Source organism: Bufo bufo, chromosome 1 (assembly GCF_905171765.1).
Source record: "Bufo bufo chromosome 1, aBufBuf1.1, whole genome shotgun sequence".
Classification (NCBI taxonomy): domain Eukaryota; kingdom Metazoa; phylum Chordata; class Amphibia; order Anura; family Bufonidae; genus Bufo; species Bufo bufo.
The window spans coordinates 236619424-236907781 of record NC_053389.1 but is presented as its reverse complement, the minus strand read 5'-3'; the positions used below and the strand labels follow the sequence as shown (position 1 = coordinate 236907781).

At 44.8% G+C, this 288358-nt stretch overlaps 1 protein-coding gene across 2 annotated transcripts; it reads right to left on the bottom strand.

The window, feature by feature from the left end:
* Positions 1-78230: 78230 nt before the first annotated feature.
* Positions 78231-221699, bottom strand: LOC121005018 (branched-chain-amino-acid aminotransferase, cytosolic-like). 2 transcript variants are annotated; one of them, XM_040437524.1, is made up of 11 exons: positions 221617-221699; positions 159075-159140; positions 114292-114492; positions 113087-113197; positions 86320-86439; positions 83453-83616; positions 83143-83285; positions 81702-81787; positions 81479-81619; positions 79936-80004; positions 78231-78821 (listed from the first exon to the last, which is right to left on the bottom strand). In XM_040437524.1, exons 1-11 carry the CDS (start codon positions 221620-221622, stop codon positions 78774-78776), a joined length of 1155 nt encoding a protein of 384 aa, XP_040293458.1. In that variant the 5' UTR covers positions 221623-221699; the 3' UTR covers positions 78231-78773. The 2 variants fall into 2 exon arrangements, with proteins under 2 accessions (XP_040293458.1, XP_040293449.1); XM_040437515.1 differs by lacking the exon at positions 221617-221699 and adding an exon at positions 161404-161463.
* Between the last annotated feature and the right edge of the window lie 66659 nt (positions 221700-288358).

Here is a 288358-nt window from a genome sequence, read left to right as displayed (position 1 = left end):
GGTAAATTTGGGATTTTTTCATAAATAAAGGTGAAATATATTGACTCAAATTTTTGACTATCATGAAGTACAATATGTCACGAGAAAACAATCTCAGAATGGCTTGGATAAATAAAAGTGTTCCAAAGCTATTACAACATAAAGTGACGCATGTCAGATTTGTAAATTTTGACCTGGACACTGGGGCATCAATGACCCTTAGTCATGAAAGGGTTAAGGAACATTTTGCAGAATAAATGCTGAACAAGATTGAGAAGTGACTACTATGTTGTTGGGGCAGAATGTGCTCAGGTCAGTTGTCACTGCCCCTTCCCTCGGCCTCCTTGATATTACATACAATATTACTCAGCAGGAGGTGACACTGACCCCAAGGGAAAGCTGTTGTCAGGGTAAGGCCTCATGCACATGATTGTATTTTTGGTCCGTGTTTTTTTTTTAACCACTTCCCATCTGGGCCCTTTGCCCCCTTCCTGACCAGGCCAAATTTTGCAAAACTGACATATCTCACTTTATGTGGTAATAACTTTGGAACGCCTTTATTTATCCAAGTCATTCAGAGATTGTTTTCTCGTGACACATTGTACTTCATGATAGTCATAAATTTGAGTCAAAATATTTCACCTTTATTTATGAAAAAATCCCAAATTTACCCAAAAATTTGAAAAATTCGCAATTTTCTAAATTTCAATTTCTCTGCTTTTAAAACAGAAAGTGATACCTCATAAAATATTTATTATTTAACATTCCCCATATGTCTACTTTATGTTGGCATCATTTTGGAAATGTCATTTTATTTTTTTAGGACGTTAGAAGGCTTAGAAGTTTAGAAGCAATTCTTCAAATTTTTAAGAAAATTGCCAAAACCCACTTTATAAGGACCAGTTCAGGTCTGAAGTCACTTTGTGGGGCCTACATAGTGGATACCCCCATAAATGACCCCATTGTAGAAACTACACCCCTCAAGGTATTCAAAACCGATTTTACAAACTTTGTTAACCCTTTAGGCGTTCCACAAGAATTAAAGGAAAATGGAGATCAAATTTTTAAATTTCACTTTTTTGGCAGATTTTCCATTTTAATCAATTTTTTTCTTTAACACATCGATGGTTAACAGCCAAACAAAACTCAATATTTATTACCCAGATTCTGCGGTTTACAGAAACACCCCACATGTGGTCGTAAACTGCTGTATGGGCACACGGCAGGGCGCAGAAGAAAAGGAACTCCACATGGTTTTTAGATGCCATGTCCCATTTGAAGCCCCCTGATGCACCCTTACAGTAGAAACTCCCAAGAAGTGACCCCATTTTGGAAACTAGGGGATAAGGTGCCAGTTTTATTAGTACTATTTTTGGGTACATATGATTTTTTGATCATTCATTATAACACTTTATGGGGCAAGGTGACCAAAAAATTGGTTGTTTTAGCACAGTTTCTATTTATTTATTTTTACAGCGTTCACCTGAGGGGTTCAGTCAAGTGACATTTTTATAGAGCAGATTGTTACGGACGTGGCGATACCTAATATGTATACTTTTTCTCATTTATTAAAGTTTTACACAATAATAGCATTTTTGAAACCCAAAAATTATGTTTTAATGTGTCCATGTTCTGAGAGCTATACTTTTTTTTATTTTTTGAGAGATTTTCTTATGTAGGGGCTCATTTTTTGCGGGATGAGGTGACGGTTTTATTGGTACTATTTTGTGGGACATACGCGTTTTTGATCACTTGGTGTTGCACCTTTTGTGATGCAAGGTGACAAAAATTGCTTGTTTTGACACAGTTTTTTTTTTTTTTTTTTTTTACGGTGTTCACCCGAGGGGTTAAGTCATGTGATATTTTTATAGAGCTGGTTTTTACGGACGCTGCAATACCTAATATGTATACTTTTTTTTATTTGTTTCACTTTAACACAATAATAGCATTTTTGAAACCAAAAAAATGATGTTTTAGTGTCTCCATGTTCTAAGAGCTATAGTTTTTTTTATTTTTTGAGAGATTTTCTTATGTAGGGGCTCATTTTTTGCGGGATGAGGTGACGGGTTTTATTGGTACCATTTTGTGGGACATACGCGTTTTTGATCACTTGGTGTTGCACCTTTTGTGATGCAAGGTGACAAAAATTGCTTGTTTTGACACAGTTTTTTTTTTGTTTTTTTTACGGTGTTCACCCGAGGGGTTAGGGCATGTGATATTTTTATAGAGCTGGTTTTTACGGACGCGGCAATACTAAATATGACTATTTTATTTTTTCTATTTTAAATTTTTTTTTTTATTCCTTACTTGGGTTTTTTTTTTTTTTTACATGTGAAACTTTTTTTTATTTTATTTTTTCAACCCCTTATTTTATTTTTATTTTATTTTACACTTTTCGTCCCCCATAAGGTCATACAAGACCTCTGGGGGACATTTACTTAGTAGCCCCAGTTACAGGACAAATGCACCCCTAGAGAGGCTGTACAGCAGCAATCCTGCGCTGTACAGCCTCACAGCAGGGCTGATCGAGGTCTCTGAGAGACCTCACACAGCCCCTGCACACTCCAGTCACGGCGGTCACATGACCGCCGGGCCGGAACAGGAAGCGCACAGCGCTTCCTGCTCTGCAGACACAGCGCTCGGTGAGCGCTGTGTCTGCAGCGATCCTGAAGGCAGGGACACCTGGGCACTGTCCCTGCCTTGTCTTAGGGTTGCCCTGCTGTCACTGACAGCGGGCAACCCGATCAGCAGCTGCACGATTAGCGTGCAGCTGCTATTTCTGACAGGACGTTTTAAAACGTGCTGTCAGAAATAGTCGTCCACCCATAGGACGTTTATATCCTATGGGCGGACGTGAGGCGGTTAAGGACAAGAATAGGCTTTTTTTAAAGTAGGTTCGCAAAAATTGCAGGAAGCACACAGATCGCACCCGTATTTTGCGGCTCTGCAATTAGTGTACCACAAAACGGATAAGGTCGTATGCAGGAAGCCTAAAGAGAACATGAAATATGTGCAAATCTTCACAAATACATGCAGTTTTTGGTTTGGTGCTGGAGATACTTGCTCTTCACAGTCTGAGATGAGCATATTCTGGAGTCAGCACATCGGTGTTTGTTCCCTTGAGGTGTTTTGACTTGACTTCCACTCAGCAGGAATTTACAGCCCCACGTGAGTCCAAGGGGCCTGCGGCATTGACCATAGACCCTTCCAGCGTGAACACTGCTCCCCTGTTCTGCTCTATCTCCTTCCACATCCTTCCCTCGGATTTATGACGAGTAAATATTGTCACATTCTGTGGAAAGAAAATGTGATATTTCACCCACCTTGAATGAGGCCGCCGCCGCAGAGAAGGAAAGTACAGTAGGGGAAGGGGGACGCCAGAGGTGGTGTGTTTATTAAAGAGGAAAATCTGCAAAATGGAGCAACATCCAGATCATAAAGCCCAGGAGATCCCTGTCTGCTAACATCAGCAAAACAGAGTAATATCTGGATCATAAAGCCCAGAAGATCCCCCCCCATCCCCGTCCCTAACATCAGCAAAACAGAGTAATATCCAGATCATAAAGCCCAGAAGATCCCCCAGTCCCCTAACATCAGCAAAACAGAGGTACAATGTGACAAAGGCAGTCGGCACTCCTCTCGAAGGATCCCGGTGCTCGCGTCAGGGTAGGAAATCCCACTTGAAGCAATAAGAAAAGACCGGCACTCGGATTCTAGTTGAAAGCAACTTCACTTTATTCAGGCATGGAGGAGTAAAGCACAAAAGCGACACGTGTTTCGGCTCGAATGCGAGCCTTTTTCAAGCATAGTGAGTCTCTACAGAACACAAATTTAAATAGTCCGCCTAGCCTTGGCGTAAAAGCGTGTTGACGTCACATCACCATGACAACAAAGGTATACAAAACATCGATTGCAACAATTACAGACATTGTTGCTTTACAAATGAAACGCAGCAATTCCCAACATTGTTGTAACATGATTTCATGTCATTTCATGTGAAATCATGTTACAACAATGTTGGGAATTGCTGCGTTTCATTTGTAAAGCAACAATGTCTGTAATTGTTGCTATCGATGTCTGTAATTGTTGCAATCAATGTTTTGTATACCTTTGTTGTCATGGTGATGTGACGTCAACACGCTTTTACGCCAAGGCTAGACGGACTATTTAAATTTGTGTTCTGTAGAGACTCACTATGCTTGAAAAAGGCTCGCATTCGAGCCGAAACACGTGTCGCTTTTGTGCTTCACTCCTCCATGGCTGAATAAAGCGAAGTTGCTTTCAACTAGAATCCGAGTGCCGGTCTTTTCTTATAGCAAAACAGAGGTATATACAGATTATAAAGCCCCTGTCCCCTAACAAACATACTGTCACAAAAATGCCCCAAAAGGTGTACATAGCCTTTAACCCCTTCCTGAGACAGTGATTGTCAGTTTTTGCTTTTTTGTTTTTCGGTCCCAGCCTTCCCTGAGCCATAGCTGTTTTATTTTTCCATTCACATAGCCATATGAGGGCTTGTTTTTTGCGGGACAAGTTGTATTTTATAATGCCACCATATGGCATTAATATGGCATATAATGTAGAAGGAAGCTGGAAATTTTTTTGAAATGGGGTGGAATTGACTTGTGCTCTACTTTCTCCGGCTCAGTATGATTATGGTGATACCACATTTGTATAGTTTTTCTTGCATTTTAATGCAAAAAATATATAAAAATTATTTCTTGCCATCACCATATTCTGACCCCCATAACTTTTTTAGAGTTTACATATGTCTTTTTGATCACTTTTTATACAATTTTTTTAGGAGGTAAAATGGGCAAAAAATGGCAATTCTGTCAGTGTTTTTTATTTTTATTTTTCTATGGGGTTCCTCTTGCGTTATATAATATTATATGATTATTTTATTCTGTGGGTTGATACGGTTATGGCCATACCAAATTTATATAGGTTTTTATGTTTTACTACTTTTTCAGCATAAAATCTCTTTTGTGTTAAAAATAAATTATATTTTGTATCGCCATATAATAAAGTCCATGAGAAAAGACAATTTTTATTTTATTTTTATTTACTTTTTACCTTTCTTTACCCTTTTTTTTATCAAGACCCATTTGGGTCTTGAAGATCCAGTGGGTCTGATGGCTATACAGTGCATTGCAAATAGTAATCTATTGCAATGCACTATATTGTCAGTGCTACACTTACACCTAGCACTTATGCCGGAAGTTCCTTGCATTGGGGACCGCAATTTGCGGCCGGGTGTCGGCTCTCACGGGGGTGCCAGCCCCAGAAGCATGAGCGCTTCCATCAATACAGATGAAGCGCTCATTGCTGGAGTGCTGACGACCACATACTGCGGCGGGGCACGGGAGCTCATAGTTCCCTGCCTGCTCCGCTACCGATCACCGTCATAGGCTTCAGGCCTAGAAGTCCTGAGGCCTATGCGGTAGTGAAATCCCGGCGCGTGCCTGTGTCGGGACGCAGCTGTGCAGTGAAGTGTGCGCACCTTCCTCTGCGAGCAAGCGCCTGGACATTTTTAGTTTTTTTCTCATTTTTTTTTAATTTTGTGTGCCAACTTTGGGGGACACAGGAGGACATGTGGGGGAAAAATATTATGGTGGGCTACTGTGTTTGTGTAAGGGCAAATTATTATGGGAGGGATTACTATGTGGGGGAAATAATTATGGGAGGGAATAGGGATTACTATGTGGGGGCAAAATTACTATATGGGGAAATGTGGAGAAAACTACTGTGTGGAGAAAATTACTATATGAGGGTAGTGGGGGGCAGTGTGGGGGAAATGACTGTGTGGGGGCAGTGTGGGGGAAACTACTGTGTGGGGGACACTGCTGTGTGGGGGCAGTGTTGGGGACACTACTGTATGGGGGCAGTGTGGGGGAAATTACTGTGTGGGGGACACTACTGTGTAGGGGCAGTGTGGGGACACTACTGTATGGGGGCAGTGTGGGGGAAATCACTATATGGGGGCAGTGTGGGGGAAATTACTGTGTGGGGGAAATTACTATATGGGGCAGTGTGGGGGAAATTACTGTATGGGGCAGTGTGGGGGAAACTACTGTATGGGAGCAGTGTGGGGAAAATTACTGTATGGGGCAGTGTGGGGCAAATTACTATATGGGGCAGTATGGGGGAAATTACTGTGGGGGGCAGTGTGGGGGAAATTACTGTGGGGGGGCAGTGTGGGGGGAAATTACTATATGGGGGCTGTGTGGGGCAAATTACTATATGGGGCAGTGTGGGGGAAATTACTGTGTGGGGTCAAGGTGGGGGAGATTACTGTATGGGGCAGTGTGGGGGAAATTACTGTGGGGGGCAGTGTGGGGCAAATTACTATATGAGGGCAGTGTGGGGCAAATTACTATATGGGGGCAGTGTGGGTGAAATTACTGTGGGGGGGCAGTGGGGGTCAAATTACTATATGGGGGAATTGTGGGGGAAATTACGTGGGGGGATAGTGTGGGGGAGTAGTGTGGGGGAAATTACTGTATGGGGCAGTGTGGGGGAAATTACTGTGGGGGGCAGTGTGAGGGAAATTACTGTATGGGGGCAGTGTGGGGCAAATTACTATATGGGGGCAGTGTGGGGCAAATTACTATATGGGGCAGTGTGGGGCAAATTACTATATGGGAGCAGTGTGGGGGGAAATACTGTGTGGGGGCAGTTTGGGGGAAATTACTGCATGGGGCAGCGTGGGGGCGTTGCTATTGGGGAGGCACTGTAGGGGCAATTCTATTATTTCTGGGGACACTATACAGGGATTTTTACCCACAATATAGGGTGTAATTATTACTGGGGGCACTCTAGGGGACATTATAGCTGCTGTGGACACTATAGGGACATTTGGGGTAATTTATCAAACTGGTGTAAAGTAGAACTGGCTTAGTTGCCCATAGCAGCCAATCAGATTGCACCTTTCATTTTTGACAGCTCTTTTGGAAATCCAGTTCTACTTTACACCGGTTTGATAAATGACCCCAATTATGTCTACTGGGGTCACTATTTTTTCAGCAGTATAGTACCTGGGGCATTGGGGGGCACAACGGGCAAAGTATTGGGGGGTGCCAGAGAAAGGATCCGCCCCGGGTACCAAACACCCTAGGCACACACTGTCTGGCACCGATCTCGGACGTTTACCTCATGGGGTTGAGAGGGAGGGAGCTCCCTCTCTCTACCATCAGGCCGCTGTCATCGCGGTTACCATGAAAACTGGACGGCTTACAAAGGCGTCCAGGCTGCCATGTACCTAAGTCTGATCAGACCCTGAGCATCTGATCAGCCTTAAGCTTCATGCACACGGCCGTTGTCAGCTGTGGCCGTATTGTGGCCCGCAAACAGTGGGTCTGCAATATGCGGGCACCGACCGCGTGCTCCCCGCATCACGGATGCGGACCCATTCATTTGAATGGGTCCGCAATCCGGAGCTGCAGGGCGGAACATGTTCTATTTTTTTGCGGTGCGGACGGATCACGGACCCATTCAAGTTCAATGGGTCTCGATACGTCCCGGCCGCTGCACGGATGTTGCCCGTGCAAATTGCGGTCCCCATGAGTCCTAAGTGTAAGTGTAGCACTGACAATATAGTGCATTGCAATAGATTACTATTTGCAATGCACTGTATAGCCATCAGACCCACTGGATCTTCAAGACCCAAATGGGTCTTGATTAAAAAGAAAAAGGGTAAAGAAAGGTAAAAAGTAAATAAAAATAAAATAAAAATTGTCTTTTCTCATATCCGTTCATTTATAAGTCGTTAAAAAATGAAAACATAAAAAACTACACATAATTGGTATAACCGCGTCCCTAACAACCTGATCTATAAAAGTATCACGTTACTAATCCCGCGCTGTGAACGTCATAAAAAAATAATGTAAAAAACAATGACGGAATTGATGTTTTAGTCACCTCACCTCCACAAAAAATGGTATAAAAATACAAAAAGACATAAGTACCCAAAAATTATACCAATAAAAACTACAGCCGTCCCGCAAAAAAACAAGCCTCCACACAGCTACATTGGTGAAAAACTAAAAGTGTTATGGACTTTATTATATGGCAATACAAAATATAATAAATTTTTAACACAAAAGAGATTTTATGCTTAAAAAGTTGTAAAACATAAAAACCTATATAAATTTGGTATGGCCATAACAGTATCAATCCACAGAATAAAATAATCATATAATATTTACCGCAAGAGGAACCATAAAAAAATAAAAATAAAAAACACTAACAGAATTGCCATTTTTGCCCATTTTACCTCCCCAAAAAATTGTATACAAAGTGATCAAAAAGACATATGTAAACAAAAAGGATACTTATATAGACTACAGTCCCGCAAAAACAAGCCCTCACACAGCTACATTGGTGAAAAAATAAAAATGTTATGGGCCCTAAACTAATTTCATCAAATTTTATGTTAGAAAATCGCGATGCCACTCCTTCCCTTCTAAATGCTGCCGTGCCCCCAAACAGCGGTTTATGACCACATATGAGGTGATGCCGTATTCAGGAAAAAATGCATAATTTGTGGGGTGAATTTTCTCCTGTTAGCCCTTGTGAAAATGAAAAATTTGGGGCTAAAGCAACTTTTTATTGGAAATAAAAGTTCATTTTTCATTTTTACAGCCACATGTTTCCAAATTCTATAAAATGCTTGTTGGATCAAAGCATTCACTTCACCACTAGACTTATTCCTTGAGGGGGTAGTTTCCAAAATGGGGTCACTTTTTGGGGTTTTCTTTCTAGGGGTACATCAGGGTCTCCTCAAATGTGACATGGCACCTGAAAACCATTCCAGCTAAATCTGCCCTCCGTTAACAATATGGCGTTCCTTTCCCTCTGCACCCTGCGATGTTACCATACAGCAAGTTACGACTACATATGGGGTGTTTCTGTAAACCTCAGAATCAGAGTAATAAATATTGAGGTTTGTTTGGATGTTAACCCTTGCTGTGTTACAGGAAAATTAGATTTAAATTGAAATTTAAAAATTTCCCCTCCAATTTGCTTTAATTCTTGTGGAACACTTAAAGGGTTAATAAAGTTTGTAAAATCAGTTTTGAATAATTTGAGGTGTGTAGTTTCTAAAATGGGGTCATTTAAAGGTGGTTTCTACTATGTAAGTCCCACAAAATGAAAAACATTTACAAAATGACGGAAACATAAAGGAAATATATGGGGAATGTAAAGTAATAATTATTTTATGAAGTATCATTATCTGTCTTAAAATCAGAGAAATTCTAATTTTTCTAAATTTTAGATTTTTTTATACAAATTCACCACTAACATGAAGTATGATGTGTCATGAAAAAACAATCTCAGAATAGCTTGGATAAGTAAAAGCATTCCAAAGTTATTACCACATAAACTGAAAAATGGGGCTCCCACATTTGGTCTAAACTGACTGTTGCTTGAAGGGGTTAAAGACCCGACATCCGCCGCACATGTATGGCAGATGTTGGGAAGGGGTTAAATATCTGTTCTTTTTTAGTTCATGGGGTTTTTAATTGATTCATAGCTATCTCTGTATACACACTTATACAAGGAATGATATCAATCACCTCCTCCATTTACAACTAAAGTCATAAATAGCAGATATAAATGTATAAATTACAAGTTTTACCCAATCTTTTCCCTCTTTATTGTGTCAGACTTTGGGCCCACCAGAGGAACCTCTGGTACACTGGTCAGCCAATGCAACCCTGGTACTAGCTTTTTTCTCTATGCCCAGCATCCAGCACAAGACCAGTTCAATATCTGAGTATTACATGCTCACTGAATAATATTATCTTAAATAAGGCTACCATACAGTGTAGAAAAGTACTTAAATACAGTTTCAATATAATATTTCCATACTGTGCTTACATAATACTGCCTTACCCAGACCTTAAGCAGAGTAGCTAAAGTGACACCCAGAGTCAGTGACATCACCATTCATAGCCTGAAGGCCCATGTTTTAAACCTAAGCAACCTGAGTCCAAGTTGATCATGTGTCACGTATAATGTTCCAATGATAGTTAGTCCCCCATGTCAAGCACCTTTGCAAAGAAACTTTAAATCACTTCACGACTTATAGAGTGAGCTTATGTCCAACTCTCAAGGCATTTGTGAAGATTTCTCAGGGACATTGATCTGTCCCATTTCCAGGACTTTGCTCTCATTTGAAGCCATAAAACTCTATTGTATTAAATGTTTAAGTCCTTTGACTGGATGAAACAAATCTATGATCCAAGTGCCTAACCATTTACTCTGGAGGTTCTCATACCAGGTCAGTAATTCAGTTTTATGATAAAGAGGTGAATGTAGGGGCACATCAATACGTCCAGACAGAGGGTGCGTAAATCTTTATCTCATTGCCACTCTCGATCCTAATAAATTATAGCGTCATAGCTCTAATGTGAAGTAATAGTATGGTGAGGAGCAGGAAGGGGTTAAACATGACATAAAACATATCCAAGAATATCAGCCAAACCAAAATCCTTCTCCGACTGGAAAGCGAGATCCATCTGCAGGCAGCTGTTTCTTGGATTTTACAAACAACAATAGTTTGAAAGCAGATCTGGATGTAAAAGAAGAAGAGTAATGGGTGGACAATAAGGCAAAACTGCAGTAAAATCAGCACAGAAATGGTGCACTAAGTGATTATGTGGGAAAACACTCATGCAGGAATACACAATCACTCACCCAGGACAGAGGTACCAGATGGCGGAAGGATGAGCAGAGGCGGCATTTTTAAACTTGTCCTGGCAGACTTCAGGCACGACAGAAAACAGCAGGAACTGTTCTGCTCACAGTGAGAGTAGCACAATGCCTTTAAAGGGGGTTTCCAATACGATATTGATAGCCTATCCTCAGACTAGGTCATCAATATCTTATCATGAGGGGGTCTGACATCTGGCACATCCACTCTGGTGAGCACTGAGGCCTCCTCACAGCTTACTGTTCCTGGTATAGCAACCCAGGACAATTCACTTGAATAGAACTAAGCTGCAAATAGGCCATGTGACCAATGAACATGAAGTCACTGACCTATCAAGAGGCCGCAGTTTCAAATAGCTGATTGATGAAGGTGCCGAGAGTCAGACCCCCAAATATCAGATATTGATGGCCTATCATGTTCAGCAGGTTTACACAGGTCTCTCAGGAGTCTTCACATGTGGCCACTCATCCTCGCTCTAGCTGGTCCTACCTCAATTTAGCTATAAGTCCCCCAGCCTCTCATTACTCATGGACAGACGGTAGACACAGCACACTTCCCTTGACACAGGGGCTTGCTTGGGTGTGCACCAAACCCTTACACTACCCTCATCACTCCACTAGAGGGTTGTGGCAGGCGCAGCACTATGAAGTGCCTTTTGCGCTGTGGCATTAGAAGAATTTTAACTCTGACTTTTAGTCTAACAAGACTGTCTATTACTCTGTAATTCCTCTAGCGCCATTCTATGGAAACAGTAGGTTTAAAGAGCACACCAAATGCTTGAAATAACTTCTTTTTTTTTTTTTTTTAAAACATTTCTTTATTCAGATGCACAAGATATACAGTCACTTACTACAATAAGTATACATCTTAAGAGACATACAATCATATTTCTTGCTATCTGCATTCTAATACATCTTTTTTCTCCCCATTATTTTTCCCCACCTTAACTACCCACCCTCCCTTCACCCCTCCCAACTTCTGCTACTCATACCAATCTTGTTCATTTCCTCTAATATTTCAGATTTCATACAAGAATAGAAAATAAAAAACCCAAATCCTTATCTAGATCTCCAATAAACCTAGAGTGCCTCTCAAACTTGCCTCCAAAAACCACTTTGTTTGCTTGAATGGGGTTACTAATTCCACAATTTCTTCCCTTGTTAGGCTATGCTCCACCAGTTTTTTCCATTTTTTAAAAAATTTTGCTACTTCCTTCTCTTTGTTCCTACCTACTTCTAATCTCTCTAGATACAAAATTTTCTTAATGAGACCCACCACCTCTTCTTTGGTAGGAATGACTGGCTCTAACCAATGTCGTAGCAAACACTTTTTGACTGCCATAAGGGTAATATGGACTCCTGGTTCCGCCACCCCTTTGCCCAACGAGACATCCTGACCCACAGGAATATATTGGAACACACACTGTTGCGGATCTGTTCTCACCTCTACATCCCAAACCTCTTTAATAAGCGAGATCACGTCTTCCCATAACGGTCTAAGCCGTTGACAGTTCCACAGCCCATGTAAAAGGTCTGCTTTAGGTAATGAACATTTAGGGCATTCCCTCAGATAATGTGCTGGTGCATTAGTATATGAGAGGTTGTATGCATATGTCGCTTTATGTAAGATCCTCCATTGCGATTCTCTCCATTGTTCACTGTGGACTGCTTTCCTGACATACTCTAACCCCTCTCTCATTTTAAGGGTCAAATCTTCTGCCTCCACATCTCTCTCCCAATGCTTAAAAACAGATTTCGCCAGGTTCATAAGACTGATATCTCTCAGACGTCTATACGTCTCTGCCAGGGAGATCATACCCCCACCCCTCCCCATTAGAGCTTCAAACCAGGTCATTCTGTCCACTTCTCCTAAGGAATCCGCCTGGGCTTTACAATAGGCTGAGAGCTGGTAAAATGCCAAAGGGTGAGATGTCTCCAACTGATATTTATTAACAAATTGCTCCCACGACATCTGCTTATAGTCTGGTCCAGTTAGTAGGTCACTTAGTGTATAGATATTTTTCTCTCTCCATTTCCTGTACATTTTATTTTCTCGCCCCTGCGGAAAAGCAGGCAGAGACCATAAAGGCATCTGGGGTGACAAGTATATCGGAAGTCGGTATATTTTTCTAATTGCTTTCCACGCCATAATAGTGTCCCTAAGACAAATAGATTGCTTTACCTCCTTTGGAAGATCTTTTAACCGAGTGTGAATAAGGGCCGCTAATTCCCACGGTTTAGCCAGTTCCCGCTCCACCTTTCCTGCAGAGAAATAGTCTGTTTTTCCCACCCAATCTCTTACGTGACGAAAAAGTGCAGCTAGATTGTATAGTCTAATGTCAGGCATATTTAAACCCCCCTCCCATTTCAACAAGCAGAGTTTCTTATAGGCCACGCGTGGTCTCTTTTTATTCCATAAGAACTTCACAAACGCCGCCTGTATTCTGTTCACATCTGCGTGTTTGAGAAGCATAGGAATTGTCTGCAGAGGGTATAGCATTTTCGGGAAACTTACCATTTTTATTAAACATGCCCTCCCCATTAATGATAATGGTAGATCTTTCCACTTCTCAAGTTCCTTAGTGATCTTGGCTATAAGTGGTAAGTAGTTCAATGAATACATTGAAGATGCATTTTTCCCTATTTTGACTCCTAAATATGTAATGTATTCCTTCCGTATCTCGACCCCATATTGGGAAACTTCCCCTCTATCTCTATCCTTCAAGAAAAATAACTGACTTTTGGTCACATTAATTTTGTAGCCCGTTATTCCCTCATACTTCTGGAATATCTCCAGTATCGCTTTTAGGTGTAGGCCCGGAGCATTCATAAAAATTAGTAAGTCGTCTGCGAAACAAGTTAGCTTTAGTACCTCATTTCCCACCTTAATCCCCTCGTACACATTCGACCCACAGAGGAACAGTGCAAGTGGCTCCAAAGCAATGTCAAACAATAAGGGTGACAAAGGACACCCTTGCCTTGTCCCCCTATGAAGCCGAATAACATCCGACAGAAAGCCTGGAACATGTACCCTTGCCCGAGGATCTGCGTATATTGCTGACAGATATTTCCTGAACGCCCCTTCTATATCCATTTTGCTTAAGACATCATTTAACCATTGCCAGCTGACATTGTCAAACGCCTTTTCGGCATCGATGGCTAAGAGGGCCTGCGACCCACGAGCTCCATTTCCTCGCAAGCTATCTTGTACTGCCAGCACTTTTCTGATGTTAGTAACCGCCGAACGTCCCTTGATAAATCCTACCTGGTGTTCTCCTATCAGGTCCGGCATGAGTAATGCCAATCTATTGGCCAGGATCTTTGACGCCAACTTAAGGTCCTGATTAATCAAGGAGATTGGCCTGAAAGATTCTGGTTGTGTTAGATCTTTCCCTGGCTTCGGGATCAATTTAATATATGCCATATTACCAGATGGAGGAATCCTCCCTCCTTTGAGAACTGAATTAAACAGGGTAGTTAGCGTAGAGGCTATGTCAGGTCCTAATGTCTTATAGAATTCCGCAGGGAATCCATCCGGGCCCGGTGACTTCCCATTATGTAATGCTTTAATTGTCTGTTGAACCTCAGACTCCGTTATATCAGAATTGAGACTCTCTAACATTTCCGGTGATAGTGTGGGGAGTTTCACTTTATTTAGAAGTTCCCCTGCTTTTCGCGGGTCATATGTCGTGTTGGAGTACATGACACCAAAATAATGTTTCATAATATCTAAAATCTTTCTAGGGTGAGACTGCAAGACTCCCTGTTTATCTCGAATGGGATATATTTGCAAGCGTTTGGTATAAGGGCGCGTTACATTTGCCAGTAACTTTCCCGCCTTGTTTCCATACCTGAAAAAAGTAGCCTGCTTACAATCAGCGAACCACTTAGCTTTCCCTTCCTGATAATAATCGTAGCTATGTTTAGCTGTGACCCATGCCACCTTATTTTCATCTGTCGGATCATTAAGATATTTTGTGTATGTCAACCTCACGTCTTGTATTGCTTGATCATATTCTTTCTGCACCTTCTTTTTCTGCCCTATAGAATATGATAGGATTCTTCCCCTTAATACTGCTTTCGCAGCTTCCCAAAACAACTCGGCATTCTGCTTATGTGCTTCATTATCTTGGGCATACTCCCACCACCACCCCTTCAGTCTGTCTTTGAAGTCTTCATCCAGTAACAAATGACTTGGCATTCTCCAGATCCGGTCTGTACCCCTAGGGATATTTTCTTCTATATCAACCCATAGCGGAGCATGATCTGAGATCAAAATGTCCTCTAATTCTGCTTTATGGATTTTGGGGATCAGATCTGGAGATACCAATACATAATCTATTCTGGACCAAGATCTCTGTGCGAAAGAGTAGTGAGAATACTCCCTATCGGCAGGGTGATGTCTCCGCCAAATATCAATCAGGTCTACATTTTCCAGAAACGGTGTCAGCGTATGAGAGCCTTCTGGATTCGGTGGATTTTTTTTATTTCCCGTCTGCTTTCTGTCCTCCACACTATTTCTCACCCTATTGAAATCCCCTGCCATTATCATGGATGGGCCTTTATTTTGAAGTATTGAATTCTCCAATGTTTGGTAGAAACCTGTTTGGGCCTCGTTAGGAGCATAAATATTATACAGGACTAATTGTCTCCCTCCCAAATTAATCTCAGCTCTCATACTCCTCCCCTCTCTATCAGCTTCACTTTTACTCAAGGTGTATTGGAGATTCTTATGAAACAATATCATTACTCCCGCCCTCCGACCTACTGACGATGAACCAATCACCTCTCCCACCCAGTATTTACGCATCCTCCAGAAGTCCTGTTCCTCCAAGTGCGTCTCCTGTAACAGGGCCACATCTGCCTTCAGCTTTTTAAGATGTCTAAGTATCGTATTTCTTTTGGTCTGGGAACGCAGACCTTTCACATTCCATGTCACTATTCTCATAAAATCTTTTTTAACAGGATTATCCCAGGAGACCCACCCGGAGGAAGACCAGACCATCTATATCTGAAAAGAAAGCACAAGTCAGTAATGAGCAGCAATATAAACATTTCCCAACATAACATCCCCCCTCCCTCCCTCCCTCCCTCCCCCCCTCCCTCCCCCCCTTGAACAATTAGATCCTCTCTACACGATATCATTCTCTTCACATCAACTTCTCTTTTTTCGCGCATTCCGTGGAACTACCGCAAATCCCACACTCCTACCTTCACACCACCTTTATAAATTGACCAAGTCCTACCCCCAAAGCCCTTTATAACTTTCTAAACAGTAAGGTTCTTTTCCCTTTATCATTTATTTTTCCCTGTCTAGTAACATCACTATAAATTCTCCCTTTTCCACCTCTCTCATCTATACCTATAGATTTAACCGGATCTCATAGCCCTAATATATTACTCATCTTCCAACATATCTCAGAAACTCAGAGACAACTAACGGATTTTGTCCATCATACTTTACACAATATCCCCAGGTTATTTCACTTCAGCCCTGGGACTCATCCATGGATTCTCTATTCGTCGGAGATCTCCTGTAATTTTGCGAGTCCTGTCGCCTCTCCTTCCTCTGATTATATTGAGTGTCCGACCTTTTTCCTCCTCTCTCGTGCCATGCGCCGTCATCTTCATCATCTCCTAAATCCCTCATGGCCTCCCTCGGGTTGAGGTAAGTGTCGATGTGTCCATCTGGATGAAAGACCCGCAGTGTGGCGGGGAATATTAGCGCAAATTTGGTCTTCTTTCTGACCAGAGCCGAACATATTTGCGAGAAGGCTCTCCTCCGTTTCGATACTTCCATCGAGTAGTCACTGAAAAGGAATATTTTAGAGCCTCTCAACATAACAGGGTGTTGCGCGCTTTTATATTTTCTCAGTATCGCTTCCTTGGCTGCATAATTTAGGTATTTTGCAATGGCTGCTCTCGGTCTCCCTTTACTCCCATTTGCGTCCATTTGTCTTGCTGGGCCCAATCTGTGAGCTCTCTCAACTGTGCACTCGCCTTGGAGCCCCAAGGCTTGAGGGAGTTCTAATGCAAAAATTTTTATCAGCATCGCTTGAGGAATATCTTCTGACAAACCCACCATCCGAAGATTGCTTCTCCTGGAACGGTTTTCCAGGTCTTCCATTTTGTCTTTAAGCGCCTGGTTGTTTGAGAGTACTTCTCTCATCTTTATTTGCGTCTGCTCAAGTTCATCCTCCACCATCGTAACTCTCTGCTCCAGCTCCGCTATCTGTGTGGAGTGTTGAGACACCTCCGTCTGTATCTGGAGGAGCGCCGCTGAGACCGTGGCCTCCAGTGTGGATTTAATGTCAGGCGCCAGCAACTTCGCCACCTCCAGCGCCATGGATTTGCAGGATATAGTAATGTCTTGGTCAGGGGTTAGACCACTCTCCGCGCCCTCCGATTCCACTTCAGAGTTTCTCCCCGGCGTCTGGGCTGCCGATCGGGTAAATCTCTGTGCTTTGTCTGCTGCCGCCATTTTACCTTTCTGTTGGCGCTCCTCGCCCTGTGATGAACGCGTCGGAGTACTCGGAATGCCCTCTTTCCTCAGAAATTTTTCCATTCGTCTATTCTGTGGCTCCTACAGAGGGTCCGGGATGTCAGGTTTATCACCCAGGAGTTATATTTTTCGGTTTGCGGGCTTTGGGTATCGGAGCTCCGGTCCTCGCTACCCTCTCATGCGCGCGCCGGAACCGGAAGTACGAAATAACTTCTTTATTAGAGGGAACCTGTCACCTGCAAAACGCATATTAAACCGACCACAGTACCTTACAGTATCCCCCAGTGTGTTGCTAATCATGTTTTTCTTTCCTCTTTGTGTTTCTTCATACATGTTAAAAACGCTGTTTTAATGTCGGTTGGTGCTGTCTCCGAGTCAGGCTTGAAGTCAAGGGGGCAGCGGCCTCCTTGCTTCAAGTAAAGCTAAGCCCGCCCCTTACCCCTCCTCTCTACATTTAGATGGACATGCTGCCGTGAAGCCGGGATCGCGCTCTTCTAGCGCATGCGCGGTACGCTGCCTGTTACAGCGCAATCCTCACTCACCCGCCTGCATTTTGCTGACTGCGGATGCGGCGGACAGTTCGATCGCGCGCGTGCCCGGCCGTCACGCTGTAACAGGCAACGTACCGCGCATGCGCTAGAAGAGCGTGATCACGGCAGCATGTCCATCTAATTGTAGAAGAGGGGTAAGAGGCGGGCTTAGCTTTACTTGAAGCAAGGAGGCCGCTGCCCCTTGACTTCAAGCCTGACTCGGAGACAGCGCCAACCGACATTAAAACAGCGTTTTTAATGAGTATGAAGAAACACAAAGAGGAAAGATAAACATTATTAGCAACACACTGGGGGATACTGTAAGGTACTGTGGTCTGTTTAATATGCGTTTTGCAGGTGACAGGTTCCCTTTAACTTCAACTTTTCTTCATATATAACACTGCCGCCTCCGCAGCAGATAGTCCATGTACAAAACACGTGTTGAATAAAGTATCACAAATGGCAGTATGCATAAGATGGTGGTTCAACTGTTCAATCTTGTCATTCAACATAAAATGGTGGATATATTTCTCTCTTCAGTATCTGTACTCTCACTTTAAGCTATTTAAAGGGAGCCTGTCACCGGGATTTTGGGTATAGAGCTGAGGACATGGGTTGCTAGATTGCCGCTAGCACATCCGCAATACCCAGTCCCCATAGCTCTGTGTGTTTTTATTGTGTATAAAAAACGATTTGATACATATGCAAATTAACCTGAGATGAGTCAGAGCTTGAAAATATGACTCTTCTCTGGTCACACAAGTAAGATATGACTCTTTTATGTTAATTTGCATATGTATCAAATCTGTTTGTTTACGCAATAAAAGCACAGAGAGCTATGGGGACCGGATATTGCAGATGTGTTAGCGACCATCTAGCAACCTATGTCATCAGCTCTATACCCAAAATCCCTGTGACAGGTTCCCTTTAAGCACATTATGATCTCTCTGAGAGGTATATCTGAGGTCTAACTAATAGTTCTACTTGCTGAATTTGGTTGCAATTTGCAGTATGCAGTTAGCAGTAACTATTTGCAGATTGGTTGAGTATGATCTGGTATGGTTGTATGCAATTTGGATTGCCATATGGAATTTGAATGGTTGCAACTGTATGGTATTTGCAATTGGTGGAACTGTAAGTAAACACACATATAACTGGTTCAGTATACAGTTCCAATCACTATATTAACAGTAGGAACATTATATAACTGTTCTAAATACCTATTTTGGCCACTTTGCTTCCATAAAACACAGCTTTTAGTGGAGTGAATGTCTGTTCAGCTTCTCTCTCTGGTGAATAATAATTTCTAGCAACTCCTGCTAGGAAATTTCCCACACAGGCTGTGTGTGAGGCTGCCTGTGATTGGCCAAGACTACTGCTGTGTGTGAGGCTAGCTGTGATTGGTCTAGACTTCTGCCCAGCGACAACAGTTTAACTCTATGCTTTCTGTTGTTTCTGCTGTGTCATTGAGCTTACCTCACATCCATATAATGAATCTTAAAGGCATATTATCTTTTCTGCTTCTGTGAACACAATATCTATATAACAGTTATATGACATCCAAACATGAAATCACTGTAAATAACTCTGCTTTTGTCTTTAACACACAAACATAGGAACTGTATTAAGGTTATTGGCAGGTCTAGCTGTATAAAACTAAGCTATGTTAGCAACCTAGGACAGGTCTTAGCTGGCCAGCTACAAGGGTCTACACATTTACACCTCCTGAACTCAGAGAGAACTCTCCTCCAAAAGCCTGCTGCAGTGATGCCATTACCCAGCGCTTTGCTATAACACGCCACACAAATTAACCACTTGCCGCCGCGCTAACGCCGAAAGGCGTCATCTCTGCGACGCTCCCAGGTCACACTAACGCCGATTGGCGTCATCTCGCGCGAGCCGTCATCACAGGCGCACGCGCTCACAGGAACGGAAGGTAAGAGAGTGGATCTCCAGCCTGCCAGCGGCGATCGTTCGCTGGCAGGCTGGAGATGTGATTTTTTTTAACCCCTAACAGGTATATTAGACGCTGTTTTGATAACAGCGTCTAATATATGTGCTACCTGGTCCTCTGGTGGTCCCCTTTGTTTGGATCGACCACCAGAGGACACAGGTAGCTCAGTAATATGTTGCACCAAGCACCACTACACTACACCCCCCCTGTCACTTATTAACCCCTTATTCACCCTTGATCACCTCATATAGACTCCCTGATCACCCCCCTGTCATTGATTACCCCCCTGTCATTGATCACCCCCCTGTAAAGCTCCATTCAGATGTCCGCATGATTTTTACGGATCCACTGATAGATGGATCGGATCCGCAAAACGCATACGGACGTCTGAATGGAGCTTTACAGGGGCGTGATCAATAACTGTGGTGATCACCCCATATAGACTCCCTGATCACCCCCCTGTCATTGATTACCCCCCTGTCATTGATCACCCCCCTGTAAAGCTCCATTCAGATGTCCGCATGATTTTTACGGATCCACTGATAGATGGATCGGATCCGCAAAACGCATACGGACGTCTGAATGGAGCCTTACAGGGGCGTGATCAATGACTGTGGTGATCACCCCATATAGACTCCCTGATCACCCCCCTGTCATTGATTACCCCCCTGTAAAGCTCCGTTCAGACGTCCGCATGATTTTTACGGATCCACTGATAGATGGATCGGATCCGCAAAACGCATACGGACGTCTGAATGGAGCCTTACAGGGGCGTGATCAATGACTGTGGTGATCACCCCATATAGACTCCCTGATCACCCCCCTGTCATTGATTACCCCCGTCATTGATCACCCCCCTGTAAAGCTCCATTCAGATGTCCGCATGATTTTTACGGATCCACTGATAGATGGATCGGATCCGCAAAACACATACAGGCGTCTCCCTGGAGCCTTCCAGGGGGGGTGATCACCCCATATAGACTCCCTGATCACCCCCCTGTCATTGATCACCCCCCCTGTCATTGATCACCCCCCCTGTCAGGCTGCATTCAGATGTCCGTATGATTTTTACGGATCCACGGATACATGGATCGGATCCGCAAAACACATACGGACATCTGAATGGAGCCTTATAGGGGGGTGATCAATGACAGGGGGGTGATCACCCCATATAGACTCCCTGATCACCCCCCTGTCATTGATCACCCCCCTGTCATTGATCACCCCTCTGTAAGGCTCCATTCAGACATTTTTTTGGCCCAAGTTAGCGGAAATTATTATTTTTTTCTTACAAAGTCTCATATTCCACTAACTTGTGTCAAAAAATAAAATCTCACATGAACTCACCATACCCCTCACGGAATCCAAATGCGTAAAAATTTTTAGACATTTATATTTCAGACTTCTTCTCACGCTTTAGGGCCCCTAGAATGCCAGGGCAGTATAAATACCCCACATGTGACCCCATTTCGGAAAGAAGACACCCCCAGGTATTCCGTGAGGGGCATATTGAGTCCATGAAAGATTGAAATTTTTGTCCCAAGTTAGCGGAAAGGGAGACTTTGTGAGAAAAAAAATAAATAAAATCAATTTCCGCTAACTTGTGCCAAAAAAAAATATTTCTATGAACTCGCCATGCCCCTCATTGAATACCTTGGGGTGTCTTCTTTCCAAAATGGGGTCACATGTGGGGTATTTATACTGCCCTGGCATTTTAGGGGCCCTAAAGCGTGAGAAGAAGTCTGGGATCCAAATGTCAAAAAATGCCCTAATTAAAGGAATGTGGGCCCCTTTGCGCATCTAGGCTGCAAAAAAGTGTCACACATCTGGTATCGCCGTACTCAGGAGAAGTTGGGCAATGTGTTTTGGGGTGTCATTTTACATATACCCATGCTGGGTGAGAGAAATATCTTGGCAAAAGACAACTTTTCCCATTTTTTTATACAAAGTTGGCATTTGACCAAGATATTTATCTCACCCAGCATGGGTATATGTAAAATGACACCCCAAAACACATTCCCCAACTTCTCCTGAATACGGCGATACCACATGTGTGGCACTTCTTTGCAGCCTAGGTGGGCAAAGGGGCCCACATTCCAAAGAGCACCTTTCGGATTTCACCGGTCATTTTTTACACATTTTGATTTCAAACTACTTACCACACATTTGGGCCCCTAGAATGCCAGGGCAGTATAACTACCCCACAAGTGACCCGATTTTGGAAAGAAGACACCCCAAGGTATTCGCTGATGGGCATAGTGAGTTCATAGAAGTTTTTATTTTTTGTCACAAGTTAGTGGAATATGAGACTTTGTAAGAAAAAAAAAAAAAAAAAAAATCATCATTTTCCACTAACTTGTGACAAAAAATAAAAAGTTCTATGAACTCACTATGCCCATCAGCGAATACCTTAGGGTGTCTACTTTCCGAAATGGGGTCATTTGTGGGGTGTTTGTACTGTCTGGGCATTGTAGAACCTCAGGAAACATGACAGGTGCTCAAAGTCAGAACTGCTTCAAAAAGCGGAAATTCACATTTTTGTACCATAGTTTGTAAACGCTATAACTTTTACCCAAACCATTTTTTTTTTTTACCCAAACATTTTTTTTTTATCAAAGACATGTAGAACAATAAATTTAGAGCAAAATTTATATATGGATGTTGTTTTTTTTGCAAAATTTTACAACTGAAAGTGAAAAATGACATTTTTTTGCAAAAAAATCGTTAAATTTCGATTAATAACAAAAAAAGTTAAAATGTCAGCAGCAATGAAATACCACCAAATGAAAGCTCTATTAGTGAGAAGAAAAGGAGGTAAAATTCATTTGGGTGGTAAGTTGCATGACCGAGCAATAAACCGCTAAATTTGTGGAGTGCCGATTTGTAAAAAAGGGCCTGGTCTTTAGGGGGGTATAAACCTGTGGTCCTTAAGTGGTTAAAGGGAGTCTGTCACCTACTTTGAGCCCTCCATTAAAATTGTACCAGTATTGTGTCTTTCCCATCAAGAAAAACGACTTTATAAAGTTATGCTAATGAGGCCCTGCAAGTGCCCAGGGGCAGTGGTATGGCTGCAAGTGCCCAGACCCCCCCCCCCCTGTCAATGTGCCCAGATAATTGCTCCCCTTTCAGTCCTCTGGCCCGCTCTGCCCTGCTACTTCGTCATTTTCCTCTGGCTCGGAGATCACAAGCATGCAATACCTAATTGGCGTAACTTTGTAAAGTCGTTTTTTCATGATCTTTATGTGGGTCAGACACAATACAGGTACTATTTTAATAGTGGGCAACTGTTCTATAATGCAATATGAGCGGTATAAAACGCTCAAAGTAGATGACAGACTCCCACAAAAAGGAATATAGTTATCTTCCCCTTGTAAGGAGGGAATACTTCCAGCTCGCTTTACATGAGATTCACTTGCAATGTAGCCAACAGTAGAGATGGCCTTGCGGTTCGCCCGGTGGTCGTTTTCGTGGCAAACTTTGCGTGTTCGCGATTTGCCAAACATGCGACCATATGGAGATATTCGCGCCCGCCATATTCTTTTACATTGTGAAGAACTTTGACCCATGACAAATCCATCAGGTGGTACAGGACAGCCAATTGAGACGTTTCAGCACATGGACATACCCCCTACCTTATAAATAAACCTGATCTGGCCGCCATTTTACATTCAGTGCTTTGCCAATATAGGGAGAGGTTGCTGTGTGGAGCAGGGACATGCTGTTAGGGACACCAAACGCTAGCTAATAGGGCCACAAAAGTTCTTTTAAGCTATTGATAGGTGTGATACACAGAGGGGTGCAATATACTTATAATATACTTTTATAATGAGTCAAAAACACATAGATATATATAGTGATCACCTGGAAGTCAGGGGGCTAGGGGCTTACTAGGGCCATTTTTATATATGGTAAGGTTCCGTACGGGGTCACTCTTATCAGGGCGGGTGGTCTGTGGTTAGGCTATCAGGGCCAGAATAGCACCCCCCTGTAGGGCAATATCAGGGACAGTTCTTTGCCCACCCTGTCCTTCAATACCACATCATCATCTAGCCCAGGGATAGATGTTTTTTGCTTTTCCTCCGGGATTCATGGATGTGCATTGGAACCCCCCGGATTGTGGTAGGACATATGGTTTCTGATTTGGTGCCGCCGGGCACCTGATTTAGTACCACCGAGCACTTGTTATTGGACAAATTTTAAGAAATAGGGGGCACACCAATAAATACAAAGATAATCCTAAGAGTGCAAAAGGGTGGTGAAAAAAATGGTACAAAATACACCTGACCCAAGAGAGAGTCACAAGAACCACCCTATCAATGCACATCCAACAGTAACCAAATAGTAAAATATATAAAGTTTATTAGACACACCAACAAACACACATTTAAAATTGTATACAAAATGAACAACGTGTCGGTATAAGAATAAATATATATAACCGACACATACAGAGTCCACTGAACGTCCAGTAAATAGGGACATAAAATATAAACCAGCTATATACAATATGCACCTATAAACAGCATAGAGAAAATATCAGATAAGGTAAGGCCACTAATGATTACAAAACAGACCACAATGGGGTCAAGTAACAAGAGCCAAAACCTGTGTGGGCAGCTGGTGCAGTGGACCTGAATGAATGAGAAACGCCTAACGCATATCGCCGGCGCAGTCCGGCTTCCTCAAGGGTCTTCCTTCCTTGAGGAAGCCGGACTGCACCGGCGATACGCGTTGGGCGTTTCTCATTCATTCAGGTCCACTGCACCAGCTGCCCACACAGGTTTTGGCTCTTGTTACTTGACCCCATTGTGGTCTGTTTTGTAATCATTAGTGGCCTTACCTTATCTGATATTTTCTCTATGCTGTTTATAGGTGCATATTGTATATAGCTGGTTTATATTGTATGTGTCGGTTATATATATTTATTCTTATACCGACACGTTGTTCATTTTGTATACAATTTTAAATGTGTGCTTGTTGGTGTGTCTAATAAACGTTATATATTTTACTATTTGGTTAATGTTGGATGTGCATTGATAGGGTGGTTCTTGTGAGCACTTGTTATTGCCTACCACATCTATGCTTTTTACTTAACTTTAATAATTTAATTTATTTTCATTTTGAGGGATATCTTTTCCATTCACACGTCCGCAAAATGGGTCCGCATCCGTTGAGCAATTTTGCGGAACGGGTGCAGACCCATTCATTTTAATGGGGCTGGAATGTGCTTTCCGCATCCGTGCTTCCGTTTCCGCCAAAAAAAAAGAACATGTCCTATTCTTGTCCGCAATTGCAGACAAGATTACGCATTTTCTATTATAGTGCCGGCAATGTGCGGTCCGCCAATTGCGGAATGCACATTGCCGGTGTCCGTGTTTTGCGGATCCACAAAACACTTACGGATGTGTGAATGGACCCTCATAGTAACATTATTAAAGGTTACGTTTTATCTTTATGTATATTCTAATGGATTGCCTTCCTTGTACAATGTTATAATATACTTTCTATGTTAGAAAGTATATTATAGTGTATTTGTATTGTGCGGCAGTTGTTAGGTTCTGCTGCGATACTGCAGGTATATAGAGGGACAAGCGTTATTGGAACAAATAATTTCTACTGGTGTGATATACCAGTCACCCCCCCAAAAAAACTGATTGAAGCGGGGTGTTATATACCAATATACTTTCTTTATAGTGCATTTGGGTACTGTATAGTGCATTTGCGCATGCGTGTACGCGAAAATTATATTGCCGATATTTTGCATTGAAAAAAATTATGAATGGAGATCGCAAATTTGAATAATACATCTGGTATGTCACTGTCCATGTTGTGGGACTATTTGTGCACTTCTAGTAATTATTTCTTGGCTGCAAATATCAGCTGAAGGTTTTTCAGGTTCGCCTGCCATTAAAATGAATGGGACCCGCAGCAAACTTGCGGTTCGCAAACATTTGATTGTGTTCGCGAACTGTCCCGGCAGATGTTCGTCCATCACTAGCCAACAGCTGCGAAGGCCAAACCAGAAGAAGAGAACAGAAATGTCGTAAGTGTGCATTGGTCCTTACACGAACAGTAAATCTCCCTAGTTATGAGCTAATACCTCTCACACATCACTTCAGAACTAGATGCTGTCCAGAAGCCTAGGAAAGCTATGTGACAATCAATAGCGTTGCTAGTAGAGATGAGCGAACCGAAGCTGACGAAGTGGAATTCGATCTGAATTTCAGGAAAAATCTGATTCGCACAGATTCCGAATTTCCTCACGCTTCGTGGTAACGAATCACATTATTTCCTACAATGGCTGCTGCACATGTGAGGACATGGAGCAAGGAACTCTGGAAAGGCGGGATCACCCATAATGCCATGCATGCAGCCAATCAGCAGTCAGCCAGCCCTGCCATGTCACAGCCCTATAAATAGCCTCAGCCATCTTGGATTCTGCCATTTTCCAGTGTACTTAGTGCAGGGAGAGACGTCAGCAGGCGCTAGGGACAGTGTTAGAAAAAACTTCATTGTGCTGTAACCTCCTCAGGGTTCAGTAGGGGAGGTTACAGCCTGGGTAATAGGAACAATCCTTTTATACACCTTGCTGCACTGACTGGGCACCCAAATTGCCATTATACAGCTCTGTAATTCCAGCAAACCGTTCTTGTTATTGGGGTGTTACAGCCATTAACAGGGTTTATTACAAAGAAATATTTCTATGTCTTATTTGCCCTTGTGCGGTGCAGTTGTATGTTCAAAAGCATTTTTCGGCTTGTATTAGTGGGAATATTATTAGCCGTTGTGTGGTGAAGTGCTAAAATTACAGCACTTTTTGTCGTGTATTAGTGGCAAAAGAAAAATATATTTGCCATGCAGAAGTGCAAATATATGTTCTAAAGCCTTTTGTGGCATGTATTAGTGGCAAAAGAAAAATATATTTGCTGTTCAGCAGTGCAGTAATATGTTCTAAAGCTTTTTGTGTCGTGTATTAGTGGCAAAAGAAAAATATATTTGCCGTTCAGCAGTGTTAAAGTCACCCGAAATTAGAGCATTTGAGATGCACTCTGGTGCTCCAAATCAATGTACCCCCAGGGGGTTAATATCCACGCGTGGTTGAGAGACTGGACACTGACACAGAAGCTGGTCAAAGCAATCTCTAATTTATTACAGAAAGTAAGTGGTATATGTATCTTCAGAAAAGGGCAGTACTTTCTTAAGGCCCAGGCATTATTTCATTGGCTCAAAAGGAAGAAGAGATAAGAGAGAGGAGATAACACTCTAGCATCTGCGCACTAGGCACTACTTTGGAATGTGAACTAATGTAAACATCTTGTTATCGTCGCCATGTTGTAATGGCGTCTATCCTAACAATAATACTGCATACGTCATATGTGACACTTCAAGGAGGTGCTTCTCTATAGGCAGTGAATAATATATACATATCATCAAGTCATATGATTGGCTTATGCATTCCTCCACAATCTATACACCTCCTTTGAGACACCTGTACAAAGATGAGAAAACAGACACTTCCCACAGCACAGCTCTTTGCCCCCCCTCTCTTCTCCAGTCTTGAAACAAAGAGGGGGGTGGGAGACACTTGAAGAAGAAAAAGTTAACTCATTACAGTCCTAGAGATACAAAAAATATAGAATAAAATTCACACATCTCTAACAGCAGTGCAGTTATATGTTCTAAAGCTTTTTGTGTCGTGTATTAGTGGCAAAAGAAAAATATATTTGCCGTTCAGCAGTGCAGTTATATGTTCTAAAGCCCTTTTTGTTGTGTAATAGTGGTAAAAGAAAAATATATTTGCCGTTCAGTGGTGCAGTTATATGTTCTAAAGCCTTTTGTGGCGTGTATTAGTGGCAAAAGAAAAATATATTTGCCGTTCAGCGGTGCAGTAATATGTTCTAAAGCCCTTTTTGTCGTGTAATAGTGGAAAAAGAAAAATATATTTGCCATGCAGCAGTGCAGTTATATGTTCTAAAGCCTTTTGTGGCGTGTATTAGTAGCAAAAGTAAAATATATTTGTCGTTCAGTGGTGCAGTTATATGTTCTAGAGCCCTTTTTTGTGTGTATTAGTGTGAAAAAAAGGCTTATTAGCCGTTGTGTGGTGAAGTGAGAAAATTACTGACTTTTTTGGGGTGTTTTAATTTCCTTTTTATTTATTTATTTGATCTAACAGTATGTCAGATAGAGAAGTGCCAGGCTCTGCACAGGGGAGTGAAAGAGGCCTAAATATTTCTGCCGTAGGCAGAGGTCGCAGCAGAGTAAGGGGCCGTGGCTGCAGGGGTCACTTCGAGAGGCCTGAGCTCCCAGTGTCAGCTAGCGGTCGTGTCTTGACCAGCAACCCAGCGGTTCTTGAATAGTTGACTCGATCTTCGACTTTGTCGCAAGTGACATCAGACACCCCCAGCCAAGAGTCAGTGGATTCGTCAGACACAACCCTTAGTTGGCATGGCCCAGGAGCAGGCTCTGTGCCCTCACCTGCCTCTGTCCTTTTCTGTTCCCTCAGCCAGAGAAGTATTGTATGCGGAGGGCTCAGCTCCACTATACAGTGAGGTCGAGCTACTAGAAGACAGTCAGCAGCTATTGGCAAGCCAAGATGTGTAGGAGACATCCACTGCTTCCTCCACTAGGCAGACACGTAGTGATGAGGAGAGTGGTGTGGGAGCTGGTGTTGCAAGCGGTCAGGCTCCTGACCCAGAGACAGTTGAGGAGGACATCATTGACGTGCAGACAGTACTCGATGATGATGTAGCTCATCGCACTTGGGAGCTGGGTGATGAAGGGACTTCATCATCATCGGGAGAAGAGGGTGGCAGCTTGCCCGTGAGGCAGCATTGGAGCCAGCAAGTTGCTAGCGTGGCCAGGAATCAGCAGGGTGGCAGCAGTGGGAGGTCGGGAGCCAAACGTGCCCGGGTTAGACCACCTGCTTAGCAGGAGCCTACCTGCCCATAGAAGTAGCGGTGCACAGGTTCACGGAGGCAGCGGTGGTAGCAATTAGTGCGTAGTGTTGGGGGTAAAATCATCTACTCAGCGGTGTGGCAGTTTTTTGTTAAGCCGCCAGACGAGGTTAACATGGCCATGTGTAGAATCTGTGGGCAGAAGGTGAAGAGTGGCCAGGGTGTCAATGTTGGCACCACGGCATTGCATCAACAATGCAGTGTCACCATAAAGTGGCCTGGGAGAACCGTGGCTCCGATATGGTGGTCCAGTCAAGGCTCCACCACCTCAGCCGAAGGGAGCTTTAGAACAGCAGGTGGGCCAGTCCTTGAGCTTGTCGGTGTCTGCCAAAGTGCACGGCAGCGCCGACATGTGGAGCTGTAACTACGGTGTAACGGATCTCCTAGCACCCGACCGGGTACCTCCGTTGATAGGTGCTCCTAGTGCTTTCCGAGGACTCCAAGCACTCCACTTGACACCGTACACACTGCAGACCCCACGAACCGCCGAAGCTTGGTTGAGGTCTCACCGTCTCCTACCCACCCTGGACCTACGACAAGGCTCCAGGCTCCAGTGGGTGAACCTCTCCTAAAACCAGAGAGCAGGAACAGCTCTTAAAAGAGCTAGTAGTTATAGCCAGGGGAGTATAGCAAATCTCCCAGCGTATAGCAATCCCCAGCGTCGATCAGTTACCCAAACATCAGCCTCAACATGATAAAGGGTAAAACAGGAACACTTTATTGAGGGCTACCCACCCGTATTTATGCAGGTCCCCATCTGGTGGACACGCCCCTAGGGGACCAGAATGAAGACTGTGACACAAGACAGATATGCAGCACTGCAGGATACACAGACACAATACATCCCCACAGTGCATCATGGTTTCCTCCTCTCTGCCCTGGAGACACCCGAGGAGTAATCCAATTATCTCTCAAGACAAAGGGAAATCGCCAATACACATGTGGGGACAACAGGACAGAAATCACCACCCAAACACACAATGTCACACCCCCACAGCAAACACTGACATTTTACATATTCCCAGATAGCTCAAGTCTGAGTGCTTATCATTAGGTGAATGGCACTCAGAATACACAAATACAATAAAATTAGCTATCTGGGTACCCTCACATAACAAAATACAATTGCAAAGACAGATTTAAGCTGTGCGGCCGGTCTGTCGGCTCCTTTAAAGTTAGTATGGGCCATAATCCTGAGGCAAGAGGCTGGTAGCCAGGCCCCTCTGAAACCCAGTGGCGAGGTTGGTTTCGCCACATACAGTCAGGAACAATACATTTCCTTTACGGCCCACTGGGTGAATGTGGTTCCTGCACAGCAACTTGGCCAGGTGATGCCGCTTCCGCCTCCCCGTTCTCATGCCGCTGCCTCCTCATACTCCACTGTGTCCTCAGCCTCCACTGCAGGGACAATTCACAGTGGCCCTCCAGCATACCACATGTGCAGGGCACGGCGGTGTCATGCCGGTCTGCACCTCGTTTGCCTGGGCGAACAGGGGAGGAATTGCAGCTTTCTTCACCCGCCTAGTGAAGAAACTACTCACCAGCAGCAGCATCTAGACCTGGAGCAGAACCCTGCCACCCCACATTGAAGATCCGCTGGACTACTGGGCAGCCAAACTGGATTTGTGGCCGCAACTGGCCGAGTTTTCCCTAGAAAAGCTGTCCTGCACGGCCAGTAGTGTGGCATCAGATCGGGTGTTTAGTGCGGCAGGGGCCATAGTTAAGCAAGAAGAACTCGCCTGTCCACCCAAAAGGCTGAGTTCATACTTGAGTTATTTGGTCAGTTTTGGCCCCGTGACTGCCCAAATAAGTTAAGTGTGCAGTGATTATAAGAGCGACGCCGGTCATCTGCATGTCATACTGACTCACAGTATTATTTCACTACCACAGCAGACTCCCTATGCGTGTTACTGCAAGGCACAGTGTTCTACACCACTATAAAGGCTCTCTGCAACCAGGAAATAGCAGTTTTTAATGCGTTTCGCGGCAAATAAATTCGGATTGAACCAAATTTATTCCGAAAATTTGGTGAACTGGCCAAATCCAATTTTTAAATAAATTCGCTCATCTCTAGTTGCTAGGTCAAAACACCCTGGGCTTAGGCCACCGATGTTTTGTCGAGGGTCCCGAATGTAGTGGTCACCAATTATACAACTGTATCCCTATTCTCAGAGGCGAGCCATGGGAGTCAATGGCTCCCTGCTCCACTATTCACTCGCTCACTCGGTCATACGACACTAGGCCAGATGGCCAATGAAATAGTAGAACGGCGCAGGTGGCTGTGAAGGGTCTCACGTGGAGCAATGACATAATCGTGAGCCCCTGCTGCAAGACACAGGCAGCACGTTGACTTCATCACAACTGCTTGAACAGAAGATGGCAGCTCAGGCCGCAGGAAGATGTGGGGAGTCAAGTGATTATTTAGCTTTTTTTGTTTATTTTTTTTATTTCTCACTTTGGGGAAATATAGTACTAAGGCACTATGGGGAGGTCATTATAACTACTGGGGGCACTACAGTGGGCACTATAATACTGGGGACACTACAGGGGGCCATTCTAACTACTGGGGAACTGTAGAGAGCATTATACTTACTGGGGGCATTATACCTATTGAGGGTTCTACAGGAGGTCATTATAACTACTGTGGGCACTACAAGCGTATTATAACTACTGTGGGCACTACAGGCGTATTATAACTACTGAGGGCACTAGGGGGCATTATACCCACTGGGGGTACTACAGGGGTTCATTATAACTACTGAGGGCACTACAAGCGTATTATAACTACTGAGGGTACTAGGGGGGATTATACCTACTGGGGTTAGTACAGTGCAGCATTATAACTACTAGTGGCACTGCAGGGCACAATAAAACTACAAGAGGCACTAGAGGAGGCTATTATAATTACTGGGGGCACTATAGGGAGCATTATAACTACTGTAGGCACTATCGGGAGCATTATAACTGCTGAGGCACTATAAGCGGCATTATAACTACTGGGAGCACTAACAGGGACACTCACAGGGAACATTATCACTGTAGGGAACACTATTACTATTGATGCCAAAAATTTTACTATTGGTGGGACTTTTTGGAACACTTTGGGGACTATCTGTATGGCATTGTTATTTTGTAAATATAGTATTTGGGGGTATTGGGGAGCACAGCAGGCACAGTATTGGGGGTAGCAGCAGAAAAACACTGTTGGGGCACCAGGAGGAGGAGGATGATGATAGAAATGTGAGGAACCTAAGATGTATTTGTGGCAAACTCTGCATAGAGGAGACATGGCCTAAAGAAGTCATGTGTTGTCTGAGCCAACTGGAGAAGATAAGGAAAGAAAACGTCTACATCATACCTAGGTATGTGGTGCTGTAGTCTCTTGTATGTGTGATAGCACTGTATGTAATGTCCATCCAAATACAGTTGCAAGAAAAAGTATGTGAACCCTTTGGAATGATATGGATTTCTGCACAAATTGGTCATAAAATGTGATCTGATCTTCATCTAAGTCACAACAATAGACAATCACAGTCTGCTTAAACTAATAACACACAAAGAATTAAATGTTACCATGTTTTTACAACATGTAAACATTCACAGTGCAGGTGGAAAAAGTATGTGAACGCCTAGACTAATGACATCTCCAAGAGCAAATTGGAGTGAGGTGTCAGCCAACTGGAGTCCAATCAATAAGATGAGATTGGAGGTGTTGGTTACAGCTGCCCTGCTCTATAAAAAAAACAAACACCAGTTCTGGGTTTGCTTTTCACAAGAAGCATTGCCCGATGTGAATGATGCCTCGCGCAAAAGAGCTCTCAGAAGACCTACGATTAAGAATTGTTGACTTGCATAATGATGGAAAGGGTTCTAAAAGTATCTCCAAAAGCCTTGCTGTTCATCAGTCCACGGTATGACAAATTGTCTATAAATGGAGAAAGTTCAGCACTGCTGCTACTCTCCCTAGGAGTGTCCATCCTGTAAAGATGACTGTAAGAGCACAGCGCAGACTGCTCAATGAGGTGAAGAAGAATCCGAGAGTGTCATCTAAAGACTTACAAAAGTCTCTGGCATATGCTGACATCCCTGTTAGCGAATCTACAATACGTAAAACACTAAACAAGAATGGATTTCATCGAAGGATACCACAGAGGAAGCCACTGCTATCCAAAAAAAACATTGCTGCACGTTTACAGTTTGCACAAGAGCACCTGGATGTTCCACAGCAGTACTGGCAAAATATTCTGTGGACAGATGAAACCAAAGTTGAGTTGTTTGGAAGAAACACACAACATTATGGGCCAGATTTATCATTAGCTCAGGTCAGAATAATGGAGTGAAAAAGTCCCAAAAAAAGTCCCAAACTCTAAAACTGCGCACAAATTTGCAACTTTTTTCTGCTCTGCACTATGCTCGCCAGTTTTCTGAAAGTGGGCGTGTTTTCTTATGTAAATGAATCTCTAGACAGATTTACTATTGGGACTATTTAAAAAGTCGCAAAAAAGTCGCAATTTCACTCCAGTGAAGACCATGCTTATCTTATGAGACTTTTTAATAGAACAAGCGACTTTTTCATAAAAACGTGCGACTTTTTCGTAAAGATGTGCGACTTTTGTAAAGCTGCTTACTGACGGATAAACTGCTACCGTCAAACCACATTTATTACAGTCTTAAAGGGCCGATCATAAATCTGACTTGGCTAAAACTGACTTTAGCCATATGTTAAAGTGGAGTGAGCTGTCAGAGTAATGATAAATCTGGCCCTATGTGTGGAGAAAAAGAGGCACAGCACACACCAACATCAAAACCTCATCCCAAATGTGAAGTATGGTGGTGGGGGCATAATGGTTTGGGGCTGGTTTGCTGCGTCAGGACCTGGACGGATCGCTATCATCGAAGAAAAAATGTGTTCCCAAGTTTATCAAGACATTTTGCAGGAGAACTTAAGGCCATCTGTCCACCAACTGAAGCTCAACAGAAGATGGGTGTTGTAACAGGACAATGACCCAAAGCATAGAAGTAAATTAACAACAGAATGGCTTAAACAGAAGAAAATATGCCTTCTGGAGTGGCCCAGTCAGAGTCCTGACCTCAACCTGATTGAGATGCTGTGGCATGACCTAAAACAAGCGATTCACACCAGACATCCCAAGAATATTGCTGAACTGAAACAGTTCTGTAAAGAGAAATGGTCAAGAATTACTCCTGACCGTTGTGCACGTCTGATCTGCAACTACAGGAAACGTTTGGTTGAAGTTATTGCTGCCAAAGGAGGTTCAACCAGTTATTAAATCCAAGGGTTCACGTCATTTTTCCACCTGCACTGTGAATGTTTACATGGTGTGTTCAATAAAAACATGGTAACCTTTAATTCTTTGTATGTTATTAGCTTAAGCAGACTGTGATTGTCTATGAAGATCAGATCACATTTTATGACCAATTTGTGCAGAAATCCATATCATTCCAAAGAGTTCACATACTTTTTCTTGCAACTGTATGCCTTTAGCACTAGGACTGGGGGGTTTGAATTGAAAATTTAATACCTATGTATTGAGGCTTGTGTCCCGAATCTTTTTAGACCCTAGGAATACCCCTGGTGGCAATCCTGGTTGGAGCTACAGTGACACCATAAGAGTTGTCACCCATCCATCCCAGAAACAACTAACAAGAAAGTTTACTTGACAGAAGAGGACAATAACTGAGGTATGTTTTAAGTACTTTTTTTTATCTAATAGGCATGGCTGTCGGTCCCTAGAAACATTCATCATTATTAACATTCAGAGTATGACCTGCTCTTACAGCTGAGAATCTTGTTACAATGTATTAGGGCAGGATCTATTAGCCTGAAGTCTGGGACAGGAGAGAGAGCTCACAGAGGATTGTCTTCATCAGGGGTACACAACCTTTTTATGGACTTTGGACTGTGCATAGTTGCCAAAAGTTCCTTGAAAGTAGTGAGACCACCCAAGAAGTGGTGGGCAAGGGCAATGGTTGGGTGGTCCCAGTCCCCCAGGGCTTAAATGTCTCAGGATTTGTTGGCAGCTATGACTGTGTAGTACTATGAGGGCTCCATATTCTTTTATATAGTTCTTCTGGTTGCTTTCCTTTACAGATGAAAGGAACAGGGTGGTACGCACACATCAGTTTACAGGTACATCTCAATAAATTTAAATATCACGGAAAAGTTCATTAAGGGTACTTTCACACTTGCGGCAGAGGATTCCGGCAGGCAGTTCCGTCGCCGAAACTGCCTGCCGGATCCGTCAAAACTGATTCATATTTTTTCACATTTTCACATTTTTTGCGGTCTGAGCATGCGCAGACCGCAATGCCGGATCCCTTTTGCAGGAACACTAGGGGGCGGATCCGGCATTGTCAATGGGAAAAAATGCCGGATCCAGCATTCCGGCAAGTGCTCCGGAATTTTGGACGGAGATAAAACCGCAGCATGTTGCGGTATTATCTCCGTCCTGAAAAATAAAAAAGACTGAACTGAAGACATCCTGATGCATACTGAACGGATTACTCTCTATTCAGAATGCATTAGGATAAAACTGATCAGGTTTTTTTCCGGTATTGAGCCCCTAGGACGGAACTCAATGCCGGAAAAGAATTCAAAAAGTGAAACATATATTATATAGATTCATTTCATACAGAGTGATCTATTTCAAGGATTTATTTATTTTAATCTTGATGATTGTGGCTAAGGGCTCATGCACACGACCGTATGGCTTTTTCAGTGTTTTGCAGTCAGTTTTTTACGGATCCGTTGTTCCGTTTTTTGTTTCCTTTGTGTTTCCATTTCCTTTCCATTTTTCCGTTCTGTTTTTTTGTATGCCACATACAGTATACAGTAATTACATAGAAAAAATTGGGCTGGGCATAACATTTTCAATAGATGGTTCAGCAAAAACGGAACGGATACGGAGGACATACGGATGTATTTCCGTATGTGTTCCGTTTTTTTGCGGACCCATTGACTTGAATGGAGCCAAGCACCGTGATTTGCGGACAAGAATAGGACATGTTCTATCTTTTCACGGTACGGAAATACGGAAATACTAAAACGGAATGCACACGGAGACACTTCAGTTTTTTTGCTGAACCATTGAAATGAATGGTTCAGTATATGTACCGCATACTGAACAAAAAAAACGGCCAGTATACTGAACGCAAAATACTGTCGTGTGCATGAGCCCTTAGGCTGAGTTCACACTTCAGTTATTTCCCTCAGTAAGGCCTCCTGCACACGACCGTTTTTTCCCCCCGTTTACTGGCCGTTTTTTGCGTTCCGTATACAGTCCGTATACGGAACCATTCATTTAATGGTTCTGCAAAAAAAACGGAATGTACTCCGTATGCATTCTGTTTCCGTATTTCCGTTTTTCTGTTCCGTTTAAAGATAGAACATGTCCTATTATTGCCCGCAAATCACGTTCCGTGGCTCCATTCAAGTCAATAGGTCCGCAAAAAAACGGAACACATACGGAAATGCATCCGTATGTCTTCCATTTCCGTTCCGTTTTTTGCGGAACCATCTATTGAAAATGTTATGCCCAGACCAATTTTATCTATGTAATTACTGTATACTGTATATGCCATATGGAAAAACAAAACGGAACTGAAACGGAAACACAAGGGAAACAAAAAAAGGAACAACGGATCCGTGAAAAACGGACCGCAAAACACTGAAAAAGCCATATGGTCGTGTGCAGGAGGCCTTATTAGGAGTCAAACCCAGGCTTCACTACTTTTTTTGGCTCACAAAATAACTGAAGTGTGAACTTGATCTAGCAGTTAATGAAAATTCAAAAGTCAGTATCTCAGAAAATTACAATATTGTAATAAACTTATGTCATCTATTGGCATTGGTCCACTGTTATATCAAGTCCACAGTTAGCACAGGCGTCTACCAGGACATTTTAGAGCACTTCATGCTTCTCTCTGCTGACAAGCTTTATGGAGATGCTGATTTCATTTTCCAGCAGGACTTGGCACCTACCCACACTGCCAGAAGTACCAATACCTGGTTTAATAACCACAGTATCACTGTGCTTGATTGGCCAACAAACTCACCCTGACCTAAACCCCATAAAGCAGGGATCAGCCCATAGAGCAGGGATCAGCAACCTTCGGCACTCCAGCTGCTGTGAAACTTCAACTCCCAGCATGTACACTTACTTGGCTGTTCTTGTAACTCCCATAGAAGTGAAAGGTGGATTCTGGGAGTTGCAGTTTCAGAACAGCTGGAGTGGAGTACCGGAGGCTGCTGATCCCCACCATAGAGAATCTATGGGGTATTGTCAAAAGGAAGATGAGAGACACCAGACCCAACAAGGCATCTAAAGGCTGCTATCAAAGCAACCTGGGTTTCCATAACACCTCGGCATTGATGCAGTAATTCATGGAGAAGGAGCCCCGACCAAGAGTGCATATACTGTATATACTTTTCTGTAGGTCAACATTTCTGTATTAAAAATCATTTTTTTAATTAGTCTGATATAATATTCTAATTCTAGATACTGACTTTTGGGTTTCCAATAGCTGTAAGCCATAATACAACAATATTAATATAAATAAACACTCGAAATAGATCATTCTGTGCATAATGAATCTATATAAGGATGAGCTCACATCATGTGATTTTTCCCTTTATCTGATCTATCACATGCACATTTTGCGTCTAAAAAAAAAAAAAGATCTCAAACAGAAATGGTTCAAATGGATGCCAAATGTGTATAACTGTTACACAGGATCCGTTTTTACAGGGATCCTTTTTTGTTTTTTCTGTTCTTCTGACAGATCAGATGTAAACTGAGTTTCATTTTTTTAACTGAATTATTGAAATAAATTAACTTTTCGATGATATTCTAATTTATTTAGATGCACCTGTAGCAGCTACATAGTTTCTTTCATGAACAATGCATGTTTGCATTTTTAAATACATTATACCCTAACATAGTTTTTTTAATTAGATTTGCATTCCTTATTTTTATTTATATATTACATGTCCAACCAGGGTATTTGGGTCTTGGTTAGCATTATGGAAGAGATTAGGATCGGGAACATGGGTTCATTTTTTATTTTTTTTCTACCATTGGTTATTTACTATTTTTTACACTACATTGTTCCACTGTATGACACTGACAGGGGAAATCTGCCCATTTGCAGTGACAACTGTCATTTTTAGGGATGTGCTGGCGACCATGTGTATGTGAAAATAGAGATGACAGAAGCTGTGAAAACTTCAAGGTCCCCAGCAGTTTTTCACAGTCGGTAAGAAAGACCCTTACATAAAATTGCTATAGCATGGGCTTTAGGGACATGGACTACCCACCATAAACACACACAGGGGGCATTGTGGGTACTGTCTGGCATTATGTGAGCACCGTTTTATACTATTTGGTCAAATAAGTATTCAATAGGTACAGTACCTACAGTATAAACGGCAATGACTAGGTGCAATACTCAGTATCTTTTCTGTCTGTGTAATTTATGGAGATAAATGGGTGATATGTGGCATTTTCCAGGCAATGTGTACAGTGTTTATTTGACCATTGTATGGCATCTGTATATTACACTGGCAATGTATAGAAATATAAATGCTCATGTCTGTAAAAAAAAAAAACTGTATATTGCTATCCTTCTTTGTTAAGGAAAAAAATCTCACATGATAACGTAGATACATTGCCTCATCAGATAGTATCCCACAGGATAGGCTTAGAAACATTGGTACAGCATATATGATCACACAAAATAGGATTAGATACACCAGCACCACAGATAGTATCACATAGGATTACATACACTAGCTCTACAGACAGTATCACACACAATAGGATTAGCTACAGTAACTCAGCAGCCAGTATCACACATGGTAGGATTAGATACTGCTGCTCAGTAGACAGTATCACACGCACGAGGATTAGATACAGTAGCTGAACAGAAAGCATACACATGACAGGTGTATAGATATAGCAGCTCAGCAGATAGTATTACACTTGAGTATAGAGTTCCATGGAGTTGCGGTAGTTTGTATGGAGGGTGGCAGTACAGTTAATACTCCACTATTATTTTGATAATGAATCTTTCAGCACACAATGCGATGTCATGGTGTCTCCATTTTTCATGCTTAACAATTGCTGCCGGCAGCTTGGTTAATCACATTGTTCAGTTCCAACAACAGTAAAGACAATTAGCGCTCTCACTGAAGCCTCCATTGTCCTCGTGCTGCAAGGTTTTCTACAGCAACCATTTCAATGGCAGTAAATGACACATTAGACAACGTTGCGCACTCTCCTAAAGACGATTTTCTTCTCAGTAATAGTCGTCGACAATGCCTGTTAGCACGGAGTCACCCAGACAGATGAGTAATCAGCCGGATTCGCTGCTGTCACCACCTCTACCTCATTGGCAGGTTTAGTAAATGCACAATTAAAAACACATAAAGCCTTTGTTCGCAACAAGCCATCTGCAGCCAAACATCTTATGTGAGTACGTTTAAAAGCCCTGTAATCACCGTGGTTTTCTGCTAATCGAAAACTTCTATATTGTCTGAGGTTCCTACAATGAGAGCAGCAATTACACCAAACTTGTATATCCACTAGAGTCAATAAATGGACATCAGCACCAGGATTGTTACACTATGGAGTGGTAGAATATCGCCTGAACAGCTATAGCATCCCAACTAACTGACTAACATCAGCAGACAAGAGGACAGGAAATATATATATGTGAAATGCCCCCTATGTACAAGAATATAGCTACTATACTGCTGCCCACTATGCACAAGTATATAGGTACTATAATACAGCTCCCAAGGTACAAGAATATATCTACTATTGTTATGCCTTCAAAACATCTGTATGGCAAATTACTGTTAGTATTTGCTGCAATGGTTTCATCTAGTGGCTGTCTGTACAAAGAGTTCTTAGTTAGTCAGCACTTAATCTTAGAAATATCCTACCTGAGCTACTGTACTCCATTGCCTCTGACCTTGCTGACATGATAAGCTCAGCACATACCAGCCATTTTCTTCCAAGACCCTGAAGGACATGTAGCATCCATGTTATTCTCCTCACATCCAGACCAATCTGGCATCGCTGGTATGTCAGTAGTGGCGTCGCTACAGGGGGGAGAGGGGGGGCAATTGCCCCCCCTATGTTATTCTTTGCCCCCCCCCAGGTGCCCCCCCGCTGATTCCCCCCAAAGCAGCCTGGTGAATACTAATGAGCGCTTCTATTATGGAAGCGCTCATTAGTACCGAAGGACCAGGAAGCGGTAAACGCTCTGTACTTATCACTTCCTGGTCCTCGGCTGTCGGCTTTCGGCTGTGCAGGGCTGCGCACAGTGTGAGGGCGCTCTGTGACCTCACGCTGTGCGTGCCAGTTCAGAGCACAGTCGACTGAGGAGAGAGAAAATTGCAGGTGGCGTCCAGGAGCAGGAGAGGTAAGTGGTTTTTTATTTTATAAAAAATGTGGCTGCTGGGGGCATAATAGGGGCTAATCATGAGAGGCATAATGGGGGCTAATTGGAGGCATAATGGGGGCTAATTGGAGGCATAATGGGGGCTAATTGGAGGCATATGGGGGCTAATTGGAGGCATATGGGGCTAATTAGAGGCATATGGGGGCTAATGAGGCATATGGGGGCTAATGATGCATAATGGGGGCTAATGAGGCATATGGGGGCTAATGATGCATAATGGGGGCTAATGAGAGGCATCATGGGGGCTAATTAGAGACACAATGGGGGCTAATTAGACTATTAGAGGCATATGGGGGCTAATGAGGCATATGGGGGCTAATGAGGCATATGGGGGCTAATGAGGCATATGGGCGCTAATAAGAGGCATATGGGCGCTAATAAGAGGCATAATGGGGGCTAATTAGAGACATAATGGGGGCTAATTAGGCATATGGGAGCTAATTAGGCATATGGGGGCTAATGAGGCATATGGGGGCTAATAAAAGGCATAATGTGGGCTAATGAGGCATAATGGCTTATAATGGGGGCTAATGAGGCATATGGGAGCTAATTAGGCATATGGGGGCTAATGAGGCATATGGGGGCTAATAAGAGGCATAATGTGAACTAATGAGGCATAAGGGCTATTATGGGGGCTAATGAGAGGCATGGGGGCTGATATGGGGGTGATAAGAGGAATAATGGGGGCTAATGAGGCATAAGGGCTTATAATCGGGGCTAATGAGGCATAAGGGCTGATATGGGGGCTAATGAGAGGCATGGGGGCTGATATGGGGGTGATAAGAGGAATAATGGGGGCTAATGAGGCATAAGGGCTTATAATCGGGGCTAATGAGGCATAAGGGCTGATATGGGGGCTAATGAGAGGCATGGGGGCTGATATGGGAGTGATGAGAGGCATAATGGGGGCTAATAAGAGGCATAATAACAGTGTCATCCACAGATGCCCCCATAACAGTGTGTCTTTCACAGATCCACCATAACAGTACGCCTGCGCACTGACGAGAGACAGAAAGAAGGGGAAAGAATCCGCGGAAGCAAGCAGAGGACGGCACAGCAGACGACTGAATAGCTTCTTTTGTAAGTAAATTGTTTTATTATAAATGTATCCCTGCATACCGCAATTCTCTCGTATTTTGTAATCTTATTTATATATACTTATTTTGTTTTTGCCCCCCCCATTTTTGACTGTGGTATCTGTGTGCCCCCCCCCCCCCCTATATATTGTTCCTAGAGTCGCCACTGTATGTCAGAATGCTAGTAAGTTAGAATTGCAGGATGTGTATTCAATATATACAGTGGGGTAAAAAAGTATTTAGTCAGCCACCAATTGTGCAAGTTCTCCCACTTAAAAAGATGAGAGAGGCCTGTAATTTTCATCATAGGTACACTTCAACTATTAGAGACAGAATGGGGGGAAAGAATACAGGAAATCGTATTGTAGGATTTCTAATGAATTAATTGGTAAATTCCTCGGTAAAATAAGAATTTGGTCACCTACAAACAAGCAAGATTTCTGGCTCTCACAGACCTGTAATTTCTTCTTTAAGAGGCTCCTCTGTCCTCCACTCGTTACCTGTATTAATGGCACCTGTTTGAACTTGTTATCAGCATAAAAGACACCTGTCGACAACCTCAAAAAATCACACTCCAAACTCCACTATGGCCAAGACCAAAGAGATGTCGAAGGACACCAGAAACAAAATTGTAGACCTGCACCAGGCTGGGAAGACTGAATTTGCAATAGGCAAGCAGCTTGGTGTGAAGAAATCAACTGTGGGAGCAATTATTAGAAAATGGAAGACATACAGGACCACTGATAATCTCTCTCGATCTGGGGCTCCACGCTCACAAGAACGGTGAGCAAAAATCCCAGAACCACACGGGGGGACCTAGTGAATGACCTGCAGAGAGCTGGGACCAAAGTAACAAACGCTACCATCAGTAACACACTACACCGCCATGGAATCAAATCCTGCAGTGCCACACGTGTCCCACCGGTTAAGCCAGTACATGTCCGGTCCCATCTGAAGTTTGCTAGAGAGTAGTGTTGAGCGAACTTCTGTTTCCATGGATCGGATCCGCAAAACACATACGGACGTCTGAATGGAGCCTTACAGGGGGGTGATCAATGACAGGGGGGTGATCACCCCATATAGACTCCCTGATCACCCCCTGTCATTGATCACCCCCCTGTCATTGATCACCCCCCTGTAAGGCTCCATTCAGACTTCCGTATGTGTTTTGCGGATCCACGGATCCATGGATCGGATCCGCAAAACACATACGGACGTCTGAATGGAGCCTTACAGAGGGGTGATCAGGGAGTCTATATGGGATGATCACCCCCCTGTAAGGCTCCATTCAGACATCCGTATGTGTTTTACGGATCCACGGATCCATGGATCGGATCCGCAAAACACATACGGACGTCTGAATGGAGCCTTACAGGGGGGTGATCAGGAAGTCTATATGGGATGATCACCCCTCTGTAAGGCTCCATTCAGACATCCGTATGTGTTTTACGGATCCATGTATCGGATCCGCAAAACACATACGGACGTCGGAATGGAGCCTTACAGGGGGGTGATCAGGAAGTCTATATGGGATGATCACCCCTCTGTAAGGCTCCATTCAGACATCCGTATGTGTTTTACGGATCCATGGATCGGATCCGCAAAACACATACGGACGTCTGAATGGAGCCTTACAGGGGGGTGATCAATGACAGGGGGGTGATCACCCCATATAGACTCCCTGATCACCCCCCTGTCATTGATCACCCCCCTGTCATTGATCACCCCCCTGTAAGGCTCCATTCAGACGTCCGTATGTGTTTTACGGATCCATGGATCGGATCCGCAAAACACATACGGACGTCGGAATGGAGCCTTACAGGGGGGTGATCAGGAAGTCTATATGGGATGATCACCCCTCTGTAAGGCTCCATTCAGACATCCGTATGTGTTTTACGGATCCATGGATCGGATCCGCAAAACACATACGGACGTCTGAGTGGAGCCTTACAGGGGGGTGATCAATGACAGGGGGGTGATCACCCCATATAGACTCCCTGATCACCCCCCTGTCATTGATCACCCCCCTGTAAGGCTCCATTCAGACGTCCGTATGTGTTTTACGGATCCATGGATCGGATACGCAAAACACATACGGACGTCGGAATGGAGCCTTACGGGGGGGTGATCAGGAAGTCTATATGGGATGATTACCCCTCTGTAAGGCTCCATTCAGACATCTGTATGTGTTTTACGGATCCATGGATCGCATCCGCAAAACACATACGGACGTCTGAGTGGAGCCTTACAGGGGGGTGATCAATGACAGGGGGGTGATCACCCCATATAGACTCCGCAAAAAAAGAGGGTTAGTCAGCACCTCCCAGTGCGCAGGTGCACGCCGCCATGGCAAAGACCTAGAGGAAAAAAAGGAGACAATGCGGCAGCACTCTGCAAATCAGACAAAGTACAACAATGTTTACAAAAATTATGATGCTAATACTACGCTTAAAAAGCGAGATGCTTGGTCAATGCATTTTGTACAAAACCATCTAAGCCCGTATGCCAAACGTCAAGGCGATCTCTGTTACACGGGTCCTAACACTAAATACTACCTGCTATGCGCCATAATGACCGCCATAAAATTCAGGGAGTGTTGGACCCACATGCATGCTGGATCCACTCTGCCTTTTTCCGTTTTTTGTGCCAAAATGGCCTCCATTACAAGGGATGCAGGTACCAACATGCATGCTGAGCCCACTCTATACCCTTCCTGGTGCTAAACAGCTTCCAATGAATGTAGTGAGAGCAGGCCACAGCTTTATACTGAAAATAATTAAAATCAGCCTATGGGGCAGACAGGCTAATCAGGAGTGCACGACTCACTGGAGTGCCACATCTCCAGCATTGTAAATCTGCAAAAAAAGAGGGTTAGTCAGCACCTCCCAGTGCGCAGGTGCACGCCGCCATGGCAAAGACCTAGAGGAAAAAAAGGGCTTAGATGGTTTTGTACAAAATGCATTGACCAAGCATCTCGCTTTTTAAGCGTAGTATTAGCATCATAATTTTTGTAAACATTGTTGTACTTTGTCTGATTTGCAGAGTGCTGCCGCATTGTCTCCTTTTTTTCCCATATAGACTCCCTGATCACCCCCCTGTCATTGATCACCCCCCTGTCATTGATCACCCCCCTGTAAGGCTCCATTCAGACGTCCGTATGTGTTTTACGGATCCACGGATCCATGGATCGGATCCGCAAAACATATACGGACGTCTGAATGGAGCCTTACAGGGGGGTGATCAATGACAGGGGGGTGATCACCCCATATAGACTCCCTGATCACCCCCCTGTCATTGATCACCCCCCTGTCATTGATCACCCCCCTGTAAGGCTCCATTCAGACGTCCGTATGTATTTTGCGGATCCGATCCATGGATCCGTGGATCCGTAAAACACATACGGACGTCTGAATGGAGCCTTACAGAGGGGTGATCATCCCATATAGACTCCCTGATCACCCCCCTGTCATTGATCACCCCCCTGTAAGGCTCCATTCAGACGTCCGTATGTGTTTTACGGATCCACGGATCCATGGATCGGATCCGCAAAACGTATACGGACGTCTGAATGGAGCCTTACAGGGGGGTGATCAATGACAGGGGGGTGATCACCCCATATAGACTCCCTGATCACCCCCCTGTCATTGATCACCCCCCTGTCATTGATCACCCCCCTGTAAGGCTCCATTCAGACGTCCGTATGTATTTTGCGGATCCGATCCATGGATCCGTGGATCCGTAAAACACATACGGACGTCTGAATGGAGCCTTACAGAGGGGTGATCATCCCATATAGACTCCCTGATCACCCCCTGTCATTGATCACCCCCCTGTCATTGATCACCCCCCTGTAAGGCTCCATTCAGACGTCCGTATGTGTTTTGCGGATCCGATCCGTGGATCCGTAAAACACATACGGACGTCTGAATGGAGCCTTACAGAGGGGTGATCATCCCGTATAGACTCCCTGATCACCCCCCTGTCATCGATCACCCCCCTGTAAGGCTCCATTCAGACGTCCGTATGTGTTTTGCGGATCCAATCCATGGATCCGTGGATCCGTAAAACACATACGGACGTCTGAATGGAGCCTTACAGAGGGGTGATCATCCCATATAGACTCCCTGATCACCCCCCTGTAAGGCTCCATTCAGACGTCCGTATGTGTTTTACGGATCCACGGATCGGATCCGCAAAACACATACAGACGTCTGAATGAAGCCTTACAGGGGGGTGATCAATGACAGGGGGGTGATCAATGACAGTGATCACCCCATATAGACTCCCTGATCACCCCCCTGTCATTGATCACCCCCCTGTAAGGCTCCATTCACACATTTTTTTGGCACAAGTTAGCGGAAATTTATTTATTTATTTTTTAGTTTTTTCTTACAAAGTCTCATATTCCACTAACTTGTGTCAAAAAATAAAATCTCACATGAACTCACCATACCCCTCACGGAATCCAAATGCGTAAAATTTTTTAGACATTTATATTCCAGACTTCTTCTCACGCTTTAGGGCCCTTAAAATGCCAGGGCAGTATAAATACCCCACATGTGACCCCATTTCGGAAAGAAGACACCCCAAGGTATTCCGTGAGGGGCATATTGAGTCCATGAAAGATTGAAATTTTTCTCCCAAGTTAGCGGAAAGGGAGACTTTGTGAGAAAAAAACCCATTTCCGCTAACTTGTGGCAAAAAATTTTTTTTACTATGAACTTGCCATGCCCCTCATTGAATACCTTGGGGTGTCTTCTTTCCAAAATGGGGTCACATGTGGGGTATTTATACTGCCCTGGCATTTTAGGGGCCCTAAAGCGTGAGAAAAAGTCTGGGATCCAAATGTCTAAAAATGCCCTCCTAAAAAGAATTTGGGCCCCTTTGCGCATCTAGGCTGCAAAAAAGTGTCACACATGTGGTATCGCCGTACTCAGGATAAGTTGGGCAATGTGTTTTGGGGTGTCATTTTACATATACCCATGCTGGGTGAGATAAATATCTTGGTCAAATGCCAACTTTGTATAAAAAAAAATGGGAAAAGTTGTCTTTTGCCAAGATATTTCTCTCACCCAGCATGGGTATATGTAAAAAGACACCCAAAAACACATTGCCCTACTTCTTATGAGTAAAGAGATACCAGATGTGTGACACTTTTTTGCAGCCTAGGTGGGCAAAGGGGCCCACATTCCAAAGAGCACCTTTCGGATTTCACCGGCCATTTTTTACACATTTTGATTTCAAACTACTTCTCACACATTAGGGCCCCTAAAATGCCAGGGCAGTATAACTACCCCACAAGTGACCCCATTTTGGAAAGAAGACACCCCAAGGTATTTCGTGATGGGCATAGTGAGTTCATGGAAGTTTTTATTTTTTGTCACAAGTTAGTGGAATATGAGACTTTGTAAGGAAAAAAAAAATCATCATTTTCCGCTAACTTGTGACAAAAAATAAAAAATTCTAGGAACTCGCCATGCCCCTCACGGAATACCTTGGGGTGTCTTCTTTCCAAAATGGGGTCACTTGTGGGGTAGTTATACTGCCCTGGCATTTTAGGGGCCCTAATGTGTGAGAAGTAGTTTGAAATCAAAATGTGTAAGAAATGCCCTGTGAAATCCGAAAGGTGCTCTTTGGAATGTGGGCCCCTTTGCCCACCTAGGCTGCAAAAAAGTGTCACACATCTGGTATTGCCGTACTCAGAAGAAGTAGGGCAATGTGTTTTGGGGTGTCTTTTTACATATACACATGCTGGGTGAGAGAAATATCTCGGCAAAAGACAACTTTTCCCATTTCTTTATACAAAGTTGGCATTTGACCGAGATATTTATCTCACCCAGCATGGGTATATGTAAAATGACACCCCAAAACACATTGCCCAACTTCTCCTGAGTACGGCGATACCACATGTGTGACACTTTTTTGCAGCCTAGGTGGGCAAAGGGGCCCACATTCCAAAGAGTACCTTTCGGATTTCACAGGGCATTTTTTACACATTTTGATTTCAAACTACTTCCCACACATTAGGGCCCCTAAAATGCCAGGGCAGTATAACTACCCCACAAGTGACCCCATTTTAGAAAGAAGACACCCCAAGGTATTTCGTGATGGAAGTTTTTATTTTTTGTCACAAGTTAGTGGAATATGAGACTTTGTAAGGAAAAAAAATAATAAAAAAAATCGACATTTTCCGCTAACTTGTGACAAAAAATAAAAAGTTCTATGAACTCACTATGCCCATCAGCGAATACCTTAGGGTGTCTACTTTCCGAAATGGGGTTATTTGTGGGGTTTTTCTACTGTCTGGGCATTGTAGAACCTCAGGAAACATGACAGGTGCTCAGAAAGTCAGAGCTGCTTCAAAAAGCGGAAATTCACATTTTTGTACCATAGTTTGTAAACGCTATAACTTTTACCCAAACCAGTTTTTTTTTACCCAAACATTTTTTTTTTATCAAAGACATGTTGAACAATTAATTTAGAGAAACATTTATATATGGATGTCATTTTTTTTGAAAAATTTTACAACTGAAAGTAAAAAATGTCTTTTTTTTTGCCAAAATTTCATTAAATTTCGATTAATAACAAAAAAAAGTAAAAATGTCAGCAGCAATGAAATACCACCAAATGAAAGCTCTTTTAGTGAGAAGAAAAGGAGGTAAAATTAATTTGGGTGGTAAGTTGCATGACCGAGCAATAAACGGGGAAAGTAGTGTAGTGCAGAAGTGTAAAAAAGTGGCCTGGTCATTAAGGGTGTTTAAGCTAGGGGGGCTGAGGTGGTTAATACTGCTCCTATGTACAAGAATATAACTACTTTAATACTTCTCCTATGTACAACAATATAACTACTATAATACTACTCCTATGTGCAAGAATATAACTACTTTAATACTGCTCCTATGTACAAGAATATAACTACTATAATACTACTCCTATGTGCAAGAATATAACTACTATAATACTATCTTCAAGAAAATATCTACTATAATGCTGCCTTCTATTCACAAGAATATAACTACTATAATACTGCCCCTATATACAAGACTACAAATACTATAGTATTTTCTCTTATGTACAACAATATATCTACTATAATACTGTGCCCTATCTATAAAAATAGAACTACTATAATACTATCCTCTATGTCCAAGAATAAAGCTATTATAATACTGGTCCCCTATGTACAAGTATGTAACTACTATAATACTGCTCCTATGTACAAGAATATAACTACTATAATACAATTCCCTATGTACAGAAATCTAATGGCTTGGGCCCTGGATATTTTGCCCAGGGCCCTGAAAGTAGTGGCCTCCATAGATACAACTTTATTGCCATTATCAGAACGGTGATACAGTTGAATAGTACAGAGAGGCATGGGAACCAATGGTTCCTGGCCCTGCCAGTCGCTCTTATAGGCCATAGGCCACTGGGCCTGAAGCCTATGAGGCAGCACAGGTGGTTATAAAGCGATGACATCATCACACCAGGATGTAGGCGGCGCAATGTCTTCATAGCGACCACCTTGGCTGGGATGCAGGTATATTTTTTCTTCTTAATTTTGGGGCAATACAGTATAGTACTGGGGGCGCTATAAGAGGACACAAGTACTGGGGAAATACAGGGAGCACTGTAACTACTGGGGCAGTACAGGGGGCATTATAACTACTGAGGGCTCTACATGGTGCGCTATAACTACTGTGGCACTATAGAGGATATTATAACTACTGGAGGCACTATAGAGGGGCCTTATGGAGGAGACTGCTGGAAGCATTTTAGAATCATTATTACTACTGGCAGCACTTTAAGGGCCCTATTACTACTATAGGCTCTTTAGTGGGCTTTATTACTACTGAGGGCACTTCAGGGAGCCTTATCACTACTGAGGGCACTATGGGGCATTATTCCTACAGGGCATTATCATTATTGGGTACAATATTGTGGCTACTTCTTATATTGGGGGCACTTTCAGACAGCATTATCACTGTTTGAGGCACTATTTGTAATAAGGACAGTGTGGGAGAGAACTATAATTGGTTGGACTTTTGGAATCACTTTTAGTCTGGGGAGGACTATCTGTATGGCACTGTTATTTCTACAGTACAGTGTTTGGGGCATTGGAGAGCACAATGGACACAGTATTGGGGGAAGCAGCAGGATAACACTGTTGGGGCGCCAGAAGGAGGAGGATTGAAAAGTAAGGAATCTCAGATGTCTGTGTGGAAAATTCTGCAGAGATGAGATGAAATACAGTTGCAAGAAAAAGTATGTGAACCCTTTGGAATGATATGGATTTCTGCACAAATTGGTCATAAAATATGATCTGATCTTCATGTAAGTCACAACAATAGACAATCACAGTCTGCTTAAACTAATAACACACAAATAATTAAATGTTCCCATGTTTTTATTGAACACACTATGTAAACATTCACAGTGCAGGTGGAAAAAGTATGTGAAGCCCTAGACTAATGACATCTCCAAGAGCTAATTGGAGTGAGGTGTCAGCCAACTGGAGTCCAATCAATGAGATGAGATTAGAGGTGTTGGTTACAGCTGCCCTGCCCTATAAAAAACACACACCAGTTCTGGGTTTGCTTTTCGCAAGAAGCATTGCCTGATGTGACTGATGCCTGACACAAAAGAGCTCTCAGAAGACCTACGATTAAGAATTGTTGACTTGCATAAAGCTGGAAAGGGTTATAAAAGTATCTCCAAAAGCCTTGCTGTTCATCAGTCCACGGTAAGACAAATTGTCTATAAATGGAGAAAGTTCAGCACTGTTGCTACTCTCCCTAGGAGTGGCCGTCCTGTAAAAATGACCGCAAGAGCACAGCGCAGACTGCTCAATGAGGTGAAGAAGAATCCTAGAGTGTCAGCTAAAGACTTACAAAAGTCTCTTGCATATGCTAACATCCCTGTTAGTGAATCTACGATACGTAAAACACTAAACAAGAATAGATTTCATAGAAGGATACGACAGAGGAAGCCACTGCTGTCCAAAAAAAAGATTTCTGCACGTTTACAGTTTGCACAAGAGCACCTGGATGTTCCACAGCAGTACTGGCAAAATATTCTGTGGACAGATGAAACCAAAGTTGAGTTGTTTGGAAAAAACACACAACACTATGTGTGGAGAAAAAGAGGCACAGCACACCAATATCAAAACCTCATCCCAACTGTGAAGTATGGTGGTGGGGGCATCATGGTTTGGGGCTGCTTTGCTGCATCAGGGCCTGGACAGATTGCTCTCATCGAAGGAAAAATGAATTCACAAGTTTATCAAGACATTTTGCAGGAGAACTTAAGGCCATCTGTCCACCAGCTGAAGCTCAACAGAAGATGGGTGTTGCAACAGGACAACGACCCAAAGCATAGAAGTAAATCAACAACAGAATGGCTTAAACAGAAGAAAATACGCCTTCTGGAGTGGCCCAGTCAGAGTCCTGACCTCAACCCGATTGAGATGCTGTGGCATGACCTCAAGAAAGCGATTCACACCAGACATCCCAAGAATATTGCTGAACTGAAACAGTTCTGTAAAGAGGAATGGTCAAGAATTACTCCTGACCGTTGTGCACGTCTGATCTGCAACTACAGGAAACGATTGGTTGAAGTTATTGCTGCCAAAGGAGGTTCAACCAGTTATTACATCCAAGGGTTCACATACTTTTTCCACCTGCACTGTGAATGTTTACATGGTGTGTTCAATAAAAACATGGTAACATTTAATTCTTTGTGTGTTATTAGTTTAAGCAGACTGTGATTGTGTATTGTTGTGACTTAGATGAAGATCAGATCACATTTTATGACCAATTTGTGCAGAAATCCATATCATTCCAAAGGGTTCACATACTTTTTCTTGCAACTGTATGTCATCATTAGAGTTGAGCGGACACCTGGATGTTTGGGTTCGGCCGAACTTCACAAAAAAGTTTGAGTTCGGAACCCGAACTTGACCCCGAACCCGAACCCCATTGAAGTCAATGGGGACCCGAACTTTTGAGCACTAAAATGGCTCTAAAAATGTCATGGAAAGGGCTAGAGGGCTGCAAATGGCATCAAAATGTGGTTAAGAGCATGGGAAGTGATCTTGTCACGGCCACGGTTTTGGCCGTGACTCCTTGGGAGCCGCATACTGTTGCCTGCGGTTTTGGGTTGTAGTGTCAACCGCAGCTTGAGGCATAAGGTTGTTAGCCTCAGGTGCGGTTGCCACGGACAACAGCTATGTGTGCGGTTCCCTCTGAGTTGTGTGCGCGTTTGTAAGCACTTTTGTATGTCTCTGTGCACTTTGTTTATGTTTGGTGTGCACTGACATTTTCCCTGCACTGTGGCTGTCCGTGGCAACGTTTGGTGGTATGATGTACATGTGGTGGCAGTGTCCCGGCCTTTGGGCTGACTCCCAGGAAACGCTTGCCACCCATGTCGTTGCCTGCGGCAACAGCCACAGTGTGTTTGTTGTTTGGACACTTCCCCTTTAAGTTATGTTTTCCCTTCTGTGGTGCTGGAAGGGTTAACTCCCTTCCCAGTGTGTCTGTGAGTCTCTGGGTGTGTCCGACTGTGGAGTGTGGCCTCTTGGCCCTATAAAGCCTCAGTTGTAGGCAGTAGCCAGTGAGGGTGTTTCAGCCATGCTGGCTGTAGACATCCTCCTGGTTACTTACCAACTGCCAGTGGGGGCCAACCTTCTGGTCATAAGCTAAATATATGTCCTTTGGTGTCTGGAAGATGTGTTTGGTTTTATGTTTCTTTATTGCACCTGTGGTCCTGGGTTCCCGTGTGTTGTGTGTTGTGTGTTTGTGTGCTGAGTCCTGCTGTCTGTGGGCAGTACATCCACATGGCTTCCAGGCTTGGTTGTCTGTGGTAGGTCTCTGTTATGCTTGTGGCAAGTACCTGCCATTGCCATAGGTTGCATTTGTTTCCCCTTGCTTGCAGCTTGGCCAGTGAGACTCCTGTTCCTCCGGATCCAGAAGGAACAGGATGTCTTACTCTGACTCCTAGCCTAGGGACCGGCGGAGGGCGAGTAGGGATCCGAGGTTCCTGCGCATGGGTCCTCCTACCTTCAAGGCCGGCCCATGCAGGTAGGAGTTAGGGTCAGGTTAGGGACGCTGTAGGAGGTCACCTGCTCCCTAATCCTGTTTGTCCTGGTCAAGCAGCGACCATCATCCTTCGGCACACGGCTGAGGGTTTCCCCCATCCTCAGCCATGACAGATCTGCAAACAAATGTGGATAGGGAAATGACTTTAAATAACATAAAATACGTAAAAATAAAAAATATTAATCTTGATCTAGGAGGACGAGGTCCATATGGAGTAGGAGGTTGAGGAGGCAGTGGATGTGGCTGTGTAGGTGGAAGCGGCGGAGGTGGAGGAGGTAGCCTAAACTTCTTTTTGGTTTTAAATTTATTTAAATTTTTTTAAATTATGGTACACACCAAAACATTGGGAAATATAACCTGTGATAACCCCCTCCAGTCATGCTAAACACACAGTCAGACAATACACTGGCTGCAGGGCAGGCCAGCACCTCCAAGGCATAAAGGGCAAGCTCAGGCCATGTGCCCAATTTGGAGACCCAGAAGTTGAAGGGGGCAGACCCGTGATTCAGTACGTGTAGGCGTGTGCACACATACTGCTTCACCATGTTGCTGAAATGCTGCCTCCTGCTAAGACGTTCCATATCAGCTGGTGGTGCTGGTTGTTGTGGCGTGCTGACAAAGCTTTTCCACATTTCGGCCATGCTAACCCTGCCTTCTGAGGTGCTGGTGGTGCCCCAGCTGCGTTGGCGACCCCTTCCTCCTCCTCTGCCTTCGCCTTGTGCTTCCATTGTGCCCCCGCTGTCAGGTGGGAATGCCACCAGCAGCGAGTCTACCAGTGTGCGCTTGTACTCGCGCATCTTACGATCACGCCCCAGTGACGGAATAAAGGACGGTACGATGTCCTTGCAACGGGGATCCAGTATCGTGGCCACCCAGTAATCAGCACAAGTTAGAATGTGGGCAACTTGGTGGTCATTGCAGAGACACTGCAGCATGTAATTGCTCATGTGTGCCAGGCTGCCCAGAGGCAACGAAAAGCTGTCCTCTGTGGGAGGTGTATCGTCTGTGTCCTCTGTATCCCCCCAGCCCCACACCAGTGATGGCCATGAGCTGGTTTGGGTGCCACCCTGCTGTGAACACAGTTCCTCCTCCTCCATCTCCTCCTCCTCCACCTCGTCATCCTCCAGAACTGTGCCCTGGCAGGACAATTGTGTACCTGGTGTTTGTGGGTGCAGGAACGCACCCTCGGAGCCACTTGTGTATGACTGGCTGGAAAGCCTATGAAATGATCCCTCTTCCTCCTCCTCCTCCTGTGCCACATCCTCTTCCATCATCGCCAGCAGCGTTTTTTCAAGGAGGCACAGAAGTGGGGTAGTAACACTGAGAACGGCGTTATCGGCACTGGCCATGTTGGTGGAGTACTCGAAACAGTGCAACAAGGAACACAGGTCTCGCATGGAGGCCCAGTCATTGGTGGTGAAGTCGTGCTGTTCCGCAGAGCGACTCACCCTTGCGTGCTGCAGCTGAAACTCCACTATCGCCTGCTGCTGCTCGCACAGTCTGGCCAGCATCTGCAAGGTGGAGTTCCCGGTGAGAACGCAGAAAGCGCGCACAGACGTCCCGCACTTTATGCAGCAGCTCTGACATATCGGGGTAATTTTTAAGGAACCTCTGCACCACCAAATTCAGCACATACGCCAGGCAAGGGATGTGCATCACACCGGCTAGTCCCAGAGCTGCTACGAGATTTAGCCCATTATCGCACACCACCAGGCCGGGCTTGAGGCTCACTGGCACCAACCACTCATCAAGGCCCGTCCACAGCTCCTGCGTGGTGTGGGGTTTGTCCCCCAAACAGATAAGTTTTAAAACTGCCTGCTGTCGTTTACCCCTGGCTGTGCTGAAGTTGGTGGTGAAGGTGTTATGCTGACCGGATGAGGAGCCGGTAGAGGATGAGGAAGCGGAGTAGGAGGAGGAAGCAACAGGAGGCAAACTGAAGTGCCCTGCAATCCTCGGTGGTGGAAGGACATGCGCCAAACTGCTATCCGCCTTAGGCCCAGCCGCCACTGCTTTTACCCAGTGTGCTGTTAGGGAGATATAACATCCCTGACCATGCTTACTGGTCCACGTATCCGTAGTTAGGTGGACCTTGCCACAGATGGCGTTAAGCAGTGCACACCTGATTTTGTCCCCCACTTGTTTGTGCAGGGAAGGGATGGCACGCCTGGAAAAGTAGTGGCGGCTGGGCACAACGTACTGTGGGACAGCCACCACCATAAGGCTTTTAAAACTCTCCGTCTCCACCAGACGGAATGACAGCATTTCAAAGGACAGTAATTTTGAAATGCTGGCATTCAGGACCAGGGATCGCGGGTGGGTAGAGGGGTACTTCCTCTTCCGCTCCAGTGTTTGGGAAATGGAGAGCTGAACGCTTCCGTGGGACATTGTGGAGATGCTTGGTGACCCAGGTGGTGGTGTTGCTGGCAGATCCTCTGTTTGCAGGGTGGCAGGTGCCACTGTCACTCCAGAGGTGGATGAACAGGCCGAGACTGCAGCAGAAGAGGAAGCAGGAGGAGCCAGAAACCTTTCTTGATTTTTGAGGTGTTTACTTCACTGCAGCTCGTGCTTTGCACTTAGATGCCTGGTCATGCAGGTTGTGCTCAGGTTGAGAACGTTTATGCCTCACTTCAGGCTCTGATTGCACAGCTTGCAAACCACCCTTGTCTTGTCGTCAGCACATTGTCTGAAGAACTGCCACGCCAGGGAACTCCTTGGAGCTGGCTATGGTGTGCTCGGTCCCTTGCTGCGGTGGGCAGTAGCAGGCATACTGTCTAGGGGACGGCCGCTCCGCTTTTGCACCCTGCTCCCTCTTCTGCTGTGCTGGTGGCTCTGTGCGACCACCGCCTCTACCTCTGTACTACACAGGTCACTCGCATGACCTTGATTCCATGTGGGGTCGAGAACCTCATCGTCCTCCACATCATCTTCCACCCAGTCTTCACCCCTGCCCTCCTTGTTGGTCTGCACACTTTTGAAAGCCACAGCAGTTGGCACCTGTGTTTTGTCATCATCCGAGACGTGCTGCAGTGGTCCTCCCATGTACTCATCTTGAAACATGAGTTCTGGGGCAGGGCTAGATGGATGACCCTGGGAAACCCTGCTAGCAGAGTCATCAAAAAGCAGAAGAGACTGCTGCATGACTTGGGGCTCAGACTGCTTGGCTGATTTGCAAGGGGGTGAGATGAAAGACTGATGGACATCGGCTGCAGGTGCCAACTCTGATCTTTCAGCAGGAGACTGGGTGGGAGACAATGTAAAGGAACTGGAGGCACTGTCAGCAACCCAATCTACTATCGCCTGTACTTGTTCTGGCCTCACCATTCGTAGAGCCGCATTAGGCCTGACCAAATACCGCTGCAGGTTTTGTCGCCTACTCGCACCTGAGGAAGGTGTTTTACTTGTGCGTGTAGCTGGCACAGATCGACCACGTCCTTTCCCTGCAACAGGAGCTCCACCAGGAGCACCACGACCGGGGCCACGTCCCTTATTTGATGCTCTCCTCATAGTTCTCAAATTTAGTATCTTGCCCAAAATGGGTGTTTTTTAATAGCAGAATAGAACAACAGTATCTAAAGGGTGTATCTCACAATGACAGATGCAGCAAAGGCTGCAAAATTTAGTTTTTTACCCAAAATATGTGTTTTTTTAATAGCAGAATAGAACAGCAGTGTCTAAAGTGTGTATCTCACACTGACAGGTGCAGACAAGGCCGCAAATTAAGTATTTTTCCCAAAAAGGGTGTTTTTTTAAAATAATAGAATAGCACAGCAGTATCTAAAGCGTGTATCTCACACTGAGAGATGCAGACAAGGCCGCAAATTAAGTATTTTGCCCAAAAAGGGTGTTTTTTTAATAACAGTATATGACAGCGGTATATAACGCTTGAATTTCACACTGACAGATGCAGACAAGGCCGCAAATTAAGTATTTTGCCCAAAAAGGGTGTTTTTTTAATAACAGAATATTACAGCAGTATATAACGCTTGAATTTCACACTGACAGATGCAGACAAGGCCGCAAATTAAGTATTTTGCCCAAAATGGGTGTTTTTTTTAATAATAGAATAGCACAGCAGTATCTAAAGCGTGTATCTCACACTGACAGATGCAGACAAGGCCGCAAATTAAGTATTTTGCCCAAAAAGGGTGTTATTTGAATAACAGAATATGACAGCAGTATATAACGCTTGAATTTCACACTGACAGATGGAGACAAGGCCGCAAATTAAGTATTTTGCCCAAAATGGGTGTTTTTTTAAGACCAGAATAGCACAGCAGTATCTAAAGCGTGTATCTCACAATGACAGATGCAGACAAGGCTGCAAATATTAGTATTAAGTATTTTGCCCAAAAAGTTTTTTTTAAAATAACAGAATATGACAGCAGTATATAAAGCTTGAATTTCACACGTACAGATGCAGCAAGGGCTGTAAAATTGAGTATTTTGCCCAAAAAGGGTGTTTTTTAAAACCCAGAAAATTATACCTGTATTTCTAGCTTAAATTGCACACTGACTAATGCAGCAGAGGCCCAAGATGGAGGGTATTGCCAAAAATGGGTGTTTTTTAAAACACAGAAAATTATAGAAGTATTTCAAGCTTGTTTTTAACAATCACAGATGCAGCAAAGGCTGCAATATTAAGTACTTTGCCCCAAAATGGGTGTTTTTTTAATAACAGAATATGACAGCAGTATATAACGCTTGAATTTCAAACTGACAGATGCAGCAAGGGCTTTAAAATTGAGTATTTTTGCCCAAAAAGGGTGTTTTTTAAAACCCAAAAAATTATTGCTGTATTTCTAGCTTAAATTGCACACTGACAAATGCTGCAAAGGCACCAGATGTAGGATATTGCCAAAAATGGGTGTTTTTTTTAAAACCAGATTATTATTGCAGTATTTCAAGCTTGGATTTGAATGTCACAAAAGCACATATGCAGTGCTGGTGCACTGAGCTTGCATAAAATGGCCGCCGCCGCCCACCTAACTAACAGACGGATAAAAGTTATTTTTCTGTGTCACTGGGCTCAGGGCAGGGTAAAAAGATTGTGCACTGTACCCACAAAACTAAATCTAGGTAGATCGCTGAGTAAACAAGCACTTCTCATTAAAGATTCTTCCCTATTTTCTCCCTCACAGCAGCAGCATCCTCTCCATACACTAGTAACAGCAGAGTGACGTGCAGCGCTACGTGACTCCAGCTTATATAGAGCCTGGGTCACATGCTGCACTGGCCAATCACAGCCATGCCATTAGTAGGCATGGCTGTGATGGCTTCTAAGGGCACAGAGTTAAACACTTGTTGATTGGCTGCTCTGCAGCCTTTCAAAAAGAGCCATAAAATAGCCAAACACCGAACCCGAACTTTTACTGAAATGTTCGGGGTCCAAAAATCCTAAAGTTCGGTACGAAAGTTCGCTCAACCCTAGTCATCATGGCTGGCTGCTCTCAATGGCGAAGATGAGGAAATAGAATGTCTACATGAGAAAAGACTTCACTGGATATGATAGGTACGTAATGCTGTATAATCCTGTATGTTTGGTAGTGCTGAATGTAATGTCCATCCAAATATGCCATTAGCACTGGGGCGGGGGAAGGGGAGAGGTTGGTTGGGGGTTAGGCACCCAAACATTTTTCACATTCATCACATAACAAGTGGGCTTGTCTGTTTTGCCAGGGCTGAATTTGAGTCCCAGTCCAGCCCTGGCCGTTAGTGGAGCACACAGAACCTAGCTTTTAATATGTTGCACCCTGTGCTGGCATCAGGTATGTTTAATGCCTTGGGGTGTGTCCCTGGTATCAAATTCATTTGCGCCATGTGGGATGGCCCTGGCATCTATGTTACATTACATGCCATGCTGGCTTCAGGATAAATGTGTATGGCTTCATATTAATCACAGCCCATGTAGACAGCTGTCCTTGCGTCTGATACTCAGGAACGTACCTGACATCACCCTGGTGTACAAAGTTTGAAACAGAGCAATAAGGAACTCTGGGGACAAAGTCTCCTGCGTCTTGAAGAGAAAGTAGTGGACAGTTCTTCCACATGTAGTCGTCCTTCTTAGCAGAATCTGATCGCTCGACAGCTAACTTACTGGTAACCATCAATTCTTGGGTGAGAATGTTCTGAAATCATTAACACTCAACAGAGTATCTGCAATGATTCGATAAAAAGACTACGTGTCACCAAATTCTTTATAGACTGAAAAATGAGACCTGGTATACATGAGGGCCAGTGAAGTACAAATCTATTCATCATTGCTTGAGGGTGTTGTTAGATAGGGTTACTTTAAGCATGATTATAGTTAGTCCTCAAGGACCTCCTTTATGCACATTAACAGAAAACCATTTCTACCTGCCACCTTGTTATATCTCGAAGATATTCGAAAAGTAATCTTCATTCCTTGGAAATCAAGAAGGTAATTGGGAATTATGGTTCCAACTGAACCCCTGTTTGTCCTCTGACTTTATAGAGTTTTAAGATGGATTAGACTGGGACAAGATGGAAACTTCTGCTGTCTCCTTTAAGTACACTGCTCAAAAAAATAAAGGGAACACTTAAACAACACAATGTAACTCCAAGTCAATCACACTTCTGTGAACTCAAACTGTCCACTTAGGAAGCAACACTGAGTGACAATCAATTTCACATGCTGTTGTGCAAATGGGATAGACAACAGGTGGAAATTATAGCCAATTAGCAAGACACCCCCAATAAAGGAGTGGTTCTGCAAGTGGTGACTACAGACCACTTCTCAGTTCCTATGCTTCCTGGCTGATGTTTTGGTCACTTTTGAATGCTGGCGGTGCTTTCACTCTAGTGGTAGAATGAGACGGAGTCTACAACCCACACAAGTGGCTCAGGTAGTGCAGCTTATCCAGGATGGCACATCAATGCGAGCTATGGCAAGAAGGTTTGCTGTGTCTGTCAGCGTAGTGTCTAGAGCATGGAGGCGCTACCAGGAGACAGGCCAGTACATCAGGAGACGTGGAGGAGGCCTTAGGAGGGCAACAACCCAGCAGCAGGACCGCTACCTCCGCTTTTGTGCAAGGAGGAACAGGATGAGCACTGCCAGAGCCCTGCAAAATGACCTCCAGCAGGCCACAAATGTGCATGTGTCTGCTCAAACGGTCAGAAACCGACTCCATGAGGGTGATATGAGGGCCCGACGTCCACAGGTGGGGGTTGTGCTTACAGCCCAACACCATGCAGGATGTTTGGCATTTGCCAGAGAACACCAAGATTGGCAAATTCACCACTGGCGCCCTGTGCTCTTCACAGATGAAAGCAGGTTCACACTGAGCACATGTGACAGACGTGACAGAGTCTGGAGACGCCGTGGAGAACGTTCTGCTGCCTGCAACATCCTCCAGCATGACCGGTTTGGCATTGGGTCAGTAATGGTGTGGGGTGGCATTTCTTTGGAGGGCCGCACAGCCCTCCATGTGCTCGCCAGAGGTAGCCTGACTGCCATTAGGTACCGAGATGAGATCCTCAGACCCCTTGTGAGACCATATGCTGGTGCGGTTGGCCCTGGGTTCCTCCAAATGCAAGACAATGCTAGACCTCATGTGGCTGGAGTGTGTCAGCAGTTCCTGCAAGACGAAGGCATTGATGCTATGGACTGGCCCGCCCGTTCCCCAGACCTGAATCCAATTGAGCACATCTGGGACATCATGTCTCGCTCTATCCACCAACGTCACGTTGCACCACAGACTGTCCAGGAGTTGGCAAATGCTTTAGTCCAGGTCTGGGAGGAGATCCCTCAGGAGACCGTCCGCCACCTCATCAGGAGCATGCACAGGCGTTGTAGGGAGGTCATACAAGCACGTGGAGGCCACGCACACTACTGAGCCTCATTTTGACTTGTTTTAAGGACATTACATCAAAGTTGGATCAGCCTGTAGTGTGTTTTTCCACTTTAATTTTGAGTGTGACTCCAAATCCAGACCTCCATGGGTTGAAAAATTTGATTTCCATTTTTTATTTTTGTGTGATTTTGTTGTCAGCACATCCAACTATGTAAAGAACAAAGTATTTCAGAAGAATATTTAATTAACTCAGATCTAGGATGCGTTATTTTTGTGTTCCCTTAATTTTTTTGAGCAGTGTATATAGGAGAAGGGATCTTCTCTTTTTTCATTTAGGGCCTTTTTTTGTCCATTCTATATCAACCCATTTTGGCAGAGAGGGTCCAAGTCTTCTTTAAGAACTCCAGTATTTCTATGTAGGTTTCTTACATTTTAGCCTTTTTTATTCAGAGCTGTTTTGTAAGACTACCCTCGCTTGTCTTGCTAAATCCCCATAGTGCTGCCTTCAGATGAAGCGGAGAAAAGGAAAATGTTCTTACTCTGTAATTTTATTTTCCTCGAGCCGGAAGACAGCACAGATCTCCCTATCTATTTTTCCAGGATTTATTCAATTTTTAACACATGTACCGTATTTTTCGCCCTATAAGATGCACCGGCCCATAAAACGCACCTAGGTTTTTCAGGAGGAAAAAAAGGAAAAAAAAATTTGAACCAAAAGGTGTGCTTTTGGTGGGGTTTGAACTAATGGTGGTCTGTGGATGACACTGTTATGGGGGCATATGTGGATGGCATTGTTATGGGGGCATATGTGGATGGCACAGTTATGGGGGCATATGTGGATGGCACTGTTATGGGGGATCATTATGGGGGCATCTGTGGATTGCACTATTATGGGGCATCTGTGGATAGCACCGTTATGGGGGCAACTGTGGATGGCAGGACACTGCTATGGGGGGGGATCTGTGGATGACATATATATAGCATCTTATCTAATGTGTCATCCACAGATTCCCCATAACAGTGTCCCTGTGTAGTGAATGGGGGCCGGCGTTTGTAATGGCAGCGGGGCCCGGTGCAGTCACTGTATTCTACTACACCGAACCCCGCTCACTGTAGTATAATCATATCTAACTTGTAGGTATTGTTAAACTATTCAAATCATCTGAAATCCAGTGCATGTACTACTTACTACTAACTTTGTAGCAGCCAGGAGGCCGGGTGGGCGCTGGCAGCGTGACTCACTACATCACGCACCTGCGCCGCCTGCTTCATTCATAAAGTGGGCGGAGGAGGCGTGTGACGTAGTGAGTTACGCTGCTGCCCGCCCTCCTGACTGCTACGAAGTTAGTAGTAAGTACTATAAGCGCTGGATTTCAGATCATTTGAATAGTTTAACAATACCTACAGGTTAGATACTGTGAGCGGGGCCCGATGTAGTAGAATACAGTGACTGCACAGGGCCCCACTGCCATTACAGAACCAGATGCCGGCCCCCAGCCCCTCCTCCCTCTCAGCCGATACACCCGACGGCCGCAGCATTCGCCCCATAAGACGCACTGCTATTTCCCCCCCACTTTTTTTTGGGGGGGGGGGGGAAAGTGCGTCCTATATGACAAAAAATACGGTATGTGTGCAGTACGCAGCCCTGCAGGGTATTGCAATGTTAGGTCACGGTTAATAGGCATACGAGGGTTACTCACAGTTTGTAGGGAGACCCTGGGCAAGCGTACAGCAGTGATGAAGAGGCTGGCAAAGGAGACCTCTGGGGCACTCTCTGTATATAGGGACCAGGCCTGATGATGGGTGAGGTGCCCTGGATGTTGCAGATGTTTAATGTGCCTAGGGCAAGGTCCCTTTAAGGTTCGTGACGCCAGTGCCTGTAATGGTGGCACACCGATGGATAGAGGTAATAAGTGAGGAACACGCTGTTATGGTGAACCAAAACTTCCTTTAATGGAAAACAGTTAACTTTATACAGTCTTTTGTAAGTTCCAGGTAATGCAGCAGTAATAAGCAGGCTTTCACATCAATGGCAGGTACAATATTCTTTGCAAGATACTCAGAGGGTAAAAACAACACTTACAGACCAGGCTGCACTATTCCTCAGAACTCCTGGCTGTTTATATCCCAAGGCCCGTATGCCCTAATGCTGGCTTTATCCTTGGTAGCGAACTTCCTCAGGTATATATCCTTGCTTTGGGGGAATCCTTCTGCCCTTCAGCTCACTTTTCTAGCTGGAATACTGGCTCTGCTCTGCTTATGGGAACTTGGTTTCTCAGGAGGCAACTCTTCCCCTGGTGACAATCTTCTGAGCTAACTCTGGCTCAACAACCACAGGCTGGCTAGTCTGCACTTACTAGCCTCCTGGACTACACTACCTTTTCCTGTCTGGGCCTGACTATTTATATTAGGGGTTCCCTAGCTCCCTCTAATGTCTAGGAGGAGGAACTACACCCTAACAGGCCTGATACCCAGATAACACATGGATAAATACACATAACACATCATATCAATTATAATGATCATATTAACCCTTGTGTAGTGCCCACATTTACCTAGTGGGACACTACATACCCCGTTGCTGTGACGTTGCTCGTCCTCGGCGCAACATAAATGGCCCGCCCAGCAGGAAACTGCAGCCTGAAAGACAAAACGGAAAGCAGGCATATACAATAGTCACCACTGTTACAGTACAACTATATCAAGCAGTTCCTCTGGAAAGTGCGGTGGAAAGGGGCGCCGTTCTCTTCTCTCAGGATAGTATAAGGAAACAGGGGGCGCTGACCTGGTACAGCGTATCAAGGATAACCAGGATAGTCCATAATGATAGAAAATGCAAATATGAGATAAGTTCCTGGAGGCTCAAAGAACAAAATGAGTCCATACCCGGGTCTTGTAAATAGTTAAACAGGGGTTTCCTGGGAGGGGCTACCCGGGCCCACAATGTAGTCTCCAAATCTCACAGGTGGGTGTCCCTTAGTAGACCGCGTGGACCTTCTTACTGGCAGAGGTTCTTCCTGCCTTGGTTCAGGAGGGTCAGAGGAATCCACAGGCTCTGGAGCTCTTTCAGATACACTCTGGGACAGGTCATCCTGGGGTTGAGGACTAGCAGGAACTGAAGCTGGTTCATCCTGGGGTTGAGGACTAGCAGGAACTGGAGCTGGTACTACCAAGTTCAACCAGGGTGTGAGGAACCAATGAAGTGGCTCTTTATCATGTATCAGGTTCTCAACAGCCTGCATAGGATCAGCAGGTTGGGCTGGCAACTCGGGCTCAGGAGCCTCTGGCTCAATGTCCTCTGCTGCAATTTCTCCTTCTGTTCAGGGTTTTAAACGATTCCTGTGTACAATTTGGGAGCCTTTATCTTCTCTGGAAATTTGATAACTATGGGCCTCAGCATTAGGGATGGCAGAAATTACATAGGGAGTCCTCTCCCACTTACTGTACAATTTACTGGTTTGGTGGTTATTTTTCAACCACACCATGTCTCCTATAGCTAGAGGCTCTGCATGAGCAGCCAGGTCATAGTCTCTCTGCTGTCGCTCTCGAGCATTTTCCATGCGCTCCTGAACAATCTCCTTAGCTTTAAGGAGCCGTCTTTGATGCTCCACCACCCAATCAGTCTTTGGTAGTGGATTGATAACATCAGGCACCTGTACATCCAGGGAGTGGTCAGCAGGTAGCCTCCCTTGACGGCCGAACATCAGATAGAAGGGCGTGTACCCGGTGGAGCAGTGAATTGTATTGTTATAGGTATACATGAGTTGTGGCAGCAGAGTAGGCCAATTACCCCTTGTCTCAGGGGGTACTGCTCTCAGCATTTCAATGAGAGTTTGATTCATCTTATCACAGAGTCCGTTACCTTGTGGATGATAGGCGGTGGTCCGGACTTTCTGGCAATTATGTAGCAGGCACATCTCTTGGAACAACTGTGATTCAAACGCAGACCCTTGGTCGGTGAGGATCCTCTCTGGGCAGCCATAGGGCAGGAGGAAATGTTTCCAGAACGCCTCCGCCACAGTCTTGGCTGTCAGGTCTTTCACAGGCACTACTACGACAAACTTAGTGAAGTGATCAATAATAGTCATGGCATAAGCATACCCTGAGCGACTTGGCTCCAACTTCACATGATCAATGGCAACAAGTTCTAAGGGAGTTTTACTCACGATAGGATGGAGAGGCGCCCGTCTGGTCATGGTGTTCATTTCGCCCCACGGCACAGGCAGTACATTCCCGGGACCATTTCTCAATGTCTTCTCTCATCCCTATCCAATAGAATCTCCTGCGAATGGTGGCCTCAGTTTTCTGCACGCCGTAGTGTCCTGACTGGTTATGATACATTTCTAACACCAGACTGGCATCTCGACGTGGTATGAGGATCTGGTATACCCCATCGCAGGACACCGGATCCAGGCTCCTTCTAAGCAACAGGCCTTTTTGAAGGAAGAGTTGGTGGCGATGTCTCCTCAGTCTCATTAGTTCTGGGTCTGCACTCTTCCTGCGGACTCTCTCAGGAGTTCTCCCACTAGTAAGGAAGTCGAGCAGTTCACCGAGGACTCTACTTTCTGACTGGAGCTTAATCCACCTTTCTTGTTCGCCCCTGGACTCAGGAATATTTGATGAAGAAGAATCAGCAGCTGAGTGATTTTCAGTGTGGATATTATCTTGCTGAGCAAATTTGTTGTAAAACGCCGGCATCTCCACTTCCTCCCAGGCATCCTTTGGTTCATCTGGTGCTTCTGTAGTGGGGAGCCGAGACAGGGCATCAGCATTATCGTTGGAGCGGCCTGCTCGGTATTTCACAGTGAAGTCATAGTTAGCAAGGCGGGAGGCCCATCTTTGCTCCAGCGCCCCTAACTTGGCTGTATTCAGATGCGCCAGAGGGTTGATGTCCGTGAAGGCGACAAACGGGGTGGCAGCAAGATAGTCTTTGAACTTTTCAGTTACAGCCCACACTAAAGCAAGGAACTCCAGCTTGAAAGAACTATAATTCTGATCGTTTTTCTCAGCTCCTCTCAGAGATCTACTGGCGTAGGCAATCACCCTCTCTTTGTTGTCTTGCACCTGGGCTAACACAGCTCCCAGGCCTCTTTTACTGGCATCCATGTAGAGGTGAAACAGCTTCTGATAATCCAGGTAACCCAGGACAGGGGGTTCAGTCAGCTTCTTCTTTAGGAGCTGGAAGGCAATCTCCCATTCTTCATTCCATTCAACAGGAATAGGAGTCTTTGGACTCTTCTTGGGATGCCCCCTTAGGAGTTCTTGGATCGGATCCGCAATTTGTGCAAAATGTGGGATGAAGCGTCTATAATATCCTGCAAAGCTGAGGAAATTTCTCACCTCTTTCACGGTGGTGGGAGTAGGCCAATTCCGGACAGCAGCAAGTTTATCAGGATCAGGCTGGACTTCTTCGGCACTAACAACGTGCCCTAGATACTTTACTGCCGGCTTCAGCAGGTGGCACTTGGACGGCTTAATTTTAAGGCCATATTTAACAAGGACTTGAAACACTTCAGCCAGGTGTTTTTAAATGGTCCTCATACATCTTGGAGTAGATAATGACGTCATCCAGGTATAGTAGTACAGTCTCAAAGTTCCTATGGCCTAAACAACGCTCCATCAACCGCTGGAATGTCCCTTGAGCGTTGCACAGTCCGAACGACATGTAATTAAATTCAAACAGGCCCATAGGCGTAGTGAAAGCGGTCTTCTCTCAATCTTCTGGGGCCATAGGTACTTGCCAGTACCCGCTAGTTAAGTCCAGAGTGGAGAAGTAGGCTGATGACACCAGGGCAGTCAAGGACTCCTCAATGCGTGGTAACGGATAAGCGTCTTTGTGGGTGATTTGATAAATTTTTCTATAATCCACACAGAACCTTATGCTGCCATCTTTTTTTCGGACAAGAACTAGGGGCGCAGCCCAGGGACTATGACTGTCCCGGATTATATTAGAGTCCTTCATCTCCTGTATCATCTCTTTCACAGACTGATAGGTAGTCGGTGGTATGGGTCTGTATCTCTCCTTGATAGGAGGATGAGAGCCAATGGGTATGGTGTGTTTGATTACACTGACCTCTCCGTAGTCTGTGGAGTGCTTGCTAAAGGCCTTGTGGTGCTCTTTCACCAAACTCAGGACTCCATCTATTTGCTCCTTCGGGGTGGATTCGTTCCCCACATGAAGTTCTTCCCACCAGGATACTGAAGAGGCGCTGGCAGGGGCGCTGCTGCTATGTGTGGTCTGGAACGTCTCCGTGGCAGGCAGACAGATCACATCCTGAAACGACACCTGGAAAAGCTGAGCAACGGGGCAGTGCTTAAAAAGAGTAATGGGGTGATCACCAAAATTAATCAAACGGACAGGCACTTTACCTTGAGACACAGTCACCAGACTCTTGGCTGTTCGCACAAAGGGATGATTCTCAATTTGAATAGGTTCCACTAGGGCTTGATAGTCCTGGCCCTGGATCCCTAACACAGCACGACACCATAGGATAATCTGGGAATTTGGAGGCAGAATTACCGGCCGGTTATCCCAAATCCGGACAGTACAGATTTCTCCTTTTCCATTTGCGAACCTTTGTTGAGCACACAGCACACTGATAGTCTTTTGAATGACTCTTTTAGAAGCAGGTGAGGCTGAGGGTATAGTTTGATTCAATGCTTCAAGTACTTCAGAGTAACAATTTTTAAAGACATTAGTCCCTAGGATCACAGGGTGTCCCCCTTTATCTCCGGCTTGTACCACAATCACACCTTGCTGTGGTAAGGTGGCTTCTCCCACCTGAAGGGTAGGTTCCCAGTACCCATGAACTTTCACTGGCTTACCGTTGCTGGCAATGATATCCAGCCAGGATTCTGGCGGCTGGGTGAGGAGACTTGAATCCCAGAATTTGTCAAAGGCGGGTCGTTGGATGGTGGTGACCTGAGACCCAGTATCCAGCAGGGCTTCAAAAGGTATCCCGTTGATGCATATGTTAATTTTTGGACGAGATCCTATGTATCTGGGTACCCAGCTTGGATCCTTTGGACCTATTGTTCTACCTCCCGAGGGGCGGTCCTCGGCCTCGGGGGTGGCCGTTTAACTGCTAACACTTTGATTCAGTGTGTCCATACTTTTTACAATAGTGGCAGAGAGGCTGCCTGCGACTCCTGGACCGACAACTCGGTCGCCCATCAGGTTCTTTGGGGTATACATCTTTATATGCAGATGGGAGCCTTGGAGGCAGGGGGCTTTCATCTTTCAGTAACAATGGTCTCTCCCATTCCTCTATTTTCCTGCACACCTTCTCCAGGGTCTTAGTGAGATGATTTACCTGCTCCATTAGTGCTGCCACCACATCTGTTACTGGAGCCTGCGTGGCTTGACTGACGGTTTTCGGCCGACAGGCCTGAGGTTCAAGGGGGGCTGCTGGCCCCGTAGCCAGGTTTTAGCCTAGGATACTGATGGCCAGCTCTTTAAAGTCCAAAAACGCACAATTGGGGTGTTGGGCCGACAGCATCCTCAGCTGGCCCTTTAAGTGCTCAGTATTTATACCCGCAATGAACTGCTCTCTTAGAGTCCTGTCTTGGTCCTCGGCCTCCTTGGGGTCCACCTGGACCACAGCTCTCATAGTGCCCCCCTGTGTGCATAGTGCACACAGCATCAGGGATGTTACCATGGCAGCCAGGGCTTCAGTAGTGTCCTGGCTGCCATGGTAACCGATCGGAGCCCCAGGATTACACTGCTGGGGCAACAATCACAACTGCAACACCAATGAGGAGGAGGGGAGTCATATTTACCCTGATAGAGCTCTATCAGGGTAAATAGGACTTCACACTCTCCCTGCTGCCCTGTGCATATTGCACACAGCATCAGGGATGTTACCATGGCAGCCAGGGCTTCAGTAGTGTCCTGGCTGCAATGGTAACCGATCGGAGCCCCAGGATTACACTGCTGGGGCAACGATCACAACTGCAACTGCACCACCAATGAGGAGGAGGGGAGGGGACCCTGTGGCCACTGCCACCAATGATTTTAATATTGTGGGGTGGCGTGGAGAGGGCGCACTGTGCCACTAATGATTTTAATACTGGGGAGGGGGCGCACTGCACCACCAATGATTTTAATACTTGGGGGCGGAGGGGGGCGCACTGCGCCACCAATGATAATTAACCTTTAATACAGGAGGCAGGTACTGGCAGCAAATCAGCGGCAGTTAACCCCTCAGGTGCCGCACCTGAGGGGTTAACTGCCGCTGATCGCAGCTCCCTGTCAGAGGCAGGGTGTCGGCAATTTGATTCTGCTGCCGGCACCTGCCTCCTGTATTAAAAGTTAAAAACTACCTTTCGTGGGTTCAGACTTAGTTAACCACTTCCCATCTGGGCCATTTGCCCCCTTCCTGACCAGGCCTAATTTTGCAAAACTGACATATCTCACTTTATGTGGTAATAACTTTGGAACGCCTTTACTTATCCAAGCCATTCAGAGATTGTTTTCTCGTGACACATTGTACTTCATTATAGTCATAAATTTGAGTCAATATATTTCACCTTTATTTATGAAAAAATCCCAAATTTACCAATTTTCTAAATTTCAATTTCTCTGCTTTTAAAACAGAAAGTGATACCTCATAAAATATTTATTACTTAACATTCCCCATATGTCTACTTTATGTTGGCATCATTTTGGAAATGTCATTTTATTTTTTTAGGACGTTAGAAGGCTTAGAAGTAATTCTTCAAATTTTTAAGAAAATTGACAAAACCCACTTTTTAAGGACCAGTTCAGGTCTGAAGTGGATACCCCCATAAATGACCCCATTGTAGAAACTACACCCCTCATGTTACTTAAAACCGATTTTACAAACTTTGTTAACCCTTTAGGCATTCCACAAGAATTAAAGGAAAATGGAGATCAAATTTTTAAATTTCACTTTTTTGGCAGATTTTCCATTTTAATCCAATTTTTTCTTTAACACATCGATGGTTAACAGCCAAACAAAACTCAATATTTATTACCCAGATTCTGCGGTTTACAGAAACACCCCACATGCGGTCATAAACTGCTGTATGGGCACACAGCAGGGCGCAGAAGAAAAGGAACTCCACATGGTTTTTAGATGCCATGTCCCATTTGAAGCTCCCCTGATGCACCCTTACAGTAGAAACTCCCAAGAAGTGATCCCATTTTGGAAACTAGGGGATAAGGTGCCAGTTTTATTGGTACTATTTTTGGGTACATATGATTTTTTGATCATTCATTATAACACTTTATGGGGCAAGGTGACCAAAACATTGGTGGTTTTAGCACAGTTTTTATTTATTTTTACAGCGTTCACCTGAGGGGTTCAGTCAAGTGACATTTTTATAGAGCAGATTGTTACGGATGTGGCGATACCTAATATGTATACTTTTTCTTATTTATTAGTTTTACACAATAATAGCATTTTTGAAACAAAAAATTGTTTTAATGTGTCTATGTTATGAGAGCTATAGTTTTTTTATTTTTTGAGAGATTTTCTTATGTAGGGGCTCATTTTTTGCGGGATGAGGTGACGGTTTTATTGGTACCATTTTGTGGGACATACGCCTTTTTGATCACTTGGTGTTGCACTTTTTGTGATGTAAGGTGACAAAAATTGCTTGTTTTGACACAGTTTTTTTTGTTTTTTACGCTGTTCAACCGAGGGGTTAGGTCATGTGATATTTTTATAGAGCTGGTTTTTACGGACGCGGCAATACCTAATATGTATACTTTTTTTTTTTATTTCACTTTAACACAATAATAGCATTTTTGAAACCAAAAAAATGATGTTTTAGTGTCTCCATGTTCTAAGAGCTATATTTTTTTAATTTTTTGAGAGATTTTCTTATGTAGGGGCTCATTTTTTGCGGGATGAGGTGATGGTTTTATTGGTACCATTTTGTGGGACATACGCCTTTTTGATCACTTGATGTTGCACTTTTTGTGATGTAAGGTGACAAAAATGCCTTTTTTTGACAGTTATTATTTTTTTTTTTATGGTGTTTATTGGAATGGGTTGATTATGTGATATATTTATAGAGCCGACCGTCACGGACGCAGCAATACCAAATATGTCTATTTTATTTTTTCTATTTTTAACATTTTTTTTTATTCCTTACTTGGGGAATTTTTTTTTTTACATGTGAAATCTTTTTTATTTACTTTATTTTTTATTTTACACTTTTCGTCCCCCATAAGGCCATACAAGACCACTGGGGGACATTTACTTCACTTTTTCTTTTTTTTTCCACTTTCGATTTCTCCTGTAACTGGGGCTGACATAGTAGCCCCAGTTACAGGAAAAATGCACCCCCCAGAGAGGATGTACAGCGTAATACAGCGCTGTACAGCCTCAGTGCAGGTCTGATCGAGGTCTGTGAAAGACCTCACACAGCTCCTGCATTTTCCGGTCCCGGCGGTCACATGACATTTTTTTATTTCAGCTTTTAACAAGTGTCCCTGCTAAGCCCCTGCCAGCCCTGCACAGCCAGGAGTGCCAGTCACAGAAGGAAAGCACCTCTGATACAAGCAGGGTGCTTTAGGACCCAGACAGCAGCACAGGCTTCAGGCATGGACAGGTTGCTCCTCCATGGCACATGCAGGGATGGAGGAGACAGGCATCTGTGAGAGCAGGACAGGAGGGGGCGTGGTGAGAGCAGGACAGGAGGGGACGTGGTGAGAGCAGGACAGGAGGGGGTGTGGCTTCAGCTTAAGAAGATATCTTAGTAAGTGTAATATCTCCCTACTTTCTTTATAGTTGTAATAAGTGCTAACAGAGTGGACAACCCCTTTAAGTATTATTATACTGCTCCTACATAAAATAATATAACTACTATGATACCGCCTCCTATGTACAAAAATATAACTATTATAATACTGCTTCTATGTATAAGAATATAACAACTATAATACTGCTTCTATGTATAAGAATATAACTTTAATACTGTGACTATGTACAAGAATGTATCTACTATTATATTGCCTCCTACTTATATACAGTCCTGATCAGAAGTTTAAGACCACTTGAAAAATGGCAAAAAATCCTATTTAGCATGGCTGGATCTTAACAAGGTTCCAAGTAGAGCTTCAACATGCAACAAGAAATGGGAGTGAGACAAAACATTTTTTGAACATTCAATTTAATGAAAACAACGAATAAACTGAAACAGGCTGTTTTTCAGCTGATCAAAAGTTTAGGACCACACCTCCAAAAAAAACTAAACCCCCCCAAAACAGAAATCCAACTTCCAAACATGAACTCAGTAATGAGTAGCTCCGCTGTTATTGTTTATCACTTCTAAAATTCGTTTTGGCATGCTTGATGCAAGCGTTTCCATGAGGTGAGTGGGAACATTTCTCCAAGTGGTGAAGACGACCGCACGAAGGCCATCTACTGTCTGGAACTGTTGTCCATTTTTGTAAACTTCCCTTGCCATCCATCCCCAAAGGTTCTCAATTGGATTTAGATCAGGGGAACAGGCAGGATGGGCCAAAAGAGTGATGTTATTCTCCTGGAAGAAGTCCCTTGTCCGGCGGGCATTGTGTACTGTAGCGTTGTCCTGTTGAAAAACCCAGTCGTTACCACACAGACGAGGGCCCTCAGTCATGAGGAATGCTCTCTGTAACATCTGGACATAGCCAGCGGCCGTTTAATGCCCCTGCACTTCCTGAAGCTCCATTGTTCCATTGAAGGAAAAAGCACCCCAGACCATTGCCCCCTCCACTGTGGCGCGTAGAAAACATCTCAGGTGGGATCTGCTTGTCATGCCAGTAACGTTGGAAACCATCAGGACCATCAAGGTTAAATTTTTTCTCATCAGAGAATAAAACTTTCTTCCACCTTTGAATGTCCCATGTTTGGTGCTCTCTTGCAAAGTCCAAACAAGCAGTTCTGTGGCGTTCAAGGAGACGAGGTCTTTGAAGACGTTTTTTGTTTTTGAAGCCCTTCAGTCTCAGATGCCGTCTGATGGTTATGGGGCTGCAGTCAGCACCAGTAAGGGACTTAATTTGGGTCGAGGATCGTCCAGGGTCTTGACGGACAGCCAATTGGATCCTCCGGCTCAGTGCTGATGAAATTTTTTTGGGTCTTCCACTTGACTTTTTTTGTTCCATAACCCTCAGGATCATTTAAGAAATTCCAAATGTCTTACTTCGTCCCACCTCAGCAGCGATGGCGCGCTGTGAGAGACCCTGCTTATGCAGTTCAACAACCCGACCACGTTCAAAAAGGGAGAGTTTTTTTGCCTTTGCCATCACAATGTGTGACTACCTGACAGAAAATGACAATGAATCCACATCTTTGCACAGATTTGGCCTTTTAAAGGCATGTGGTCCTAAAATTTGGATCAGCTGAAAAACAGTTTCAGTTTAATCGTTATTTTCAATTAATTGAATGCTCAAAAAATGTTTTGTCTCACTCTCATTTCTTCTTGTTGCATGTTGAAGCTCTACTTGGAACCTTGTTAAGATCCAACAATGTAAAATATGATTTTTTGCCATTTTTCAAGTGGTCTTAAACTTTTGTTCAGGACTGTATATATATATAATGTCATGGGCTCTATTGTTTAGAGGAGAAATGTATTAGGGCTAATTCACACGACCGTACCGTGTTTTGCAGTCCGCAAATTGCGGATCTGCAAAACACGGTTGCCGCCCGTGTGCCTTTCGCAATTTGCGGAACGGAACAGATGGCCCATTATAGAAATGCCTGTTGTTGTCCGCAAAACGGACAAGAATAAGACATGATCTATACTTTTTGCGGGGCCACGGGACGGAGCAACAGATGCAGACAGCACACGGAGTGCTGTCCGCATCTTTTGTGGCCCCATTGAAGTGAATGGGTCCACACCCGAGCCGCAAAAAATGTGGCTCGGATCCGGAACCAAACCACGGTCGTGTGAATGAGCCCTTATTCTTAGGTTTTCAGCAAGCAGATGGTCTTCTCGCCATGTAACGTCGTCAGTGTTAGGCCCCTTTCACACGGGCGAGTATTCCGCGCGGATGCGATGCGTGAGGTGAACGCATTCCACCCGCACTGAATACCGACCCATTCATTTCTATGGGGCTGTTCACATGAGCGGTGATTTTCACGCATCACTTGTGCGTTGCGTGAAAATCGCAGCATGCTCTATATTCTGCGTTTTTCACGCAACGCAGGCCCCATAGAAGTGAATGGGGTTGCGTGAAAATCGCAAGCATCCGCAAGCAAGTGCGGATGCGGTGCGATTTTCACGCATGGTTGCTAGGTGACAGTCTATAAACTGTATTATTTTCCCTTATAACATGGTTATAAGGGAAAATAATAGCATTCTGATTACAGAATGCATAGTAGGTGATCAATTGAGGGTTAAAAAAAAATAAAAAAATAAACTCACCTTCTCCTCTTGTTCGCGTAGCTCCCGGTCTCTTCTTTACTTCTCAAAAGATGAACTATCGGCTAAAGGACCTTTGGTGACGTCAGATCACATGCTCCAATCACATGGTACATCACCACGGTGATGGACCATGTGATTGGAGCATGTGATCTGACGTCACCACAGGTCCTAGCCGATAGTTCATCTTTTGAGAAGTAAAGAAGAGACCGGGAGCTACGCGAACAAGAGAAGGTGAGTTTATTTTTTTATTTTTTTTTAACCCTCAATTGATCACCTGTATTCAGAATGCTATTATTTTCCCTTATAACCATGTTATAAGGGAAAATAATAAAATCTACACAACACCGATCCCAAGCCCGAACTTCTGTGAAGAAGTTCAGGTTTGGGTACCAAACATGCGTGATTTTTCTCACGCGAGTGCAAAACGCATTACAATGTTTTGCACTCGCGCGGAAAAATCGCGTGGCGCAGCCTGCTGGTCAATGTTAGAATAGCATTGCCATTAAAAAAGTGATAAAAAAAAAGTTTAAAAAAACCCTCATTTATTCAATAAAAAAAGACACTTTTCAATGGAAAAAAATTGCAAAAAAAAAATAATCTTCCCCATATGTTTGGTATTGCTGCGTCCGTAACAACCCAGACTACATAATTATCCCCTACGATGGGGTTATTCTTAGTTGCCACAGAAGTGATCAAAAAGCGCCATTTACTCCAAAATTATACCAATGAAAAATACAAGTTGTCCCACAAAAATAAAGCCTTCACATAACTAGAAATAAAAATAAAAAATAAAAGTTATGGGTCTTGGGAAGCGGCAATGCAAAAACATTTTTTTCTTTTAAAAAGGGGGTTTTATTGCAAAAAAGTTGTAAAATGTAAAAAAAAACTATATGTATTTGGTATCACTGTAATCGTACTGACCCAGAGAATAAAGATGTTATGTTATTTACACCGAAAAATAAACGCCGTAAAATTTATAACATAAAAACGCAGTGAGAGTATTGCTGTTTTTTCCCATCTCCTTCCCAGAAAGAGTTAATAAAAGTTCATCAGAAAGTTATGTGTACTCCAAAATGGCGCCATTAAAAACTACAACTTGTCCCTGCAAAAACAAGCCCTTATAAAGCTATGTAGACAGAAAAATAAAAAAGTTATAGCTCTTGGAACGCGATGATGAAAAAAGGAGGGGGTTAAACCTATTCTTTGGTGTTGGGCTGATTTTGATGAAAAAACAAAACAAAAAACAGACGTGTCCTTTGAAACCAGCAAAGGCGACCCTGAGAAATATATATATTCTAAATTTCTATTAATAGTAACAGATCTTGCTTTATAATATCTGCATACAGTATTTATACATATATTTGCTTCTAGTGTGAACATACAGGTGACCACTAGATGGAGACAATGATCAGGACAATTGCTCAGGTGGCACTCTTTTGTGTTGGGCTCCAGAAGGAGACCCCAACTATAATGAATTATGTGACTCACCCCCTTACCCTTATTATATTATACGTTTTACATAAAGACTACACATGGATGTTTATTATACACAGATTTATTGCAGATTTTACACATTTGGACTTACTGCACATCTTTTACACCTTGTCTCTTGGTCTCATAGATATAGACATAAATTTCTATATTATAATTCTTAAAATCCCTGAATATAGCGATTATAGTTATATCAGTCCGTCAACAAGGCAACGACAGAGGGAAAACACAACTGATTGTCAGGAATCCAGGTTTTACAACAATCGCATTGAATCACAATCCATAGAACGGCGACAATCATCACAATTTTTTTTATTGTGTTCGATATGCTAACAGTAAATTATTTATACTATAATCTACGACACACTGATCCTGCCGCTGTAACGTTGTGGTTATAGGGATGTCAGGTACTGAGCCACACATCAATTCTAGAATTACAGGTCATTTTCAAGGGGGTAGGTGAACATGGGTGGGAGGGAAACTCCACTGAAATGAATGGAGACTTGTGCTTCTGTGTAGCATTACATCACGCACAACATACTTTTGCAGTTATAAGCCTCACCATACTTCTGCCCAAGAACACCCACAAATGCCAGTCTTAATATCCATTTGCACCTTTAGTGGAATTAAAACATGCATTTTTATTTTTATGCAAATAATGCTTACTGAACAAAAAAAACAGCATATGCTAGGCTTGATGCTCCTAGCAACCAATTAGACCACGGTTTTCATTTTGGAGCTGAGCTCTAGCGTTCACAATGGTGTATTACAAATTTTGTGACCTTTTATATCTTCTTCTATATTAATGCTTTCATCTCCAGAATGTTGTTGAAAGAACATCTAAAAAATTCCAATAATCCCCCAACCAAAATTCCACTGGTCCACCATGAGCATGGGTGTGAAAGAATTAGCACCAGATCAACATACTGAACCACTGGGTACCAAATTATCAGCACATGTAATATGCTAGATTGCCGGAACTCCTGTTTCCGGACTTTCAACAATCCAGAAAATGTGATTTCGGAATGCTTATAATCATAAATTAAATGTTTTTTGGTTCGGTAATAACGGGGGGGGAAGGGAACAAAAACAAACTTAATATACAGAATATAATATATTTGGAGCAATGATATAATAACCCTGAGTGGAGTGTAATATGAAGTGTAATAAGCGCACGTACATCTTTGGATTTTCTGTGATGTCCAGACAGGTTACAGAGAAGCTAATGGGAAGGGAATAAAGCAAGACTGACGTGGAGCGCCAGGCGGAGTGTCCAGTATAGTAGGAGTCTTGTCCCAGAAAAGGGTACATGTCACCTGCTGTTATATAACATCCATATTATGTTCAGAAAATAGTGTAAAACTTCTCGCAGCAGAGCAGCTGCCTCCATCTTCTGTCCCTGGCGGTGCATAGGCATGGTCACATGCTCCACTGCAGCCAATAAATGGCCTCAGCGGTGAATTGCGGCTTGTGGCCACATCCCCGCTGAAGCCAGTTATTGGCTGCAATGGAGCATATGACCATGTCCTTTCATGGCCGGATATATAAACAGTGCGGGGACCGGAAGATGGAGAAAGTGGATGCAACACAGAGGACTGCGGTGGCAGAGAGCAGGTAAGTATGAATTTTCTGTTTCAGGAGGCAGGCTATCGGCAATACATAAAATTGAACCATTACCAGAAAAACCCTTTATGGTCATCCCCCTTTGGTTGACACAAACAAAAACTGTCATTCTGTGTCAGTCTTACTTTTGTAATTTACCTTCTGTTATAAAAATGCTCCAGTTGTGAGATATTCTCTTTACTTCCCCTGGTGTTTAATGTGTACATCCACCTACTGGGGTGGTCGCACATGCTCAGTTCTATCCTTCAACTGTCCCCAGCTTTATTTACTGTTAAAGGCTGGACAGTTACAAGGAAAGTGCAGCAGCAGAAAGGACACATCCTCTGAGCTATTAGCCTTAAGAAAATCTAGCAAAGCAACTAAAGCAATGAACGGGGGAGATCTGGATCCACGTGAGGCACAAGCCTAGTTTTAGCTTAGTTAGAAAGAGACCGTCACTGTCATTACATCACTTCTGAGTGACTGACAATACTTTACTTTCCTTCTGCTGATCTTGAGTAACATCGTGTCCTATAATCCAGTCACATCCAGAGCTGCGGCTTGGAATTCATCAACACAGCTCTCCCCTGGAGTGTTAAACATGATAAAACAACGAAAAAGTGAATCCAGATGTGGAGTTGAATGCAGTATAAGGCTAGTGCCACACTGCGACATGTGTAGCTGAAAAGTCGCGCAACATTTTTTATAATGATAGCAAAGGGTGTCGCACTGTGACATGCTGCGACACGACAGTCTCAAAAAATCCATCGAAGTTGGACTTTTGTGTGACTGTCGCAGTCGCAACATGTCGCAGTGCGACACCATTGACTGTCATTGCAAAAAACGTTGCGCAACATTGGTGCAACATGAATGTCGTGTGACACATGTCGCTGTGTGGCCCTAGCCTAAGACATGTAACAGAAGAATTGCAAATGGAGTTCTGGCGTATAAGTCATGATGCAGGAGCAGAAATGTGACTGCAGCTATGAATGTGACTGGGGTATAAGAGATGATATAACAGCAGAATTGTGACTGCCATGAATGTGACTGGCGTATAAAAGGTGATGTTATAGCAGAATCGTGAGTGTAGCTCTGGATGCGACAGGGGTATAAGACATCATACAACTCTGAATCAGTACAAGATTAGTATTGGCAATGTTACTTGGATCTGTGTGTAGATATAACTGCATTTTTGTGCTTTTTCAACCTCTGTTGTGCTGTTTGGATTATTGCTTTACTCAACCTCAATTTAAAGGCTAAGGAAATTTTTATTTTTATGATTGCAGTTTATTCATTTTGGGCTAAAAATCATTTTTTTCAGTTGGTTCTTATTAAAAATGTTCAGCCATTTTTGTGATACAAGCGGTTAAATATCGGTCTATTTGCAAACTGTTCGTCCTGAGTTCAGTCAGCTGAAGCCTTATCTCGGATCTCCTAACCTTATAAACACTTATTATAGCTAAACTGTTATCAAACTGGTAAGAATACGGCTTTAATGAGTGTTTATGAGGTAAGAAGATCAGGACATAAGGCATCACATAGGCCGTCAGCTGACAGAACTCTGGAGCAACAGTCTGCAAATAGAATGATTTTTAACTGCATGTATCACAAAAACTGCTGAATTTTTTAATAAAGACCTAAAGAAATGGTTTGTAACCTGAAATGAGTAAGATGCAATGCAAAAGTCCCCCAAAGATGTCAAAGCCTTTAAATTTTTGTTACAGATAAAATTGTTAAGCTGCTTGCACGTTCTTTGCAGTTAAATTAAAAAACTCAATGGGAAGATGTAACAAAACTGGTGTAAAGGAAAACTGGTGTAAAGGAAAACTGGCTTAATTACCCATAGCAACCAACCAGATTCAACCTTATCATTTTTCAGTTTTCCTTTACACCAGTTTTGATAAATCTCCCCTTCTTTGGCCCCAGCATAATGGGATCATAGTTTCCAGGTGTTCAGTAAAATTCCTGATTCACCAGATTTTAAAAAACAAGCGTCGACCAAGAATGTCATCTTGTGCTAGAAGAAGTGCAGGAGAGATGATCTGCAAGGTCACCGTTTGGCACACAGGGATAGCGACATATTGTGACATTTCACATCACAGATTCTGAGAATGGGATTTCTAACCAATAAACATCAACTATTAAGATCGGAGACTCCAGACTGGGGTGGATCTCCGCCTCACACCCTGAGTGACGTGTTAGGAATCCTCCACGAGCACCTCCCACTCACTTGGTGTCCTTCCATACTGAAACATAAAAAAAAACATAGATTTTTTTTTATCAATACTGTAATATAAAACAGCAGAGCAGAGTATTTCAGGGGAGTGTGCCAGTCTTGTACAGTGATCTAAGTACTTAAAGGGGTTCAATATTGATGGTCTATCATCAGGACAGGCATTTATATGGACATAAGTGAATAAACGCACAAGTTCTCACCAACTATTTGGAGTCCTATGATCCTTTCCTCGGTCACTCAGCTGTTTAAAGAGCCTGCAGCCATCCAGTGATCGCCAAAGTCTCCTCCTAGGCCAGTGACATTATGTTCACTGATCCCTATGGACTATGTGCAGCTCAAGCAAATACCAAGCACAGCCACAATGTATGGCACTCTACTTGGTAAGCTGTGAGCAGTGCCGCAGAATTTTCAAACAACTAATCGGTGGATTTGTCGGGAGTCTGATCCCTGCCAATGAGATATTGATGACCTATCCTAAGGATAGGCCTTCAGTATCAAACTTTGGGAAAACCCCTTGAAGGGAATCTGTTGCCAGTTTTATGCTGCTAGGTTCTAAGAGCTCCAGCACATGCCAATGAGTCCCCATATTCATGAGCTCACAGCTCTCCCCGCCCACCTGCCTCTGATTGACAGTTTTTTTTCCCCATATGAATCAGCAGCAGGTGGGCGGGGAGAACCATGAGCTCATGAATATGGGGCCTCATCAGCATGCGCAGGAGCTGTTTAGCACAAGAGTTTAGCAGAACGGCTGGGTCAATTAAAGAGAGTGACCCAGCATTTTGCTAAGGAGACCTGTCAGTGGTTTATGTTGCCCTTGGTTAGGAGACCATAAAACTGGTGATAGATTGCCTTTAAAGAATTGACTCAGACTTGCAGTTACCTGGTCTTGGACCCAGCAGCACACTTGTCTATTCATGTGATTTTAGTTAGGACATGTGCAATGACATGATGTGAAGAGATGGAGAAACGGAGACAAGTAGAAGATCACAATTTAAGATCCACACAGTAGAAGGAGCAGGGGTTGCAGCAGTATAGAGTATTTCAGGAGAAGAATTTCTGCTGATCTTGGGCTGGCAGTGACTAGATGTCACTCTGCTAAAGTGATAACATTTGGGTCCCCTCACCTGGATATCGGTCAGCTCCTTCAAGATGCGGCCAGCCAGTTTATTCCCCATGGTTGGGATTTCCAAGTTCTATTAAAACATAACAGATGTCAACAATACATAAGAAATAACATTTAGCTTTTCTTCTAGAAATTTCCAGGTGTGTAAAGATCAATATGACAGAGCTGTAAATCAGTCAAGTACTGGCTGTCCACCAAAAAATGACCATACATGAGGGGCTGCAGTGGAGAAGGCCACAAAGAAACAATTCTATCACAATTCTGAACAAGTACCAACTACTATGGCCCAGAGCCAGATGCAGTTTTCATAGAGAAAATGGAAACACCTCACAATACCAAAAACACCCTGCTCCCTTTGAAACTAGATTGTGGCAACATCATGGGGCTCCTCTGTTATGACTAGCACTTTGGTACAGGAGTAAATGGCAGCAGCAAAATACAGGGGAGTTCTAAGTGAAAACCCTGCTGCAGTCTGCAGAACTGTCACCTGGGAGAAGATTGAAACAGACAACCACAAACATAAAGTCAAAGGCAACACAGGACTGAATGAGTACCATAAATACAATAAAAGTGAATTATACTGTATTTCTCAGACTATAAGACACACTTTTCCCCTAAAAATGGGGGAGAAGTGGCAGTGTGTTTTATAGTATGACTGCTAATGACTGCTTCCATTATGGAAGAAGTCATTAGCATGTGGGAGGCATGGGAACGTGAGGGAAGCGCTGTGCTGGCTGTACTCACCTTCCCTGGTGTTCTTCCGGGTCCTGCTGTGCATTTTGTCCAGGCCGCGCACAGTGTCAGGAAGTAGTGCATGTAGGCGCACACTATGACCTGATGCTGTGCGCCGTCAGGTCCCAGTACCCAGCGTGACCCAGAAGAAGCAGTGAAGAAGTGTGTTCTGGATCTGCTGTGCTGTTCAGAGCAAGCTAGGTAAGTATATTTATTATTTTTGTAACATCTGATCTGAGGTCTGATGGGGGCTAGGGGGTCCGATCTGAGGCTGATGAGGGCTGGGGGTGCACTCTGAGGCTGATAGCGTCTAATATGGGGTCTCGTCTGAGTCTGATGTGGGTCTGATCTGAGGCTGATGGGGGCTGGGTGGTCCGATCTGAAGCTGATTTAGGCTGGGGGGTCTGATTTGAGGCTGATTGGGTCTGATCAGAGTCTTATGGGGTTATGATCTGAGTCTGATGGGGGGCTGATCTGAGGCTGATGGAGGCTGGGGGGTCTGATGACAGGCTTATGGAGGTTGGGGGGTCTGATCTGAGGCTGATCGAGCTTGGGGGTCTGCTTTTGGGGTCTGGTATGAGTTCTGATGAAGAATTTGGGTCTGTTTTGGGGGTCTGATGAGGGTCTGATCTGAGGTCTGATGAAGAATGGGGATCTGATTTGGGGGCCTGCTCTGAGGTCTGATGGAAAATATTTTATTTCTTATCTTCCTCATCCAAATCCTAGGTGCGTCTTATAGTCTGCTGCGTCTTAAAGTCCGAAAAATACGGTAATCTATTTTTGGCAAAGATTTCAGAGCAGCTTGCTCTTACCTCGTTCTTGTACAGTATCTTTCCAACTGGGCACACAACGCAAGCCGTTCCGGAACCGAACATCTCCTTGACACGATCCTCCTTCAGGGCTTTCAATAGATCCACCATAGTTATATGTCGTTCGGACACCTTAAACTCCCGCTACGGACAGATATTTTACTTAGTTGCTAAAGAGTCTCATTTTCTGTGAAGTGCCAGACACCAGAAGACAATTTGTACATACCCATTTAAGAGCCAGATCTAAAATACTGCGCCTGGTGACACCTGGGAGAATGATGCCATCTAGTGGTGGAGTCACCAATTCCTGATCTGTAAAATAAAGATTTGTCTTCTTTAAAAAAAAAATGGTCGTCTTAAATTGCCAGCGCCTTGTAATTATAGGAAAGACTGATGACAAGCAGTATGGTCATTATTACAGGTCTCATTACATAAGGAGGCACCTTCAGACGTCTGGGGAAGAGGGGTGGCAATCTATGGAAGCTGTAATGATTATATTCTACTTTCTAACATTATATAGAGTTACAGTTGTTATAGATTCTATATGATTGTTGATTCGTTTCCATATAACCATCTCATATAACTATGACATTGCTGTGGAACATAAACCCTGAAGCCAATTCTCATTAGATGAGGAGTCCAAAACATGGCAAAAAAAAGATAATGGTTTCCCTGAAGGAGAATGAAATCTAAGCTGAAAATTGGATTTGAAAAGTCATTTGTCAACTGCAGTCAGCAGCCATCTGTTCCTGAGTTGAAGATGGAGAATCTGCCGTGAACTTCAACCTGCCCTTTTCAGGATCCCTGTAATCTTTTTTTTTTCTTTTTAATTATGCAAATAAAAATATATTCTGACTGGGTGTTTTTTATTTATATTCCCGTGATATGAATTGTGATATTCTGCAGCGTTCACAGTGACCACTAGATGTCAGCATACCTTTACAATCATAGTTGACAATTCAAGCATCTCTTTTTGTGACCTGCTGTGAAACTTATTCACACGTCCATTCACACGTCCGCAACTGTTTTGTGGTCCGCAAATTGCGGATCCACAAAACACAAACACCGGCCATGTGCGTTCCGCATTTTGCGGCCCGCACATGACTGGCACTATGATAGAAATGCCTATTCTTGTCCGTGGCTGTGGACAAGAATAGGACATGTTCTATTTTTTTGCGGGGCCGCGGAACGGAAGTGCGTATGCAGACAGCACACGGTGTGCTGTCCGCATCTTTTGCGGCCCCATTTAAAATGAATGGGTCCACACCCGTTCCGCAAAATTGGGAACGGATAAGGACCCATTTTGCGGACGTGTGAATGGACCCTTAGCGTGTATCTGTCACCCAAACATGCTGCACAATTTAAAGAAAGCCTATTATAGGGACCACCAAGTCGAATCTATTAGTCCAAATTGTGCAAAAAAAATAATTGCAGTTTAGCTATTAGAAGCGATCAAAGAATCCAGCTTATAGTTAGGGGTCTTCTCTATTCATGAAGCACTCCTCCCATGTGTCCACAATATTTTTTGTGCCATTTTGGCTAACAGGAGGACAGAGCCATTTTTGTAGCATGATACCCTTACAACTGGGCAGAATATTTAGGTGACAAATATACTTTAAATGTCCAGGTGACACAATCCCTTTACCAATAGGGTATTATTTTCCTACCGCCATTTTCATTTGTCCAGAAGAGGAAGAGATTCATTGTGCCAACTTCTGTGATTTGCTGATCTTCACCGTACAGCCAGAGAACCTGCTGACAACCGTAATCTTGTGCCTCGTACTGAGCAAAGAGGGAGTTTCCATAATTCCTAAGAAAGACAACATGTTATTTGCCTGGGGTCCCCGCGGCGAGCCCTTTAACAAATTCCCCAACAGTATACCTTTCCACAAGCCTTGCTGCTATACCACTGGTGACACTGTTGTATATTGAGGCATTCACATGCAGTTGCACAATTCTCAAAATAAAAAGCCTTACCCTCCGATTTTGCAGTCGCCGGTTCCACCTTTCCAGGCTCGGATATATTTGGGGTCTGCCCATAACGAGATTGGATTAAAAGCTCCACTGGAAAAGTAAGGTCCAACTGGGCTCAGAATGACGTACAGTAAAGCCTTGGAAGATCTCTTAACTCCCAGAGAGGCCTGGGCAAATGAGAGGAGACATTGTGAATACGAGAGACACAAAGTATCGCAGATTCACTAGTAACAAGAATGTCTGCTGTACCTGTCCCCTCCCCCTCGTTCACATAAATAGGCAGCCGCCATCTTTATATTTACACATTCACCGGATCTGTCCCCTCCCCCTCGTTCACATGTAATAGCACTCGCCATCTTTATATTTACTCATTATCTGTCTCCTCCCCCTCGTTCACATATAATAGCACTCGCCATCTTTATATTTACATATTATCTGTCTCTTCCCCCTCGTTCACATGTAATAGCACCCGCCATCTTATATTTTATCTGTCTCCTCCCCCTCGTTCACATAGAATAGCACTCGCCATCTTTATATTTACTCATCTGTCTTCTCCCCCTCGTTCACATAGAATAGCACTCGCCATCTTTATATTTACACATTATCTGTCTCCTCCCCCTCCTTCACATATAATAGCACCCGCCATCTTTATATTTACACATTATCTGTCTCCTCCCCCTCGTTCACATATAATAGCACCCTCCATCTTTATATTCACACATTATCTGTCTCCCCCCCCCCTCGTTCACATATAATATTTTTCATACACTTTTTTTGGTGGGACACTAATATTGGATATGATGCATGCGATGTAGTGGAAACCTGGGGAAAAAATGTAAAAATGGGGAGGAATTGGAAACAAACGCGATGCTGCCAGACTTTTATGGACTTTATATGGCGCTCCCTATGTGATAAAACTGACCTGTTACCTTCATTCTCCAGGTCAGTACTGCGATACCACATTTCTATAGTTTTTTGTGTGTTTTAATACTGAAAAAAATAAAAAGCTTTAAAAAATATATTTTTTTTCATAGCCATATCCTAAACCCTATAACTTTTCTGTAGTTATGTGTACAGGGGTCATTTTTTGGAAGCAACCAAAAAACGGCGAATCAGCCTTTTTTTCATTTTTTCCATTTTTATATTTTATAGTACAGGCGTTTTACCAAGCAGCGATGCCTTTTTTTAAAAAAAATATATATTATTTTGGAGAAAGGGAGGTGATTTGAATTTTTACATTTTTTTTTTTACTTTTTTAATATTTTTTAAAACATTTTTTTTACACTTGTTAAAAGTTCTCATAGGCAACTTGAACAAGCAATCATTAGATTGCTTCTCTCATAGACCCTAATGCATTACCATTGGAGTTTATGACAATTACACTATGTTTGTATGGAGGGTCTCCAACGGAACCTATCTGCGGCAACCTCGGATCATTCAAGAGGACCGAGCTGCAAAACATGCTACCCAGCTCCCCCGCTCGTGGAAGCCGTTGCAGGACTGGGAGCTCCCAGATGTCGGGGGCACATATGACCACAGCATCTGAGGGATAAAATGTCTGCAATCGATAGTATCGTCAATAGCAAACATTAGCCCCTGGTGTTTGCTGTTTAAAACAGGAAGAACCGGACTACTATGGCGCCCGCTGCACTTACGAGCGGGTGCCATCTTTAAAGACCTCTTAATAGATGCCATTTTTCTACTTACATGTCTATTTGGGTAGAGGATTATAATGAAGTGCACCACCTCTTTAAGTTATATTGTTGCTATGGGTTATCGTTGACCTTTTTGTGGTGCCCACTCCACCTAGCTGAACTTACAATGATGCTGATATGCCATCTTATTTATGTAATGTAATACATATGTGCTAGGTGGGACTTTTAGTGTAGGGAAATGCCAGCCGGGGTACCGAAAGAGAAGGTACTCACTGGACATGGCTGTCTAATGAGGGGAAATGACACAGTCTGGGATGGTATATAGCCACTCGGGGGGAGTCATATGACTTGAGCATGATGTGATGGACATGGTTGATAAACCACAATGAAGATACTGCGGATATACTGCACTAATGTGATTTAATATGTACTGCACTGTATAATGGAGCAGCAGGCTGCTGCACTGCAGCTCCGTTCATTCACTATAAGACTGCTGGAAATAGCCAAGCGCTGTAATCCTGTGGATAGGAGATAACTTGAACATTTTCCACAACCCTTTAAGCAATAGGAAGCACAGTGAGAGAACATGGTTGGAAAATAAGTTTAGGTCACACATTCAGAAGCAAGAGACAGAGAGTTGGGAAACTGCTGCTGGAAACAGCAATAACCCTGCGTGTAGCTAGATAGCAAATGGTAGTCCACCTCAGGGCATAGACAGGGCCACAGTGCAGCTGAGTATTTCAGAGGAGATGATGCTGGAGCTAGGGGGTAGAAAGAAACCATCTAGTACATGCATCCTGGAGGCTGCCAAGGCCTGTATAGTCAGGCCTGTAACCAAGACCAGCCAGCCTACTGCCTGTAAGCAGCACAATACAACTGCTAAGTGGTTGTGAGGACAGATATCACAACTTGATAGCCCGTCTTAGAGATCATACAGAGTCATGTAACGTTCGCCTTGGTTAAGTTACAACAAAGCCAAACCCCTTTAGTCAAATGATGAGATGACGCCTTGGTCTCAGTACAGAGGTGAGAAAGCTCTTTCCTATGTGTCAAGAACCATAACTACTGGTCTCAGGGCCAGGGGAACAGAACACAGGTAAAACTTTAAAATTTGACATCAAAGTATAGATGTCAAATATATCTGTGTAAGGGCATTGAGATGAAACACAAAATTTCGTTCATTGGAACCCCTTTAGCAATAATACTGCAGCTCACCTCAGTTCCCATGAAGACGGGCCGGATATAGAGGCTAGCTTCCGTGGATTTTGGAACCCATTCTCTATCCACATCTATCAGCTTCTTGATGCATTCCAAGAGTTCCTTCGTATCAAAAAGCTGTAAAAAAAAACACCAGTAGAATTAAAAGTCCACAAATTCCATAACACACTTGTCAACTTTTATGAAGTACCGTCAGGGCATTTATATGCTCCTTTTCCTCAGACCATGCCCCTGTTGTATAATAGGACAAACCAGCTTTTGTGACGCGGCACCACCCTGTCAGGGCCGAAACTGATGATGCAGCATCCTGGTGCCAGACCAAGACAAAGGTTACATAGACCGATAAACAGGGAATGAACTATTTGCTTCCTGATTGTTGCCGGCTCATTCAGCTGTATTTACATACAGTAGATCATCCCCCCTGTATGGGGTTGAATGATCGCTACTGTGATTGTTCGTCCTCGTACAGATTAACTGTCAGCAGCACAATCTCTATTTCCCCAGGCAATATGCTGCCGACAAGCACTCATTTTATGTGCCACACAAACAACAGACCAAACATCAAATCAACATTTTATTCATTTGTCTTTGCATTTACAAATACCAGGGTTCTCTCTATATAGGAAAGACGGAGAAGGCAAGAAAGGGGGAGGGGTGGCCCTGTATGTGAAAGATAGCATAAAATCTAATTTAATACAAGTTAGCGAGACCAATTTAGAGTCAGTTTGGGTTACCTTGCAGCTTGATAATCATAAGGTAACTCGTGTAGGTGTGATATATAGACCACCTAGCCAAATCAAAGAATTAGATGATCTACTAGTTGAGGAAATAGCTAAAATGACATTGAAAGGGGAAGTTATCATTATGTGAGACTTTAATCTTTATGATGTAAACTGGAAAACCAAAATAGCTAGTTCTGCCAGGAGTACAGATATTCTAAATTCCCTACTGGGATTATCTCTACAGCAAGTAGTTGAGGAGCAAACCTGGAAGGAGGCCATTTTAGATTTAGTATTCACAAATGGGAATTTGGTATCTGATATTACTGTAGGGGAAAGCTTGGGATCTAGTGATCACCAATCAGTGTGGTTTACTATAAGTACAGTGACTGAGTCACACCACACAAAAACAAAAGTTTTAGATTTTAGAAAAACTGACTTTTTTAAAATTAGATTAGTGGTATACTAGTCCCTATCAGATTGGAACAGTTTCAATGGAGTCCAGGAGAAATGGGACTACTTAAAAGTGGCACTATTGAAGGCAACAGATAATTGCATTAGGCTTGTCAGGAAAAGCAAAAAAAGGAAGAGACCACTGTGGTACTCAGCAGAAGTGGCCAAAATCATTAAAAACAAAACAAAAAGATAAGGGGGCGTGGCTAACTGCCAACATGAGCGGCCGCATCTGATCTGAGCTCCGGCTCCTGTTTTGTATCCTGATCAATCCTGAGCACTGACACGGTCAATCTTACAATAGAAAAGACGAGTGACGCTACGAGAACTTACAGAACCTAACGATGGGTCCCAGCAAGGCTCAAGCAGTGGCTGACCGCCTGAAAGAGTTTGCGCGCCAAGACATCCAACATGGCGCTGCAACAACTAGTACGCCCCGTACTCAACATACTCGCGGCCAGGCGGCTCAACAAGCGGTCAGTGATGAACTAGATACGCCAGAACTTTCACCGAAAGAGGCGCATGAACAACCCTATTCAGCGATCCTGGCCTGTCAAACTTCCCTCACTACCAAGATTGACAAGGTACGTGTGGATGTAGGCCTACTTAGACAAGACGTCCAGCAACTCAGAGAGCGGGTGAAGGGAGCGGAGGAGAGGATCTCAGAATTGGAGGATCTCACTCGTCCCATACCTGCCAAGATCCATGCCCTGGAAGATTCAGTCTCCTTATGGAGGCAAAAGTGTGATGATTTGGAAAACAGGGCCAGGAGGAATAATGTGCGTATTTTGGTCCTACCGGAGCGAACAGAAGGGCCAGATTCTGCCACTTGGTTCAAACCTGGTTCAAATCTACCTTTCCAGAGGCAGCCTTTTCCATGGCGTACGCAGTGGAGAGAGCCCACGGGGTTCCAGCTCGTCCACCACCACCTGGAGCTCCACCTAAGCCGCTGCTAGCACGCATGTTGAATTGGAAAGATCGTGACCTTATCCTTATACAGGCGAGGAGGAAGCAGACCATCATGCACGAAAATGCCAAGGTGTCCTTGTTTCCTGATTTCTCCGCCGAGCTTCAGAAGAAAAGGGCGACCTTTGCTTCTGTCAAGAGAAGGCTTCGGGACATGAACTTACCTTATTCCATGGCATACCCCGCCAGGCTGTGGGTGGTAGTGTCACGGCCATGGCTATGACCGTGACTCCTCAACCGCATGCGGTTGTCAGCGGTTTAGTTTTATTGTCAATCACAGGTGAGGGCTGTGGTATTTGCCTCACCTGTGGTTGCCGCTGGCAACGGTATGTATGTGGCAGCATAGCACTCTGAGCTGTATTATGGCAGCTTGCTATGTTGTGCATGCGGTTGCACCTAGCAACCTCTATGTTAGGTGTGTGTGTGTATGTTATGCACGTTGTATGTCTGTGTGCACTCTGTTTATGTTTGGTGTGCACTGACATTTTCCCTGCACTGTGGCTGTCCGTGGCAACGTTTGGTGGTATTATGTACATGTGGTGGCAGTGTCCCGGCCTTCGGGCTGACTCCCAGGACACGCTTGCCACCCATGTCGTTGCCTGCGTCAACAGCCACAGTGTGTTTGTTGTTTAGACACTTCCCCTTTAAGTTATGTTTTCCCTTCTGTGGTTTTGGAAGGGTTAACTCCCTTTCAGTGTGTGTGAGTCACGGGGTGTGTCTGATTGTTGGGTGTGGCCTCTTGGCCCTATAAAGCCTCAGTTGTAGGCAGTAACCAGAGAGGGTGTTTCAGCCATGCTGGCTGTAGACATCCTCCTGGTTACTTACCAACTGCCAGTGGGGGCCAACCTTCTGGTCATAAGCTAAATATATGTCCTTTGGTGTCTGGAAGATGTGTTTGGTTTTATGTTTCTTTATTGCACCTGTGGTCCTGGGTTCCCGTGTGTTGTGTGTTGGTGTGCTGAGTCCTGCTGTCTGTGGGCAGTACATCCACATGGGTTCCAGGCTTGGTTGTCTGTGGTAGGTCTCTGCTATGTTTGTGACAAGTACCTGCCATTGCCATAGGTTGCATTTGTTTCCCCTTGCTTGCAGCTTGGCCAGTGAGACTCCTGTTCCTCTGGATCCAGAAGGAACAGGATGTCTTAGGCTAGTTTCACACTAGCGTTCAGGTGTCCGCTCGTGAGCTCCGTTTGAAGGAGCTCACGAACGGTCCTGAACGCAGCCGCCCGGCCGCAATGCATTCTCAATGGAGGCGGATCCATTGAGAATGCATCTGCCTGCCAGCGCTCAGCCTCCGCTCCGCTCAGTGAGCGGACACCTGAACGCTGCTTGCAGCGTTCGGGTGTCCGCCTGGCCGTGCGGAGGCGAGCGGATCCGTCCAGACTTACAATGTAAGTCAATGGGGACGGATCCGCTTGAAGATGACACCATATGGCTCAATCTTCAAGCGGATCCGTTCCCCCATTGACTTACAATGTAAAGTCTGAACGGATCCGCTCAGGCTACTTTCACACTTAGAAAATTTTCTAAGTTTTAATGCAGACGGATCCGTTCTGAACGGATGCAAACGTCTGCATTATCGGAGCGGATCCGTCTGATGAAACATCAGACGGATCCGCTCCGAACGCTCGTGTGAAAGTAGCCTTACTCTGACTCCTAGCCTAGGGACCGGCGGAGGGCGAGTAGGGATCCGAGGTTCCTGCGCATGGGTCCTCCTACCTTCAAGGTCGGCCCATGCAGATAGGAGTTAGGGTCAGGTTAGGGACGCTGTAGGAGGTGACCTGCTCCCTAATCCTGTTGTCCTGGCCGAGCAGCGACCATCATCCTTCGGCACACGGCTGAGGGTTTCCCCCATCCTCAGCCGTGACAGGTAGATGGAGAAAAATCGCACTTCTTCACTGACCCCAAGGAAGCGGATGATTGGGTCGTCAGGAAATCGCGCAGGGTAGCGCCATCTCGAGAAGCGGTATGGCATTAATACCTCTTTCTTTTTCTTATTACTTGGGGACTCTATCAACGGGACTTACTGATATCTGGCGGTGGAGAATAGTTACTTACACTATGCGAAAATGTTCAGTTTTGGACTTTGTAATGATTGCGAACTGCCACCCCAGAGTGAGTTTTACTGTTATGTATGTACGTTAGGGATCGACCGATATTGATTTTTTAGGGCCGATACCGATATTTTGTGAACTTTCAGGCCGATAGCCGATAATTTATACCGATATTCTGGGTATTTTTATTTTTGAGAAAAAAAATTTTTTTCCTACACAAATCTGCTGAAAATTAATATGTTTATTGTTAACGTGTGTTTTTTTTTTTTTGTAAATCTTTTTCATTTATACTTAATATTTTTGTGTTTTTTTTTTTTTTTACTAACTTTTAGCCCCCTTAGGGACTAGAACCCTTGTCCTATTCACCCTGATAGAGATCTATCAGGGTGAATAGGACCTCACACTGTCCCTGCTGCTCTGTGCTCTGTGAACACAGCAGCATGGAGCTGAACATGGCAGCCAGGGCTTCAATAGCGTCCTGGCTGCCATGGTAACCGATCGGAGCCCCAGGATTACACAGCTGGGGCTCCGATCGGAGGAGGAGGGGATCCTGTGGCCACTGCCACCAATGATTAATACTGGGGGGCGCACTGCACCACCAATGTTTTTACTATTGGGATGGGGGGCGCACTGCGCCACCAATGTTTTTACTATTGGGATGGGGGTGGGGGGCGCACTGCGCCACCAATGATTAATACTGGGATACTGGGGGGCTTGGGGGGGGGGGGGCGCACTGCGCCACCAATGAAGATAAGTCTTTCATTAATTCATATACAGGAGGCGGGAGCTGGCTGCAGAATCACATAGCCGGCTCCCGACCTCTATGAGCTGTAGCTGCGATCCGTGGCACCTAAGGGGTTAACTACCGCGGACCGCAGCTACCGCTCATAGAGGTCGGGAGCCGGCTATGTGATTCTGCAGCCAGCTCCCGCCTCCTGTATATGAATTAATGAAAGACTTATCTTCATTGGTGGAGCGGTGGCCACAGCCCCTCCCCTCCTCTTATCCACTCTTCTCTCATTGGCGGCAGCAGCAGCACAGGGGGAGGGAGACACTGCTTCCTTCTCCCCTGTGCTGCGGAGGGAACACAGAGAGCGCTGAGAGCAGCGTGTTCTGTGTTCCCAATATGTTATCGGTATATCGGCAAAATAGATGCCGATAACGGTCAAAATCCTGAATATCGGCCGATAATATCGGTCGATCCCTAATGTACGTCATTAGTTATACAGGGAATGCAGAATTATTAGGCAAATGAGTATTTTGACCACATCATCCTCTTTATGCATGTTGTCTTACTCCAAGCTGTATAGGCTCGAAAGCCTACTACCAATTAAGCATATTAGGTGATGTGCATCTCTGTAATGAGAAGGGGTGTGGTCTAATGACATCAACACCCTATATTAGGTGTGCATAATTATTAGGCAACTTCCTTTCCTTTGGCAAAATGGGTCAAAAGAAGGACTTGACAGGCTCAGAAAAGTCAAAAATAGTGAGATATCTTGCAGAGAGATGCAGCACTCTTAAAATTGCAAAGCTTCTGAAGCGTGATCATCGAACAATCAAGCGTTTCATTCAAAATAGTCAACAGGGTCGCAAGAAGCGTGTGGAAAAACCAAGGCGCAAAATAACTGCCCATGAACTGAGAAAAGTCAAGCGTGCAGCTGCCAAGATACCACTTGCCACCAGTTTGGCCATATTTCAGAGCTGCAACATCACTGGAGTGCCCAAAAGCACAAGGTGTGCAATACTCAGAGACATGGCCAAGGTAAGAAAGGCTGAAAGACGACCACCACTGAACAAGACACACAAGCTGAAACGTCAAGACTGATTTTTCTAAGGTTTTATGGACTGATGAAATGAGAGTGAGTCTTGATGGGCCAGATGGATGGGCCCGTGGGCTGGATTGGTAAAGGGCAGAGAGCTCCAGTCCGACTCAGATGCCAGCAAGGTGGAGGTGGAGTACTGGTTTGGGCTGGTATCATCAAAGATGAGCTTGTGGGGCCTTTTCGGGTTGAGGATGGAGTCAAGCTCAACTCCCAGTCCTACTGCCAGTTTCTGGAAGACACCTTCTTCAAGCAGTGGTACAGGAAGAAGTCTGCATCCTTCAAGAAAAACATGATTTTCATGCAGGACAATGCTCCATCACACGCGTCCAAGTACTCCACAGCGTGGCTGGCAAGAAAGGGTATAAAAGAAGAAAATCTAATGACATGGCCTCCTTGTTCACCTGATCTGAACCCCATTGAGAACCTGTGGTCCATCATCAAATGTGAGATTTACAAGGAGGGAAAACAGTACACCTCTCTGAACAGTGTCTGGGAGGCTGTGGTTGCTGCTGCACGCAATGTTGATGGTGAACAGATCAAAACACTGACAGAATCCATGGATGGCAGGCTTTTGAGTGTCCTTGCAAAGAAAGGTGGCTATATTGGTCACTGATTTGTTTTTGAATGTCAGAAATGTATATTTGTGAATGTTGACATGTTATATTGGTTTCACTGGTAAAAATAAATAATTGAAATGGGTATATATTTGTTTTTTGTTAAGTTGCCTAATAATTATGCACAGTAATAGTCACCTGCACACACAGATATCCCCCTAAAATAGCTAAAACTAAAAACAAACTAAAAACTACTTCCAAAAATATTCAGCTTTGATATTAATGAGTTTTTTGGGTTCATTGAGAACATGGTTGTTGTTCAATAATAAAATTAATCCTCAAAAATACAACTTGCCTTATAATTCTGCACTCCCTGTATGTCAGTATGCTATACAATATTCGTGGGAGCTGATCAGATACCTGCATAGTTTATCTACCACCTTGCAATATGCAGGTCCCTGACGCTGTAGCCACAGGGAAGTCACTTTCCCACATTGGGCAATATGCACTTTATTGCAGTATTCGTTTATGGCATGTTTTGTTTTGCCTCAAGTTTGTATACTCTGTTCGGGCATTATGTGGTAGATCATTAACTACAGGCAGAACTGTGAATATGTGGGGTGATTCGATGGAAGGAGGCTATTCGATATTGCAGCAGAAGTGTAGACTCGTATTGAGATATGAGGTACAAATACTATGGCCACCTTAGTTTTAATGTCCTGGAATGTGAGAGGGCTAGGAGACACGGGTAAAAGAATGTCTGTTTTTACACATGTCCACAGGTATGCTCCTCACATACTCAGTTTGCAGGAGACCCACTTAACAACTGATACAGCCGGTAGACTCCAGAAGTCATGGGTTCAATGTGCATATCACTCGTACGGTACCTCACATTCCAGGGGAGTGTCTGCTAATCAACCACTCTGTTAGATGGGAGCTACACACGATTGAGAGTGATCCAGAGGGTAGATACGTTTTTGTTTACGCACATGTGAATGGTACTCCATTTGTGATCCTGGACATTTACTGTCCCCCTCCTGCTGCTCTAACAATTCTGCAAACTGCAACCATATTTGCAGCTCAATACCCACAAGTAAAACTATTATGTGTAGGGGACATTAATATGGTCATGGACTCACGGAGGGACCGCTTTTGTGCCCATCCGGCTTCTCCGGCTCACAGCCCCCCTACTTTGTTGGCGGCTTGGACTGGAGAGGTAGGATGGTTAGATTTCTGGAGGGAAAAACGGATGTAATAGAATATTCTTGCTTTACTCCTTCTCATGGAGCGTTGTCCAGGATTGACTACATATTTGGATCCCCTGATGCTTACTTGGAACTGTCTACTCTCTCTCATGGCCCTCAAAGTGTATCTGACCATGCACCCCTAATTGCGCAGTTCAATGTCTTACAAGGGTTAAACCCTTGTTTGAAAACGAGAATACATCCGTTTTGGCTTACCCTATTAAAAGAACAGGATAGAGTCCAGGACCAATTACAGGTTTTTCTAGAGGTGCATGACGCTGACACGAATGCTCTCCTTATATGGGAAGCGATGAAGGCATATTTGAGGGGATGCCTTAAATCATCAATTTCTTATATTAAGAAAGACACCAGGAAAAAAGAGGATTCTCTTAATGCTTGCGTTAGGGAAGCTGAAGCTAGATTTGTGTTAGATCCATCTGAGACAAATAGACAGGACTGGTTACTGAAGGGAAGAATGTATTTAGTCCACTTACATGAAAAGGGTAACCGTAAGCTATTTTTCTACAAACAGCAGGCCTTTGAGATAGGAGATAAGGCAGGGAGACTATTGGCTCACATAGTACATAGAAATACCTTTGCCCCACCGGTTTTACGTATTCAGGCCCTGGATGGAGAAGTCAAGGAATCTGTCCCGGATATAGTAGCGAGCTTTGCTGACTTCTATCGAGAGTTATATCAAATACGAGTTTCATACTCGGAGATGGAACTTGAGAACTATTTAGATGAGATAACTTGTCCAACACTCTCAATGGAGGACAGAAACCTAATGGAGGAAGATATAACTCTAGAAGAGATACAAAATGCAATTGACGGCTTGGTGAATGGGAAGTCTCCAGGTCCTGACGGGCTGCCATTGGAGGTATACTCCAGGTATGTGGACATCCTCGGGCCTCAATTGAGAGAGATGTTCAAGGAAGCGTGGCGTATAGGTAAACTTCCAGACTCCTTATATGAAGCGTCCATAGTAGTGATTCTTAAACCGGACAAGGATCCGATAGATTGTGCCTCCTATCGGCCAATATCTTTACTAAACTTGGATTACAAAATCCTGACTAAGATCTTGGCCAATAGGTTAATCAAAATAATAACTAGCATAATTCATTGCGATCAAACTGGATTCATACCAGGAAGATCAACCTCTAATAACATACGCAGAGCGCAAATCATAGCCCAAATTGGAACCCACTATGGGAGACAGTGGGCAATGGCTTCATTAGATACGGCCAAAGCCTTTGATTCTCTGGAGTGGCCATACCTGATGAGAGCACTGGGGAAATTTGGCTTCGGTCCTAGGTTCTCACAATGGATTCGGATAATTTATAAAAATCCAAGAGCCAGTATTCTAATTAACGGCACGGCCTCCTCCTCCTTTTCTCTGCAGAGGAGCACGAGGCAGGGTTGTCCTCTCTCCCCCCTGTTATTTGCAATTGCCATTGAACATCTGGCCTTACGTATTCATCAAGACTCGACATTTAGAGGGGTTGGGATAGGGGGAAGAGAGGACAGAGTAGGCCTATATGCAGATGATCTCATACTGTATATGAATGATATGGACACTTCCTTGCCACAAGCGATCTCAATCATAGAGCAATTTGGACACTTCTCTGGGTTACACATTAATTGGGCTAAGTCGGCCCTGATGCGGCTATGGCGATCTGATTGGCCTGACGTTTACCATAACCTTAGAGTGGTAGACCACTTTAAATATTGGCCCGAGGTTTACCAAATTCAAGGTGTGGAAAACCCTTCCTCTGTCCATCATGGGCAGGATCAATTTAATCAAAATGATCCTGATGCCTAAAGGGTTGCATCCCAATACCACGGAACTTCCTGGATCGCCTTCACTCCCTAATGGTTCAATTTATTTGGGGTAGAGCCAGACACAAACTCGCTCTGAATACATTGCAGAGATCCAAAGTGCAAGGTGGAGCGTCGCTACCAAATTTTCACTTGTATTTTTTGGCAGGACAACTGAGGTTCTTGGCTGGTTAATGGGGAGCCCCTGCAGAACATGGAATACTATTTACAACAACATTTGGACATATCCAACTTGTGGCCAGTACTTGAGAGGGTCGGATCTTTGTCGAGACAACTGCTGCAGGTACACAGGTTAGCACAACAAGCTAAATTGAGGCAATATCAGGATTGGGCCGACACCATACCTTTATGGGATAACCCTTTATTCCCCCATTTACAAGGGATAGAGGGAACACACGTTTGGGCAGCATCCGGGATTGTAACTCTGCAGGATTTATATAACGAAGGCGTCTTACGCTCCTTCTCTCAAATCCAAGAACGATATGGGATAGCACGCACCCAATTTTTTAAATACCTACAGATCAGGCACGCCCTTCAGGAACAATTTAGGGACGGAAATAAGGCCATCTCCTCTTATCCCCTTATTGGAGTCATTAAATCGCAGGGACCTAGAGGCATAGTATCTGTACTCTACACTCATCTTTTGGAGAATCACATGTCAGCACAACCCATATTAGCTGAGGCCAGATGGAGAAGGAACATTCCACATCTCTCGGCGGAGGATTGGACAGAGGCGCTGGAAGCGGTCACTAATGTATCTCCCTCGATTAACAACAGGTTAATCCAGCTATTTATGTTACACCGCAGCTATTTAACCCCCCACTAGGCTACACAAGATGGGGAGAATTCCCCAACCCAACTGTTTGAGATGCTCTCATAATAATGCAGATTTCTGGCATATGATGTGGGAATGTGCGCACATTAAGTCATATTGGCAAACGGTACTTGGGGTACTTTCATCACTGGGCTTAGGCCCTATTCCATTAGGCCCTAAGTTATGTTTATTAGGTATCCTGGATAATGATGGCTGGACCCAGTATAACAAGATATTTTTAAGTGAAACTTTATTCTTAGCCCGCAAAGTTATTGCTCTCAAATGGATGGCGGAAGATCTACCAACATTGGGGATATGGAAAAGGCTGGTCAATCAGGTAATTCCCTTTGAAAAGGTGATATATGTGAACAGAAAATGTCCTGATAAATTCCAGAAAGTATGGGATCTATGGTGCGAATCACATTCAACAACTTCAGTGAGATCAGATGTTTCTATTGGCTCTTGTTAGGATTGAAACATTCAAAGTCTCATGCAATACTTTTGTACAACTCAGTTTATTGTATTTTCAATGTATATGCAATGAAAATGATGTACCTTCTCTTCATTGAATTACTTGAGTATGTATTATCCTCATTCAACTTGCTCTGATCTGTAGTATAACACTGTATTATGTTTACATGAATGTACCACAAACATGCCTTGTTACTCTTTTTCAATAAAACATAAAAAATAAAAAAAAAGATAGCATTTAGTAATTATAAAAACAAAACAAAATGAGGATGACAGGCAAATTTATAAGATTAGGCAGAGAGAGGCCAAGCAAGTTATAAGAGCTTCTAAAGCATAGGCAGAAGAGAAATTAGCTCAGTCAGTGAAAAAAAAAGATAAGACATTCTTCAGATACATAAATGAAAGAAGGAAACTAAAACAAGGAATTACCAAATTAAAAACAAAAGAAGGAAGGTATATGGAAGAAGATAAAGAACTAGCTGACTGCCTCAATGAATACTTTTGTTTAGTTTTTACAAAGGAAAATTAAGGAAACGGACCTCAGTTAGGAAGGAAGACTAATGAATCTTTTGATGCATGTGTCTTTACAGAGGAAGAGGTTCTTAGTCAGCTGTCTAAAATTAATACAAATAAGTCACAGGGGCCTGATGGGATACACCCAAAGCTATTAAAAGAGCTTAGCGGTGAACTAGCAAAACCATTAACAGATATATTTAACCAATCACTGGTAACAGGAGTCGTCCCAAAAGATTGGAAATTAGCAAATGTTGTGCCCATTCACAAGAAAGGTAGTAGGGAGGAATCGGGCAACTATAGACCAGTAAGCCTGACATCAATAGTCGGTAAATTAATGGAAACCATACTTAAGGAGAGGATTGTGGAACATCTAAAATTCCATGGATTGAAAGATGAAAAACAGCATGGGTTTACTTCAGGGAGATCATGTCATGCCCCACTCTGACGATGTGCGGAGGTCGGCCAGTATTGCAGCACGAGTTTAGTGTTTGTTTTGGAGCCGTGCTGGATCCGCCTCTCATCAGGTGCACTGGGTGGGGTCATTAGTTTAAAGGGCTCACCAGCCCAGTGATCTGAGCGGATTATACAAATCATTGTGGTCTTGGGAGCTAGGAAGGAAGGTTCTCTGTCTGTTCCAGCTCAGAGAGATAAGTGTGATTTAATTATTTTGTGTCATCTTTTCCATCCAGGTTCTGTGCGAGCAGGCTGCTCCTATTTCCCCTCTTCACCATCTCAGGGAAGTTAGGGTTTTGTCAGCCCAGGCACGGGGACACCTCATACCTACCTTAAAGGTCTGCAGGTGGGCTGAGCAGTGCAGGGAAAGAGGTCAGGGATTAGCTAGGAGGTGACCCTTCCCCTGTCTCTCGCCCAGAGCCTGGTTGGTAGGTTTTCTGTTATTCTGAGTGCACGCCCACCGTGACAGATCATGTCAAACTAATCTTATAGATTTTTTTGATTGGGTGACTAAAATAATAGATAGCGGAGGTGCAGTAGACATCGCTTATCTAGACTTTAGTAAGGCTTTTGATACTGTCCCACATAGAAGACTTATCAATAAATTGCAGTCTTTGTGCTTGGACTCCCATATTGTTGAATGGATTAGGCAGTGGCTGAGGGACAGACAACAGAGGGTTGTAGTCAATGGAGTATATTCAGACCATAGTCTTGTTACCAGTGGGGTACCTCAGGGATCTGTTCTGGGACCCATATTGTTTAATATCTTTATCAGCGAAATTGCAGAAGGCCTCGATGGTAAGGTGTGTCTTTTTGCTGATGACACAAAGATTTGTAACAGGGTTGATGTTCCTGGAGGGATACACCAAATGGAAAAGGATTTAGGAAAACTAGAGGAATGGTCAAAAATCTGGCCACTAAAATTTAATGTTGATAAGTGCAAGATAATGCACCTGGGGCGTAAAAACCCAAGAGCAGAATATAAAATCAGTGATACAGTCCTAACCTCAGTATCTGAGGAAAGGGATTTAGGGGTCATTATTTTAGAAGACTTAAAGGTAGGCAGACAATGTCATAGAGCAGCAGGAAATGCTAGCAGAATGCTTGGGTGTATAGGGAGAGGCCAGTGGTGTATCTTGGTTTTGTGCTGCCCTAGGCGAGACTAAACTCGGGCACCCCCTAATATAAATTTGACCCACCCCTTCCTGGCAAGGCCAAACCCCTTCCTCTCTAAACCCCACCCCTTCCTATGTGCCATCCACAGATCCCCCTCTAAACAGTGCCATCCACAGATCCCCCTCCCCTAAACAGTGCCATCCACAGATTCCCCTCCCCTAAACAGTGCCATCCACAGATTCCCCTCCCCTAAACAGTGCCATCCACAGATCCCCCCTAAACAGTGCCATCCACAGATCCCCGTCCCCTAAACAGTGCCATCCACAGATCCCCCTCCCCTAAACAGTGCCATCCACAGATCCCCCTCCCCTAAACAGTGCCATCCACAGATCCCCCCTAAACAGTGCCATCCACAGATCCCCGTCCCCTAAACAGTGCCATCCACAGATCCCCCTCCCCTAAACAGTGCCATCCACAGATCCCCCTCCCCCAAACAGTGCCATCCACAGATCCCCCCCTAAACAGTGCCATTCACAGATCCCCCTCCCCTAAACAGTGCCATCCACAGATCCCCCTCCCCTAAACAGTGCCATCCACAGATCTCCCCCCTAAACAGTGACATCCCCAGATCCCCCCCTAAACAGTGGCATCTACAGATCCCCCTCCCCTAAACAGTGCCATCCACAGATCCCCCTCCCCGACGCTCACAGGAGTACATTTATAAACTGTAATCAGTAACTTTAACTTTAATCATTGCTGATCTCTTTACTTGGATATGAACAAAACCAGACAAAGAAATACCATACAATGGCCGCACCTCAAAGAAATATGCAATTTATTTAGAATATAGAGGTTTAAAAACAACATTTACATGGGGCAAACCCCAAAGATGGTACAATAGAAATATAACAATATCTATGTATGCATGTGGTAGTGTCCCACAGAGAGAGCAATGCATGAGCGGATATACAATCAAATCCCTACAAAATAACCTCCCTCAATCCTATGGTGGAAACACAAACATAATGGTAACACACAAGGCATACAAAACACTATGTTTTTCACTTTTGATTTTCTCTACATATCACTTTTATTAGCTTTATTAATATTTCTTTATTATATATATTACTTAGGCTCTTTATGTGAAAGCACTGACTCAGCACTTTATACCATGGATATTATGCAAATGATTTGTGATCTCCCACTGATTATGCATGAGAGAGCGTATATAACTGTAGGATTTATGAAATACATTGTTTAACATGAACTATATTTCTTAGGGGTCACATGGTGTCCGCTATTATATTGTACTGTGATTGTATTATTATTATGTGTATATATATGCGTGCACTTTTTGTAATTTGTCGCAATCATGTAATTAGTTTTGTTGAACCATGTGTGTCCTCTGTTCTAATATTTAGTTTTGCTGCGCTTGTCTCCATGTGCGGTTTGCGCTGCATTGGGGTTTAGCTGTGATGTGGCTCCCGGATGTGACGTCCGACGCCTTACTGCGTTTCCGCTGTTTGGAACGCATCGTGGCACTGGTGTCTTTTCCGGGTGCCATCTTGCGCATGCGCACCTGTGCTGTCAACACGCCGGCATCGCTGGCGTCCGCGGGTGCGCGTGGACCATGCACCGGGACATATCCAAGTGACCTCCATCGGCGGTTTCCCTTTGACCCCCTGACCTAATGAGTTTAATAGGTATGACCACAGCTGTTATACATTTATCAAATTGGATATTTTAATTCACTGACTATATAGGACGAGTTCCTAGGATTAGAATGTACATGGACCTCTGAGGAAGCTAGTCCAGGTACTAGCGATACGCGTCAGGCTTCAGTGCACTCCTCGTGGATGGGTTTTGTATGCCTTGTGTGTTACCATTATGTTTGTGTTTCCACCATAGGATTGAGGGAGGTTATTTTGTAGGGATTTGATTGTATATCCGCTCATGCATTGCTCTCTCTGTGGGACACTACCACATGCATACATAGATATTGTTATATTTCTATTGTACCATCTTTGGGGTTTGCCCCATGTAAATGTTGTTTTTAAACCTCTATATTCTAAATAAATTGCATATTTCTTTGAGGTGCGGCCATTGTATGGTATTTCTTTGTCTGGTTTTGTTCATGTTCTTTATATATACCAGGCCAGCACTCTGTTTCACTATATTTGGTGTGCCCCCCGTGCCTTTGTACTTCAGTTTGGTTCGCAGGGCTAGGGACGAGTTCCCTTCTGCCTTTTCTGGGGTTGTGGCACCCTATAGTGTGGTCATACCATGGCATTCAATTTGGAGGCGAGGGAGGCAGCATGGACTTCGCAGGCAACTGCGTTGTTCCATGAAGATGGGGTCACTGATACAGGGGGTGACTTCAGAACATTAACGTCTGAGATCATTGACACCCATAAACTTTATACACGGGTTTGGTGGAACATTAAGAGCCTTGAGGAATACCTCAAGTGTTCCATCATCCCTAGAGGCTTGAGGGTGCAAAAATTTCCCGCATGGGAAGTTACTGTGGAATTTAAGGAGACCTGGGAACAGGGACTCCTACAATGCTCCAAAATATTGATGGACATGTTGATTGCACATGATAGGGAATTGTTACAACGGACCAAACTTAGGCTTATTGAACTAGAATCCAAATTAGATCAGCATGATAGGGATAAGGTTGCATTGTTTCAGGCGAGACTAAAAGAAACATTGGAGAGTTTTGATAAAGAGATTATGATAGGCAAAAAAACGAAATTTCAACGTGACAAAGGTGATTTTGAAAGGAAACAGGCCTTCAGGTGGAAACATAGTGGTAACACACGGGCACCCTCTAGGGGTTATCAAACAAATAATGCAATTGTAAAACAGGCGACCCCAGGTACGACGAGGGATGCGGATTTTTTATCCGAAAACAGCGAAGACAGCGAACTCGGAGGGGACTACGAAAATCCCAGAAGAAAGGGACCTCAATTACGCAGGGGCAACAATCAATCAGTACCATACAAGAAACGGATGTAGAAACTAGTCATTCACAGGCTAGCGGGTCACTACAGGTCATAAATCTCTCCTCTCATATACTATCAGAGCAAGAAAGACTTGTTCTACAAAAGGGATTGTCCTTCTCCCCTATGAATACATTGGATAAGTTTGAGTTTGTGAAGGATATTTATTTATTTTGTAGACAGTTATGTTTCAAATTACTTTATGCCCAACCCACGCTTGTGACACAATTGATGGAGGATGAACGTGGTGTCTTTCTTGACTTAATGGACCTATTGAAGGAGAGTGAGAGTGACTTGGGTAGGAGACCCTTTAGTTTATCGAAACCGGCCACAATTACACCATCATTGAGTCTCTTTCCTAATATCAATCTGTTTTTCCAAGCTGTGCTCCAGGAAGTCCGGAAACTCCAAAAAAATACTACCAGGGGGAGAAATATGGCCGTAATAGAATCCACTATCATCAAACAACTGCAACAAAACAGCTCCTTTGTTATAAAGGAAGCCGATAAAGGTGGGAATGTAGTTCTGTGGGATATGGGTAAATATTTAAATGAGGCCAAACGGCAATTAGGTAACAAGATCTTTTACACTCCCATTCCAGCAGATCCTACAACCACCTTCAAGAAAAAATTGGATCAACTCCTGAAAAGGGCCTTTGACATGAAAATCATCACGAAACGGGAACTCCAATTTTTGGAGGTGAGTTGCCCTATTACACCAACCTTTTACATGTTGCCTAAGGTGCATAAAAACCTGGAGGATCCACCAGGTCGGCCAATTGTGGCTGGGATTGGGGGCCTTTGCGAACAAGCATCTATTTATCTAGATTTCTTTTTACAGCCGTTCGTTCTGGGCCTAAAATCCTATATACGTGACTCCATGCACCTCATCCAGCAACTGAAGGAAGTTACCTTGCCACCTGACATTTTACTGGTCACATGTGATGTCGAGTCACTATACTCCAATATTGCCCATAATCATGGGATTACTGCCGTCGAGTTCTTCTTGTCCAGTTCTACTGCAGGTGATCCAGCCCACCACATTTTCCTGGTGAGACTATTGGAATTTGTCCTCTCACACAATTATTTTGTTTTTGATCGCACCTTCTACAGGCAGGTCTCGGGCACGGCAATGGGGGCACGGTGTGCACCCTCCTACGCCAACCTATTCTTAGGTTGGTGGGAGGTCACACGGGTGTACCCATTGGACAGCTTTAGGGGCCATGTGGTGGGTTGGTACCGGTTTATTGACGATATTTTGTTTTTCTGGCAGGGTTCAAGACAGGAATGTGAAGATTTCATCCATCGACTTAACAATAATCAATATAATATAACTTTGACATCTAATATCTCAGACCTTGAGGTTGATTTTCTGGATCTCAAAATAAAGGTAAATAATGGTAGTTTAGTGACATCACTTTTTCGTAAACACACAGCAACTAATAATATATTGCACTTTTCAAGCTTCCATCCAAAACATCTGAAGACGGGCATACCCAGGGGTCAGTTCCTGCGGCTACGACGCAATTGCACGGAAATGTGTGATTTTAGGGTGGCATCAGAAGATTTATCAACAAGACTGTATGAGAGGGGCTACCCCAAAAAAGTCATATCACAGGCGTTTGAAAATGCGAAGGAATCTGTACGTGATGACCTATTTGTACCCAGGCCTAAACCAAGGGACAGTAAAGTACGGCTAATTACTAAGTATAACAATCAATGGCCGGATCTTTACAGAATTTTGAACACCCATTGATTTTTACTTCAATCAGATGGCAAATTGGCGGCACACGTTGATGATAAGCCCAAAATTATAGCACGAAGGGCAACTAACCTAAAGGATACATTAGTATGTAGTCATTTTCAACGCCCAGCTACATTCACGGGCAGAGGTGTGACCCTTAGAGGTACATATGCCTGTGGGAACTGCAATACATGTCAATTCATGTTGAATTCCAACACTTTTTCCTATGGAGAGAATTCCAGATGGTACCTAAAACATTACATCAATTGCCGTTCTAGGAACGTAGTATATGCCCTCCTCTGCCCCTGTGAGAAGATCTATGTGGGCCAGACCATGCAGGAGTTGAGGAAGAGAGTTCAGCAGCATACATCAAACATCCGGCTTGCAGCAAGAGATAGAAGCAAGGGTGATAAACCTCTCACATCAGTGGCAACTCATTTCTTGGATCACCATAATGGCAGGTACGATGAACTACGGGTGGTGGGATTGGATTTGATTCGGGGCAACATCAGGGGCACACATATCTCCAGGTGTTTGCTCCGTTCTGAATCAAGGTGGATATTTAACCTTGGTTCGCAATCCCCAGGGGGCCTTAATGAGGAACTTACCTTCACTGGTTTTTATATGTAGGCCCATTTATTAATTCTGTGGGCCTATATATCACATTGTTTGTTTTTCCTCACGTTTTTCCCTTTTTCTATTTTTCTCTTTCATATCTCCACATATTTTAGGACCACAAGATTGGTGCTCACTGGGATACAGGACTTACCGCATCACGGATCTTCCCTTCCTGGATCTATTTGCCTTCACCACCATGAACATAGGGATGATTTACCAAAATGGCACTCTTGGCACTTTCATTGACCTCGGGTCATTGGACTCGGTACGACTTTCTGTCGCGTGACTCCAATGACCCCGGGCCATGAATTTCCACATTAATAAATTTTCTTCTTTTTTGGCCTACCTTACGCCTCTACTCTGAGTTGCTAACCTTGCCTTTGTCTAACCATACATTTTTATATATTTCTGTATATTTCCATACATATGTGGTGGTTTACTCATTGCTAGTCTATGTCCTGTCTGAGATTAGTCTTTATTGACAAAGAATAGGGCCTAACAATTTTTCAATGAGAATGGATCTATTGTTGATCTTTATGGGTCCTTGCTTGCTCCCTTCCCTGAATATGCGCCTGCGCTTCTCTGGCCGCTTGTCCCGGTGCATGGTCCACACCCTCATGGATTGCATATTGCATATGTGATTATTTTTATAAAATGATCTTTATTTATAATGTTTATAATTTTTGTATATTTATCGTGTGAAATGATCACTGGTGGGATTTTAGGCTTTATTGATACATTGTGTAATAATTTATTGAAAAAGCTTTTTTATATTTATTTGCATTTTTATTCATGCCCTTCATGGATGGATTAAGCACCAATATTAAAGATGATTCTTATATGTGTTGAAACAAATTCACTGCCTTTCCCCTCCCCCCCTTGTATTATATTTTAGAATATATTTTTTATAAAATTTTTTCATAGTATACATTTTTGTACACTATGTTTTTCACTTTTGATTTTCTCTACATATCACTTTTATTAGCTTTATTAATATTTCTTTATTATATATATTACTTAGGCTCTTTATGTGAAAGCACTGACTCAGCACTTTATACCATGGATATTATGCAAATGATTTGTGATCTCCCACTGATTATGCATGAGAGAGCGTATATAACTGTAGGATTTATGAAATACATTGTTTAACATGAACTATATTTCTTAGGGGTCACATGGTGTCCGCTATTATATTGTACTGTGATTGTATTATTATTATGTGTATATATATGCGTGCACTTTTTGTAATTTGTCGCAATCATGTAATTAGTTTTGTTGAACCATGTGTGTCCTCTGTTCTAATATTTAGTTTTGCTGCGCTTGTCTCCATGTGCGGTTTGCGCTGCATTGGGGTTTAGCTGTGATGTGGCTCCCGGATGTGACGTCCGACGCCTTACTGCGTTTCCGCTGTTTGGAACGCATCGTGGCGCTGGTGTCTTTTCCGGGTGCCATCTTGCGCATGCGCACCTGTGCTGTCAACACGCCGGCATCGCTGGCGTCCGCGGGTGCGCGTGGACCATGCACCGGGACATATCCAAGTGACCTCCATCGGCGGTTTCCCTTTGACCCCCTGACCTAATGAGTTTAATAGGTATGACCACAGCTGTTATACATTTATCAAATTGGATATTTTAATTCACTGACTATATAGGACGAGTTCCTAGGATTAGAATGTACATGGACCTCTGAGGAAGCTAGTCCAGGTACTAGCGATACGCGTCAGGCTTCAGTGCACTCCTCGTGGATGGGTTTTGTATGCCTTGTGTGTTACCATTATGTTTGTGTTTCCACCATAGGATTGAGGGAGGTTATTTTGTAGGGATTTGATTGTATATCCGCTCATGCATTGCTCTCTCTGTGGGACACTACCACATGCATACATAGATATTGTTATATTTCTATTGTACCATCTTTGGGGTTTGCCCCATGTAAATGTTGTTTTTAAACCTCTATATTCTAAATAAATTGCATATTTCTTTGAGGTGCGGCCATTGTATGGTATTTCTTTGTCTGGTTTTGTTCATGTTCTTTATATATACCAGGCCAGCACTCTGTTTCACTATATTTGGTGTGCCCCCCGTGCCTTTGTACTTCTCTTTACTTGGATACCTTACTCTTAGCTCCGGTAACAGCAGGCAGTGCGGGCGGCGCTCACTCACTGACGTCACGCGCCTGCGCCGCCTAGTGGGAGGAGCAGGAGCGTGACGTCAGTGAGTGAGCGCCGCCCGCACTGCCTGCTGTTACCGGAGCTAAGAGTAAGGTATCCAAGTAAAGAGATCAGCGATGATTAACCCCTTAGGGACGCATGACGTACCGGTACGGCATGTTTCCCGAGTCCTTAAGGACCCATGATGTACCGATACGTCATCTATAGTTCCGATCACCGCCGCCTGGTGGGCGGTGATCAGAACACGGTGCCTGCTCAAATCATTGAGCAGGCACCTCGGCTAAATGCGCGGGGGGGTCCCGTGACCCCCCCCGTGTCGGCGATCGCCGCAAACCGCAGGTCAATTCAGACCTGTGGTTTGCGGCTTTTTATTGTGCGGGCGGCGGTAGTCGGCGGTGCCATCGGGTCCCCATGGGGCTTTGGGGGGACCCGATGGCATGAAAGGCAGCGCGATGCCTAAGGAAGGCATCGCGCTGCCTTCTGGTGAAGAGCCTGTGAGATCCAGCCCCCTGGATCTCACAGGCCGGAAGCTGTATGAATAATACACACAGTATTACTCATACAGCCAATGCATTCCAATACAGAAGTATTGGAATGCATTGTAAAGGATTAGACCCCCGAAAGTTCAAGTCCCAAAGTGGGACAAAAAATAAAGTGAAAAAAAAAAGTTTTCCCCCCAAAAAATTTAAAGTTTCAAGTAAAAATAAACAAAAACGTCATTTTCCCCAAATAAAGTAAAAGAAAATTGGTAAAAAATAGGGGAAAAAAATATATACATATTAGGTATCGCCGCGTCCGTATCGATCGGCTCTATAAACATATCACATGACCTAACCCCTCAGATGAACACCGTAAAAAATAAAAACTGTGCTAAATAAACAATTTTTTTGTAACCTTACATCACAAAAAGTGTAACAGCAAGCGATCAAAAAGTCATATGCACCCCAAAATAGTGCCAATCAAACCGTCATCTCATTCCGCAAAAAATGAGACCCTACCTAAGATAATCGCCCAAAAACTGAAAAAACTATGGCTCTCAGAATATGGAGACACTAAAATATGATTTTTTTTTGTTTCAAAAATGATATTATTGTGTAAAACTTACATAAATAAATAAAAAGTATACATATTAGGTATCGCCGCGTCCATATCGACCGGCTCAATAAAAATATCACATGAACTAACCCCTCAAATGAACACCGTAAAAAATGTAAAATAAAAACTGTGCTAAATAAACCATTTTTTGTCACCTTACATCACAAAAAGTGTAATAGCAAGCAATCAATAAGTCACACGCACCCCAAAATAGTGCCAATCAAACCGTCATCTCATCCCGCAAAAATCATACCTCTACCTAAGGTAATCGCCCAAAAACTGAAAAAAATATGGCTACACTAAAACATGATATTTTTTGCTTCAAAAAAGAAATCATTGTGTAAAACTTGCATAAATAAAAAAAAAAGTATACATATTAGGTATCGCCGCATCCGTGACAACCTGGGCTATAAAAATATCACATGATCTAACCTGTCAGATGAATGTTGTAAATAACAAAAAATAAAAACGGTGCCAAAACAGCTATTTCTTGTTATCTTGCCTCACAAAAAGTGTAATATAGAGCAACCAAAAATCATATGTACCCTAAACTAGTACCAACAATACTGCCACCCTATCCCGTAGTTTCTAAAATGGGGCAATTTTTTTGGAGTTTCTACTCTAGGGGTGCATCAGGGGGGCTTCAAATGGGACATGGTGTAAAATAAAAACAGTCCAGCAAAATCTACCTTCCAAAAACCGTATGGCATTCCTTTCCTTCTGCGCCCTGCCGTGTGCCCGTACAGCTGTTTACGACCACATATGGGGTGTTTCTGTAAACTACAGAATCAGGGCCATAAATATTGAGTTTTGTTTGGCTGTTAACCCTTGCTTTGTAACTGGAAAAAAAAATATTAAAATGGAAAATCTGCCAAAAAAGTGAAATTTTGAAATTGTATCTCTATTTTCCATTAATTCTTGTGGAACACCTAAAGGGTTAACAAAGTTTGTAAAATCAGTTTTGAATACCTTGAGGGGTGTAGTTTATAGAATGGGGTCATTTTTGGGTGATTTCTATTATGTAAGCCTCGCAAAGTGACTTCAGACCTGAACTGGTCCGTACAAATTGGGTTTTTGAAAATTTCTGAAAAATTTCAAGATTTGCTTCTAAACTTCTAAGCCTTGTAACATCCCCAAAAAATAAAATATCATTCCCAAAATGATCCAAACATGAAGTAGACATATGGGGAATGTAAAGTAATAACTATTTTTGGAGGTATTACTATGTATTATAGAAGTAGAGAAATTGAAACTTGGAAACTTTACTTTGGTAAATTTTGTATTTCTTTATGCAAACAATTTTACTTTTTTGACCCAATTTTAGCAGTGTCATGAAGTACAATATGTGACGAAAAAACAATCTCAGAACGGCCTGGGTAAGTAAAAGCGTTTTAAAGTTATCAGCACTTAAAGTGACACTGGTCAGATTTGCAAAAAATGGCCAAGTCCTTAAGGTGAAATAGGGCTGAGTCCTTAAGGGGTTAAAGTTAAAGTTACTGATTACAGTTTATAAATGTACTCCTGATGCGGCGTGGCCCTGTATATTCTAACCCCCAGGCAAGTGTCCCTGTCACCATGGGAACGCCTGGGGGTTAGAATATACCATCGTATCTGAGTATACCGGCGTATAAGACGGATGGGACAAGGGGCAAACAAGGCATTTTGCCGCCCCATTGGCCTCGTGATAGATACGCCACTGGGAGAGGCATTACCAGTAGAAAGAGGGAGGTGCTCATGCCGCTCTACAGAGCACTAGTGAGACCTCATTTAGAGTATTGTGCGCAGTACTGGAGACCATATCTCCAGAAGGATATTGATACTTTGGAGAGAGTTCAGAGAAGAGCTACTAAACTGGTACATGGATTGCAGGATAAAACTTACCAGGAAAGATTAAAGGACCTTAACATGTATAGCTTGGAAGAAAGACGAGACAGAGGGGATATGATAGAAACTTAAATACATAAAGGGAATCAACAAGGTAAAAGAGGAGAGAATATTTAAAAGAAGAAAAACTGCTACAAGAGGACATAGTTTTAAATTAGAGGGGCAAAGGTTTAAAAGTAATATCAGGAAGTATTACTTTACTGAGAGAGTAGTGGATGCATGGAATAGCCTTCCTGCAGAAGTGGTAGCTGCAAATACAGTGGAGGAGTTTAAGCATGCATGGGATAGGCATAAGGCCATCCTTCATATAAGATAGGGCCAGGGGCTATCCATAGTATTCAGTAGGGATGTCCCGATACCGATACCAGTATCGGTATCGGGACCGATACCGGGCATTTGCACGAGTACATGTACTCGTGCAAATGTCCCCGATACCACTGCCGATACCTGTGCGCCGCTTCTATGTGTCTCCGCAGCCCCTGCACCTCGCACAGCTAAGGCCTCTTTCACACTTGCGTTGTCCGGATCCGGCGTGTACTCCACTTGCCGGAATTACACGCCGGATCCGGAAAAACGCAAGTGTACTGAAAGCATTTGAAGACGGAACCGTCTTCCAAATGCGTTCAGTGTTACTATGGCACCCAGGACGCTATTAAAGTCCTGGTTGCCATAGTAGTAGTGGGGAGCGGGGGAGCGGTATACTTACAGTCCGTGCGGCTCCCGGGGCGCTCCAGAATGACGTCAGAGCGCCCCATGCGCATGGATGACGTGATCCATGCGATCACATGATCCATGCGCTTGGGGCGCCCTGACGTCACTCTGGAGCGCCCCGGGAGCCGCACGGACGGTAAGTATACTGCTCCCCCGCTCCCCGCTACACTTTACCATGGCTGCCAGGACTTTAGCGTCCCGGCAGCCATGGTAACCATTCAGAAAAAGCTAAATGTCGGGTCCGGCAATGCGCCGAAACGACGTTTAGCTTAAGGCCGGATCCGGATCAATGCCTTTCAATGGGCATTAATTCCGGATCCGGCCTTGCGGCAAGTGTTCCGGATTTTTGGCCGGAGCAAAAAGCGCAGCATGCTGCGGTATTTTCTCCGGCCAAAAAACGTTCCGTTCCGGAACTGAAGACGTCCTGATGCATCCTGAACGGATTTCTCTCCATTCAGAATGCATTAGGATAAAACTGATCAGGATTCTTCCGGCATAGAGCCCCGACGACGGAACTCTATGCCGGAAGACAAGAACGCAAGTGTGAAAGAGCCCTAACAGCTTCACAGGCAGCAGCAGGCAGTGTAATTGGAGCCTAGAGTGGAAGATAGCTCCGCCCTGCCCCTCCCCGCCCTCCAACCAATCAGAGGCAACCAGCACTGACTCACAGTGCAGGGACTCAGAGAATCGTCTGACAATTTATTAGTTAAAAGAATAGTCACCGAGTCCCTGCCAGGCTTCCTGCTCTGCGGCTCCCTGTAAGTCCGTCCGGGGGGAAGGGGGAGCATTATTAGCATAGCATGTAGTGGAGCTGTGTGTGTACAGGGTGCATGTAGCAGAGCAGGAAGTCTGGGGTGACACAGTCTCTGACTCATTCGATTCGTTTTAACTAATAAACTCTCAGACGATTCTCTGAGTCCCTGCAATAACTATAATTACATCACAGTCTGCTCCACTGCATTCACTGCAGCAGAGCTGTGTTTGCCAGGAGCGAGTCCCTCTAAAGGTGATAGTTTCTGTCTTCTATGGCCCTGGTCCTTCCCTTCCTGCCTGCAAGCTGCACATTGATCTCTAAAAGCAGGCATTAGGGCAAGAAGAAATATACATTACTGTATGATGGCCACAAGACTATTATACTGAGGAGGGGGGGCTTCAAAAATTGTTGTCCTGACTCCTTACAGTAGCGTCTCCTTGTGGTGCCCCCATACAGTATAACATCTCCTTGTGGCCCCCATACAGTATAACGTCTCCTTGTGGCTGCCCCCATACAGTATAACGTCTCCTTGTGGCTGCCCCATACAGTATAACATCTCCTTGTGGCCGTCCCCATACAGTATAACGTCTCCTTGTGGCTGCCCCCATACAGTATAATGTCTCCTTGTGGCTGCCCCCATACAGTATAACGTCTCCTTGTGGCTGCCCCCATACAGTGTAACGTCTCCTTGTGGCTGCCCCATACAGTATAACGTCTCCTTGTAGCTGCCCCCATACAGTATAACGTCTCCTTGTGGCTGCCCCATACAGTATAACGTCTCCTTGTGGCTGCCCCATACAGTATAACGTCTCCTTGTGGCTGCCCCCATACAGTGTAACGTCTCCTTGTGGCTGCCCCATACAGTATAACGTCTCCTTGTGGCTGCCCCCATACAGTATAACGTCTCCTTGTAGCTGCCCCATACAGTATAACGTCTCCTTGTGGCTGCCCCCATACAGTGTAACGTCTCCTTGTGCCTGCCCCCATACAGTGTAACGTCTCCTTGTGGCTGCCCCCATACAGTGTAACGTCTCCTTGTGGCTGCCCCCATACAGTATAACGTCTCCTTGTAGCTGCCCCATACAGTATAACGTCTCCTTGTGGCTGCCCCCATACAGTGTAACGTCTCCTTGTGGCTGCCCCCATACAGTATGTCTCCTTGTAGCTGCCCCATACAGTATGTCTCCTTGTGGCTGCCCCCATACAATATAACGTCTCCTTGTGGCCCCCATACAGTATAACGTCTCCTTGTAGCTGCCCCCCATACAGTATAACGTCTCCTTGTGGCTGCCCCATACAGTATAACGTCTCCTTGTGGCTGCCCCATACAGTAGAACGTCTCCTTGTGGCTGCCCCCATACAGTATAACGTCTCCTTGTGGCTGCCCCCATACAGTGTAATGTCTCCTTGTAGCTGCCCCATACAGTATAACGTCTCCTTGGAATGTTATAGTTCTGTTTTTGGGCCTTTTGGTTGGTCAGTGGTCACAAAATACATGTGTGTATTTTATTGTTAAAATTAGTATCGGTAATTGGTATCGGTGAGTACTTAAATAAAAGTATCGGTACTCGTACTCAGTCTTAAAAAAATGGTATCGGGACATCCCTAGTATTCAGTATATTGGGCAGACTAGATGGGCCAAATGGTTCTTATCTGCAGACACATTCCATGTTTCTAATATTCCTACACATGATTGATTCCAGGAATTGGCCTAACAATCTGCACCTCTGGTTGAATGACTATCATAATCAGACACAGATGGACTTACAGGTAGAGTCAGTCTTTTCGCCGATCGGAACATCCTCTCCATGTTTAGCTGTGGTCGAAACAATCGGATCTTGCCATCTTCTCCCCGATATGCTTTCAATCCTTCAAAAAGCTGCACAGAAAAGAAATATTAATAATAAAAACCCCTAACACATGCTATGACTATAATGGTAAATGTAAGATGCAGGTGGTCAAGGGTTATTCTGTCCAACAATAATGTCCATATTACCAGTGTGGCGTTGGGATCTGCACATCTTATGCTGTAGTGAAAGTTTTTCCATCTATTAACAGCCTTTTACAAGGGACGTTCCTAAGCAATCACTGGCCCGTGTAAGGCTACTTTCACACTTGCGTTCGGGGTTCGCTTGTGAGCTCCGTTTGAAGGCTCTCACAAGCGGCCCCGAACGCATCCGTCCAGCCCCAATGCATTCTGAGTGGATGCGGATCCTCTCAGAATGCCTCAGTCTGGCTCCGCTTGGCCTCCGTTCCGCTCAGCAGGCGGACACCCGAACGCAACTTGCAGCGTTCGGGTGTCCGCCTGGCCGTGCGGAGCCAAATGGATCCGTCCAGACTTACAATGTAAGTCAATGGGGACGGATCCGTTTGAAGTTGACACAATATGGCTCAATTTTCAAACGGATCCGTCCCCCATTGACTTTCAATGCAAAGTCTGGACGGATCTGTCTGACTAACTTTCACACTTAGATTTTTTTGTGAAATATAATGCAGACGGATCCGTTCTGAACGGATACCATAGTTTGCATTATAGGAGCGGATCCGTCTGTGCAGACACCAGACGGATCCGCTCCGAACGCAAGTGTGAAAGTAGCTTTAAAGGCGATTAGACGATCAGCCGACAAACAAGCAAACACTTGTCTGATCTTATATATTCTGCCAACAAAAGATAACTTTATGCCGGCATCACATCACCCAGTGTAAACAGAGGATGTGCTGCCGACAGTAGTGTAAAGCTGCATTTACATGGCCCAAAGCTTGGGCCAATTATCTGGAACAGGCGTTCCTACAAACGCTAAAGGTGCCGCATATCACCTGATGAACTAGCAAAATGCTTGTTCATCAAGTGAAATGATCTGAGGTGCGGAGACATATCCATGAGATCCATACTCTTTATACTACTTATCATTGAGAGGTTGTCACACCCTTGCCCCGATACAGCCATCACTGAACACATTTGCCACCACTCACCTCTATGGCATAGTTAAACACACTGCATGCTGGGTGTAAGCTCAAGTTCTGTAGAGGTTTGATTGCCGGTGTTTGCCATCCCTTCTCTGCAGACCACTCAACTGTCAGCATGTGATCGCTGAAGACTGTGCCGAACACCAGCTTGCTTGGATCAGGCTTTTCTTTTGGAGAGTCTGTGAGTTCAATGGTTAAATCTGATGCCTGAATGTAGAAGACAAGAGGAGATGAGACAAGGGTTCAATAATTCTGCCAAGAACGCCAAAGAAATTCTTACTGGAGCGCAACCAAATCTCACAGTATTAATCATAAACACTGCTCTCTTACGGGGCACATTTACTAAAAGGTCTGCACCTGTTTTTAGTCCAAAAAATGCTTTTTTAGTGCTGTGTTTGACTGTTTAGATTTTTTAGACTAATTCAGAAGTTATAACTTTTGCAACTTTTTTCCAACCTATTTTAGGTGCACAATTTTTGTGCCTGAATTTGTCGCAAAAACAATCTAATTTCCACTTCACCCCAGGGCTGGCATACTTTTCTTCATCCATTTTTTTTCATTAAAAGTCGCACATTTGCGGAGATATGCGACTTTTCTCCGTAAGGTTGAAACTTTTTTGATTCACTAATAGATTAGACTAGTCTATGTGAAAAACGACCACCTGAGGTCAGACTTAGGGGGTCATTTATTAAGCTGAAATACCCCTAAATTAGGCGTATTTCAGGCGCAGATTGCGGAGCAACTAACGATGGTCTGCGACTAACCGTGTTCTGCGACTTCTCCCCACTAACGCCAGGTATAAAAAAGTGGGCATGGCAGGAAAGGGGCCGTCTCATTTACCTTTTTCCACGCCTGTTTTAGGTAAGCTAGCTAGGAAGCTGTCATACATTTAGTTACGTAGAGGCTGGCACCTCTTCATAACTCCGGATGATCCACCCCCAGTTTAGGGTTTGGGGCTTAATAAATGTGCCCCTTAGTGTTGAGCGAATCGGATTTGGATTGCTGTATCTGAACTCGATTTATTTGAAAACTTTGTTAACAATATAGTCTCTGTCATACCGTAAAATGTATGGGCTCCGCGATCTTGCAGCAAATATTGTGATACTTGCTTCATCTCGGGTCTATGATGTGACACTTTGTCTATTCGCATAAATTACTGTGTCAAAATGCGAAACTCAACTCCGATAATGAGGCACGAAGGGTCTCATTCTTCATTTTCTAGGCCAGTTTTAGGCGTAGAAAATGGTCTAAATTTAGGACATAAAGGAAGCTGGCTTACAATTAGACCGGCGGTGGATGCGTCGAAGTTATGTAGAGGCCGGCACCTCAGCATAACTTTGGGGATCCATCGCCAGCGCAGGGGTTATTAACCTTAATCAATGACCCCCATAGTGTACCATAACAATTAAATGGAGATGTCTTCAGCTGGTATCCAAAGGAGTAGCTCATCCAGACACATGTAAAGCACAGGACATGTGTCACGCCCATGTGCATGGTCGTGACTCCTTGGAAGCCGCATGCAGTTGCCCGCGGTCTGGGTGTTTTGTCAACCGCAGCTGGGGGCTGTTAGTAGTCTGCCTCTAGTGCGGTTGCCGCGGACAACAGGTATTTGTTGGCAGTGTAGCAGCCTGAGCTGGTTGCTAGGCGTCTCACTGTTGATGCGTGCGGTTGCCTCTGGCTATGTGTGTGTGTATGTATGCACTTTCTATGTCTGGTGTGCACAAGGTTTATGTATGTGTGTACTGTGACACTTCCCTCCACTTGTGGCTGCCCGTGGCAACGTGTGGTGTTGTGTACATGTGGTGGCAGTGTCTCGGCCTTTGGCTATTTCCCAGGACATGGTTGCCACGCATGTCGTTGCCTGCGGTAACAGCTGCAGTGTGGAAGTTGATTGTACACTTCCCCTTTAAGTGGCTTTCTTCCCTTGCCTGGTGTAGGAAGGGTTAACTCCCTTCTTAGTGTGTGAACACTGGGTGTGTCTGTGTGTGGGTGTGGCTACTTGGGCTATTTAGCTTCCGTTGGATGCCTGTATCTGAGGGGTACTTCAGCCATGGTTAGCTGGAGTCATCCTCCTGGTTATTTACCATCTGCCAGTGAGGGCCACCCTTGTGGCCATAAGTTATGTTAGACATTATTGTTCTAGTATTGTTATATGTCTAGTGGTGTCTTTATATTTATTGCAGCTTATGGTCCTGGCTTCCTGTGTGATGTGTGGTGTGGGCTGTGTCCGTTTGTGTTCTTGTGGACAGCAGCTCTCGTGCAGGGGTTCCAGGCTGCGTGTCTGTGGCAGGTACGTGTAATACTAGTTTACTTACCTGCCATTGCCAAATGCTGTACATGTGCCCCTTTCCTTGCAGCCTGGCCACTGAGACTCCTGTTCGTCCGTGATGTGGAGGAACAGGTCGTCTTACTCTGCTCCTAGTCCAGGGCCACCCTGAGGGCTAGTAGGGATCTTAGGTTCCTGAGTATGAGCCCTCCTACCATCAGGGTCGGCTCATACGGCTAGGAGACAGGGTCAGAATTAGGGATGTAATAGGAGGTGACCTGCTCCCTGATTCCTGTCCTGGCCTAGCAGCTATCTTTCATATTGACATCCTACGGATTAGAGTTACCCCCACTCGGATCCGTGACAACATGTACTGCATGCACTTCTCTAATATATAAAGCTGAGTGTATGTGTGTGTGTATGTCCGCTAAAGGAATCGGTACCGTCGCAAATCACGAAATTTGGCACACAGGTACATCAGGTGTCCGGGAAGGCTTTAGACCAGGTCTCAGTTCTCTAGGATGTACTGTTCCTGAGATATTCCCAAAAAATGCATTAGCCAATAGCAGCTTGGTCACATGACCATTATCAGCCGATAGAAGCTCGCAGGTCCTCCAGCCTCCACATACACAGTTTTACTCCCAGTTTCCATAACAACCCAGCCATTTTTCTTCACTGCTGTAGGAGAGCTTTAAAGGAAATAAATATAATAATAAATATATAATATAATAAATAATATAAATAAAGGATAATTGCTATTGAAGTAAAGCCATGGCCTAATAGCACTTAGTACCTTATTTCAAGATGTGACTTTGTTCTATCAATAGATGTTTTTATACACTGAAAATCCAGTTTATTTGGTATGCAAATGAGCCAGCAAGGTGCCCAGAGGGGCATCACTCTGGCAGGAAGGAGCCCAGACACGCCTCCTGCCACAATGTGTCCACCCTCAAAAGACTTAGAACCCCGCCCCCAGGCCAGCTAAGCCATGCCCCCTCCAACTCCTGCGCCGACGGTGATTAAAACAAATGAAGGTAAAAATCAACTTCTGTCAGCTGCAGGGGTGGGAGTGAGGGTGACTTTCTCCCTGCAGCTTACACTCAGACAGCACAGTGCTGCTGTCTTAGGCTCCATTCAGACGTCCGTAGTGCAATACACCCGGCCGGCACCCCCATAGAAATGCCTATTCTTGTCCGCAATTGCGAACAAGAATAGGACATGCTCTATTTTTTTCCGGAGCTGCAGACTGAAAGATCGAGACTGCGCTCCGGAAATGCGGATGCGGACAGCACACTGTGTGCTATCCGCATCTCTTCCGGCCCCAGAGAGAATGAATGGGTCCGCACCCGTTTCGCATAATTGCGGAACGGATGCGGACCCATTCTACGGACGTGTGAATGGACCCTTAGAATGAGCTGTTCAAAAGGACACGCCCCGATTTGGTTAGGCCACACACCCTCCCACTCCTCAGCCGACTGAGATTTAAAAAATAAAGTTAAAAATCAACTTCTAGGTCGCGCTAAGCCACGCCCCGATCTGGTTAGGCCATGCCCCCTCCACTACTCAGCCGACAGGGATTGAAAAAATGAAGGTAAAAATCAACTTCTGTCAGCTGCAGGGCTAGGAGGGAGGGTGACTTTCTCCCTGCAGATCACACTAAGACAGTACAGTGCTGCTGTCTTAGAGTGAGCTGTTTAAAAGGACAAACCCCGATCCAGTAAAGTCCACTGTTAAAGGGACGGGCCCCTGTGGAGGTCACTGTCAAGGGGGTGGTATGCTCTGAAAGTCACTGTTAAAGGGGAAGGCTGCTGTAAAGGTCAAAGTTAAGGGGTGGGCTTCTGTGGAGGTGCAATTTTAAGTGATGTGGTACTGTGGGGGAAGGGGTTAGTGTTAAGGGGTGGGGGGCTGTGGATGTCACTGTTATAGTGGATAGTGTTGATATCTTTTAATGACACGCACAAACATTAAATGAAATAGATTAAATACACCCGTCCTTCAGCTAGTCTATAATAAAGATGGTTATCAGTTAAATGCCCATGCTGAATGGCTACATCTTCAATCACAGGTGGCACAGAACTGTCTAGAGCCCCATTCACACATCAGTGTTCCATGTACGTGTGTCATACTTTTTTTCCACGGACAGCACACGTAACCATTCATTTTAATGTGTGTCACACATCAGTGTTTTACCATGGTCCATGGGTCAGTGGTTTCAGCACAGATGTATGCTCTATTTTGTCTGTGCTCACAGATCCATCAAACCCATTGTGGTCTATGGGTCCGTGAAAAAGACAGATGCAACATGGATGTAATCTGTGTTTCACGGATCATTAGGAAGAGATTGAAAATTATTTTTCAGCTGCACAGCGTCTGTGAAACACAGAAGACACGGACAGTAAAAAAACGGACACACAGGCTTCACTGACCACCTTTTCACGGATTTGAGCACGGACACAGATGTGTGAATGAGACTTAAAGCTGGGCATATACTGAATAGCTGATGTCCTAATGACTTTGCCGACAGCTATCTCTCTCATCACCCCCATACACATTTGGCTCCGCTGAGTGAATACACTGCTCACAAGAAGGGATATTTAGCTTTCGGGTGAAATTTATGGAAAACGTAAAACATTCACTCAACAGTGATATCTAATATATAAAGCTGAGTGTATGTGTGTGTATGTCCGCTGTGACAGAGTGTCTGGAGAAGTAGTGGACGGGGTCTATGTGTGCCCAAGATTTCTCACTTCTGTCATTTAAAAGCAACCAGGACAATGTTCAGGAGAGGTCTCTGCAATTCGGGTCTGCATAAAACCTGTTTTTAGGGCCTGTGTTGCTGGAGTGGGGAGAGAAGGGTGGGCCCCACTCCATCCGGACAGTCCGGGTTTTGGGCTGTCAGGTAATTACTCCTCAGGTGTGTTAGCCTGATATAAGGCTGAGACTGCAGACACAGCTCTCTCAGCCTGGGAACAGGTTACCTGCATGGAGCCTGTGAGAGCACTTCAAGAGGTACGGACTTTGCTATTTTGTTTGGGTGCTTGGTATTAGGCCGGCACTTGGTCAGGGAGGTTTCATGCTGTATAGTTAGAGCCGGACAGGCTTAGGATTTTTGTTTGTTATATTTTATGTTCTGTACCGCAACCTGACAATAAAATTGGCTGAGGTCAGTTAAACGAAGTTCCTGTCGTGTGGACTGTAACTGCTTCGGTGTGCCTGCTAAACTGTGCCTGTCTACCCAGGAGACGACAGCCCCGCTACCTAAATCCCTTACACCGCTAAAGGAATCCGCACCGCCGCATTTACAATCATGAAATTTGGCACACAGGTACATCAGGTGTCCTGGAAGGTTTTAGACTGGGCCTCAGCTCTCTAGCACATACCATTCCTGAGATATTCCCAAAAAATTCTAATATGGCACCATCACATGACCTACATTAGCAAATAGAAGCCTGCAGGTCTTTCTCCTCATATCCCAACTGCCATACACATGGTCATATAACCCTTATCAGCCAATAGAAGCTCGCAGGCCCTTAGTCTCCACATACGCACAGTTTTACACCAGGTTTCCATAACAATCCAGCCATTTTTCTTCTCTGCTGTAGGTCAGCTTTAAAGGGGCAGGGTGCTGTGGATGACACTGTGAAGGGAGCGAAGTGCTGTGGAGGTCACAGTTAAGGGGACGGTCCACTATGGAGGTCAGTGTTAAGCGGCAGATTGCTGTAGAAGCCACTGTTAAGAGGGCGGGGTGTTGTGGAAATCACTGTTAAGGAGATGGGGTACTGTGGAGGTCACTAATAAAGGGGCGGCCACTGTGGAGGTCACTGTTAGGCCTCTTTCAGACGGGCGTTGCGGGAAAAGGTGCGGGAACATGCACGATTTTTCCGCGCGAGTGCAAAACATTGTAATGCGTTTTGCACGCGCGTGAGAGGTACCCAAACCCGAACTTCTTCACAGAAGTTCAGGCTTGGGATCGGTGTTCTGTAGATTGTATTATTTTCCCTTATAACATGGTTATAAGGGAAAATAATAGCATTCTGAATACAGAATGCATAGTAAAATAGCGCTGGAGGGGTTAAAAAATTTTTTTTTTTTATTTAATTCACCTTAATCCACTTGATCGCGCAGCCAGCATCTCTTCTGTCTTCTTTCTTTGCTGTGTGCAGTAATAGGACCTGTGGTGACGTCACTCCGGTCATCACATGATCCTTTACCAGGGCTTTTTTTCTGGCGGAACGCGCCGGAACGGCGTTCCGCCACCTATTTTCGCTGACTTGCCCCTTCCCCCGGGTGCCCCCCCGCTGATTCTCCCAGGTGAATAGTAATGAGCGCTTCCATTATGGAAGCGCTCATTAGTGTACCGAAGGACCAGGAAGTGGTAAACGCTCTGTACTTACCACTTCCTGGTCCTCGGCTGTCAGCTGTGCAGGGCTGCGCACAGCGTGAGGGCGCTCTGTGACCTCACGCTGTGCGCGCCAGTTCAGAGCACAGTCGACTGAGGAGAAAGAAAATTGCAGGCGGCATCCGTCCAGGAGCAGGAGAGGTAAGTGGTTTTTTATTTATTTTATAAAAAATGTGGCTGCTGGGGGCTAATTGGAGGCATATGGGGGCTAATTGGAGGCATATGGGGGCTATGGGGGGCTAATTGGAGGCATATGGGGGCTAATTGGAGGCATATGGGGGCTAATTGGAGGCATATGGGGGCTAATGATGCATAATGGGGGCTAATGAGAGTCATCATGGGGGCTAATTAGACTATTAGAGGCATATGGGGGCTAATGAGGCATATGGGGGCTAATGAGGCATATGGGGGCTAATGAGGCATATGGGGGCTAATGAGGCATATGGGGGCTAATGAGGCATATGGGGGCTAATTAGAGACATAATGGGGGCTAATTAGGCATATGGGGGCTAATAAGAGGCATAATGTGGGCTAATGAGGCATAATGGCTTATAATGGGGGCTAATGAGGCATAAGGGCTGATATGGGGGCTAATGAGAGGTATGGGGGTGATGAGAGGCATAATGAGGGCTAATGAGAGGCATAATGTGTCATCCACAGATGCCCCCATAACAGTGTGTCTTCCACAGATCCACCATAAGGCCTCTTTCACACGGGCGTTGCGGGAAAATGTGCGGGTGCGTTCCGGGAACACCCACGATTTTTCCGCGCGAGTGCAAAACATTGTAATGCGTTTTGCACTCGCGTGAGAAAAATCGCGCATGTTTGGTACCCAAACCCAAACTTCTTCACAGAAGTTCGGGTTTGGGTTAGGTGTTGTGTAGATGTTATTATTTTCCCTTATAACATGGTTATAAGGGAAAATAATAGAATTCTGAATACAGAATGCTTAGTAGGTGATCAATTCTCACCTTCTCCTCTTGTTCGCGTAGTTCCCGGTCTCTTCTTTACTTCTTTAATGATGAGCTGTGGGCTAAAGGACCTTTGGTGACGTCAGATCACATGCTCCAATCACATGGTCCATCACCGTGGTGATGGACCATGTGATTGGAGCATGTGATCTGACGTCACCACAGGTCCTAGCCTATAGTTGATCTTTTAAGAAGTAAAGAAGAGACCGGGAACTACGCGAACAAGAGGAGAAGGTGAGTTAATTTTTTTATTTTTTTTTAACCCTCAATTGATCACCTACTAAGCATTCTGTATTCAGAATGCTATTATTTTCCCTTATAACCATGTTATAAGGGAAAATAATACAGTAAATAGACTGTCACCTAGCAACCATGCGTGAAAATCGCACCGCATCCGCACTTGCTTGCGGATGCTTGCGATTTTCACACAACCCCATTCACTTCTATGGGGCCTGCGTTGCGTGAAAAACGCAGAATATAGAGCATGCTGTGATTTTCACGCAACGCATAAGTGATGCGTGAAAATCACCGCTCCTCTGAACAGCCCCATAGAAATGAATGGGTCGGTATTCAGTGCGGGTGCAATGCGTTCAACTCACGCATCGCATCCGCGCGGAATACTCGCCCGTGTGAAAGGGGCCTAACAGTACGCCTGCGCACTGACGAGAGACAGAAAGAAGGGGAAAGAATCCACGGAAGCAAGCAGAGGACGGCACAGCAGATGACTGAATAGCTTCTTTTGTAAGTAAATTGTTTTATTATAAATGTATCCCGGCATACCGCAATTCTCTCGTATTTTGTAATCTTATTTATATATACTTATTTTGTTTTTGCCCCCCCCATTTTTGACTGTGGTATCTTTGTGCCCCCCCCCTATATATTGTTCCTAGAGTCGCCACTGCCGCGGGCACTGGCAGCCTGGCTGTCACGACCGTCACTGGCAATTTTACTTGCATCCCTGTTCTCTAAAGGGGCGGTTTTAGGGGGCGGTCCTAGGGGTGGGTAGGGGCGTGGCCAGGGGAGGGGGGTGAGTTCCACCACCTTTTCTCTGAGAAAAAAAGCCCTGTCCATCACCATGGTAAAAGATCATGTGATGGATCATGTGATGACCGGAGTGAAGTCACCACAGGTCCTGTTACTGCACACAGCAAAGAAAGAAGACAGAAGAGATGCCGGCTGCACGATCAAGTGGATTAAGGTGAGTTAAATTATTTTTATTTATTTTTTTAACCCCTCCAGCGCTATTTTACTATGCATTCTGTATTCATAATGCTATTATTTTCCCTTATAACCATGTTATAAGGGAAAATAATAATGACCAGGTCTTCATCCCTATCATCTCCTAGCAACCGTGCGTGAAAATCGCACCGCACCCGCACTTTTCACGCAACCCCATTCATTTCTATGGGGCCTGCGTTACGTGAAAAACGCACAAAATAGAGCATGCTGCGATTTTCACGCAACGCACAAGTGATGCGTGAAAATCACCGTTCATGTGAACAGCCCCATAGAAATGAATGGGTCGGGATTCAGTGCGGGTGCAATGCACTCAACTCACGCATCGCATCCGCGCGGAATACTCGCCCGTGTGAAAGGTGCCTTAAAGGGGCAGGCCGCTGTGGAGGTCACTGTAAAGGGGGCAGGATTATGTGGAGGTCACTGTTAAGGGGGCAGGGAACGGTGGAGGTCACTCTTAAGGGGACGTTCCGCTATGGAGGTCAATGTTAAGGGGCAGGGTGCTTTAGAGGTCACTGTTAAGGGGGCGGGGTGTTGTGGAGGTCAAATTTTAAGGAAATGGAGCTCTGTGGAGGTCACTGTTAGGGTCCATTCACACGTCCGTGGTGTGTTGCGGACCCGCAAATTGTGGATCTGCAACACACCCGGCCGGCACCCCCTATAGAAATGCCGGAAGTTCGTGGCCGAAACCCGGAAGTTCAGAGCCGCGCTCTGCAAATGCGGAAGCGGAGAGCACATAGTGTGCTCTCCGCTTCATGTCCGGGCCCATAGAGAACGAATGGGTCCGCACCCGTTCCGCAAAATTGCGGAACGGGTGCGGACCCTTTTGCGGACGTGTAAATGGAGCCTTAAGGGGGTGGGTTATTGTGGAAATCACTGTTAACAAGACGGGGTACTGTGGAGGTCACAAATAAAATGTTGGCTGCTGTGGGGGTCAATGTTAAGGAGACTGGGTACTGTGGACCGGGAATAGTGGAGGTCACAATAAGGGGACTGTAACGTATGGTCAGTGTTAAGCGGCGGGTGCTGTAGAGGTCACTGTTCAGGGGTGGGCCCCTGTAGAGGTCGCTGTCAAGGGGGTGGGGTGCTGTGGAACTCACTGTTAAAGGGGCAGGCTGCTATGAAGGTCCCATTTTAAGGAAGTGGAACACTGTGGGGGGGTTAGTGTTAAGGGGTGGGGGCTGTGGAAGTCACTGTTAGGGGGAGGGGTACTGTAGATGTCACTATTATAGGGGATACTGTCGATATCTTTTAACGAGACACACAAACATTAAATGAAATAGATGAAATATACCCATGCGAAGCCGGGTCCTTCTGCTAGTTATATCATAAAAGCATGCAATGGTGATTTCCTCATCTCAAACTATTTATTAAAATGTCAGTGTCTCAATAACTTGTTATGTGGCCGTGAGCATCAATTACAGCTTGACAACGATGTCTCTTGCTGTTCACAAGTCGACTTATTGACTGCTCAGGCATGGCATCCCACTCTTCTTGAAGGGTCATTGAGGTTCTGGGGTAGAGTTACGAGCCTCTACATGGCTACTCAGCTGATTCCATAGGTTTTCAATGGGATTCAGGTCTGGAGAAAGTGCAGGCTACTCCATTTGAGGTACCCCAGTCTCCAGCAGCCGTTCCCTAATGATGCAACCTCGATGAGCTGGCGCACTCTAAGTTCAGTGGCCTCTTCCGTCTGAGAACATCCTGCTTGAAGCCTCAAAATGGAGAGGTACTGTTGATCAATTGTTAGGTGTCGTCTTGGAGTCATGATGTCAAAATGTTAACAGCATGATGAGGAGGACTGTTTAAATACCAATTCTAATTGAACCAAATTTATCGGGCGATTCATGGATCAAACACCTGTTGTGAATTTTGCAGTTAAAGGGTTTCTACCACCTGATTTTGACCTAATTAGCTCTCAGACACTAGCGATCTGCTAGTGTCTGATCTACCTAACAATGCTATTCTCAGACCTGTGTGTGGATCCGTTTCACTAAAAAACGAACTTTTATTAATATGCTAATGAGCCTCTAGGTGCTATGGGGGCGTCTTTTCAGCACCTAGAGGCTCGGTCTACTCACATTGTATGCCGCCCCGCTCGTCCCTCCAGCCCGCCCATCTCCTCTTGAATGCCATCCTCCATCTGAGCCAGTGGACGAATTCTCGCGCCTGCGCCGTGCGCGTCTGTATTCGGCGCAGGCGCAGTGAATGTCTGACCGCTGCCTGCACAGACCTCTCGGTCATCGCCGCAGGCGCAGTGGAGATGTCTGTGCAGGCAGCGGTCAGACATTCACTGCGCCTGCGCCGAATACAGACTCGCGCGGCGCAGGCGCGAGAATTCGTCCACTGGCTCAGATGGAGGATGGCATTCAAGAGGAGATGGGTGGGCTAAACGGACGAGCGGGCCGGCATACAATGTGAGTAGACCGAGCCTCTAGGTGCTGAAAAGACGCCCCCATAGCACCTAGAGGCTCATTAGCATATTAATAAAAGTTCGTTTTTTAGTGAAACGGATCCACACACAGGTCTGAGAATAGCATTGTTAGGTAGATCAGACACTAGCAGATCGCTAGTGTCTGAGAGCTAATTAAGTCAAAATGAGGTGGTAGAAACCCTTTAAGCTCCTTGTTAAAGAACAACAAGTTGTGCAAAAAGTACTGAAACATTGAATAGTTGGACATGTCCATTCAAATTAACAGAAGGTGACATTAAGTTCACCTGTAAAGGTGCATTTTAGGTTCATCCTGAAATTTTACCCAGAAGCCAAATATCCCCTTTTGTGAGTAGTGTATGTATATTCTATGGTGAGAGTGTAGAAAGCTGCTACAAGACATTTCTGGTGGTGGTTTGTCTCCTAGGAGAACAAAAAGATCAGGCAACAAAATTAATTTCACATGATTCTTCTCACCCCGACATCATCTGTCAGGAGAGAGTCGGGAGGCCCACACACACTTTAGAGTGTCGGCCAAACCCACTGTTCTCAGTGGGTTCAGTTGAAAATACACTAAGGGTCTATTCACACGTCTGCATGAATAGGTCCGCATGCGGACCTATTCATTTTCAATGGGGTCGGAAAAGATGCGGACAGCACAGTGTGCTGTCCACATCCGCACTTACATTCCGCATCCGCACTTCCGTGCCGCAAAAAAATAGAATATGTCCTATTCTTGTCCACAGACACGGACAAGAAAAGGCATTTCTATTAAAGTGCCTAGCATGTGCGGTCCGCTGGTGTCCGTGTTTTGCTGATGCGCAGTTTGCGGACCGCAAAACACTTGCAGACGTTTGAATGGACCCTAATGTGCATGTTCAATGTGATTTCAGGTTACAGTGGCCCAGGAAAGATCACTGTAGGCTGAAAATGTTGTAATCTGAGTCCACTGTAACTAGAGGGATAACTGCAATATAATAATAAAGATAGATAGTGCCACCAGAGATCCTCAGTGATCTAATGCAGGGTCAAAGACCAAACAACTCTTCCTAGACACTAGAACACAACGGTCCGTAGTTAATCCCTAGAATGTTAGACAATGCTAAATATGCCTGCGCAGGACTGGTCTTACTAGGAAGCTCGTGGTACAACAGGGGTTGCAACCCTCCTGCTCCAATTTTCTATAGTCTGACGAATGTTGGATGAACTGCGTTAGAAAGGCTACTTTCACACTAGCGTTTTTGCTGGATCCGTCATGCATCAGCAAAAACGCTTCCGTTACTTATAATACAACCATTCTGCATCCATTATGAACAGATCCGTCATGAACTCCATTGAAAATCAATGGAGGACGGATCCGTTTTCTATTGTGGCAGATTGTGGCAGAGAAAACAGATCCATCCCCATTGACTTGCATTGTGGGTCACGCTGGATCCATCTTGCTCCACATCCCAGGACGGAAAGCAAACTACAACAAGCGGTTTGCTCTCCGGTATGGGAACGCAACTAAACGGAACGTAATGCATTTTGGAGCATTCTGTTCAGTTCAGTTTTGTCCTCATTGACAATGAATGGGGACAAAACTAAAGCTTTTTTTTCCCCCAGTATTGAGCCCCTATGACGGAACTCAATACCGGAAAACTAAAACGCTAGTGTGAAAGTAGACTAACACTGGACGGGTAACTTTAGATAGGGGCAGCTCCAGACAGGATCACCCTTATTAGGGTGGCAGACCTGTATTGGTACTAGGGATACTGGCATCTCTCTTGTTTGGGATGAACGCAGAAATCGTGGATGTGACCCCTGGATTTCTAGATTACCATTTTGGACTACCAGAACTGTCCTTACCAGCACTGCGTCACGATTGATCCAGTAAGATTTGATTAGCAGTATCTGTGGTACTCTATGGGTTCATCAAGGATTGTGAAGAAGGTATTGTTGGTCTCTGACCACACATTAGATCACTGGTGGATTTTGGTGGCACTATTATCTTTTGTGTTATTCACACTGTCTGTGTGGTTTTCAGAGTTATCCATATAAATTATGTTTTATGTCTGTCATACTTGCTATTATAGTGAACGTGGTTTTGGTGAGTGTAGCCGTGACTTTAGCACCTGAGCTAGGCTTGTTTTTTACTGTTTTCAGATAGGTCCTTTACAGCCCTAGACCACCATGGATGCTACCATTAACCCTTTTATTACTCCACAATACCTGTGATATCATTAACACTTAAGCCACCACAAATTACTATGGATATGTAACAATCTCTGCTCCAAAAGCAAGGCAAAGAAGTAGGAGAGGGCATAGCCTGAGGGTTGTGATGAGTTCCTCCATTCTAGTTCCTGATCCTGTGGGTATAAGGGTGCTGCAGAGCAAGTTTGCCAGCTCTTGTTGCCAAGTCAGGCAGTGGGTGAACAGTTTGCTGTACAGGTTACTTGTATCCTGTCAGTCCCGTCACAGGATATTAAAGGGGTTATCCTGGAAAAAGATAATGATGACACATCCTCAGGATAGGTCATCATTATCATATTAGTGGGGGTCTAACTCCCAAAATACCGGCTGATCAGCTGTTTCAAGGAGCCAGTGTGCTCACTAAAGCCCTAGTGCAGGCTTCGGGCAGCTTTCCAAGGACAGTTCTGTATATCATACAGTCGCAGTGTTTGGTATGGCAGCCCAGTACAATTGACTTGAACGGGGCTGAGCTGAAACTAGGCCATTTGATCAATGTACAGGTGCTCAAGGCCTCTTCTAACAGCTGATCGGTCGCACCTGCAGATCTGATACTGATGACCTATCCTGAGGATAAGTCATAAATATCTTTTCCTGGATAATCCCTTCAATTTTTACCCATTTTTTCATCACAGAACATGAGGGACTATATGCATTAACCCCTTTACCACTCTAGTCTACCAGGGAAAGGTTATTCGATTTTAACCTAAAGGCACTCGCAAGCACCAAGAATACTTATTATCCTGCAAGTAGTTTCAATGTCAGGTACTGTGAGGAATGTGGAGTTATTATTAGTGTTGGTCGAGCAATAAAAAGTGCTTGGGTGCTCGAATAGAGCATCTCGGGATGCTCGGGTGCTCTACCGAGCACAATAGAGGTCAATCTTCCAAAAATTTTCCCTCCTTGTGACACTAGGCCACGCTTCAGGTTGAGGGTGCTGGCGGGGTGTCATAAAACTGTCCCAGGCCTTGGAGAGTGTTGTCCTGCCTCTTTTGGAACTGTTATGTGTTCCCCTCGTCTCCCCTCCTCGGTTGGCCAAGGAACTACGTACTCTGCAGCCAGCGTTGTCAGCTGTAAATGTTTGGAGCAATTTTTCCACAAGGACCTTCTGGTATTGCACCATTTTGCTTGTCCTCTCCACCACAGGAATGAGAGATGAGAAGTTCTCTTTGTAGCGGGGGTCGAGAAGGGTGAACAACCAGTAATTGGTGTTGGCCAAAATGCGTATAATGCGAGGGTCACGGGAAAGGCAGCCTAACATAAAGTCAGCCATGTGTGCCAGAGTCCCAACAGACAAGACTTCGCTGTCCTCATTAGGAGGATGACTCTCAATCTCCTCCTCCTCTTCTACTCATCCACGCTGAACAGATGGAATAAAACTTCCATGGGTACTATTTTCTGTAGCAGAGGCAACCGTCTCCTGCTCCTCCCCCTCATCATCCAATTCACGCTGAGAAGACGAACTGAGGGTGGTCTGGCCATCACCCTGTGTACTACTACTTTCTTCCCCCATTATCACCTCTTCCACATGCAAAGTGTCCGTCTTTATTGTGAGAAGCGAGAGTTTGAGTAGACACAGAAGTGGGATGGTTACGCTGATGGTGAGCGTTATCGCCGCTCACCATCTGTGTTGATTCCTCAAAGTTGCATAAAACCTCACAGAGGTCAGACATCAATGCCCACTCGTCGCTTGTGAAGAGCAGAAGCTAACTGGAAAGGCGACAACCATGTTGCAGCTGGTATTCCACTACTGACCTCTGCTGCTCACAAAGCCTGGCCAACATGTGGAACATCGAGTTCCAGCGCGTGCTCACGTCGCACAACAGTCGGTGAGCTGGCAATTGCAAGCGCTGCTGCAGCGTTGCCAGACCGGCGGAAGCTGTCGATGACTTGCGGAAATGGGCACACACGCAGCGCACCTTCACCAGTAGCTCAGGCAAATTGGGGTCGGTTTTGAGAAACCGCTGAACCACTAGGTTGAACACATGGGCTAGGCATGGTATGTGTGTGAGCTTGCCGAGCTCCAAAGCCGCCACCAAGTTACGGCCATTATCAGACACAACCAAGCCTGGTTGTAGGTGGAGTGGCGAGAGCCACAGCTCAGTCTGGTCCCTTATACCCTGCCACAGCTCTGCAGTGGTGTGCTGTTTGTCACCTAAACAGATCAGTTTAAGCGTGGCCTGTTGCCGCTTCCCCACTGCAGTGCTACACTGCTTACAGCTACTGACTGATGGCTGACTGGTGCTGCAAGATTATAATTGAGAGGTGGAAGTGGAGGAGGAGGCGGAGGAGGAGAAGGGGGGGTTGCAGCCACTAACGTAGGTGGCGGCGGAAACCCTGATGGAAGTAGAGCCCGCAATCCTTGGCGTCAGTAGCACCTGTGCCATCCCAGGGTACGACTCTCTCCACAACGTTCACCCATTGTGCCGTCAGGGAAATGTAGCGTCCCTGGCCAAAAGCACTTGTCTATGTTAAGTGGACCATTCCAATAAATGCGTTAGTCAGGGCACGGGTGATGTTACGGGACACATGCTGGTGTAAGGCTGGGACTGCACACTGTGAAAAATATTGGCGGCTGGGGACAGTACCGCGGGGCAGCCGCCGCCATCAGGCTGTGGAAAGCCTCAGTGTCCACAAGCCTAAATGTCAACATTTCCAGGGCCAGCAATTCGGAAAGGTGCGCATTTAGTGCTATGGTCTGTGGGTGGGTGGCTGGGTAATTGTGCTTTCGTTCAAAGGCCTGGGGTATAGACATCTGTATGCTGCGCTGGAAAACAGAATTGGATGTGCTAGCTGATGGTGCTTGTGAAGGTCCAGGTGCATGGTGGAAGGCATCCGGGCCTGCGTCTTGGACATGGGATTGGCCAGCACATAACACAGGGGAAGAGGAGGCAGTAGTGTGACCCACAGACACTGGTTGTGGACCCAGGCGTTCAGCCCATCTATTAGGGTGCTTTGATGCCATGTGGCGGATCATGCTGGTGGTGGTGAGGTCACCCCTGCTCATTTTGGTATGGCACAGGTTGCAAATGAAAATTCTTTTATCGTCCGTACTTTCCTCAAAAAAGTGCCAGACTGCGGAACACCTACCCCTTCACAAGGGAGATTGCCGCAAAGGGGGTGCTCCGGGGAACAGTTGCGGGTCTGTTTGGTGTGGCCCGCCTTCTTCCTTTTGCGACCCCACTGCCTCTTCCAGCCTGTTGCGGTGCTGCGGATCCCTCCCCCTCTGTACTGTTGTCCTCGCTCGGCTTGCCACCTTCCCAGGCTGGGTCAGTGACTTCATCGTCCAGCATCTCCTCTTCCACTTCCTTACTCTGGTCATCCTCCTGACTTGTTGACCTAACAACAACCTCAGCTATTGACAACAGTGTCTCATCCTCATCATGAACCTCGTGAAACACTAATTGCCGTTCCCCACCGTCATCTTCTTCTGACTGTGGATGCTCCAGAGTTTGGTAATCAGGGCACAAGATCTCCTCATGTCCCTCCAAGTGGGCTTGGCGAGAGGCCCAAATTAAGGAATGGCGATGAAAACAGCTCCTCGGAATATCCGAGTGTGGGATCACTTGTTTGCCAAGACTCTCCATGGTGGGTGGAAGGAGTATCAGGGTGAGGATTCTGTTGACCAGACTGGACTTTGTGGAAGACAGGATGGTGCTTAACCGACTGGAAGCATTATCTGCTGCAATCCAACCGACCACCTGGTTGCACTGGTCTGACTTCGAGAGTGGTGTCCTGCGCCGCCCTGCAAACTAGGACATGAAGCTAGGTATCATGGATGAGTGTGTTTCTTGTGCTCTGGCCTCTGCGTGCACCATCAGCAGCACGGCCACTTCCCCGTCTCTTACTGCTCGCCTTGCGCCTATTAAATGGTATATATCAGGCATCCTCAAACTGCGGCCCTCCAGCTGTTGTAAAAGTACAACTCCCACAATGCCCTGCTGTATACCTGTAGGCTGTTCGGGCATACTGGGAGTTGTAGTTTTGCAACAGCTGGAGGGCCGCAGTTTGAGGATGCCTGGTATATATGCCTGCAAGTATGTCACACGTACAGTAGCGCAGGTTTTGTAAGTGTATGCGCAAATAAAGTACACAGAATGTCGTAATGTCGCTGTCACCACCGCCTAATAAAAAAATTACACTAAATGAATGTCATTGATATTTAAGATGCACAAATGTTATACACTAGGTATAGCGCAAGTAATGTCGCTGTCACCACCGCCTAATAAAAAATTACACTGAATGAATGTCACTGATATTTAGGATGCACAAACGTTATACAGAAGGTATAGCGCAAGTAATATCGCTGTCACCACCGCCTAATAAAAAATTACACTGAATTAATGTCACTGATATTCAGGATTCACAAACGTTATACAGGAGGTATAGCGCAAGTAATGTCGCTGTTACTACCGGCTAATAAAAAAATTACACTGAATGAATGTCACTGATATTTAGGATGCACAAACGGTATGCAGGAGGTATAGCGTAAGTAATGTCGCTGTCACCAGCGGCTAATAAAAAATGACACTGAATTAATGTCACTGATATTTAGGATGGGCAAATGTTATACAGGAGATGTAGCGCAGGTAACGTAACACTGGATGTCACAGATATGTTTAGGCTGCGCACACGTTATACAGGAGATGTAGCGCAGATAATGTCGCTGTCTGCAGCGGCCAAACAATTGCAAGCTATTTAACGCAGGTTGCGCTAAAAATATATATTGCTGCCACACAACAATAGTCCTTAAAATGACTTTTGGGTCTATAACCAGGGTTGTTTTGGGTATCGAACTTTCGATACCCAATCGATACTTTTAGCCCGGTATCGATGCGATACCGGGATTTGTCTTTAATCGATACTAGGCTGTGCTACTGCACAGCTTAGTATCAGATAATATGGATCGCGCTGCTCTCAGCAGCACAGGGAAGAAGGAAGCAGTCTCTCCCTCCCCCTGTGCTGCTGCCGCTACCTCCAATAAGAGCGCAGAGGGGAGGAGGTGGGGAGGGGCTGTGGCCACTGCGCCACCAATGATAACTAACGTTTAATACATTACAAATGCAGCCGGCGGCAGAAAAACATTGCCGGCACCCTGCCTCTGACAGGGCGCTGCGATCCGTGGTAGTTAACCCCTCCGATGCGGGACCTGAGTCGTTAATTAATTTCCACGGATCGCAGCGCCCTGTCAGAGGTCGGGTGCCGGCAATGTGTTTCTGTCGCTGGCTGTATTTGTATATTAAACAATAGGTGGCGCAGTGCGCCCTCCCCCCAACCCCTTCCCCTCTCTCCCCAGTATGAAAAACATTGGTGGCGCAGTGCGCCCTACCCTCCCCCTCCCCAGTATTAAAATCATTGGTGGCAGTGGCCACAGAGTCCCCTCACCTCCTCTCATTGGTGGCAGTCTCTGATCGGAGCCCCAGCAGTGTAATTGCAGGGCTCCGATCGGTTACCATGGCAGCGAGGACGCTACTGAAGCCCTGGCTGCCACGGTCAGCTCCCTGCTGCTGTGTGTAGTATGCACATGGCAGCAGGGAGAGTGTGAAGTCCTATTCACCCTAATAGAGCTCTATTAGGGTGAATAGGACAAGGGATTAAAAGATTCCAGGTTCTAGCCCCTAAAGGGGGAAATAGTTAATAAATAAACTGTAAAAAAAAAAATATAATAATAAAACACACCAAAATATTATGTATAAATCACCCCCTTTCCCAATTTTACATATAAAATATATAAACAATTAATAAGTAAAATATTACATATAACCACATCCGAAAAGTCCAAACTATTAAAATATTCGAAAATATTTCCTATGCGGTGAACGCCGTAAAAGAAAAAAAAGAAAACAAAAACTGCGCGATTCGCCATTTTTTTTGTCACCTTGTCCCCCCCAAAAATAGGATAGGACTGTTCAATTATGGGCCGAACGTTCCATAAAATGCAGAATGCACTCGGCTTTTTTGACATTAAATTTTTTTCGCGTGGTATCGAGTATCGCAATACTTTTTTATGGTATCGAAACCGAATAAAAATGTTGGTATCGAAACAACCCTATCTATAACAAGTATAAAAACTAAAATATTCCTATTTCACTCCCTACACTATCTCTCCCTTCTGCTCTCCAGCTCTCCCTGACTAAGACTGAGCTGAACACGTGTCATTGCGTGCTACATAGCACCCGATGACGCTTTCCGGCCAGCCAATCACTGTAATGACAGTAGCTAACATACCTACGGCATTACAGTGAATGGCAGTACTTACCTGCATGTTTATTGGCTGCATAGCAACCAACAAACGTGCGGGGAGGAGACTCGAGCATCGCACTCGAGCACATGCGGTATTCGGCCGAACACTGCGATGTGCCGCTCGAGTAAAATTAGTGTTTGACCGAGCATGCTCGCCCAACACTAGTTATGATCTAATTCCAGCCATTTGCTGTCAGCTAGCAGAGGAAGCAGACCACATGATTACAGTTCACACCCCACTCAGCCCCACTGGCAACTCAACTTCTCTGGCAGGATGAATGCCGTTGGGGGGGATGAGTTGGTCTTCAGAACAAAAGAATCCAACAGACATCATGAAAAAGGGAGTTCATAAGGGATTATGAATTGCTCATCCATCACAGGCATAAACCTGTTACATATCTGCGACCCTGGGACCAAGATGGACTTGCCCCTGGTCACCGTTTGGGGGTAGGGTGCTAGGAACGAGAGATACAGAGATCTCCCAGTAGGAACCAAATAACGGCTCCATGTTTGGTCTCCATTTGTAGCTAGAACCCAGGCGGATCCGTTGGTCCCAGAACCATCTCCCTGTGACCTTCCGGTATGGAGCCATAATGGGATTTGTGGATCTTTGGCTACCAGGACCAGGAAGGGGGGGTGGACTCCTCCCAGAGGCCAGCATCTTTCTCTGAAGGGGGCCACATCGTGTAATGTGTTTGGGGAGACCTGGAAACTGCTGACATCACTGTTACCCGTGTGACTACAGCTAAGGATTATAGCAACCAAGAATTCATCATCATACCCAAAGGACTACTCATCCACCCGTTAACTGACTTTTGCTCTGTTTAACCCTGTTTGTACCACGTCATCTGTATTTGCACATCCGGCCATTGTATATGTCACGGTCCCTCCCGTGACAGAGGTGAGAAGATCTGATAGACTTGCTGCACGTGCGGCTATCTGACAGGTCTCTCCGTTTTCCTCTTTGTATGTTGTTGTTTGGCAGGATCTCACCTCTCCTCAGGTCCGCCTCACACTGCTGACCATGCGGTTGATATTTCCTCTGGCAGTTGCTAGAGCTTGTTTGTCTTGGATCTCCTGCTTCTCCATTCATCTCAAAGCTAAGTACAAGTTGCCTGTTCTGTTTGTTGTTCTCTGTTGTGTTTTGGCTCTAGGCCTCAAGGAGACGCAGGTTTCTTAATCTGGGAAGGAACCAGCTGTCTCGTCTCCTGCTACCTATCCTAGGGCTCATCAGTTTTAGCAGGGTATAGGTATCCCGCGTATGAGAATTTCCACCATCAGGATATGCTCATACTGGCAGGAGTTAGGGAAAGGCCTAGGGATTACTAGGAGGTCACCATCCCTCTTCCTTAGCTTTTGAGGCCAAGACTGTTGTCTATTTCTCTTGTGTGTATCTGGTGTTTTCCCCTTCCCCGTTACCTGTAACAATATATTCTGTGTGTATATCGTGTTATGTCTAGTACACCCCTAAGGCAATTAAATATATAATTTAATCTTGCGCTGTTCTTGTATCTCGATCATGAACCCCCAACGTCCGTGTTTCAGCATAGTTATAAGCTACCTAGGGTTGGTTCCTGACCCAATATAATCCTGCTAGCGGACTGGGCTTATATCTAACGAGGAACTGGTGGCAGTCTACCGGGCGCTGTTTCACTGGGGAAGTGAAAAGGCCCTCTCAGCTTGTCAGGGTTGTGAGCGAGTGTGGAGTTACGCCAGAGGTAGCGTGGACTACCCTCTCTCACTCCTCGTGCCTCCCTGTGCCTGCATGGACAGGAGGTGTCTGTGTAAACTGTGCCAAGCTGACTTTACGTACTCTCAGGAAGGGAGTAACGTCACATCTTGGTAACCAGTGACAATACCGTGCCACGTGAGCTCGACGTAGTTGACGTCAGGTGGGGCTGCGAGTTGCATTATTCGTCAAAGATACGTTGTGTTGTGAGACAACTGCCCGGATATGTACTCAGACGTATAATGACAATATTATATAAGAAGAAGGTTGATGTATCTCCGGATGAAAAAAATAACACTCTGCCCCCCTCCTTTACTACAGTATAAAGTCACATGAGGGCTGGGTGTAACCCTGAACTGATGGAGGAATAAAAAATGCAGCACAAGGTCACATAAGGGAAGTGACCTTGGAGAAGCCAGCAAAAACGACTTCCTGGAATACAAATAGTGATAAGGAGCTGATACAGCAAGAAGCACGCTGCACTCTGGAGACTGAGGAGGGGTAAAATCAGCATCAATTCAATACTGACATTACACAGAAATGTATACCCCATAGTCATTATATTATCACTAAGGATAGGCTCTTAAAGGAAAACTCCACAATATTACACTGGTGGCCCTTAGTAGAAGACAAACGGTCATCAGGCCTGAAAAGAGCAAAGATATAAAATATAGGATAAATATTTATTTCATATTTTCATGTTCAGAAAAGAGCCGAGCTAGTACGCTTGGCTATTTCCAGGACTCTCTTAGAAGTGAATGGAGAGTACACCGCGCAAGCGCGTCCACCTCTCCTTCCACCTCTATGGGAGTTCTGGAAATTATCAAGCTAGCGCTTGGCTATTTTTGGCACACCTATAGAAGTGGATGGAGGGTGGATGCACTTGCGCGGTGCACCCTCGTTCACTTTAGGGGCCCCATTCTAGAAATAGGTGCAGGTCCCAGAGATGGGACCCGCATCTATCTGTCATTGGTGGCATATTCTTTAAGCTGTGTTGCAGTACACTCCACAATGTGTATAGTGGAGCACTGTTATGCAGGGCGAAGGTCGAAGTGACTTCAGTCCTTCCGTTTATGTGATCAATCAGGATCCCATAGGTCAGACCCCCACCAACCATATGGTCATAGCATATCCTAGCAATATGACATTGGTACTCATTCGTCATAAAGCTGTCACATATCCAGGTGTGGGAAAATAGTTGGCCTGGAAAAATCAGCCAGGCAGCGATATAAGCAGAATCTGTATTGCTGCATACGCCAAGCAGGAGCTCATTAATGAACTTCACAGAGCTGTGTGGGGGAAGGGAAGGGCATTGCTTTGGCACTGACTTTCCATACATGAGCCCCACACACCCCAATGTTTATTCCTGAGCAGTGTAATCAGAGCAGTGACCTGTAAATGTCCCCCTGGGGGTGATTACTGGTGAGCACAGATAATCTGTTCTGTGCTGCTGCATTGTAATATTGGGTATTACATTAGTAATAGGATAACACTGAGTTTTAGGTGTCCCTTCTTTGTTTTCGGGTTTAAATGTGATCGCCGAACAACAGGCTCTTTGTAGATTTACACCCGTGAAATCAGAATTTGGGGATTTTGATTCGCTTTGTATCCTTTGAGCTCGTAATGTGTTTACAACGTAAAACCCTGGAGAATTTAAAGGGGCTGGCCACTTTCTGGCTAGTGCTGACTAGTGTTTGCGAGATGATTATGGGTCGCTTACTAATATAGTCTTTGTTGAAATGATGTACCTTTTTCTATATTTCATAAGGTATGATCCCTTATTTGCCAAGTCTTTTGTGCTGTCCACAGGTATGCCCTGTCCACAAAATGTCTGCTGATGGAGGGTCATGTGACCAGGCACATCACTCAGTCTCTTACTGAGACTCCCAACACAGAGGACAGGTGCAGTGTATTTGAATGGACATCACATGGAAGTGATTCGCCTGGTCAGCAGCGGTATTTGGCCGGGCGGACTTCCAGCAGCACACGGATGTACACTCTAGTAGGGATCCGGCAGTAAACGCCAGTGTGAAAGTAGCCTTAGTGGATACAGTTGTATCTCGTCCGGACAATATTCTGTACAGCCACATTGATACATTGTAGTAAATGAGCAGAGAGATCTGTGCAGCAAGATGCTAACATACTTACCTCTCAGAGCACTGTCTAAGGCCTCGCCCACTTGATTGTATCAGTTTTGCAGTCCACAAATCGCAGATCCGCAAAATACGGATGCGATCCTTGTGTGATCCGCATTTTTTGAGGACTTATTGACTTCAATGGACCTGTGGTCCGCATTTTGCAGCCAAGTACAAGACATGTTCTATCCTCCTGTGGAACAGACATATGGATGTGGAAAGTATTCGGATCAGCCACGTGCTTTCCGCATCAGTATATCCTTTCCGCAAAATGATAGAATATGTCTGCAAAATGCAGACCATGGACCCTCTGCAGTCAACGGGTCCACAACAAAAACGCTGAAGAACTTTTCATCCGTACAGCGGTTGGTTAAAGAGGACCTTTCACCGATTATGACAATGTGAACTAACTATACAGACATGTAGAGCGGCGCCCGGGGATCTCACTGCACTTACTATTATCCCCGGGCGCCGCTCCGTTCTCCCGCTATGCCCTCCGGTATCTTTGGTCACAAAGTTATGGTAGGCGGAGTCTGCCCTTGTTCTGCTGTAGCGCTGGCCAATCGCATTGCAGAGCTCACAGCCTGGGAGAAAATAACCTCCCAGGCTGTGAGCTCTGCGCTGCGATTGGCCAGTGCTAGAGCAGAACAAGGGCAGACTCCGCCTACTATAACTTAGTGACTGGAATCTCCGCCTACCATAACTTACTGAGCGAAGATACCGGAGGGCATAACGGGAGAACGGAGCGGCGCCCAGGGATAATAGTAAGTGCAGTGAGATCCCCGGGCGCCGCTCTCCATGTCTGTATAGTTAGTTTGTTGAGGAGCGGTTGAGACGTATGCATGTATATCCATGCATGCCTGCAAACACGTGCGGGCATGTATGGTATATATATGCATACATTAACCACCGCATCATGGGGTGATGTGCGCAGATGTGCCCAGCATCTGCGCACGTCTGCCCATGGTGATCCCCAGGGGCTCATGGTGGCCCCTGTGGGAAATATGTGGTCCCTGGAAGCTGTGCCCCCTTATATTAGTAAATATATGTGCCCTCTTATATATGTCCCCTGTATGCCCCAGATATATGCGAGGGTGTGTGTATATATAGATATGTGTGTATGTATTTGCACACGTGTCTATGTATATACACTTATGTCAGCATGACAGTATGAGCCCCCAAGCATCTGTGGATATATATATGCATATATGCAATTCCAGCTGTTGTCTACAGAGTTGTTATAGCCTGTAGGATAACAGCTGATTAGCATCTAGTCCCCTTTTGTTCAGACCCAAAGCAATCAGACGCTTTGGCACCGTTTGTGAGGGGACCTTCTAACCAGACATCAAGAATCTGAGAACCTGTTTTTCCACACCTCTGCCCATGGCTAAAACTCCATCCCACTACTCCCAGCATCTTTGGGACTAGGGGGGGGGGGGGGGGACTCTGGGGATTGTAGGCAGGCATACGTCACAGTGACACTATGATGTCACATCCCTGAGGAGGGGGTTGCTTTTGGGCTATAAAACCCCCAGCATGGCAGACATGCGTTCTCTTGCAACCAGACTAGATTCAGAGATGCAGGGGAGAGAGCAGCTTCATGATGACCACCTGGATAAGGCCTAAGTATACCTGTGTAGCCCCTACCTACCCCTCACATATCACCCCTGGTCCTGTAACCCCTTACCCTTGCCATGTTACTGGACACCCTGATCCCCCAAACCCTTGCTCCACCGTGTAACCCTTTCCCTACCCTGATTAACCCCTGGTGGTAACCCCTGCTCTAACCCTGCCACACACCCCCCCCCCTTCCCACTGTACACTTGCAGGATATTCACCCTTGCATTGCTGTACAGTTCTGATATTATCCCCATTGTTAACCCTTTGTGTTTGTGGTCGGTTTACACCCCTGTGAGACCACCATTAACCCTCGTCCAACCCCGTAGGGACAGTGAATAGTCAGGTGGGGTGGGTTACTGATATTTGTGTGTATGATGTATTATTGTAATGTATAGATAGTATGTGGGGTGGAATTTGGGATTGTGTAGTGTAGTTAGGCATGTATTGTGTTTATTGTAGTACTGTTTCTGTACTGCGGTGTGTACGTCTATATGTATATATATTCATATCCATTGATCCATGAATATATATAGATATAACGTATTGCTAGACTGATATAATTGTATATTGTAATGTATAGATAGTATGTGGGGTGGAATTTGGGATTGTGTAGTGTAGTTTAGGATTGTATATTTAGTGCTGTATTGTTAGTATTGCGTGCGTAGTGTATTGTTAGTAATAAATACTGTGTTTGGTTTATAACTATCTGTGTGGCGTGTGGTTATTGGCGATAGTTAGTTTAGTAAGGCGCATGCAGCTAGCATAGTGATCAGTGTAAAGCATAGCGAAAGTATTGTATTGTTATATAAAGGCATAAATGGGCGGAGTTATCACTAGGTGGTTCCTCCCATTTAGGAATGTTAATTATCGATATTTGCATAAATGTTGGTGATTAATATTCCCCCTTTACATTGGCGAGTCAGGCCCACTGCTTAGATTTTGAAATCTGTGTTTGGTTTTGAGGCTATAGTTCGGTTATACTGTCAATTATCAGGCAAGAGAGACGCGGTCAGTGGTCTGAGCGTCTAGGACCTGATAATTCGGACAGGTAACGCGGCTCTACCTCACAGCACCAAACACGGATCAAAATCTTTAGCAGAGAATCTATTGTCTATCTGTGTATTAATATTTTGCTGTTTGCTTTACACGGTCACTGCATCGCTCAAGTGATTGCAAGGGAGAAGAAGACACGTCACTGAAGGAGATCCATCTTCGTGGGAGCGGCGTACAAGTCAGGCTGGTCGGGAAGAGGCGATCCGGGAAAATGGACTTCTTCCAAGCAGCTGCGAGGTACGGCGCCAAGAAGAAGATGGACACTCATCAAACGGTGAGTATGGACTTCCCCACACTGCAACACTTGAGCAAACACAGCACATTTAACCCCATCCTCCCCACTACATACAAGTCAGCAGAAATGCTGTGGTCCGATTTGTTAGCACAGGCTTGTAGTTACGACAAGCTTTGTGTTAACAAACGGACGGTTTTGAACAAGGCCACCAAACGGCTTCGGATGCTAGCCAAACTCGTTCATACGTTTGAGGCTAGCATCTGTAAGCCAAAGGAAGTGGCGCTGGTGTCTCGGTCAACGGAGACAATTCCTCCGGCCATTCACTGCCAGTGCTGTGCTAGTAATTCGGACCAGGTTTCGGCATTGCGGGCACAGCTGGCAGAGAATGTGCAGTCTACTGTTGACCGAGATGCGCAGGTGGCTAGGATAGAGTCACAGTTGGTAGAGCTGCAGAGGCAGAAGGAGGAAATTGAGGCTAAGTTGACTCAGTCTTATACTGAAGTCAAAGCCTTCAAGGAGCGGACTGCCTCTACTGACGTGACGGTAGCCAAATTGAAGGCTCAGGTTGCTGTAAGGTCCCAGCTAATGTCTGGCATGCAACAGGTTATCACCAAGTTGGTGCCGGCCCTTTCTTTTTCCGTAAAGCCAGTGTCGGAATCTCCCAAAATGTTGCCCTGTGCAGGGCCACAAGGGGGGAGAGTAGTCTGTGACCGGTCTGATCATCAGGTCAAGCCGGTCCAGACTAACAGAGATTTTTCCCTGACTTTGGGAAAAACAACTGTGGTGAAGAGTGCGTCCCTGAGGATGGAACAATTCAGGAGAAGGGAGCACGGATGCAGTGTAGATGGACCTGGGCCATGCAGAGCAAACTACAGATGTTTTGCATGTGGTGGCCTAGGTCACATAGCGAGACACTGCAAAACACACAGGACAGGAAACCAAGTCACGTGTTTCAGGTGTGGGAACAAAGGACACATTGCAAGGAATTGCCCTTGTGCAAGTAATTGCAATGCGTCCAACAGTATCAGCCAGGTAACAAATTGTGCAGTGGGGTCTAGTCAGCTTGGCCATAAAGGAGTTACCTCTCAGCAGCATCACCAGCTGCTGAGGGGTCAGAGTGGCCAAGCTAGGCTAGGCAACATTTGACACCCCTGTACTATTTGTTACACCGTTTGTTCCCTGTGTATGTCCATGTTATGTGTTTTGTTATCTGTTTGTAAGTTTTTCTTGATGTTGATGGTGGTAGTCCTTGTCTACGGATGTGTTCTACCATGCTGATTTATGTAGTGTTGTAAGTCCCGTCTGCTGTCTTTGTTTCATTCTGTGTCCCCTTGGAGTGGAACAGTGTTATACTGTGGATCGAGAACGTATAGGTTCGCGAGCAGATAATATCACACGGGAAATCCTGCTGGTCGGGAGAAGGCATAAGGACCTTCTCCATGCAGCACACAAAGGATGATGTGATATTATTCTGGGCAACCAGGGTCTCAGATCGATACAGATAGCACTGTTGTGCTCCAGGTTTTCGGTAGGGCTGTGTTGCGCTGGGGACTGGGGCGGACAGACAACATTGGTGTAATGTTGTGCTGCGCACTTAATTCTAGTCCGGTCAGGTAGCACAGCTCTGATAGGGATTGGACGCAGAATGTTTGGCAGCAGAGTGTGGACTGTGTTCTTGTGTTGTGGGGTCCTGGGGAACCAGGGCATGACTATGCCATTGGTTCTGCGGGCCTCCACAAGACGGGATCACAGGGGGAAATCAGCCTGGGTACACATGGGTGGACAGGGATGCGGTGCCATCAATAACAAGATGGTGCTTTGTCCACAGAACTCCAGTTATCCTAACCTAGTAGGGTGGCCATCCTTATCTGTTGGCGCAGAGGGATGTGCAGCAGAGGACTCAATCCTCTGAAGGTAGGCAGACACCAGTGTTGGGATAACGAGGGGTCCTGTGAGATAAAGGGCAGCCCAATACCTTTCTCTACCCATGGGTCAAAGGTATTGGTGCTGGGAATTTTCACATTAATTGCACTGTTAGGGGAGAATCTCCCCTGGGAGCGCCTGGTATTTTCTTCTGCCATAGGTGTGATTTTTATATGGAGCGGAAGAAAAACCTAGGAGATGCCACAGAAGAGGCCAGCTATTCCCCCCGACACTGTTTTGAAGCTCCAGAGGATCCCACTGGATTTTGGCAACTAAGCGACCTCTGCCTAGAGGTGTTCTAGAGAAGACTGTGCCACAATCCAGCGGGAGCATTATTTAAGGCTCTGGAGGAAGACTTGGGAGACGTTCGGGTGGAAGAACTTATTCAATTGTTTCACCCAGTGAAACTTCTTCTGGTTCTGGTCATCGTAATCTGAGGGTCAAGGGACTTACTGACCAAATACACCAGAACCAGACAGAACTTTACAGAACTATCCGGAGGAGGAGGCTCAGGACATAACTCAAACATTGTTCCTGTAGCCAAATATTGTATGGACACACTTTGTTTCCTATGAGGGTTCGGGACGTATAACTTGTACTACCCTGAAACCCCATAGCACATTGTATTTATTGATTGATTATGTTGGTTGATTGTGTACCCATAGAGACTTTAGGTACAAATGTGTGACAGCCTATACCCAGGTAAACTCGCCCAACGCATTGCAGTGAGTTATTATTTGGCTGTACACATTTGCATCCTATAGTAGTTTCCCATTGACACAGGGGTCTGCGACCTACCTGTGTCTTTGGAGGTGTAGAGATATGCCAGGTTGCATTAGTCTCTATGGGTACACACATTTAATGGAATTTGGTGGTGTTGGGAGGGATGTGGCATGTATTTTGTGTGAATGGGGATAAGGTTAGGTCACGATAGGGACAGGCATCATTCATTTGCCACCTTGAACCCTGGAACGGTGAGGTTCTTAAGGGAAGGGCTGGAGGTGTAGTGTGGCGGAGGTGTTCTCCGCAGTAGAATTTAGGTACTATGACATCACCGCTTAAGAGTCTGACCTGCCTTGTAAAGACCTATTAATCTGTCCACGGGAGAACCGCACCCATCAAGATGGAAACAGATGTTGGATAGAAGAAAGTTGGGACAAAGACTGTAAGGGTGAACCCGCTCCAGAATTGGGGGGGCGAAGATACCTGAAGATCGGCAGAATTACCGAGAGACTGTGGGGGTGTGGTCACTCCAAAGTGGGGGTGGCCGACACCAAGAGACTGTTATAGAAAGGTAAAGACTGTAAGGGTGAACCCGCTCCAGAATTGGGGGGGACGAAGATACCTGAAGATCGGCAGGATTACCGAGAGACTGTGGGGGTGTGGTCACTCCAAAGTGGGGGTGGCCGACACTAAGACTGTTAAAGAAAGACCAGCTAACCAAGAGACTGTGGGTGTGTGGTATCCTAAAGATGTCAAGAAGAAGACAGAAGGGCAGGTCGGAGGAAGCTGGATTGGGGATGTCTAAGTACCTAAAGATCAGTGTGCACTACAGTTCTTCCTGAACTTCCACCAAAGATGGGGTTGAAGGGGGGCAAACATATCTCAACCCGTTCCCCCATTATATTGTCGTATTATATTCCGACAACAGGGGGATTGTTGAGGAGCGGTTGAGACGTATGCATGTATATCCATGCATGCCTGCAAACACGTGCGGGCATGTATGGTATATATATGCATACATTAACCACCGCATCATGGGGTGATGTGCGCAGATGTGCCCAGCATCTGCGCACGTCTGCCCATGGTGATCCCCAGGGGCTCATGGTGGCCCCTGTGGGAAATATGTGGTCCCTGGAAGCTGTGCCCCCTTATATTAGTAAATATATGTGCCCTCTTATATATGTCCCCTGTATGCCCCAGATATATGCGAGGGTGTGTGTATATATAGATATGTGTGTATGTATTTGCACACGTGTCTATGTATATACACTTATGTCAGCATGACAGTATGAGCCCCCAAGCATCTGTGGATATATATATGCATATATGCAATTCCAGCTGTTGTCTACAGAGTTGTTATAGCCTGTAGGATAACAGCTGATTAGCATCTAGTCCCCTTTTGTTCAGACCCAAAGCAATCAGACGCTTTGGCACCGTTTGTGAGGGGACCTTCTAACCAGACATCAAGAATCTGAGAACCTGTTTTTCCACACCTCTGCCCATGGCTAAAACTCCATCCCACTACTCCCAGCATCTTTGGGACTAGGGGGGGGGGGGGGGGACTCTGGGGATTGTAGGCAGGCATACGTCACAGTGACACTATGATGTCACATCCCTGAGGAGGGGGTTGCTTTTGGGCTATAAAACCCCCAGCATGGCAGACATGCGTTCTCTTGCAACCAGACTAGATTCAGAGATGCAGGGGAGAGAGCAGCTTCATGATGACCACCTGGATAAGGCCTAAGTATACCTGTGTAGCCCCTACCTACCCCTCACATATCACCCCTGGTCCTGTAACCCCTTACCCTTGCCATGTTACTGGACACCCTGATCCCCCAAACCCTTGCTCCACCGTGTAACCCTTTCCCTACCCTGATTAACCCCTGGTGGTAACCCCTGCTCTAACCCTGCCACACACCCCCCCCCCTTCCCACTGTACACTTGCAGGATATTCACCCTTGCATTGCTGTACAGTTCTGATATTATCCCCATTGTTAACCCTTTGTGTTTGTGGTCGGTTTACACCCCTGTGAGACCACCATTAACCCTCGTCCAACCCCGTAGGGACAGTGAATAGTCAGGTGGGGTGGGTTACTGATATTTGTGTGTATGATGTATTATTGTAATGTATAGATAGTATGTGGGGTGGAATTTGGGATTGTGTAGTGTAGTTAGGCATGTATTGTGTTTATTGTAGTACTGTTTCTGTACTGCGGTGTGTACGTCTATATGTATATATATTCATATCCATTGATCCATGAATATATATAGATATAACGTATTGCTAGACTGATATAATTGTATATTGTAATGTATAGATAGTATGTGGGGTGGAATTTGGGATTGTGTAGTGTAGTTTAGGATTGTATATTTAGTGCTGTATTGTTAGTATTGCGTGCGTAGTGTATTGTTAGTAATAAATACTGTGTTTGGTTTATAACTATCTGTGTGGCGTGTGGTTATTGGCGATAGTTAGTTTAGTAAGGCGCATGCAGCTAGCATAGTGATCAGTGTAAAGCATAGCGAAAGTATTGTATTGTTATATAAAGGCATAAATGGGCGGAGTTATCACTAGGTGGTTCCTCCCATTTAGGAATGTTAATTATCGATATTTGCATAAATGTTGGTGATTAATATTCCCCCTTTACATAGTTCATAGTGTAATAATCGGTGAAAGGTCCTCTTTAAGCATTATTTTCAGAAACTCCCTTTAGACAGTGTGTATGAGATACATTTTTGGAACTCCCCTTTAACCCTCTCCATTTTGCACCTCTGCTACGCCTGACAATTTTCATACTTTTGACATGTACAGACACCTGGCACCTTATTAAAATGTCACTCAACCCTTCACACACATGCACCTTCAGGCAATGCTGCATGAAAGTTTAGTTCATATACATTTATGGCAAAATAAAGTGCAAGTACAGATATAAATGGGGTCAGTTATCAACACCAGCGCCTGATGCGCCTAAGTTCCGTAGAGGAGCTGGCCTTTCTATAACTTAGGTGCATCCACCGCCGGCCTAGAACAGCTTTAAATCTACACGAGCTCCATTGGAGTAGAAAATGATAAATGAGACGGGCCTACCCATAAAAAAAATCTGTGCATAAAATTGCTCAAAAATCCAATTTTGCAACAAAACTGTGTCCTGAGGTTGACCCATTCTGACTCAAACAAAATGTTCTGTGCAAAAACTGTAAGGTTCCTTTTACTAGGGCAGATAAATCCGGACACACACTGATCGATGATATAGAATAGGGGTCAGCAACCTTCGGCACTCCAGCTGTTGTGAAACTACAACCCCCAGCATGCTCCGTTCACTTCTATGGGAGTTCTGAGAATAGCCAAGCAAGTGTGCATGCTGGAAGTTGTAGTTTCATCACATCTGGAGTGCCGAAGGTTGCTGATCCCTGATATAGAAGGATGATTGGCATTCCTTTCTACTTTTATTTTATCCTGGGGGGCAATTATCCTGGGGGGTGAAGTGGCGTTTGAATAGACGATCATTATTGCAAATCAGTTGCTCCTCATAGAATGACATTGTTGCCGGTACATCTCCTGTTTACGCGCGAAGATGTGCTGCCGACAAACGTAAAAGATTCAGTCACCGACACACAAATGTTTGCTAATATGTCGGGCAATCACTGAGCATACTTACTTGGGGCTAAGATCAGGAACGAGCGTTTTTCTGTTCATCTCCCTATACGAACTCTGGTTCGACTTATTTCGCATTGTGATCTAGATGCTTACTGTATAAATGATTAGGTTTTGGAGTTAATAAATCGTCTAAGGATGTAGCGTGGTCAGCAAGTGCTCATCTTCTCACTTCTTTTTGGCAAAAAAGAGACAAAGAGCAAGTATTTCCACTCCCTGCATGCCTCCAGCTATGGGCAACCATTGCTCCTCTGCTTTCCCAGGTGAGTGCTGCACCTCAACCTGCTCTACCTCAGGCTGGATTGTGACTACAGCTACTGAAGTGCCTCCCAAAAAGGACAGATGGCATCTGTCCTTGGCAGGCAAAGGGTAAATGATATACATAAAGTATCAGAGATGTATACCATTAAAAAAGAAATAATAAGCAATCAGTATCAGGGAGGTATACTATTCAGAACATAGTATAAACTATAGAGTTTTTTAAACCATGATTGGCTCTTCCAGTGTTGTCTTCTGGGGCAGACTTGAAACTTGAAGGGGTTGTCTCATCTAAGACAACGGGGGCATATCGCTAGGATATGCCCCCATTGTCTTATACCAGTAGGTGCGGATCCCAGTGCTGGGACCCGCACCTATATTGGGAGCGGAGACCTGGCTGAAGGACTCTGGTCTGGGAGAGCACCACGCATGACCGTCCACCGCTCCCATTCACTTGTATGGGCCTGACAGAAATCAGCAGCCCTATAGAAAATGAATGGAGGGCGGCTGCGCATGCGCAGTGGGCCCTCCACCACTTTCAGGGCTTCGTTTTCAATATAGGTGCGTGTCTCAGCGGTGGGACCCGCACCTATCAGACAATGGGGGCATATCCTAGCGATATGCCCACATTGTCGGAGATGAGAATAACCCTTTAAAATAGCCCTGGGAAAAAAATCCAAAAGGTGGCCCTATGTTGTATGGGGGTTCAAACTGACAGAAGGTGGGGCAACATAAATAGGCGGGGTCAGCAATACCATAGCGCAAAACACCATCCCATCAGAACCATATACCACAGTGCAGCACAATATATTGCCCCAAAAGCTGTCCCTTTGTGGAAGCAATCAATAGCTGCCATATTCTGTTATCCTCCAGCTCTCTCTGATTAAGAAATGGAGCAGGGAGCTTAAAAGGTGAGATGTTGGTCAGAGCAGTTGAATTCAGGAGGACATACAGTGCTGCCCATAATTATTCATACCCCTGGCAAATTTTGACTTAAAGTTACTTTTATTCAACCAGCATGTAATTTTTTGATGGGAAATGACACAGGTGTCTCCCAAAAGATAATAAGACGATGTACAAGAGGCATTATTGTGGAAAAAAAAAATTTCTCAGCTTTTATTTACATTTGAGCAAAAAATACAAGATGTTCCGCACTGTGGAAAATCTCAGAGGACGTGGTCGGAAGCAAAAGTGACACCTGTGCTGGCCAGGAGGATAGTTAGAGAGGTGAAAAAGAATCCAAGGATCACCACCAAGGCCATCCTGGTGAATCTGGGCTCTGCTGGTGGCAATGTCTCACGGCAGACAATCCAACGGACACTGCACACTGGTGGGTTCCACGGCTGCAGACCAAGGAGAGACGACACTTCTCCAGATAAGGCACACAAAAGCTTGCTTAGGCTTTGCAAAAGCTCATCTGGACAAAGAAGAAGACTTCTGGTCTTCTGTGTTATGGTCAGATGAAACAAAAATTGAATTGTTTGGTCACAATGATGTTTCCTTCATTTGGCGTAAAAAAGGAGAATCCTTCAACCCAAAGAACACCATCCCCACTGTCAAACATGGTGGTGGGAACCTAATGCTTTGGGGGTGTTTTTCAACCAATGGACCAGGGAACCTAATCACAGTAAACGGCACCATGAAAAAAGAGCAATACATGAGGATTCTCAACGACAACATCAGGCAGTCTGCAGAGAAACTTGGCCTTGGGCACCAGTGGACATTTCAGCATGACAATGACCCAAAACACACAGCAAAAGTGGAGAAGACATGGTTAGCAGACAACAACATGAACGTTTTGGAGTGGCCCAGCCAGAGTCCAGACTTGAATCCAAATCTGTGGAGGGAGCTAAAGATCAGGGTGATGGCAAGAAGACCCTCCAACCTGAAAGATTTGGAGCTCATTGCTAAAGATGAATGGGCAAAAATACCTGTGGAGACATGCAAAAAGCTGGTCTGCAATTATAGGAAGCGTTTGATTGCTGTAATAGCCAATAAAGGCTTTTATATTGATTATTGAGAAGGGAATGAATAATTTTGGACTGGACACCTTTTGCTCAAATGTAAATAAAAAGCTGAGAAATGTTTTTTTTCCACAATAATGCTTCTTGTATAGTGTCTTATTATCTTTTGGGAGACACCTATGTCATTTCTCGACAAAAAATTACTTGCTGGTTGAATAAAAGTAACTTTAAGTCAAAATTTGCCAGGCGTATGAATAATTATGGGCAGCACTGTATGAGGTCACTGGCCAGATACATGGGTACCTGATCCTCACAGCATTAATTATAGCTGAGAGCTCATTAAGTACTTGGCCAGGGGCATAGAGGAGGGCAGCGGCCCATCTGGAAGTTTCCCTGTAAGGTCTATGGCCAGTCCGCCACTGCCAGTTAACCACATGACCAGTTTTCCCCTAGTCTTCTCATGTGTTTGAGTCTTGAGTCTTCACCAACAACAAGTTCAAAGGTGCCTACACTTTTCTAGTCCCAATCCATTATTATTCCTCTGCTCCACAGCTGAACTGGAGAAAATACTGCATGTGTAAAATACACATCTTAGGGTTCCGCTTGCAATTGCCCCTTAAAAAAAAGTGAAACAGATCCAAGAGATCTTCTCTGAAGAACAACTGTACAAGTATTAGCATTTTCTTCATGGTTGACGTGGGAACCTCAGCTTCATGTCTAATGCCAGCAGTGTGATTCTGGGTTTTCAGAAGGTAATTTCACGCAGAACTCTAGTGTCTGCCTGATTTCTGTCTAGCTCTTGCATCCCAGGCAGCACTGAAAATTGTGTAAAATGATAGGGGAGGAAACATGAGGAGATGCCTCATTGAGAGGCGAGGGAAGGAGAAAGCATGACCTGTGCATTTCTATGAAGCCTGGATACAGATTGTATCTCAGCTACTTCTTGGAAGTCACTAAACAAGGAAGAAGAGATTAGAAGAACTGGTACTGGAAAAAATGTGCACACTTTCTGCAATTTTCATTGAATTTATGATTAGCTGAAAAGTTTGTTGCTTCTCATTTTGTATGAAGAAAATAAAGCAAAATCTCTGAAATCGCTTTCCTGCCGGCAGGAGGCTTGTTAATCTTCCAAGCGGGAGGCAGGAAGATCAGAGATTGAGGAGGATAAAATCAGACCAGCCAAAATAATTGTGAGCCAGAGGAGGAATGTGTGGTCCTGACAGATGTTGTCAGAGGATTGAAGAAGGGGGTCACACGGGGTCATGTAGGAATTATTCCTGTATATTGTCATCTGAGACAGAGAAATGAGGGCATCTGAGATTCCATTCCTGAGCTTGAGCTTCCATTTCTGCAGGACTGTAAAGGAGACCTGTCACCAGTGGAATGCTGCCATATCTGAGAGCAGCAGGAACTGGTGACTGAGACTAGGGTTCAAACCTTTTTTTAAACAGTAATTTTAGTAAATCACTGGTGACAAGCTCTAGTGGGCCCCAGGAGACATCATATTCTCTGCCCTCCTGCAGATGGTTGACAGCTTTCTTCTTATATTGTGGATAGTGCTGCCACCCTGCTGGTAAACCAGTGGCCTAGCCAGTTTTAGTGGCAGAAATCCTGTGCTGGTGTTTGACAATGAAGGGGATGGGCCCCTCGCCATTCTGACAGAGCATGGGGACACCCTGTATATATATTGTTATATCTTTTCTTTCAGATTATGTCTGCCAAGTCTCGAACCCAGGATTTGCTATATGGGAGGCAGAAACTCTACACGTGAACCACAGAGCGCACTGCTTTTAATAGAAGGATTTTCTCTGACTAAGGGTCCATTCACACATCCGTGTGTGTTTTGCAGATCTGCAAAACACGTAAACCGGAAATGTGCGTTCCGCATTTTGCGGACCGCACATTGCCGGCATTAATAGAATATGCCTATTCTTGTCCGCTATTGCACATGTTCTATTTTTTTCGGGTACGGAAATGCGGACCCGGAAGTGCGGGTCCGCATTTCCGGAGCCGGCCGCACATCGTGCGGCACCATAGAAATTAATGGGTCCGCAATTCCGTTCCGTGTCTAAGGGCTCATGCACACAACCAGCTCATGCGGGCACCGGCAACTCACCTCCAGACTTCAGAGCCCACCTGCCTTTCAGGTTTTCAGGATTTCTTTAGTATTGTGCAAGTGATATCATTGGTATCTCATCAGGACTTACCACAGATATTCATTCTCTGGGATATTCTCAAATCCTGAGGGGTAGGTGGGGAGGACCTGAGTTGAGAAACACTGGCCTATAAGATTCAACGCCGGGAATGGAAGCCTTCGGCTCCCACACCCCACTGCAATATTCCAACGAGAGGCACTGGGCAAAGCATCTGGGACCGAAGCCCAGGAATATTGATGGGTGTTTTGTGATAAGACATGAGATCCACACACCTTATACTACAGTAACATCTATTCCATCTATTACTGCTGACAACCAGCTTCTATATCATGTCTGAGAGGTTGTCACAGCCCCGCCCCTTGTTACTAACATCACTGAATATAATAGTAATATAATTACATTGTGATCAGACATGAGATCCACACACCTTATACTACAGTAACATCTATTCCATCTATTACTGCTGACAACCAGCCTCTATATCATGTCTGAGAGGTTGTCACAGCCCCGCCCCCTGTTACTGACATCACTGAATATAATAGTAATATAATTACATTGTGATCAGACATGAGATCCACACACCTTATACTACAGTAACAGCTATTCCATCTATTACTGCTGACAACCAGCCTCTATATCATGTCTGAGAGGTTGTCACAGCCCCGCCCCCTGTTACTGACATCACTGAGTATAATAGTAATATAATTACATTGTGATCAGACATGAGATCCACACACCTTATACTACAGTAACAGCTATTCCATCTATTACTGCTGACAACCAGCCTCTATATCATGTCTGAGAGGTTGTCACAGCCCCGCCCCCTGTTACTGACATCACTGAATATAATAGTAATATAATTACACTGTGATCAGACATGAGATCCACACACCTTATACTACAGTAACATCTATTCCATCTATTACTGCTGACAACCAGCTTCTATATCATGTCTGAGAGGTTGTCACAGCCCCGCCCCCTGTTACTGACATCACTGAATATAATAGTAATATAATTACATTGTGATCAGACATGAGATCACACACCTTATACTACAGTAACTGCTAAGCCATATATTACTGCTGACAACCAGCCTCTATATCATGTCTGAGAGGTTGTCACAGCCCCGCCCCCTGTTACTGACATCACTGAGTATAATAGTAATATAATTACATTGTGATCAGACATGAGATCCACACACCTTATACTACAATAACAGCTATTCCGTCTATTACTGCTGACAACCAGCCTCTATATCATGTCTGAGAGGTTGTCACAGCCCCGCCCCCTGTTACTGACATCACTGAGTATAATAGTAATATAATTACATTGTGATCAGACATGAGATCCACACCTTATACTACAGTAACATCTATTCCATCTATTACTGCTGACAACCAGCCTCTATATCATGTGTGAGAGGTTGTCACAGCCCCGCCCCCTGTTACTGACATCACTGAATATAATAGTAATATAATTACATTGTGATCAGACATGAGATCCACACCTTATACTACAGTAACATCTATTCCATCTATTACTGCTGACAACCAGCCTCTGTATCATGTCTGAGAGGTTGTCACAGCCCCGCCCCCTGTTACTGACATCACTGAATATAATAGTAATATAATTACATTGTGATCAGACATGAGACCACACACCTTATACTACAGTAACAGCTATTCCGTCTATTACTGCTGACAACCAGCCTCTATATCATGTCTGAGAGGTTGTCACAGCCCCGCCCCCTGTTACTGACATCACTGAATATAATAGTAATATAATTACACTGTGATCAGACATGAGATCACACACCTTATACTACAGTAACAGCTATTCCATCTATTACTGCTGACAACCAGCTTCTATATCATTTCTGAGAGGTTGTCACAGCCCCGCCCCCTGTTACTGACATCACTGAATATAATAGTAATATAATTACACTGTGATCAGACATGAGATCCTCACACCTTATACTACAGTAACATCTATTCCATCTATTACTGCTGACAACCAGCCTCTATATCATGTCTGAGAGGTTGTCACAGCCCCGCCCCCTGTTACTGACATCACTGAGTATAATAGTAATATAATTACATTGTGATCAGACATGAGATCCACACACCTTATACTACAGTAACAGCTATTCCATCTATTACTGCTGACAACCAGCCTCTATATCATGTCTGAGAGGTTGTCACAGCCCCGCCCCCTGTTACTGACATCACTGAGTATAATAGTAATATAATTACATTGTGATCAGACATGAGATCCACACACCTTATACTACAGTAACAGCTATTCCATCTATTACTGCTGACAACAGCCTCTATATCATGTCTGAGAGGTTGTCACAGCCCCGCCCCCTGTTACTGACATCACTGAATATAATAGTAATATAATTACATTGTGATCAGACATGAGATCCACACATCTTATACTACAGTAACATCTATTCCATCTATTACTGCTGACAACCAGCCTCTAAATCATGTCTGAGAGGTTGTCACAGCCCCGCCCCCTGTTACTGACATCACTGAGTATAATAGTAATATAATTACATTGTGATCAGACATGAGATCCACACACCTTATACTACAGTAACAGCTATTCCATCTATTACTGCTGACAACCAGTCCCTATATTATAACTGAAGTTGTCACAGCCCCGCCCCCTGTTACTGACATCACTGAATATAATAGTTATATAGTTACTCTGTGATCAGACATGAGATCCACACACCTTTATACTACAGTAACTGCTATTCCATCTATTACTGCTGACAACCAGTCCCTATATTATGACTAAAGTTGTCACAGCCCCGCCCCCTGTTACTGACATCACTGAGTATAATAGTAATATAATTACATTGTGATCAGACATGAGATCCACACACCTTATACTACAGTAACAGCTATTCCATCTATTACTGCTGACAACCAGTCCCTATATTATAACTGAAGTTGTCACAGCCCCGCCCCCTGTTACTGACATCACTGAATATAATAGTAATATAATTACTCTGTGATCAGACATGAGATCCACACACCTTTATACTACAGTAACTGCTATTCCATCTATTACTGCTGACAACCAGTCCCTACATTATGACTGAAGTTGTCACAGCCCCGCCCCCTGTTACTGACATCACTGAGTATAATAGTAATATAATTACATTGTGATCAGACATGAGATCCACACACCTTATACTACAGTAACAGCTATTCCATCTATTACTGCTGACAACCAGTCCCTATATTATGACTGAAGTTGTCACAGCCCCGCCCCCTGTTACTGACATCACTGAGTATAACAGTAATATAATTACATTGTGATCAGACATGAGATCACACACCTTATACTACAGTAACAGCTATTCCATCTATTACTGCTGACAACCAGCCTCTATATCATGTCTAAGAGGTTGTCACAGCCCCGCCCCCTGTTACTGACATCACTGAGTATAATAGTAATATAATTACATTGTGATCAGACATGAGATCCACACACCTTATACTACAGTAACATCTATTCCATCTATTACTGCTGACAACCAGCCTCTATATCATGTCTGAGAGGTTGTCACAGCCCCGCCCCCTGTTACTGACATCACTGAATATAATAGTAATATAATTACATTGTGATCAGACATGAGATCACACACCTTATACTACAGTAACAGCTATTCCATCTATTACTGCTGACAACCAGCCTCTATATCATGTCTGAGAGGTTGTCACAGCCCCGCCCCCTGTTACTGACATCACTGAATATAATAGTAATATAATTACATTGTGATCAGACATGAGATCACACACCTTATACTACAGTAACATCTATTCCATCTATTATTGCTGACAACCAGCATCTATATCATGTCTGAGAGGTTGTCACAGCCCCGCCTCCTATTACTGACATCACTGAATATAATAGTAATATAATTACATTGTGATCAGACATGAGATCCACACACCTTATACTACAGTAACAGCTATTCCATCTATTACTGCTGACAACCAGCCTCTATATCATGTCTGAGAGGTTGTCACAGCCCCGCCCCCTGTTACTGACATCACTGAATATAATAGTAATATAATTACACTGGGATAAGACATGAGATCCACACATCTTATACTACAGTAACAGCTATTCCATCTATTACTGCTGACAACCAGCCTCTATACCATGTCTGAGAGGTTGTCACAGCCCCGCTCCCTGTTACTGACATCACTGAATATAATAGTAATATAATTACACTGTGATTAGACATGAGATCCACACACCTTATACTACAGTAACAGCTATTCCATCTATTACTGCTGACAACCAGCCTCTATATCATGTCTGAGAGGTTGTCACAGCCCCGCCCCCTGTTACTGACATCACTGAGTATAATAGTAATATAATTACATTGTGATCAGACATGAGATCCACACACCTTATACTACAGTAACAGCTATTCCATCTATTACTGCTGACAACCAGCCTCTATATCATGTCTGAGAGGTTGTCACAGCCCCGCCCCCTGTTACTGACATCACTGAGTATAATAGTAATATAATTACATTGTGATCAGACATGAGATCCACACACCTTATACTACAGTAACAGCTATTCCATCTATTACTGCTGACAACAGCCTCTATATCATGTCTGAGAGGTTGTCACAGCCCCGCCCCCTGTTACTGACATCACTGAATATAATAGTAATATAATTACATTGTGATCAGACATGAGATCCACACATCTTATACTACAGTAACATCTATTCCATCTATTACTGCTGACAACCAGCCTCTAAATCATGTCTGAGAGGTTGTCACAGCCCCGCCCCCTGTTACTGACATCACTGAGTATAATAGTAATATAATTACATTGTGATCAGACATGAGATCCACACACCTTATACTACAGTAACAGCTATTCCATCTATTACTGCTGACAACCAGTCCCTATATTATAACTGAAGTTGTCACAGCCCCGCCCCCTGTTACTGACATCACTGAATATAATAGTTATATAGTTACTCTGTGATCAGACATGAGATCCACACACCTTTATACTACAGTAACTGCTATTCCATCTATTACTGCTGACAACCAGTCCCTATATTATGACTGAAGTTGTCACAGCCCCGCCCCCTGTTACTGACATCACTGAGTATAATAGTAATATAATTACATTGTGATCAGACATGAGATCCACACACCTTATACTACAGTAACAGCTATTCCATCTATTACTGCTGACAACCAGTCCCTATATTATAACTGAAGTTGTCACAGCCCCGCCCCCTGTTACTGACATCACTGAATATAATAGTAATATAATTACTCTGTGATCAGACATGAGATCCACACACCTTTATACTACAGTAACTGCTATTCCATCTATTACTGCTGACAACCAGTCCCTACATTATGACTGAAGTTGTCACAGCCCCGCCCCCTGTTACTGACATCACTGAGTATAATAGTAATATAATTACATTGTGATCAGACATGAGATCCACACACCTTATACTACAGTAACAGCTATTCCATCTATTACTGCTGACAACCAGTCCCTATATTATGACTGAAGTTGTCACAGCCCCGCCCCCTGTTACTGACATCACTGAGTATAACAGTAATATAATTACATTGTGATCAGACATGAGATCACACACCTTATACTACAGTAACAGCTATTCCATCTATTACTGCTGACAACCAGCCTCTATATCATGTCTAAGAGGTTGTCACAGCCCCGCCCCCTGTTACTGACATCACTGAGTATAATAGTAATATAATTACATTGTGATCAGACATGAGATCCACACACCTTATACTACAGTAACATCTATTCCATCTATTACTGCTGACAACCAGCCTCTATATCATGTCTGAGAGGTTGTCACAGCCCCGCCCCCTGTTACTGACATCACTGAATATAATAGTAATATAATTACATTGTGATCAGACATGAGATCACACACCTTATACTACAGTAACAGCTATTCCATCTATTACTGCTGACAACCAGCCTCTATATCATGTCTGAGAGGTTGTCACAGCCCCGCCCCCTGTTACTGACATCACTGAATATAATAGTAATATAATTACATTGTGATCAGACATGAGATCACACACCTTATACTACAGTAACATCTATTCCATCTATTATTGCTGACAACCAGCATCTATATCATGTCTGAGAGGTTGTCACAGCCCCGCCTCCTATTACTGACATCACTGAATATAATAGTAATATAATTACATTGTGATCAGACATGAGATCCACACCTTATACTACAGTAACTGCTATTCCATCTATTACTGCTGACAACCAGCTTCTATATCATGTCTGAGAGGTTGTCACAGCCCCGCCCCCTGTTACTGACATCACTGAATATAATAGTAATATAATTACACTGGGATAAGACATGAGATCCACACATCTTATACTACAGTAACAGCTATTCCATCTATTACTGCTGACAACCAGCCTCTATACCATGTCTGAGAGGTTGTCACAGCCCCGCTCCCTGTTACTGACATCACTGAATATAATAGTAATATAATTACACTGTGATTAGACATGAGATCCACACACCTTATACTACAGTAACAGCTATTCCATCTATTACTGCTGACAACCAGCCTCTATATCATGTCTGAGAGGTTGTCACAGCCCCGCCCCCTGTTACTGACATCACTGAGTATAATAGTAATATAATTACATTGTGATCAGACATGAGATCCACACACCTTATACTACAGTAACAGCTATTCCATCTATTACTGCTGACAACCAGCCTCTATATCATGTCTGAGAGGTTGTCACAGCCCCGCCCCCTGTTACTGACATCACTGAGTATAATAGTAATATAATTACATTGTGATCAGACATGAGATCCACACACCTTATACTACAGTAACAGCTATTCCATCTATTACTGCTGACAACCAGTCCCTATATTATGACTGAAGTTGTCACAGCCCCGCCCCCTGTTACTGACATCACTGAGTATAATAATAATATAATTACACTGTGATCAGACATGAGATCCACACACCTGATACTACAGTAACATCTATTCCATCTATTACTGCTGACAACCAGCCTCTATATCATGTCTGAGAGGTTGTCACAGCCCCGCCCCCTGTTACTGACATCACTGAATATAATAGTAATATAATTACACTGTGATCAGACATGAGATCCACACACCTTATACTACAGTAACAGCTATTCCATCTATTACTGCTGACAACCAGCCTCTATATCATGTCTGAGAGGTTGTCACAGCCCCGCCCCCTGTTACTGACATCACTGAGTATAATAGTAATATAATTACATTGTGATCAGACATGAGATCCACACACCTTATACTACAGTAACTGCTAAGCCATATATTACTGCTGACAACCAGCCTCTATATCATGTCTGAGAGGTTGTCACAGCCCCGCCCCCTGTTACTGACATCACTGAATATCACAGTAATATAATTCTACTGTGGTCGGCTATATGCCAGGTACTTGTCATTGGATCTCTAGTGACCCTTGAATGCACACAACTCACCTTGAAGGCACCGGGCACATGATCATCACAGCCAGGTTTCCCACTCTCACAACCATTTTTGCAGTTCTGTAGAGAAATAAACACAAGAAAATTTTGTTATAAGATCGGCTGATTCATAAGAGCAGCTGACATGTGTATTATGAGGTTCTGCAGCAGCTGAGGGGGGTTATATGAGGGAGGTGTATTATCTTTTGATAGCCATGATGTGGTTGGGTGGTGAAGAACAGAGAGGAACTAGTAAGGGAAATGTCAATTTAGATCGATAGTATTGTCCATTCAGAGAATGATACTGTAGAATCACTGCAGGAAGTTCAACAACAACTATATCCACATTACAGATCCGCAAAATCCCAGATCCCAGCTTTCCCAGACCGCTGAATAGCAAACGTCCATGGTTAAAGCCTCTAAGCCAGGGAGCCCCTCAACAGATGCCCTTAATCCCTGAATAACTGGGCAGAATGCTTTTGAATGGCCCTGTCCGATCATAGAGAGAACTGTGTAGCTAAAAAGTTACAGCCCTGGCCCCGCTGGAGCCTGGAGAGGCGAATAACCACTGGACCTCAGGTATACAGAATTAACCGTTCCCTCCTACTCCAAAATATTAACTTAAAGGGGTTATCCAATACTATAAACTGCCCCCCGATATTTCGGGCTCCTCACAGGGAATATACTTAACCCCGCTCCCGACACCGCTTCTCCCCGTGTGCCGATTAAAACATCTGGTGTCGGGGGGGGGGGGGGGGGGGGGGGGAGCAGCAGCCAATGGCAGGAGGTGGGGGGGGGGGCAGTTTATAGTATTGGATAACCCCTTTAACCCCTTATCCATAGGACTGGGAATAAGTATCTGATCAGTGGGGTCTGCTGGAGATTGCCAAGCACTTCAGCTATTGCAGGCAGTCCCATAGAGAATGAATGGAGTAGCAGGAGAAATGTGCAACCTGCCACTCTGTTCATATGGTGGCATGGGAACAGGAAAAGGGGTCAGGAGAAGTGGATAGATTGGCACAGTCTAACCAATTCATTGCCCTAGAGAGACCACCAGGAATACTGGACGTAACCTTCTCACTGTCCTAGACCACCAGGAATACTGGACGTAACCTTCTCACTGTCCTAGACCACCAGGTACAGGTAAACTGGCAATAATCCCTACACCAACCAACACCAGCAGAGACACTAGAATAAACCCCCACACTGTCCAAAATCACCAGATATGCTCACATTAACCTCTTCATTACCCTAGACCACCAAGAATATTGACATTAACCCTTTCATTGATCTGTGGATGCTATCGCTAACACCTTTACTGCCACAGACCACCAGGCAGGAAGACATAGACGTTTAGAGGGAACACTGGCAGCGATGCAGATAAATGGGTGGGTTGTAGACAGCAGCCATATAGACAAGTGGTCGGTGGGAGAGAGGGGGCAAGCTGTACTTTTGCACCAGGGCCCATGAACCTTGAGCTTTGTCCCCTGTCCAGCAATATATCTAAGATTCGCAAATAAGGAGGTGACTCTGGAGGACAATCTCAGTAGGAGCAGTGACGGCAGCCATACTGATTATCACCTGTCTTCTGGGATCACAAGATCTGGCCATCAGCTGTCTCAGGCTTTCCATTTTTGGGCACTTTGCAGTCTGCCGTGGGTGATCCACTACAGGGGTTCAGTAACACTCCCGTCTACGCTCAATCCTACACCTATATCATGTGCTGCGTCCTGTTTTCACGCTGACTCCTGTACATTATAACAATTAGTACAATGATTAACTCTGATCCTACATCATTTCAGGACGCCATAGCAGCCAGAGGTCTACTGTACGTCACAGGCCATTACCCGCACTCATGGCACACAGTCACATGATTACTCTGTGGGAGGGACATCATGTTCAGCCCGAGAACATGTCACACAATACTGTAGCATGTCAGCAGCAGACTTGTTATGTGTTACATGCTTGTATGATATGATACTACTGATGTACATGGACATATGCCCATCAACTGACCTCTGCAAGGATCACACCCCTGCCTGCAGGGTCCTCGTGCAGCTGCACAGGTCACACCGTATGTCATATGCTTGGATACATCTCCCCACTGATTCACACATGTACATATATGCCATTGTGCACACCCTCTCCCTGCGACATTTACATAGGGAACAGTCAGATGCTTGGCGCACACCTGCCGCGAACTGCTGCCGTCCACCTGGTGTTCTATAAAGCGTCACGTGACCTCCTATAATAAACATACGGGAGCCTCCCGGATCAGGCATCGTCCTCCTCATCTTCAGCGGGTGACCCCTGCTCCACCCTCCGCCTCCCCCGGGGGTCTTACCTGGTGCACGGCTGCCGCTGCCCTCCTCTCTGCCAGGTTCGCCATTCTCTTTCTGGAAGATCACAGAAAAGCCCCCCCAGCACGTGACCAGCGCCCCCCTCCCTCACACACGTCATTATCACTATCTATGGAGAGCCTCGTTTATCATACATGACCATGGTACCCTGCACGAGATATCGCGGCGTGACGTCATCACGCTGCATGGCCTCACCTGGATTCTGCAAGATATTCTATGACGCCATCTCCCTCTGCTGTACTATATGATGTGACGTCACGACTCTTTACCCTACACTGCTTTGTCAGTGGACGTCATTGTTACACTGTACCATTTGACATCATCCGGCAGGGTAGTGGCGTCATCACACTGAACCCGAGATACCCTGTTAATGACGGCACCCAGCCCATAGGTTGTGAATGGGATTGAAAATACAGGACCAAGAATCATTATTATGGTCAAGCCCTGATGTCACTGACTGACACTTTTGGAAAACTGCATAAACAGCAACTACCCAAAATGTAGTTATTATGGGATGCGCTCCCTCCCTGTTCTTCCCCTGTTAATGGGCGCCACGTGTTCTGTCAGCGGGATGTCATCAGAGATAATGTAATAAAGTGAAGAACAGGCAGTCCTTTATCTTCCATCAGCAGCTGCCTGACAGCAGACCCATCATTATGAGAACCAAATGAAGAGCAAAAATCCAGCTCAGTTTTGCAACGGTTAAAATGGTACTTTATTTAAGCGGTTAAAAATACATCCAGTATAACCAGTCATGGTCTACGCGTTTCGGGCTACCTGAGATGTACGGTAAGTCCTTACTCATGACCTAGTAAGACACAACTGAGTGCAGCAGATATAGTGGGTCAACCTGTGCCCCTAATTGACCCGGGGGAAATGCTGCCATCCACATGTATCATCTTCCTTCACTAAAAACATGTCTGTATTGGACACTACGTCTGAGATGGGAAACATCTATTACTATATCTGATTGCATCATTGCTGTAATATTAAATCCAGCCTTTTATAAGTCCCTCTGGCTGACGGCTACTCAGCTGGAAAATCCAGAAAGACTCCCTGTTCAGGAGTTTCCTCCTGTGATCACCTCCTCTCCTAGGTGCTTTAACTCTTTCGATCCCTTGTACGAGCATACCGGACGTGTCCCCTCCATGGGAAACCACAAAGTGTAGACTAGCCGCAGACACCCCGCGGCTCCCATGGTGCGGCACGTCCGAAATATGCTTGCGTATTCTCACCTTGATGGCATTGGTGGTGCAGCCCACATTCTGTAAGTTACAAGTTCCACATGTGATTAAGGGTCCATTGACACATCCGTGTGTGTTTTGCGGATCCACGGATCCGCAAAACACGGACAGCGGCAATGTGCGTTCCGCATTTTGCGGACCACACATTGCCAGCACTAATAGAATAGGCCTATTCTTGTCCGCTATTGTGGACAAGAATAGGACATGTTCTATTTTTTTCAGCATTGGAATTGCATTTAGCATGTCCACATCTGTAACTACCCTTTGTTTTCAGCCAATTTGGCTGCAATAATTTTCAATCTTGATAGAGGCTCGGACTAACGTACGTAGCAACTGTAGGGGCTCTACGGGCCGCACACCTGACGCCTCCCGCTGCTATTTTCACCCATTGTTTATCAAAAGCCAGGATCGGGAAGTGTTGTTTAATGATCTTACAAATTTCGGGATACTCAACACTATATTGTGTCACAAAAGTACTCTGGGGAGTCATATCTGACAATATCTGTGGCTTAATGTGTTCCTGTTTCATTGCCGGATAAACTAGCAGATTCCTATCCATATCTAATGTTTGTTGTATATACCTGCCAACATGTTTTTCGCGAATATGCCCTCTGTGCCAATCTATTCATAATGACATTGCTTCCACCATGAAGGAGTTTACCTCTGTACAATTCCATCTGGCGCGGATCATCTCACCCTTGGGTATATTATGTACAGTGTGTGGTGGGTGACAAGAGGATCCGTGTAATATAGTATTACCTGCTAAGGGTTTTCTAAAGGTGGATGTGCATATAGCCTCAGTAGCAGAGTCTCCCCGCAGGCGCAAGTCCAAAAATGATATCTCCAAGGACGGCGTCAGCACCCTGCATACCCGGGCAAGTGCTGGGGCCCACAGCACAGCTGCCAGAGGCAATGAGCGCTTCCATCAATACAGATGGAAGCGCTCATTGCTGAAGCGCAGGGAGCTGGGTGCTGTCACTCACCGATCAGCTCCCCGCGCTCCTCCCCTCCCTCAGGCCAGCCGTGCTCTGAATGGTGAAGCAGGAAGACTTCTCCCCACTCCATCATTTAGCCTGCAGGAACGGATCGCGCTCCTGGCCTGTGTGGGCGGAGCCTGCAGCCCGTAATCTGAATAAGCTCCACCCACACAGTGCTGCAGAGCGATCTGTGTCTGTAGAGGAGAGAGTACTGTGAGCTTCAGGAACGGGACAAGGTGAGTAGTAACTGTGTTTTTTTGTTTTTAATATAGAGGGGTCACAGAGGACTTTTTTACTATGGAGGGGCACAAAGGTCTTTATTACTATGGAGGGGGCACAGAGGACTTTATTACTATGGAGGGGGCGCAGAGGACTTTATTACTATAGAGGGGGCGCAGAGGGCATTTCTACTATGGAGGGGGCACAGAGGGCATTACTACTCTGGAGGGGGCACAGAGGGTATTACTAATGTGAAGGCACAATGGGCATTTCTACTATAAAGGGGGCACAATTGGGATTATTACTATGAAGGGGGCACAATGGGGATTATTACTGTGAAGGGGGCACAATGTGGGCATAACTACTGTGAGGGGGCACACATCTGTACAAAACTACTGTAAAGGGGGCACAATTTTTTTTAAAGTATTGGGGGGGGGGGTGCCAGAGAAAGGATCCGCCCGGGTGCCAAACACCGTAGGCATGCAACTGAAGCAGGGAACTATTTGCTCCCCGCTCCACCATTGAGCTGCCAGTGCTCCACAGCTGCAGCAGCACAATGTCCTCACACATCGTCCTGCTGATCTGTGTAGGAGGAAGAGCGGGGCAGGCTGGGAATCAGCCTCTGCTCCTCCTACACAGCAGCGCGATGTGTCACAGTTATCCTACTGCTGCTGATGGGGAGCACAGATCACGTGAGGAGCCAGGTGATTGAGGAGAGGAGTATTTTTTATTTATATTTTTTTTTACTTCCTGGTAAGGGGCACATCTGGGCATAACCACTGTGAAAGGGGCACTGGGCACATATCTTGACATATCCACCGTAAGAGGGCAAATATCTTGGCATATCTACTGTGAAGGGGGCACACATCTTGGCATATCAACTGTGAGGGGGCACATATTTTGGGATATCTACTATGAAGGGGCACATATCTTGGCATATGTACTGTGAGGGGGCACATATCTTGGCATATCTACTGTGAGGGGACACATATCTTGGCATATCTACTGTGAGGGGACACATATCTTGGCATATCAACTGTGAGGGGGCACATATTTTGGGATATCAACTGTGAAGGGGGCACATATCTTGGCATATCTACTGTGAGGGGGGCACATATCTTGGCATATCTGTGAGTAGACCTGAGGGACTGAAACATTGGGTAGAAAATAAAAGTAGGCACATAAGGACTGATCCACATATATCCGCTCTGTAGCATGCTCTGTGTAAGGTATTTCATCTATAATACATGCAGTTTCATTGCTGTAAGCGCCCACTAAGACTTTATCGCCCAAGGACCCACATGAACTTGGAGTCAGCCCTGGATATCTCATGTGGTTCATGATGAACACTAAAAGAGATAGTATTTAAACAGGAATTGAGATATTGGGCAAAAGGTGGTATGGCCGCCACATCCCCAGACCAGATAAAAATCAGGTCATTGATGTAGCGACCATACCACCTTATATGCTCCCAAAATGGATGGGTGTCAATGAGGAGAAAGCCCCTCTCCAACCATGCCATAAAGATATTGGCTATGGAGGGAGAGAACTTGGCCCCATCGACACCCCAGACACCTGTAAATAAAACCCGTCATTAAACATGAAGAAATTGTGCCTGAGGAGGAAGTCCACCACCAACACTACATACTCCTGCAGTCCTACGGTGAAATCACTATATGTTTCTAGAAACCATACCAGGGGTCTAAGGGCCAGCTCATGTGGTATGTTCGTATATAATGAAACCACGTCAGCTGTGATCCATGTGTACTGTGCAGACCATTCCATGGTATCAAGTTCCTGTAGAACTGATCTGGTGTCCCTTAGAAACCCTGGTATGTGTGGGACTACAGGTTGCAGAAGTGAGTCCACCCATTGGGATAGTCTCTCTGAAAATGAACCAATTCCTGCCACAATTGGTCTGAATGGGGGAGGGAAAACATGGTTGTGTGTTTTGGGGAGTGCATGTTTAATGACAGGTTTTATTTACAGGTGTCTGGGGTGTCGATGGGGCCAAGTTCTCTCCCTCCATAGTTAATATCTTTATGGCATGGTGGGAGAGGGGCTTTCTCCTCATCGACACCCATCCATTTTGGGAGCATATAAGGTAGTATGGTCGCTACTTCGATGACCTGATTTTTATCTGGTCTGGGGATGTGGCGGCCATACCACCTTTTGCCCAATATCTCAATTCCTATTTAAATACTATCTCTTTTAGTGTTCATCATGAACCACATGAGATATCATTTTTGGACTTGCGCCTGAGGGGGGACTCTGCCACTACGACTATATGCACATCCACCTTTAGAAAACCCCTAGCAGGTAATACTATATTACACGGATCCTCTTGTCACCCACCACACACTGTACATAATATACCCAAGGGTGAGATGATCCGCGCCAGATGGAATTGTACAGAGGTAAACTCCTTCATGGTGGAAGCAATGTCATTATGAATAGATTGGCACAGAGGGCATATTCGCGAAAAACATGTTGGCAGGTATATACAACAAACATTAGATATGGATAGGAATTTGCTAGTTTATCCGGCAATGAAACAGGAACACATTAAGCCACAGATATTGTCAGATATGACTCCCCAGAGTACTTTTGTGACACAATATAGTGTTGAGTATCCCGAAATTTGTAAGATCATTAAACAACACTTCCCGATCCTGGCTTTTAATAAACAATGGGCGAAAATAGCAGCGGGAGGCGTCAGGTGTGCGGCCCGTAGAGCCCCTACAGTAGCTACGTACGTTAGTCCGAGCCTCTATCAAGATTGAAAATTATTGCAGCCAAATTGGCTGAAAACAAAGGGTAGTTACAGATGTGGACATGCTAAATGTGTGTGCTGTGACCATATTGTGGAAGCTAGGTCATTTAAGTCCGCTGCCAATGGCAAGGATTTTCATATAAAATCCTATATTAACTGTAACACTACATATGCAGTATATTTAATCACATGTGGAACTTGTAACTTACAGTATGTGGGCTGCACCACCAATGCCATCAAGGTGAGAATCCGCAAGCATATTTCGGACGTGCCGCACCATGGGAGCCGCGGGGTGTCTGCGGCTAGTCTACACTTTGCGGTTTCCCATGGAGGGGACACGTCCGGTATGCTCATACAAGGGATCGAAAGAGTTAAAGCACCTAGGAGAGGAGGTGATTACAGGAGGAAACTCCTGAACAGGGAGTCTTTCTGAATTTTCCAGCTGAGTAGCCATCAGCCAGAGGGATTTAATTTAAGCCCTCAGGGACCGGGCTCATTTTCACCTTAAGGACCAGGTCATTTTTTGCAAATCTGACCAGTGTCACTTTATGTGTGAATAACTTTAAAACGCTTTTACTTATCCAGGCCATTCTGAGTGTTTTTTCGTCACATATTGTACTTCATGATACTGGTAAAATGGAGTAAAAAAAAAAACATTTTTATTTATAAAAAAATACCAAATTTACCAAAAATTTTGAAAAATGTGCCAATTTCTAAATTTACATTTCTATACTATTATAATAGATAGTAATATCTCCAAAAATAATATCTCCAAAAATAGTTATTATTTTACATTTCCCATATGTCTACTTCATGTTTGGATCATTTTGGGAATGACATTTTATTTTTTGGGGACGTTACAAGGCTTAGAAGTTTAGAAGCAAATCTTGAAATTTTTCTGAAATTTTCAAAAACCCACTTTTTAAGGACCAGTTCAGGTCTGAAGTCACTTTGTGAGGCTTACATAATATAAACCACCAAAAAATGACCCCTATTCTAGAAACTACACTCCTCAAGGTATTCAAAGCTGATTTTACAAACATAAAACCTTTTAAGTGTTCCACAGGAGTTAATGGCATATGGAGATAACATTTCAAAATTAAAATTTTTGGGCTAATTTTCCATTTTAATCCATTTTTTCCAGTAACAAAGCAAGGGTTAACAGCCAAACAAAACTCAATATTTATTGCCGCGATTCTGTAGTTTGCAGAAACACCCCATATGTGGCCATAAACTACTGTACGGCCACACAGCGGGGCGTAGAGGAAAAGGTGCGCCGTGTGGTTTTTGGAAGGCAGATTTTGCTGGACTGGTTTATTTACACCATGCCCCATTTGAAGCCCCCCTGATGCACCCCTAGAATAGAAACTCCATAAAAGTGACCCCATCTAAGAAACTACACCCCTCAAGGTATTCAAAACAGATTTTTCAAATGTCGTTAACCCCCTTAGGCCTCTTTCACACTTGCGTTGTTGGGATCCGGCATGCACTTCCGTTGCCGGAGGTGCCTGCCGGATCCGTAACAACGCAAGTGTACTGAAAGCATTTGAAGACGGAACCGTCTTCCAAATGCGTTCAGTGTTACTATGGCACCCAGGACGCTATTAAAGTCCTGGTTGCCATAGTAGTAGTGGGGAGCGGGGGAGCAGCATACTTACCGTCCGTGCGGCTCCCCGGGCGCTCCAGAGTGACGTCAGAGCGCCCCATGCGCATGGATGACGTGATCCATGTGATCACATGATCCATGCGCTTGGGGCGCCCTGACGTCACTCTGGAGCGCCCGGGGAGCCGCACGGACGGTAAGTATGCTGCTCCCCCGCTCCCCGCTACACTTACCATGGCTGTCAGGACTTTAGCGTCCCGGCAGCCATGGTAACCACTCTGAAAAAGCTAAATGTCGGCTCCGGCAATGCGCCGAAACGACGTTTAGCTTAAAGCCGGATCCGGATCAATGCCTTTCAATGGGCATTGATCCCGGATCCGGCCTTGCGGCAAGTCTTCAGGATTTTTGGCCGGAGCAAAAAGCGCAGCATGCTGCGGTATTTTCTCCGGCCAAAAAACGTTCCGTACCGGAACTGAAGACATCCTGATGCATCCTGAACGGATTTCACTCCATTCAGAATGCATTAGGATAATCCTGATCAGTATTCTTCCGGCATAGAGTCCCGACGACGGAACTCTATGCCGGAAGACAATAACGCAGGTGTGAAAGAGCCCTTAGGTGTTCCACAAGAGTTATTGGCAAATGGAGATGAAATGTAATCATTTACATTTTTTGGCTAATTTTCCATTTTAATCAATTTTTTCCAGTAACAAAGCAAAGGTTAACAGCCAAACAAAACTCAATATTTATTGCCCAAATTCTGTATTTTGCAGAAACACCCCATATGTGGCCGTAAACTACTGTACGGGCACACGGTAGGGCGTAGAGTGAAAGGTGCGCCGTGTGGTTTTTGGAAGGCAGATTTTGCTGGACTGGTTTATTTACACCATGTCCCATTTGAAGCCCCCCTGATGCACCCCTAGAGTAGAAACTCCATAAAAGTGACCCCATTTTGGAAACTACGGGATAGGGTGGCAGTTTTGTTGGGACTATTTTTAGGGTACATATGATTTTTGGTTGCTCTATATTACATTTTTGTGAGGCAAGCTTACCAAAAATAGAAATTCTGAAATTTCATCTCCATTTGCCATAAACTGTTGAGGAACACCTAAAGGGTTAATAAAGTTTGTAAAATAAGTTTTGAATACCTTGAGGGTGTAGTTTCATAGATGGGATCACTTTTATGGAGTTTTTACTCTAGGAGTGCATTAGGGGGGCTTCAAATGGGACATGGAGTAAATAAACCAGCCCAGCAAAATCTGCCTTCCAGAAACCATACGGCGTTCCTTTCCTTCTGCGCCCTGCCGTTTGGTCATACAGCAGTTTACGACCATATATGGGGTGTTACTGTAAACTGCAGAATCAGGGTAATAAATATTAAGTTTTGATTGGTTGTTAACCCTTGCTTTGCTACTGGAAAAAACGGTTTAAAATGGAAAATTTGCCAAAAAATTTCTGTTTTTCACAGTTTTTATTTTATTTTTTTGACCGTGTTCATCTGAGGGGTTAGGTCATGGGGTATTTTTATAGAGAAGATTCTTACAGACGCGGCGATACCTAATATGTCTACTTTTTTTTATTTATTTAGGCTTTACACTATATTATCCTTTTATAAACAAAAAAAAAACATTTTAGTATCTCCATAGTCTAAGAGTCAGTTTTTTTTTTTAGTTTTTAGCCGATTATCTTAGGTAGGGGCTCATTTTTTGCGGGATGAGAGGACGGTTTTATTGGAACTATTTTGGGGGGGGGGCATATGACTTTTTGATCGCTTGCCATTACACTATTTGTGATGTAAGGTGACAAAAAAATACCTTTTTTTGGACCGTTTTTATTTTATTTTTTTGACCGTGTTCATCTGAGGGGTTAGGTCATGGGGTATTTTTATAGAGCAGATTCTTACGGATGGGGCGATATCTAATATGACTACTTTTTTTATTTATTTTAGTTTTACAAAATAATATTTTCAAAAAAAAATTTTTTGTTGTTTTTGTATCTCTGAGAACCATAGTTTTTTTTTCCCATTGTCAGTGGCTAATTGGAATTGGGGAAGGGGATTATAAATTTAGTACTCCATGGAAGTGTGATACTCCCTGAAGCAATCGATAACGCAGAGGCCCGGATGATCGGGGCAAGTGTCACATTGAGTGGTGGTGTCCTTCCGTATCCCCCTCCTGTGACACACTCTGCACCTTTTTTGGGTCCGTCCCTTCTTTCCAGTATGGGGGACTGTTGAGGAGCGGTTGAGACGTATGCATGTATATCCATGCATGCCTGCAAACACGTGCGGGCATGTATGGTATATATATGCATACATTAACCACCGCATCATGGGGTGATGTGCGCAGATGTGCCCAGCATCTGCGCACGTCTGCCCATGGTGATCCCCAGGGGCTCATGGTGGCCCCTGTGGGAAATATGTGGTCCCTGGAAGCTGTGCCCCCTTATATTAGTAAATATATGTGCCCTCTTATATATGTCCCCTGTATGCCCCAGATATATGCGAGGGTGTGTGTATATATAGATATGTGTGTATGTATTTGCACACGTGTCTATGTATATACACTTATGTCAGCATGACAGTATGAGCCCCCAAGCATCTGTGGATATATATATGCATATATGCAATTCCAACTGTTGTCTACAGAGTTGTTATAGCCTGTAGGATAACAGCTGATTAGCATCTAGTCCCCTTTTGTTCAGGCCCAAAGCAATCAGACGCTTTGGCACCGTTTGTGAGGGGACCTTCTAACCAGACATCAAGAATCTGAGAACCTGTTTTTCCACACCTCTGCCCATGGCTAAAACTCCATCCCACTACTCCCAGCATCTTTGGGACTAGGGGGGGGGGGGGACTCTGGGGATTGTAGGCAGGCATACGTCACAGTGACACTATGATGTCACATCCCTGAGGAGGGGGTTGCTTTTGGGCTATAAACCCCGAACCGGCCAGAGGTGCTGTCTCTTGCAACCAGACTAGATACATGGGAGAGTGCAGCTCCATGATGACCGCCTGGAAATGGCCTACTAACGCTGGAAGGATTAAGTATATCCCCTGACCCCCGACCGCTATATCTCTCCCCTGGTTAACCCACACCCCTGGTCCTGTAACCCCTATATTTGTGTCCCTGATGTGGACCCTGGGCCCTGATTTACCCTTGATGTGATGTGACCCTGGGCCCTGATTTACCCTTGCCATGTTACTGGACACCCTGATCCCCAAACCCTTGCCTTATTGGATACCCCTGTTGTACCCCTGATCCTGTGGCCCTATTAGTACCCCTGATTACCCCCACTCCCTGCTGTGTCCCTGATCCCTGCTGTACACCCCTGGTCTCCCCTGGTTACCCCTGTTTCCCTGTGTGCCTGCTCTCCCCTGGTTCACCCCCCATAGACCCCTGTACCCTGAATAACCCCTGTTTCCCTGCCTTGGTTCCTTTGTAGAGCATGCTTCTGCTCTGCAAACAAATCCTTTTAACCCTTCGTCGTACCCCGTAGGGACAGTGAATAGTCAGGTGGGGTGGATTGTTGATATTGAATGTGTGAATTGTATAGTTAGTTGATGGGTGGAAATGGGAATGTGTTAGTGTAATTAGTATTGTTACTTATATTGTGGTGTGCTGCTATAAATATATATATCTATTCCATTGATATAGATATATATAATTATAAGCAAATATTAGACTGTGAATGCCTGATCCCTGCTACCACTGTCCTGATAACTCATAACCCTGTGTCCCTTGGCCTGCAGGTAATAACCCCTGCAGAGCCACCATTGTGTTTAACTCCTTGTACCCCTTAGGGACAGTGATTAGTCAGGCGGGTGGGTTGCTGATATTTGTGTGTATGCGAATGTATTATTGTATTATATAGATAGTGTGTGGGGTGGAATTTGGGATTGTGCTGTGTAGTGTAGTTTAGGATTGTATATTTAGTGCTGTATTGTTAGTATTGCGTGCGTAGTGTATTGTTAGTAATAAATACTGTGTTTGGTTTATAACTATCTGTGTGGCGTGTGGTTATTGGCGATAGTTAGTTTAGTAAGGCGCATGCAGCTAGCATAGTGATCAGTGTGAAGCATAGCGAAGGTATTGTTATTATTATATAAAGGCATAAATGGGCGGAGTTATCACTAGGTGGCTCCTCCCATTTATGAATATTAATTATCGATATTTGCATAAATATTGGTGATTAAATATCACACGGGAAATCCTGCTGGTCGGGAGAAGGCATAAGGACCTTCTCCATGCAGCACACAAAGGATGATGTGATATTATTCTGGGCAACCAGGGTCTCAGATCGATACAGATAGCACTGTTGTGCTCCAGGTTTTCGGTAGGGCTGTGTTGCGCTGGGGACTGGGGCGGACAGACAACATTGGTGTAATGTTGTGCTGCGCACTTAATTCTAGTCCGGTCAGGTAGCACAGCTCTGATAGGGATTGGACGCAGAGTGTTTGGCAGCAGAGTGTGGAATGTGTTCTTGTGTTGTGGGGTCCTGGGGAACCAGGGCATGACTATGCCATTGGTTCTGCGGGCCTCCACAAGACGGGATCACAGGGGGAAATCAGCCTGGGTACACATGGGTGGACAGGGATGCGGTGCCATCAATAACAAGATGGTGCTTTGTCCACAGAACTCCAGTTATCCTAACCTAGTAGGGTGGCCATCCTTATCTGTTGGCGCAGAGGGATGTGCAGCAGAGGACTCAATCCTCTGAAGGTAGGGTGTTCAGACAACAGTGTTGGGATAACGAGGGGTCCTGTGAGATAAAGGGCAGCCCAATACCTTTCTCTACCCATGGGTCAAAGGTATTGGGGCTGGGAATTTTCACATTAATTGCACTGTTAGGGGAGAATCTCCCCTGGGAGCGCCTGGTATTTTCTTCTGCCATAGGTGTGATTTTTATATGGAGCGGAAGAAAAACCTAGGAGATGCCACAGAAGAGGCCAGCTATTCCCCCTGACACTGTTTTGAAGCTCCAGAGGATCCCACTGGATTTTGGCAACTAAGCGACCTCTGCCTAGAGGTGTTCTAGAGAAGACTGTGCCACAATCCAGCGGGAGCATTATTTAAGGCTCTGGAGGAAGACTTGGGAGACGTTCGGGTGGAAGAACTTATTCAATTGTTTCACCCAGTGAAACTTCTTCTGGTTCTGGTCATCGTAATCTGAGGGTCAAGGGACTTACTGACCAAATACACCAGAACCAGACAGAACTTTACAGAACTATCCGGAGGAGGAGGCTCAGGACATAACTCAAACATTGTTCCTGTAGCCAAATATTGTATGGACACACTTTGTTTCCGATGAGGGTTCGGGACGTATAACTTGTACTACCCTGAAACCCCATAGCACATTGTATTTATTGATTGATTATGTTGGTTGATTGTGTACCCATAGAGACTTTAGGTACAAATGTGTGACAGCCTATACCCAGGGAAACTCGCCCAACGCATTGCGGTGAGTTATTATTTGGCTGTACACATTTGCATCCTATAGTAGTTTCCCATTGACACAGGGGTCTGCGACCTACCTGTGTCTTTGGAGATGTAGAGATATGCCAGGTTGCATTAGTCTCTATGGGTACACACATTTAATGGAATTTGGTGGTGTTGGGAGGGATGTGGCATGTATTTTGTGTGAATGGGGATAAGGTTAGGTCACGATAGGGACAGGCATCATTCATTTGCCACCTTGAACCCTGGAACGGTGAGGTTCTTAAGGGAAGGGCTGGAGGTGTAGTGTGGCGGAGGTGTTCTCCGCAGTAGAATTTAGGTACTATGACATCACCGCTTAAGAGTCTGACCTGCCTTGTAAAGACCTATTAATCTGTCCACGGGAGAACCGCACCCATCAAGATGGAAACAGATGTTGGATAGAAGAAAGTTGGGACAAAGACTGTAAGGGTGAACCCGCTCCAGAATTGGGGGGGCGAAGATACCTGAAGATCGGCAGAATTACCGAGAGACTGTGGGGGTGTGGTCACTCCAAAGTGGGGGTGGCCGACACCAAGAGACTGTTATAGAAAGGTAAAGACTGTAAGGGTGAACCCGCTCCAGAATTGGGGGGGACGAAGATACCTGAAGATCGGCAGAATTACCGAGAGACTGTGGGGGTGTGGTCACTCCAAAGTGGGGGTGGCCGACACTAAGACTGTTAAAGAAAGACCAGCTAACCAAGAGACTGTGGGTGTGTGGTATCCTAAAGATGTCAAGAAGAAGACAGAAGGGCAGGTCGGAGGAAGCTGGATTGGGGATGTCTAAGTACCTAAAGATCAGTGTGCACTACAGTTCTTCCTGAACTTCCACCAAAGATGGGGTTGAAGGGGGTCAAACATATCTCAACCCGTTCCCCCATTATATTGTCGTATTATATTCCGACAACAGGGGGATTGTTGAGGAGCGGTTGAGACGTATGCATGTATATCCATGCATGCCTGCAAACACGTGCGGGCATGTATGGTATATATATGCATACATTAACCACCGCATCATGGGGTGATGTGCGCAGATGTGCCCAGCATCTGCGCACGTCTGCCCATGGTGATCCCCAGGGGCTCATGGTGGCCCCTGTGGGAAATATGTGGTCCCTGGAAGCTGTGCCCCCTTATATTAGTAAATATATGTGCCCTCTTATATATGTCCCCTGTATGCCCCAGATATATGCGAGGGTGTGTGTATATATAGATATGTGTGTATGTATTTGCACACGTGTCTATGTATATACACTTATGTCAGCATGACAGTATGAGCCCCCAAGCATCTGTGGATATATATATGCATATATGCAATTCCAACTGTTGTCTACAGAGTTGTTATAGCCTGTAGGATAACAGCTGATTAGCATCTAGTCCCCTTTTGTTCAGGCCCAAAGCAATCAGACGCTTTGGCACCGTTTGTGAGGGGACCTTCTAACCAGACATCAAGAATCTGAGAACCTGTTTTTCCACACCTCTGCCCATGGCTAAAACTCCATCCCACTACTCCCAGCATCTTTGGGACTAGGGGGGGGGGGGGACTCTGGGGATTGTAGGCAGGCATACGTCACAGTGACACTATGATGTCACATCCCTGAGGAGGGGGTTGCTTTTGGGCTATAAAACCCCGAACCGGCCAGAGGTGCTGTCTCTTGCAACCAGACTAGATACATGGGAGAGTGCAGCTCCATGATGACCGCCTGGAAATGGCCTACTAACGCTGGAAGGATTAAGTATATCCCCTGACCCCCGACCGCTATATCTCTCCCCTGGTTAACCCACACCCCTGGTCCTGTAACCCCTATATTTGTGTCCCTGATGTGGACCCTGGGCCCTGATTTACCCTTGATGTGATGTGACCCTGGGCCCTGATTTACCCTTGCCATGTTACTGGACACCCTGATCCCCAAACCCTTGCCTTATTGGATACCCCTGTTGTACCCCTGATCCTGTGGCCCTATTAGTACCCCTGATTACCCCCACTCCCTGCTGTGTCCCTGATCCCTGCTGTACACCCCTGGTCTCCCCTGGTTACCCCTGTTTCCCTGTGTGCCTGCTCTCCCCTGGTTCACCCCCCATAGACCCCTGTACCCTGAATAACCCCTGTTTCCCTGCCTTGGTTCCTTTGTAGAGCATGCTTCTGCTCTGCAAACAAATCCTTTTAACCCTTCGTCGTACCCCGTAGGGACAGTGAATAGTCAGGTGGGGTGGATTGTTGATATTGAATGTGTGAATTGTATAGTTAGTTGATGGGTGGAAATGGGAATGTGTTAGTGTAGTTAGTATTGTTACTTATATTGTGGTGTGCTGCTATAAATATATATATCTATTCCATTGATATAGATATATATAATTATAAGCAAATATTAGACTGTGAATGCCTGATCCCTGCTACCACTGTCCTGATAACTCATAACCCTGTGTCCCTTGGCCTGCAGGTAATAACCCCTGCAGAGCCACCATTGTGTTTAACTCCTTGTACCCCTTAGGGACAGTGATTAGTCAGGCGGGTGGGTTGCTGATATTTGTGTGTATGCGAATGTATTATTGTATTATATAGATAGTGTGTGGGGTGGAATTTGGGATTGTGCTGTGTAGTGTAGTTTAGGATTGTATATTTAGTGCTGTATTGTTAGTATTGCGTGCGTAGTGTATTGTTAGTAATAAATACTGTGTTTGGTTTATAACTATCTGTGTGGCGTGTGGTTATTGGCGATAGTTAGTTTAGTAAGGCGCATGCAGCTAGCATAGTGATCAGTGTGAAGCATAGCGAAGGTATTGTTATTATTATATAAAGGCATAAATGGGCGGAGTTATCACTAGGTGGCTCCTCCCATTTATGAATATTAATTATCGATATTTGCATAAATATTGGTGATTAATATGTCCCCTTTACAGGGACCACACCTGGAAAGTGTTGGCCAGGGACGATCTGGGCGCCTCCAGTTCCCGAGGTACTCCGGCCTGCTCTTTCCCGGTCAGAAAAGATCAGGGCCTTAAGGACTGCCTCATAGAACTGGAGGAATTTCCCTGTGTTGCCAGTGCTCCATGATAGCACAAAAGAGTTGTACAAGGCAACCTGTACCAAGTAGACCGCAACTGTTTTGTACCATGCCCGGGTTTTGCGCATGGCATTATATGGCTTGAGAACTTAATCAGAGAGATCAACTCCTCCCCATATACCGATTGTAGTCGACGATACAATCGGGTTTGAGGACCGTTGCCGCGGTACCTCGCACAGGGACAGGGGTGATGCCGTTACCGTGAATTGTGGACAGTACAAGGACATCCCTCTTGTCCTTATATCTGACCAGCAACAGGTTTCCACTGGTAAGGGCACAGGTCTCACCCCTGGGAATAGGTACCTGGAGGTGGGTGGGTAGGTAGGCCACGTTGATTTTTCCGCATGGTCCCACAAGCGGACGTGGAACTGGCGGCGAGGGACTGGAACAAGGGGATACTAGTATAAAAGTTATCCACGTACAGGTGGTAACCCTTATCTAGCAGTGGCTGCATAAGGTCCCACACAAGTTTCCCGCTAACACCCAGAGTGGGGGGACATTCTGGGGGTTCAATACGGGAATCTCGCCCCTCGTACACACGAAACTTGTAAGTGTACCCTGAGGTACTCTCACAAAGTTTGTACAGCTTCAGGCCATACCTCGCCCGCTTAGAGGGAACATATTGGCGGAAAAGGAGTCTCCCCTTGAAAGCAATGAGAGACTAATCAACCGTGACCTCCCTTCCAGGTACATAGGCCTCCAAAATTTGGCCCCAAAGTGATCGATGTCCGGCCTGATTTTGTACAGGCGGCCATAGGCAGGATCACCTTGGGGGGGGGACATGCTGCATTATCTGCATAATGCAGGCATTTCCGGATGGCCTCAAACTGGGTACGTGTCAAGGCCGTACTGTAAAGTGGGGTCTGGTAGAGGACGTCCCCACTCCAGTAATGCCTGACACAGTTTTTTTTTACTATGCCCATGTGCAGCACGAGGCCCCAAAACGTTCTCATCTCGGCTGCACTGACTGGAGTCCAGCCACCGGCCCTAGCCAAAAAGGAGCCCGGGTGTTGAGCAATGAACTGTTGGGCGAACACGTTTGTTTGCTCCACCATCAGGTTCACAAAGTGGTCACTGAAAAAAGACTAAAATAGTCATATTCAGTGAAGCCCACTGTGCGAATCTGGATTCCTGGTTGGCCTACAAAATCATGAATCGTAGGCTCAAAATGCTCTGGGGTACACCAGACAAGTTCACCGGTAGGGCCGGAAAACTAGTACGAGCCCCAGAGCTTCTCCATCATCAACATTGTCCTAAAAAGGGGTCCTGGGAAGTGATTCCAGCAGGTAGAAAAGAACAGAAGCTGCATCAACCAATTCCTATGATTGAAAATTCCCAGTATTTTCCCAGAGCTGCGCTCACTATTCTGCTGGGGAGTCACTGTGTACATACATTACATAACCTGTACTGATCCTGAGTTACATCCTGTATTATACTCCAGAGCAGCACTCACTATTCTGCTGGTGGAGTCACTGTGTACATACATTACTTATCTTGTACTGATTCTGCTTTACATCCTGTATTATACTCCAGGGCTGTACTCACTATTCTGCTGGTGGAGTCACTGTGTGCATACATTACTTATCCTGTACTGATCCTGAGTTACATCCTGTATTATTCTCCAGAGCTGCACTCACTATTCTGCTGGTGGAGTCACTGTGTACACACATTACTTATCCTGTACTGATCCTGAGTTACATCCTAAATTATACTCCAGAGCTGCACTCACTATTCTGCTGGTATAGTCACTGTGTACATACATTACTTATCTTGTACTGATTCTGCTTTACATCCTGTATTATACTCCAGGGCTGTACTCACTATTCTGCTGGTGGAGTCATTGTATGCATACATTACTTATCCTATACAGATCCTGAGTTTTACAGCAAGACACGGAGGCTCCTATTGCTATCTCCTTCTTTACTGTCCACCAATAGCAGCAAAGAAAAGTTTACATAACATAACGTAACCATAGTAACATCACCCTCCCCTCACAGTCCATATAACAGACGGCTCCTCCTATAGATCCTCCTCTTTCTTTGCTGCTGCCACCAAGATAAGTACTCATTTTGGCAGCTCCTTGTGTCTATACTGATATTGCATTTGATTTATAATTACTGTATTTAATAATTTTGCTTTAGCTGCACGCTTCTGCTAGCGTTTATGGTGCTGGTCATTGCTTGGGACTAGTTCCCTGCGGCCATCGCATCTGCTGGGATTTTATTTTTATTGTTATCATTCTGTTTTTCTCCCCCATAGGTTCCGCTTCTTGCGGTTACACTGTGAGCCCTTGTAGTTTTTATTTCAGGTTGCATCTTACCGCCATCGGCGCATCGCTTCCCGCGCTCTGCCCCGGTCTTTGTCCTATGGCCGCGGGATCTCGCGAGATCTCGGTGGCCATATTGCTACCCCTGTTTGGCCGTCTCCCGCTTCTTATCGCGGGATTTCGGCGCCTATTTTGATTTTCCTCTGTTTCTCCCCGCCGGGTCTTGCGAGACTTCGGGGGCCATTGTCATTTCGCCGCATCCGTCCTGTGTTCCAGTCGCCTCTCGCCGGCGCTCCTCACAATCGAGTGAATAACCCAGTTTTAGTTGTTTTCGGTCATTGGCCCATCTATTTAGCTCCCTCCGGTCCCTCAGTTTTATCTTAGTTCCCCTCCAGTACCTTAGGATTAGTCATATTTCCCCTACCTCAGATATTGATTATCCATTATCTTTTAGTACCATGCCTCTATCCGATCCAACCCCTGAGGCCTCAGCACCTTCATCCCCTGGGAGAGATTCCCATATTGGGGTGGACACTCAGGCAGTAGCGCTGCAGCGCTCTGTCTCGCCCGCAATCACTGCTGCAATGGACTCTATGTCCTCTGTGCTGTCGCAGACTATTGCGCAAGCACTGGCTGGTCACCCTGTTTCAGGGTCTGTGCAGCCTGCGGTCCCCACAGCTCAGCAACCTCCTACTACAGTATGAATATTCCTGTGCTACAGGAACAATTGACTGGTGCGCCTCCGGCCACCCTTGAACACGCGCATAGATCGCGTAAGAGAGCCTTTCCGCGCCAGGCAGAACGGGCGCGGCCTTGGAAATGCGGTAGAGCGCAACAATTAAGTGATTCTGACGCCGAGAATGGGTCAGATGAGGAGGCCTTTGCTGGAGCTAGTGCTGATTCTGAGGAAGAAACGCATTCGGGGCCCAGTGCCCCCCACTGCCCCACTCCTTCCACTTCTCAAGTGAAGGATTCCTCTGCTATGGTTACTCCGGCTTCTTCCCTTGTTGACCCTTTGGGAGAGCCCATGTTTGACCCTAACGCCCTCCACCATCCCAGATCAGCGGAGTGGCTGCCGACGGACCATGTTGGCAAATACCTGGAGTACTGGGCCCGCCGCCCCCTTAGCAAGGAGGTGCGCAATAAGATGAAGGCGGAATGCCCTAGACCCATTGTACCTAATAAGGTATGTGACACCCCTGTAGTTGATCCCAAAGTCACACAATTTCTTGCCAAGTCCGGCTGGAATCCGCGTAAGGGGTTGGACTCAGCTCTGCGTAGCTGTCAGGACAAGCTCCTGGATGTATTTGGTCCTCTGGCCAAATTGTTTGAGATGGCTGACAATGCCAGGTCGGATGGGTCCCCTATTGACCCAGAGGAGATGAGAGGCTGGATCCAGCGAGCGATCTGCATCGCTGGCAATGCCAACTCCTCTCTAGCAATCGAGAGAAGAAAGGCAATTCTATTTAAAATAGACCCGAAATTGGCCAACCTGGCCCTGACTGAATCAGGCGCAGATGCTCAGGGTCATCTTTTTGGCGACTCCTTTATTAAGGATTTGAGCTGCTTCGTGGGAGCATTTACTGCCCTAGATAAGGCCCAATCTTCCATTAGGAGAGTATTCCAGGGACGGGTCTCCACCAGGGCCGGGAGTAGTAGGGGCCGCCTGTCCGGCCGTTCCAATTTTCAAGCCCGCAATGCGGGCAGAGGGTCCTTTCATCAACGCCCCGCCTTCCAGGAACAGAGGTTTCCATCCCCTTTCTTCCCTGCCAGAGGTGGACAATGGCGTGGCAGATCCTACAGAGGGAATCAGTCTTCTCGACGCCCTTTCGGTAGGTCCTCCCCCGATGGGGGCTTCTTTGGATCATTGCATAGGGGGCAGACTCCTTCATTTTTCCCCTGCTTGAGCGGCAATAACATCCGACCCTTGGATTTTATCCACTATAGAAGGTTTCCACGTGGAACTCGTGGGTTCGCCGGACCAGATTCCACCCCCTCCCACCTCCCTACTGTCTCGCCCCGACGCCGCGCTGGTAGACCTAGAACTCACTTCCCTCTACCACAAGCGGGCGATCGAGAGGGCCCCGCCATACACGAAGGGGGTCGTCAGCTCTATCTTTCTGGTCCAGAAGAAAGGGGGTCAGATGCGCCCAGTTATCAATTTGCGGGCTCTGAATGCGATTGTCCGCTATCGCCACTTCAAGATGGAGGGCATCCATCTACTCCGAGATCTCCTTATGCCGAGCGATTGGTTTGTAAAACTAGACCTCAAGGACGCTTACTTGACAGTCCCCGTGTCCGCCCCCTCCAGGGATTTGCTGCGCTTCCTGTGGAGGGGAGAGATTTGGCGGTTCTCTTGCCTCCCTTTCGGCCTTTCCTCAGCACCGTGGTGTTTCACGAAACTAATGCGACCAGTTGTGGCCTGGCTCCGCAGTCGTGGGGTCCGCCTCATAATATACCTGGACGACATTCTTGTCATGCATCAGTCGGCCTCGACTCTGCTGGTACATCTCCGCTGGACGACGGACCTTCTATCCCGTCTCGGTTTTCTCGTCAACCACGAGAAGTCGTGCTTGGTACCATCGCAGAGGATGGAGTTTTTGGGTTTTACCGTGGATTCGGTGTCGGAATCCCTATCTCTACCCCCGACGAAACTGCGTTCCATACGCAAGGAACTCAGACATGCCCTGTCGGTTGTCCCTACGCCATCTGGCCAGGATCATCGGTCTCCTCGCCTCTTCGATCCAAGCGGTGTTTCCAGCCCCTTTACACTACAGGGCCCTTCAGCGCTTGAAGATAGCGCACCTCCGCTCTGGCGCTGCGTTCGCAGACGCTCTGACCCTGGACCCGGAATCTCGGGAAGAGATCGCGTGGTGGATCGACAACCTGGAAGCGTGGAACGGCAGGGCGATATTCGGTTTACAACCCGAGTTCACTGTCGAGTCGGACGCCAGTCTTCACGGCTGGGGTGCCCACTGCAACGGGATCTCCACGGGCAGTCGGTGGTCCACGGAAAAGGCACGACTTCATATCAACGCGTTGGAACTTCTTGCCGGTTCCCTAGCCATTCGGAGTTTCACCAACGGGATGGCTCAGGCGTGCATTCGTTTGAGGATGGACAATGTGTCTGCGGTGCGCTACATCAACCGGTTGGGAGGTACGCGCTCGGCTACCTTGGCTCGGTTGGCGAAAGATTTCTGGTCTTTTTGTCTCTCCAGGGAGGTCATGGTTCAAGCGGAATATATCCCAGGACTCCACAACAGTCGGGCGGATTGGGGATCTCGCTACCTTACGGACAGCAGCGATTGGATGCTGGCTCCAGAGACCTTTTCCGAGTTATCCAGGAATTGGGGTCCTTTTGCTATAGACCTATTTGCCTCACGTCTCAACACCCTACTTCCACGTTTTTTCAGCTGGCGCCCGGATCCGGCGGCAGAGGCAGTGGACGCGTTCCTTCAACCCTGGTCCGGTCCGCTGATGTATGCATTCCCGCCATTTGCTATGATCCCGAGGATGATGTTACACGTTCGTCGTCAGCTGGTCGAATTGGTGGTCCCTTTCTGGGGGACTCAGTCTTGGTTTCCGTCTCTACTGGGTCTCCTGATAGATGTGCCTTTTCTTCTCCCGATTCGGGTGGATCTCCTTCAGGACCCTCAGGGATTGCACCACCAGCTCCTGTCGGACGGATCCCTACGGCTGATAGCTTGCCGGGTCTCAGGACGCCTGGAGAAGTCGGCGATATTTCGGAGGCAACTAGACGCCTTTTGGACAACGCGTGGGCTCCCGGCACCAGAAAATCTTATCGGGCAGCCTGGCGATCTTGGTCTGGTTGGTGCGTGGAACGGGACTTGGATCCCGTTTCGGCCCCTGTGACCCATCTTTTACATTTTCTTACTTCTCTTTTCGAAGCGGGTAAGGCTTATCGGACAATTAATTTGTTCAGGTCCGCTATTTCGTCTACGCATCAGGGTTTTGATGGTGTTCCTGCCCGGCCTCGCTTTACCACGACTTGGGACGTGTCTTTGGTCTTGTCTTTTTTATCCAATTGGCCAGGTAACCCGGATCTCACGTTACGGCAGTTGTCTGCCAAGTTATTGGTTCTCTTTTGCCTTATATCCTGTAAGCGGGTTTCGGATGTTCGGGCGCTTGATCACTACGTCAGGTCATTTACTCCGGAGGGGGTCACCTTCAATATATCCAGACGTACGAAGACCAACATTAGGTCGGTCTCTTATCCATCTTTTCCATCTTCGCCGGCTCTTTGCCCGGTGACTTGTTTGAGGGAGTATGAGTCCCGGACGCGTACTTACCGATCGTCTTCGGTTCCTCAGCTCTTCCTATCCATTCGGCATCCGTTCGGTCCTGTGTCCAGCCCTACTTTGGCGCGCTGGATGAAGTGGGTTATGTCGTTAGCAGGAATTGATACTTCCATATTTACCACTCATTCCGCTAGGGGCACATCGGCTACCGCCTTGGCCGTTTCGGGGCACGGTTGGAGGATATTCTACGTCTTGCGGACTGGTCTTCGACATCGACATTCAGGGAGTATTATTTTAGACCGCCTCCACATTTGTTTTCTGCTGTTATTGCCCAACTTTAAACTTAGCAATTGGAGCCTCCGTGTCTTGCTGTAAAACTAGGTGATTTTCCTAGTCTATGACGGAAAGTCATGGTTTTATTAAAGACACTGAGGCGAGTATTGCCCACCCTAGGTTTCCCTCCCTTATTATGTATTTTTCTGTGATTTCAGTCTGATTTGCATGCTATGTCTGCATAGTCGGCTTAAGATGTTTATTCTGGCAGGATCGCTTATGACTTGCGATGTATTCTCCTGCCCATTGCTTAACCTGTTTATTACTTTCAGGAGGAAGTTGATTCGCTTCGGGCTTCAGTTGCTCTGTTCCGGTTATAGCCATGTTGGCTTTCAAGGAAGAATGTCCCAGTGATCTGAGCTGATGGTATTCGTTGGGATGTTCCGGTGGTTCCGTGCTGGTCGTTTCTCGTTTCGAGGTTCCGGTTTCGTGTTCGGTGGTTCCGGTCATGGTGTCAGGCTCGTAAAGAAAGAGGAGGATCTATAGGAGGAGACGTCTGTTATATGGACTGTGAGGGGAGGGTGATGTTACTATGGTTACGTTATGTTATGTAAACTTTTCTTTGCTGCTATTGGTGGACAGTAAAGAAGGAGATAGCAATAGGAGCCTCCGTGTCTTTAATAAAACCATGACTTTCCGTCATAGACTAGGAAATTCACCTAGTTACATCCTGTATTATACTCCAGAGCAGCACTCACTATTCTGCTGGTGGAGTCATTGTGTACATACATTACTTATCTTGTACTGATTCTGCTTTACATCCTGTATTATAATCCAGGGCTGCACTCACTATTCTGCTGGTGGAGTCACTCTGTACATACATTACTTATCCTGTACTGTTTCTGAGTTACATCCTGTATTATACTCCAGAGCTGTACTCACTATTCTGCTGGTAGAGTCACTGTATGCATACATCATACCTCCCAACCGTTCCGGATCCAGCGGGACAGTGGCTGTCCCGCTTTCCCGATACGGGAAGCTATGTCCCGCTTTCTGGCAGCTATCCCTGCTTCCATAGGAAGCAGAGACAGTTGCCTCTATTATGTTGAAGCAGAAAAGCAGAAAGCCGACATCGGCTCCCTGCTTCATCATCCCTCCCCCTTGCTGGCTCTCGACACCTCTTGTCTGTGCGGGGGCAGCCTCGGCTCCGCCTCCTCCACAGACCAAAGCAAGGTAAGTATGTGGTGTTTATTTCTTTAACTTTTTGTAAGGGGCACATTTGGACATATTACTGGTGGCACAGCTGGGCATATTACTAGGGGGCACAGCTGGGTATATTACTGGGGGCATAGCTGGACATATTGAGGGCACAGCTGAGCATATTACTGGGGGCACAGATGGACATATTACTGGGGGCACAGCTGGGCATATTACTGGGGGCACAGCTGGGCATATTACTGGGGTCACAGCTGGGCTTATTACTGGGGGCACAGCTGGTTATATTACTGGGGGCACAGCTGGGCATATTACTGGGGGCACAGCTGGGCATATTACTGGGGGCACAGCTGGGCATATTACTGGGGGCACAGCTGGGCATATTACTGGGGGCACAGCTGGGCATATTACTGGGGGCACAGCTGGGCATATTACTGGGGGCACATAACTGGACATATTACTGTGGGCACAGCTGGGCTTATTACTGGGGGCACAGCTGGTTATATTACTGGGGGCACAGCTGGGCATTTAACTGGGGAAACAGTTCGGCATATTACTGGGGGCACAGCTGGGCATATTACTGGGGGCACAGCTGGGCATATTACTGGGGGCACATAACTGGACATATTACTGGGGGCACAGCTGGGCTTATTACTGGGGGCACAGCTGGTTATATTACTGGGGGCACAGCTGGGCATTTAACTGGGGAAACAGTTGGGCATATTACTGGGGGCACAGCTGGGCATATTACTGGGGGCACAGCTGGGCATATTACTGGGGGCACAGCTGGGCATATTACCGGGGGCACAGCTGGGCATATTGCTGGGGCCACAGCTGGGCATATTACTGGGGCCACAGCTGGGCATATTACTGGGGGTACAGCTGGGCATATTACTGGGGGCACAGCTGGGCATATTACTGGGGGCACATAACTGGACATAATACTGGGGGCACATAACTGGACATATTACTGAGGGCACATAACTGGACATATTGCCGGGGGCACAGCTGGGCATATTACTGGGGACACAGCTGGACATATTACTGGGGACACAGCTGGGCATATTACTGGGGGCACAAGTTGGCATATTACTGGGGGCACAGCTTGGCATATTACTGGGGGCACACCTGTATTATACTCACTATTCTGCTGGTGGAGTCACTGTGTACATACATTACTTATCCCGCACTGATCCTGAGCTACATCCTGTATTATATTCCAGAGCTGTACTCACTATTCGGCTAGTGGAGTCACTGTGTACAAACATCACTTATCCTGTACTGTTTCTGAGTTTCATTCTGTGTTATACTCCAGAGCTGCACTCACTATTCTGGTGGTGGTGTCACTGTGTACATACATTACTTATCCTGTAGTGATCCTGAGTTACATGTTGTATTATACTCCAGAGCTGTACTCACCATTCTGCATTCTGCTGGTGGAGTTACTGTATGCATATATCATACCTCCCAACCGTCACGGATCCAGCAGGACAGTCCCAGATTGCAGTGGCTGTCCCGCTGTCCTAGTACGGGGAGCTATGCCACGCTTTCTGGCAGCTGTCCCTGCTTCCATAGGAAGCAGAGACAGTTGCCTATATTATGATGATGCAGAAAGCCGGCATCGGCTCCCTGCTTCATCATTCCTTTCCCCTGCCAGCTTTCCACACCTGTAGTCTGTGCGGGGGGAAGCCTCAGCACAGATGGACATATTACTGGGGGCACAGCTGGGCATATTACTGGGGGAACAGCTGGGCATATTACTGGGGGCACATAACTGGACATATTACTGAGGGCACATAACTGGACATATTACTGAGGGCACATAACTGGACATATTACTGGGGGCACAGCTGGGCATATTACTGGGGGCACAGCTGGGCATATTACTGGGGCACAGCTGGACATATTACTGGGGGCACAGGTGGACATATTACTGGGGGCACAGGTGGACATATTACTGGGGGCACAGGTGGACATATTACTGGGGGCACAGCACTGGACATATTACTGGGGGCACATAACGTACTGGAGGCACAGCTGGACATATTACTGGGGGCACAGGTGGACATATTACTGGGGGCACAGCACTGGACATATTACTGGGGGCACATAACGTACTGGAGGCACAGCTGGACATATTACTGGGGGCACAGCTGGGCATATTACTGGGGGCACAGCTGGGAATATTACTGGGGGCACAGCTGGGCATATTAATGGGGGCACATACCTGGACATATTACTGGCAGCACATAACTGGACATATTACTGGACTATATTTTTTGGACCGCATGTTTGAGGTTATCAGTTGCGGTTCTTTGCCTCTTGAACCAACTTTGGTCATGTTGTTTGCTCATTATCTCCTGCAGTTTGCACATGCACTTTACTGCTTGCTGTATTTGGCTGAACATATATAATTGTACTGCACTTTTTGCATTTGTTTGTCATCTCTTTACGTATGCTTTTAACTATATACTCAATAAAATAATATTTTTTAGCTTAGTAGTTCTCAGTGTCTCTTTATAGGTTATATATATTACTGGGAGCATAGCTGGGCATATTACTGGATGCAGATAACTGGAAATATTACTGGGGGAACAGCTGGACATATTACTGGAGCCACAGTTGAGCACTGATCCTGAGTTACAGCCTGTATTATATTCCAGAGCTGCACTCACTATTCTGCTGGTGGAGTCAATGTGTACATACATTACTGATCCTGAGCTACAGTGTGTATCACACTCCATACAGGCACAAGAAAACAGAAGACGGATCCGTCGTGGCTATGTTAAAGATAATACAAACGGATCCGTTCTGAACGGATGCAGACGGTTATATTGTCTGAGCGGATCCGTCTGTGCAGATCCACAACGGATCCGCACCAAACGCGAGTGTGAAACTAGTGTGAAACTAGCCTTAGCTGAGTCCCTATAATACAGGAGCAGGTTTTTTTTTATACAAGATGTCTGTACAGTGCCAGCTGAAGACTACAGTTTTCAAGAGGCAAATCGCCAGAGCAAGCTCTGAACAAGAGATTTCAGCTCTGTAGCCTGCAGAATTGTGAATACAGCTCTGGACTTTCAGGTATTTGCCTTGGAGGCTTCTTATTGCATCACTGCATAATGTAAGATAGAGCATTAGACTGATAATGATATGACAACTGCTTGTCTATATGGGTAACTAGATGAAAGGGCCATCGGAGCATTACGTGAGCAGCTCCGCACCCACCCATCTGGCACGCAGCAGTGTGAAGGCATGTTTAATCGTGTGTACACAAGCTGATTACAGGCATATTGGGCTGCCAAGTGTCCCTAATAAGGGGTGAGATATCACCGCAACTCACATCAATCCTCATAATACCCACGTTATACATACAGGGAGACTATTTGTGAACACTCGTGTAAGAGGGCTGAAAAGAAGTTCAGCTTCTTTTACAAGAAAAAAACAACCGTACCCTTTGTATTTGATTATGGCTGTGGGTTGTATTTTGACCCCTGTTCACTCCATCTAGTTGATCTGTTGGACTGTTACATGACTGTTGCTATACCTTTAAGTGCTTGCTATTTATGTGCTGCATTATATCTCTCTGCACTCAAAGGGGTTCTCTGGGAATCATTACAAATGTCTGCAAGCAACCCATGTGTGAATGGGATAGATGGCCTCCACTTGCACAGCGGCCTGGGAGGCAACGTTTCTGCACCGTAATATGCTCCATACTGGTGCGCTTTGAAGTCTTCAGCCTGACTGCCTATTGCACAAAGCATCACTCCATTAACCCCTTCAGGACCCTGCCATTTTTCACCTTAAGGACCAGGCCATTTTTTACAAATCTGACATGTGTCACTTTATGTGGTGATACATCATTTACACCTAGAAACAGGTGTAAATGTTACTAAATTTGCCAGGGCCCTAGTGGCGAGGACAACGCGAACACCCATGCGGCAAAATACTGTTGCACGAGTGTTTAAAAAGTCGCAAAACGGGATCTTTTATTTACAACAAACTGACGTTAGTGAGTCTATCTGTAAGGTTTTAGCTCCATTACACACAAATCACTGTCACAGCCCCGCCCCCCGTTACTGACATCACTGAATAGTAATATAATTACATTGTGATCAGACATGAGATCACACACCTTATACTACAGTAACAGCTATTCCATCTATTACTGCTGACAACCAGCCTCTATATCATGTCTGAGAGGTTGTCACAGCCCCGCCCCCTGTTACTGACATCACTGAGTATAATAGTAATATAATTACACTGTGATCAGACATGAGATCACACACCTTATACTACAGTAACAGCTATTCCATCTATTACTGCTGACAACCAGCCTCTATATCATGTCTGAGAGGTTGTCACAGCCCCGCCCCCTGTTACTGACATCACTGAATATAATAGTAATATAATTACACTGTGATCAGACATGAGATCCACACATCTTATACTACAGTAACAGCTATTCCATCTATTACTGCTGACAACAGCCTCTATATCATGTCTGAGAGGTTGTCACAGCCCCGCCCCCCGTTACTGACATCACTGAATATAATAGTAATATAATTACACTGTGATCAGACATGAGATCCACACATCTTATACTACAGTAACAGCTATTCCATCTATTACTGCTGACAACAGCCTCTATATCATGTCTGAGAGGTTGTCACAGCCCCGCCCCCTGTTACTGACATCACTGAATATAATAGTAATATAATTACACTGTGATCAGACATGAGATCACACACCTTATACTACAGTAACATCTATTCCATCTATTACTGCTGACAACCAGCCTCTATATCATGTCTGAGAGGTTGTCACAGCCCCGCCCCCTGTTACTGACATCACTGAATATAATAGTAATATAATTACACTGTGATCAGACATGAGATCCACACACCTTATACTACAGTAACATCTATTCCATCTATTACTGCTGACAACCAGCCTCTATATCATGTCTGAGAGGTTGTCACAGCCCCGCCCCCTGTTACTGACATCACTGAGTATAATAGTAATATAATTACATTGTGATCAGACATGAGATCCACACACCTTATACTACAGTAACAGCTATTTCATCTATTACTGCTGACAACCAGCCTCTATATCATGTCTGAGAGGTTGTCACAGCCCCGCCCCCCGTTACTGACATCACTGAATAGTAATATAATTACATTGTGATCAGACATGAGATCACACACCTTATACTACAGTAACATCTATTCCATCTATTACTGCTGACAACCAGCCTCTATATCATGTCTGAGAGGTTGTCACAGCCCCGCCCCCCGTTACTGACATCACTGAATAGTAATATAATTACATTGTGATCAGACATGAGATCACACACCTTATACTACAGTAACATCTATTCCATCTATTACTGCTGACAACCAGCCTCTATATCATGTCTGAGAGGTTGTCACAGCCCCGCCCCCTGTTACTGACATCACTGAATATAATAGTAATATAATTACACTGTGATCAGACATGAGATCCACACACCTTATACTACAGTAACAGCTATTTCATCTATTACTGCTGACAACCAGCCTCTATATCATGTCTGAGAGGTTGTCACAGCCCCGCCCCCTGTTACTGACATCACTGAATATAATAGTAATATAATTACATTGTGATCAGATATGAGATCACACACCTTATACTACAGTAACAGCTATTCCATCTATTACTGCTGACAACCAGCCTCTATATCATGTCTGAGAGGTTGTCACAGCCCCGCCCCCTGTTACTGACATTACTGAATATAATAGTAATATAATTACACTGTGATCAGACATGAGATCCACACACCTTATACTACAGTAACATCTATTCCATCTATTACTGCTGACAACCAGCCTCTATATCATGTCTGAGAGGTTGTCACAGCCCCGCCCCCTGTTACTGACATCACTGAGTATAATAGTAATATAATTACACTGTGATCAGACATGAGATCCACACACCTTATACTACAGTAACAGCTATTCCATCTATTACTGCTGACAACCAGCCTCTATATCATGTCTGAGAGGTTGTCACAGCCCCGCCCCCTGTTACTGACATCACTGAATATAATATTAATATAATTACACTGTGATCAGACATGAGATCCACACACCTTATACTACAGTAACATCTATTCCATCTATTACTGCTGACAACCAGCCTCTATATCATGTCTGAGAGGTTGTCACAGCCCCGCCCCCGTTACTGACATCACTGAGTATAATAGTAATATAATTACATTGTGATCAGACATGAGATCACACACCTTATACTACAGTAACAGCTATTCCATCTATTACTGCTGACAACCAGCCTCTATATCATGTCTGAGAGGTTGTCACAGCCCCGCCCCCTGTTACTGACATCACTGAATATAATAGTAATATAATAACATTGTGATCAGACATGAGATCCACACCTTATACTACAGTAACTGCTATTCCATCTATTACTGCTGACAACCAGCTTCTATATCATGTCTGAGAGGTTGTCACAGCTCCGCCCCGTTACTGACATCACTGAATATGATAGTAATATAATTACACTGTGATCAGACATGAGATCCACACACCTTATACTACAGTAACATCTATTCCATCTATTACTGCTGACAACCAGCCTCTATATCATGTCTGAGAGGTTGTCACAGCCCCGCCCCCTGTTACTGACATCACTGAATATAATAGTAATATCATTACATTGTGATCAGACATGAGATCCACACACCTTATACTACAGTAACAGCTATTCCATCTATTACTGCTGACAACCAGCCTCTATCTATATCATGTCTGAGAGGTTGTCACAGCCCCGCCCCCTGTTACTGACATCACTGAATATGATAGTAATATAATTACACTGTGATCAGACATGAGATCCACACACCTTATACTACAGTAACATCTATTCCATCTATTACTGCTGACAACCAGCCTCTATATCATGTCTGAGAGGTTGTCACAGCCCCGCCCCCTGTTACTGACATCACTGAGTATAATAGTAATATAATTACACTGATCAGACATGAGATCCACACACCTTATACTACAGTAACAGCTATTCCATCTATTACTGCTGACAACCCGCCTCTATGTCATGTCTGAGAGGTTGTCACAGCCCCGCCCCCTGTTACCGACATCACTGAATATAATAGTAATATAATTACACTGTGATCAGACATGAGATCACACACCTTATACTACAGTAACAGCTATTCCATCTATTACTGCTGACAACCAGCTTCTATATCATGTCTGAGAGGTTGTCACAGCCCCGCCCCCTGTTACTGACATCACTGAATATAATAGTAATATAATCACATTGTGATCAGACATGAGATCCACACCTTATACTACAGTAACTGCTATTCCATCTATTACTGCTGACAACCAGCCTCTATACCATGTCTGAGAGGTTGTCACAGCCCCGCCTCCTGTTACTGACATCACTGAATATAATAGTAATATAATTACATTGTGATCAGACATGAGATCACACACCTTATACTACAGCTATTCCATCTATTACTGCTGACAACCAGCCTCTATATCATGTCTGAGAGGTTGTCACAGCCCCGCCCCCTGTTACTGACATCACTGAGTATAATAGTAATATAATTACATTGTGATCAGACATGAGATCCACACCTTATACTACAGTAACATCTATTCCATCTATTACTGCTGACAACAGCCTCTATATCATGTCTGAGAGGTTGTCACAGCCCCGCCCCCTGTTACTGACATCACTGAATATAATAGTAATATCATTACATTGTGATCAGACATGAGATCCACACACCTTATACTACAGTAACAGCTATTCCATCTATTACTGCTGACAACCAGCCTCTATCTATATCATGTCTGAGAGGTTGTCACAGCCCCGCCTCCTGTTACTGACATCACTGAATATGATAGTAATATAATTACACTGTGATCAGACATGAGATCCACACACCTTATACTACAGTAACATCTATTCCATCTATTACTGCTGACAACCAGCCTCTATATCATGTCTGAGAGGTTGTCACAGCCCCGCCCCCTGTTACTGACATCACTGAGTATAATAGTAATATAATTACACTGATCAGACATGAGATCCACACACCTTATACTACAGTAACAGCTATTCCATCTATTACTGCTGACAACCCGCCTCTATGTCATGTCTGAGAGGTTGTCACAGCCCCGCCCCCTGTTACCGACATCACTGAATATAATAGTAATATAATTACACTGTGATCAGACATGAGATCACACACCTTATACTACAGTAACAGCTATTCCATCTATTACTGCTGACAACCAGCTTCTATATCATGTCTGAGAGGTTGTCACAGCCCCGCCCCCTGTTACTGACATCACTGAATATAATAGTAATATAATCACATTGTGATCAGACATGAGATCCACACCTTATACTACAGTAACTGCTATTCCATCTATTACTGCTGACAACCAGCCTCTATACCATGTCTGAGAGGTTGTCACAGCCCCGCCTCCTGTTACTGACATCACTGAATATAATAGTAATATAATTACATTGTGATCAGACATGAGATCACACACCTTATACTACAGCTATTCCATCTATTACTGCTGACAACCAGCCTCTATATCATGTCTGAGAGGTTGTCACAGCCCCGCCCCCTGTTACTGACATCACTGAGTATAATAGTAATATAATTACATTGTGATCAGACATGAGATCCACACCTTATACTACAGTAACATCTATTCCATCTATTACTGCTGACAACAGCCTCTATATCATGTCTGAGAGGTTGTCACAGCCCCGCCCCCTGTTACTGACATCACTGAATATAATAGTAATATAATTACATTGTGATCAGACATGAGATCCACACACCTTATACTACAGTAACATCTATTCCATCTATTACTGCTGACAACCAGCCTCTAAATCATGTCTGAGAGGTTGTCACAGCCCCGCCCCCTGTTACTGACATCACTGTATATAATAGTAATATAATTACATTGTGATCAGACATGAGATCCACACACCTTATACTACAGTAACTGCTATTCCATCTATTACTGCTGACAACCAGCCTCTATATCATGTCTGAGAGGTTGTCACAGCCCCGCCCCCTGTTACTGACATCACTGAGTATAATAGTAATATAATTACACTGATCAGACATGAGATCCACACACCTTATACTACAGTAACAGCTATTCCATCTATTACTGCTGACAACCCGCCTCTATGTCATGTCTGAGAGGTTGTCACAGCCCCGCCCCCTGTTACCGACATCACTGAATATAATAGTAATATAATTACACTGTGATCAGACATGAGATCACACACCTTATACTACAGTAACAGCTATTCCATCTATTACTGCTGACAACCAGCTTCTATATCATGTCTGAGAGGTTGTCACAGCCCCGCCCCCTGTTACTGACATCACTGAATATAATAGTAATATAATCACATTGTGATCAGACATGAGATCCACACCTTATACTACAGTAACTGCTATTCCATCTATTACTGCTGACAACCAGCCTCTATACCATGTCTGAGAGGTTGTCACAGCCCCGCCTCCTGTTACTGACATCACTGAATATAATAGTAATATAATTACATTGTGATCAGACATGAGATCACACACCTTATACTACAGCTATTCCATCTATTACTGCTGACAACCAGCCTCTATATCATGTCTGAGAGGTTGTCACAGCCCCGCCCCCTGTTACTGACATCACTGAGTATAATAGTAATATAATTACATTGTGATCAGACATGAGATCCACACCTTATACTACAGTAACATCTATTCCATCTATTACTGCTGACAACAGCCTCTATATCATGTCTGAGAGGTTGTCACAGCCCCGCCCCCTGTTACTGACATCACTGAATATAATAGTAATATCATTACATTGTGATCAGACATGAGATCCACACACCTTATACTACAGTAACAGCTATTCCATCTATTACTGCTGACAACCAGCCTCTATCTATATCATGTCTGAGAGGTTGTCACAGCCCCGCCCCCTGTTACTGACATCACTGAATATGATAGTAATATAATTACACTGTGATCAGACATGAGATCCACACACCTTATACTACAGTAACATCTATTCCATCTATTACTGCTGACAACCAGCCTCTATATCATGTCTGAGAGGTTGTCACAGCCCCGCCCCCTGTTACTGACATCACTGAGTATAATAGTAATATAATTACACTGATCAGACATGAGATCCACACACCTTATACTACAGTAACAGCTATTCCATCTATTACTGCTGACAACCCGCCTCTATGTCATGTCTGAGAGGTTGTCACAGCCCCGCCCCCTGTTACCGACATCACTGAATATAATAGTAATATAATTACACTGTGATCAGACATGAGATCACACACCTTATACTACAGTAACAGCTATTCCATCTATTACTGCTGACAACCAGCTTCTATATCATGTCTGAGAGGTTGTCACAGCCCCGCCCCCTGTTACTGACATCACTGAATATAATAGTAATATAATCACATTGTGATCAGACATGAGATCCACACCTTATACTACAGTAACTGCTATTCCATCTATTACTGCTGACAACCAGCCTCTATACCATGTCTGAGAGGTTGTCACAGCCCCGCCTCCTGTTACTGACATCACTGAATATAATAGTAATATAATTACATTGTGATCAGACATGAGATCACACACCTTATACTACAGCTATTCCATCTATTACTGCTGACAACCAGCCTCTATATCATGTCTGAGAGGTTGTCACAGCCCCGCCCCCTGTTACTGACATCACTGAGTATAATAGTAATATAATTACATTGTGATCAGACATGAGATCCACACCTTATACTACAGTAACATCTATTCCATCTATTACTGCTGACAACAGCCTCTATATCATGTCTGAGAGGTTGTCACAGCCCCGCCCCCTGTTACTGACATCACTGAATATAATAGTAATATAATTACATTGTGATCAGACATGAGATCCACACACCTTATACTACAGTAACAGCTATTCCATCTATTACTGCTGACAACCAGCCTCTCTATCATGTCTGAGAGGTTGTCACAGCCCCGCCCCCTGTTACTGACATCACTGAATATAATAGTAATATAATTACATTGTGATCAGACATGAGATCCACACCTTATACTACAGTAACATCTATTCCATCTATTACTGCTGACAACCAGCCTCTAAATCATGTCTGAGAGGTTGTCACAGCCCCGCCCCCTGTTACTGACATCACTGTATATAATAGTAATATAATTACATTGTGATCAGACATGAGATCCACACACCTTATACTACAGTAACTGCTATTCCATCTATTACTGCTGACAACCAGCCTCTATATCATGTCTGAGAGGTTGTCACAGGCCCGCCCAGCTGTACAATTTATTACTGCTGACAAACAGCCACTATACCATAACTGAAAGGTTGTCACAACCCCGCCACTTAGTGGTTTTGTAACCTCAGTGGCAATATGCACATATTTAAAAGGGAATTTTTATCTGTTATCTGCTGACATCTATGAATAGGAATCTTTGATTTTATGGTCAGAGATTCCAATAACTTATTCAAAATATGTAATGACAGAATATTTGCTGTTATTTTCCTAAGCAATATTTTGTTAGCCGTTATAGTGCTTGTTTGTCCTCTTACTTTACAGTTTTTTTTTTTTACTACAAATAACTACCAGGGTATGATTGTATGTTATTTGTTTGGGGAAGGAGGGGGTTAATCTGAACTAGAATATATTAAATGAAAAGGATAAGCAATGAGGGAGAGTAGTGGGAGAATAAAGCACCAAATAGAGAGCAGAGGAAACCATAGAAGTCTGCCCAGCGGAGAGTACAGATCACTATGAAATGCTTCCTGTCTTAAGGAGAAGTTTTTCAAATTTGTTGTCAAATAAAACTCTTGTCCCTTTAAGATGGAAACCCCCCAGAATGTAACAGGAAGACAGAAGATACACGGTATCTGTCCTATTCTCACTCATGGAAACTGTGAAGAAGCCGCCATGCTTGAGCAGAGTCTGAAGAAAGAGCCACAAGAACAGGCCCGGCTTCCTCCTTGCAAGCATTTTATGAGCTTCTAAATGAGACGTTTGTGGTCGGCAGAAGTGGAAGTTACACTTAATCTCTGCTGACACCGAAGGAAGGATGTCAATAACAAGTAGTAGTAGTAGTAGTAGTGTAGTAGTGTTGTGGAAGGCTGGATAAAATTAGCTCCAGTGGTAATGGTAGGTTATAGTATAAATGTGTTTGTTAGCTAGCTAGGTTATTGTAAATGATTATGTCTTATGTCTTATATTCCTATGTCATCACTTCCTGTATCCTTGTCTTGGGCCAGCCCCTTTTTACACCTTTTGTTAGTAAATAAAAGGTGAGCAGACTGAGAAGCGGGGGGAGTCTCTCAGGATTTTCAAGGAAGATGGTAACACGTGTGTTTGTCTCTGACTGGGGCTGAGGGAAGGGGGACTCACCTTTTTCCTTACACAAACTTTGATGCGAGATGATTACAACTATTAATGTTTACCACAACAGTAGTAAAGGTAGTAGCATTAGTACTAGTGATCAGTAGAAGTTGTAGCATAGTAGCAGCATTATTATTAGTAGTAGTGGCAGAACTATTGGTTGTAGTAGTATTATTAGTGGCCATCCAGCAATCCTGAGTGGACCACCTGCTCCTGGGGCTAGTCCAAAACATTCAGGGCTTGAGCCAGGGCCCTGAAAGTAGTGACATATGCAACTGTATCGCCATTCTCAGTATAGAGCAGTGCGGCATGGGAACCAATGCTGTTCACTCTCGTTGGCCACGGACCCAAAGACTATGAGGCAGCACTGGCAGTCACAAAGCAATGACATCATTGCGACCACGTGCTACGGATCTCAGGTCGTAGCAATGACCAGTGTGCAGGCGGCGCAATGACTTCATAGTGACTGCCTGTGTCAGGCCGCAGGGAAAAAGGGGCCTGTGGCCCACTTCGCAGACTGAAGCATGGCCCCTGACTCAGGTGACTGCAGTGAGTATTTAGGGTTTTTTTCGGTCACTTTTGCGGCAATACAGGTGGGACAGTATAAGTACAATGTAAAAGCCAGGTTCACAGATCACCTCCTCAAACAGCACTCCCTGTGTAATGCAGAGATGTACGGAAACTCTGGGCCGACTCCCAGATGCAGTGAATCCAGTAGGTCCACAGGCAAAATATCCAGCAGCCGTCAGTAGTAGTAAAATCATGTATGCCTTATTTCTTTAAGAATTTAAATCCAGATGTAAAAATTATTTAACACTGACGCATTTCGAACTATAACGTAGTTCAGGACTAGGGATTAAACAATGCATTAAACAATGTGCACATGACATGATTTTACTATTACTGACGGCTGCTGGATATATTGCCTGTGCAACTATGGGACAGTGTTAGTACTGGGGCACAACTAGGGGACACTATAATGACTGGGGGACTACAGGGAACATACAGTGCTGCCCATAATTATTCATACCACTGGCAAATTTTGACTTAAAGTTACTTTCATTCAACCAGCAAGTAATTTTTTGACGGGAAATGACACAGATGTCTCCCAAAAGATAACAAGACGATGTACAAGAAGCATTATTGTGAAAAAAAAAAATTTCTCGGCTTTTATTTACATTTTAGCAAAAAGTGTCCAGTCCAAAATTATTCATACCCTTCTCAATAATCAATAGAAAAGCCTTTATTGGCTATTACAGCAATCAAACGCTTCCTATAATTGCAGACCAGCTTTTTGCATGTCTCCACAGGTATTTTTGCCCATTCATCTTTAGCAATGAGCTCCAAATCTTTCAGGTTGGAGGGTCTTCTTGCCATCACCCTGATCTTTAGCTCCCTCCACAGATTCTAAATTGGATTCAAGTCTGGACTCTGGCTGGGCCACTCCAAAACGTTAATGTTGTTGTCTGCTAACCATGTCTTCACCACTTTTGCTGTGTGTTTTGAGTCATTGTCATGCTGAAATGTCCACTGGTGCCCAAGGCCAAGTTTCTCTGCAGACTGCCTGATGTTGTCGTTGAGAATCCTCATGTATTGCTCTTTTTTCATGGTGCCGTTTACTGTGATTAGGTTCCCTGGTCCATTGGCTTAAAAACCCCCCCAAAGCATTAGGTTCCCACCACCATGTTTGACAGTTCGGATGGTGTTCTTTGGGTTGAAGGCCTCTCTTTTTTTACGCCAAATGAAGGAAACATCATTGTGACCAAACATTTCAATTTTTGTTTAATATGACCATAACACAGAAGACCAGAAGTCTTCTTCTTTGTCCAGATGAGCTTCTGCAAAGGCCAAGCAAGCTTTTGTGTGCCTGGTCTGCATCCGTGGTACCCAGCAGTGTGCAGTGTCCGTTTGATTGTCTGCCTTGAGACATTGCCACCAGCAGAGCCCAGATTCACCAGGATGGCCTTGGTGGTGATCCTTGGATTCTTTTTCAACTCTCTAACTATCCTCCTGGCCAGCACAGGTGTCACTTTTGCTTCCGACCACGTCCTCTGAGATTTTCCACAGTGCGGAACATCTTGTATTTTTTGCTCAACTGTAAATAAAAGCTAAGAAATGTTTTTTTCCCCCACAATAATGCCTCTTGTACATCGTCTTATTATCTTTTGGGAGACACCTATGTCATTTCCCATCAAAAAATTACTTGCTGGTTGAATAAAAGTAACTTTAAGTCAAAATTTGCCAGTGGTATGAATAATTATGGGCAGCACTGTAGGTACTGGGACAATACAGGGGGCATTATAACTACTAAGGACACTACAGGGGGCCTGTCACGCTTGTGGAAACACCACACCGAGCATAGGAGGGAAGGGGGGGGACAGGGGATCAGGCCTGAGAACCAGGGAAGGAAAATGGACACCTCCTAGTGAAAACCCTAACCAAAATCCTGACTGACTACCAGTATGAACAGACCCCAAAGGTAGGTGAGTTCATACGCAGGAATACCTAGAGTCCTATCAAGCCCTATAGGACCCTAGTACTAATGACAGGGACGAGACTACCTGTTCCTCCAAAAGGAAAGACGAACAGGAGTCTCCTTCAGTCTCCTAATACAAACAATAGGGAAATGCAACACACAGAAACCAAACAAAATACAAAGGGGAAAGGAAAGACTTAACTTTAAAGGAGCAATGGAAGCACCAGGAACTCAGCCGACATCCAACCACAATCTATCCAAAGGTCCAAACAGAAGCTATAAACCGCACAGCATTGTGGGAGAAGTAACTATAAATAGAGAAGGTTAAATTACCCTAATAGCCAGACTTGGGGAAAGAAGGTGTGGTAAGCACCAGAAACAACACAGACATCATTTGATCCAAATGGAAAACATGTCAGATCAAACCACGTGTTGCCAGTCTCACCAATCTCCTGTCACCTGTTACGGGAACATCCGTTACAGGGACGCTATAACATCTGAGGGAACTACGGGGGGCCATAAATACAGTAGTGGGACAATACGGGAGAGGCATTATAACTACTGGCGGCACTATAGAGGGACCTTATTACTACTGGGGGGGCACTACAGGGGGCATTGTAAGTACAGGGGCAATACAGTGGGGCCACACTATAACTACTAGGTTCATTACAGGGGCATATTATAACTAATGGGGCCACTACTGGGGAACATTATAACTACTAGGTGTACATTACAACTATTTGGGCACTATAGAGGGCATTATAACTACTAAAGGCACTATAGAGAGGCCTTATTACTACCAGGGGCTTTACAGGGGGCCTTATGGAGGGGCCTTACTACTACTGGGAGCATTTTAGGGGGCCTTATTACTACTTGAGCACTTTAGGGACCCTTATACTGATGGCACTATGAGGCATTTTTACTTCTAGAGGTACTGTGGGAAGCATTATTATTATTAGGCACAATATCGAGCGTAGTACTACTAACGGGCACTCCTCGGTAGCATTATCACTGTAGGTGGCGCTATTAGTAATAAGGGCGCTCTGGAAGAGAATTATAATTGGTGAGGGGAGCAGTATTAGTATGTGGGAGAATATCTGTATTATGGTACTGTTATTTCTTCAATATAGTATTAGGGGGCGTTTGGGGGGAGGTGTAGGATAACACTATTGGGGGACTGGGGGGGGTGTGATGGAAACTGAGGAATCTAAAATATCTGTGTGGCAAACTCTGCAGAGACGAGACAAGGCTAAAAGATGTCAAAATGGCGGTCTGCGCCCACTGGAGAAGATGAGGAAAGAGAAAATCTACATTAAAGGAGACGTAATCTCCTGTATGTTTGGTAGGGCTGAAAGTAATGTTAATCCAAATATGCCATTAGCACTGGGGCATGGCAAGTGTGCCTGTTTGTTTTGAAACACCAGGGCTGAATTTCAGTCTCATTCCAGCCCTGGTGATAATAGTAGTAGAAGTTATATTGGTAGATATAGTGGTAGCCTTATATTATAAGTGGCAGCAGTATTATTTGCAGTACCAGTAGATGTAGTAGCAGCTATAAAATATTAGTAGTATTGGCGGTGATAGTATAATTATTATTAGTACACGTAGTAGTATTAGGCTGGGGCTTGGGGCTACACTGCAATCTTGGCGGCAGCACACATTGCATGACCTAGTATCACTGTGTAGCAGTCATACAAACAAATGCGGGTCGCAGCATAACTCACAAACGACAACAACCTCAGAATTGCAACAAAAAATCCAACCCTGTTCGACTTTCTTTTGAAATTCTAGGTTCTCAGCAGCTTGTGAGTCACGTTGCGACCCTGTTCATTTCTAGGGCACAATGGGTGTCACAGCTAAAGATGGCTGTGTAGCCTCAGCCTTAGGGTCCATTCACATGTCCGTAAGAATGGTCCGGATCTGTTCCGCATGACCCATTCATTTTCAATGGGGCCGGAAAAGATGCTGACCGCGGCTCTGCAAAAAAATAGAGCATGTCCTATTCTTGTCCGCATCTGTGGACAAGAATAGGAATCCTCTATATGGTGCTGGCGAAGTGCAGTGTCAGTGTGGACTGCAAAACACTACGGACATCTGAATGGACCCTTAGTGGTAGTCATATTAGTATAGAAGTTGTACAGTTAGTAGTGGTGGCTGAAGTACTATTAGTAGTAATATAAATAGAAGTTGTAATGATAGTAGCAGCATGGTAGCAGTGACCATAGTATTGGTTGTAATGGTATTATTACTGGCAGTCAAATTAGTAGTAGAACTTGTAGTAGTAGAAATGGTAGTGGACTTATATTGTTAGTGGTAGTAGTAGTACTTGTATTACCATTCGTTGTAGTAGTCATATGAGTAATAGATGTAGTATTGGTGGTGGCAGTATTATTATTATTGGTATATGTAGTAGTGATGTTGATAGAATTAGTTGTAGCAGCAGTAGTTGTCGTAGTATTAGAGGTAGTGTCACCGGCCTAACTGTGACATGTTATTTCTATGAGACATTTCAGGACTTGGAGGATGGTTATGAAAGCTGAGCCTGGACCACAGATTGGGGGAGGGGGTTACTGAAAAGAAAGAGTAAGAGATCTAACAGGATAACATTTCTGTGTGTGGTCATATATCACATTCCAAGGAATACTACTACTAAATCTACATATGATAGGTCACAGCTGAGCCAGTGTATCTAGGCCTGTCATGTGTGATACTGCCAGCTGAGCTACTGTATACAGATGTAGCAGGGGTAACCCTCAAACCCTTAACTCAAATTTAATTATCTCATCGCAGTATCTTGAAACAAATGCCATTGAAAAGCAATTGCTTAATGCGTTTAGTTAAAGAGGACCTTTCACCTGTATAAACTATGTGAACTGAGTATGCTGCCATATAGAGTGGCGCCCGGGGATCTCACTGCACTTACTATTATCCCCGGGCGCCGCTCCTTTCTCCCGTTATGCCCTCCGGTACCTTTGCGCCTTAAGTTATGGTAGGCGGTGTCTTCCCTTGTCCTATGGGCGTCTCCTTCTCCTAGGCTGCAGCGCTGGCCAATCGCAGCGCACAGCTCACAGCCTGGGAGGTTTTTTTCTCCCAGGCTGTGAGCTGTGCGCTGCGATTGGCCAGCGCTGCAGCCTAGGAGAAGGAGACGCCCACAGGACAAGGGAAGACCCGCCTACTATAACTTAAAAAGCAAAGGTACCGGAGCCTATAACGGGAGAACGGAGCGGCGCCCGGAGATAATAGTAAGTGCAGTGAGATCCCCGGGCGCCGCTCTATATGGCAGCATACTCGGTTCACATAGTTTATACAGGTGAAAGGTCCTCTTTAACTTTAGTTTAGTTAACACATCTCATAAAGCATGAGTCTTAACCCTACTACATCCGTATTTAATCCTATCATGTGTGATACTATCTACTGAGTCATGAACGTAGTCCTATCATGTGTGATACTGTCTACTGAGTCATGAATGTAATCCTATCATGTGTGATACTGTCTGCTAAGTCATGAATGTAATCCTATCATGTGTGATACTGTCTGCTAAGTCATGAATGTAATCCTATCATGTGTGATACTGTCTACTGAGTCATGAATGTAATCCTATCATGTGTATACTGTCTGCTGAGCTGTTGTATCTAATCTTATCATAGTTGATACTGTCTGCTGAGCTGCTATATCTAATGCTATCATGTGTGACACTGTCTACTAAGCCACTGAATGTAATCCTCAATGCTATTCAGTAGCATCTGGATCCAAAGTCAACTGAAGCAAGTGTGAACATCTGGGAGGAGGACATCCTGGTTTTGATCTTTCAAACCTCCTCCCAGTGGCCCAACAGAAGTCAAAGATATTGGGTATCAAATTTGATTCTGGTGATTAACCCAAAGAAAATCAGGAGCATGGAATAATGGATACTGCTCAAATGGTTAAACAATAATCAACGTAAAAGAGTGAACCTGATCAAAGCATTCTTGGACCCACTTTTCTTGCATCCCAGAAGTGTCTGCCTTGTGCCAAAACCTCTCTGGGTGTGGATCTACAGCCTATTCTTCCACATGTTGTGGAAGGAGGGATTGTCACGATGGGGAGTGGGGGGAACCCCCCACCGTGCGGTGTCAAAGGGTAAAAAGGGGATCAGCCTGTCCAAAAGGAGTAATAAGGGAGCAGGTCACCTCCTAAAGCGTCCCTAATCCTCTCCCTGACTCCTCACCGTATGAGCGGACCCCGATGGTAGGACGACTCATACTCTGGATTCCTAGAGACCCTAAGTCGCCCTGGTAATCCCTCACCAAGCAGCTGGGAAGAGACGACCTGTTCATCTAAGTCATGGAGGAACAGGAATCTCTATCTGAGGCCAGGCTGCAAGGAGAGGGGAACACATACAGCATATGGAGATGGCAGGTAAGCAAAACCCATAACACACTTACCTGCCACAGACACACTGACTGGAACCCGTGCACAAGTGCTGCTGTCCACACCAACATTAAAGGGGACAGCACACACCACAAACCACACAGGAACCCAGGACCCCCATAGCTGCAATAAACAAGAGACAGGGGAATGTCTAGCAAACATTCTGAACACCAAACATCACCAGCCATATAACACAACACAAGACATACAACACCCTGAACATAACCCACACAAACCAAAAGATAAGAAGGGAAAGAGACACCATAATAACATCAACATCTATGACCACAAGGGTGGCCCTCACTGGACAGATGGAACACCCTGGACTGGAGCAGAGCTCCAGCACCAACAACAGCTGAAGTACAACTGACTCCAGCCAGGAAACCACAGAAGATAAAAGCCAAATCACCACACCCAGTCAGGGAGTTAACCCTTACAGCACCAGACAGGGGGAGGCTACAACTTAAAGGGGAAGTGCACACACAAGCATGCCAAACCACACGTTACCACCGGCAACAGCATGTGTGGCAACCATGTCACGGCAATCACCCAGAAGGCCGAGACACTGCCACCGCATGCTCTCACAGCAACACGTTGCCGCGGGCAACCGCAAGTGTGGCAACAGTGTCACAGTGTACACCATAGGCCGTGACAGGGATGTTCCCTACTGATGCAGAGGGCCCTAGAGGGTTGGATTTCAGCCAACCTGTTGTATTATTTGTGAATACATTTTTTCAGACAAACTGTTCTCTGTGGATAAACTCCTCAAAGAAAACATGTCTGCCTTGCTTTCGAGACTGATCAGTATCTACAATCCTATGCTATCTTGTGTCTGAAGGTAGATAGAGTCTGGGGTGTGGGGGGTCAGGACCAAAGAAATTACTTGAGCAGAGGGTCCTGTTGACCCATTTTCAGAATCCTCTGGCCTTGAAGGATTTCCCAGTGTTTTAAGGGGGTTTTCTGGGAGTACAATATTGATGGACTATCCTCAGGATAGGCACTCTTAACGATCAGCTGTCTTAAAGGGCCGTGGTACTCCGGGGAGCACGGTGGCCTCCTCCCAGCTTACCAAGCACAGCGTCGTACATTGTATAACAGCTGTGCTTGGTATTGCAGCCATAGCCAGTTCACTTGAAGAGGAATGAGTTGTACACAGGCTGTGTGACCAATGAACATGATGGCCTAGGAAGAGGCTGCAGCGCTCAAAAGAGCACTGCAACCTCTTCAAGCAGCTGATAGGCAGAGGTCCTGGGAGTTGGACCTCACCAATCAGACATTGGTGATCTATCCAGAAGGTCAGTTCATCAATATTTTACTAATGGAAAAGCTCTTTAATGGTTGCACTAGATTTATTGAATCCATTAAGACTCCTGCAGGGGGTGTGATAAAATAGCAAAGTAAATATTACTCACCCACAGCTCCAGGGTCACCTCTCCAGTGCAGCCACTGATGACAATGCAGCTACCCGCAAGTGACACCTGCAGCTAAACAGCGTCCGCGGATTTTCTGTACTGGTCATGTGTAGGTAAGACACAACATCATCCCTGCAAGCTAGCAATAGAGACCTGATGGAGCATCGGAGCAGCACTGACTAGCCGGGGATTTTCCAGGAAATTCTATTATTTTATCACATCCCTTGCTTTCTGTGAGGTTTTTAGATGTCCCGGACAACCTCTTTAATATCAATGTAAACTTTAAATTGGCTTGAGGCTTATTGCATTTAATGTTGAAGTTACTCATACTGAATTAATGGCAGCTTTATGGTTATCATTTAATCTAGAAGCCGCTGGTTTTTAACAACCTCATTAATTATATATCCATTCTGCTGGAAATACTCTTAAGCGCTCCACGCAGCCTCCTCACCGCCAGGACATGATATAAATATCTGGGCAGATACACAAAGCACCATTGATAGGAGGCCCAGCTGTTCATACCCATTAATTTACTAGCTGCAGAACTGAAACACATGGACTGATATCTGTTCTCACTTTCCTCAAATTACTTGCCGATTGCTCAACTAACTCCTACCTAATACTTCAAATGAGGCTAAATGGGTGCTCTTTTACTATTTATGTCAAATACTTTCCCAGTGTTCCCATGCTAAACCTTTATCACAGACTTGATGTGAACCCAATCTAAAATATTTCAGCCTGTAGTTCAGGCTGTATAGCTCCAAGAAGATTGTCTAGATACAATTGTAACAGAACTTCAGCTTTGTACAGATTTTTAACCTCTGGATATAAACATGTATATTCCCATTCAATGAGAGCAAATAGACACACTCAAGCGAGCTCAGAGTGCTAAATGTATAGCTTAAAAAGGACCTTTCATCGGTCCAAACATTGTAAGATAATTATCAGGCTGTGTAGAGGGGCGCCCCGGGATCTCACTACACTTACTATTATTACGGAGCGCCGCCCCGTTCTCCCGCTATGTCCCCCCGGTATTTTCGCTGAATTGGTTATACTAGGCGGAGTCTGCCCTGTTTTTCCCTGGGCGTTCCTTCTCCCAGGCTGCAGCTCTGTCCAAACGCAGAGCTCACAGCCTGGGAGGTTTTTTTTCTCCCAGGCTGTGAGCTCTGTGCTGCGATTGGATAGCGCTACAGCCTGGGAGAAGGAACGCCCAGGGAAAAACAGGGAAGACTCCGCCTAGTATAACCAATTCAGCGAAAATACCAGGGGACATAGCGGGAGAACGGGGCGGCGCTCCGTAATAATAGTAAGTGCACTGAGATCCCGGGGCGCCCCTCTACACAGCCTGATAATTATCTTACAATGTTTCCACCGATGAAAGGTCCTCTTTAAGTCCTGGAGTAGGGCAGAAGTGGTTGGGTTCTTTGAGCACTGGGCCAGCTTTTCATTGGGGTACAAACTGTATTCCAGGGATGGACTGCACCTGAGTGGAAGGGAGTCTGCTGTGCTGGGGGGACAGAATTCTAGCAGGGGGAAGGAGTATTTAAAGTAGGGGGGGGCAAGGCAGAAAGTGAAGTGGTAGATAAGTCAAAAAGGCGTCAGAGATTATTGGTGGGTGAATAAATAGGTTATGGGGGGGGGACTTAAAAACCAACAATAAAAACCAAGGTGCCCACAAAAACTCAAGAATCCACATTCTGGGAACTGAATGCGGAAAATTAAATGGTAACTTAAAATGCATGTTCACAAATGCCAGAAGTCTAGCAAGCAAAATGGGGGAGCTGGAGTCTATGGTACTAGAGGAACACATAGATGTAGTTGGTGAGACTTGGCTGGACTCTTCACATGACTGGGATGTTTATCTTTAGGGTTTTACACTCTTTAGGAAAGACAGAAACAATAGAAAAGGTAGTGGCATGTGCCTGGATGTGAGGAGTTAATTGAAGGCAAGTGTGAAAGAAGCAACTGTGGGTGGTGAGGAGGTTGAAACCTTATGGGTGGAAATACAAAGAGAAATAAACTCTGAAAAAATAATAACTGTTGTAATGTATAAACCCCCGAACATCACAGAAGAGATAGAAGTACAGCTGTATAACCAAATAGAGCGGGCTGCACAGGTACAGTGCGAGATGGGAGATTTTAACTTCCCAGATATTGACTGGGTCATGGTTCTGCCTCAACTGCAAAGGGGAGAAAATTCCTCACCTTGCTGAAGGACCACTTTATGGGCCAGTTTGTAGAAGATCCTACTAGGGGCAATGCTCTTTTAGATTTGGTAAATTCTAACAATGCAGAGCTTGTTGGAAATGTTACTGTTTGTGAAACACTTGGTAACACTTACCACAAAAAGCAAACTGGTTTGGAGGGCAAAAACATAGAATTTTGAAAAGGCTAAATTCCTAGTTTGAGGGCAACATTTCAGGGTATAGACTGGGAGTATCTATTGTCAAAGAAGAATACAGATGATAAATAGGGAGAGCTTTACATCTACCTTGGATCATTATACTGCAAAATGTATCCCTACAAGTAACAAGTATAAACTGCTAAAATGAAACCCCACATCTATTAAAGCTACTCTAAAAAGGCCAATAAATGACAAAAAGGGTATTTAAAAATACAGTGCTGAAGGATTAGCTCAAGCCTTTTAAATTACAAAGGGCTTAATACAATCTGTAAATAATGGTCACTGATATCAGTGGTGATAGGGCCTGTTAGTACATCCTATAGTATACTAAATTGGCTGAATACAAATATGGTAAATGTGTGAATCCTGAGGATAGGTCCTCAATAAAAATATCTCAGAAAACCTCTTTAAGTGACTGGCATAGGGCTACTTCCTCAGGTAATTATAGACCAGTGAGCTTAACTTCTGTTGTGGTGAAATGTTTGAAGGACTTTTTAGGGACTATATACAGGAGTGTGTGACTGTTAATAATATCATAACTGATAACTAACATGGGTTTACCAAGGACAGGTGTTGTCAGACTAACCTGATTTGTTTTTATGAGGATGTGAGTAGAAGCCTGGACAGAGGGGAAGCTGTGGAGGTAGTGTTCTTGGACTTTGCACATGCATTTGATACTGTCCCTCATAGATGTTTAATAGGTAAAGTAAGGTCTTAGGCTTAGAAAGTATAGTCTGTAATTGGATGGAAAACTGGCTGGAGGTGGTCAATGATTCCTATTTTGAATGGTCCCGGGTTATAAGTGGTGTATTCAAAGATTCATTACTGGGTCCCCTATTATTAAATGTATTTATTAGTGATATTGAGGATGGGATTAATAGCACCATTTCTATTTTTGCAGATGACACCAAGCTCTGTAGTACTGTGCAGTCTCAGGGACTACAAGCTGGTCATCCACTTGGAAGATTAGATTCAATGTGGATAAATATAAAGTTATGTATCTACGCAGTAATAATCTCCGTGCATTATGTGTCCTAGGAGGAGTGACACTGGGAGAGTCACTTATAGAGAAGGATTTGGGTGTCCTTATAGATCATAGATTAAATAACATCATATAAAGTCAATCAGCTGCTTCTATAGCAAGCATGAAAACAGTTTAAGGCTCGCGGGACAGGGATGTAATGCTCCCACTTTACAAAGCTTTAGTGCAGCCTTATCTGGAATATTAAGTTCAGTTCTTGGCACACTTTCATAGAAAGGATGCCCTGTAGCGGAAAAAGGTACAAAAACAGAGACTAAACTGATAAGGGGCATGGAAGGTAATTCTTAGAATCAAATAACATCAATGATTATGTAAATGTGTAGCAGTCTGGTTCTCACTTGCCTTCCCCAACTCCCATTCTCAACCATCTTTTGGCTGAACTAACTTATGTCTTTGGCTACTTTCACACTGGCGTTTGGTGCGGATCCGTCTTGTATCTGTACAGACGGATCCGCACCAATAATGCAAACGCTTGTAACCGTTAATAACTGATCCGTTTGCATTATTCATAAAAAAAAAAGTCTAAGTCCAAACGGATCCGTCTTGACTTACATTGAAAGTCAATGGGGGATAGGTTTTCAATTGCACCATATTGTGTCAGTGAAAAACAGATCCGTCCCCATTGACTTACATTGTAAGTCAGGACGGATCCGTTTGGCTCTGCATAGTCAGATGGTCACTAATACGCTGCAAGCTGCGTTTTAGTGACCGTCCAAAAAACGCAATGGAGACCAAACGCAGCCAAATTGTTGCAATCTGACCGGATCCTTATCCATTCAGAATGCATTGGGGCTGAACTGATCCATTTTGGGCCGCTTGTGAGAGCCCTGAAACGGATCTCACAAGCAGACCCAGAAACGCCAGTGTGAAAGTAGCCTTTCTTCAACCATAACTACTGTATGTAACATAATATATTAGAAAGTTGCAGAACATGACACAAGGAGTAATGTTTATATAAGACTTTCAGCAGTTCCCTAATATATTTTAATTTAAGCCATGTGTTGGAGCTTCATCTAAGAGTGACTAGAAATAATCAGTTGTTCTCATTCTTCTGCACTTGGCCCCTTGAGCTAGTTGTGGATGGTGGGGCTTCTATTATGAGGAGGGGGAGCTGCAGTTGAGCTAATGAAAGAATGAAGTTCAACACATGAAAGACCCTGACAGCTGAGACGCCCATGGAGCAAGAGGCAGAGTATGACCTTATGACATCTCCTCAGCACCTCCAGTCATCCAATTCCCCACAACTCTGCAGCATGTAAGGTCTTAACTATTGAGGGTAAACTCCTTGAATTTCTCTTAGGGCCCCTTTCACACGGGCGAGTATTCCGCGCGGATGCGATGCGTGAGTTGAGCGCATTGCACCCGCACTGAATACCGACCCATTCATTTCTATGGGGCTGTGCACACGAACAGTAATTTTCACGCATCACTTGTGCGTTGCGTGAAAATCGCAGCATGCTCCTCTTTGTGCGTTATTCACGTAACGCAGGCCCCATAGAAATGAATGGGGTTGCGTGAAAATTGCAAGCATCCGCAAGCAAGTGCGGATGCGGTGCGATTTTCACGCACTGTTGCTAGGTGACGATCGGGATGGGGACCCGATCATTATTATTTTCCCTTATAACATGGTTATAAGGGAAAATAATAGCATTCTGAATACAGAATGTATAGTACAATAGGGCTGGAGGGGTTAAAAAAAATATAATAATAATTTAACTCACCTTAATCCACTTGTTCGCGCAGCCGGCATCTCTTCTGTCTTCATCTGTGAGCAATAGGACCTTTGATGACGTCACTACGCTCATCACATGATCCATCACCATGGTGATGGATCATGTGATGGACCATGTGATGAACGCAGATAAAGACAGAAGAGATGTCGGCTGCGCGAACAAGTGGATTAAGGTGAGTTAAATAATTTTTTTATTTTTTTTTAACCCCTCCAGCCCTATTGTACTATGCATTCTGTATTCAGAATGCTATTATTTTCTCTTATAACCATGTTATAAGGGGAAATAATACAATCTACACTACAACTAACCCAAACCTGAACTTCTGTGAAGAAGTCCGGGTCTGGGTACCACAGTCGGTTTTTTATCACGCGCGTGCAAAACACATTGCACCCGCACGATAAAAACTGAACATCGGAACGCAATCGCAGTCAAAACTGACTGCAATTGCGTACCTACTCGCGCGGGTTTGCCGCAATGCACCGGGACGCATCCGGACCTAATCCGGACACGCTCGTCTGCAAGGGGCCTTAAGGGGTGGCTGGTTCTCCTCACTCCTCTGTGTATGGAGCTGGATCCTGATCATAAATTATTTAAGGACAGAATCAAATATTATATCATATGATATTAAGTTGTATACACATAGGTATCAAGTATCAAAAGAAATTAACGTGTTCTGCTAAAAATACCTTTATTAAATGGGTAATGGGCTGAGGTTGCCCTAGTGAGACTTATTAACACAGACTAATACCGTGTCGATTCACAGAGAGAACAAAAAACAAAAAATAAGTACGGAGATTATTTTCTCCCGTTCTCAGTGGTCGGATACAATAGAGAAAAAAAGGTTGGATGACACTAATATTGGTCTATAGGTTGCTGATGTAAGAGGGATCAAATTGTCCCCAATTACAACCCTATAGTTAACTCAGCCCAGGGACACCTCCTGATGGTGGGGGTGCCCTGTCCCCGTGCCTAAACCTAATTTATCCCTAGAGTGACCCTATATCCCATAATGTAGGTTGGACCGTTTATTTTTAGTCTCTACGTATACCTATACGGGATACTAAATACATATAAACAATTATATACTTGTTATATGTATATAATGTGTATATAATTGTTTATATGTATTTAGTATCCCGTATAGGTATACGTAGAGACTAACAATCCTGAGAATTACACCCAGTATACAGGACAAGAGAAGTGGTACTGTGCAGTGTCAATATATACAGAATAAGAGCAGATACTGAGAATTACACCCAGTATACAGGACAAGAGAAGTGGTACTGTGCAGTGTCAATATATACAGAATAAGAGCAGATACTGAGAATTACACCTAGTATACAGGACAGGAGAAGTGGTACTGTGCAGTGTCCATATATACAGAATAAGAGCAGATACTAAGAATTACACCCAGTATACAGGACAGGAGAAGTGGTACTGTGCAGTGTCCATATATACAGGATAAGAGCAGATACTGAGAATTACACCCAGTATACAGGACAAGAGAAGTGGTACTGTGCAGTGTCCATATATACAGAATAAGAGCAGATACTGAGAATTACACCCAGTATACAGGACAGGAGAAGTGGTACTGTGCAGTGTACATATATACAGAATAAGAGCAGATAGTGAGAATTACACCCAGTATACAGGACAGGAGAAGTGGTACTGTGTAGTATCCATATACACAGAATAAGAGCAGATACTGAGAATTACACCCAGTATACAGGAGAAGAGAAGTGGTACTGTGCAGTGTCCATATATACAGAATAAGAGCAGATAGTGAGAATTACACCCAGTATACAGGACAGGAGAAGTGGTACTGTGCAGTGTCCATATATACAGGATAAGAGCAGATACTGAGAATTACACTCAATATACAGGACAGGAGAAGTGGTACTGTGCAGTGTCCATATATACAGAATAAGAGCAGGTACTGAGAATTACACCCAGTATACAGGACAGGAGAAGTGGTACTGTGCAGTGTCCATATATACAGAATAAGAGCAGATACTGAGAATTACACTCAATATACAGGACAGGAGAGGGACTTTATAGAGGGAGACAGTGTCACTTCTGTAATCAAGTCAACCTGACACTGTCAGCGTGAAACACCATGGACTTATCTGTCACTGCCACCCACCATGTCATCCATAGCACAACCACCTCCTCAGGGGTACAGGGCCCCCTGCTCTTGATATAGAGAAATCCTCAGTAAATATACACCCTTGAATCCCCCTCCTCTGCTTTGAGCCCTCATTATATCTGCTTCTGAAAAAGCTAGATGAAAACCAACAGGGGCGGACTGAGAACTTAAAGTGGCCCTGCAAAAAATACTAAAAGTATAGTTGGGTCCAAATTAATGGAAGGCTGGGCCAGCAATACCATATTGCGGCACATTATACTAGGGATCGACCGATTATCGGTTTGGCCGATATTATCGGCCGATATTGAGGATTTTGAACGTTATCGGTATCGGCATCTATTTTGCCGATATACCGATAACGTATGGGGAACACAGAACGCGCTGCTCTCAGCGCGTTCTGTGTTCCCTCCGCAGCACAGGGGAGAAGGAAGCAGTGTCTCCTCCCCCCTGTGATGCTGCTGCTGCCGCCAATAGCAGGAGAGGAGACAAGAGGAGGGGAGGGGCTGTGGCCGCTGCGCCACCAATGAAGATAAGCCTTTCATTCATTCATATACAGGAGGCGGGAGCTGGCTGCAGAATCACATAGCCGGCTCCCGACCTCTATGAACGGTAGCTGCGGTCCGCGGTAGTTAACTCCTCAGGTGCCGCGGATCGCAGCCACCGCTCATAGAGGTCGGGAGCCGGCTATGTGATTCTGCAGCCAGCTCCCGCCTCCTGTATATGAATGAATGAAAGACTCCTCTTCATTGGTGGCGCAGTGCGCCCCCCCCGAGCCCCCCAGTATTAATCATTGGTGGCGCAGTGCGCCCCCCACCCCAATCCCGGCCAATAGTAAAAACATTGGTGGCGCAGTGCGCCCCTCCCCCCCACCCAGTATTACTCATTGGTGGCAGTGGCCACAGGATCCCCTCTCCCCTGCTCCTCCGATCGGAGCCCCAGCAGTGTAAGCCTGGGGCTCCGATCGGTTACCATGGCAGCCAGGACGCTATTGAAGCCCTGGCTGCCATGATAAGCTCTATGCTGCTGTGTGCACAAAGCACAGAGCAGCAGGGACAGTGTGAGCTCCTATTCACCCTGATAGAGATCTATCAGGGGGAATAGGACAAGGGTTCTAGTCCCTAAGGGGGCTAAAAGTTAGTTAAAAAAAAAAATACAAAAATATTAAGTATAAATGAAAAAGATTTATAAAAAAAAAAATACACATTAACAATAAACCAAAATACACATTAACAATAAACATATTAATTTTCAGCAGATTTGTGTATGAATTTTTTTTTTTCTCAAAAATGAAAATTCCCAGAATATCGGTATAAATTATCGGCTATCGGCCTGAAAGTTCACAAATTATCGGTATCGGCCCTAAAAAATCAATATCGGTCGATCCCTACATTATACCACCCCAACAGAGCCAAATACTACAGTCCATCACAAAATACTGCCAGCAGCACAAAACACATCCCCAAAAGCTTCCACTGGCCGGCCCCCTGGGCATCAGCCCACCGGGAAATTTCTCTCTCTATGGCCAATCTGCCCCGAAAACCAACATGACTGCCATTCCAGAGGCTTTCAATCATTCTGAATGGGAAATCTTACTGGAGCTACATGGGAGCTGAAGATGTATGTAAGCAGTATTCCCTGTAAGCTGCGCGGGTGCGCGGCTACCCCCGCGCACAAGTTCACTAAGTCCGCTAAGCGCCCCCTCACCCTGCTTCCAAAATGCTCACACTAGTGATGAGTCTGAGAGCTGCTTCTACATAAGTATGCTGAGGACAGTCCTGGAGGGCATGCTGCTGCAGAATACAAGGGGTGAAACTGTGAAAGTACCACTGGCAGGAACACACCATCCCATCTCAGTGACAGTCTATCACTGGGATGGTGTGTTCCTGCCAGTGGTGTCACCCCTTGACAAGGGCCTTTGTGTTCTGCAGCAGCATGCCCTCCACCTATATACAGCCTATACATATGTACAGCCTATACCCATATAGTCTACACTTATGTACAGCCTATACCTATACACAGCCTATATCTATACACAGCCTATATCTATATACAGTCTACACCTATATATAACCTATACCTATATATAGCCTACACCCATATACAGCCTATACCTATGTACAGCCTATACCTATACAGTCTACACCTATGTACAGACTATACCTATATACAGCCTACAACTATATACTGCCTATACACAGCCTATATCTATATACAGCCTATATCTATATACAGCCTATACCTATGTACAGCCTATATCTATATACAGTCTACACCTATATACAGTCTATACAGCCTATATACAGCCTATACCTATATACAGCCTACAACTATATACTGCCTATACCTATATACTGCCTATATCTATATACAGTCTACACCTATATACAGCCTATACCTATATACAGTCTGCACCTACAGTATGTACAGTCTACACCGTGTAGACTGTACATAGGTGTAGATTGTATATAGGTATAGGCTGTGTATTGGTGTAGGCTGTATATAGGTATAGCATGTATATAGGTATAGGCTGTATATATGTACATAGGTATAGGCTGTATATAGGTATAGACTGTGTATAGGTATAGGCTGTATATAGGTATATAGGCTGTATATAGGTATATCTATCTATCTATCCCACAGGGGTTATATTGTCTGGCATGGTGTAACCTCCATACATTTGCTGTACACTATACATTATAAGCCCTGTACCATGCCGTACAATATACATTATAATTCCTGCACCATGCCGTACATTATACATTATAATCCATACGCCATGCCGTTCAATATACAGTATAACACCTACACTGTACGGCATAGTGTATGGATTATAATGTACAGCATGGTGCAGGAATTATAATGTATATTGTACAGCATGCTGTATGGGTTATACTGTATATTTTACTGTATGGATTATAATGTCAGGGGGGGAACTAACTCTCCTTAGGGAGAGAGCACCTTAATCAGTGTGAGGAGACTTATAGGCCATACATGCTCCCAGAATTCCAGAGGAGCATGTATGGCCTATAAATCTCCACACACTGATTAAGGCGCTCTCTCCCTAAGGAGAGTTAGTTACCCCCTGACCCGGACACAGGCCTCTCACCCAGTTAAGCCAATACTCTGCTCTGCACTGATGACGGGCAATCACCCCGAAACAGCTGTCTGCAGAAGAGGTGCTGGCTTATTTAATATCCAAGTCATGTCTCAAGGCCTAGTTAAAGGGTTAAACACTGGCTTATAGGATAGCTGCCTTACATCTGGTGCCATTAGAGGCAGAGCTTGTTAAGAGCTCATTTGCATCCCTTTCTTCCCTGGATTATAATGTATACTGTACAGCATGGTGGAGGGATTATAATGTATACTGTACAGCATGGTGGAGGGATTATAATGTATACTGTACAGCATGGTGAAGGGATTATAATGTATACTGTACAGTAGTGCAGGAATTATAATGTATATTACACGGCATGGTGCAGGGATTATAATGTATTCTGTATATCATAGTGTAGAGATTGTGTAAGGCCGATTCATTGGCCTGTATTTGTGGGAGGGGCTCGGCTGCCTACTTCAACGGCCAGCGTCCCTCCCACTTTGTACGTCGTTACAGCGTTTCCCCACCCACCCACCCTTACTATCCACTATTTTTAAAGGGGACGCCCTCTTTCAGGTGACCCTACTACGGCGCGGTTGCGGCATAAGTCTAACCGCTTAGGGGTAGGGTAGTCTCAGGTGGGACGGGGTGCATTCTCTTGGTTGCCACGACCACAAATAATGTATATTACACAGCATGTTGCAGGGATTATAATGTATATTACACAGCATGGTGTAGGGATTATAATGCATAATACACAGCATGGTGTAGGGATTATAATGTATATTACACAGCATGGTGTAGGGATAATAATGTATATTATACAGCATGGTGCAGCGGATACACTGTATGCTCTTTGATGTGACAATTATCTTAGGTTTTCCTATCGCCCACCTTTGATGGCGCTGTGCCCAGCTCTGAGCCGACCCCGCTCAGCAGCCGCCAAGGCTTAGAGGGAACACTGTATTTAAGGAGTCTTGGAAATCAGGGTGACGGCGCCTGTTAGACCTGTAGAGGAAGCCGTATTGATTTTTACCCAGATCCCAAATTTTGCTGAATCTAATTTTTAACCAGTTTACATAAGAGGGTGTCTCAAGAATTTATACTTTATGTATTACGGCAAGCGGAGGAGTCATAAGAAAATTATACCCTGCATACAGGTCAAAGCTGAATACTCCTCCCAAAGCTGCAAATATCTCGATAAGACTGGAAGAAGCCAATGAGCCGGAGGAATTCCTCCCTACTTTTTGGAAGGCAATGGTTACAATTAATTACAGTAGTGTAGATTTACCTAAACTAGACCAGGGGCCAGCATCCTCCAGCACTCCAGCTGTGGTGAAACTACAATTCCCAGCATGCACATTTCTCAACTGTTCTAAAAACTCTCATTGAATTGAATGGAGCATGCTGGGAGTTGTAGTTTAGCAACAGCTGTAGTGCATCTTAAAAGGGTTGTCTCACTTCAGCAAATGTCATTTATAATGTAGATAAAGTTAATACAAGGCACTTACTAATGTACTGTGATTGTCCATATTGTCTCCTTTGCTGGCTGGATTTATTTTCCATTTTCCATTATACATTGCTCGTTTCCATGGTTACGACCACCCTGCAATCCAGCAGCAGTGGTCATGTTTGCACACTATAGGAAAAAGCGCTGACCTCCCTGGTGGCTGTGACTGCGGGAGTGTCCATAGTCCAGCACTTTTCTATACTGTGCAAAGTCAAACACGACCACTGCTGATGGATTGCAGGGTGGTCATAACCATGAAAACGAGCAGTGTATAATGTGATGGAAAATTAATCTAGCCAGCAAAGGAAGCAATATGGACAATTACAATACATTAGTAAGTGCCTTGTACTAACTTTCTCCACATGATAAATGCCATCTGCTGAAGTTAGACAACCGCTTTAAAGGGAACCTATCACCGGGATTTTGTGTATAGAGCTGAGGACATTGGTTTCTAGATGGTCGCTAGCACATCCGCAATATCCAGTCCCCATAGCTCTGTGTGCTTTTATTGTGTAAAAAAAACGATTTGATACATAGGCAAATTAACCTGAGATGTGTCCTGTACGTGAGATAAGTGAAGCGTGAAGGAGCCCCGCATCCTCAGAATCTCCTCCTTGCTCCCCGACGTCAGAAAGCAAGAGTGCTGTAATCTCGCGATGCGCGACCTAGCGCATGCGCAGTGTCGTCATAGTGTTTCTTCCCTGTGCTAGCATCAGCCTCAGGGAAGGATTTGCTGATGCCAGCACAGGGAAGAAACACTATGACGACGGCGGTGCTGGGCTCCTTCACGCTGGACTCATTTCACGTACAGGACTCATTTCAGGTTAATTTGCATATGTATCAAATCGTTTTTTTTACACAATAAAAGCACACAGAGCTATGGGGACTGGATAATGCGGATGTTCTAGCGGCCATCTAGAAACCCATGTTCTCAGCTCTATACATCAAATCCCGGTGATAGGTTCCCTTTAAGTTACAGGTCAGTATGCCAACTTTACAGGTATAATGTGAACCACTTCTGATGGAACAAGGGCAGGACACAACACCTGCTGGCCTCCATATGGACACTGGTAAGGGGGGGGGGGGGGGGTCACACTGAGCCTAGGTTCTTAGAGTAAAGAGAAGAAGCACACCACAACAACCTGTGGCACTGTGAGATAGGGGTCAGCTGACTGCTGCACGCTCGTCCGGGTGGGTACTGAATTAGGGCCAAAATGTGATCAAAGGAGTGTGCTGAAAAAGGACTTGGTGGTGGCGCTGTCATATTCAAGAGCTCCACATCAGAGATAGTGATGGAGGCTTAATTCGGGACTGCAGCGGCCCCTTCCTCAGGTCAATAACAACCTAATTTGTGTTGACCTAAAGGAAGGGGCTGGTGCAGTCCTAAAACGCGTTGTTTGGCACAACAATAAAGCCTTCATCATTATGTCTGATGTGGGGCCCTTGCTTACGACAGCCTAGATACCAAGTCCTTTTTCTGCATTCTCTTTGGACTGAGGCTAGGTTTACAATTGTGGCGGAGGTCCCTGTTAGGAGTCTCCATTGCAGATTCCAGCAAGACAGCAGCGGTTTTGTCTGGCAGAATCGCAGAAGCTGTAGCAGACCCCGGTGGACCCTATAGTAAATGGCATCCATCTGGTACTGTTTGTGTCCAGTATATTCTGCATGCCAGGCCATCCTTTTTTTCATTTTTCTGTTCCTATACTGTGGTGATCATCAATCTGTGGCTCTCCAACTGTTGCAATACTCCAACTCCCATCATGCTAAGATAGCTGAACCCTGTCAGGGCATGATGGGAGTTGTAGTTTTGCAACAGCTGGAGAGGCACAGTTTGGAAAACATTGCTATACTGGAACAGAAACCCCAAAGACTACAATGGTCCCATCTACATGTCACTGTACAAGATCTATGGCTCAGCGGTGTGCACGAGCCCTATGTAAGGTCACATAGCACCCTGTCCTGCCAGCTGCCACCCTATGGGGTACATTACAGGAGCTCTATAGGGATTTCTGTCTGTAATAACTGCAGGTCCCATACTCTGACTACTGATATACTATATTCAGTTTTCTTTGTGCGAGTATCCCAGGACACACATGCAAACAGTACTCACCTATTTAGTAAGGCCCTGCTGGACTACCTTCATCTGGGGTCAATATTATATGTCATGCCCCTTCCCTTATATTAATTATGAATTATTATAATAAAATCCCCAATATCCCAGACTTGTAGGCAGAAAGGAATTAATATGGGGCAATTGGCGTCTACCTTGTGGACCTTTTCCCTTCCTCAGGATCAGCTCTGCAAGATAATAGGGTGTACTTGATGTACCTGTGTCTTACTACATTTCTATTACATGCATGGCTGTAGCTATAGCCATAGCACATATTATGGGGCCCAGAGATTTAGGGGGACGGGGGGGCTATCAGGTGCAAGAACGTTGTATCTTTTTGTGGGGTAGAACAATATAATGGCTTTTTGCTATGCGTGTTTTCTGATAAACGGTGCTATTATAAGTATCTTTAAAGGGGTTTTCCAGGCATTTAGTCTAATCAGTGACTGATGTTAACCTGTGGAGGGAATCTCTTTAACATACTGTAGGACTTACCCTTCCTCGCTCACCTGATGCTGCTCCCACAGGTCAGGCAGATACCACCACAAACTAACTGGCCTGGCACTGCACTGTGGCACGCTGCGGACTCTTCCGCCCAACTCTGGATTAGAGGTGACTGCTGCTTTTGCTGTTCGGCTACAATATAGTTCTGCAGCGGAAGAGCCTGCAGCGTGCCATAGTGTAGTGCAGATGGCAGCATAGGGGGAGAGAGGGGGGGTAAGTCCTATGTAAAAGAGCTTCACTCCTCAGTTTAGTGGTAGTCATCAATTACACTAAATACCTGGAGAACCCCTTTAATTATGGCTTCTTATGCTGCTGTTTGAATTTTCCTACACTAGGTGGTCGGGGCCCCATCTTATTTTACTACAGAGCCCTATAAATTATAGTTACGCCCCCTGATTACATGCCCCATATATAACAGGGATGCAGCATGGGAGTACAACACATGAAGAGCAGAGATCATATTTCACCCCCTATAGAGTAGAGCCAGAAAGAGGGGTGTATAGAGAGATCCCATACGGACCATACAAGTGCACGGTATAAAGGCAGCAGCACATGATGGCGATTATATATATATGTGAAAATATATACACACAGGGGTGCACCTAACGTTTCTGCTTTCTGGGGCCAAAACTGAAATGGTGCCCCTCCCTCCCCAATGCCAATTTCTTAACCTAACCCCTTCTCTTCAGCCCATGGCCATTCAGCTCCCCCTCTCTTGCCCCTACCTGGATCGCCTCCCCTGGCCACATTGGTGGTGCACCCCTGTATGTATGTGTGTGTGTATATATATACACGTATGAAATCGGACAGCATTCCAAGACTTGAAAAAACGTGATGTATTTATTCACCCATGTGGAACAATCCACATGGGTGAATAAATACATCACATTTTTTCCAGTCTTGGAGTGCTGTCCGATTTCATACGTATATTAAGGGTGAGAAGCCAATTCCCTTGGACCTTGCACCTGAGCCCTTACTGGTGCCGCAGAATCTCTTTTTCTTTTATATATATATATATATATATATATATATATATATATATATATATATATATAGTGACTTCATCAGCTCTTGCCTCCCCTATAGTCATGCCAGTTGTGTTCTGCATAGCAGAGCCAGCATATGGTGGATGTGGCGCAGTGTATACTGTGTATGTTACAAGCTGTGCTGTGGAGTACTGAGGGTTACATTATCAGAGCACTGTGTAAAGTACAGTATGACTTGTATATGCTGTAGAGTATGTGCTTCCACAACGTGTATATATCAGACTGTATATACAGTGCCTGTGCGTAGCATGGTATAGCAGCTCTTGTGTCTAGCAGACGATATGGAGTAGAGGATATACTGTGTGTATGCAGTGGGCACATGGTATAGTAGACGTGTGTATGCAGTGGGCACATGGTATATACAGGAGAGGATATCAGACTTTCCTTTCCTGTGTGTGATGCCAGCTGCAGCCTCTCTTACCTCCATGCCGTCTGCCTGAAGAGAAGTGCACGGGACACGTTGCAGTCCGAAGAATGTACTGAGCTCTACAACCGCCTCTGCCGGGAGGATGACATCAGCCGGGGGTGTGATCTACATAGAGCCATGGCACTGAGGAGGAGAGCCCCCCTGCTCAGACTGAGCCTGGCACCCAGGACACTACCCTGTACTGACTGACCTGCCAATGTGCATATCATCCTGTATTGACTGACCTGGCACTAAGGATACCACCCTAAGCTGACTGACCTGGTACCCTGAACTGACTCACCTTGCACTGATACCACCCTGAACTGACTGACTTGGCACTGAGGATACCACCCTGAGCTGACTGACCTGGCACCCTGAAATGACTGACCTGGCACTGATACCACCCTGAACTGACTGACCTGGCACTGAGGATACCACCCTGAGCTGACTGACCTGGTACCCTGAACTGACTGACCTGGTACTGAGGATACCACCCTGAACTGACTGACCCGGTACCCTAAACTGATTAACCTGGCACCGGGGATACCACCCTGAACTGACTGACCTTGCACTGATACCACCCTGAACTGACTGACTTGGCACCCTGAACTGACTGACCTGGCACTGAGGATACCACCCTGAACTGACTGACCTGGCACTGAGGATGCCACCCAGAGCTGGCTGACCTAGCACTGAGGATACCACCCTGAACTAACTGACCTGGCACCAAGGATGTCACCTTGTACTGACTGACTTGGCAATGTAGATATCATCCTGTTTTGACTAACCTGGCAAGGAGGATACCACCCTTCACTGACTTACCTGGCAAGGAGGATACCACTTGGCACTGTTGATACCACCTTGTACTGACTGACCTAGAACTGAGGATACCACCCTTAACTGACTGACCTAACAGTGAGGATACCACCCTGAACCGACTGACCAGGCATTGTGGATATCACGAACTTACCTGGCACTGAGGATACCAGCCTGTACTAACTATAGAAGAAATCCCGGCACTCGCTATCTTCAGTTAGTTATTTTATTATTCACAAATATAGTTATAAATGTTATAACTACCGGTATATTAGTGAATAATAAAAGTAACTGATTGAAGATAGCGAGTGCCAGGATTTCTTCTATATTCCATGGGGACTGACCCCGCCACATGTACCACTGACCTCCGAGTGCCAACCGAAACCCTCTTTGTATCACAGCCTGTACTGACTGACCTGGCACTGACTATGCCATCCTGTAATGACTGTCCTGGCACTTAGAATACCATCCTGTACAGACTGGCACTGAGGATACCACCCTATACTGATTGATCTGGCAATCAGCCTGACTGACCCTGAACACTGTGCTGTATTCCCATACACTGACTGACTCTGAGTTTACCCCCATATACTGCAATGATTGACCCTGAACCCTTGGATATACCCCCCACACTGTTATTGACCCTGGACTCTGGAGTGTACCCTCATTCCTGAGGTATCTTTATGCCCGTCACAGGTCATAATCACTACCATCATGTAAAGGAAATGGCGGGCCAGCACACAAGAGAAGTGATGCCAATCAGTACAGAGTTTAATAGACCTTGGAAAATGGGGCGTCATTCCGATATGTGACAAGCCGTGCGTGGAATCATTACCGCTATCAGATTCAGTCTCATGAAAATTAGTTACTCCCGCAAAATGGCCCACAAAATGCCAGTCAGGGGCATAGAAAGTAATGCATCACATGCATGAGCCTATTCAGCCATTCAGAAGTCTGAGGTAAATCGCATGACACCCTGCCGTACAGATGTCACACCTCGCAACGCACCCCACAAAAACCCTATAGATCTATATGGTATCTGCTGTAGTTTGGGTGCAGTTGCAGTGCAGTGTTTCAGTGCAGGGAAGAGCTCTTAGCCTGGCATCCAGAACAGGACAGAGACCTGCGCTGCTTCTGTGTCTAGCTGAAAAAGTCTGCACTGGTACATTGTCACATCCCCTCAGCTGTGTGGGCAGGACTTTTCATTATATAATGATTAAGCGTCATGTATGTAGACATCACACAAGCGATCTGTCCTAGTAAGTGTGGCAGAGCCGCAGTGATTCCTTCCACACACAGCATCTGTCTTTCACAATCTCTATGGCCGCACCCTCCATTCACAGGAAGCTCCTTGTGCCAAAATTCCATGGTATTGCACATTTGTCTTTCCAGCCTCCCTTGCTTTCCTCCTGAAGGACGTCCTGCTCCATGCATACACTGAGAGGCCCATGTCACCCCAATCTTGGTTACCTGTCCAGCCAGCACCCAGCGTGTACCAGTGGCGTAACTAGAAATGAATGGGCCCCACAGCAAATTTTTGAACGGGGCCCCTGTGGCTCCTATGGCTAGTCAAGTATATACTGGATGTCATGTCACTGTATATACTATTGCAGTAAGCCGGATTGTGACTAATGCACACTGGCGCAAAATTAATGTTTTTTTGTTTGTGACGCCAATTGCAATGTGCGCAGGTTATAGTCATAGGGCCCTTTAAGATGTTATAACTCACGTACCAGGTGAGGAATGCCAGAGGGGGATATTGTCTCTGTGTAATGTCAACGGTGTCTCCTACCTGGGTACGGCTGGACTCCTGGATCCTGGCTCACTTGCAATAAATTGAGTGTGGTTAATAGGAGTAATTGAGGAAGGAATGAGATCCAAACAGGTAATATGATCCAACTTGTCTTTACTTAATGGGTGTAGCATAAATCCATATGAGTACAGCAATAGTCCTTAGGTCCCAGCAGGTATTGGCAATGTATGGCAGGGGTTAATGCCTCTTCTGCTCCTATACTATATGCCTGGAGAATCTGGCAGGTATTTATCTTCTGCTCTGTCTGTCTTCTGCTTGATATGGGCCTGACTAGCTGAGGAGGAATTTGGCTTCTCCTGGTCTCTGGATATGTACTCACAGCTTGGCTCACAGGGAATGCTTCTTCCTGGAGGCTGGAGATAGCTGCTTTTCTTGTCAACCAGCTGAGGCTGATGGCTCAGGCTGGGAAGAGTGATCTTGGCCTCAGCCGAGGCTCGATCCTATCTTGGGATCCCTGTTTCTGGGAGCTCCTACTAACACAGCCTTCCCCTAGACGGGGTGGCTGGTACACTAACTAGAACTCTCTTTCCTCCCCATGAGGCAGGACATGGGACCAGTCCACTTCGGCTCACAGAGGAGGGGGAGCTAAAACTGGAATGAACTATTCCAGTCTAGCAATACTAAACTGGCTATGGTCCTGCTTAATACATTGCTGCCACCTGCTGGTGTACAGGGAAATTACAGCATAATATATAAAACAGGCATAGAAAATACATATAATGGAAAATGCAATGTTAGACTACACAAGATGACAATACATATGCACCTGACATGTAGCAGGGAGAAAGAGTTTAGTGACATATTCCAGGATGTTACATACTCCCTTACTTTAAGCTAAGCCATCCTCGGCGTACGTTTAAGAGGGTGAAGGAATCAGCTCTGGATACCCAATAAATACAAAGTGCTTTGTGAATTACATATAATGACATACATAGACAAAACATGAAACGGCTTTCCCCAGGTTCCTGCCCGCTAGAGTAAGGTGTCCAACACACAGTTTCCTTCTCTTGGTATAACCAGGTAACCTAAATACTGCACAAAGCAAACATCACTGACTGACTTTGTATGTTATTATGGCCATTAAACATCAAAGAAAGCATGGGGGTGTCTTTACTCCGTAATCCCACCATTATGTAATGCAAAGCCCGCAAATAGAAGGGTGGCTTTATCCTGTATTCCCTTCCCTGCACCATAGCCTGAAGAAATTTGGCTTGTAGCACGATCACTATGATGACTGAGGGGAAGCTAAAGTATGGCTCTAAGGCTTGAGGCGCCTTACCCTAGGCAAAAGGCTCAGAAGGGGAGGTATTTATCGTCTCCGTATCTTCTGGCAAGTCACAGGAGGAGGGCAGTACAATCCCGTCGCTCTCCTGGAAATGAGAAACCTCCGGATGGGAACAATCCTGAACATTTAACAAGCGGGAAGGAGTAGCCTAGGGCTTCTAACGATTCCCGAAGCAGCAGGGGTACCTGTGTAGTAACTGGACCTGCCTGGACTTACCACTTGGTCCTACCCTGGGTACCTATGGGTATATATCACCGGGTGTAGGCCATTAGTATTCAGAGTCCGTATGAAGACAGTCCGTGTAAAGGGGGAGAGAACAAGAGCTGTTAAATACGGCATACTTAAGTAAGTTACTACATTTTTATGTTACACTGTCACTATACATAATGTCATTATAGGATACTGTTGAAGGGCCCTGACAATAAAATCTTTTAGTCCCCTTCCTGAGTGGGCCCCTTCTGAGTTTGGGCCCCAAAGCAGCCGCTTCTCCTGCTTCCCCTATAGGTACTTTCCTGGTGTGTACCTTCATGTTACAGTCATATTCCAGAACTGAACAAGAGGGTGCCATTGTGCACAGAGTAGATTATGGTGGTGTGTCCCCAATTATTTGGGAATCAGCAGATCACAGTAATGAGTAGGCCCCAATGGTCACCCTGGTCCCTACTTCCACTGTAGTTCCCTGATGTCCCTGCGCTGACCTCCAGAGTTCTCCCGTTACCAGTTTACACATCATCTTCAAAAGGCCACCTGCACCTGCCTGTGCGGAGGAACGCACATAAGATCCGCAGAAATTTCCACGCAGATTTATGTATGTTTCTGCACCATATCCGCACCAAAATCCGCAATTTCTAACAGCCGTTTTTGGTGCGGATGTGGTGCAGTTTCACTACAGATCTCACTCTTCATTGGTAAAGGGTGAAATCCGCAGCTAAAACCGCAAACGTCATTGACCTGCTGCAGATTTGGAGATCCGCACGCCAGGTAAATTTCTGCACAGAAAAAATCTGCAAAGTGTAAATGAGATTTGTGTATGATGGTACTGTACTACGCTGCGGTTTCTCCACACAGGAATCCGTGCTGAAAAACCGCACGTATTCTGCAACGTGTGACCTGTCTGGGTGCAGATGATTCTTCTAGACTCCCCTGGTACTGTGACAAACGTACAGGACACAACAACGATGCTATGAGAGAACTCACTGGTAGATGCCTCACAACCTAAGGCCTCATGCACACGGCGTTCCATTCAGTGGGGACCGCAATTTGCAGTGCAGCCGCCACAATACGGGCAACGGCCGTGTGCATGAGGCCTAAGGCTGGTGTCATACATAGGTTTCTGGCAGTTTTTTGGAGTTTTGCACTTTTTGGTGCAGTTTTTTATTTTATTTTTGCTGGTGTATGAAATATTTAACACAGGACAAACACACTTTTTTATAGTGGTGTTTTTTTCACCCTTGAGGTATTTTTTTTTTGTTCTGCTTTTATTTTTTTTATTTTTTTGGGCGAGGGGTCAGTGGCTTCTTTTTCAAATAGCAGCGAGCTCAAGGTACCGACTTTTGTTCCCCCTGTTGTTTTTCTCCCATAGACTTCCATAGTTAATTTTTTTCTCAGGTTCAGAAAATCCATATGCAATGTGTATTTTTTTCTCCTATACAGCTCTGCAGTGGAGATGATTTTACAAGGAGGTGGGGGGGCACATACTTTCCTCAAGGTCTTAAAATGCCGTCTGTGCTAATGACAGGCAGACACCACGCAACCCCCACTGGAACTTTGGAGTGGAGTCTGTGCCAAAATTCCAGCTGCATAAACCACTGTATGAATTTACCCTAAGGCTACTTGCACACGGGTGCGGGCTGTCTTGCGGAAATTCTGCATACATTTTGATGCCGATTTTTTAGCGTTTTCACACCAAAGCCGCACCATAAACTGCATGTGCTACTTGCGGGTTTTGGTGCGGAACTGATGCCATTTTGCCGCAGATAACTGCATTGACATGCTGTCGATTTCAAGATCCACACGGCAGGTAAATTTCCACACAAAATGAAAAAACTAAGTGTACATGAGAAACGAAAAAACTAAGTGTACATGAGATTTGTTTAATCTTGTACACTTTGCTGTGGGTTTTCCACATGAAAAACCGAGCATAATCCACACTGTGTGCAGGGAGCCTAAAGAAGATTTCTAATAAAGCTTGAATGTCAGGAGCAGATTGGCCATAGATCTTACAGGGAAATTTCCTGGTGGGCCAATGCCCAGGGGGCAATTCTTCTCTGCCCGGCAGTGGAAGTTTTTGGGGATGTATTTTGTGCTGCTGGCAGTATTTTATGATGGACTGTGGTATTTGGGCTGGTATAATGTGCCACAATATGGTATTGCTGGCCCCGTCTACTTGTGTTCCATCAATTTGGACCCGACTACAAAACGGGGACACTTTTAGTATTTTTCCAGGGCCACTTTAAGTTCCTAGTCCGCCCCTGTTAAATGGGGTTCTCCAGCTTATACAGCTTATACAAACTTCCAGCATGGACGGGGTCATGTGTGCCTCGGAAGCCAATGACTGACCACAGCAGTAATATGTCCCCAAGTGGCACATCACTGTTGGGTCACGCGCCACTGGAGGACACGTCATGGTCCGCAGCCAGTCTTTGGCTACAGGAGCACACATGACCCCGTTCATGCTGGAAGATTACTGAAGTGCTGTGAAGACAGCAATGGAACTACGGAGCCAAAAACGAGAATCTGGGAGCAGGTAGGTATGCTTCACTCAATAGGTCCTGCTGGGTGGCTGGTTGTGCAGCGTCCCACATGTGTGTAAATAGGACACTTTAAACATCTGCCTACGTATTTGCATTGTATGGTATTTCCTATTATCAGGCTGGCAATGTCATTACACCCAGTCGCCCCTAGGTGGTGCTGTCACCACATAATATATATAGCTTGGGTGTGTCTAGCTGAAAAAAAGTACAGGAAGTTAGTAGTTAGTGAGAGGAAAAAGCAAGTGTATGAAGGAGAGAAACGGGCATCGTCCATCATGTAGTCTGCTATTTCTACCCCTTGGTCATGGCCAGGCTAAGGGAGTACATCTAACATTTATCTAGAGCAGCCAAGCACCAGACCGTAAGTCTATGTCTAAATATGAAGCACGCCTAGTGAGGGTTACAGCTGAGTCTAGCTTAAAGGGAACCTGTCACCAGGATTTTGTGTATAGAGCTGAGGACATGGGTTGCTAGATCGCCGCCAGCACATCCACAATACCCAGTCCCCATAGCTCTGTGTGCTTTTATTGTGTAAAAAAACTGATTTGATACATATGCAAATTAACCTGAGATGAGTCCTGTATGTGTGATGAGTCAGGGACAGGACTTGTCTCAGGTTAATTTGCATATGTATCAAATCGTTTTTTTTTTTACACAATAAAAGCACACAGAGCTATGGAGACTGGGTATTGCGGATGTGCTAGCGGCCATCTAGCAGCCCATGTCCTCAGCTCTATACCCAAAATCCAGGTGACAGGTTCCCTTTAAGGACCTCATCAGCACAAGTGACCAGGAGTAGCTTTCCGAGTACCTGGACACAACTGGATGATTAAGGCCATAATTGTCCTTATCCACTACACAAGCCTTCCAGGACATAGTGGAAAACCTAAACCTTTTTAGTGGAGCATCCTGCAAAAAATGAAGCAGAAGTGTTTGCCTGCCGCGAGAAGAACGCCCTTATCGGATTGCTTAAGATAAGTAGAAAACAGCATATTTAGTACCAGTGTACTATACAGGGAGTGCAGAATTATTAGGCAAGTTGTATTTTTGAGGATTAATTTTATTATTGAACAACAACCATGTTCTCAATGAACCCAAAAAAACTCATTAATATCAAAGCTGAATATTTTTGGAAGTAGTTTTTAGTTTGTTTTTAGTTTTAGCTATTTTAGGGGGATATCTGTGTGTGCAGGTGACTATTACTGTGCATAATTATTAGGCAACTTAACAAAAAACAAATATATACCCATTTCAATTATTTATTTTTACCAGTGAAACCAATATAACATCTCAACATTCACAAATATACATTTCTGACATTCAAAAACAAAACAAAAACAAATCAGTGACCAATATAGCCACCTTTCTTTGCAAGGACACTCAAAAGCCTGCCATCCATGGATTCTGTCAGTGTTTTGATCTGTTCACCATCAACATTGCGTGCAGCAGCAACCACAGCCTCCCAGACACTGTTCAGAGAGGTGTACTGTTTTCCCTCCTTGTAAATCTCACATTTGATGATGGACCACAGGTTCTCAATGGGGTTCAGATCAGGTGAACAAGGAGGCCATGTCATTAGATTTTCTTCTTTTATACCCTTTCTTGCCAGCCACGCTGTGGAGTACTTGGACGCGTGTGATGGAGCATTGTCCTGCATGAAAATCATGTTTTCCTTGAAGGATACAGACTTCTTCCTGTACCACTGCTTGAAGAAGGTGTCTTCCAGAAACTGGCAGTAGGACTGGGAGTTGAGCTTGACTCCATCCTCAACCCGAAAAGGCCCCACAAGCTCATCTTTGATGATACCAGCCCAAACCAGTACTCCACCTCCACCTTGCTGGCGTCTGAGTCAGACTGGAGCTCTCTGCCCTTTACCAATCCAGCCACGGGCCCATCCATCTGGCCCATCAAGACTCACTCTCATTTCATCAGTCCATAAAACCTTAGAAAAATCAGTCTTGAGATATTTCTTGGCCCAGTCTTGACGTTTCAGCTTGTGTGTCTTGTTCAGTGGTGGTCATCTTTCAGCCTTTCTTACCTTGGCCATGTCTCTGAGTATTGCACACTTTGTGCTTTTGGGCACTCCAGTGATGTTGCAGCTCTGAAATATGGCCAAACTGGTGGCAAGTGGCATCTTGGCAGCTGCACGCTTGACTTTTCTCAGTTCATGGGCAGTTATTTTGCGCCTTGGTTTTTCCACACGCTTCTTGCGACCTTGTTGACTATTTTGAATGAAACGCTTGATTGTTCGATGATCACGCTTCAGAAGCTTTGCAATTTTAAGAGTGCTGCATCCCTCTGCAAGATATCTCACTATTTTTGACTTTTCTGAGCCTGTCAAGTCCTTCTTTTGACCCATTTTGCCAAAGGAAAGGAAGTTGCCTAATAATTATGCACACCTGATATAGGGTGTTGATGTCATTAGACCACACCCCTTCTTATTACAGAGATGCACATCACCTAATATGCTTAATTGGTAGTAGGCTTTCGAGCCTATACAGCTTGGAGTAAGACAACATGCATAAAGAGGATGATGTGGTCAAAATACTCATTTGCCTAATAATTCTGCACGTAGTGTAGTTTGGACTTAGAATAACTACAGAAGTCTTGCCTGTAAAGAGTCAATCCTAAAGAGAACTCCTCAACTGACAATTGCCTAAACCTGATAAAAGGAATATAATTGAACTTATTTCTGAGTCATCACTTATATCTTACAAATGAACTGTGTCTGTACTGATGTCACCGCCAGCTCTGTGAGAAAGTCTGTTAGACGTTCTTCGCTACCTCTTGCATGAAGTTCTTTGTTTTGGTTTCACTTTGTCATCTCCTTTCCTTCTCCCAACTGTCATCTATTTGCACTGATTGTCTCCCTTTATATTCCCTCCCATACTGCCTCACTTTGCGGTTTATACTTCTTCCTGGATGAGTTGTTCACTGCTGGATGCTCCTTCTCCTGATTCCTCAGATAAGTCTGTTTCCTTTATTTGTGTTTACTTGCTGGCTTGATTGTAGGTGACCCTGACTCCGTCCGTATTAAGTGCAGGGAGCCGGTGGTCGTGTCCCCTCACTATTATAGGGTTTTCAGGTGTCAGATAGTATAAGGTACGTGGACATGCAATCGTCTACCATAAAGATCTTTGCATGGGCATAGCAGTCAGGGAGAGTTATAGGGGTTTTATAGGGCTCACCCATATGCTCTTTAGTTTGGGATCAAGCCAGTAGGATGTTTATTTATAAGTTCCAGCTTTCTGCAACACCATCCGTGACAACTGACTACCTAAAGACAATTTATTTAGTAAATGTTCAACTGTTTGATAACAACTGACTCCTCATCATTTCAACTACTAAACTCAACATTTGCACCGGTGCTGGCATCACGAACCAGGGGCCCAGCCGCCACAAGCACCCTAAACACCACCACCATCAAGGGCACCTCAACTTCCATCTGGCTGGTGTTCCCTGTAACCAAGAGTTACCGGAAGATTTTGTGCTGTCTTCCCATCCATTGCACGCCAGCCCCAAGGGACAACTTAGCCGTGAGTACTACTATTTTCCGCACCTTATTACTAGTACGCTCATGCACATTACCCCTAAGGTGTCCAGTCGTTGCAGTTGGGTATTTAAAGGGAATAGTAACATAGTAGTAACATAGTACATAAGGCCGAAAAAAGACATTTGTCCATCCAGTTCGGCCTGTTATCCTGCAAGTTGATCCAGAGGAAGGCAAAAAAAAACCTGTGAGGTAGAAGCCAATTTTCCTCACTTTAGGGGATTAAAAATTCCTTCCCGACTCCAATCAGGCAATCAGAATAACTCCCTGGATCAACGACCCCTCTCTAGTAGCTATAGCCTGTAATATTATTATTACGCTCCAGAAACACATCCAGGCCCCTCTTGAATTCCTTTATTGTACTCACCATCACCACCTCCTCAGGCAGAGAGTTCCATAGTCTCACCGCTCTTACCGTAAAGAATCCTTTTCTATGTTTGTGTACAAACCTTCTTTCCTCCAGACGCAGAGGATGTCCCCTCGTCACAGTTACAGTCCTGGGGATAAATAGATGATGGGATAGATCTCTGTACTGACCCCTGATATATTTATACATAGTAATTAGATCTCCCCTCAGTCGTCTTTTTTCTAACGTGAATAACCCTAATTTTGATAATCTTTCAGGGTACTGTAGTTGCCCCATTCCAGTTATTACTTTAGTTGCCCTCCTCTGGACCCTCTCCAGCTCTGCTATGTCTGCCTTGTTCACTGGAGCCCAGAACTGTACACAGTACTCCATGTGTGGTCTGACTAATGACTAATGATTTGTAAAGTAGTAGGAATATGTTCTCATCACGGGCATCTATGCCCCTTCTGATGCAACCCATTATCTTATTGGCCTTGGCAGCAGCTGCCTGACACTGGTTTTTGCAGCTTAGTTTGCTGTTTATTAAAATTCCTAGATCCTTTTCCATGTCAGTATTACCGAGTGTTTTACCATTTAGTATGTACGGGTGACTTGCATTATTTCCTCCCATGTGCATAACCTTACATTTGTCAGTGTTAAACCTCATCTGCCACGTATCTGCCCAAGCCTCCAATTTATCCAGATCCCTCTGTAACAGTATACTGTCCTCTAAAGTGTTAATTACTTTACACAGTTTAGTGTCATCTGCGAAAATTGATATTTTACTATGCAAGCCTTCTACAAGATCATTAATAAATATATTGAAGAGAATAGGGCCCAATACTGACCCCTGAGGTACTCCACTAGTGACAGTGACCCAATCGGAGTGTGTACCGTTAATAACCACCCTCTGTTTTCTATCATTGAGCCAGTTTCTTACCCACTTACAGACGTTTTCTCCCAGTCCGAGCATGGCAGAATATGTCATATAGATCGCCCATAACATTTACATACCCATACTTAAACACATAGATTTTTTATTTTATTTTAATAATACACATAGACAGAGAGTGGAGTTAAAGGCCATGGCCTGTTTATTAACTTAATAAATAACATTATAACTTAAAAACATACTCATAACAAAGTCCAGTCATAGACTCGGACTTACCTTCAGCAGTACAATATCAAATGTACACATAAACAAGTCCATCCCCATATCGGGGACGACTATCCTCACCACCCACAGCGCCAAGGCCCGATCACAACGCGATCATAATCGACTAAAATAAAAAATGGGAGGGCGGGCGGGGCACGAACGGTCCTCTTGACAGCCGCAGGTCAATTCAAAAGGCAACGCAGCCTGTGCCTCCCATCTTCTTATTCACTCCAGAGGACTCCTATGACCAATCAGAGCCCTATCTCCATGGCCCAGAAAAACTGCCCTAGCCCTAGAGCATTTACAGGCCCACTTGCCAACCAATCAACTTAAGGTTGCTGGGCAGAGTACATTAGCCCAGAAACCTTAACCAAAACAGCGGGAAACTTTCCCACCTAAATCCATCTTTCTCTGCCCTCCTAGCCTACCAACACAACCTCCTCACCTGAGGTCAAATAAAGTTCAAATATGGCTTAATGACAATTCAGCCATGGGTCCCCCTCCTAATGGTCCGGGGGCTATTCATGGCAGAATATGTCATATAGATCGCCCATAACATTTACATACCCATACTTAAACACATATATTTTTTATTTTATTTTAATAATACACATAGACAGACAGTGGAGTTAAAGGCCATGGCCTGTTTATTAACTTAATAAATAACATTATAACTTAAAAACATACTCATAACAAAGTCCAGTCATAGACTCGGACTTACCTTCAGCAGTACAATATCAAATGTACACATAAACAAGTCCATCCGCATATCGGGGACGACTATCCTCACCACCCAACAGGCCCTGAGCCACTTCACAGAAGTGGCAAGGGCCCCACACCACCCACAGCTACTTCGACCATAGCCTGCAGGTTTAAATTAAAAATATCATAACCGATGTCCGACAAATGAACACCATCACCAAAAAACAAGCCAGCCTCTCCACTCTCAAGATCCATATGTCTAAATGCAAAACCCCCAACAGACGGCATAAACCTTGCCATAACCCTATTTACTCTCTTCCGCACCTTGTCCTTAAACCTTTGCACAGGAGATAACCTCCAGCACCGCCTTGGAATAATCTCATAAAAAATTAGCTTAGTGAAAGGGAAAAGTCTTCTGAGCTCCATCATGGACTTCTTCATCCGGAAGATAAGATGCATAGTATCTTCTTTACCGATGTCATTCCCACCTAAATGAATTATCAAAATACCTGGCGGGGGAAGAATATCATGCAAATGCAGCACTAAATCCAACAAACCTGACCAGCAAAGACCGCGCACACCACTCCAGTGCAGCTTGACAGCTTCTTCGTGTAGCGACAAATTCAGTCTGTAAACAACGGTCTGCAGCCCTCCTACTTGCCCAGTGCACAAAAGAGTGGCCCAGAATCCAAACCGAAACACCTGAAACTAAATTAGAAAAATTAATCAATTAATAAATGCGGTCTAACATACAATTGATAACGCTTAGAAGACCATCTCCCAATTCGCTGTATCACTGATTCATGTAAACCTGCCTGTGCCGCCGAAGTTGCCGCTCCAATATGAAAAGAGTGTGAAGAAAAATACCTGCCACTCAAATGCAGAACATTCAAACACTTCGACAGAACTGCTTTAAATTGAAATTGCGACAACGGTGACAAATCCCGATGTACAAAGAAAGATGCGTCCGCCCCATCCGGGCGACACGCCAAGTAGCACTTCACCGCTTCCACCGGGCATATGCTTTTCTCCTGAATCGCCCCAATTCTCAACCTGCAACCCCTACCCTTCTGATCCGTTTTTGACCTACCAATAAAAATTAATAACAAAGAATCACCAATCACTACATTCTTCAGTGACAATCCTCCTCCACTATACCTTGACCTGGGTAACAATTCGCCAATCCGCAAAGCTGCAAAAAACATTACAACAAACGCCGTCCTAAACAACACATTTTCAAAATCATCAAAACACACTGACTTAGTTGCCTTGCATAATCTCAATAATATCTCTGGCGTAATCGGACATCTCCCGTCCTGCAAACAACCTCTAGCCTTATACCCCTTCAATAACTGCCTAACCAGGAAAACTTCAGACAAAGCCTTGAGCCCACATGCTCTAAGAAAAAACTCCTGCTAAAACCCTACAGACCGACGTGTAAGCCAACTTCTCTTCAAACAGGCACAGGCAAAAAGACACCGCTACGGCATCATTAACCCCCAAAGGCGACAAGGACCTACCATTCATGAAACGCTCCCACCTCAGCCAGGATGACAAATAACTTCTCCAGGTTGCTCCTGCCACCGAACGGCTCAATAGCTCCATAACTAACGCCAAATCAGCCCCCACAGGTGCTCCGGACAGGGACTCCCTAAAGCATCTGCCAACGGAACCAAGCTGAAGAACCGCTGCATCTGCGAACGGGATAACGCATCAGCAATGTCATTATTAATGCCAGGGATATGCACTGCTTTTATCCAAATATTCAAACGCAAACAGATAAGCACTAAATGCCTCAAAAGCTTAACCACTAACGGATTCTTAGACGATAGACAATTAATCGCAAACATCACACCTTTATTATCTGTATGCAACCTAATGCGCTTATTTCTAAAGAAACTACCCCATAAAACCAAAGCAACAACAACCGGAAAAAGCTCAAGTAAAACTAGATTTTTTAAAACACCATTCCTAACCCATGACTCATGCCAAACCTCTGAACACCAATGCCCCTCCCAAAATGCCCCAAAACCTACACTCCCCGCTGCGTCAGTAAACAAATTCATCTGAGGAGCATCCACAAACTCCTCCTGCCACATAGAGCGACCATTAAAACTTTCTAGAAACTCCAACCATAACTTAAGGTCATCCCTTACGTCATTATCCAATGCTACATGAAAACTAGGATTCTTAATGCCTGCAATCCTCTGTGACAGCTGCCTGCAAAATACACGTCCCATGGGCATGACCCTACAACAAAATGTCAGCAAACCTAACAAAGACTGAACTTCCTTCACCGTAACAGAATGACGAACTAAAACCCCTTTAATCAAAACAGCCGCTTTCTGCACTTTTCCCACTGGTAACCTCACTTCCCCAATCCCTGAATCTATAACAATACCCAAATATTCAATACAACAAGATGGAAAAACAGTTTTTTCACTAGCTAACGGAACCCCAAACTCAGAACAGACATTAAAAAACTCTCGTAAAACCTCAGAACATGCAGAATCCCCTGGAGGCCCAACAAATAAAAAATCGTCTTAATAATGAACCACACCTCCTTTCATCACCCGGACTGAGACTACCCACTCTAAAAAAGTCGAGAATGCCTCAAAATAAAAACAAGAAATAGAACAGCCCATAGGCAAACATTTATCAAAATAAAACCTGTCCTTGAAATAAAAACCCAAAGAATTGAAAGCCGCCGGGTGTATTGGCAGCAGCCTAAAGGCAGATTTAACATCTGCCTTGGCCAAAAGAGCCCCCACACCAAACGACTTTACTAGTGACACAGCAGCATCAAACGTAGAATAGCACACTCTAGATAAAGAACTATCAATCTCGTCATTCAACGAACTACCAAACGGGTAAGATAAATGGTGAATCATCCTAAATGAATTAGGTTCCTTCTTTGGAACCACCCCCAGAGGAGATAACCTGAAATCCCCAAAGGGTGGCTCCACAAAAGGACCAGCCACTCTATCTGCTAAAATTTCAGCATTTAATTTAACCTCCACAACATGCGGGTATTTCTCAACCGAAGGCAGGTTCTTCACCATCACACAACCCTGCCCAGAAAATGGCGGTATAATAAAACCATCTGAAAAACCAGAAATCAACAAATCAGCTATCTGTCGGTTTGGATACCGACCTAACCAAGGGAGCATGCTCTCCAACTTTACTGGTGTCAACGCTTTTCTGAAGAAATTCCTTTGCAGTCGGCTGCGACGGCAAACTGGCCTTCTTAAAGCATCTGGACATTGGATGACCCGCCCCACAGAAAGCACACTCATGCTTGTACTTGCATGTGGCGGGCCATTTGCAATGTGACTCATTGTATGCAAAACATACCCCACGCTTCATTACACTCACAGAAGGAGGCGTCTTAGGAATAGCCACCGACCTCTGCGGTATTAGCAAATTAAGCCATAGGCCTACATCTTTAGTACCCCAACGCAACTGAGGATAGACCGCCATCTTCTGTCTAAAGTTCTCATCGTAATGAAACCATCCTAAACCACCAAAATTTTTATATGCTTCCAACACTATGTCTACATGCTGAAAAAGACCTGAGCATTTCTCCGGCTGCTTCTCCCCTAAAACACTGGCAAAAATACAAAATGCTTGAAGCCAATTGTGGAAAGATCTAGGAATGGGACGCCTCCTCTCCTCCTCAGATTTTTCATCTCTGCGCTCCATTTTAACAATAAAATCCTTAGAGGCAGGGAGGAGGGACAAAATATCAATAAAGTCACCATTCCAGATCTTCTCCCTAATCGCTGCAGTGAGATGAAAGCCTAATGGAGAAATAGAACAAGGCATAACTTCCCTAAAACAGCCCTCTGCTATACCTTTGGCACGGGACAGCACAGGCACAGACAGAGGCTCTATTAAGCTATCCCCCTCTCCCAATCCCAAGCCATCAGCCGGTAGCCAGGCAGAAGAAACATTACCCAACAAACCACCAGCTGCAGCAGGGGAGGGAGGGGGTTGAAGCTGGGGGGGGGGTCTAGATACCAGCCCCTGTAAGGAGGATAACACTAGGGATAAAGATGAAATAACTGGAGCAAGCTGCCCCGGCCACTCACCCGACTGCTGAACCGGTCCAGGTAGGGATGATGCTGTCATCTGCGCGCTGGTTCCAGGGGTTCCTCCTGCCGCACCTCCAGCCCAGCCAGAAGAAGGTTGGCTATCCGCGACTCCCGTCCCAGGCCCCTCCGCACCCTGGGACTCAAGGCCACAAGCCCCCAGGGGGGAGTTAAAAGCCTGCGGTGCCAAACCATTTCCGGACACAACCGGAAGGCGCACACTCGATGTCGACAAACCGCGACGTCCCCTCGCGATGCCATCCACAGAAATCCCGGTCCCGCGAGATCTTGGCCGCGTCTGCGCAGATGGAGAAGGAGAATATCTTCTGTTCGCACGCCGGCTTCTCCTCAGACGGGAATCCCGGACCACACCAGCTCCAGACAAGTCTTCAACACGCGCCGATTCCGGAAGCTCCAACCTGTCCACAGCAGAAACACCATCCGGAACAGGTGAAAGCAGGGAAGATGGAAAGGCAGCAGACGTCCCAGACGAAACCGGCTCCGGCGATCTCAGGCGAAGAAGACATTCCCCAATACAGGAAGGAGCTCCATCCTCTACTGCACGGCTCGCCAATTCTTCAATCAGGGACTCCATAAGGTAAGCAGGAACAGCTAAGCACGAACGGTCCTCTTGAGAGCCGCAGGTCAATTCAAAAGGCACCGCAGCCTGTGCCTTCCATCTTCTTATTTACTCCAGAGGACTCCTATGACCAATCAGAGCCCTATCTCCATGGCCCAGAAAAACTGCCCTAGCCCTAGAGCATTTACAGGCCCACTTGCCAACCAATCAACTTAAGGTTGCTGGGCAGAGTACATTAGCCCAGAAACCTTAACCAAAACAGCGGGAAACTTTCCCGCCTAAATCCATCTTTCTCTGCCCTCCTAGCCTACCAACACAACCTCCTCACCTGAGGTCAAATAAAGTTCAAATATGGCTTAATGACAATTCAGCCATGGGTCCCCCTCCTAATGGTCCGGGGGCTATTCATTCTCATTTTATATACTAACCTTTTATGTGGTACAGTGTCAAATGCTTTGGAGAAGTCCAGATACACGACATCCATTGATTCGCCGCTGTCAAGTCTAGAACTTACCTCCTCATAGAAACTGATTAAATTAGTTTGACATGACCGATCCCTCATGAAGCCATGCTGATATGGCGTTATTTGCTTATTTCAGTTAAGATGCTCTAAGATAGCATCTCTCAGAAAACCTTCAAACAGTTTACCCACAACAGATGTTAAACTTACCGGCCTATAGTTTCCAGGCTCTGTTTTTGGACCCTTTTTGAATATTGGCACCACATTTGCCATGCGCCAATCCTGTGGAACATTCCCTGTCAGTATAGAGTCCGCAAATATCCGAAAGCTTTGCTTTCTCCTCGTCGCTCTCTGCGACTCCCCCCTCATTACTCTTTAAAGGGCCGACACCTTCAGATTTATACTTTTTAACATTTATATAATTGAAGAACATTTTAGGGTTAGTTTTACTCTCTTTGGCAATTAATCTCTCGGTCTCTAGTTTGGCCGCTTTTATTTGTTTTTTACATGTTCTGTTTTTTTCCTTATAGTTTTTCAGTGCTTCCGTGCCACCCTCCTGTTTTAGTGTTTTATATGCTTTCTTTTTGTCATTTATTGCTTTCTTTACAGTTTTGTTTATCCACATTGGTTTCTTTTTGTTCCTTAACCTTTTATTCCCATACGGTATGTACCTCTCACAATGAGATTTTAGGATGTTTTTAAAGATATCCCATTTTGTGGCTGTATTTTTATTTTTGAGGACTTTGTCCCAGTTAGTTAGGCCTATGGCCTCTCTTAGTTGGCTAAATTTAGCTTTTTTGAAGTTTGGTATTTTTGTTCCTCCCTGTAGAAACGCTCTTTTGAATGATAATTGGAAGGTTATTACTTTATGGTCACTATTTCCCAGGTGTCCCCCAACCTGCACGTCTGTTGTTCTGTCAGGTCTATTGGTTAATACTAAGTCCAGTATTGCCGTCCCTCTAGTCGGGTCCTGAACCAGTTGGGAGAGGTAATTGTCTTTGGTTATAGCCACGAACCTGTTTCCCTTATGAGATATACAAGTTTCAGTTTCCCAGTCTATATCTGGGTAGTTGAAGTCCCCCATAATAAGCACCTCATTATGATTTGCCGCCTTGTCTATCTCATTTAGTAGTAGAATTTCTGTGGACTCTGGTATATTTGGTGGTTTATAGTAAACTCCTATTAGTAATTTATTGTTATTTTTAGCTCCATGTATCTCTACCCACAGTGACTCCACAAGTTCATGTCCCTCACTTATATCTTCACGGAGTGTGGGCTTTAGACAGGACTTTACATAGAGGCAGACCCCTCCCCCTCTCCGGTTTTGACGATCCTTTCTAAACAGATTGTAACCTTGTACATTAACCGCCCAGTCATAGCTATCATCCAGCCATGTCTCAGTTATTCCCACTATGTCATAGTCCTCCTCACACATCACTAATTCCAGTTCACCAGTTTTATTAGTCAGGCTTCTGGCATTAGTATACATACATTTGAGAGGTTTATATATATTTTTTACCCTACACCTTTCTTTCTGAACTGTTCTAGTCCCTCCTTCCATTCCTCCCCCAGTCCCACTACCTTGCCCCCGGTCTCTATCTGCACTATCTTCCCCTTCTATAGTGTAATTACCCTCCCCCCAGTCCCTAGTTTAAACACTCCTCCAACCTTCTAGCCATCTTCTTCCCCAACACAGCTGCCCCTTCCCCATTGAGGTGCAGCCCGTCCCTACGATAGAGCCTGCAGCCGACAGAAAAGTCGGCCCAGTTCTCCAGGAACCCAAACCCCTCCATCCTACACCAGTTCTTGAGCCACTTGTTAATTTCCCTAATCTCCCGCTGCCTTTCTTGTGTGGCCCGTGGTACAGGTAGTATTTCGGAAAATACTACCTTTGAGGTCCTTGCCCTAAGCTTTTGACCTAAATCCCTGAAATCATTTTTAAGGACTCTCCACCTACCTCTAACTTTGTCATTGGTTCCGATATGGACCATGACCGCTGGATCTTCTCCAGCCCCTCCCAGTAATCTGTCAACCCGATCCGCGATGTGTCGAACTCTAGCGCCAGGAAGACAGCACACTGTTCGGCGATCACGGTCTTTGTGACAGATTTCCCTATCTGTTCCCATAATAATTGAGTCCCCCACTACCAGCACCTGTCTGGCCTGCCCTGCTCTCCTGGTCCCCTGCTTACCAGAGCTGACATTCCCCTGACTGGCAGAGGAAGTGTCCGGCTGCGGCAGTGCCGTCCCTGGACTGATATGCCCCTCATCTGCCAAACGTGCAAACTTGTTGGGGTGTGTCAGATCAGGGCTAGCCTCCCTGGCACTCTTCCCTCTACCCCGCTTTCTAACTGTTACCCAGCTAGCTACCTCACTTTCCTCAGCCTCCTCTCTGTCACCCTCCCCCTCATCTACCCCAAAGAGTGCTTGCTCGGTGAGAAGCAAACTCTTTTGCAAATTGTCAATGCCTCTCAGTGTTGCAACTTGCCCGTTTAGAGACTCGATTAGCGATTCCAAACGGGTAATTTGCTCACATCTTGAACAAAGATATACACCCTGGAACGGCTGTTCCAGGACTGCATACATCATGCAAGATGTGCACTGGACTGCGTTGTCAATTGTGCAACTCATACTAAATGGGGATTACACCACAAAAGCAAAAAATACAATACAATGTAGTAATAAGAAACTAAAGTCCCTGAATCTAAAGTCACTTAATCTTAAGTCACACACTTACGCAACCACACTTAGTCACCTAGTTTTACCCTATAGAGCTGCGGACATGCACGGATAGATCTCCACTAGCATGTCCGCAATATACCTGTCCCATAGCTCTGTGTGGTTTTATTTCGTTTAAAAAATGATTTTATAGATATGTAAATTAGCCAAGTAAGGTGCCCAAGGCGTGGTGACTTATGGTTAAGGAGCCCAGCCACGCCCCCTGTGAAGGAGCCCAGCACCGCCTGCATCCAGGAATCTCCTCCTTGCTCATGAAGTTACAGTGCCGTAATCTCGCGATGCGCGAGCTAGCGCATGCACAGTGCCGGAAAAGTGTTCGTTCCCTTTGCTGGCATCAGCCTCAGTAAACGAACTGCGCATGCGCTAGCTCACGCATCGCGGGATTACGGCACTGTAACTTCGTGAGCAAGCAACCCCTTTAAAGAGGACCTTTCACCTGAAAATGCAAGTTAAACTAAAGATATACCCTTACTTGCCGTCCCCCGGTAGTGCTTATTCCGTTTTTCAACCTGCTGGCTACAGGTTGCCTGTGATTTTGGTCCCTTAGGCTGTGTATTATTATTGTTATTAAGCTTACCTTTGTATTTGACCCTTGATCTGCTTCCTGACACCTCTTCTGCGCTACCTCTTGGATTTTGACCTCGGCTTGCTTTTGGATTTTGTCTTTGCCTCTTCTCTTGTACAGACGTGACCTCCCGGATTTTGACCTCGGCCCGCTCTCGGATCTGTCTCGGTCTCCTCCCTAGTACTAATGTGACCTCCTGGACTGACCCCGGCTAGTTGTCCCGCCTCGCCCTTCCGTTTTTGGTGGTACCTTGCTTGTTCCACCTCTCTGTCCGCTCGAGTGCTACCTCTCATTGGCATCTGCTTCCCTGCTGTCTCTATCTCTCTGCTTGCACTTACTCAGGTAAGGGACTGTCGCCCAGTTGCGCCCCGTCACCTAGGGCGGGTGGTGCAAGTAGGCAGGGACAGGGGACCGGGTGTCAGCTCAGAGGGTGCACCTATCTTTATACCCGTGACGCTACCCTGTGACAGCGCTGATTGGATGTGCTCCGTGCCAGGGAGAAGAAAGACAGGCTCGGGAGAACTTTTGCAGGCCCGCCCAGTTGAGCCGAATGGCTCATTAGCATAGAAGGCGGGAAATATTGCGGGGGGCACGGCGGACAAACGGGGGCACTGAGTGCAAAATGAAGAACTGAATAAGCACCAACGGGGGCCGGCAAGTAAGGGTATATCTTTAGTTTAACAAAATTTTTAGGTGAAAGATCCTCTTTTTTAAGTTGTCTATGCAATGCCTGGGAAAGTAAGCAAGCAGCAGACTGGAAGATGGACACACAGGAGGCGGCCGGTGCGCAGGACCAGAGCTGCAGAGAGCAAGTACAATAAGGGCTCATGCACACGACCGTTGCCTGTTTTGAGGTATGCAAATTGCGGATCCGCTAAACACAGATACCGGCCATGTGCAACAGAAAGGCCTGCCCCTAATAGTACAGTCCTATCCTTGTCTGTAACGTGGACAATAATAGGACATGTTCTATTATTTTGCATAACAACCAAGCAGACATACGGAATGCAAATGGAGTTATTTCTGTATTTTTTGTGGGAAGTGAATGGTTCCGCATCTGGGCTTTAAAAAAAGACGGAACGGACAAGGAAAAAAAATATGTTCATGTGCATAAGCCCTAAGTATGATTCGCGGAGGCAGGCTGCTGGCTTCACTGAAACGTTATTTATTCCCGGACAACTGCTTTAAAGCAAATGTGATTCATAAAGCAGAGGAGGGAATGTGAAAAAGGAAATTATAAAAAAAAAGTGTAAAACAAAAGACGCATGAAATCAACTTCGAAAATGGTGGTTGTGGCATCACAAGGCACACTAGCTGGGTGGCGATAGCACAGCAGTTATTATCAAAGGGAACGTGTCACCAGCGACCTCCCTGTTTGCATAGACTCAAAACTGTGGTTCACCCGATTAAAACACTAGGGGTCATTAATTAGGAGCCTATGTCAGTTTTTACCATAAAAAAGTCACAACACCCCATTTAGCAACTTTTTAAAAGCCAGTGCAACAAAATCTTGTCACACTGGTGTTTTTACACTGTCCTCGCTACTTGGCCCTATCAAATTTACAAAAAATTATGCCTGGAAACAGGTGTAAAAAAGGAGTGAAGACAACTCCAGTCAGGGGTGCTGTAGTTTTCACTCCAGGTGCACAGACTGCTGGAGGTGCACCTAATTTTTGATGAGGTCTGCTCTTTGGTGCTTCCTTCGGCTGCACAGGGGCTATTAAAGACCAGCATGAAAAGATGTTCTCTAATAAATGACACCCACTATTTTTTTTTTGCATCAGCAAGAGCAATGGGGACGCCCTTATTGCACCAAAGGTTTAATTTGCATAATAAGAAAAAGTATCATAACTTAGCAATGGAGCCTCTGATCAACTAAAGAAAAACAGCGTTTTATTCAGGTGAACCACGGCTATGTGTCTATGCTAAAATCTGAATAAGGAGGTCGCTGGTGGTGGATTATCTTTACATACTGGAGCATGACTCGAGTCGTTCACCATGCTTATATTGTGTGCAGGATTCACATACAGCTATGATTCACACACGTTGCTGGTATTTTTCGGCCACAGCACAGATTCACAGTCTGCGGCAAAACGTCCGCCCTCATCTGCTATCTTTCGTTGAATTTGTTGTTGTTGAAGTGCAGTCAAGGTCCTCACTTCGATTACTGTGCAAGTTAATATGCAGCAGTCAGGGGGGTGAGGTGAGCAAACAACACACCTTCCACCCCACCCCTCAGAGTCAACAGACGGTAGACCTGTGACTGGTCAAAGCGGACAACACCAGACCAGAAAGCTGGATCTTGAAGGACGATCCGTGGAGACTCTTTTCTACAGGTGAAACTCGAAAAATTAGAATATTGTGCAAAGTTCATTTATTTCAGTAATGCAACTTAAAATGTGAAACTAACATATGAGATAGACTCATTACATGCAAAGCAAGATATTTTAAGCAGGGCCGGCGCCACCAGTAAGGCGACTTAGGCAGTCGCCTAGGGCGCCATGCAGCAGGGGGCGCCCGTTGCGGTAAAAAAAAAAAAAAAATTGCTTATATAAGTTCGGGCGGCCGACGGCGCTTGCCGCTCTAAAGAATCCTGCCTGCGCCTGCTGTGTGCTGTTGTTAGTGTAGCGTGGCCGAGCTCTGTTCGGTCCGCGGTAAAGGAGCTTTTGTTTCCTGTACCCGGCCGGACTGACAGGAAGTGCACACTTAGTGTGCACTTCCTGTCAGTCCGGCCGGGTACAGGAAACAAATGCTCCTGTACCGCGGATCGAACAGAGCTCGGCCACGCTACATTAGAGGTGGGGGAAAACAGAGTGACAAGGGGGGGAGGGAATAATGTGTGACAAGGGGGGAGGGGGGTGGAAATAATGAGTGACAAGGGGGAGGGGGAGTGGAAATAATGAGTGACAAGGGGGGAGGGGGGTGGAAATAATGAGTGACAAGGGGGGAGGGGTGGAAATAATGAGTGACAAGGGAGGAGGGGGGGTGGAAATAATGAGTGACAAGGGGGGAGGGGGGGTGGAAATAATGAGTGACAAGGGGGGAGGGGGGGTGGAAATAATGAGTGACAAGGGGGGAGGGGGTGGAAATAATGAGTGACAAGGGGGGAGGGGGTTGTGGAATAATGTGTGACAAGGGGGGAGGGGGGTGGAAATAATGAGTGACAAGGGGGGAGGGGGTGGAAATAATGAGTGACAAGAGGGGAGGGGGGGGTGGAAATAATGAGAGTGACAAGGGAGGGGGGGGGGACAAATGCTCCTGTACCGCGGATCGAACAGAGCTCGGCCACGCTACACTAGAGGTGGGGGAAAAGAGAGTGACAAGGGGGGAGGGGGGTGGAAATAATGAGTGACAAGGGGGGAGGGGTGAGAGAGTGACAAAGGAGGGGGGGAAGAGAGTGACAAGGGAGGGGGGGAAAAATGAGAGTGACAAGGAAGGGGCGGGAGAGAGTGACAAAGGAGGGAGGGGGGGGGGGGAAGAGAGTGACAAGGGAGTCCCCAGAGCCAGACTGCAGCCAGAGACCAGATCATCTTATTGTCCTGGTGGTAAGTAGACAATGCAATATGTTTATTATGTAATTGTTTAGTTATTAATACTACATTGGAAACTAATTTACCTCACATTTAGGGTCCATTCACACATCCGTGTGTGTTTTGCGGATCCACAAAACAAAGACAGCGGCAATGTGCGTTCCGCACTTTGCGGACCGCACATTGCCGGCACTATTGCGGACAAGAATAGGACATGTTCTATTTTTTTCAGGATTGGAATTGCGGATCCGGGTCCGCAGTTCCGGATCGGGGCCGCACGTTGTGCGGCCCCATAGAAATGTATGGGTCCGCAATTCCGTTCCGCAAAAAGAGACGGCTACAAGAAGCTGGATTAACCCTAAGGGAAACATTGCAGTTCTTTTAATTTAAAAGCTGAGAAAGGGGTGGAACATGATATGGGCAGATCATCTGATAAGGGGGGGGCGTCAATTTTTTTTGGGGGGGGCATCAATTTTTATCTTGCCTAGGGCGGCAAAAATCCTTGCACCGGCCCTGATTTTAAGCCTTTATTTGTTATAATTTGGATAATTATGGCTTATAGCTTATGAAACCCCAAAGTCACAATCTCAGGTACCCTTTGCTCAGGGGGTATGGATTAATTAGCTGACTAGAGTGTGACACTTTGAGCCTAGAATATTGAATATATTCAAATTTTAAGCTGCATTAATGCAATTCCTTTTAATTTGCATTACTGAAATAAATGGACTTTTGCATGATATTCAAATTTTTCGAGTTTCACCTGTATATATGGTCTAAACATCCACATGAGTCATTTATCAAAGACCGGCTTTTTACCCTGGTCAAAAAAAATGTTTTTGGTGTGGATTTCACGTGGATTTTCTGCGCATAAGGCTACATTCACACGACTCTATGTATTATGTGGTCCGCAAAACGCGGATCCGCAAAAATTGCGGGTGACGTACGTGTTGCATCAATTTTTTTTTGCCGGATCCATTTTAACAATGCCTATCCTTGTCCACAAAACGGACAAGAATAGAACATGTTCTATCTTTTTTGCAGTACTACGGAACGGACATACGTATGCGGACAGCGCACTGTGTGCTGTCTGCATATTTTGCAGACCCATTGAAATTAATGGATCCACATCCTATGCGGACCAAAAATATGGTCGTGTGAATGTAGCTTAACCCCTTCCCGACACATGACATACTACTACGTCATTGGAACCACTGGGTTCCCGCAATTTGACGTAATAGTACGTCATGGTGATCGCGCGGGCACCGGAGCGGTGCGCGCGTGATCACTGCAGGGGCCCAGCAGTCCCTGGTAGCCCGGCCCCTGCTGTATCCGCCGGCTTTGCTGTAAAAACCGATGCCGGCAGATTAACCCCTTCTATGCCGCGGTCCGCGCTGACCGCGACATAGAAGGGGTTTGTGTCGGGTGAGTGAGCGCATCGAGTCCCCGTTCTGCTGTAGTGGGGACCCGATGCGTGACAAGGTAGCCCGATGCCGTGCGCAGAGGCTGCCCAATGCCTTGCATGGCATCGGGACCTGCCTTCTACGGGTGCCCAGGAGATCCAGCCTCAGGCTGGGTCTCTTAGGCAACCTGTTAGTATATGACTCAGTGTCATACGCTAACAGGCAATGCATTACAATACAAATGTATTGTAATGCATTTCAGAGAGGATCAGACCCCCCAAAGTGAACATCAGAAATAAAGTAAAGAAAAAAAGTTAAAGTGTTTTTAATAAAATTAATAAAGTAATAAAATTTATAAAGTAAAAAATGGGGGGAAAAAACACCCCTTTCCCCTTATTTTATAATAAAAAAACAGAAAAAGAAACAAAACACACATATTAAGTATCACCACATCCGTAATGACCGGCTCTATAAATATATCACATGATCCTTCTGCCCTTCAGCTTACTTGACTTAGCTGGAACACTGGCTCTGCTCTGCTCTGGTTAGGGAACTGCAGGTTTCTCCCAGGAGGCAAACTCTTCTCTTGGGGTGAATCTTCTGAGCTAACAGGGGCTCAATATCCACAGGCAGGCTGATCTTCACACTCACTAGCCTCCTGGTATCAACTAGAAGCCTGGGCTGTCTAGCTGCATGTCGGGATGTGGCCCTCAGCTTCTCTCTGGCTAAGGTGCACACTCCCTTTCTGTCTCTACACCAGTGCTTCTCAATTATTTTCTGTCATGCCCCCCCTAGGAAGAAGAAAACATTTTGCACCCCCCGCGCGACTGTAAATAGTATCATTTGTCTATAAAATTGTTATAAGTACACCTCTGCATAACACTGTATCCTTATTAACGTATAAGAGAATAAAAAAAGAAAGAAATGTGGATCGGACACACACTTATGGGGGGATCTGTGGATGACGGACACTTATGGGGGGGATCTGTGGATGACGGACACTTATGGGGGGGATCTGTGGATGACGGACACTAATGGGGGGATCTGTGGATGACGGACACTTATGGGGGGATCTGTGGATGACGGACACTTATGGGGGGATCTGTGGATGACGGACACTTATGGGGGGATCTGTGGATGACGGACACTTATGGGGGGGATCTGTGGATGACGGACACTTATGGGGGGATCTGTGGATGACGGACACTTATGGGGGGATCTGTGGATGACGGACACTTATGGGGGGATCTGTGGATGACGGACACTTATGGGGGGATCTGTGGATGACGGACACTTATGCGGGGATCTGTGGATGGCACTGTTACAGGGGGATCTGTGGCTGGCACTGTTATATATGTGCCATCCACAGACCCCCCACCCCATAACAGTGCCATCCACAGTGCCCCCCCAGCCCATAACAGTGCCATCCACAGACCCCCACCCCTTAACTGTGCCATCCACAGATTCCGTGTGCCCGCCGCCGCCGTTTAAAGTTATTAAACATGCCCCCCTCACTCCTAATAGTACCGTATATCCGAATTTCTTCTGTATAATGCCAGCAGGCGGGCCGGGCGGCCGGCGCGTCCCTCAGTGACGTCACTTGTCTGCGCTGCCTGCTTCATTCATAAAGCAGGCGGCGCAGGGTACGTGACATCACTGAGGGACGCGCCGGCCGCCCGGCCTGCCTGCCGGCATTATACAGAAGAAATTCGCACACCCCAAAGGCCGGCCCTGAATGAGCCCCCTTTACGGAGCCTGGCGCCCCCCCTGGGGGGCGCGCCCCACTATTTGAGAAGCACTGCTCTACACAGACTCCTGACTACACAGACTAACTCCTCCCTGTCTGGGTCTAAGTATATATACTAGGTGTTTCCTAGCTCCCTCTAGTGCCTAGGATGCTGAACTACACCCTAATAGGCCTGCTCCACATATCACAGGAAAAATACACATAAATACATATTAAAAATGCATTAAAATGTACTGTGAAATACACTGCCACTGTCCCACAGGAGGTGGAGAACAACGTGGCCCAATTGACCCTTGTGTAGTGCCCACATTTACCTAGTGGGACACTACAATCCCACAAAAAATGAGCTTCTACCTAAGACAATCGCCCAAAAAATAAAAAAAACTATAGCTCTCAGAACATGGAGACACTAAAACATCATTTTTTTGTTTCAAAACTACTATTATTGTGCTAAAGTGAAATACATAAAAAAAATATATATACATATAAGGCTACTTTCACATTAGCGTTTTTCTTTTCCGGCATAGAGATCCGTCACAGGGGCTCTATACCGGAAAAGAACTGATCAGCCATATCCCCATGCATTCTGAATGGAGAGCAATCCGTTCAGGATGCATCAGGATGTCTTCAGTTCAGTCATTTTGACTGATCAGGCAAAAGAGAAAATACCGGAATGCCGGATCCGTCCTTCCGGTCTGTGCATGCGCAGACCTCTAAAAAGGAGAAAAAAATAAAAACCTGATCCGTTTTGCCTGATGACACCGGAAAAACGGATCCGGTATTGCAATGCATTTTTCTGCCTGATCAGGCATTTTTCAGAGTGATCAGGATCCTGATCAATCTGAAAAATGCCTGATCAATCAGAAAAAATGACATACCTTTGCATACAGTTTGCCTGATCAGGCAGTCAGTTCAGGCAACGGAACTGCCTGCCGGAATCCAACAACGCAAGTGTGAAAGTACCCTAAGTTATTGCCACGTCCATAACAACCACCTCTATAAAAAATATCACATGACCTAACCCCTCAGGTGAACACCGTAAAAAAAATAAAAAATAAAAAATAAAACTGGCTGTGGGAAGGAGTGATATTTACATGGGACTGTATATTGATGGTGGCTGGGGGAGGGAGTGATGTTATTTACATGGGACTATATGTTGATGGCGGCTGTGGGACGGAGTGATATTTACATGGGACTGTATATTGATGGTGGCTGGGGGAGGGAGTAATGTTATTTACATGGGACTGTATGTTGATGGCAGCTGTGGGAGGGAGTGATGTTATTTACATGGGACTGTATATTGGAGGGGCTGTAGACAGAGGGATGTTATTTACATGGGACTGCATATTGTAGGGGGCTAGAGAGATGGTGTGATGTTATTTACATGGGACTCTATGGCGGAGGTATGGAAATTGTGTTATTTACATGGGACTGTATGGTGGAGGGGCTGAGGAATTATAATTTGTGAGGACACTAAGAGGAGGAATATAACTACAGGGGGCACTTTAGGGGAGAGCATTATAACAGAAGGGGGCAGTATAAATACTGGGAGCACTGTAGGGGCATTTTAAATCCAGGGGACATTAGACTTTCTTATTACTACTGGGGGCTTTAAAGGAGGGTCCTATAGATCCACCTTATTTCTACAAAGAGCACTATGGGGGCCTGATTAGTACTGAGGGGTCTGTGAGGGCATTATTAATATTGGAGGGCTCTTCTACTCTTCTACTAATGGAGGCACTCTTGGGGAGCATTATCACGGTTGGGGGCACTGTAGGGGGCAGTATTACTAAGGAGGGTATTCTAGAAGGGAATTACTATTGGTGAGACTACGAGGAGCATTATTACTATGGGGGGGCTATCTGTACAGCACTCATTTTTCTTCAGGATAGTATTTGAGGGTATTGGGGAGCACAGCGAGCAGCAGGATAACACTGTTGGGTCTCCAGGTTGGGGGATGATGATAGAAATGTGAGGAAGCTAAGATGTCTGTGTGTCACATTCTGCAGAGACGAGGCGGCTGAGAGAAGTTGTCTGGACCGAGTGGAGAAAATGATGATAGAGAAGATCTACTGTACATCTGAGGAGAAGTTACCTGGGAGGCACTGGATGTGAGAGGTACTGTATGTGCTGTTGTATAGCAAGTACAGCAAAATGCGGTGTGCGCGGGGAGGGTCGACTTCTTGGGGAGTACGGCAAACATGCCGAGAGGTGGGCTGAAAAAAACTACAGCATGCTGCAGTTTTATTCCATCCGCCTCTCGGCATGTTTGCCGTGCTGCGGCTGGACCTCCGGCCCGCCCCATTATAGTGAATGGGGCCGGAGCAGACTTCCGGTGGCATGGTGCACTAGCGGTAGCAAGCATCTCGCATGCTGTTTCCCCGCCGGAACAGCCTGCCGGAGAAAGCTACCGCAAGTGTGAAAGTAGCCTTAGAGAATTGGGCCATATTCATTGGGGCTTGGGCCCCGGATCCGTTGAGACCCTAGCAACGCCCCTACAGTGAAGGCATAACTACTCTGAAGGGCACAGAGAGGGCATAACTACTGTGAAGGAGGCACAGATAGTACATTACTACTTTGAAAGAGGCACAGAGATGGCATAACTACTGAGAGGGGGCACAATGAGGGCATAAGTACTTTAAGGGGGCACAATGTGGGCATAACTACTGTGAAAGTTGTACAATGAGGTCATAAATACTGTGAGGGGGGCATAGTGTGGGCATAACTACCCTGAGGGGGCACAATATAGGTAGAACTACCGTGAGAGGGCACATATCCGGACAAAACCACTGTGAAGGTTGTACAATGAGGGCAATACTACTTTTAGGGGTTATAATTTTTTAAAGTATGGGGGGGGGGGTTCCAGAGAAAGGACCCGCCCCAGGTGCCAAACACCTTAGACACACCACTTAACCTTTTATATTGAACACGGTATCCGAGCTGCAGGCAGCGTGTTTTAGAGCAGGAGGAGCTGAGCAGATTGTTATATAGTTTTATAGGAAAAGATTCAGTAAAACTTGTATTTAATTTGAATTCCTGCAGATTCTGGGCTTCAACGTCAAAAAGGGCGGTTCTATCAGTGATTGACAGCTGTCTCTCTATATACACAGCCATAGAGAGAAGGCTGTCAATCACTGATAGGACCGCCTCCTTGACTTCGAAGCCCAGAATGAGCAGGAATTTAACCTCTTCTTGACATCTGCTGTAAATGTACGGTGGATGTCGGGTCTTTAAAGATGGCGCCCGCTGTGGCGCACTTTCTCTCAGCTGAGATCAGGGAAAACTCCCTGTATTTATTATGAGCTGGAGCCTGTACTAAGTTTTCAGGCTCATTATTAGTATGTCATAACAAAAAAGCCAGTGGAAATAATTTATCAAAAATAATATCAACTTTATTACATGATATACAGTCGTGGCCAAAAGTTTTGAGAATTACATAAATATTGGAAATGGGAAAAGTTGCTGCTTAAGTTTTTATAATAGCAATTTGCATATACTCCAGAATGTTATGAAGAGTGATCAGATGAATTGCATAGTCCTTCTTTGCCATGAAAATTAACTTAATCCCCAAAAAACCTTTCCACTGCATTTCATTGCTGTCATTAAAGGACCTGCTGAGATCATTTCAGTAATCGTCTTGTTAACTCAGGTGAGAATGTTGACGAGCACAAGGCTGGAGATCATTATGTCAGGCTGATTGGGTTAAAATGGCAGACTTGACATGTTAAAAGGAGGGTGATGCTTGAAATTGTTCTTCCATTGTTAACCACTTCCCATCTGGGCCATTTGCCCCCTTCCTGACCAGGCCAAATTTTGCAAAACTGACATATCTCACTTTATGTGGTAATAACTTTGGAACGCCTTTATTTATCCAAGTCATTCAGAGATTGTTTTCTCGTGACACACTGTACTTCATGATAGTCATAAATTTGAGTCAAAATATTTCACCTTTATTTATGAAAAAATCCCAAATTTACCCAAAAATTTGAAAAATTCGCAATTTTCTAAATTTCAATTTCTCTGCTTTTAAAACAGAAAGTGATACCTCATAAAATATTTATTATTTAACATTCCCCATATGTCTACTTTATGTTGGCATCATTTTGGAAATGTCATTTTATTTTTTTAGGACGTTAGAAGGCTTAGAAGTTTAGAAGCAATTCTTCAAATTTTTAAGAAAATTGCCAAAACCCACTTTTTAAGGACCAGTTCAGGTATGAAGTCACTTTGTGGGGCCTACATAGTGGATACCCCCATAAATGACCCCATTGTAGAAACTACACCCCTCAAGGTATTCAAAACCGATTTTACAAACTTTGTTAACCCTTTAGACGTTCCACAAGAATTAAAGGAAAATGGAGATCAAATTTTTAAATTTCACTTTTTTGGCAGATTTTCCATTTTAATCAATTTTTTTCTTTAACACATCGATGGTTAACAGCCAAACAAAACTCAATATTTATTACCCAGATTCTGCGGTTTACAGAAACACCCCACATGTGGTCATAAACTGCTGTATGGGCACACGGCAGGGCGCAGAAGAAAAGGAACTCCACATGGTTTTTAGATGCCATGTCCCATTTGAAGCCCCCTGATGCACCCTTACAGTAGAAACTCCCAAGAAGTGACCCCATTTTGGAAACTAGGGGATAAGGTGCCAGTTTTATTAGTACTATTTTTGGGTACATATGATTTTTTGATCATTCATTATAACACTTTATGGGGCAAGGTGATCAAAAAATTGGTTGTTTTAGCACAGTTTATATTTATTTATTTTTACAGCGTTCACCTGAGGGGTTCAGTCAAGTGACATTTTTATAGAGCAGATTGTTACGGACGTGGCGATACCTAATATGTATACTTTTTCTCATTTATTAAAGTTTTATACAATAATAGCATTTTTGAAACAAAAAAATTATGTTTTAATGTGTCCATGTTCTGAGAGCTATAGTTTTTTTATTTTTTGAGAGATTTTCTTATGTAGGGGCTCATTTTTTGCGGGATGAGGTGACGGTTTTATTGGTACTATTTTGTGGGACATACGCATTTTTGATCACTTGGTGTTGCACCTTTTGTGATGCAAGGTGACAAAAATTGCTTGTTTTGACACAGTTTTTTTTTTTTTTTTTTTACGGTGTTCACCCGAGGGGTTAGGTCATGTGATATTTTTATAGAGCTGGTTTTTACGGACGCGGCAATACCTAATATGTATACTTTTTTTTATTTGTTTCACTTTAACACAATAATAGCATTTTTGAAACAAAAAAAATGATGTTTTAGTGTCTCCATGTTCTAAGAGCTATAGTTTTTTTATTTTTTGAGAGATTTTCTTATGTAGGGGCTCATTTTTTGCGGGATGAGGTGACGGTTTTATTGGTACTATTTTGTGGGACATACGCGTTTTTGATCATTTGTTACAGGACAAATGCACCCCTAGAGAGGCTGTACAGCAGCAATCCAGCACTGTACAGCCTCAGAGCAGGGCTGATCGAGGTCTCTGAGAGACCTCACACAGCTCCTGCACTCTCCGGTCACGGCGGTTACATGACCGCCGGGCCGGAACAGGAAGCGCACAGCGCTTCCTTCTCTGCAGACACAGCGCTCGGTGAGCGCTGTGTCTGCAGCGATCGTGAAGGCAGGGACACCTGGGAACTGTCCCTGCCTTGTCTTAGGGTTGCCCTGCTGTCACTGACAGCGGGCAACCCGATCAGCAGCTGCACGATTAGGGTGCAGCTGCTATTTCTGACAGGACGTTTTAAAACGTGCTGTCAGAAATAGACGTCCACCCATAGGACGTTTATAGTCTATGGGCGGACGTGAAGCGGTTAACCATGGTGACCTGCAAAGAAACGCGTGCAGCCATCATTGCGTTGCATAAAAATGGCTTCACAGGCAAGGATATTGTGGCTACTAAGATTGCACCTCAATCAACAATTTAAAGGATCATCAAGAACTTCAAGGAAAGAGGTTCAATTCTTGTTAGGAAGGCTTCAGGGTGTCCAAGAAAGTCCAGCAAGCGTCAGGATCGTCTCCTAAAGAGGATTCAGCTGCGGGATCGGAGTGCCACCAGTGCAGAGCTTGCTCAGGAATGGCAGCAGGCAGGTGTGAGCGCATCTGCATGCACAGTGAGGCGAAGACTTTTGGAAGATGGCCTGGTGTCAAGAAGGGCAGCAAAGAAGCCACTTCTCTCAAAAAAAAACCATCAGGGACAGATTGATCTTCTGCAGAAAGTATGGTGAATGGACTGCTGAAGACTGGGGCAGAGTCATATTCTCCGATGAAGCCTCTTTCCGATTGTTTGGGGCATCTGGAAAAAGGCTTGTCAGGAGAAGAAAAGGTGAGCTCTACCATCAGTCCTGTGTCATGCCAACAGTAAAGCATCCTGATGGGCTCACTCACAATTTTGCCCAAAAACACAGCCATGAATAAAGAATGGTACCAAAACACCCTCCAACAGCAACTTCTTCCAACAATCCAACAACAGTTTGGTGAAGAACAATGCATTTTCCAGCACGATGGAGCACCGTGCCATAAGGCAAAAGTGATAACTAAGTGGCTCGGGGACCAAAACGTTGACATTTTGGGTCCATGGCCTGGAAACTCCCCAGATCTTAATCCCATTAAGAACTTGTGGTCAATCCTCAAGAGGCGGGTGGACAATCAAAACCCACTAATTCTGACAAACTCCAAGAAGTGATTATGAAAGAATGGGTTGCCATCAGTCAGGAATTGGCCCAGAAGTTCATTAAGAGCATGCCCAGTCGAATTGCAGAGGTCCTGAAAAAGAAGGACCAACACTGCAAATACTGACTCTTTGCATAAATGTCATGTAATTGTCGATAAAAGCCTTTCAAACGTATGAAGTGCGTGTAATTATATTTCACTACATCACAGAAACAACTGAAACAAAGATCTAAAAACTGTTTAGCAGCAAACTTTGTGAAAACTAATATTTGTGTCATTCTCAAAACTTTTGGCCACGACTGTATATAAAAATATGGAGGAAAAAAGGCAAGATGGAAAGGATGCACAGAGAAGCAAAGGGTATTCCCTAAAATGAGCAACCATGTACCTCCACAGAACTAGTTAGCACTTACCGGGTACCACGCCATCCGCCGTGTCTCACAATAGCCCGAGTTGTGCACCACAAATATGGTGATAAAGTATGTCACCCACCCCTATAGGGGATTACACACAATATTACAGTTGTATCAAAAAATAGTCCCCGGACATTTGTGAGATCCACAGCATAAGCCCCTAGACAAGACCTCAATGCGCGTTTCACCTCAGCGGCTTCGTCAGGAGGTGACGAAGCCGCTGAGGTGAAACGTGCATCGAGGTCTTGCGCTTAGGGTTTCTTCACCTCCTTTGGGCTAGACCATGTCTTCAGGTACGTCCCTGGTTAGGTGTGTCGATTTAGACACAGCCATGTTACAGTATCCATATTAGGCCTATGATATAGACTAGGCTGTGAGTTGACTACTCTCATGTTATCAATATACACTATTGTTCATGGTTGCCAGGGGCTTATGCTGTGGATCTCACAAATGTCCGAGGACTATTTTTTTTATACAACTGTACCATTGTGTGTAATCCCCTATAGGGGTGGGTGACATACTTTATCACCATATTTCTGGTGCACAACTCGGGCTATTGTGAGACACGGAGGATGGCCTGGTACCCTTTGCTTCTCTGTATATCCTTTCCATCTTGCCTTTTTTCCTCCATATTTTTATATATATCATGTAATAAAGTTGATATTATATTAGATAAATTATTTCCACTGGCTTTTTTGTTATGACATTGTGTGTTGTCCCAGGTGGAGTGTTGTGCTGTTGGTGGTAGACAGAGAGGTTTTGTAGGCTTACAATTATTATTAGTATGTCCCAGTACAGGCCAGTAGGTGGCAGCACTGAACTGAGATATACCAATTTGTGTACAGAATAATGGAGAAAATTCCATTGTTCTGTACAAGTTGAAAACTGATGATTGCAAGTTGTGGTCCACTTAGGGACCTAACAAAAAGTTTTTTAAAAGTTTTGAAAAATATAAAAAAAATAAAAACATGAAAATTCAAGTCCTTTCCTCAAAATCAAAATAAATAAACAATTTAAAAAAAGAGCATCATGGTCATCACCGCATGTGTAAACGCCCGTACTATTAAAATATAAAAAAGATCCCATATGGTAAGTGGCATAACGGAAAGAAAAATCTAAATGGCCAATTCGCTGTTTTTTCAACATTTTATCTCCCCCCCCCAAAAAAAATAATTTGATCAAATAATAAAATATGATCAGAAAGTCATACACATCCCCAAATGATGTTATCAAAAACGACATATCATCCCGTGAAAAATGAGCCCCCACACATCTCTGTAGATATAACTGTAAAAACAGTTATGGGGGTCAGAATATGGTGATGAAAAGAAAAAAAAGTTTTTCAAAAGTTTATATTTTTTTCAGTATTAGGGCTCACGCACACGAGCATGTGTGCACCGAAGGCTACTTTCACATCTGTAACTTCAATTCCCCTATTGAGATCCGTCATAGAATCTCAAGAGCGGAAGCAAACACTTCAGCGTTTTTCTGTCCGCGATGTTGTGCAGGGCAAGACGGATCAGACACACAATGTAAGTCAATGGGGACGGATCAGTTTTCTCTGACACAATAGAAAACGGATCCGTCCCCCATTGACTTCCAATGGTGTTCATGATGGATTCGCCATGGCTATAGAAGACATAACACAACCAGATCCGTTTATGACGGATGCATGCGGTTGTATTATTGTAGCAGAAGCGTTTTTGCAGATCCCTGATGGATTCGCAAAAACGCTAGTGTGAAAGTAGCCTAACCTGTATTACGGACCGCAAACATTAATTGAACGGGTCCATAATCCACAAGATATGGAGCAGAGGCACGGATTGGAAGCACTACAAAGCCCTTTTGTGGGATTTCGGTCCGTGCTTCCGCACTGCAAAAAATAGAAAAAGTGAATAGATCCGCATCCACAAACGGCGTGCACTCGGCTGGTACCCTTGAATTGTGGACCATTTGCAGTCCGCAGCATGGGCACGAGGCACAGACGCTTGTGTGCATGAGCCATTATTGTCCACATTACAGGCAAGGATAGGACTGTTCTATTAGGCAGGAAAGGGTCAAATGAATAAATTACAGGTTTTAGGGCTCATTCACACGACTATATCCGTTTTTGCGGATCTGCAAAACACGGATAAAGGCCGCGTGTGTTCCACATTTTGTGGATCAAAACGTCCTTCTCCATAAAAGAAAGGCTTATTATTGTCTGCAAATACGGACAAGAATAGGACATGTTCTATCCTTTTTGTGGGGCCACCGAACAGAAGTGCAGATGTGGACTGCACACATGGCCATCTTTAACGCGGGGCAAAAGGGGCAGCTGCCATGGGCCCAGTTGTTCCTGGGGGGCCCAAAGGCAGCTGCCTCTTGAGCCCCGCTGGCCACTGCCCACAATTTCAATTAGACCAAGTGGGGTGCCGCGGGGGAGGGGGCCGTCCGCCCCAGTTGTCAGGCTGTCAGCTACAGGGGGGTGCTGCCATGCCTGCCTGCGTTCCGGTAAGGTATTGTGACAGAACACCGGCACTCCAGAGCGAACTGTGAGAGAGTGAGAGCTGTGGGAGAAAAAACCTTACATGACATCATCACCATGTGACCAGTAACATAGCGATATTACTGGTCACATGGCTATGAGGTAATCAAAGGTCCTTTCTTTCCAGGACTCGGTGTTCCTGCAGCCTGCAGGAGAAGTGTAGGTCACGTGGGTTGGCAGCGCTCTGCTATCACAGGCACTGGCCGACTGTCTGCAGAGTAGGAAGATCAGGGATGGCTGCTAAGCATAAGAGGGGGGCGTCTGTAGAGGGGAGAGAGTCTGTCAGCACTGGAGAGGTGGATGTGACTACTGGGGAGGGTCGGAGGATTGTATGCTGGGGGAGGCTGTGTGGGATTATATACTGGGGGGGCTGCTGTGTGGGATTATATACTTGGGGGCTGCTGTATGAGATTATATACTGGGGCGGGGGGGGCTGCTGTATGAGATTATATACTGGGGGGGCTGCTGTGTGGGATCAAATACTGGGGGGCTGCTGTGTGGGATCATATACTGGGGGGCTGCTGTATGAGATTACATACTGGGGCCGGGGGCTGCTGTATGAGATTATATACTGGGGGGGGGGGGGGGCTGCTGTGTGAGATAAAATACTGGGGGGCTGCTGTGTGGGATCATATACTGGGGGGGCTGCTGTATGAGATTATATACTGGGGCCGGGGGGGCTGCTGTATGTGATTATATACTGGGGGGGGGGGGCTGCTGTGTGGGATCATATACTGGGGGGCTGCTGTATGAGATTATATACTGGGGGTTGGCTGCTGTATGGGATTATATACTGGGGGGCTGCTGTATGAGATTATATACTGGGGGGACTGCTGTATGAGATTATATGCTGGGGGTTGGCTGCTGTATGGGATTATATACTGGGGGGGCTGCTGTATGAGATTATATACTGCGGGGCTGCTGTATGAGATTATATACTGGGGGGGCTGCTGTATGAGATTATATACTGGGGGGGCTGCTGTATGAGATTATATACTGGGGGGGCTGCTGTGTGGGATTATATACTGGGGGCTGCTGTGGGAGATTATATACTGGCGGGGCTGCTGTATAAAATTATATACTGGGGGGCTGCTGTTTGGGATTATATACTGGGAGGATGCTGTATGAGATTATATACTGGGCGGGTGTTGCTGTATGAGATTATATACTGGGGGGGCTGCTGTATGAGATTATATACTGGGGGCTGCTATATGAGATTATATACTGGGGATGCTGTATACTGTGTGGTGCTATACTGCTCTACTGTATATTGTGGGGTGCTGTATACTGGGTGCTATATTGCTCTACTGTATACTGTGGGGTGCTGTATACTGGGTGCTATACTGATCTACTGTATATTGTGGGGTGCTGTATATTTTGGAGTGCTATACTGCTCTACTGTATACTGTGCTATAGGATGCTATACTGCATACTGTGGGATGTTATACTATGTATTGCATACTGTGGGGTGCTGTATACTATAGGGTGTTATACTGCATACTGTAGGGTGCTATATACTATAGGGTGCTATACTGCATACTGTGGGGTGCTGGGTTGCACTGCAAAGCTAGGGTGAGCTTACCCCCGATCTCCCTCCTGAACTGCAGAGCGGTGCTGTCACATCTGAGCAGGGTTTTATAGGTGGTGACCCTTTTCCTTCCCTAGCGTGAGGCCTAGTGTCTTTCACCTTCCTTCTTGATTGTCTTTTGGTGTTCTCCCCTACTACATCCGTGACATTTACTGTCACATCTGTGACAGGTCTCAGAAGGTCTGAAAGATTATCTACGCATTAATGATCTGACAGCTTCTTTTGGTTTCACTTTGTCTGTGTGTTGCTCGTATGTCCACACCTCCTGTTCAGGTGTGGATCATGTGACCTTTACCTCACCCTATTTAGTCTGACTTTTTTCATCACTCCTTGCTTGGGATAGCTTCATTTGGTCTTGGAAGAGCTGGAATGTGGTTCGTGTTGAAGTCCTGTTCATCCTTCATCCTCTGAAGTTAAGTGTTCCGCTTGTTGTGTTTTGTATCCCCCCCCCCTGGTTGTTTACTAGGCCTCAGTGAGATGCTAGTTCCTTCACCAGGGAAGGAACGGGTGGTCTCTGCCCTGTCATTATCTTTAGGGCATCTGAGGGTCACCAGGGTTTTCTAGGCTCCTGTGTATGGGTATCTCTACCATCGAGAGGTGCCCATATGGATAGGAGTTAGGGCCAGGAGCAGGGTTTTATAGGTGGTGACCCTTTTCCTTCCCTAGCAGTGAGGCCTAGTGTCTTTCACCTTCCTTCTTGATTGTCTTTTGGTGTTCTCCCCTACTACATCCGTGACAGGTGCCCACTTGCAGCCTGAGCCCAGCTGCCCAGAGCACTGATCCTGAGCCTGCCGGAGTCTTCAGAACTGTAAATATTTACAGTCAATAACTGTAAGCTATATTGTATATCGTGGTGGAGAGCGTGATTGCCTGCTAGGGTGTGGGAATGCGGGATCCAGGGGGCCCAAGTAAATTCTCACCCAGGGTGAGAAACAATATTAAAGTGTGCTGTCCGCATCTTTTGCGGCCCCATTGAAATGAATACGGACAGAAAAATACGGTGGTGTGAATGGGTCCTTTCCTATAAAACTACATATCAATCTGTAAAGCTCTTCCTGCTCTATAACATGGTACATTGCATTTTCATGGTAACAAGTCAACCTGAAAGGTTGAGAACCTTGGGAGAACCTGCAGCACAAAACCCACAGCACATGCCAGTTTATGCTATGGATTTTCTCCACATCTTGTGGATTATATTTCTGAAATCTGGTCCCCTTTGCTTGTACTGTAAATCCTGAGGATTTCCCATGAAAATTGCGCTGCTGAAAATCCTCAGCATTTACACCACGTGTGGCTGTACTCTTGGGGTTTAGCCAGATGATGTGGCTGTGGATAGGGGATAACTTCTAAAAACCAGAATACCCCTTTAAGTGCAAAAAATATAGAGCATAGAAGAGGCTTGTCCGGTATGTAAATAGTTAAAATGTGTACCTTGCTGCTAAACGAGGTCAAGACTGAAGATTTCAGAGTTTGTCTGATAAGACTTCACATTACATAGAAGCTGGCAGCTGGCGGATTACACCATGTGCTGCATACCCATAAACAGTGTCCTTACTGATTACATGACCTGGCACTTGGCAGAGAAGATCCAGAACGGGATGTGGTTATCTGATCTGTCGTTTATTACTTCACATGGTGGACACTCCAGGAAGCTAAGACTAAACATATTTTATCTAAAAAACAAGGAAATTAGGAAAGTCCTCTCTCTAGGCACCTGCAAGAGCACAATTTAGCAGAATAAAACTTAATCTTCTCACTACTCCTGATGACAGAAAAAATATCTTTGTACCACTCTCCTTAGTCTCTACCTAGTGCTGTCAGCAGTTTAGCCTGGTCAAAACTGCTGATAGACTCCTTTTAACTTTATAGACGCAGCTATGTTATTAGAACATTATAAAAGGCTGTTTCTGTTGTATGTCAGTTTCATGTTCGAACACAAGGTAATTATATTACTATTATATTATACTCAGTGACGTCAGTAACAGGGGGCGGGGCTGTGACAACCTCTCAGACATGGTATAGAGGCTGGTTGTCAGCAGTAATAGATGAAATAGCTGTTACTGTAGTATAAGGTGTGTGGATCTCATGTCTGATCACAATGTAATTATATTACTATTATACTCAGTGATGTCAGTAACAGGGGGTGGGGCTGTGACAACCTCTCAGACATGATATAGAGACTGGTTGTCAGCAGTAATAGATGGAATAGCTGTTACTGTAGTATAAGGTGTGTGGATCTCATGTCTGATCACAATGTAATTATATTACTATTATATTCAGTGATGTCGGTAACAGGGGGCGGGGCTGTGACAACCTCTCAGACATGACATAGAGGCGGGTTGTCAGCAGTAATAGATGGAATAGCTGTTACTGTAGTATAAGGTGTGTGGATCTCATGTCTGATCACAATGTAATTATATTACTATTATACTCAGTGATGTCAGTAACAGGGGGCGGGGCTGTGACAACCTCTCAGACATGATATAGAGGCTGGTTGTCAGCAGTGATAGATGGAATAGATGTTACTGTAGTATCAGGTGTGTGGATCTCATGTCTGATCACAGTGTAATTATATTATTATTATATTCAGTGATGTCAGTAACAGAGGGCGGGGCTGTGACAACCTCTCAGACATGATATAGATGCTGGTTGTCAGCAGTAATAGATGGAATAGCTGTTACTGTAGTATAAGGTGTGTGGATCTCATGTCTGATCACAATGTAATTATAATACTATTATATTCAGTGATGTCAGTAACAGGGGGGCGGGGCTGTGACAACCTCTCAGACATGATATAGAGGCGGGTTGTCAGCAGTAATAGATGGAATAGATGTTACTGTAGTATAAGGTGTGTGGATCTCATGTCTGATCACAGTGTAATTATATTACTATTATATACAGTGATGTCAGTAACAGGGGGCGGGGCTGTGACAACCTCTCAGACATGATATAGAGGCGGGTTGTCAGCAGTAATAGATGGAATAGATGTTACTGTAGTATAAGGTGTGTGATCTCATGTCTGATCACAGTGTAATTATATTACTATTATATTCAGTGATGTCAGTAACAGGGGGCGGGGCTGTGACAACCTCTCAGACATGATATAGAGACTGGTTGTCAGCAGTAATAGATGGAATAGCTGTTACTGTAGTATAAGGTGTGTGGATCTCATGTCTGATCACAATGTAATTATATTATTATACTCAGTGATGTCAGTAACAGGGGGCGGGGCTGTGACAACCTCTCAGACATGATATAGAGGCTGGTTGTCAGCAGTAATAGATGGAATAGCTGTTACTGTAGTATAAGGTGTGTGATCTCATGTCTGATCACAGTGTAATTATATTACTATTATATTCAGTGATGTCAGTAACGGGGTGGAGCTGTGACAACCTCATGGAATAAATTCATAATTCCCCATGTACAACTGAGCTCAGAGAGAGCAGAGATATAATAAATGTATAAAATGCAGGTTTTACTGAATCTTTTCCTACAAAATAATACATCAATCTGCCCAGCTCCTCCTGCTCTATAACCTGGTGCCTGCCAATTGCACTACATTTCATGGTGACCGGTTCTCTTTAAGTTTGCACTGTCTAAATATTAAACCCTATCAGCAAATCTGTCCCGTTGTGCTTTCCTTGTGTTTAGTGCGAAGAATTTCTGGCACCACTATGAATGTAACCTGTGGAAGTCTGGAGGCTTTCGGAGGCGATGTATCCAGAGGAAATCTGTGAGTGGCAGTAATATCTGTAAATTCTGTTGCCAACCTTTCACAGTTGCGTTTTAGCCTGATCCGGCAGGGATCAGCAAAAACACATCCATTTCTGATAATACAACTATCGTGATCAGTTATGAATGGATCTGATTGTATTATCTTTGAAATAGCCATGATGGATCCGGCAGTAAAACCTTTGTAAGTCAATGGGGAACAGATCCGTTTGATATTGTGTCCAAGAAAATGGATCCGGCACTATTGACTTGCATTGTGTGTCGTGACAGATCTATTTTGCTCAGCATCCCATGTCGGACAGAAAACTGCAGTCGTTCTGTTCAGTTTTGTTCCCGTTGACAGTGAATGGGGAGAAAACTGAAGCGTTTTTCTCCGGTATTGAGATCCTCTACTGGAAAAGTTACACAAGTGTAAAAGTAGCCTAACACTATAAGAATATAGAGTGATTGTAACTTGTCCTGCTCGTACAGATGAGTTTGTTACAATTTATCATGTATGTAACCGCTATAAGCCTGGAGTCAATGGCTGGAGTGATCTTGCAGTACACAGTCTGTCCAGCAGGGGGCACACTTCAGAATAGTAATGTGTATAGCCCTGACAGCGGGTATAACCTTTTATATAAGGCTTCTAATAGTATTGGTGAAGACATTGCAGCTTGCAAAGGTCCCCTTCCTGACTACACCCTTCGTATATATGTTATCAATGGAACGTACTGATCCACAGTAGATCATCTCTCTAATCAGATATTCTACACATTATCTATTCCTTCCCTATTTGAGGTTTATAGCTGAACTATGTAAAATGCTCCTGCAGCTCTTTCTCCTGTGTAGCAGTCTATTGGCATCTATCTGTTAGTACATTTATAGATTGTTTCCACTTCAGTGTCTGCACAGATCTTTGCTTTGATGACTTGCATTCTGGAAAGTGTCATTTTTACATGTATTTTACACAGTTGTCTGATCTAGGAAACAGGGTACAGCAACATAGTCAGTCAGGTTTCTGCATGCAGCTCTATAAGCTAAAATTAGGAGTGGATTATAAAAAGATAGAAAGTTTAAAGGACAGATATGATTTTTTTTATTTTATTCCTGGCTTTGGCTTCCAAAATTGCATCCAGAAATTTGGTTGTACCCTAACTGCCCCTGCATTATTGAACTAATATCCTCCAGCAGAATAGTGAGTGCAGCTCTGGAGTATAATACAGGATGTTTCTACTGCTGGACTGAGTGTACCTTGTTGTATTTCTTAAAACATAACGTTTATTTTTGATTCATTAAGATAATGAGACACTTTGTGTAAAACAATGCTGGTGGTGCACTGCTTACATGGAAGGAGGCCAGGTATTTGTTGCAGCTATAAATCCGTATTTATAGTGTGGCTCTTTGTTGGAGGGGGCGCTTAATATTTACTTATCGTAGTGGGGGTGCTCAGCTGTAACGGGTTTCCGAAGGTGCACTCGGTCCCCCATTACCCGCAGACCTGTTGCTTAGCTTTAGGAATGAGGATCTGTGTTTCACCTCATTCCCAGGGCGGCTTTACTGCTGGGTGGCTCCCTGCTCCTAAGTCTGCCTTGAGCGCCGAGCTGATCACCCCCAGACGCTCAACTGGTTGGTCTGTCGGTCATGTGACGCTGGCCACGTCACATGACCCTCACTCCCCACTATAAATACAGGCAGCCTGCTAGCCACAGGTTGCCTGTTAATTTCTAGGTTCCTGGCTATTTGTTGGACTACTGAATACTCACCTGATTCCGTTCCCTGACGATTCTTTGCCTGCTCCTCCTGTACTGCGCCTCCGTCCTGGTATTGTGACCTCGGCTCCCACCTGACTACTCTCTTTGGACTCCTCTTGTACTTCTCTACTCTCCTGGTATTTTACCCCGGCTTCTCCTGACCATTCTTTGCTTAACCCTTTGTACTGCGTAGCTCTCTTGGTTCTGACCCGGTCCGTTCATGTTCCGTATTTTGTCTTGTCTGTCTTCCCTGCACGTATCCTAAGTTAGGGACTGTCGTCCAGTTGTCCCCTGTCATCAGGACTCGTGAGGCAAGTAGGCAGGGCCAGGGGTGAGGGTGTAGCGCAGTGGTCACTATCCTTCCCCCTGTGTGTGTGTGTGGATGTGACCGTTACATCAGCCTTGGTTCTATCCCTATATGCACTAAATCTGGACGCTGGGAGAACCCTGACTGGCTGTAGTCGGAGCACCCGCCCCGAAAAGGGCGACCCCCAGTCGCTGGAACCTCGGGTCCAAAACTGTCAATCCCTAGATAGGATCCTTCCTAACATTTGAATGACCGACGCGTTTCACCATAAAGGGTTATGGTTTTTCAGGGACAAAAGTATAACGTTGGAGCGCTAAGTGCAGTGGCAGCGCTCCCGCACGTGTAGTAAGGCAGTGGCAACATATACAGTCAGGTCCATAAATATTGGGACATCGACACAATTCTAACATTTTTGGCTCTATACACCACCACAATGGATTTGAAATGAAACGAACAAGATGTGCTTTAACTGCAGACTGTCAGCTTTAATTTGAGGGTATTTACATCTAAATCAGGTGAACGGTGTAGGAATTACAACAGTTTGCATATGTGCCTTCCACTTGTTAAGGAACCAAAAATAATGGGACAATTGGCTTCTCAGCTGTTCCATGGCCAGGTATGTGTTATTCCCTTATTATCCCAATTACAATAAGCAGATAAAAGGTCCAGAGTTCATTTCAAGTGTGCTATTTGCATTTGGAATCTGTTGCTGTCTACTCTCAAAACTAAGATCCAAAGAGCTGTCACTATCAGTGAAGCAAGCCATCATTAGGCTGAAAAAACAAAACAAACCCATGAGAGAGATAGCAAAAACATTAGGCATGGCCAAAACAACTGTTTGGAACATTCTTAAAAAGAAGGAACGCACCGGTAAGCTCAGCAACACCAAAAGACACGGTAGACCACGGAAAACAACTGTGGTGGATGACCGAAGAATTCTTTCCCTGGTGAAGAAAACACCCTTCACAACAGTTGGCCAGATCAAGAACACTCTCCAGGAGGTAGGTAAATGTGTGTCAAAGTCAACAATCAAGAGAAGAATTCACCAGAGTGAATACAGAGGGTTCACCACAAGATGTAAACCATTGGTGAGCCTCAAAAACAGGAAGGCCAGATTAGAGTTTGACAAACGACATCTAAAAAAGCCTTCACAGTTCTGGAACAACATCCTATAGACAGATGAGACCAAGATCAACTTGTACCAGAGTGAAGGGAAGAGAAGAGTATGGAGAAGGAAAGGAACTGCTCATGATCCTAAGCATACCACCTCATCAGCGAAGCATGGTGGTGGTAGTGTCATGGCGTGGGCATGTGTGGCTGCCAATGGAACTGGTTATCTTGTATTTATTGATGATGTGACTGCTGACAAAAGCAGCAGGATGAATTCTGAAGTGTTTCAGGCAATATTATCTGCTCATATTCAGCCAAATGCTTCAGAACTCATTGGACAACGCTTCACAGTGCAGATGGAATAATAGCAAAGGTCTTACTAAACCCTCAAACTGATGTTAAAATTGAGAGATTAGCCAACATATCCTATATAGTGCAGGATTTGCTCCCCTATATATATATGCACAACTGCATGTGGGTTTGAGCATTTCCTGCTTGGTTAATGCCAATCCATTCTTTTCAGTTTGTATTTATAGAGATGCCTGGAGGTGTATAAACTCCAAATTAAATGTGCCTGTTTTCCATCTACAGGCTACATTTAGGTGCACCTGTGAGGCCTGGGCCTTATCAGCCAGTCTTGAGTGGGACTCGCAGACTCCTTCCTCCTCCCATTGCAAGCATGGCTACATGCTGGAGGTAACTGGTGAGTTGTTTGTGAGTCGGCCTCATGCTCCTGTAATTTGCCCACTGGCTCCTGGTAGTGCCCATACGGCGCAGGTAGGTGAGTGTTAGGTCCCCGAGCTACTTGAGAAACCTTGGCGCGGTGCTCGGGCTCAGACATGTCCTACACCGTAGGATATGTTGGCTAATCTCTCAATTTTAACATCAGTTTGAGGGTTTAGTAAGACCGCAGAGTGCACCTGTCTTTGCTATTATTTTGTTATATTGCTATATTGATTACCACATCCACATAATTGCTATCTTGTGTAGGATGTCTATTGTGGTACTTGTGGTTCGCTGCGGGCATCCTCCACTGTATGCATTTTTGCTGGGGATCGTCATTAGCAACGGGCCACAAGTGCAGGATTTGCTCCCCTATATATATGCACAACTGCATGTGAGTTTGAGCATTTCCTGCTTGGTTAATGCCACACCATTCTTTTCAGTTTGTATTTACAGTGCAGATGGACAATAACCCAAGGCATACTGCAAAAGCAACCAAAGAGTTTTTTTAAGGGAAAAAAGTGGAATGTTCTGCAATGGCCAAGTCAATCACCTGACCTGAATCCGATTGAGCATGCATTTCACTTGCTGAAGACAAAACTGAAGGGAAAATGCCCCAAGAACAAGCAGGAACTGAAGACAGTTGCAGTGGAGGCCTGGCAGAGCATCACCAGGGATGAAACCCAGCGTCTGGTGATGTCTATGCGTTCCAGACTTCAGGCTGTAATTGACTGCACAGGATTTGCAAACAAGTATTAAAAAGTGAAAGTTTGATTTATGATTATTATTCTGTCCCATTACTTTTGGTCCCTTAACAAGTGGAAGGCACATATGCAAACTGTTGTAATTCCTACACCGTTCACCTGATTTGGATGTAAATACCCTCAAATTAAAGCTGACAGTCTGCAGTTAAAGCACATCTTGTTCAAATCCATTGTGGTGGCGTATAGAGCCAAAAATGTTAGAATTGTGTCGATGTCCCAATATTTATGGACCTGACTGTAGGTCTGTATGTCTCTTTTTTAAAGCGCTTTCAACCCTGCCCATTCAATTAGTTAGCCAATGAGCATCATGGGAGCGCTCCAGAGTACCCTCCCACTAGCTTGTCAAAGCAATCTGGAGAGAAAGCGCGCGATCCTAGAGCCGCTGTGAACAGCTGTGCCTAGTTCACAGCGCTTCGCTCGTAGCCGGAAGTGACGTCAGTGGTGGGCATGTTAGTTGCTATAGGGATCTAACACCGCGTCCCCGGCAGGTCCTTGAAGGGCAAAGTGTTTGTGTACATTCGCCATCAAAGGCGAGTGTATAGCGATCGGCAGCATTTATCAAGAATCTGTTAAGTGGGCACATACATTTTAAGCCCTTCTTAGCAGACACAGACTCGGTTCTCTGAAAATACATTAGGATAGGTATATTAGCACACTGTATGTGAGTCATCTATGCGCAGGAACTGTCGACCCTTATCATTCACAGCTCCAGTAGGTGAGCAAGAAGACAGGAAGCAGACCTTATTGGTTTCACTGGTGACAGGAATAATGTCACTCAAATCATTTAAGTATATCTGTAGGGTCCTATAGTCCTATTACTGCTTATGGTTGATTTGTCTCACAAAGTTAGAGGTTGTATGTCACACGTAGGTCATATTGTGACAGATCCCAGATTATACACCCATAGGCACATTTTTGTCCTTATCTTAGTGTCATATAGGGCTATTAGGATATTATAGAATGCTAACAGGTTTAGATCAGACACGTAGGGCAGATGTCTTGTTTGGGCCGGACAAATGTGGATGTCAATTACAGAAATGGCTTGTATGAAATATACTCATTCAAACCCTTCGGTGTCACAGAATTTAATCTGTATATCCACTTAGTTTCAGACCTCAGGATCATCTTGTCCCTATCTCCGCCTCTCTTTGGTTTGGGGACATGTTGTATCCCTACAAATTTGAGACAGGTAATATCGCCTCCATGACATTGTAAAATGTGGCGTGCCACTGACGTATCCTTGTCATTGAGGACATCATTGACATGGTCTCTTATACGTCGCCTGAATTCCCTCTTGGTTTTGCCCACATAATCTAGTGGGCAAGTGCACTGGGCCAGGTACACTACACCAGTTGTGAGACAGTTTACAAAGTCTCTGATGGTGTATTCCTTGTTAGTATAGGAACAGACAAATTTTTGGGCTTTACGTACCTGGTTACATGCTGTGCAGCTTTCACATTTAAATGTCCCTATAGGTTTTCTAGAGAGCCAGTGACCAGGTCTCTCAGGTGGCTGAAAATGGCTGTTGACTAGTCTGTCTCTTAGGCTGCGTCCCTTCCTAAATGTTATTTGAGAATATGACCCCAGCACCTTGTCCAAATCTGGGTCAGCTTTTAATATGTCCCAGTGTCTGGAGATGACTCGCTTTACTTCTTGATGGCCACTGTCAAAGGTGCCAATAATTTGAATATTAATCTGGCATACAGCGGTCTCTGTTTGTTTTTTGGGGACAAGAAGTAAATCCCGTTTTTCATTACAGGCAATTTCATAGGCCGTACGTAAGACTCCGTCGGGATAACCTCTCTCCCTAAACCTCATTCTCAGGTCTGCGGCCTGTTTTTTAAACTTTTTCATTGTGGAACAATTTCACCGGAGTCTAAAATATTGGCCTTTTGGGATTCCTTTTCGTAGAGGGAATGGATGTGCGCTATCCCAGCGAAGGAGGCTATTACTTCCCGTGCTTTTGCGGTATACTGAGGTGGTTATACTCTGGTCTGGGCCTCTTTCAATTAAAACATCTAGGAATGGTAATGCATATTTATCACATGTTGATGTGAATTTGAGACCCAGGTCATGGTTATTGATCACCTCCACAAATTCCGCAAAAGACTCTTCAGTCCCTCTCCATAGAACAAACACATCTATGAACGTGAGCCAAAGAACTACCCTATGCTGCCACTCTTCCATTTCTTCAGACCCAATGTAATTGGCCTCCCACCAGCCCAGGAGTAGATTTGCGTAGGATGGCGCACAAGAACTACCCATCGCGGTACGCCTGAGCTGGTGGTAGTGGCGTCATCAAAGATAAAGTAGTTCTTTGTAAGGCTGAAGTTCAGTAGATCCAAGACAAATTTATTGTGTGATGTTAATCTATTGTCACGCATGGATAGGTAGTACTCCACTGCATTTAGGCCCAGGTTGTGTTTGATGGAGCTGTAGAGCGCCTCTACATCTATGGACACAAAGATTATTGTATCATCCAAACATACACCATTTAGTCTCAACAGAAGGTCAGATGTATCACGTATGTAGGATGGAAGTGATTCCACAAATGGTCGAATAATCTTGTCAACATAGATGCCTACATTTTGCCCTAGACTCCCTACCCCCTCATATTATCGGGCGGCCTCTAAGAGGCCTAGTGCCCTTGTGTATTTTGGGCAGGGAATAAAAGGTTGCTGTGACCGGATACTGTGGCAGTAGGGAATCAAACTCTGCCTCATTTATTAGTTTTTCTTGGAGTCCTTTATTGAGAATATTTATCAATTCAAGGAAATACATGGGACAAGGGTCATTAGATAGATAGTAATTCATATGACTCCCTGTTTCCTAGGATGTCCAGACACCTCTTCTTGTATTCCCCTGTATCCATGAGGACTAAGTTGCCCCCCTTGTCTGAGGGTTTTATTACCACATTACGGTCACGCTCTAATGCTTTAAGGGCCTGGTATTCTTCGTTATTCAAATTATTTCCACCAATATTTATTTGAATTGGTTCTAGGTCTCTAGATACCAATTTATGAAAGATGGATATACTTGAATCGGGTAGGGGAGGTGGCATCTGTGTGCTTTTTAATTTTAGCTGTGTAAAAGGACCTTCAGCCCTATCTCTCTCTCCCTCCTCCGTCAAGTTAATAAGGGTCCTAGTGGCCTCAAGTTCCTGGGTATTCATATTAAGTTCATCACACTTTTTTTTGTCTTGTAGGATGTAACTCAGGGTCAGTACAGGATAAGTAATGTAGGTACACAGTGACACCACCAGCAGAATAGTGAGTGCAGCTCTGGAGAATAATTAAGGATGTAACTCAGGATCAGTACAGGATAAGTAATGTAGGTACACACTAACTCCAGCAGCAGAATAGTGAGTGAAGCTCTGCAGTATAATACAGGCCTTATGTAATACAGAGATACTGAGCTGTGTATAAAGAGGGGTGATCTCCTGCTTTGGGACATGACTCGTGACACAATTTTCCCTCAGTGACACCTCTGACCTCATCACCTGCATTGCTGATCTTCAATATAACAACCAGAAGCTACAGGAGCAGCATGGCAAACTGAAGGCGGCCATCGAAGCGCAGGAAGAGTCCAACCATAGGCTCCTGGAGGAAAATTAAACGCTACGCAACCATTGGAAGAGCTAACATCCCCTATGCCAGTTTTGAATTCCCCCCCCCTAACCCCCTAATCCTCACTATATCATCATTGGTTTAACTTTTTGCAGCCTTCTTGTCCTTAGTGTAATTCTCAGGCCATGGCAATGCAGGTTACTGAACCACTTACCTTCTTTTCTGTGTGGCCATTATTCTAATACATGTAGCTACATATACACAGTAAGTACTGTCTGCTGTACAGTAGACCATCTCGCCATGCTGCGCAGTCTAGTTATGACCTTCAACTATAGGATTCGGTGAGTAACTGTTTTAGATTTTTATTTTTTATTTATGGTCCTCCTCAAACTAAAGTGTAGTCAGGGCCGTCTTTAATATTGATTGGACCCTGGGCAAGAAACTTTAATAATGATGAGTGGCCACTAGAGGTGTTCCTTGGTAGTAATGTAAATACTGCCTTTTTTTCTGAAAAGGCAGTGTTTACATTAACCCCTTAAGGACCGGGCTCATTTTCACCTTAAGGACCAGGCTCATTTTCACCTTAAGGACCAGGCCATTTTTTGCAAATCTGACCAGTGTCACTTTAAGTGCTCATAACTTTAAAACGCTTTGACTTACCCAGGCCGTTCTGAGATTGTTTTTTCGTCACATATTGTACTTCATGACACTGCTAAAATTGGGTCAAAAAAGTTAATTTTTTTGCATAAAAAAATACAATTTTTACCGTAAATTTTGAAAAATTAGCAAATTTCAAATTTTCAGTTTCTCTACCTCTGTAATACATAGTAATACCCCCAAAAATTGTGATGACTTTACATTCCCCATATGTCTACTTCATGCTTGAATTGTTTTGGGAATGATATTTTATTTTTTGGGGATGTTATAAGGCTTAGAAGTTTAGAAGCAAATCTTGAAATTTTTCAGAAATTTACAAAAACTCAATTTTTAGCGACCAGTTCAGGTCTGAAGTCACTTTGCGAGGCTTACATAATAGAAACCACCCAAAAATGACCCCATCTAAGAAACTACACCCCTCAAGGTATTCAAAACTGATTTTGCATACATTGTTAACCCTTTAGGTGTTGCACAAGAGTTATTGGCAAATGGGGAGGAAATTTGAGAATTTCATATTTTTGTCAAATTTTTCATTTTAACCCATTTTTTCCACTAACAAACCAAGGGTTAACAGCCAAACAAGACTGTATCTTTATTGCCCTGACTCTGCCGTTTACAGAAACACCCAATATGTGGCCGTAAACTACTGTACGGCCACACAGCGGGGCGTAGAGTGAAAGGTGCACCATATGGTTTTTGGAAGGCTGATTTTTATGGACTGGTTTTTTGACACCATGTCCCATTTGAAGCCCCCTGATGCACCCCAAGAGGAGAAACTCCCTAAAAGTGACCCCATCTAAGAAACTACACCCTCAAGGTATTCAAAACTGATTTTACATACGTCGTTAACCCTTTAGGTGTTGCACAAGAGTTATTGGCAAATGGGGATGAAATTTGAGAATTTCATTTTTTTGCCTAATTTTCAATTTTAACCCATTTTTTCCACTAACAAAGCAAGGGTTAACAGCCAAACAAGATTGTATCTTTATTGCCCTGACTCTGCCGTTTACAGAAACACCCCATATGTGGCCGTAAACTACTGTACGGGCACACAGTAGGGCGTAGAGTGAAAGGTGCGCGGTTTGGTTTTTGGAAGCCAGATTTTGCTGGACTGGTTTTTTGACACCATGTCCCATTTGAAGCCCCCCTGATGCACCCCTAGAGTAGAAACTCCATAAAAGTGACCCCATCTAAGAAACTACACCCCTCAAGCTATTCAAAACTGATTTTACAAACTTTGTTAACCCTTTAGGTGTTGCACAAGATTTAATGGAAAATAGAGACACAATTTCAAAATTTCACATTTTTGGCAGATTTTCCATTTTAATATTTTTTTTCCAGTTACAAAGCAAGGGTTAACAGCCAAACAAAACTCAATATTTATGGCCCTAATTCTGTAGTTTACAGAAACACCCCATATGTGGTCGTAAACCGCTGTACGGGCACACGGCAGGGCGCAGAAGGAAAGGAATTCCATACGGTTTTTGGAAGGCAGGTTTTGCTGGACTGTTTTTTTTGACACCATGTCCCATTTGAAGCCCCCCTGATGCACCCCTAGAGTAGAAACTCCAAAAAAGTGACCCCATTTTAGAAACTACGGGATAGGGTGGCAGTTTTGTTGGTACTAGTTTAGGGTACATATGATTTTTGGTTGCTCTATATTACACTTTTTGTGCAGCAAGGTAACAAGAAATAGCTTTTTTGGCACGTTTTTTTTTTTTGTTATTTACAACATTCATCTGACAGGTTAGATTATGTGGTATTTTTATAGAGCAGGTTGTCGCGGATGCGGCGATACCTAATATGTATACATTTTTTTTTATTTATGTAAGTTTTATACAATAACTTCATTTTTAAAACCAAAAAAATGTTTTAGTGTCTCCATATTCTAAGAGCCATAGTTTTTTCAGTTTTTGGGCGATTATCTTGAGTAGGGTCTCATTTTTTGCGGGATGAGATGACGGTTTGATTGGCACTATTTTGGGGTGCATATGATTTTTTGATCGCTTGCTATTACACTTTTTGTGACGTAAGATGGCAAAAAATGGCTTTTTTTACACTGTTTTTATTTTTATTTTTTTACGGTGGTCATCTGAGGGGTTAGGTCATGTGATATTTTTATAGAGCCGGTCGATACGGACGCGGCGATACCTAATATGTATACTTTTTTTTTTATTTATGTAAGTTTTACAGAATGAGTTCATTTTTGAAAAAAAAAAAATCATGTTTTAGTGTCTCCATAGTCTAAGAGCCATAGTTTTTTCAGCTTTTGGGCGATTATCTTGAGTAGGGTCTCATTTTTTGCGGGATGAGATGACGGTTTGATTGGTACTATTTTGGCGTACATGCGACTTTTTTGATCACTTTTATTACTTTTTTTGGGAAGTAAGGTGGGCAAAATTTCAATTTTCTCATAGTTTTTATTTTTTTATTTTTATGGCGTTCACCGTGCGGGGAAAGTAACATGACCATTTTATAGATCAGGTCGTTACGGACGCGGCGATACCTAATATGTGTAGTTTATTTTATTTTTTTAATTTTTATTCAGTGATAAATGTTTTTTTTTTTATCTTAACTTTTTTCACTTTTTTTTACATTTTTGTGACCCAGACCCACTTGGTTCTTGAAGATCCAGTGGGTCTGGTGTCTGTATAATACAGTACAGAACAATATATATTGTTCTGTACTGTATTTTACTTACACTGAACAGATCTGTGCTTTTAGCACAGATCTGTTCAGCACCATGGACAGCAGGACGCCTGAGCAGGCGTCCTGTTGCCATGGGAACCCTCCCCGTCTGCTCAGAACTTCGCAGACGGGGAAGGGTAAGGACGGGGCTGAGGGGGGCTCTCTGGGGGCTCTCTCCCTCTCCATCGGGGGGCTGCAAAGCCACAGCAGCCCCCCGATGGAGAGGGAGGGAGCTCCCTGACCGATGACGGTTAACTTTTTCCATACAGCGGTCCGTACGGACCGCGGTATGGAAAGGGTTAAACGGCTGACATCTTCACAGATGTCAGCCGTTTATACCAGGGTGCCAGCAATGTGCTGGCACCCTGGTATACCCACTAGAAGCCAACGATCGTTCATGGGGAGGCGGGCGGGGGATCGCGATCCCGCCTGCCGCACCGCCCGCCTCCCGCAACGCCCCCACCGCCTGCGACACCCCCCCCCGCACCACCCTCCGGCATAAAATCGTGCAGGGGTGCAGGGGGGGGTGAAAAATAATGATTTTAGCCACTCTAAAGTTTCTGATCCCCGCGGTCAGGGACCGCGGCGATCAGAAACTGCAAAAAGCGCAGCAAACCGCAGGTCTGAATTGACCTGCGGTTTTCTGCGATCGCCGATACGGGGGGGTCAAATGACCCCCCCCTGCATTGTTACGGGATGCCGGCTGAATGATTTCAGCCGAAATCCCGTTCCGATTAACCCCTGCGGCGCCGGAGTTCCGATTTTAAGTCAGGACGTACCGGTACGTCCTCGGTCCTTAAGGACTCGGGAAATAGGGCGTACCGGTACGTCCTAGGTCCTTAAGGACTCGGGAAATAGGGCGTACCGGTACGTCCTAGGTCCTTAAGGGGTTAAAAAGCTTTCAGAGACATGCTATAGACACCAGAACTACTACGTTTAGCTGTTGTGGTTCTAATATAGAGAGAGAAAAAATCATCACAAAAGTATCAAATAAAATGGCTGTATCATTATTCTAAAAATTAAAAAAGCACAACTTCCGACACAAATATATAGTATTTTACAAATTCCCTTTTTTTTTTTTTTTTACAATGTGCAGATAGTACTGTACTACTAACCCCTCCATCCACCCCTACATACAGGGTAATACAGCCCTATACCTCTTAAATTCAGTGACGTCTCTTTGATGTAGATGTTCTCTTTCCTCATCTTCTCCTTTCAGACCTTCAGGACAGACCACCATTTTTCAGCCATTTCTCGTCTTTGCAGTTTCTTAGTTTACTACTTTTCCATCATCCTCCCATTTTCTGGACAAATCATCCTACCACCCCCAATACTATACTGCAGAAACAGATAAACCCCCTGATAATAGTAGTACCATGCAGATAGTGCCCTTCAATAATTATTGTCAGTGCCCTAAAATAACTGCGCCCAGCAAATAGTGCCCCTCCCTGACACTAATAGTATAAACATAATGTCCCCCAAAAATAATTGTGGCAAGCTGATACTGTGCCAAGGTGCCCCCTCTGAAATAGTGCTCCCAAAAGTCCCAATAGGAATAATTCTCTGCTAGAGCACACATGGTAATAATAGTGCTCCTACAGTGCCCCCAACATGTCCCCACTGTGCCCCAGAAGTATAGACCCCCAGTAGTAATAAAGCCCATCATAATGCCCCCGGTAGTAATAATTCTCCTTATAATGTGCCAAAAATACCCCCTTTTAACTCCCCATTTGAGCTAATGTCCCCATAGTGCCCCCATAATGTGCCAGTATAAAATACCCCTATTTAGTGCCCCCAGTAAATACCCCATAGTGCTACTTTTCCCCCTTCTTCCTAGTGCCCCCCATAATGTACCAGTATAAAATGCTCCATATATAGTTCCCCAGTAGATGCCCTCAGTGCACCCATCATTTGCAAGTATAAAATACCCCTTCTTAGTCCCCCTCATAGATGAGCCCATAGTACTCCTCTCTCCCCTTCCCCATAGTACCCACCATAATGTGCCCCAGTATAAAATGCCCCTATACAGAGCCCCCCATATAAAATACCCCTTCTTTGTGGCTTCAGTAGATGCCCCAATAATGTGCCAGTAAGAAGTGCCCCATAGATGCCCACCAATCATGTGCCAGTAGCAAGTGCCCCCATAGATGCCTCCCAATCATGTGCCAGTAACAGGTGCCCCCATAGATGCCCCCCAATCATGTGCCAGTAGTAGTACCATATAAAAAAAATAAACTCTTATACTTACCTCCATCAGGCTGGCAGTGATGCAGGCCTCTTCCGGTCTGTATCCCGCGCTGTACGGCTCAGGCGTCGCAATGACATCATCGCGCCGCCTGCATCGGCCTCTGATAGGCTTCAGGCCTAGTGCCTGCAGCCTATCAGAGGAAAGGGGAAGGGAGACACCTCTCCCTCCTCTGCCCCGCTGCAGCACTTCCATCTGTATCGCTGTCCTGAAGACGGCGATACAGATGACTATGGAGATGAGCGCTTCCACAATGGAAGTGCTCATCTCCCTGTGCCCTGCCGCTGCCCCCCACGTCCCCAGTGGCCAGCGCAGACCTTTAAAAATGTGGGGGGAAAAATAGAAACGTATCCGTTTGTCCGTATGACAAACGGACAGACGGATCCATTTTTGCAATGCATTTGTGAAACTGATCCGCATCCAGATCCGTCTACAAATGCTGTCCGTTTGCATGCAGATTGCCAAATCCGGCAGGCAATTCCGGCGACGGAACTGCTTGCCGGATCCCTCTGCTGTAAGTGTGAAAGTAGCCTTAAAGGTGAAATACAGGAGTTAAAGCTAAATATGCCAGCACTGGAGGAGTCCAAGTCCCAGCTGGTCACACAGAACAAACAGATGGTAATCCGGTTTGATTTTGCCCGTTAAAATGTAATAAATGTTTTTGTTTTGTTTTTAATAAATTTTTTGCTTTGTTTTTAGGAAAATGAGAATTTGTCACTAATCCACAAGATCAGCTCTCTACAGCAGTGTTTCCCAACCAGTGTACCTCCAGCTGTTGCAAAACTACAACTCCCAGCATGCCCGGACAGCCTTTGGCTGTGCGGGCATGCTGGGAGTTGTAGTTTTGCAACAGCTGGGAGTTGTAGTTTTGCAACAGCTGGAGGCACACTGGTTGGGAAACACTGCTCTACAGGACGAGGTGGGTGCAAGACTTGCTTGGCAGTTACTGAGAACTGGATTCTGTTGGGCGGACCCCTGCATTAAGTTTTAAGGGGAGCCATGGCAGTCATAGACTAGACATAGGAAACAGTGACACATGCTGGTTATATTAGATGTTTTCCATCCAAACTAGAAATTTCAATAATCCGCAGCACTCGCCGGTAGTTGGTGAAAAAACTGTGATTTATTCACTCAAGCAGCTAGAATACAGCTGCTTGAGTGAATAAATCACAGTTTTTTCACCAACTACCGGCGAGTGCTGCAGATTATTGAAATTTCTGGAAGAGTTGGGACCCCCAGCCAGGATCCCTATCTGCGTGCACCATCCGGCTTGCAAGCCCCTTCACTGGTCTGTACCCAAGTGTGTGGGATGAGTAGTGCTGCCAATCTTTGAGTTTTTTTTTTTTCCATCCAAACTAAACACAGTGAAGGATTTGAGTGTTTAATACTGATGACTAGGGTTGAACGAACCCGAACTGCAAAGTTCGGGTTCGTACTGAACTTTGCGAGTTCGGGGACCCGAACCCGGACTTTTTCACTGGGGTTCAGGGTTCGGTTGATTTTATTATTTTCAATTATAACATGGTTATAACGGAAAATATTAGCATTCTTAAGACAGAATGCTAAATAAAATGGCCATTGAGGGGTTAAAAATAATTTAAAAAAAAACCACACCTCATCCACTTGATCACGCAGCCGGTATCCTCTTCTTTCTTATTTCTGCACGACCTGCAAAAGGACCTGCAATGACGTCACCGCGCTCACCACGTGAGGTCCTGCAGAAAGAAGAGGATACCGGCTGCGCGATCAAGTGGATGAGGTGAGGTATTTAAAAAAAATAATAATTTAACCCCTCAATGGCCATTTTATTTAGCATTCTGTCTTAAGAATGCTATTTTCCTTGATAACAGAAAATAATAAAGTGAAGTTCGAGTCCCCATTGAGTTTTTTATGAGATCCGGGTTCGGGGTCAAGTTCAGGTCCCATACCCGAACTTTTTAAATCAATAGTTTTTTATTCAAGTTTTTTCAGGAAAACATTGACATACATTGACACTAGTGAAGTACCAATATACAATTATATTGCATTTCCTTGAGCAGTTTAACAAAATTATACATATAAATGAAGAAAAGGGGGGAATGGGGGGAGGGAGGTGAAGGGTATAAGGGAATGGGAGGAGGGGTGGGGAAAAACAGAAATAGCACATAGGAGAACATACATGATATCAAATATATATTCAGTTAGGTACATACATATCCGCTTGTTGTGCACAATTACATTTTGTTCAGCAGCAATTAGAATTATTGTGTTTGGTGGCAGTTCGATATCCTAAGTCAGGTCAGGTCAATTGGAGCTTTGTTCTATACTCTCCCCAGCTACTCCATGCTTTGTCAAATTTCATAGAGGGTGGAAAGTTATATGATAAAATCCTCTCATATGAGTGGGTTTTATCTACTCTGTCAATTATTTCTTTAATCGTGGGGATTATTTGTGATTTCCAATGTTTGGCTATAGATATCTTAGTCGACATAAGGAGGTGTGCTACGCTCACTTAATAAGATGGTGGGAACCTTCCTATATCAATCAGAAGCAATGCCAATTGTGGGGTTGGCACTGTTAAGATTCCGGTCATGTCGGAGATTATCATGAAGATCTGTTTCCATAAATTATTTAGAAGGGGACACTGCCACAAAATATGAAGCAATGTACCTCTACATGCACATCCTCTCCAGCAAAGGTGCGATGAACCTGGGTATATTATACTGAGTCTGTCCGGGGTGTAGTACCATCGTAAGGCTGTTTTCATATATGACTCATAGTGGAGAGAGCATCTAAAACATTTAGCAGCAAACTTAAGGGCATGCGTCCATTGGGCCTTTTCAATCGGTAGTTGTATTTCAAGCTCCCATGATTTGAAAGGGGAGGTTTTCACAAATACCTCTTTATCTCCCAGTGCGGCATATAGGGGCTTTATGCCTTTCTTTGTCGGAATTGCTTGAGACCAGGTTATAAATATCTGGTGATCAGCCTTCACAACGAGTGGATCGTTAGAAGTCAGGAGGTGTCTAATGCGGAGGTATTTGTAAAAATCACGATTGGAAATATCGTATACATGGTGTATATGCTCGAAACTCGCTCAGTTGGTCACCCATATACAATTCAGAAATCTTGTTCAGCCCTTTTTTCCTCCATGAGGATAGGTCAATGTCCTCTATGCAAATCTCTAGGAATTCTATAGGGGCCCATTTGCATATGGATTTTTCCCCATCTGACCCTATTGAGTGGAATTCTTTCCAGTTAATCAGGGAAGCTGAGACGCTGCATGGTATATCTTTGGGTATTTTGAATGATGAGCATAAAGTAGCCAGAAGAAGGGCTTTTAGATTATGAGATGGGGACAAGGCGGCTTCTATAGACACCCAGAGATATGTTTGGGCATTTGTCCACCAATGTTTCAGATGTGAGATTTGGGTGGCAAGGTAGTAATGTTTGACATTGGGGAGACCTAAGCCTCCAGCTTTCCTATCCCTTACCAAAATGTTATAGGCTATACGGGGTTTACTTTTGTTCCAGACAAAGTTTTTTAGGGCCAGGTGTGCTTTGTGGAAGAAGACCTGTGGCAAGACGATCGGAAGGTTCCTGAATAAGTACAATAATTTCGGAAGTATAAGCATATTGTATGATGCAATCCTCCCTAACCAGGACACCTCACATTTGGTTAATTGATCCATCTCCGCATCCAGATTCGCCATCAATGGGACGTAGTTAGCAGTATATAGGGACCCGATTTGTGTGATAATATATATCCCTAAGTATTTTATCTTATGGTCTTGCCAATCTAATGGAAATTGCCGTTTCATTTGTTTCCGGGTTGCGTCCGGGATTTGCAAAGGCAGTACTTGAGACTTATCTAGGTTAAGTTTGTAGTAAGAGAGGTTACCAAAGTTTTCTATAATTTTCAGTGCCGCGGTTAGGGAACTAGGGGGATCAGTGAGAGACAATATGATGTCGTCTGCATATAAGGATATGCGGTGATCTAATCCTCCTATATTCACCCCATGAATGTGTGGGCTCTGTCTGATCGCCTGCGCTAAAGGATCTATTGTGAGAATAAAGATGATGGGAGATAAGGGACATCCTTGCCTGGTTCCATTTATTATGGCAAATTCGTCAGACATAGTGCCATTGACAAGGACTCTCGCTGTAGGTTCTGTATATAATGCTTTTATCATGGAGATGATTTCCGTTGTGAAACTCATTTTACCTAACACCGAAAATGCAAAAGACCAGCTGACACGGTCAAATGCCTTTTCTGCGTCTAAGGCCACTAACGTTGATGGTAGTTTGGTATCGGTATTTAAGAGGGATATGGGGCGGAAATTTTGGGGATAAATGGGGTCTTTTCCCGGTTTAGGAAGGGTCACTATTGTGGCATTTAGCATTTCTTTTGGGAGGTGGCCTGTAGAGCGAATATTTTCTAATGTGTTACGCAGATGGGGTATCAGCTCAGGCATAAATATTTTATAGTATTGGGTAGATAATCCGTCTGGACCTGGGGCTTTGTGAGAGGGAAGTGTTTTAATAGTATTCTTTATTTCCTCATTTGAGAAAGGTATTGATATGGATCTTGCTTGTTCTTCAGACATGCGAGGCAAAGAAACCGAGTAGAAACTTATTAACCTCCTCTTGAGAGGGGATGTGAAGCCAGGTTATATAGAGAGGTTATATAGAGAGGAATGATAATCCTTGAATTTGTTGGCTATACTTTTAGGGTCATATATTTTTGCTCCTGTTGTATCTTTTATCAGGAAAGGGATTTTGGATTTGTATGTTCTAGCTTTTAGTCTGCGGGCTAGTAATTTGCTAGCTTTGTTATCTTGTGAGTAATACTGACCCTTCAAAGATCTCATGCTTTTTTCATAATTAAATAAAAGGCATTCATTTAGCTGGGTACGCAGCTGTCTTAGTTTGTCTGTTAGGGAAGGTGATATATCTCTCTTATTGAGTGACTCAATGCGTCTGATCTCAGACATGAGATCCGTAAATCTTTTTTCCCTTTCTTTTTTGAAGCGGCTACCTAGTTTGATAAAAATACCCCTGATGAATGCTTTGTGAGCATTCCATAAGATGGCTGAGTCCTTCACAGACCCTACGTTTAGAGCAAAAAACTCCTGTAATTCTTTGGAGAATTCGGATTGGTACCTTTTATGTGTCATGAGATATTCATTGTTCCTCCACTGGGGGGACACCGATGGCTCAAATTTTTCTTTAAGTGTTAGATTGATGGTGGCGTGGTCCGACCATGTGATAGTATCAATGGATGCGGAGATGGAGCAAGGCAGGAGAGACCTGGAAATTAAAAACAGGTCAATTCTGGAATACATTTTATGTCTGGGGGAGAAGAACATGTAATCTCTTTCAGATTCGTGTAAAATGCGCCAGATATCATACAAATCATGCTTACTTAGGAATTTCGCTAGAGATTGGGATCTCCAGGTGGATGATGAGGTGGTATCCCATTGGCAGTCATGTATAGTATTGAAATCTCCACAAATCACCAGGTGTCCCTTCCTAAGTCTACCAACTTTGTTCATAAGCTTGTTAAAAAAGGACACCTGATGTCTGTGCGGTGCATAAATTGCTACAATTGTGTACTGTACACTGTTAATAGTACCTACAAGTATTATGAACCTGCCTCCTGGGTCTATGACAATCTCTGTTTGATTGAAAGCAACTGTGTCTTTGATAGCCAATAGCACTCCCCTCTGCTTTTTTGCGTAATTTGCTTGGAAGATGTGCGGAAATTTAGGATGGTGCATTCTATGAGCATCAGAGGCCACAAGATGAGTCTCTGACGCACAGAAAACGTCAGATCTTTGGGAAATGGCTTCCTTCCACATCAATGAGCGTTTAAGTGGGCTGTTCAGGCCCTTAACATTCATGGATGCGAGTTTAAGCGGCATGATAATTACATAAATTGCTAGAGGGAGTTGCATATACCTTCTTCAAGGGATTTAGAGGATAGTACCTTTGAGCTTGAATGCAATATAAAATCATCAACATGTACGCCATTGAGTACCGGCTGCGGCTGGTGTACCTAAGAAAATGTGCTATAATAATAAAGAAAATAGAAATAAAAGTAAAAGACAACATGGAACAATTGCACCTTATAAGATAAAGGAGCAAACATATCAGGGAATAAGCAATCAACAAGAACGGTTGGTTGCAATTCTTTTGGGGGAAACAACCTTTCATAGGAAGTCTCTAGTGGCAACTACTGACCACCTCAGGTATAAAGGTAAGTGTGAGTAATGACCTCGATCGCCTGTCAGCGTGGTTTGTTCGCCGTTTTCCACTCCGCGGACATATGCCTTTGCTTCTCAGCTTCTGCTGGACGGTGGTTGGTGGAAATTGTGATCCCCCATTCAAAAAGCAAGCGAGTTCCTTCTGTAATAGAGGAGATGTTGTGTAGCTTTCCATTTCGGGTTATCTGTAACTTCACAGGGAATCCCCAGCGGTAGGCGATGTTATTTTCTCTCAGAGCAGAAGTAATAGGTATTAGCTGCCTTCTCATGCGGAGAGTGGTAGCAGAGAGATCTGTAAACATTTTGATTTGGTGATACGGTGCGGGAAGTTCTTTCAGAGACCTGGCAGCCGCCATGGCCCTCTCTTTAACGTGAAAGAAATGAATCCTTGCCAGCACGTCTTTACGGAGTCTGGAATGTGCCTGGGTTTAACTATGCGGTGTGCACGGTCGATCACTAGCTCTCTTGATTCACAACCTGGAAGCAACTTTTTTAATAAAGACTGTAGATATGCAGACAGATCAGCAGACGGAATTTCCTCCGCAATGCCTCTAAACTTTATATTATTTCTTCTTGATCTGTCTTCCAGATCAGTAACTTTCGCCCTTAATGCTTCCACTTCCTCTGTTAGCTCATAGTGAGAATCAATAAGCTGTTTGTGGGAGTTAGCATATTCCCCCATTTTATGCTTGATGTGATCTACTCTGCTGGAGACATCTTGTAGCTGTGTGTGAAGAGGGGTATACAGCTTGGTGATATCTTGGTGCAGCGACTTATTAAGCGCCAGCAACAGGTTTTTGATCAACGAGCCAGATGCAGGCTCATCTGAAGTCTCTATAGAGGAGAGAGTGTCTGAGAGGGCATCTGGGAGTATAGAGGTAGGTGAGACTGGTGCGTTTACCTCGTTAATGTCATCCGCTGTTGCCGCCATGGATTGCTGTTTGGCAGGAATTCCGTCTGACAAAGATGGCGCCTCCCTCTCCACTGAGTCTCCTGATCCTTCTGTATCTTCCCATGTCAGCTGGGAGAATCTGGATCCGCTGTCCGAGGCTGGCGGCAGCTTCTTCTGTGGGGCGTGCTGGATGCTGTCTTTATCGGCAGCAGTGTTTCCCATCTTTTGAGCCGGGGACGGAGGCTTTAGCTTTGAGACGAGTAGGTTTGTACTTTCCTCCGTGGGCGTTCCGGACGGCTCCCGGTCTTTCTCAAAGTAAAAGTCCAGTTTGCCCTGCGCCTTGCTCGACTTTCTTCCTCTGGTCATCATGCGGGTTGTCACCGAGTTATTTGTCTGCAGATTGGGGTAGAAAGAGGGTGATATGCAGTATAAAGCCTGAGGTGGTGACGGAGCTCCTCTAACGTGCGGCCATGCAGGTCAGCGGCAAGCCACGCCCCCCCATACCCGAACTTTGACCTGAAGTTCGGCCGAACCTGGCGAACCCGAACTTCCACGGGTTCGCTCATCCCTACTAATGATCTATCCCGAGGATAGGTCATCAGTATCTGATCAGTGGGGTCCAACTCCCACCACCTCACCGAGTAATCTGTTTAGAAGCAGTGAGCGCCACAACCTATTTCTTTTTTTTACAATTGTATTTTTATTGAAATGTAACAGTACAAATTTCTTTCATCATTTGTTACACAGTGTACAAGGTGAAATGAGCAAGGCAATGCGTATAAATAATTTGGCAGATGAAACTAAAATGAAGTATCTAATCATGAGCAATTTAAGTCAAATGAACACTAATAAAGACTAAGTGATTCCCTAGCTTCTTGTTGTATTTGATTATTTGAAAAGAGAAAGGGACAAATATCAAGCCACAACCTATTTCTAAGCAATGTGTTGTCACTTTCATCGGTCACATGGCCTAGGAGCAGCCCAGTCCCATTCAAGTGAATGGGACAGAGCTGCAATACCAAGCACAGCTTCTATGCATTGGATGGCGCTGTAAGGAGGCTGTGGCGCTCAACGTAGCTCCGCGGCCTCTTCAAACGGATGATTTATAGGGCTGCTGGGAATTGGACCCCTACCAACAAGATACTGACGACCTATGCTTAGGATAAATCGTCAGTATTGAACACTCGGAAAACCAAGCCGCGGTTAATATGATGGGTGGGCAATTTAAAGGGATTGTCTTTGTTTTATATTGATGACCTATCCTCAGGATAGGTGATCAACATCAGATCTGCAAGGGTGCCTGGTTTCAGATCCCTGCCGATCAGCTGCTTGAAGAGAAAGCAGCGCTTGTACAAGCGCTGCCTTCTCTTCATTGTTTATCCAGCTTGCTGCTGCAACTGCAGTGGTGAGCAGTGTAATTACAATTATGGCGTCGCCATTCACTTGAATGGGATGGCTCCGTCCTGTTCAAGTGAATAGGATGGGGCTGTTCCATAGAAGTGAATACGGTCCCTTTTAAATATTAGCATGACTACATATAGAGGATGGAGACCAGTGCATTGACTACTGGTGGTCAGTGGAGTATTATAGCCCCTTTATCACGGCAGTCTCTGAAGTTCTGCAAATTCCTAATATTGTGTTTCAATTACCATTTATAAAATCTTTGCTTGCTGCCAATGAATGTTGACATTTATTATTTACATTCAGTGGCCGAAAACACATTATGACTAGAGATGTCGCGAGCATAACATTTTCCGTTGGCGAACGCGAACTTTCGCGAACCGCTATAGACTTCAATAGGCAGGCGAATTTTAAAACCCACAGGGACTCTTTCTGGCCACAATAGTGATGAAAAAGTTGTTTCAAGGGGACTAACACCTGGACTGTGGCATGCCGGAGGGGGATCCATGGCAAAACTCCCATGGAAAATTACGTAGTTGACGCAGAGTGGGGTAAGTTGAATTCGCAATGCGATTAATATAACCTGCATTAATCGCATTGCGAATTCAACTTAGATCTGAGTTCCTAATGGTTGTATTGCTAGAATTGACGAATATAACAAATATAGCACTATATTCTCAATCTTCGTTATATTCTAGCAATACAACCATTAGGAACCCTGCTCTAAGTTGAATTCGCAATGCGATTAATATAACCTGTATTAGGCTGAGTTCACACGAGCGTGTCCGGATAAGGTCCGGATGCGTTGCGGCAAACCCGCGCGAGTAGGTACCCAATTGCAGTCAGTTTTGACTGCGATTGCGTTCCGTTGTTCAGTTTTTATCGCGCGGGTGCAATGTACTATGGTACCCAGACCCGAACTTCTTCACAGAAGTTCAGGTTTGGGTTCGGTGTTGTGTAGATGTTGTTATTTTTCCTTATATCATGGTTATAAGGGAAAATAGCATTCTTTAATACAGAATGCTTAGTAGGTGGTCAATTGAGGGTTAAAACATAAAAAATAATTAACTCACCTTCTCCTCTTGATCGCGTAGCTGCTGGTCTCTTCTTACTTCTTTAAGGTGATGGACCATGTGATCTGACGTCACCACAGGTCCTTTAGCCGGCAGCTCATGATTAAAGAAGTAAGAAGAGACCGGCAGCTACGCGATCAAGAGGAGAAGGTGAGTTAATTATTTTTTATTTTTTAACCCTCAATTGACCACCTACTAAGCATTCTGTATTAAAGAATGCTATTATTTTCCCTTATAACCATGTTATAAGGAAAAATAATACAGTGAATAGACTCACCTAGCAACCGTGCGTGAAAATCGCACCGCATCCGCACTTGATTGCGGATGCTTGCGATTTTCACTCAGCCCCATTCACTTATATATGGCCTGCGTTGCATGAAAAACGCACAATATAGAGCATACTGCGATTTTCACGCAACGCATAAGTGATGCGTGAAAATCACCGCTCATGTGCACAGCCCCATAGAAGTGAATGGGTCCGGATTCAGTGCGGGTGCAATGCGTTCACCTCACGCATTGCACCCGCGCGGGAAACCTCGCCTGTGTGAACTTAGCCTTAATCGCATTCCGATTACAACTTAGATCTGAGTTCCTAATGGTTGTATTGCTAGAATTGACGAATATAACTAATATAGCACTATATTCTCAATCTTCGTTATATCCTAGCAATACAACCATTAGGAACCCAGCTCTAAGTTGAATTCGCAATGCGATTAATATAACCTGTATTAATCGCATTGCGATTACAACTTAGATCTGAGTTCCTAATGGTTGTATTGCTAGAATTGACGAATATAACGAATTTATCACTATATTCTCAATCTTCGTTATATTCTAGCAATACAACCATTAGGAACCCAGCTCTAAGTTGAATTCG

Coding starts and splice junctions, on each gene's coding strand:
- LOC121005018 (XM_040437515.1), bottom strand. CDS start 161,448: ATGGCGAACCTGGCAGAGAGGAGGGCAGCGGCAGCCGTGCACCAG. Junction 113,198..114,291: donor TGTTTAACTATGCCATAGAG/GTGAGTGGTGGC, acceptor TTTTCTGTGCAG/CTTTTTGAAGGATTGAAAGC. Junction 83,617..86,319: donor CCGTCTTCATGGGAACTGAG/GTGAGCTGCAGT, acceptor TCATTTGCCCAG/GCCTCTCTGGGAGTTAAGAG.